We start from the raw sequence: 288,358 nt of genomic DNA, 5'->3' as shown, positions 1-288,358 counted from the left end.
CCAAAAACACAAATCAAACCTAAAGACAAGATGCTCTGAAGAACGGCTTTAGAAAACAGCTCCAAGATATAATGGTCAACCTTAAAATGATTTAATTTTCCTCAGGAAAAACAAATGAATGTACTTAGCTCTTCCAAATGAATACACAAATGCACGCTGTATTGTAAATGGCTAAAACATTACAATGGAAGGTGCTATACTGACAGATAAGTGATTCCCACTCTAAAGCAGACAAGACCTTTTTATGCCCCAGTGTATCCACTCTCTACAGGCGTCTCGCCGCATGCTCGACGATGAGCTGACGGCGCGCCTGTCATCCCAGAGAGAGGCTTTCTCCTATCACCGTTCCTCTCTGTCCAGTGAGGTGGAGTCCACCTCTACATATGAAAGGATCTTCCCCCTTGGATCTGATTATCAAGAGCCATCTCACCTGATAAGAAAGTTACCAGAGTTTGGCCAGTCTACAGAGGATGCTGGTGAGGGCTAGATTTGGGAAATTAGAGAATAATGTAGTTACATTGTGCTATGCTTGTCACAGCGAATGTGTATGTATTATTTATTATTTCTAAGTGCATGCATTCCTTCATGAAGAGAAGTGCTATTGCTGTCCCTATGGAAAAACCCACAAGGCTCTGAATTGAAAATGGATCCTCAGAGTGTATTCTAAACGAGACATCTTCATCAGAGATTTATTCATAGAACCTTGAAAACCTTGTGTGTATGTGCATATGTGTATGTGTATTTATATAATACATATTATCTACACTTATCTACAGAAAAAGATACATCATCATCAAGCTCACCCCAAACAAGTTCCACTGATGACGCACCACACTATGCTGAAGCTAACATAGTGAGCGAGGGAAACATTGCTGCTGGAAGCACCAGCTACTCCATAGCTGCTGTGTGCCTGACCATTCCCCCGGGGAGAGAAGGGGCCCTGGAGGAGTTCCCCAGGAATCAGCTCACCTTCAAGGAGAAGCTGGGGGAAGGCCAGTTTGGGGAGGTAAGAGGCAGTCTACAGCTGCATGCTTATCCGAGTGAACCATTTCAGCTTTCCTGTGTTCCATTGTCAACTATCAGGACTCTCAATCTATAAACCTGGATTTGCAAATGAGAACAAGTTTAATAAGAAGGGAATGACCATTTTAAGTGCAAGTTATCTTAGGAGTTGAGTTGTCCACACTTGATTTCATGATTTCAATTGAATGCACTTGCATAAGATGTCCATGTGGGGGAGCAAGAGAGACTCTTTTGCAAGTTGAAAGGTTGGGAAACATTGTTTTAGTCCCGCATGCAGTAGATTTCCAAGTTGTTGATTCAGCTGTTGTTGGGTTCACAAAGTTCACAAAATACCATGGCCAGTTCTGGAAAGCAGTAACTGTCTTTAATGCTTCATGTTGACTTATCTACCACCTTTGACCCAAAGTTTGTTCATGGTGAGTGAGAAAGGATCTCAACTCACTGAGAGGTTGTTACTGTGCACACTGTATAGCTGTAAGACAAGGTAAATGTAAGAGATTAATAAAAACGGGCATTATTGCCAAAATTACACTGCCGTTTCATTGCTCTTGAAACTCCTGTCACATTTGGAGAAGCAAACAGGCATAAGTTAGCTTAGAAATCTAGACGCACCCTAGCGGCAGATGTGGGTCTGGCTCGTCAGACTAGGAATAAGTATATTTAAAATAAAATAAACATGAATTCAAATTCAAATCTCTCCTAGGTTCATCTTTGTGAAGCAGAGGGCATGCAGGAATTCCTGAAAGAAGACTTTGGAGGCAAAGGAGACAAACTGATCTTAGTGGCAGTGAAGACCCTTAGAGAGGATGCAGACAAAAATGCCAGGTTAGTAGTAAAATAAATGTTGAGTAGAAATATTCTTTTGAAATATTCAGATGAATCCAACTTATATTGCCCCCGCTCAGGAATGACTTCTTAAAGGAGATCAGGATCATGTCTCGGCTGAGGGACCCTAACATCATCCGCCTTTTGGCCGTGTGTGTGGAGAGCGACCCCCTCTGCATGATCACAGAGTACATGGAGAACGGAGACCTCAATCAGTTCCTTTCTCGCCATGAGCTCAAGGATGAGTCCTCTGCCCCAAGTGAGGTACCCACTATCAGGTACAACATCACCTCTGCCAGACTACTTGTCTTTAGACTTTAGTAACATGCATTATTTGAGATCTGCTGTCCATTCATGTATAAACCTAAATATTCCCATTGCAGCTACCATACTCTGTGTGGTATGGCCACGCAGATTGCTTCTGGCATGAGGTATCTGTCTTCACTCAACTTTGTGCACCGGGACTTGGCCACACGTAATTGCCTTGTGGGTGAGAACAACAACCTCAAAATCGCTGACTTTGGCATGAGCAGAAACCTCTACAGAGGGGACTACTATCGCGTGCAGGGGCGAGCAGTGCTCCCTATTCGCTGGATGTCCTGGGAGAGCATTCTTCTGGTGAGCTCTTAAACCATTTCAACATCACACTTGAAAGTGCAACAGAAACAGTAGCAAAGTTCATTCTTCGCCTGCTTACTGAACCTAACTGAACTTGGTGTTGTCAGCCTGGCTTCAGTGAAAGTCTTATCAACGATCCTAGAGTCCTTGTGAAAGGCTCTGGGTATGTGGTGAATGCTGTCACCTGAGATTGTACTACTATACTCTCCCAGGGTAAATTCACCATGGCAAGTGATGTGTGGGCCTTTGGGGTGACATTGTGGGAGACTCTGACCCTCTGTAAAGAGCAGCCCTATTCCAACCTGTCAGATGAGCAGGTCATCGAGAACACCGGAGAGTTCTTCAGGGACCAAAATAAGCAAGTAAGGCATTGACACACATTAAACAAACTTCTTTTCTTTCAAGCTATTGAAATTAATATTCATATTAATATTATTCTATTATATTGACTGTCTGCTTTGCATAGTGCAGTCTAAATGGTTCTGTTGTGCTGACAAAACAGTTGCAGTGTGACAGGAATTCTTCCTTGTTGATAACTTTTGTAGCTAAACTGTATCTTAACGGTCTAGCTTACATCTGATAGGCTGAATGAGATTTTGCTTGACTCTTGACGCCAAAATTCCAGTTTGATCATTTGTATAGGCCAAAAGTCAATAGCTGACCTGACACACCAGACAATGTATGCTCTCAAATCCAGCTTCTGACTAACAGATCATATTTGATTAATACTGTAATATGGAGCACAGCAACATATCTAGGAATTACATATTTTTGTTTGTTTGGTTGTATTAAGAGTTTTAGAGATGACTATATGTAACTGAATAGGCATAAAAGGTTATCATATGCAGCTGTATGTTGTTTCAAGGTGGAAAAAAACACAGATTAGTAGAGTAGATAGATAGATAGATAGATAGATAGATAGATAGATAGATAGATAGATAGATACTTTATTGATCCCCAGGGGAAATTCAAGGTCTCGGCAGCATACAGACAACACAAACACATTCTTTAACAGCAGAAAGAGTAATTAAAGTATATAATATAAAAACACAACTAAGCAATAAGGACAGTAGAAGATAAAGAATATGCTAAATATACTAAAATACAAATTATACTAACTAACACTTAATATAATTTGTATTTTAGTATATTTAGCATATTCTTTATCTTCTACTGTCCTGTATTGCTTAGAGTAGAATATAATGAATGGACTTGTACCTCTCCTGTACCTTTCCAGGTGTATTTGGCCAAGCCGGCCTGCTGCCCTGACCCAGTTTACCAGCTTATGCTCAGTTGCTGGCGAAGGAATGCTAAAGAGAGGCCCAATTTCACAGAGATCCACAGCACTCTACTGGCATGAGAGCACAATCAGATTCTCAACTATACATCAAAACTTTCTTCTGCCATGCTAATAGGGAGAGGAAAATGCATGCACAGGTTATGTCACATGTCTGGCTCTTAACTTTAAGTCTGTAGTAGATGTACATTGTTGTTTATATGAAGATGCCCTATGTGCAGAACATTATTTTGATGATAATAAAACATTATATTTAAACAGATAAAACATGTAAATATGCAAATGTATCAATTTAAATAAAAACATATTAGATTTTGTGGTTCAAGCAGTGTTTGTCCTTTTGTCTTCTATTTTTGGGGGCCAAGCAGCGAAGCTGCGAAGGCACCCATTGTGTTTCTACGTTTTCCTATTATTATTAAGTATAAGTATACTTTTTTGATCCCGTGAGGGAAATTTGGTCTCTGCATTTAACCCAATCTGTGAATTAGTGAAACACAAACATCACTCAGTGAACACACAGTGAGGTGAAGCACACACTAATCCCTGCTTCAACGGCGGCGTGAGGGGTTAGGTGCCTTGCTCAAGGGCACTTCAGCCGTGGTCCACTGGTCGGGGCTCGAACCGGCAACCCTCCGGTTACAAGTCCAGAGTGCTAACCAGTGGGCCACGGCTGCCCATTATTATTCCGTCATGGAAGTCTATGACAGCCCATAGAACCGTCTGGTAAAAAGTTGTAAAATTTGGCACATAAATTAGGCACAGTCCCCTGATTAATTTCACCAAGTTTCAAGTCGGCACCTCGAGCACTCTAGCGCCACCAACAGGCCAAAGTTGGACGTACGTTCATGCAAGTAACTTTTGCCCCGTTGGCCCGATTGTCAAATATGAGGTTTCGTTGGAATCCTTGGACCAAGCCGAGTTCAACACACCCTATGACGTCATTTTCCGCCATGATAGATTTTCCGCTATATTGGATTTAATCAAAACACCTAAAAGTTTTCACAGGTCACAAAGTTTGTCCGATTGACACCAAACTTGACACACATAATCTTCGGTCCAAGCCTCAAAAAAGTTATCCCTTTTTGTCTTCAAACCTAAAACCGTTTGCCCGTAACAGCCAATCGAATTTGGCCGCGAAGCCACCAAACAGGAAGTGAAGGGATATCTCAGCAATGCTTTCACGTATCAAAACCAAACTTGTTACATGGGCTCAGGACCCAATTAGGAGGAGGCTCAAGAAATCTGGTAAATTTTGACCACTGTGTGGCTCTATAATCACAGGAAGTAGGCTCATATCTCAGCAATGCTTTCACATATGGAAACCAAACTTGGTATATGGACTTGGGAACCAATCCTGAGGACACACAATACATTTGGTGTTCGACCACTAGGGGGGCGCTAGAGATACAGGAAATTAGCTCATATCTCAGTAACGCCTTTACGTATCAAAACCAAACTTGGTATATGGACTAGGGACCCGATCCTGAGGACACACAATACATTTGGTGTACTTTGACCACTAGGGGCGCTATAATTAGGAAGACTTTCTCGTATTGACACCAAACTTGGTACGTTGATTCGTGAAAACACATCCTAAGGACCCACAATACATTTGGTGATGTTTGACCACTAGGGGCGGTATGATTAGCACTTTCACCTATCGCAACCAAACTTAGTATGTGGACTTGGGACTACATCCTGAGGATGCACAATTAATTTGGTGTGCTTTGACCACTAGGGGCGCTATATTTATTAACACTTTCACCGATTGAAACTAAACTTGGTATGTGGAGCCGTGACCCCATATTAAGACTGAACAATTATTTTGGTGACCTTTGACCACTATGGGTGCTATAATTATCAACACTTTCACAGATGTAAACCAAACTTGGTGTGGAGTCATGACCCCATATTAAGACCGCACAATTATGTTGGTGACCTTTCACCACTAGGGGGGCTATAATTATCAACACTTTCACCGGTTTAAACTAAACTTGGTATGTGGTCTTAGGAGTACATCTTGAGGACACACAATACATTCGATGAATTTTGAATCCAGTCCAGTCCAATCCAATCCAATCAAGTCCAATCCAATCTAACACAACACAGTCAAGTCCAGTCCAGTCCAATCCAATCCCAACTCCTGCTCAACTGCTTACCTGCTTGGCCCCCTCATTGCTGCTTGCAGCTATATTTATTCAATTACTTTTGGGATAATGGCTTATGTATGTCTTACCCAATGGGACTAAGAGTAGAAGTAATTTTTACCAGGGTGGAATCCCTACACCCATCTGTTGAGTTGGAGAAGTTCAGTCAAAGACATATAACACAGAGCACTAATAAAAAAAGAAGCTTTTGAAAAGAATAAACTATTGTGTGTAACACAGAGAGATTAAAGTTTCAAGTTTAGGCTATCCTCTGCACAAGATAGGCTACACTAGGCTATATAGTACAGCGGCTAAGCACCGGAATCATTCAGTTTTTGCAGAAAGCATGAAACTTGGCACAGTTATACTACTACCCCTAGTGATCAAAAATTGAAATGGACCCCAACGCATAGTGCCCCCTAGTGGCCGCCATCTTGAATTCAAATATGGCTACCATTCTTAATAGAATTGTTGATACAACTTCAAAATTAAACAAGGTAAAAAAGTCTTTTAAGTTCTAACACTCAATTTTTAGGGTCAAAGAAGCTATTGACTAGCCTAGAAATCTAGACACGCCCCTAGCGGCAGCAAATTACATTTGCTGCCAGGGCTAGTCTAGCAACTCTCCGTTGGCTTGTGAGCTCCAGAAATCGAAACTGAATCAGGGCATTGAAATCGTATATAGAGTCGTTTGGTGGGCTTAACATAATGATTGATGGCAGAGTTGCAACGGTTTGGCTTGAATTCCCTGCTACTTGAAAACAAATATCCTATTGCGTCCTATTGCGTGCAGAGGGAATTTGAAAGACAACTGATTATCCCGCCCCTCGGACTGAGCACTGCGAACGGTGAGTGCCCAGACCCTACATTTTAATGTGGGTCTGGCCCGCCAGGCTAGCTATTGACATGATTTCCAGACAAACTTGATGTTGGCCATTTTGAAATCCAATATGGCGGATACCAAATGTGAAAATATAGACCATCTCTATTGTTATTCATGATAGAAATATAATTCAAAAACAATTTCAAAGTTTGAACAGTCATTTCATCACATGTTAACCATGACATTCTCCTTTCTACACTATCTGAACTGGGATGTCTAGCCCTTGACTGGTTTAAATCCTATCTTAAAGGGCACATGACCTCATCACAGGTGTGCCTCAGGGATCAGTATTAGGGCCCCTACTTTTCTCTATTTACACACTTCCTTGGGTGAGACCATTCGCTCCCATGAATTTGATCATCACTGCTATGCGGAAGATACTCAACTTTACCTGTCTTGAGCTTTTGGACTGGGCGCTGAATGCACTAGCCAGTTTCCTAAAAGTGCTGGTTCACTGACTAGCATGAGCCCTAATGGGTCTTCCTTAAAATCCAACATGTCTGCCATTTTAATTATGCATAATTTTCTCATTATGTATTTCATAATGCTGAAAGATGGCTATAGATACGTCATGTTATGTGTTAAAAGCAGCATAGCATTATAAATGTAGAAAAAAGGGCATATTTTGGTGGCCATATTTGAAGTCAAGATAGGGGCCACTAGGGGGCGCTATGTGTTGGGGTCCATTTAAATTTTTGATCACTAGGGGTAGTACTATACCTGTACCAAGTTTCGTGCTTTCTGCAAAAACTGAACGATTCAGGTAAAAATCTGGCCTTAGCCGCGGTACTAATATAGACAAAAGTAGAGACACCTGGTCATGACATCCCATCCCGTTTGTGAGGTCAGGCACTGATCATGGACGAGAAGGCCGACTTGAAATCTCTGTTCGTTCATCCTAAGGCAGTGGTTTTCAAAGTGGGGGCCGCGAAGGGGTGCCAGGGGGGCCTCAGCAAGTTGGAAGGAAAAATAAAAGCAACAAATAAATACATTTGAAAAAATATACCTATTACTATGAGGGTTGTTTATACAATGCCATTATAATAATTTCACATATCTGAACATTATATTTTCCATCAATAGTAGAGTGATAGCTCTCATATAGCAGAAAGCCCCAAAATGCAATTTTTACACACTGTGCTCCATCGCGAAGTGCTTGTGGCTAAAATAATTATTAGGATTAGCTTTATGTATTTTTACATTTGCTGTATTATTAGTAGGGGGGCCTATGTGTCTAATTCCTGTGGGATTCGCATGTTAATTTTTGGAGAGTATTATATCTTTGTTCTAGGGGTTCTTAAGAGTAAAAAAAAACATGTCTCCATTTTTTTTGAAGGTCTTGAAGGACCCAAATCAAAGGTCAAATTCAGAAAAGGTCAAATTTGGTGTTTTGTCTATAAACCTCACATTGCTGGTATTATAGCATAGGGTTTGGTGCCAAAAAGCAAAGATATTCTACAAGGTAGTGTGCAAAAGTGGGCCACATAAACAATACAACATTACAAAACATTTTTAGGCTGATGATTGATCTCTTTAACAAGAAATTGTGCCTAAAATTCTTGAAATTGTCCGCTTAAAAAATATAAATTCAATATCAATACTATCAATTCATGCCTATTGGTGTGCTTGAGTGTAGGCCTAGCCTGCTCTGTCAGTTCTTGTCTACACCCATTCAGAGCACAAAGTGCAGAGATCTCTGTTAAATCAAATTTAATAGACTTTTACATAGTATCAGCGTAAGTCTGTAAGGCCTTCCGTAGCCTATGTAAGTGTGAAGAAAAGAAAGAATAAAGGATCAGATAGACAAACAGACAGGTGTGTGTGTGTGTGTGTGTGTGTAAGAAAGAGAAAGAGAGATACCAGCATGGACGGATTATGAACTTTCAGGCCCCTGGGCCCAGATGTATTAAGGGCCCACTACTAATTGTTGTGGGGGACATTTTTTTACATTTATTTGATGTGATTTCCTGTATTCTGGTGCATTGTGGGGATGGCCAATACTTTAGTTCAATCAGATTCATAGCCTATGTGTTGATATGATGTGTTGATATTGAGGCAATGATTCCATGCAATGGCTTGGGCCCCCTGACTCCTTGGGCCCGATAGGCCCGTGCAGTAATCCATCCCTGACTACCAGTGACAGTTGGCTGATGATAGCTGGCAGTGATAGAATTTAGAATATCGAATAACCTGAAGCACATAGTGCTCTGTTCTTCATAGTTGGTGATATTAGTGACCTTCTAGACTCCTACATTTGAGCAAGCACATTTTCATAGTTCATGGTGGCACAGTCTAGTTAGGTTATATTCTGAGGTGTGTCTTTCTGTTAGTCAGGTGATGGCACACATATTCTAAAAGAAACAGATTTTGGGCTATGTACAGTATCCAGTGGCAGATATGTGTGGACTGGTGAATGACCCATCAATAGAGACATATGCCAAATGTCTTGTTTTTGTCCATGAGAGAGTATGGAGATGGGGATCACAGATCAGCCAACGATTACATTGTTACAGTGCAGTTATTTTACAACAGAACAAAGCAGTTTGGCACAGGAACTGCTACAAATCCACCTGTAACAGTGATCATCTGCAGCATGCTAATATTCGCTACTAGAAATCATGTGAAGCAGGCAGGACTCAGTGTCTTCAGAAAAGATGTGGTAGACCATCTTCTGAACCTGCAGCAACACCTGCAACTGCATCAAGTCCATCTAGAGGGACCTTGTACACTTGTTCAGCAGCAGCTGCTGCCAGCATAGATAAGTGCTTATTCTGTCAGAAGCAGACAAAAGAGTGTCTTCATGAGGTGTCCTCTCAATCCAGGCAACCAACTAAGAACTATAAGTAATATTTTGAAGTCAATGACTTTTAACAGGTAGCCAGTGTAAAGATGCTAGGATGGGGGAAATATGTTCACACACATGTTGTGTGTGTGAGCAGCTGCACATGAATAAGCTGTAAGCTCTTTAGACAGGTATTATTACAGCCAGCATAATAGCATTGCAATGGTCTATTCTTGAGATGACAAAACATTAATTTCTCAGCATCTGGTAAGGATAATGACTTCCTTATCTTTGAAATAGATATGGTCAATTATAACTCCCAGGTTTTTAACACTTGTGGATGAGGTCAGTGGAAGATCACTATATGTAGCCTGTTATGTGGATAGGATATCCCTCATCTTTTTGGAACCTAAAACCATGACTTCTGTTTTATCTGAGTTCAAAAGCAGGAAATTATTCGTCATCCATGTCTTTATATCTCTTATACACGTGTCAAGTTTGGCTAACGGGGTTAATTCATCAGGTTTTATGGAGAGGTATAGTTATGTATCATCTGCTAAACAACAGGGGCCCCAGTACTGAGCCTTGAGGCACTTTTACCATAATCTGGATAGATGGTTTATTATGGACCTGTACAAATTGTTGACGGTTAGGAAGGTATGATCTAAAGCAAGCGAGTGCTGAGTCTTTGATGCCTATCAAATTTTCAAGCCTAAGTAGTATGTCATGGTCTATGGTGTCAAAGGCAGCGCTGAGGTCCAGGAGGACCGGTATCGATACAAGGCTAGGTTTTTTTGAGGGAGGGCTTAATAACAGATGTCTTAAACAACTGCGGTAGCTACATGCCCTGATAGAATTATTTATAATCTAGAACAAAACATTATCCAGGAAGGGGAGACCAGTCTTAAGAAGGTGAGTACAAATAGGGTTTAGTAGACTAGTTGTAGATTTTGATAAGGAAATTGTGGAGGTGATATCTAATATGTTGTGTATATGTAAATGAATTAAATGTTGTTTGTGGTCTCATCTGTGATTATGTGATTTTGCTATCTTTCAGCAATGGAGTATGTGTATTTGGTGAAACTGATTAGTTATTGATCTTCTTATCTCTAATTGTTTGACATACAATCATAATACTGACATACAAACATACTGTTGAAAATAAGATAATTACTGTTTTGTGAACCTTATTCAACATAGCCAGTGATTAAGGTGAAATTTATGTTTAATTATAGTGAAATATACAATTTCACAAAAAATAGGGTTAAAACAGCTAAAATGACCTCTAAAGACAGTCCAACCACTCTCCAAAAATTAACATTTCAATCCCACAGAAACCACATAGGCCCCCTGACTATATTGTTGATGGGTTTAATAACACATCAAGGGGGTCCTTGGCCAGAACCTTGTGGTATTTGGGGGGCCTTGTCATGGAAAAGTTTGGGAACCCCTGTCCTAAGGTATAGCGTATGATGGCGTTGGGGTCAGGGCTCTGTGCAGGCCAGTCAAATTCTTCCACATCAATATCACCCATCCAAGTCTTTATGGAACTTGCTTTGTGTAGGCCTACCCAATGACACCACACTTGAATTAATTGAGCTCTGCCGACATTCTGTCACAAATATCACTCTGTCAAAAAACATTCAGCTCATTTTCATGGTGAAACCAGGCTAGACTCCATCAGTGTTTCAGATTTTGTGGCAATGGGTTTGAATGAAACACATGAATTCAGTGATAAATGTCTCAATATTTTTGTAGTGTAGCCTATGTACAAATTCACCTAAGTTTTTTAATAGATATATCTTCTTCACGCCTTCCAGTCACTCGTTATTGATTAACAACCGTTTTAACATCCCTGTATGGAAATATCCTTAGGTTGACATGCATTAATAAATTCCTACTGGGTCAATCAAGTCAAACTGTGAAAGACAGTTGCTTTGACTCAGTCAGTGAATGTCAAGCGTTTTAGTGAACCAAATAAACATCAACCACCCCCTTGCCATGGGCCAGTTGACGACAATATGACGTACCTCACTGACATTATGGCGGCCATGAGTCTCTGCTATTTAGTTATTCGCATGAAGATTTTGTACAGTGTTCCCGAAAATCAGTGGCACTGGAGCGGTCGTCGCCTAGACTGATGGGGGAGGAGATTATGTGTTGACAGTCTTATGCCTGTGACTGTTACAATTTCATCGTGTAATATGTGGGACCAGGAGTGGGGATACTCGGAAAACAACCTTAATCTCTGTACAATACCGTAGTAGACGACTGCGCTGATTCACAGCCAGTAGCTGCTACTGCTCATTCCTGTCCCTTTTAACGTTAACGAACAATTCCACTCCCGTGAAACAAAGAAGCTTCCACTAAACTGTTAACGTTAAATGAACAGATAAATGTTTGAAGGATGAAATTCACAGAGCATCTCTCTGCACACATCACTCCGGAATGGAGGAAACAATACATTCAATATGAGGTAAGAAATAGCTAACGATAACCTAGCAAACGATGGGTAACGTTAGAACCTGAACGTTAGCTTTGTGTTAATGTTTCCTTGTTGGTTCCTCAACGCTCATTGCATTTGGATTAATTTAACGTGCGTTTGCACTTGGTAGATTAGGATGACATAGTAAATTACAATGAAAATGTAGTGCACACCGACATTTCATTTGTGCAGTTGACTCCAGTAGATTTCCTAAAGAATAACGTTAACGTTGTTAGCTAGTTAGTTTGTTATCGCTAGCTGGCTAGCTGTCTTAGCTAGGTTTGCTGTACTGACAGGCCATGTAAAATGTGTATGATTAATGTTCATACGATGGTTAGGATTTGCCAACTAGCATCTTGTATTGCAAGTTATTGTAATGCAGCAACAGAAAACCAGGAACGTAATCGTCACGGACATCGCACCGTTACATTTGTTTACTGCAGTTTGTTTCTTGTTGAAGGTTATCGTTAACGTCACAACTTATAACGCTAACGTGAAAATATTTCAAGCAACGTCGAACTTAACGTTAACGTTGCACTGGTAACGTTACAGATAACATTACCTGCATAACAAAGATAACCATTTTTGTTTTATCATTTCTGCGTATATTTCATACTTAGCATTATTGTTCTACATCGCCCGCATTGTGGCGAAAACACTGCGCAGTCTTGCGCATTGGTGAGTTATCGAGGTGTAGTGGTGGTCTCTTGTCAGAATTTGTCAGCCACTGACTTACCTTTAGCGAATCAACTAACGCTAAAATAGCTAATAATGTAAGTTAGCAAACATATCAATCTGTCAGAAAAGTTATTGCCCTATGTGCAACATTTTACTGGTAACAATCCATTTTATATCCATGTGGTTTTATCAGCGCTGACTGTCAAGGTCTTTGCGAATGGTTGGTAATTTTTCTTAATGTATGTTACCCCTGCATTAATTTGTGGGTTGCTTCATTCTTTATTAAATAGAGCGATAAACCATTCCAAATGTTGTCATGTTGTTATCAGAATGGAGGATAATGACATCCAGTGGATTAATAGCCTACCATCCACAATAGAGATGAAGACCCTGTTAGTTGTTATTGCAGTGTACTTACTCTGACGGATAAAAGGTAATTTTGTTTGGTATATACCTACTTAGCAACTCGTGGACAAAGTCGTTTTCTAGGTGTGACACTAAGCATGAAGTAGTTTGCTTTTATGAGCCATGAGTTTAGACATGCTTGTTTTCATGCCCAGCTAGATCCCATTGATTCAGCAGAAATTACTCAGGTCTGGGGTTTCCTTTGCTATAACATAATGCTCATGCCTTCAAAGAATAACACATTAAACATAATTGAATCATGTTGCATGATTGCATACAAGGTTGTCTGAGGATGGGTTTGAAAGGAGCCAGCAGCGCGTTTGTCTGCTCTAGCTCCCTCTGGTTTAATGGCCTAAACCTAATGACATTATTTGTGTCTTGACAGAGTCTTGTTAATTAGCTACTGTACCATTACTACCATGTCTTTTGGACTATCATATCAAATCAAACTTGTCTGTCTCTCTGCTCTACTCAAGCACAGATCCTGGGTATGTGCTTTGTGAAGTGTATGACTACACATAAGCTGTGTGTGTGTGTGTGTGGTAGCTGACTGAAGGACAGAGAGGACCTGAGTAGGCAGCACTGACCTCTGGTTTGTAATTCATGCTGTAAGAAAGCTGAAGCCAGCTCATTTCATGGGAGAGGGGAGTTCTGCAAATATCTGGTGCCAGTGATCAAGTGTGTGGGATATCACATGAATATGCTTGGGATCACAAATGCAGACACACAGAGGGAGAGAGGGAGAAAAAAGACAGAGAGATAGAGAGAAACAAACAATAGAAACAAGACATTACTCATAGCACGCTGCATGCATTGTATTCAGACCAACAAGTCTACTGTAGTTCCAATGTCAACTATTAGCTAACTTTTTGGCCAGCACTGACTTGCATGTTTTATCCCTAGGGCTAGTACATGTTTTTTTTCTATGCTTGCTTTAGACAGCCCCAGCAGAGTTTTACATGTTTACAAGTATTCCCAAGTGAGAGTTTCCCTTAGAACAGAGCTCAGGGTTGGTTAAAGGGGCCTGGGTCATGCTGTGAAGAATAGCAGCACACTGCAGGCTCCATAGCGGAGGTGCCGAAGCCGCCGCTGACGGACAGGCAGTCTGGCTCAAATCTCCTCTGCCATGTTGATGAAGTTTCTCACAGGGAACTGCCAAACAGACTCCTGCAGGCAGAGATAACACGCGTGTGTGAAAGAGGCCAGCGTGAGAGCCCGCGCAGGGGAACGTAGAAAGATGGAAGATGGGAGGGGGACACGAGGAGGAGAGGAAGAAGTCTGGAGAGAGAGAGAGTTAGCTTGCAGTCGCATATGAACTGAAATGCTAAAATCGCCACTCATACAAATGTGTACATCAAGACCATGGACCTCAGATGAACTCAGTGTCCAGTAGTACACATGCACATAGACAAGCACATGTATTAGTCAGGTTTATGGTGAGGGGTTATCTGGTTCCTGGGAACCTGAAATGCCGAGCTGTGTGTGCTCAGCTCAGAGTGGTTGTGGAGCCCGTATGCTTTGTCTCCGTGTCACAAGGCCTCCCTGTGGGCCATCAGGGCCTACACAAGCCCCTTTACTCATAGCACATATGGCTAGGCCTGCCCCTACACATCTATACACTCAGACAAGGTTGCTTGTCCTCTCAGGGAAAAAATAAAATAAAAATGGTATGCTCACTTTGACAGCATGCAAGCAAGCAACACAGAACACACAGTACTCACGCCAGCACAAACAACAGCACAAACAAAGCCTAATTCTCCTCACTGGCGGCTGTTTGCACTCAAGTACATGCACAAGTGGACCTCCAGTACGTTATACGGCAACGCACCCCTGGAGGTCACGTCGAGGTCAGTGTCACAAAAGGTCGTCTCTCCGCTCCACACCAGCCTCTGGCCCAGCAGCTGAGCGGCAGTATGGCCCAGACCAGCTGTAAGGGGACACCACAACGCCACCGGGCTCCAACAGAGGGGAGCTATGCAGGGTTTCTTGCCAGGTTATCTCCACTATTCATCTGACTTTAAGGAACAAAACGGTGTGCAAGGCGAGCATTCCGTTTTAGGATGTGTGTGTGTGTGCGCTTGCGTGTGTGTGTATGTGTGCATTGAGCTCCTATAGTAGGGATGGCCTATAAGCTGACCCATTCAAATAACACTCAGTTGTGTGATTTCAACATTATGGGGAATTGAAAGAGATTGACTGTTGTGGTAGAGCCGTCAATATCAACCCATGTCACAGTTAATGAGGACTACCAAAGCTACAAAGTCATTGATTGGGTATATTGATGTGGAGTAGTGCTCTGCACAATCTGCATTTGTCAGCAGCATGGACAAACTAACGGTCTCGTATGACCCTCGACCCCCAGCAAACCACGTCAGCTCCTGAAACACATCAGAGAGGAAGAAAAGCAGAAGATGTTGTGTAACTGGCCTACACATTTGCATTCATTGCTGACTCCGTCTGTTCTCCAGTCTACATTTCCTTTTTATTGTTGTTGTTGTTTCTGGCAACGGGACTGGTTTCTACCTTTGTCTCTTGTGGTTTAATGTCCCAGTGGGCTTGTTTATTTTAATGCATGTATTTGTCCTGGGCAAATATGACTCTAATTGTATTTATGGACTTCTTGGAAAACCCATCCTTCATCACTGTGTATACGGAGTGTGTCAGTCGTGTCGTTGTCGTGGCAGTTTCCTAACACTCTGATATGATGCAGTGTTTCCTGTGTGGTGTCGTGCACATCACTCCTAGGGCTCCCTTCCTCTTTTCAGCTCCGTGTGGTCTGTCTCAGGCAGCCCTGCTGTCCCCTCCCTTCCTCTCTGGGTCTCCACTTGGCAGGGTTTCTCATTTGTCTGTCAGTGGTGGACGGTGTCCAATCATATGAGGTGTAATTAAAAAAGCTGGCCATTTGTTTGACCCAATGACACCTGTTAAAAATGTGTCTCTGTTTTTCCTACAGGCATTTAAAGAGATGCTGTACTCGGCCCAGGACCAGGCTCCATCGATTGAAGGTAAATTTCTTTCTTGATACTCCCTCACGTTCTGTCTCTGTTCGTCATTGCAAACTTAGAGGAGGAGGCCAACTAGTGCAAAACCGGCGCCCCTCCTTCCTCTCCAGCTCCCGGCCAGATGAGATCCAGTCGGTGTGTTTCTGGCTCACACACACTCTCTGATTCACAGCTGGTGACAAACCTGCAATGGGGTTTGGCTGCTTTTTATGGCTGTTCCTGTCAAGTAGGCAGACACTGGCATTGTCATTCAGCAGATGGCTCAATGAAAAAAAAAAACTGTATTTTTTAACAGGCAAGTCAAAGATTCCAGACCTGATAAAGCATGTCCTAAAATCAGCCCAAATAAGGAATAGATACACACACACTGCTTCTCACCCAGAGTGTACACAATACATTAAATATCAGACACATTAAGTATAATTATATATACTCTTTTGATCCCGTGAGGGAAATTTGGTCTCTGCATTTATCCCAATCCGTGAATTAGTGAAACACACTCAGCACACAGTGAACACACAGTGAGGTGAAGCACACACTAATCCCGGCGCAGTGAGCTGCCTGCAACAACAGCGGAGCTCGGGGAGCAGTGAGGGGTTAGGTGCCTTGCTCAAGGGCACTTCAGCTGTGCCTACTGGTCGGGGTTCGAACCAGCAACCCTCCGGTTACAAGTCCGAAGCGCTAACCAGTAGGCCACGGCTGCCCTTAGAGACCCTCTAGAGAACACTAGAGAAGATCTATGTCCATCAGTGCATCGCTGAAAAGACAAACTGAATCTGGTCCCTGTTTTTGTGTGGTCAGCAGCAACACAAAAACTCCCACTTAGAAGCAACTTGTAACATTTCTAATATGTTCTTACTAAAAACATTCCTCGGGTATGACCTACCCAGCGATTATGAGACAAAGTGCACGTCTTGCCAGACGCATGGCAGGTTGTTTTGACAGTCGCCTTCATTTCTGTCCCTAAATTGCTGCGTCTAGCAGTATAATCTGCACAAAACACACGTTTCCATTATAAACAGTTTAGAGCATGCAATCTGATGATGCAGGCAAACACAGAGAACACTGTAGGTGTTGACAGACCTACCATTTATCTGATATCAGCACATAGGCTTGTTTTTGTCCTGTTACATATGAATCTGAAATAGTGTCTTATTTGGTATGTACAGTAATGGCTACTATAATGTAAATAACTTCATTATACATGCTCACACATGCAATACACACATTGCTTTTCTCTTTCGCTCTCTCACATAAGAAATTACAGACCTCTCTTACGTCCTCCCTTTTTTTCCCTCTCTCTCATGCACACTTTTGTTTTTGATGATGTCAGTTTCCCAGAAATCATCTGACCTCACACATTTTTTTTTATTTCCTTTTCTTTCAAACAGAGTAAAAAAACCTTCAGTGTTGTACGCCGTAAATGGCTATAATTTGCGGACCTCACGTTCATTCAGTGTGTCAGGCAGTGATGATTAAAGTGCGAATTTGAAAATTGCTATTGTTTGGAAGGTGGTTTGGGCCCGACAAGTAGTCATTACCGGACAGTTTTTGCTGAAATAAGGGTGTCTTTTAGGCTGGTGATGATAGTGCTTTGAAGAGGCTGTCTCCATAAATTGTCTGAACATGACCATCACTATCCTCTCATCAAAGGGCATCTCTCTGCCACTCCTCCTCCTCCTCTTGCTCTTCCTCCTCCCATCCTCACCAAACCAAAGCACTCTGGACGTCCAAAACAAGATTTCCAAGATTTCCGGATTGCTTATGTTCTGTTAACATAGTGGCTGTTTATCAAATAAGTAAAAGAAATGGCTGCCATCAAATGGGTGCAACCTTCAGAAAACCTGTAAGATCCAAAAGGAGACTTCATTCGGAATCTGTCTCTCGAACCTGGCACAGAGATGGAATCAAGGAGCAGTTCCATCATGGCTGCTCTAGCACAGTTCTGAGCTGTTCAATTATTGTGGTGCCCTGTAGCTGTGAAATTATATATGAATGGAAATTCGCACAATTGCCACACCACTCTCTCTGCATAATATTGCTGATATAGTGCAGTGTGTGGTACAGTATATTGTGTTAGGGAATATTGCGCAGTGCAGGAATCTCTTATCTCGGATGCTACTGTCCGACCACTTGTGTGTTGTCCTCAGGGATGCAGCAAACAACTATCAGGCACACTGACCTAGTTCAGGCCCGACCCAAACAGGGATGTTACCTAAACCAGTGCCAGGATGCAGACCTACAGGAAGTGGGCCATGAGAGCCGGCCACTTAGCCGCCCGCTCAGCCCCAACCATGTTTCATCGATAATGCAGTGACCCCTCTTGTCTAATGTGTAATCTAGACAGGCAGCATCTGCTGTTTACTATAAAGAGCATCAACTACTAAAACAAGCACGCCAAGTCTATACCCGAGTGTCTGTCTAAAATGGTCTATGTTTTCTTGTTGTGTCTCTCTCTGTCTAACAGACACCTAGTCCAAACACAGTGGCCTTGGTGCTCTTCCACTAAGATCTGCTAGCACCCCTTGTGTGAGCCTCAACAATCACAGCACCTTCATCAGACATCAAAGCATGTGCTACACATTTGCCCCTGTTCACTGATATTGATAGCATCTAACATTGTTAGAGTTGACAGGTTCCTATCAATCATTTGTTGCATCTCTTGTTTGTGAAATAAACATTTGGGCTTTTCAAAGGGGGAATAAATAAACCCACTGAAAATCTTGATCAGAACACTGGTTAGTGGTGTTAATGATCAAAGCTTTGCACCATTTTGCTGCTCCCTTTAATGTTGGAATTAAAGTGGTATGTGGGAAGTGGGAATTTAAGCTCTCAATCAGCTCTCAAAGCCCTGATGGAAGGACACCCTCTCCACGGGCAGCCCTCTGCAGTCCCCATCCTTCATGGGGAGTGCATCATTCCGCGCGGGCCTGAATGAACGAGTGGCTTAACCAGTGGTGTTCTTTCGGTGTTCCGCAGATTAAAATTCCACACTACTTCAATTTCCACCTCCTGCTCTCCAGCGGCAGCCCCACTCCGCAAATGCCTCCGAGTGGATAGGATGACAAAGCATTCTTGCGTGAAGAAATGTCTAACCTCTGGTGTCAGCTGGCAGTCGGAGCACTTTGCAGTCATGCCAGTTGTTCCATCAGCACTCAAGTGTGTTTGGGTTTGTCTGTCCTGTTACATTTAAACAAGGAGACACCCTTCACAGAGGCAGGAAGTTTGGAACTTCAGATGATCTGAAACATCTCAGCTCCCCCAGTGTCTTCAGTAGGCACCTAGTTGGCATTTAAAACCCCACCTTTAACATTTGTTTAGGTTATGGTTATGAGTAATTAACCAGCAAACCTTGAGCAGTATAGCTGTCTCAGAAGCACCTTCAAAGACCTTTGCAGTCTGTGGTAGAATCCCTTTGGTGCGCCAAAAGGGCCGTCCCTGTTCTAGTTTGGTGAAGATGTGCTAACCAAGATTATACTCTAAGTGTCTCCTCTAAATTGGTGGAGAACATGTCTTTTGTATGGATAACCAGCAATAAAGGTTCTTCCTTTGAATAGAATACTAATTGTACTGAGCATGATAAGTAGCATCAGGAATAGAGACCCACAGCCTCCAGAAGTAATGGTTGTGAGACAGCACTCCATTAAGAATGGGGGGGGGGGGGGGGTGCACACAGTGATGGTATCATAGTCCAGAATGGCTCTAGTGTTTGTGTCCCAAGTAGACTGGAAGGTCCCACTCTCTGTCTCTCTCTCTCTCTCTCTGTCTCTCCAGACCAGTGCATGGCTATTACTCACACTCTCTCAGACAATGACTCACTGTCTGCCTGTTGGGACATCTTCAGCCATAAGCCTATTAACAGGCCCCTAACAACGCCCCCCACTGTCTGAAGCATGCATCAGTGCACACTATCCCCTCTCCAACTCTCTGCCTCGCCCTCTGTGGCACACGATGTGACGTACACGTAATTTGTTATGTAAACAAGTTGCAGGCTATCTTTTGTATTTCAGCAAACCTTGTCTGTGATCAATTAACTAATTGATGTTGGTGTAACCTGATAAATTGAGGTGCTTTTTCGTCACTTTTTTTCTGTTTACAAAGGCAATTTCTCTTCTCATTTTTGCTTTTGTGTGTGTGTGTGTGTGTGTACGTGTACATGTACGCTCACATACAACTGGTCTGAGCAGTGGAGTAATTACTGTGAGATTGGGTGTTGCTCTGTGGCCAGAGTGCTGACACACTCCTAGCAGGCACACACACAGTGCACTGGGCCAGTGAGCCGAAACGTCAGCGGTATCCACAGAGCCGCATAAGTGCCTGCACCATGCACTAATGTGTGGAGCTGAAATTCATTTTATCACAATAAACCATGCAATGACTCCACATAACATAAGATTTTGAGTTTTCTGTTTGTTTCTCTCTCTCTCTCTCGTCAACACACAAATGCACATACACTGTCTTTTTCTCTCCACAGTCACTGATGAGGACACAGTCAAGAGATACTATGCCAAGTTTGAAGAGAAGTTCTTCCAAACATGCGAAAAGGAGCTGGCCAAAATCAACACGTTCTACTCAGGTAAGCACACAAACTGTTCTCATGAGAACTACAGCCAAGTGACAGTTGGACCTGGCACCTGTATCCACTCATGCATCAAAAATGCATTTACTGACTTTATGGTGAAACAAGTTAGCAAATGCAGTGTGCAGTGGTTAGGGTTCTTTTGATTTTTATTCATATGTCCCTGCCACCAACCAGCACCAGATTATTGGCTATGTATGGCTGTCTCTCTGTTTAAGGGCTTTTGATTTCCACTCTGTGACGGGGAAGATGGCCTCGTAATGATCATCTGTCGCTGCACGCACGCGGCTATGCCTTTTATCTCGGGGTGTTTATCATTCCAGCGTACTGTGAAATAAGCAGAGCAAAAAGTGTGTGTTGGCCACAGGAGAATTGTGCGGAAAACAGCTTATCATTTATGAGCGTACTGTGCGTGTCACAGTGGAGCATCTGCATTCTTTCTGGCTCGGCCTGAAACTTGGACGTTGCTGCTCATCTTGGCTAACGAGGACAAAATGCTCTGCTGTTAAAAAATGTGCCTGGTTAAAAAAAGGGAAGGCTTGCATGAAAACATTTAATCACTGGAGATGAAGCTCAAGCCAAAGGCAGGGCTGGGCCCCGGCCCAAGACTACCATTGCTCTTCTGATGATCTCTCTCTCTCTCTCTCTCTCTCTCTCTCTCTCTCTCTCTCTCTCTCTCTCCCCATTCCCCTCTTTCCCACCATATTGCATCCCGACCTCCATTCTTTTTTCCTGTCTCTCCTCTCCTCATTTTTGCCCTGCTTCTTTTTAATACATCTGCCTGTTCTACTGCTGTTTCTGTTTTTTTCTGATCCTTGCTGCTGTCTCTCTCCTCCTTTTCCCTGAATTCCTGACATTCATTCTCTTTCCTCTGTCCTCTCACTCACTCTTTTTCTCTATCTCCTCCTCGTTTACCCCTTTCTCTCCCTCTGCTTCTATTGCTGTTTCCCTAATCTCACTCTACCACCCCTCTCCCTCCATCCCTCCTCTCTTCTGCTTAACTCACTCTCTCTCACACACACACACTCCCTCTCCTCTCCTGCCTATGCCCTCTCCACAGAAAAGCTGGCCGAGGCGCAGCGGCGTTTCGCCACACTGCAGAACGAGTTGCAGTCGTCGCTGGACGCGCAACGGGAGAGCAGTGGTGGGCCAGGCCTGCGCCGACGCCGCGCAGTCTTCCACCTCACCCAGCAGGAGCGCTGCACTCACCGCAACATCAAAGACCTGAAGCTGGCCTTCAGCGAGTTCTACCTCAGCCTGATCCTGCTGCAGAACTACCAGGTCTGCCTCGCCCCGTCTCACCTGGCCAACGAAGGCCTACACACACACACACACACACACACACACACACACACACACACACACACACACACCAGTCAGTCAATCAATCACTTACACACTGAGACCGTGCTTGTGGTTAGCATGGTCACAGTGACATTGGTAGTCATTGTGATGCGCTAAAACTGTGCACAGCTGAAGACTGATTGGCTAGTCAACCTACGCAGAGGGACACTGTGCTCTCTTCCGCAAGGCACATCATGTGTCCTCAGTCCTGCCCTGAGGCACCCTCCCACTGGGATCCTCACATAGGGCCAGCGAGCAGATGGGGAGCAGTGGAGTGCAGATAGAGGCCAAAACAAGACATGCAAAACAAAACGAACTATTTTATGTCAACATTTATCAAACCTCCCAGTCTGCCAAGTCGAGTTGAATAGCAAAAAGTCATGTTTTTGCCTCTGCAGAATCTGAACTTCACAGGCTTCCGGAAGATTCTGAAGAAACATGACAAGATCTTTGAGACGACACGGGGTGCGGACTGGCGGGTGGCACATGTGGAAGTGGCGCCCTTCTACACCTGCAAGAAGATCACTCAGCTCATCTCTGAGACTGAGGTAACCCTCCTGTTTGGATAGGCGGGACAGGGACGGATTATTATCAAATCACTTGTTTTAGCTTTTAAGAGCCACAATAGTATGTACTACATTTTTTGTCTTAATGGACATTTATGAGCCAAATGATCACGTACCATCAACACAGCAGAGGCATTGTTTTGCCAGCAGTGAGATCTTTCTCTATTGCACTGGTAACTAAAATGCTGTCTGTCTTTCTGTCCCTCTTGCTATCCTTCTGTCTATACTTTTATATCTGTTTTTTTCTTTCTGGGCTCTATGTCTTTCTCTCTTTCTCTCTCAGGCCCTGGTCACCACAGAGCTGGAGTGTGGCGACCGTCAGAGGGCCATGAAGCGGCTGAGGGTGCCCCCTCTGGGTGCAGCTCAGGTCAGCCTCAGCTCCTCCACACCCCCTTCTGACCCCCAACATCCAGGCCACAGCACCACATCATTTACACACAAAACACACAAAATCAGATGTTGTACAGTGAGAAACTTAGCTTTTACCCCTTTGATCTTGATGAAGAATGTGATCAGAATTGGGTTTGTGTTGAAACTCCCTCATTCACCCAATTAGATGCAAATCTTTTTCCCATTCATTCCTGTTTACCGTAATTCATTTTTTATTAGTTAATTATAAATATATATTAATTTGCACCACACCAGTAATGCGGAATGACACTTCCAGTGTTTTGTGATCTAGAGATAACCACGCTGTGCCTGGTGCAAAATTAAACAACATCACATATCTCTCTGGAAAGATCTCAGCAGGCATCTGAGACACTGCATTTGACTGTGGCCCTTGTCCTTGGTCTCTACTTGTTGGCCTGTGCATACCCCCCCACCTGTTCTCAGAGACGTGATCTGTGGTGTGTTTGCCTCCACAGCCTGCACCTGCGTGGACCACCTTTAGAGTCGGCCTATACTGTGGAGTCTTCATCGTTCTCCTTGTCACAGTCATCATCACAGGTGAGCTGTACCCTGTAGGTGCAGGGAGAACCTGAGGGTACAGGTGTGTGTGTGTGTATAATAAATATATATATATATATATATATATATATATATATATATATATGTATGTATAATATAATATTCAGTATTCATTATTGAATGCTTAGCTGGAATGATGGTTTTCCCTATCATCCTATTTTTAAGCAGGCGTACCTGTGGGCATGTAATTGTGCTACAGGTTTTCTACAGGAATGGCATGTTTGAACGGGCACTGCACTAGTTTCAGTTGAATGCAGAACATTATGAAGCTTTTACTTATTTCTGTGTCCTTACAGATCCAGTAAGTTGGGATTGTGATAGACAGTGCAGTTATTTGAGCCTTTCTATACTCTGCAATCAGAATGAACCAGGAGTACTTCCAACTCCTTTACAGTGTATAATTGTCTCTGGAATGCAATCGCACACAAGGCAATGACACATGTCTCTGGAGTTCCATCTAGGACCCTTTTTGTGAGAAGAAAAATTGTTCTCAGCTGTTTCCTTTTTTGTCTCCATAAAAGAATCCACGATAACCTATTTTTGTCCTTGTCACATCATCTTTGCTGACACCATCTGTTTCTCCTCCAGGCGTGGCGAAGATCCTGACCGAAGATCCTCCTGGCGAGCGCGTGTGGCCGCTGGTGCGCATCTACCGTGGCGGCTTCCTGCTCATCGAGTTCCTCTTCCTGCTGGGGATCAACACCTATGGCTGGAGGCAGGCAGGAGTCAACCACGTGCTCATATTCGAGCTCAACCCCCGCAACAACCTCTCCCACCAGCATCTCTTCGAGGTGAGCCGTTCAGACAAGCAGCCCCTGAGATAGACTTTGTTTGTATCAGTCTGAGGCAATCGCTGGTCTGATCTTCATGGGGAAAGGTCACCACTTAAGAGCTAAGCCTTGAGCTGAAAATGCATGGGTAGAGCTTACTTTTCTCAGTTCAAAACATTAGTTAACAAATGAACCTACAGATAGCAACAGAATGTGAGTAAATAACACTTTTGACATAATGTCAAAAATGCTTATGTTCTGTGCTCAGATATCTGTTCGGACCGTACTCTGTAATACCACTTTGCACCTTAATGCAATGCAGTCCAACTCAGTGGAGGAGCACCATCGCAAACGTAATGGTGCATTCAAGGCTATTCAAATCCTACAGAATTCTACACATAGCCTCTTTTAGCAGTTTCTGCTCGTAATGTCAACATGGTGTATAAGAGAATCCCCATTCACACAGCTCTCAGACTGTTCAGTTCAGTTCAGTTAACTTTATTGTCCCAAAGGGGAAACTTGTCTCGCAGTCAGGTACACATAAATAGCACAAGATACACAAAGACACAAGATGGGGTAAAAGACACAGGTTAATAAGTTAAGAAGGTTAAGAAAGAAAGAAACTGTCTTATCAGTCTACGTTCCTGACAGATGCTCATCAGAATCGTTTCTGTGCAATAAAGCAAAATTGTGCAAATTTAGCAGGCGTATTGCACTAGGAATAAAAGAGTTTTTTGTCCTATTGGACTTATAAAATGGGACTCTTAGTCTCCGGCCTGAGGGAAGAGCTTCAAATGAACAGTGAAGGGGATGATTTTTACAGTCCAGTATAGAACTTGCCTTCTGGATGACCTGCTTCTCATAAATGGTCGGCAAGGACAACTGTGGACAGCCAATCAACTTCCCAGCCACCTTCACAATGTGGCTAAGATTGTTTTTGTCCCTAAGACTGATGCCTCCGTACCAAGCAATAAAAGAAAAAGTTAAAACAGATTCTATAAAAGATTTGTAAAATAAAGACAGCATAACCTTATCCACATTAAACGAATTAAGCTTCCTAAGGAAGTATAACCGTTGTTGTCCCTTCTTGCAAATAGCCTCGGTATTTACATCAAATTTGAGCCTGTTGTCTAACATTGTACCGAGATATTTATACTGGTCAACCATCTCAATGCAGCTTCCATTTATATAAGTCAGTGACGGAGAACATGATTTGTTTCTTCTAAAATCAATGACCATATCTTTTGTCTTTGAGATGTTTAACTGAAGAAAAGACTTGTCACACCAACTGACAAACTCATCAACCACTGGCCCATGCTGGGATTCATGTTTATGCAGTAAACTAACAATGACTGTGTCATCAGCAAATTTCAGGATATGCCTATTTATATGCTGACTTCTACAGTCATTTGTGTAGAGGATGTACAGCAGAGGGGAAAGTACACAACCCTGAGGAGAGCCAGCACGTCTAGCTCACTCAAACTCTTCTTTGTGTGGACCTACAGTAAGACATCATTTATTATCAATTGTTGATGTAGACATACTTACAGACAGTCCATGTACGGAATGTGTGTTTGACAGAACACAGTTTCAGGTAAACAGTTTCAGCTTTTTAAAGCAATTCTGTCAACAATTCTAGTATACAGTGTAATTATAAAAAGGTAGAGAACAATAAGAATAAGTGCATCAGTGAGTGCTGTTTTTAAACAGTCAAGTGTCAGTTCTAGTCAGGTGGTAAGTGCTAGAATCAGCAAGGCAGTAAGTAGTGCTTACGAGAAGAGATGTTCTCTGAAGAGCTGGGTCTTCAGTAGTTTTGTGAAGATGGAGAGGGATGTCCCTGTTTTAGTAGGAACTGGTAGCATGTTCCACCAACAAGGAACAACAGATGAAAAAAGTTTGGATTAGCCTGAGCATACCGGTGGCAAAGCTAGATGTCGTTCGTCTGAGGAGCGCAGCGGTGGGAGCAGAACCGGAGACTATCTTGTAGGCAAGCGTTAGGTACTTGAATTTGATGCAGGCGGTCACAGGTTGCCAGTGTAGCTGGATGAGCAGCGGGGTAACCTGTGCCCTTTTGGGTTGGTTGTATACCAGGCGCGCCGCCACGTTCTGGATCGTCTGAAGGGGTTTCACTGTGCAGGCCATATTGACCAAACCAACGCCCAAGTGGTGTGTGTGAACAACCTACATGTTACCTATCTTGCACTGAATCATCTTCCGTAATCTCAACATTCTGATCACAACAAGCCTGGGCATATTACCAAGTCAGCACCAATCAAGGGCTACATTCTTTGTTTTGTAGTTTTGCAATGTCATCACATCACTAAAAGTATTGATGTTACCAAAAATATTTGCCAGTGTTTTTAACTACAAAAATACGCACCTATAAAGTATTTTGATACAAAATATGTAGCCATTTTCTTCAACCCAATAAAATACAAATTCCAAAATACTATTTTGTATTTGAATATATATAATATTTTAAATACATGTATCATAAATACCTCTCATCCCTGCTAACAAGACCATTTACTAAAGTTATGGAATGCTGAAAAATCTCTTTTTCATTTTGATATTTAGGTAATACAATTGATCTCATTAACTGCTCAAAACTTTGGTAGTTGGTTGTTCTCAGAGTGGGGCAAGCCTGAGCAAGAGGGGGGGGATTAAGTGTACAGGGTACAGGTAGGGGCACAGACTATTTTATTATTATTACAAACTGGGGTGTAATCTCCTTTTTTTATTGTGTGTTTTTGTGATTTAGTGGAAGCACAAACTTGTGTTCCACAGCATAGTGTACTGTTAAACTCTGAGCAGACATGCAGGAGAATATGAGGCCAGCACAGGGGCCAGGGGTTTACTGCCCCCTGCTGGACTGTGCAGAAAATGTTGGTCTCACCATGAATGTTGCATGTATGCCCAGTATCCACACCACCTACAGACAACATGAACCACAGACACAAACATCTGGAAGGCTCTAATTCCCCTTCCCTCCTCCTGTGCGCAGATTGCGGGCTTCCTGGGTGTGCTGTGGTGCGTGAGCATCCTGTCGTGCCTCTTCTCCGCCTCCCTGCACGTACCCATGTCGGCCAGCCCGCTCATGCTCTACGGCTTCTTCTTCATCTTCCTCATCAACCCCTTCAAGACCTGCTACTACAAGTCCCGCTTCTGGCTCCTCAAGCTGCTGGTGAGGGACCTGACCTGGCTATGCATGCCAATGCATGCTGTTACTGTTAAGGAATATAATACACCCTTTTGTTCAAAGCAACTTACAAAACATTAGAATAGTTAAAATTGAAAGTAATGATATCAAATTAGTGAGCAAAAATGAAATTCAATAGCATCATTTTGAAGCAAAAACTATACTATACATTATGGTCTGTGCAGATTACACGAGTGTTTTGTCTTCCATGATGGTCTTTTATGATTGGCCATGTCAGATTTGGCGATCAGAGAACCACAAATTCTTGCCGCGTCTTGGTCGTAAGACTGGCCACATTACAAGATCATGTTGATCATCTATCGTAGCCTTCTTGTCGCGTGTCGTCATAATGTCAGTGTCAACACGGGAGTAGTAGGAGATTCCCCCAAAATTCTGACATGCTAGACTTTTGGTCGTGGAGTCGTGGAACGTCGCAGGCGACGGGTCGTTGAATATGTCACATTACAAGACGCTTCCTCCTTCGGCGTTGTTCCAGACTTTTCATATTAGGGCCCAACACTGGAAATTTGTTGGCCACGACTACATTTAGGCAAAATCGGGCTGAAATCGTGTAGTCTGCACAGACCATTATATGGCCAAAAGTATTGGGACAATTCTTGTGTGTCATTCAGACTCATTACCAGTTGCCACAGGTGTATAAAAGCAAGCACCTCACCATGCAGTCAGCATGATATTTTGGTAAAAGCAACATCTAAATGTTTCTGTCTACAGAACAGTTCTTCCACGTGCATTGGGTTAATTTTAGGCTCATTTGGGCTTGTTAGCTTCCTTGTGCTTCTCACCCACTCTTCTCTTTTGTTAAACTCTTCCTAGTTCCGGGTCGTCACGGGTCCATTCCACAGGGTGGAGTTTGCAGACTTCTGGCTGGCTGACCAGTTGAACTCTCTGGGGATGGTGCTGATGGACCTGGAGTATATGATCTGCTACTACAGCATGGACTTCGACTGGACCAAGCCATATAACATGGACCCATCAGGTATAGGGCATCGGAACCGAAGACATTAAAGTGAGAAAAAACGCTTCCAGATGTAGGGCAACAAAAACCTGACCAATGCATGTGATTCTCCTAATTCTTCTTTAATTTAAGTGAGGTCATTTTCTAGAGTGATTTTATAGATTCCAGTGTGGTTCTCCTAATCTCCTATTAAATGCCAATAATGGGTTACACCATTATATTTCAATTGATTCTATTCAGTACTATAGCAATATACTGTAGGCCTTGTACAATTAACTTTCATTGATAACATTCCTATAAAACTTTAAACACACATTAACTGCATTTCTGTTCTGTATGCTGATTGGTCATCCTGGTTGTCCCTCACAGGACAGAACGTAGGTCAGAGCGAGTGCCACACTTACTCGTACGGCGTGCGTGCTGTGATCCAGTGCTTGCCCGCCTGGTTCCGCTTTGTGCAGTGCCTGAGGCGTTACCGTGACACCAAGCGTGCCTTCCCTCACCTGGTCAACGCCGGCAAATACTCCACCACCTTCTTCGCCGTCACCTTCACCGCCCTCTACCACACACACAAAGGTAAGACATCAAGTTTTACACGGAGCATATGTTCAAGCCACATAAGAGCCATTCAAAGTCACCCAGGACTGGCATTTCTGCTTGAGACTATTCAGATGATCCCATGTGCCTCTGAAAAACTACATTTGCCTTGTTGAGAACATTTGGATCTCCACATACTGTACGAAGGCACTGCCTTCAGAATAGCCAGGATGTGGCCAGTCTTTGTTGTTTTCTCTCATTTGATGTTGAGTTTTATTTTGGTAAAAGTCACTAGCTGGAGTTCAGGTGGAGCTCGGAGTTAGAGCACGTCTGACTGGGCAGTGAAGGGGCAGAGCCCCACAGACTGACCAACGATGACTGCATTCTTCCTAGGCGATCCTGAGAACACGGTGTTCTTCTACATGATGATCAGCTGTCTGGTGGCCAGCTCCTGCTACACGCTCATCTGGGACCTGAAGATGGACTGGGGGCTGTTCGACCGCAACGCCGGAGAAAACACCTTCCTGAGGGAGGAGATTGTCTACCCACAGAAAGTAAGATGATGTCCCGGCTGCAAACTAGATGTAATGGATTGTGTTGTAATGAAGTACTTTGAGGTACAGTCTTTTTCGTGAGGCAGTTGTTAAAGCTTGTTACAGGTTGTTGGCTCTCAAAAGAAGGGTGAGAAATATTTCTGCCAGGTAAGGGCCCTTTTATAGTCTATGCAAGCCGCACAGACACTTTAACACATTAAGCTAGATAAGGAGAGTTTGCCACATATTTATGTAGCAAGATGTGTCATCCAAATGTTTGTAACGCACTCTCATTTACATATTCGCATATTGCACATAGCTTGCGTAGACTATGAAATGGCCGTTACCATTTCTAACATTTTACAATATTCCGTCTCCAAAGGAGCCTGATCAAAAAGATGAAAGGCAAGTTCAACCCCATAAATGTCAAGATGATTTTTTAACTACAAAGCAAGAAATAGCAAACCAGCTTGCGGAGACCTTTGAAAGGAATTAATTTATGGAAAATTGCCGCCCTCATTTTTAACCCTAATACATAAAGGAAGAGCAAAGACAATTGAATTTCTGGTCAGACAATACTGAGCCATACAATCACCCTTTTACATTAGAGGAACTTTTATGTTCTAATTTTTAATATAATCTGGGAAACCGAAAACATACCCTAATCTTGGCAAAAAGCTTTACTTATACACATTCCAAAACCCGGAAAAGACCATACTGATACCAACAATTATCGCCCAATTGCCTTGACAAGCTGCCTTTGTAAAACCATGGAGAGAGTGGTGAATAACCGACTTGTTTGGATGCTTGAATCTGAAGGTGGTTGAATCTGAATCTGGTTTCAGACAAGGAAGGAGCACAATGGACCACCTTATCAGATTAGAGTCCTACATAGGTGATGGTTTTATCAAAAAATGTGATAGCTGTCTTTTTTGATCTTGATAAGGCCTGTGATATAGGGCTGCACAATTATCGCAATCACAATATGATGCAATTACCTAATCGCAAAAGCGACAAATAATCATCCACACTTAATTTTGTCACATTTCTGAATTTTATATTAATTTCATCCTCCTTGACTATGCCACTTCTGGTTGTTGGGTGTGCGTAGTGCGCGAGGAGCACAGAAATTGTGATTGGTGAGCTTCACAGTCGGCCGTGGTGCTGTGCTTCTTGTGCACTGGGCGTGCTCACCAATCAGGGGTAGCATAAATTAAAGAAACATTTGTAATATTGAACTGAATCAATTCATTAACATTCAAAAATCATACCGCAAATCGCAATATCTATCAGAAAAAGGTTCCCCACATTGGGCAGCCCTAGTATGATAGCACCTGGAGGTATGGAATTTTAAAGGATCTGCACTGCATGGGATTTAGAGGACATTTGCATTTTCCCATTTCAAATTTTTTGTCCATCAGACATTTTCCAAATAAGTCCAAATAGGAACTACTTTTTCCAAGTCACACCTAAAAGAACAAAGAGTCCCTCAGGGAAGCATTCTCTCTGTTACTCTTTTCAGAATCAAAATCAATAGCATTATAAGTGCTTTTGCAACCTTTATGTTGATGACCTCTCGAAAATGGTTTTAGGTTTTCCAAAACAAAAACTCTCGGTACACATTTTTGCCTGCTACGATCTTTGCATCATGACCATTCACTTTACATGGATGGTGAAGTCATCATAGTAGGAAAAGAGGTTAAATTCCCTGGAGCTTTGGGCATTATAAAAGTACTGGCAAAAACAAAGTGGGGAGCTGGACACATTGTGCCTCTGTGCCTATACAGAGTGGTTGTGAGATCCCACTTGGACTATTGTTTATGAATCAGCAAGAAAATCATTCAGATCAGTGGTCCCCAAACTTTTTCTTCCGAGGGCCAGCTTACTATGCCTGGCTCTAAGAGAGGGCCAGAGACTCGGAGTATATCAGTAACCATAAATAGCTTAGTGCTGTGAACAACAGCAGTCTACCTTAGTTGAATATTCCATTACATTTAATCTATAGGCTATTGCAATTTAATACCATTGTTAGCTGTGTTTATATTGCCATCATGCCATATCAGTGTAAAATGTAACTCAAATTAAATAATACTAATAAAAAGACTTTTGCATTCCCAAAAGTATTAGCAGGGAGTCCCAAAAGTATATTTTATTAAAAATGTGTGAACTCTGAACATTTTAAAGTTCTCAAACTATGAGAATTTTATGAAATGAAATGACCACCATTCTAACTTTCACTCACCGTTTTTGATGGCAAACGCGAAACAGCGCCAAAACAACCATGTTTTGGGGGGCCACCCAAAATGACGTGGCGGGCCGTGGTTTGGGGACCACTGATTCAGATGTTGAATACTATTCATCACCAAGGTTTAAGGCTGGTTTTGGGGGCATTTAGGACTTCCCCAGTATAGAGTCTTTATGTGGAGGCAAGTGAACCCTCACTCCAAAATTGGTGCTTGAAGCTGTCTCTTCAATATGCAGTCAAACTCAAAGCATGCAAAGATAATCCCGCCTACTCAACAGTTTTTCAGCCGCAGCATTTGCAGTTGTATGAGGCTAGACCAAAGTATATCAGTCTTTTTGGAATCTGAATAAGACCCTACCTTGAGGATCTGAACATCAACTTGGGACAGTGTAACGCAGACTCATTTTTGCTCTATTCCCCCGTGGAATTTGAGACGACCTCAAATTGTTAAGGATTTAAGTCAGGAAGTAATCAAGAACCCACCCAAATGAGTACCAGCAGCAGTATGTGGATGTGCAATGCCACTTACCTTCCCACATTCCCATCTATACTGATGGTTCCAGAGTGGATAACTGTGTGTCATCAGCAATGGTAGTTGGACAGAGTCAGTGTGGACTACGAATCCCAGGAATATGTTCTATTGAGGCCCCTGCCTTGTATTTGGCACTTAATATATACCAAACAACAAAAGTCTTTAATCTTTACAGACTCTAGAGCATGTCTCCAGGCATTAGAGTTTTTAAAAGCAGACCATCCAATTATTGTCAACATCCTTGATAAATTAGAACTCCTTAAGAACCAGAACTTCAATGTAGTTTTTTGCTGGGTCCCAGGCCATATTGGTCTCAGGGAAAATGAGAAAGCGGACAGTGCTGCTCAGCAAGCACTCAATGAAGTCACAGAATGTCAAATCCCTGCCTCAGACCTTATACCTATTATGAATTCTTACATCACAGATAAGTGGCAATCTTAATGGGACGAATGCACTAACAACAAGCTATACGAAATCCATCCTACTGTAAAGAAGAGACTTTTCAATCCAGACACGATCAAATAGTTTGTACTAGATGTGTTTATACTTATGTTGCTGATTGGATTATAAACGGCCACAGCAACAAAGGGGAATGACTGACTCTTCTCTAATAAGTGTTACATGTTATTTTCTATATTTCTAATATGTTGCTGATTGGATCATAAACGGCCACAGCAATGAAGAAAAGTGAAAGTGATAATGACTGACTGACTTATTGTGTTACATGCTCCAAATGTAAAGCACTTTGAGCTGCATTCTGTGTATGAAAATACAAATAAAGCTTATTATTATTATAGATGCCGTATAGGACATTCAAGACTTACTCATGGCTTTCTATTGAGAACCTCTATCATGCCAATTTTGTAAAATGCCCCTGTCAGTGAAAGATATTTTATTCTTTTACCCTGTTCTGAAAATCAAAAGATTTTGTAGTCAAAATTCTGTGGTTGATGTTTTTAGTAAGGTCCCACCCTTGAAAGTTTAAGAATTTCTTGCTAGCATAGATTTTAAAAATCTTCTCTGAAATATCATTGTTGCTAAGCTTCTAAATAGTTTAATATTGGTTTCCCATATTTTCTGGCCATTAAATAGCCTTAGTTGCTGATATGGCTTTAAACTAAAACAGTATTCAGGGCATTTTTCTTCATGTGATCCTCTTGAGCTCACACTGTGAGAAAATACTTCAACATGGAATCAAGAAGCACTTTAACCCACATTTGAGCTGTTCCTGACACCCTTTTTATGTCTCACCCACAAAAGCTGAGTGAGTTGGTGCTCCACCCTGAGTGCCGTGTTACAGTAACCCACATTTGCGGGGTCCCGCACGGCTCGTTTGTGCGCCTGGCCCGGAGAGGGAGAGCGCCGGTGCTCCACCCTGCAGTGTTACAGTAACCCATATTTATGCTGCTGCTCATCACGTCGGTCTGGGAGGACATCCAGCCCACAGAGAGTGAAAAGTACTCAATATGAAAAAATAGTATGTTCATGCTGCAGGTGTCTTAGCCCAGAGATGTTGTGTTCTTTGCAGGGCTTTACTGCTGAAATGCCCATAAGCCCATGGAGGTCAGTTGAACTTATAAGTTCATTTTCTATCAACTTGTAACGTTTTGGACAAAGACAAACACCTTCCCTCAGTGGTGTTATCAATAGGTCTTTTTGAGCTTTTTAGAGCATTGTTTCTGCTGCTGCATTGCAATTGCCTGCAAGGCAGCAAGCACACCAGAAAACTATTGTCTCATTCTTTTAACTTGTTGACATAATATAATAATTATAATCTATACTGGATTTCTGTTATTGTACATGTGTAGACTCCATGTTACCCATCAGTATCAATATGAATGGCCATGCACACATTCCACACCTGTTAGAATTGAAGCCACGATGATTCCATTATGCCTTACAGTCTTGAATGCGTGGAGAGATCGGGGTCAGGTGCGGAGAGATCAGGGTCAGGTGTTTGTGTGTATGCTGTGGTGGAATGGCCTGTGTCAGTGTGTTGCTGTGCTTGTGTTGAACAGGTGTACTACTACTGTGCCATAATCGAGGACGTGCTCCTGCGCTTTGCCTGGACCATCCCCATCTCCGTCAGCTCCAGCACCAGTATACCTCACATCTCCGACATCATCAGCACCATCCTGGCTCCACTAGAGGTCTTCAGGTGGGGGAGTAAACACACGCACACTTATACAAACCCAGAAGCACATACTGTACGTTTGCTCACCTCACTCATTCAGACCGTGGTGCATCCCCACGTCTTCACATTCATACACCCGCATAGTCTCTCTCTTACCAAAGCTTACCCATCTACAGTCACTTTTTTGAGATAAAAGCACACTTCTCATTGTTAAAATCCAGTGCTAAGGTTATGGGTAGTTGCTGTGGTAGCATTCCTGAGAAATATCAGTCCATTTCTAATGGACAATAGACTCAAGTTTACTCTCTACATTTCTATATGTTTCTATGGACAGTATGATGTTTTCTCCAATGTTTTCCAAATATTTGAATGACTCTGCCAGAAGAAGCAAAATAGGCCTAGAGTATCACCTAGTTATTGCCACACATACACATCTGGCCTTGCGCACACAAAAACATGCTTGTGTTAATGCTTTCTCTCTTTACACTAATGCCACACTCTTTATCCCCCGGTCACTCACTGTCTTTCCGTCTGTCTGTCCACAGACGGTTTGTGTGGAACTTTTTCCGTCTGGAGAACGAGCACCTGAACAATTGTGGTGAGTTCCGCGCAGTGCGGGACATCTCGGTGGCGCCACTCAATGCAGATGACCAGACACTGCTGGAGCAGATGATGGACCAGGAGGACGGCGTCCGCAACCGCCTCGGCAAGAAGAACTGGAAAAGGAGCTACAGCATGTCCCTGAGACGGCCGCGTCTAGCCTCCCAGTATGTGAAAACACACACACACACACACACACACACACACACGCACACACACATTGTTTTGCACACCACTTTATCTCTCCCTCGGCCGATTGTTTTTCCTTACAAAGCAGAGGTGCTTCATGTATTTGACATGTCCTTTTATCAGTAAAGACATGTTCACCAGCTTGGCTCTGGTCTAAGACCACCATTATAGTCTTATTGTCTATTACTGCCTTTCTGTCTCTCCCGGTGTTCTCACTAACTGGTTCTCTCTCTCTCTCTCTCTCTCTCTCTCTCTCTCTCTCTCTCTCTCTCTCTCTCTCTCTCTCTCTCTCTCTCTCACTCTCTCTCTCACTCTCAGGTCTAAGATGCGCGACACTAAGGTCCTCATCGAGGACACGGACGATGACACCTGACATCTTCCTCCGCGGGGCCTCAGAGGCTCCGCCCTAAAGACCCCGGCCCTGTGGAGGCCAAACCTCTCTCAGCTATTCAATCAGTCATCACAGAGCGGCCTGTCCACCTCCACACCCACACACACTGCCCAGTAACACACACACACACATCCCAAGTGACATTACCATTATATTGAGAGAGAGAAACTTCCACAGTCGCAGAGACTGCGATTTTACATTCAAGGTGACATTTAGATGTAAACACATACACACACACACACGCACAATCAGGTGACACATTAGTGACAGCCATGCCAACCAAGTAGCAAGAGGGTACATGAGTGCTCGCAAAGAATTTCTGAGACCCAGGAAGCCAATAGACACATTTGTAAATACTGATTTCTCAAAGACCAAGAATCATAAACATACTGTAAACACACTTGCGCAGACGCATCATATTGTCACAGACACACCTGGATTTGCTCACACACACACACACGAACATGCCACTTTTTTCCATTCCTGTTTTTTTGCTCATCTGTTGCTGCCTTGAGTATTTTTTTTCAGAGGAGGGTGAACCTTTCTAAAGACTGCTCAGATGTTGTAAATATCACATGCTACATGGGCAACTATTGTTATTAATCAGTAATCAAATAATGTAATTGACCTGGGGCAGAGACTCCTCAGGCTGGACAATGATCTCTCTTTTAAGGCAATCAGTCTGGTCGTATGCCAGTGTCTGTGGATCTATTGTTTTATGTGAATTTATTTAAAAATTTTGGATGAAGTCAAAGATGAAGACAATAATTGCTATTGTTACTGTGGCAGTCCCAGATATATGTATGCCACCCTTTTTTTCTTTTCTTTTTTTTTTTCTGAAAATAGGTTGAATGTACATTTCATTGTTATTTATGTGAAGGAAATATGCCTTGAACGTTGCCTAAGGAAGGGGATGTTTTTAAAATTTGGTGAAGGTTTCTAACCCCCCCACCCCCCCTCCAACACACACACACGCAAGCAAGTCCTCTCACAGCATGGTTTTTACATGTGAGGAAACCCACAGGTGGCATCCATAGGCTGACTTTCCATGGACTGTCCCTTCTCTGCCCTTATATCTCACTGGAGAGTGAATAGAAGAGCTGTATTCTCTGGAATTGTTTTTTGGCAAATGTCAGAGAAATGCCTCTTCACTGTTCGCTCAGTGCTGTGTGGACAGAGCATCACTGACGCTGAGGTAGAGGAACATGTTTTTTGTTTTTCAAAGCAAGCCAAACATTTTTAACATTCCATTAGCATTTTGGGGATAACTGGGAGCGTAAGACCTATATTCTGATGTGTTGAAGGCATGTCACTTGCCAAATATTCCCCCCACAGTGGTGAAGGTGTTGTGGTCCACCTCTAAATACATCGATCTTAAACCCAAATCTCAATGGTGTCTGAAATGGAACATCAGTTCACAGTACATGTACTGTATATGTACACATGTATGTGTATGTATACAAAGCATTGATAGTGGCAGCATTCCAAGCCATTTCCATGGAAAGTCCCTGAGGTAGACCTTATCCATGTTTTAATGCACAGGTCTTGCATCTTTTAAATGCCACCTGTGGGTTTCTGTAGCACACATGGATTAAGAAGCTCTTTGATGACATGTCAAAGCACCATGGTGAAGCTGTTGTGTGAATTTCAGGGACTAGATGTTCTGTTCTCAACCTGACCTGTTTCCCAAGAGCATCACAGGACTCCCCTTCAGTTGTTATGGAGTGTCATTTGCAGATCTCCTTTTGCTACGGTCACCCTGAGTTATTGAAAGATGACTTGGTTCTTTGATGCTCTTGGGAAACGAGGCCTTAATATGCTACCTTCTGATCTGTTCCCCACCTGAAGAACTTGTCTTAAGCAAGTGGGAGGATTTGTTGCCGAAGAGTCATCAAGGAAACTGTTGAAGTGATGTAAGAAGTCTGTTACATTCCAAGAGAGACCAGAGTATATACACATGGCCAATCCAGGAGCAAAGAGAAGCCACTTTGAGACACTTCCTAATCATAAGCCACATGCTCACTGAGCTCTCTCTGCTTTGAGTACAGCGCTTCATTCTGTGGCCTTGGAAACAATGGGCACTGTAAGACCTGGAGAAATGACTGTTGCTAGGGTCCTTTAGAGAATGATTAAGTCTACTGTACATAACATGGACCAACAAGGAAGAAAAGATTGGATTTTGTTTCAGGTTTGAATAAGGATGACATTTTGTTTCAAAATGGAGAAGGACCTTCTGTGAACTCCGTTAGGACTTCTCATGGGCCATGGGTTTCTGTTCTGTTTCGTGTGCTTGTTGTACTGTTGTATTCTTTATTCCTGGCCACTGTAACCTCCCAGAGGAAGGAGGGCTCTACTTGCATTTACCCCTCTGTATGTAAGAAGAGGAAAAACAAAAACATTGGACTTGTCTCACTCTCCCTGTTACAGTTTTTGAGTAAAAAGATCAAACTAGTTACTGTTCTGTAGTACATTTTCAAATAATTCATGAATGTTCTTTGGAATCATGTCACATCAGTCAAAAGATTTCCACACATTTTGTTTTGATCTGATATTACAAAGTTTAATAGGCATACGGTAACACAAAAATGTGTTCATATACTACATTCTAAACAAGAATTCTTTTATTTAATTTCTTGTAAACGGTTCAGGCCTACGGTATATGCCAACAGCAGCCAAGCACACAGCATAGGCTGGTATTTTCCCAAATATCACTGAAACATCAGAGCTGCATAACATAACCTAACTTGGGTCCTTTCACACATTGGCCTGAACAGGCTGTGTTATGTCACGTGCATTGCAGTGCTCTAATGGTAAGGCTCATCTTGTGAATTTGATGGTCCTGAATAGTCTAAATCGATCTGAAAGGAACAATGAGAGTGTGGTCATGCATATCTGCGTGGACCTAAGTCTTCATTCCTTTACTGTGCATTAAATTGACAGCAACATTATTGAGTACCTCTATTTAACACTTCAGAAGGCAACTTGGTGGTACTCGGACAAGAAGACAAGAACACATACAGCTGATGACATCTTTGCGTCACCAAGACAACAGATATCCCAAACAGGGAGGGAGGGAGGGAGGGAGGGAGGGAGGGGTAGTGTTCAGTACAGTAACCTGTGGTGCTGGGGCTCAGGGACAGTGTGGGTTCCTCATTCACACAGAAACAACAGTGGAAATGGAACCCTTATTTGAGGTCCAGCACCATAGAGGCAGGGTTCTCCAAATAGGATCTCCATAGATTGGAGAACCGGCACATGGTGGCTCCATCGATAATGCGGTGGTCTGCTGTCCAGCTAACACTCATCATGTGTGCTTCGGTGATGTCACCCTGAGTGTTAAACCTGGGCAGCACCTACAAGTAACACAAGATCTTTATGTCAGATATGATTTGTCCAATATACATGCACATTAAGTCGTGAGGCATGGAACATAAGAGATAAAAGTACTTGTGGGGGGAAACAATTATGGTCCTGCTCTCTAGAATTTGGCTCTACAAATATACACTCATGTAGACAACCTGGTTATTTACCGAGACAGACAAGTTGGTAAGAGATGGCTGAGTAAGGCAAACATTGCAATCTCAGGATACATGCTACAGAATAAGGCAATTACTGTCAGCAGTTTAAAAGTCCCGTTTTAAAAATAAAAACACATCTCACTTGGATCTTTCCTAAAGCTCCAATCGCCACTTCCGGAGGTAGAATTACTGGCTTGGCATATGTCCCACCAATCTACAACAAAAGCAGAAAAAGACAGGACATAACACAATATAAAATCTTGTTTTTGCCAACATTGCAAACTGTTGTCCTGTACTCCCACTCACTGAGCCGATGTTGGACAGGGTGAAGGTGCCGCCAGTGAGCTCTGCAGTGCCCAGCTGGCCTGATGCCCCCAGGTTCTGGAGACGATTGAGCTCCACAGCAATATCGAAGATGCTCAGTGTCTGGACACTCTTCACGTTGGGCACAATGAGACCCTGGGGAGTGTCCATGGCAAGTCCAATGTTGTGAGATGCCTAAGGAACAAAGCATTCAACAGGGTCTTAATGCTAAAAACAGAATTAGTCATATTAGAGGCTTTTTTTCTTTCTTTCTTTTTTAAACTGACCCTAACTCAAAAGCCCATATCATTGCTTGTGTGGAAACAGCAGATAAAACCATTCGGATTACTTGATCATTCATGTTACTGACAATCTGGCAGGAAAAGAAAAGATCCATCTGTGTGTTTGTTGTAGTCTACCTTGTAGGTGATGTTCTGGCAGCCTTCATCCACGGAAGCATTAAGGATGGGGAAGTGGAGCAAACCCAGCGACGAGGCCTGTTACACACCCCATGGGAACGCAAGAGGAGAGAAAAGACAGGCAAAGACATTCGCTATCTACATCTGCATCACTATCTTACTACATTTCCTACGATGTGAACTGTGTGGATAGTTATCTACCTTGATAAAGAAAGGCATGTAGCTGAGCTTGACCCCACGAGACTCAGCCAGCCCCTTCAGCTCTGTCCGTAGCCTCACCAGCTGGGACAGGTCAACCTCATCACAGTAGCCAAAGGGAGGGATCTTCAAAGCAGCAGTCATGGTCTTTACCATGGCCTTCTGGATACCTGCACATATAAAGACATTAACAACCACATGCTGCGATACTAAGTACTGACAGGCAACTGGATAGGGAAATGGAAGGTAACAAGCTCATTCAGGTGGTAACAAAAAGGTATTAAGAAAGAGTCACTCTGAACCCATCTCAAAGAATACTGAGAGGCAACCAAGGCCATGGCACGTGGTTCATACAAGATAGATGCTTTTGGAGCCTCATTTCTTCTAAACGATGCATTTTGCAACAGATGAGAATAAGGCCACAGGCTCACCCTTTAGAGGCTCTGTGCGGTCCTTCCCTGTGAAGACGGGCCTGGGTGCTGCTACTGTGGGGCCGCTGCTAACGGGTGCTTTGTCTCTAGAGGGGGCGGATGCTGTTGTTCTCACAGCAGGGGTTGTAACCTGCTGCTCGCCCTCGTAGGGAAGAATAGCTCCCGTCTGCTTGGCCAGGAAGTTGAGGATATCCTCTTTCAAGATACGCCCGTCTTTTCCAGTCCCCACCACCTCGCTGAGTTTAATCTAGGTTACAGGGGTACACATACATATGTTGTCTGAGCTGTAAACGTGACTTTACTGTGTATGGCACATCCATATTAGTGTGTATATTGACAAATTTACCATTTTAATATTTGTTTATGAGTAGAATATGGCTCAGCACCCCCAATGCCAATGCTGATGTTGAGTCAACTATTTTTATGGAATGTTACATTTTAGAATGTTACATTTTAGATATTAATTTTCCAAACTTGTAATCTGTGTAGTCCATACCACAAATGTAGTGCATAACTGACTCAAAACCAAACATCTTGAGGTGATCCCACAGCTTAGACAAGTAAATTAAAGTCAAAGAGATTATTGGCTCATCACAGATGTCCCTCTATGATAAAGGACACTGGTCTTTTGGTCTCAAATGTACTCCATTTCTGACAGCATAACTGTTAGCTTTTTGTGTTTGAGTACTTGCAGTGTGTTGGAATCAGTTTTTCTAAGAGACAGTTTCATTTTTTCCTATAGTTTAGATCACACCAGTTGATTGTGTTGGTCAACATCCCTGTTACAAGTACTGTAAGTTGTCAGTGCTGCTGATGTATATGTGCATTCAGGTAGACTAAGCAGGGGCTGTGACAAATTACATGGCCGGTAGGTCATCGCTGAGCTGCATACACCTACATTGTTCTCTATGGCGAGGCGTCTGACAGCAGGAGTGGCCTGGGTCTTATGGCCTTTGATCTCCTGGTGCGTGTGCTGGTGTGCCACTGCAGGCGTCTCCACCACATCTTCCTCCGGAGAGCCTTCTGTAACGAGCACAGGGGGTTTCATTCAAAAGATGAGGATCCCTTGTAACACTGAGTCTCAATCAACTCAACTTATAAACCAAAATTCATAACAGCTATGTGTTGGGACTTTTTTTGCCTGTATTCAGATGGGATAAGGAAAAGTGCCAAAAGGTGAGTGGGAGAGAGATGGGATGGGACTGGGAAAATGAAGCTTGTGCCACAGCTCTCCCATAATAGCTCACTGCTATACAGAATTTTCAAGAGATATACTGTCAAAAGCTAAGGTACCTTAATATTAAGGGCCATGATTTACATGACGGGAAAGGTCTGATGCATGAATTACAGCCGTCATCTGGCATGTGGGAGCACTGAGCTGATTTATCAATGTTTGTGGTTAAGGTCTTCTTGCCCATGGTATTGGTTTGCCTTCATTTTAGAAAGACCTAAGATTTTGCACTTTACACCATCATTCAAAATAGGGTGTTAAAGATAAAAGTTAATTGCCTCTTAAGTCTTTTTTTGCAATGTCGCTGTTGGGATCTGGGAAAGTGGAATTATTCTGGAAAAACACTCAAAAACTGTAGGAGTTTACCTTGAGCCCTGTTAGTCTCAATATCAACCAGAGGAGTGCCGACAAGAGCTGTGTCATCCACATCATAGTAAAGCTTTCGAATGACTCCATCATAGCGGCTGGTGATGGTGACTGACGCCTTGTCACTTTGGACCTCACATATGCTGTCAAACTGGGACACTTTGTCTCCCTCTTTAACATACCTAAGAGGGACAGATAACATTTAGGCCTACATAAAATAATGAAAATGTAATAACTAAGTAAAATTAGGCCGGTCTACAAGATAGATGTTAAATTCATACCATTCTTTCACAGTCACCTCCATAATTCCTTCACCGATGTCAGACAGTTTGAAAGGTAGAATTTTTCCATTACTTCCTGAAAGTATGACGGTGATGAAGTTAGTAAGGTGAAACTGCAGCGTCGGTGTTACCTGCTACCGCCAAAGTCCCCAACAGGTATTTTCATGACATTTCAAAGTTTTCGCCACTAAGAACAACATTGTGCGTTTCTGTAGTGCAGGAATGAAGCAGACACCCAGCTTACTGTAACTGGTCCTGAAATGCCTCCATTGTGTTGCTCCAAAAGGTACGAGAATATGGAGTGTACGCTCGGGTCCTGGCGGCTGCAGCATTGTGCACTGCATGTAGCAGTGGTAGATGAGCTGGGGCTTTGGCGAAAATCGGAAAAGATATATCATATCAACAGTCATATTATTAACATTTAACTCACCAGCCATATGCATCGCAGCTGTTACAATAATGCCGCATTTAATGTTAGCAAGTAGGCCTACAGTTTTGCAAATAGCCATGTCAAATTATTCGAAAGTTTTCGGACTGCAATGAGCCCTTTGTGATGAGACGAATAAGATTACGAGCGGGGACGTGGCATTCACTTTTCCTAATCATTTAATGCCATTTCATCTTACCATTCGTTTAAGTAATCTGAGGGAGCCCCGTAGTGTTGTCGTCGCCATCTTTACCTTTGCACTGATGGTTATTTCACAAAAATGAACTAGGATAACACGTTTGTAACACGCAGGCGCACACACCAGGAACTACATCCCCTGACAGACGCATTGGTTGGCCTCAAGGGGGCAGGCTTTCTACCAAACGTGCTGCTTGTAAAATGCTTGGATTTATTATTATGCTGCTGCCGTGCCGTACATCGATAAACTCAAGGTGTTACTGACGTTAAGACTTAGCCTAGAAATCTAGACGCACCCTAGCGGCGGCAAATTAATTTGCTCAGCCTGTACGTCTAGTAGAAAACCATAGGAATTTCTATTGGCTGACGCAGGGACGATCTTGCTTTTTATGAAAGAAGCATGACACATTTTTAGGGTTTGTTCTTGATGACCTATAACCTGGCAATAGCCAGATGAATTTCGCTCCGCCTAGCTCCACTCATCGGAGCTAAGCGGAACGACATTCATCTGGCTAGGGTGACCTAAGCTTTAATTTAAGATCTGGAGGCATTCTCAGTCTGTAATATGTTGTGACACTACAGGTGAATGGGGTAAAAAAATAAAAATAATAGATATCACCATGAAACTTTCTCAGTTGATTACTCATCTTAAGCTAAGAAAAAATGTATTGAAAGTTTTTTTATATTTTAATGTTTAAATATGCTAATTAGGCCTTATCTCATAAAAAATGCGCTCATTTGCATACATTTTAAAAAACAAAATCAGATTGTCTGATAAAGCCAGGCTTTTTTTCATTTTGTTGTCATATGAGATGGGAAAAGAATTACTGAGGGGTTTATGGACATCTACTTCTATTATCCTGTAATTCACCTGTACCACTGTGATGTTAAATTTCTAGGCCCGAAATTAGAAATGGGTGTATCTTAGGATCTAAATGTGATAGAAATGTAAACTAAATATGTTTTTCCATGTTTCTGGGCATGGGGAACTCGTCTATAGCATCGATAGCACTCTAAGAGGTCAACATCATTAAGTGCAGTGAAGATCACTAAATAAAATAAATAAATTGTTCAAACCATATTGTTTCAAAATATTAAAAACTAATAATAGCCAAAAATACTAAATGAATCGCAATGCATGCCGGGAAGCAAAACTCAACATGAAATAAAGTACATGAAACATAACTAGAATGCATTGACGTTATATCCACTCGTTTTCTTGGACCTGTGATCAAACAGGGACAGCCTATAAATGTAAGCCTATCTTCCTGGAACATTGCAGATAAAGAAAAATGTATCGTTTTCTCTAGGCTATGAATGCTCTTTGTAGCCAACTTTAAGATGAAATAAATAGATTCCAGATATTTCTATTCTATATCATTGTTTTATTAATAAACAGTAAGGCTCTGGTGAGGCAGAGAGCTTCTGCTCCTCGAATCTCATCGGATATGTGCACTCTTTGCTGTTTCCACAAGGAGCTGCTGTAACATCGGGGACAGCTATGCGTGACACTTTTAAACGCGAGCATGCATCAAATAAATTACAATGACATTTAAACAAGTCATGAAGAAGCAGTATCCTTAATTCTTCTGCAATGTAGAGCTAGATCGTTTTGCTTTACAAATTAAGTAGTCACTTCTGTTGCTAGACAACCCTAAATAAATGCTACGTGGTCTGTTTTTCTAGTTCTCTAGTTTTATTGCATCGTATTATTCAGCTCCAAAAGTCGGTTCAGTCCCAATTCGGCCGTGTGTGTGTTTCTGAAAATAAAACAGATAATAAGTATGTGACTACGTTAAATAAACCACTGCCTATTTAGAGCATGTTATGCATCACGTAATGACAGTTATCTGAAGAAATGTGCATTGTAGGCTAAGCTAGAAGCTAAGACTTTGCTAATGTTACACCAAGCATCACATCAGCTAACATGAATTTGATAAAATCCCTTCCCTAGTTTGTAACGTTATACATTAACGTTAAACTCAAAATGTATGAGCTAGAGACTAGAAAGATAGATAGGCTACTTTATTCATCCCCAGACGTGTAACGTGTAACAATAAGGTCACCGGAATGTCCGCTAGAGAACATGACGTTCGGGACCAATCGGGGACGTCGTGAATGTCGGCATAAGGTCCGGGGGACGTCCCGTGTTTGTCGGGAAAACGCTTATTTTCTGTGTTGCACACAGTTTTGAAAACGAACGTTAAGGGTTGTTTTAAGGACATGTTTGTGCATGCCCATAGGCAGCCACTCTGAAGTAGTCAAAGGCGATTCAAAACGAGTCAGAAAAGTCGAGACAGGACCCATCGTCAAAATGTCGGTGTCCACCACTCTAGTTCATCCAAAACAAACCAGAAAAGGGACTCAAAGTGCTAAATCCGGAATTATCCTTTAAGGGGAGCTGTCCATGTTAAAAGTTCTGAAATATACTCTAATTTGATGGTGAAGTCAAGTCAAGTCAAGTCGGCTTTTATTGTCAATTTCTTTACATGCACTGGTCATACAAAGAATTGAAATTTCGTTTCTTACTTTCCCATGCAGACATAGACATGCTTTAAATACAGACATAGACATACTATGGACATAGCCATAGACAATAAACATTAAATTAAAGTGCAAGACTGAAATATAGAACATGTATGTATCAAAATAGAAATATAGGACATATATAAAAAAAAAATAGAGGTAGTTGTGTTGTATATTTCTATAGTCTTAACAGTTACATGAAGTAACTGGGGGGGGGGGGGGGTTGGTAGACAGGATCCTAGTTTCCTAGGTTCCTGGTTGGCTGGTGGGTGGGGGGGGCTGTCAGTGATGGGAGAGTGGGTAGAGTGTTCAGCATCCTGATTGCTTGGTGGATGAAGCTACTTGCCAGTCTGGTGGTGCGGGAGCGGAGGCTCCTGTACCGCTTTCCAGAGGGCAGGAGGCTGAACAGTTCGTGTGCAGGGTGGGTTGTATCCTTGACAATCATTAGTGCTTTGCGGGTGAGGCGGGTGGTGTAAATGTCCTGCAGGGAGGGGAGTGGTGCTCCAATGATCCTCTTAGCTGTGTTAACAGTGCGCTGGAGGGTCTTCCTGTTCTGATCTGTGCAGCTTCCGCCCCACACTGTGATGCTGCTGGAGACGATGCTCTCGATGGTCCCTCTGTAGAATGTAGTCATGACAGGAGGCGTGGCACTTGCCTTCTTCAATTTGCGCAAGAAGTAGAGGCGCTGCTGGGCTTTCTTCGCCAGTGATGCTGTGTTGGTGGTCCAGGAGAGGTCGTCGCTGATGTGCACCCCCAGAAATTTTGTGCTGCTCACTCTCTCCACAGCATCTCCGTCGATGGACAGTGGTGGCAGTTGTTTGTGGCCTCTCTGAAAGTTGACAACAATCTCCTTGGTCTTGCTGACATTTAGCAGGAGGTTGTTGTCTTTGCACCATTTAGCCAGCAGGTCTACTTCTTCTCTGTAGTGAGCCTCATCGCCCTTAGTGATGAGGCCCACCAGTGTTGTGTCGTCCGCAAACTTCACCAGATGGTTGGAGCTGTGAGGTGTTGTACAGTCATGTGTTAATGTCAGGTGACTGCACGTCACAGCTACTGTATAGGCCTACCGTTTAAACTTCGCACACAGACATAAATAATAATTAAGATTTGATTGTTGCACCGTTTATGTCTGTGTCACTTAAGACATATATAACATATAATATACCTACAGTAGGCTAGATTTTGACGCAGCACAGACTAAACCACTGTTTTTACCTCATAGGCCTAATAAAATATAGCCTTCACTTAGCAAAGATAATGGCAAACTATTCTGGCAACATTGTTTCATAACTTGATTGCATTTTTGTCCACTTTTAATCACATTATTATGACCATTAAATGTATGCTTTTGCACCCTAAAATCTGATTCATCACAAATAAACACAATAAAAAATGGGAACGTAAATTGGTTAATGTATTCTAAGCTGTAATTCCCCTGTATGTCCTGTTGGTGACCTCAGTGAGAGGTGCCTGTTAAGGTAACGAGAACTCTGGAGCACTCGTAGATCTACGAGTGTTTTCACGAAGCTCTTAAAGCTGCAGTTGGCAAGATTTTTTATCATATTCACTGAAACCGACACTATGCTCCGAGAGAACAACATAAATCAGCCGGTTTTAGAAAAAAACCTGCACTTCTACCTCCACCTTGAGCCTGTTATTTGTTTTGCAAAAATCCACAGCTCCCAGTTCTTCTGGTCCAATCAGAGCAGGGCTGTGTGAGATATGACTGTCAATCAGTTTGGTGCAGTCTGGTGCGCACTGACAAGCACAAACTCTTCGAGAGGGTGCTCAGTGGTAGTGGGGGAGGGGCATGATAGTTGTTAACATTCAAAATTTTGGCTAAGTCACCTCAATCTGTCAGACTTGCCAACTGCAGCTTTAAGCTACGATGGTTTTGGGAAACAGACGGCAAATCTTAAGACGTTCGTAAGAGGGAATGCTCTTAGGCTTACGATGTTTTCGGGGAACTGGGCCCAGGCCTATCTCAAAACTCCTCTAATTAACGTAGTTTGCTCCCAAACTAAAGTTTGAACTCGTTATCACCCATAAATAGATCCTATGTTGTGTTTACATCCAATCCTTTAATAATGATACTTTAGTCTTCATATAACCCTATGGCTAAGACAATTCAATAGAACACCATTCTACAGTGAATTAAACAATCAAGCATTTGATCTTTGTTCGAAAGGCATTTTTATTGATGAAAATTAACAGTCAAACAGAGTCATTTTAATTTTTTTATTCAAATATCATTAACAAACATTGCCAAGGCATGCACCACGACCACAGAATGGCACAGGAAACTCCCCTATAACTTTGAGCAGAACCCTGCTGAGAAAGAGGGAGACCATCAACTTGAGGCCAGTCCGTAGAGATAGAAAGGGGGAGGGGTGAGAAACATTCATTCAACCGTTATTTATTCTAGGATGAGCAAGAGGATGAACTCATGAACATCAGTGAGGAGTAAACATATCCCAGTAAATTTAGCATCTCAAGTATGTGCTAGCAAGTAGCTCATCAGCAAGTAGCTCATCAGATTAGGACAGAGTGCACCATAACATTGAAGGATATAGATCTCTGTTTCTCGAGGTCACCGAGTACTGTCAGTACAAAAAACAAAAGAGCACTCCATGCATCACATGAAGTTAACATGCCCCCAGAGTGTAGCACTCTAGTTAGCCTACCTGACTGCTCGAGCTAGTTAGCACATTTTATTCCATACCGACAGTACTCTCATTCTACAGGTTATTCAAAAAGTATTACATTCAGTATTACATGCAAGACATTTTGATCACAATCTTGCCACCTATTCCAGCAAGTTACTTCTTGCACATGGTATATAATTCACTGAACAGATATTTGTTATTTGCTTAACAACTAGTAAAACTACACTGGCATACAAAATGACAAAAACACCTGTTTATAATTTTCACCAATCAAAGCATGATTCAAGGTGAAATGACAAGACAAAAGTCACAATAAACTTTCAGTGTAAACCGTCACAAATTACTCGCACAGTTTATACATATATTACTTATGATGAAATGCCATAATATGCTTTGCTTAACATTTGCTCAACCTACCCACAGTAGTAGTCTTTTTTCCTGCTGCATTACCCATAATGCTTTCATAGGCTATAACTTCAAAATAAAAGTCGCTAAACCCATTTATACAGATTTCATATTATTAAGTATATGTACCCTAAGGTAGAGTAAAATATTCGCATAATTTGCTCGCAAGGTTACTATTATAAGCTTTTACATTACCTATGACATAGGGAATAATGTAAGTGGGGGCATTCATGTAGTCACAGTTAAATTGTCTGGCACTGAATGTGAATAGACGGTAATGTGCATGGGACAGCAGCAGTAAGCACATGTCTTCTGCATCATGGATCAGGTGGACAGACTGCAACTGCATTCCAAAGTGGAGCCTAGAACAACAGGGAAAGAAAAAGAGGTTAACGAAGTATGCAGACCTGTAAGCTAAGTACTGTAGGTAACCTATTAAATTCAATGTATACATGTATAGAAACCAGAAAATTGTCCATGACAGAAAATGGCTGAAATGCAAAGATTATTCAAGCACCATTTCTAACTAAGCTCCTGGGCAGATGCATCCATTGTCGGCCTATTTTCAACAATGGCCTCCAGTCCTCCTGAATCTGTGGTGGAAAAAAACAAACATGTGGGAAACTATGACGCCAAAGTGTAACAGACCTTTTTTTCATGTACAGAATGCATTCTGCTACAAAACGTAATAATTTATTACAAAACTACGCTACTACTGAACATGGGCAAAATGCACCATTGAGATCAATATATTTTGTATAGAGCAGTGGTCCCCAAACTTTTTCTTCCGAGGGCCAGCTTACTATACCTGGCTCTAAGAGAGGGCCAGAGACTCGGAGTATATCAGTAACCATAAATAGCTTAGTGCTGTGAACAACAGCAGTCTACCTTAGTTGAATATTCCATTACATTTAATCTATAGGCTATTGCAATTTAATACCATTGTTAGCTGTGTTTATATTGCCATCATTCCATATCAGTGTAAAATGTAACTCAAATAGTTAAACTAAACTAAACAATACTAATAAAAAGACTTTTGCATTCCCAAAAGTATTAGCAGGGAGTCCCAAAAGTATATTTTATTAAAAATGTGTGAACTCTGAACATTTTAAAGTTCTCAAACTATGAGAATTTTATGAAATGAAATGACCACCATTCTAACTTTCACTTACCTGAACTTGTGACCTCTTTGTATGAACATTTGAACGGGTGAATACAAAATAGAAATAATTATCCCAGAAAATCCCAGAAATATGACTTGAATAGAAGTTAGTTAGTTATGAACAATTAATTGATAAACTTTTACAATACTTTGAGCACTGAGGCAGTCAACATAGGCCACTTACATTGTTTGCAGGTAGGCCTACATTTCATTCCGTTTTTGATGGCAAACGCGAAACAGCGCCAAAACAACCACCAGTGGACAAAAAGAGTACTACATGTGTACTGTTAAGACTCGCCATAGAGAATGAATGGGGGAAATTGCGGAGGTTATAGTTTGACGATGTCGTACTTCCGTGCGGGCCGGTTGCTATATACCACGGACATGTTTTGGGGGGCCACCCAAAATGAGGTGGCGGGCCGTAGTTTGGGGACCACTGGTATAGAGTTTCCACAGGTTACTCTATACAACCACGGGTGGCACTGGTAACTCTATATAAAACATATTGATCTCAGTGGGGCATTTTGCCCATGTTCAGGGTGGAAAAAAAAAGAAAGATTTGCATAAGTCAAATTGGTGCTTTTTTTAAAGAAGGGATCATGGAGAATAAAGAAAAACATATTTAAAAAATCTATTCCCACAAGGTGTTTGGGTTCTCTGAAAATGAGAACCAAAATTATTTTTCAGACTTGTAAGAAAGAGTAGCTGTGTCAGCTGTCAGAGAGGTCAGGCAGGTCTGAGATTTGGCTTGAGCAGAGAGATGTGTGTGTGTGTGTGTGTGTGTGTGTGTGTGTGTGTGTGTGTGTGAGAGATTGCAGAGAGATATTGCATTCAATATGCAAATTATAAGGTTATTCTGTTTTGTACTGGTGCTGTTTTTTAAAACATTTAAAACGACACATTGAGAACATGTCAAGGCCCTCGGAAATCTACCAATGAAGTGAGGAGCTACTTTGAGCCTCGTGAATGGTGTAAAACAGTGATTTATTTGCATGGCTAGGCCGATGCCTGAGGCACCCCATCGAAAAACTGTTGGTAGCATCGGCTAACTAGCGCCAGATTTCTGAGTGCAGGGGACAAGCCGAGATGAGCTATAAGACATACGTTCACACTCGGTATCATGTTTCAACACATACAATACAATAGCAACACAATATCACACCGGAATTCTCCTTTAATTATGATTTCCAGCCCTGCGTTTACCTGTCTCTTGTTTTACTGTTTCCTGTCCACCTGTGCCCTTTAGCCTTGTTAAATCTCTATGTATATAAACCCCTAGTTTTGTTATGTTCCTTCTGTGTCATTGTTGTAATGTTCCTGTGCTGCACTCTGTAAGTAAAGTCAGTGAAATTACTCTTTGTGTGTTGTCCTGCATTTGGGTCACGTAAATTAGCACCCCGTGACATCAGTGTGATACAATCTCTGTAAATTACGTTTGAACAAAACGTGTTTCATCTGTTCTGGCTATCCCCGCTATTTGAATCTTATCTCACTCAATGAACAGCATCTCAACACTAAATTAATGATTATCTGTAATTGTCATCGGATAGTCTAGTCATATGACTAGACATTCAGTGTGTTTGAAATCATTAATTCAATCATATTTTCCATCTTTGCAGAGGAAAAGTTTTGTGTAAAGGGAATTAAAGGCCTGTCTCATATAGACGCCTGTCTCTAATACTAGCTGGTGCAGTTTGGCGATTTGGGAAAAATAAAAGCCCGGGCTATTATTTAGAGTTTTACGGTATGTGAATAAAAATCTACACGTTTGAATGGCCAAAAAAATCATATGTGGTATTCCACATATTACTTTGGGTTAGGGTAGCCTACTCTGCACATGTCATTGACAGTGAGTGGTAACTTCAGTCATTTGCATCATGCTAAAAATCTGACACTAGGCACTATGATGATGCCTGACCCAAAGGGAAAATTATAATAAAAGAGAGACACGTTGAACTTTAAAGTCTATAATGTGCTGCTATTCATTGATTCACTCATTTGCCAAACTTGTTTTTAAGATATGTTCATAGCAAAAATGGATGCATGCAATTAATTTAGATTAATTAATCACAGAGTATGTAATTAATTAGATTAATTTTTTTTTAATCGATTGACAGCCCTAGTTTTGTATTTATGCATTTTGTAGTACAAATGTTCTGTCTAGGTCCATTACACTTGGTACCCCACAAGAAAGTAGGCTAAATTCTTTAGAGTAATTCTCTAAATACTGCAAGCATCATTATGCTTTGGCATTATTATACTGTACTGGACACTTTGTACCATGCATTGCCATGTTGAACACACATTGACTTCAGCTACCTGAATGCCGTGTCCTCCATTATCCCTTACTTGGGTAAAAGATAATTGCATAAAATTAAATGAGCAAACTTTGTGTACTTACGTGGGTAGATGCACATTTCTTTATCTGGACAAAAGTAAAATCAAAATGCATATTAGTAGATTGTATCACTTTGTGAGTGTTATTATTTCCAACAATGTCAACAGTGTGACATGGTAATCATACCTGTCGCATAAGGAGAGTACCTAATTTGTAAGGCACACTCATTGTACTCTCTATGGATGACTTGGCACACATATTTCCCAGCGTCTTCTGGTTGGATTTTGCTCAGTTCCAAGAATATCTTCCCATTCTCTAGCTCTTCCTTGCAGATGCTTACTCGGCCTTCATAGCCACTTCTCTCCTTCATCTGGCCCTTTTTATAAAGGCAAATACAGTCTGTACCTTTAAACCACCGGATCTCCATGTCAAGAGCACTTTTTTCAGAGAAGAGTTGACAAGATAATATAGGATTTGCACCAAGTGAGCACTGGACGTTGTCATGGAAATGGACCACCTCTGGATAGAGAAAAGGATATTTTTAATTAACATTTTATCAGACATACATTTATACCACTGGTGTTGGTTTTACACTTTTACCCTGATACACATTTGGTCATCCCAACAGTGACCAAATTAAGCCAAATTCTATTATTATTTTTCTTATTTGACATTTTAATTACATTTTTAAATTGACTTTATCTTCTTTTAGCTTAACTGTTATAATGCAATTTTCTATGATCTTTTATTATGCACTTTCATATATTTATCTGCTCATTTGTAAAGCACTTTAAATAGCCAATGTATCCAGGAAGACAAAACAGCTCAATTCAGCTCCAATATATGCAAATGTAAACTATACCTGTAATCTTCTTTTTTAATGCCGCCATTTCTCTCTCACTTTCATCCAGTTTCCTCTGCAGCTCTGACACATTCAGACATTGGATGATGACATGTGAGACATTGGACGATTACATTGAATGATGTATATGAAGAAATCTTTACACAATGGGCCCTAACTTAAATGACGGGCAAAGTGCCAAGTCTGCCAACAAGCAAAGTTCTCATGCATGACGAATAGCTATGGTGTGTGAATTACAGCATGTGGGAAGAATGAGCTGACTCATCAATATTTGCGTCTAAGCTCTATATTGTTTTAAATTAGCAAATTTATTTTGCTTAGTGAATAAATTAGCTTTACTTGGACTAAAGATTTTGCACCTTGTCCATCATTCAGTTAGGGCCCAAGGAGTCCATTTGTAGTATCACAATGATTGATTAATAAATTCACCTCTTTTCTCTCGTGTCAGAGTCTCCACTTCTGGCTCTGACAATGGGATCTGTTGAGAGACTATGAAATATGTGAAGAAATGAGCGTTATCTACAACACAACAATCAAATGACCAAATATTTTACCATATTGATGAGATCATTTTACAGTTTTTCTCAATTGCTTTAATGTATGTGTTAACTCACATTTTCAAAACAATTAACACACAGGCCTAAACAGAAGCACTCGAACACTAAAATGTAACAGTAAATACAAATATTTCCACCAAACTTTCCCATCTTTCTGGAAACATTTCCCCTGGCTTCATCTACATAAATTAATATAATTGTGCGCCCTCAGCTTCAAGTGCTTTAAGTTCCCAATGGTTAATCTTGTCGCTTCTATGATTTTTATTTTCATGTCATCCTCCTTGTGTGGCAGACAGTGAAGCTCACCTAACAAGAGTGCTGCGCTTCCCATGTACTAGGCATGCTCACCAATCAGAAGAGGCCCAACTTGTGACATTTGGAATACTGAACCGAAGCTTAACTTTGAAAAATTATATCACAAATCAAATTGTCAGAAAAAAATTACAATTAAATATTTTCCCTAAATTGTGCAGCACTAAACCTGATTCACTACAATTAAACAAAATCAAGAACAGGGACGAAACATTGACAAATGCATTCATAGTTATAGTATTATTTCCCTATCCCTGCTGGTGACCCGAGTGAGAATTTTCTATGAGGAAGTTCTTAACTATCTATGGCTAGTCTGTAAACCTATGAACTCTTTAAAATAGCTATTAAGTTACAATGCTTTCCAGAAATGCTCCTAAAATCTAAAGTGACTCTTGTGAGGGATTTTATTGGCCGAGGTGAAGTTAGTTTGATATTCGATATTTGACAGATATTCAATTTTTGTTTTAATGCGGCCGGTTTCACCCAGTATTTGGCCCATCTACTTGCTCCCAGCTAACCTAACTAGAGTTCTCAATGGGTCGGGTCACTCATCAGACACACCTCTTTTTATAGCCACTGTATGCACACTGTATTTTATATGAATGTTTTTTTTTCTTTATATATATATATATATATTTTCTTTTGGCTTTTCATGCCTTTAATTTACAGGACAGTAGAGAATGACACGAAGCGAGTTGGGGTGGGATCCGGAAAGGACCACGAGGCGGGAATCGAACCCGGGTCGCCGGCGTACGGTGCAGGTGCCCCAGCCCGCCGTGCCACGGCTGGGGCCTTTATATGAATATTTTAAAGAAAATACATTATTTCCCATAAGGAATGGTCTCCTTTTTTCAATACCTCCCAAGCCATGTGACCTAGTGACTCCAAACCAATGCAGAATAGTTATCCTATATGGGACTAATCAGACATACCTCAAATGAATATATTTGGTCACATGATGTCAAAGCTATTAACAAAAAAGACTATGAAGGTAAATCAGAAGGTTCTTCATAGACGGCCCCTAAGTAGGTCAGCTGGGAGCAAGTAGACAGGTCCCCTGTTTGTACACCGTCTGCAAACACGGGGTGAAACCGGCCGCATTAAAAAAAAATTTGAATATCTGTCGAATATCCGAATATATAATAATATAATAATATCAAACAAATAGTATTTTATTGTACTAATTACTTCTTAGGCTTATAATGCTCTTGGGAAATGTGGCCCTGGCCAATTTTGACAGGAGGCACAACAAATACAGCAATGCTACATTGTTGAATGTTTCAATTATTTGAAATACTTCATGAATCTTACGTAAGGGATAAGGCCGCCGAGGTGTCATGTTATGGACGAGGGCGAGGGGCAAAGAACTCCCCGACGCGCAACTGGACACACCTCGAAGGCCGTTATTCCGCTTATCACCTGGTTGCCACTGTAAAGCCATGCCTTTATAGCACGCAAAGGTAACACGCGGTTCCGTCCACGGTTCTTAAAAAGAAGCCCACTGGATCAGCTTGTTGTAGACTACAACTTTTGTTGGCCCTATAACAGCGATAGCATGGACAGTTAGCTTGTTTACAGTTGATTCCATTGTTGCGAAGCCTGCCTCCAGGCTCAACTGTTGTTCTACTATGGTTGTTATAGTTACCATTCAAAATTAGCACGTCGTGCCTAACAACGCCCCTTAGCTGTTGTAGAATCAGTGTAACCTACGGACTCGAGTGGCTTATTGCTTTTCTAAAACTGTTACTATAAATACCTGGCAAAGTTTCAGAGTTTCATAAAGTAAAGGCACAACAACTAGAAATATAACGAGTTATTCCTAGATAGTCATTCTTCCGCCAAGAAATATATTTCTCCTATCTGAATGGTTGCAAGCAACGTCTGGATGCAGCTACTTTAACTTTTGTATCAAGTTATGATGGCGCAGTAATATAGAACGAAATGCGGTCAAGGTGTATGTTTATGCTGGATTTTACAATGGCATCGAACGCGATTCAGCCAATCACAATCAAGGACCGGAACTATCAAGCATTGCATTATCAAGCAACTTTTTTTTACCAGATCTACTTCATAGGTGTCCCGTTATTCAGAATTAAAAGCCACCCTGCCAGCCAATCAGAAAAGAGTATTTCTTCTCTCTGGGTGATAATATAATTTATTATACGGCTCTTCACAATGCAAGTAGAACGTTCCATTGACTTGAATGGGATTTCCTAAAGTTCTAGCGGTCATTATTTTCGACTAAAGGACCTCTGAAAAAAAAAAAAAAACACTGTCAATGGCAACGGAGTTTGCGCTTCTAATTCAGGTCTTTCATATCACTCCACAACTACTGGAACTTCATTCAAAAGTGAAAAGCAGACGGTTAATCAGCTGTGTTCTAAAGAATGCTCTAAAGCCTACATAGCCTTCAAAAGATGTTTAGAAGGCTATGTAGGCTAGAGTCATATCGTGGGGAGTTTATTGTTTCATTTTGACAAGTAGTCGTGTAATAAGCGGGATAACGTATAGAACGCCGGTCATTATTGGGGGAATAAATCCGTTCAGGGCGGAACAAGACCCGGTTCGCCCTGTCGGGACTTACAGTATTTTCCCAATAATGACCGGCGTTCTATACATTATCCCTTACATATTTTAGTCTACATTCAAATGATTCCAGTAAATACTGTCATGAATTTAACATGAAAGAAAAGATGTTTATAAAACACTGAGTTTTAAAATAATGTAATGTTTTTACACAATTTCAGGTCATAACAACATCATGGATTACCTGCTTCCTCTGAGTCTTTCGATTTTTCCAATTTTTTCCGATTTTTTTGTGCACAGTAAGGCACAATAATATGTCAACACATAGTAAAATGTGTACATTTTTTATTACAACAACTACTACTACTTTTACAACTACTACTACAATTACTTATAATGACTTGAACAGGGCCTTAAATATTACCTTTATAGAGACTATACATACCTTTTCTGTACAGGACAACTGCCACAATGACAGCAATCAGACATAGTACCAAAAAAAGAACAATTAAGCCTTCTTTCCAAGGGCCTGTATAAAAAATAAACATACACACATTTTACTGTTAAAATTCAAAAACACATCTGGCAACAAGGTCTATGTCAAGAATCTTGCCCTCATGGCTTTATGATGCCTGTGTTTTATTTCATTGTGTTCAATCTCTTTATAAGTAACAGCTGCATAACAGTATTGGCAGATCTAGTCCACCAAGACCAAACATATTAATGAGTCTGAGATCTATAATATCCTCCCATCTCTGAACAGGACTCTCACCTTCACTCTTCTGTTCCATCTCTTCCAGTTTCCTCTGCAGATCATTCACTTGAGGTTGACAAACAAAACATGGTATACTGAATAATATTCACATATATGATATATATGATCATATTTTGCTGTTCACACACTCATATTGACTGTGAAAAGTCAGATGAGCAGTTCTTCCTCAATCAGCCAACCTAAATCCCTACCCGGCCTTGCTCCTTCACATTTGTCTTCTTAATATGTATTCCAGGTTTAACCTTGAAACCTTGAAAGTCTAGCTTCAACTCTATTAAAGTTGACTTTTTTACATGCCCTTGTCATCTGTTTTCCTTTCTAGGATCTCATCCTTTATCTACTAGCAGTTTTAGAAAATCCGACATCTTGATGCCGTGAGTACAGTCAATCACTCTACTCTTGATGCAACAAATGTTATATGCAAAGATGTCACATCTATACCTGTCCCTGGTAAGAACCTGCTCTCTTTTCTCTCGTCTTTAGAGAGACCTACAGAGCAGGCAATCCACTCAGAGACATCAGAGGAAGAGTGAACCAGCCAGGAAGTCACACTCACAAGTCCATGGGCATCTGAGAAAAACATAGCAGACAGAGAACATTGGTAATGACTTAAGCTGTTATCCAAACTTGTGGTACACTGTGTTTGTTGCATACTTGGCTGAAAATAAATGCTGCCTGTGTAGATGCAAATACAGCTTTTGTTAATCTAAATTAACAGTTTGTCTAATTTATTAACTAACTCACCCCATAATGCACATCCATACATATTAGGTGTATGTATAGTGTATTTCAATACATTACTGTACTTACCTGTTGCACTCTGATAGCTCTCAATAGGGATTTCTGCGCCTCGGTTTCTCCAGGTGAGGGTGGGCTGTGGTGACCAACCCTCTGATTCACAGGTAAAGTTCACCTGTCCACTGCCACCATCAGAGACTGAGAGGATTGGTGGAGTGCCCATCGCTAAAGGGAGAAGCGGAGGGTGATGGGGAGAATTTATTTATCTTTGATAAATGTATTTATCTTTGAACTCAGATCTGTGAGTGTATGAAATAGTGTTAATTTTGTCACCTATTTTTAATTTAGTCTTAGTCTTAGTCTTGTGACGAAATGTCCTTTTTAGTCTTTGTCATATTTAGTCATTCAAATATCATTTTTGTTAGTCAAGTTTTAGTTGACTAAAAGTCTCGTCATTTTAGTCTATTTTTAGTCAAAAGAAAACTAAAGGTATCTTAGTCTTAGTCAGTTTTAGTCAACACATTTTAGTCTTTTTTTTATAACAAATTATTTTTGATTACCATTTGAGTCAAATAGTGTTTCACACATCTCAATTTTCCAACAATATTGTGTGTCCACAGGGCTACTCGTCTGTTATAATTACTCATTCTGATTTTTTGTCAGTCAGTATGTTTACATGCACAGGTAAGTCGAGCTACAGTTATAGCTCGGCTGGGATTTGACCATAGACAGTAAAAGATTTGACTGGACCACTGTCATATTCGTAGACCAGTGTTTCTCAAAGTGTGGTCCGGGGATCACTGGTGGTCCGCAAGGTATCCCAAGGAGTCCGCGAGCAGACGTGGTAAAATATAATATAGATGAGTTGTTTGCAATATTGAACCAACTTGTATGTAAAATCAGTTCTGCAACTAAGATATGCCAGTTTAAATCATACAGTTTGAATTCACACAATAAGCAAAGTGCAAAGACAATAAGCAAGGTGGTTTATTAGGCCTATTGTGTAGACTAATTATAGGCTACTGTTGAAGTTGAAGTGAACTGTATTTTTTTTTTTTTTAGATAGGGTTAGTTAAGTGGTCCTGAAACTGAAAAGGTTTGAGAAACACTGTCATAGGCCAAAGTATTAATGTTTTACTCCGCCTCGCTAGATGGCGATATGCGCCCAAACACAACACATTCCCCAAACAGACTCTCCATTTTAGCCATAGCTAACTTGCTAGCGAACTTTCCATATTAGCTTACTTGCTAGCAAACTTTGCATCATCGTATATAGTCAATCATAAATAGTTGACATTACATGATGAACATTTTCGTATGGACATTCTGGGGGATGTTAATTTGTATGAGAGAAGCTTCAACTTCTGGGTATGTAGCATTGTGGCATAAAGCTTAGGTAGTTAGCTTGCTAACTCTGGCAGAAATCTCCAGTGTTCTTGTTCCATGTAGTTTCGTGTTGCAGCCACAGGGTTGCAGCAACAGCACGTAGACTAGCCTACAGGAAAGCTGTTGCGTATGAACTCATTCGGAATATTTTGAAAACGTAACAGCTAGATATTCTGTCTTCTCATTTTGTAGATGAAAATGAAGAGAGATTTTATCTTAGTTTTTATTTCATGCAAAACATTTTAGTCTCGTCTTTTTTCGTCAAAAATAATGCATCTTAAGATAGTCAGTCAGTGTTTCAGGACATTTCTGCTGTCTCGTCATCGTCTCGTCTTAGTCATGAAAAAAAATGTTGTTGACGAACATATTTCCTCTCGTCTCGTCTGACGAAATTAACACTAGTATGAAAGTTTCTAATCAGCAATAATGTATTGATAAATCACTGTATTATTAATGCAATGATACAACTAACAATAAAGTTTAATGAAGTGGGTGAATTTTTGCAACTTCTCACCTTTCACAACTAGGTGAATTCGGGCCTGCTTGTACGCTGTCTTAGCAGAAACATAGCAGACATAAACTCCACTGTCTGCCAGTTGGACATTGTCCATTTCCAGAGATAACATTCCCTTCTCCGGCTCCCCTATCAGGCGCACCCTGTCCTTGTACTGAGAGTCAGCAGGCTGCTGCTGGATCTGCTGCTTCTGGTAAAGCAGAACGGGAGTTTTGAACTCATCAGGTCGGTGCCAGCGCACCTCCAGTGATTCAGTAAACGCAGGAGAGAGTGAACAAGGTAGGATTATCGATGATCCCATCCAGACGGAGACTGGACCATCAGAAACAGACACGGTGAATGTGTCAGGAACTGTAGAGGGAGAGAGTCAAAAAAGAGGACATTGGATTCCACAAAATATTATATTGCCATGAAGATGTATGTGGCTAGACTGGGTAAACCCAGCCCGATCTGACAGTGATTTTATTTCGCCCTGCAGCTCAGGCTGGAAAGCTGTACATCTTTCTCTCCTGCTTCCGTTACAATTTTGCGGGGATCAATCACAAACTGGCTTATCCACCTGGCACATCCGGATCGTTGATTTGATTGGTTGAAGGACTATCAAATTGCGTACAGAGTCATTTGAACTGCCCGTTGATCACGCCTCTTGTGCAGTAGAAAATACGTACAGACTCCCCAGACTAATATTCAATCTTAAAAGATTGAGCTTGGTCTGGTGATAGCCAGACTAGTATGTGGCTTAACATAAAGATGTTTTTCCTAGTCTAAAAATGTGACCGCACTTCATATTGTGTATATGTGTAATAGTGTGACTACAACTCTTTGAATATTGCTAATACTGCAACATATTGTAGGTAACAGGCAATGTGTAAATAAAGTGAAGAGATCCTTTGAGCACCAGATCAAATCCACTGTCATTGGTAGCCAGCATGACTGCAAGTAGCCTACACAATACAAGCAAGCAACAATACAAGCAACACAATGTTGCCTTGTGTGTTCTTTTTTACCTCAGAGACTGAATGAAGACTGGTTAAAGCAACATGAAATCAGAAAAGACACTTACCTGATGCACCACTACACACAGGTAAAATGAACAGCATCCACAGCAATCCTGACAAAGACAGTAAAACCAGACATTAATAATATTCAGACAGTGTTCCACAACAGATAAATTGAAGATCTCCTCTGATCTGCGAAAGATCTTACAATTGAGTCCTCTCTGAAGACATCATGGCCTGGTACGGAAACAGCAATGCCCAAGACAGAATGGCCTTACACAGAATGACCTGGGCCCAGTTTCCCGAAAGCATCGTAAGCCTTAGCAGGTCGTAAAGTCCCTCTTATGAACGTCTTAAGATTTGCGGATTGTTTCCCGAAACCATCATTGCATTGCAACCACTATTTCTTGACAGCGCTGGAACGTTCCTTCATGGTTAAATCTTTGGTTCTGGGAATGTCCGCAGAACATTCTTTGAACCATGAAACTATGGTTCCAGGAATGTCCGTGGAACATTCTTTGGACCATGTTTAAAACTCAGAAAAAAACTGCAGAGAAAACTGCAGAGATTTGATATATCAGCGTACGGCGGTAGAGAGACTATACGCATATTGAATGTCATTATTTATGCTACTATTTGTGGCTACGTATATATCTATGGTTTCAACCATATTGTTTAAAATCAAAACAATAATAACCTTTCAATGCATGCTGGGAAGCAAATAGGCTAGGCCTAAAGATAAATTCCGACATGTTGCAACCTCAACATGAAAGACCCTTCTAAATCAGCACAACTTCAGTGCTTTATTGAATCCGTGGTCGAACCAGACGGAGAGCTAAAAGTATAATGCTAGGTTGAACCAGATCGTATACTGGGTTGAACCTTTGGGTCGAAGTTTATTGTTACCAGGCAACCCCCATGATGAGTCACTATCTCTCCCACACACACACACAGGCAAAATCAGCTCCGTATGACACAATCTACTCCACTGATTACAAAAATTCGACCTTAATTAATCCTTCAGGTAATGTTCCGTAATAAAGGTAATTTTATGGTTTGACAAAAATAAGCAGCCGTGGCCTACCGTGTGCCTGTGTGCTTCACCTCACTGTGTGTTCACTGTGTGCTGAGTGTGTTTCACTAATTCACGGATTGGGATAAATGCAGAGACCAAATTCCTCTCACGGGATCAAAAGAATATACCGTATTGTGAAGAGGAAGATGCGATAAGTCAGACCCAACAATGCAGAAGAGCTGAAGGCCACTATCAGAGCAACCTGGGCTCTAACACCTGAGTAGTGCCACAGACTGATCGACTCCGTGCCACGCCGCATTGCTGCAGTAATTCAGGCAAAAGGAGCCCCAACTAAGTATTGAGTGCTGTAGGCCTACATGCTCATAGGCTACTTTTTTAAATGTTCATACTTTTCAGTTGGCCAACATTTCTAAAAAAAACTTTTTTTATATTGGTCTTAAGTGATATTCTAATTTTCTGAGATACTGAATTTGGGATTTTCATTAGTTGTCAGTTATAATCATCAATTAAACATTTGAAATATATCAATCTGTGTGTAATAAACGAATATACAAGTTTCACTTTTTAAATGGAATTACTGAAATAAATCAACTTTTTGATGATATTCTAATTAGGCCTATATGACCAGCACCTGTAGGGCAGTAGTGACCATAAGCCTGCCAAGCTCGACATTTTTGGCGTAAGATGGTCATGGTGGTTCGCTAGAATGGTCAACATGAGCTGGCATGGCCAGTTAAACCAGCGATGTACTGTAGGTTAAGACCAGCGACACCAGCTTTAGAAAATGATCAGATTGAGGTGGTACTACAAGCAAAACCATCTGAATTACCATCATTTTGCCCATTTGATCTCAGGGCAATTCCATGGAAAATTGCATTTTTTCTAACATCCATAACGCCAATAAAATGTGATGGTATGGTATGATGTGAATGATTACATGACATTTGAGCATTTGAGAATAAAATGCACAAAAAATGAATGTTTCATTCACATCATACAAATACCAAGGCATTTCACTGGCGTTATGGATGTGACAAAAAGTCAATTTTCGGTGGAATTGCCACTCACTTTTAGTTTTACAATTCCATGCCACACCCATGATCCAACGTTTCGGCTAGTTTTAGGCTAGTTGTATGGTTTTATCAGAGAATCCGTAGACGGGCTCTGGTTTTATGACTGACTGTATGATAGGCGCTGTCATGAACAATTTGTTCCGGCTTGCGAATAAGTTCCGGATGATGTAATAATCACGTTCCGATCTCACATTAAAATGTTTCTCATAGAATGTTGGCGTCGTTGCTATGACTGTTGCTGTCGCTGGACGATCCATTTACCCCTTTGTGACGTCTATGCTTTGTGACCACCGAATCCTACTGCGGTAAACGTGCGAAGGAGTCCTTCCATAGACATAATATACATAGACGCCGCATCGACCGCTGCTCCCTACTAGCGCTGACGAGATTTGGAGCCGCCATCTTGGACCGGTCATCCACTCCACTCAGTGTAATCTGTTTGGCCGGTGCAATGAGCTGTCAGCACACTTAATTAATCATATCTCACTGAATACCGAACAGATTTTCACGCGGTTTTTTTTGCTGCAAAGGTCATACATGTAGCTATGATACAGGCCACATTGTTCGAAAATACAAAATACAACCAATAGTACGGTAATGTTAAATCTTACTTGTGAAAAGTAAATCCCCCGAGTATGGTCCGCCGATTTGAGCAGGAACATGCTGCACAGTGCTGTCATCTTGTGTTTTCTGCTGCAACGCAATGAGGAGTATGACCGGTCCAAGATGGCGGCCTCATTTCTTGTTTCCAGCAGCCAATGCGGCGTCTATGTATATTATGTCTATGAGTCCTTCAGCAACAAGGGGTTGATGGCTTGCTTGACGGCACGCTTTGCGTTACAGGAATAGGCCTACCAACCTACGTTCAGTGTAATACTTCTGCCGTTCAGGCACCGATTTTATATTTGAACATTTTCTCATAGACATTACATATAGGCTTTACAGTGGTTTGGTTGGTAGGTTTTAAACGTATTTTTTTGTTTTACTACGGAAGATCGACTCACTCAACTTGCTAACGTAACGTTACATTTGGATCTAGATGCGGAGCAGCAGAACTACCACACCAGAAGCTCGTGGATCAGCTCAGGTAATGAAGTCATTTTATTTGTTGCAATTGCAAATTATTCTGGTTATTACGGCGTTATTAGGCCTATCAGCAATTCCACAATGTGTGCATGACCGTAACATTTGCAATGCTTGTTATTTGGTGACTTTTGTTGTTTGCTAGTCGTGTTGACATTAGCAGATAGCTTAATGTTTTTAGGACAATCTAAACTGTTTGAATTAGAAATATAGTTTCTTAGTTCGTGTTAGACTATTTGACAAACAAGAAAGGGCAAATATGTCTTGGTTTTGAATGAAATAGCCTAGTTAAAATTCCCTCAGGATGAATAAAGTATTTGTCTATCAATCCATCCATCCAGACTGCCCATAATCAATGCTGGCTGGCAAGCTGGTAGCCTATGCCTTACGTTTAATCTTAGGTTTTTTATTACACACTTGCTACAAGTGAGCTCATGCCTTCAGTCCTCCAGTGAGCATGGTGTAAATAAAGATTATGTGGATGTGGAATATATTATAAGAATATTATATGTGGTATAATTAAGCCCTATGATTTATTAACATGTTTTTATCTTCAATTACACTACCCTATACCATCCATAGTATTCTATTTATACGTAAAAATATGCATAGTGCAATTACACTTAAGCTTATACATCTATATTCTACAGCTCTTTACTGTTCTTAATGTGCATACACTTACTTATAATGTTGACTGTTACTATACTGCACATATCTGTCTATATATCTGTCTACGGTTCATACTGAATATCCAAATTTATTCTGTTTTTATAATATTACTGTTAATATACTGCATACTGTATATCTATATTGTATTATTTTTGTTAGCCTTATAATGTTACTGCGACTACACTGCACATATCTGTACATGATATTCATACACTGTTCACACTGCATATCCATATCTATCCTGCTCTTATAAGGCTACTGCTAATACATTGCACATATTTATATTTAATTTATATTACTGTAAACCATACCACTTTCTTAACTGTATACTACTGTCTACACTGCACTATATGTCTTCTACTGCTTATACTGCACCACCTGTCTATACTGTGTGTCACATTGCACTTTTCTGCTTTTTTGCACTTCTGGTTAGACGCAAACTGCATTTCGTTGTCCCTGTATTTGTACTCTACACAATGACAATAAAGTTGAATCTAATCTAATCTTCATTATTTTAGAAGGAGAGAGAGAAGAATGAGTAATCACAGCCTTGACCATGAAGCAAGGACCATGAAGGGATGGCCATCGAAAAGAAATACCTGTATAGTAAACGTCATCACGTAGCACAGTGGTCATGGGAAATGTAGGAAGTACTGCCAGGGGGATATATGACCAAGAACAGAGCCTAATGCATCATGCATGTAATGCCTCATGCATCACAGGCCAAACTGGCTAGTAAGTTTTTATTAACACCCGCCAAAATAAATTTGAACCCCGCATTTGGTGGGTGTTAATTTAGAACCCTGCTTATATCACTGACAACAGTAGTCCAGCCAAGATATTGTCATTTAAAAAGTGAAGTTGCAGCCCTCAACTGATGTTGATGTTGTCATGTTGTGTTTTGGCCTGATGCGCCATCCTCCACCTATCTACTAATCACGAAGTCAGTAGTGTTTCGGCATCCTGGTTGCCAGTTCTGCCAGTCAGGGGGGAGGGGGACGGGATACACCGCTCTACAGTAATTTAAAGTGATTGCAGTACCAGTTTTGGCCACAATCTTACATACGGTTCCTTTAACTTCCCATGGAAAGTTTCCAGAAATTTACCGGACATTTTCCGCCCCTTTGCAACCCTAGTCGTAAAGTTAGCTAGTTCAAACTACACCTCTCGACCTGTGGTAGAAGTATAGTAGAAAAATTTCAGGGGATTTTCATGTGAAAGACTGTACTAACTCCAGATTTGTGTACAAATTGATAATTATAAACGGATTTAAGTTTCTGGTTGATATTATACACTTCTAACCACCATACATCCATATTTTAAAATGGCTTAGGCATAAAATATATTATTTGAAAGCCAATTTGCAGCCACGTGCACACAAGTAAAAGTCACACATCTGCAGATAATAATACAAGGTGCACGCTTTTGATCAGTCAGTTGAGAATATGTAGCCTTTGATTTTAACCTTGTCATGGAGTGGGGGGATAATATGATCTGCATAATAGATAGACTTATAGGTAAACAATGGTGAGAATATTGTAGTCAAAATAACTATTTCAATCCAGATTCGAACTCTTGGACAGCTGACTGTCATGTGCTGCACATCGCAGGCTATCATCAGCCTTATTGCACTGCACCACAGAGATGATGGTGTAAACAAGTGAATAGAGGGTAAATAACAATAGAGTATACAACAGTTTCACCAGCACATTTAAATGACTAATGTTTAAAAGTGAATTCAAAGCAGTCGTTAATTTACAAGGTCGGCCTATATGAACCAATGAATTAACTTGATGACCCTGAATTACAAAAAAAAAAAGAGAGAGAGATGATTTCATACATCATTACTGTAAGTCTGTTATTTGCAGGTGTCAGTCCGCGTGTTAGGCTACTATATGTAATGACCACCTTAGTCCAGACTACTGAACTTTGGATACTATCATGGTCAAGACTTACAAAGTACTATGTAAGTATGATAGTTTTGGGAAACAGTTTTAACTTAGATGTTGGTTAGTTGACTGGTGCTGCCTGAGAAGAGGACTGGACTGAAACACCTGCACAACCAAGCCAGCTTGGAGGAGAGGATATGCATTGAACCTGCTCACCAATGCCAGCAAAAAGAGGAACCTCCTGGCCCAGACATCAATTGTGGTTTTATTTTGTGAAATAAAAAGACCATACATTTGAGTAATTATTGCCTAATTATTATTATGTTTATTAAAATGTGTATTTTATAAATATGTTGTAATTGCATTGGCAGTAAGTTGCTAATGGCAATTATTCATTCCCTTTGACACATGAGAAACATTAGAGTGGACAGTGTTGCAGTGGCTCTCATTTTTTTCTACAAATGCTGACTTGCACTACATACTTGGTTTCCCTCTTACTTTGTAACTTTTTCCACCAAATGTATGTAATAAATTACTTTTTGTTCAAATTCACTTTTGGTGTGGTCTCCCCATTGCTCCACCATAAGCCATGTGCACCATGACAAATGTCTTATGATTTAAGTTACACACATGCTGTCTGGGGATTAGTAAACTATATGCATGTGGGCCTACTAATGAATTTAAAAACAGTACGTGTATTTACTATTGTTGATGTTGAGACACTTGCATACTGTACTACTACACCTGTGTTGGCCCTGAATGAAATAGTCTACCCAGGTTAACATTTCTTGCACTTTATCACAATACTAAAGCGTCTGATACCTTAGTGATTGAGTTTATGTACGACACTATATGAACACAGATTTCTTCCTAAGATAGTTTTGCTGTAGTCCAACTCCAGTGTGAAATAACTAGACTAGCACCTTGCAAAATCAATGCTTCCCCAACTTTTTTGCTGACGCAAATGTAACCAGCTGAACACCACATTTGCCATTACTTGTATACTGCAAAGATGACGTTTAGTCTCTGTGTTTTGAGATAAAATGCAGAAGGCCGAACTTCGTTATGAGGTAGGACAACATTGTTACTGTCTTCCTTCCCATAAGCGACATAAAGGCACTTTGTGATTATCTGAAGCCAACTGGAATGTAGCTTACGTTATAACGGGTATTGAGAGTTTGACTAATAATGTGGACGAGGAAGATGAACAGTGCCTATAGTAGCCTACGAACAGGTTGGCATATTTAGCGAACCGATTTGTAGCCTAAAGATACATTTATAACGAAACTCAATATCCAACATGACAGTAGCCAAGGCTATTTCAGTGTTTTCAAGCAGGCCTAGCTTCAGATAGTTAGCTTCAGACAACCCCAAGTAGGCCTAGGCTAGCTTATATTGGTCACAGACGCGGTAAAATAGGCTACAAGTTTGACGTGCTGCGTGGCGCTCAATAAAACCTTAAAACGAAAGAGTCAGGGCTAATTGTATTTCACCAGATACATATTCCATCTTCTCCCCTATACAGTGTAAAATATAGGCTATCTATTTCGCACTGACGACTTAAATTCTCCCTTTTTCATACGTGTTTAGACAGTGTTTCACGAAGATTCTAAGAGACATTCACCTAGAAATTAACAGCTGATCGGAACGTGATTATTACGTCATCCGGAACTTTTTCGCAAGCCGGAACTTATTGTTCATGACAGCGCCTGACACGAAGGTATCATATGCTGCATGGGAAAAAAACGCCTCGAATTAAAGTTCACTTCAATAATGGAATAGAGACTGAAAAAACCTACTATGCAGGCTATCTAGAATACAACGTAGGCTAGTCTTAACTTTGCCGATATTAACTGGCTACTGCTAGATTCCGATAAAGGAATGCCATTTGATGTGATTTAGCCTAGGCCTACTGTTCTTTTTGTTTAGAACTTACCTGTCCGATGGGACGTAGACGCCATAGCGAGGATTCAGCTAACAAAGATAACTGTTGTTTATCAGGGACCAACGCAAGTCATTGCCATGAATAGCCTACAGCTGGTTAGTGTAGTTTTACTTTCGTTTTCAAAAGACCATGATCTAAGGGTTTATTTTAGGCTATTTGCACGGCATGGCCTGTGAGCTAGCCTAAAACATCTCTAATAATGACTGATGGTTGACACTATAAGAACTTCATGAATTTTAGACTGTAGACAGATAGGCTACTTTACTACTTTACTTTGGCCAAATTGTGTAGCTCAGTGTGCCCGTCAGTTATTTTTCATAAACTTTTAGACAAAGGTGGAGCCTGAGGCTACAATCTGTGTCCGTGGAGTGCATGCCTTTATTTTACAGTTCATGGTGCATGCATCCATTCATGGACCAATACAAGGGAAGAGCACTGGTTTGGGCCAGCAGAGTGCAGTGTTGAGTCGAGGTGAACAGAATAGAGAACTATATGTACCGCATAGAGGTACAAAATATGACCGCCCAGTCCTGCACATAACATTCTCTGCAATAGTTTAGTCGGTTCTACGGTTCTCGAGATATTCACAGAAAACAGTTTTCCGGCCTACCATCCTTTTGGGGGGCTTGGTGCAGTGGGGATGCCCAGTCCTGCACATTATCTCCTCAAAAACTAGATGTACCGCATAGAGGTACAAAATATGACCGCCGCTCAGTACATCCCAGATAGCAAAATTTGACCGGCCCACCTCTGGCCCACTACCTTGCCTCAGGGTTTTGTGAGTGTTGGCCCAGTTCTGGCTGGGCCTCCGGCCCAACAATGGCCCAATTACTGATAACTGACACAAAGAATTTCCTCTGGCCCAGATGTGGCCCACACACTGCAAAATGACTCTCATTGTTTCTGTTGGCCCAGGTCTGGCCCACACACTGTAAAATGACTCTTATTGGAACTGTTGGCCCAGGTGTGGCCCACACATTGTGAAATGACTCTTATTGTTTCTGTTGGCCCAGGTGTGGCCCACACACTGTGAAATGACTGTCATGCATTCTGTTGGCCCAGGTCTGGCCCACAAACTATATAACTGAGTGTTGGCTGAGTGTCGGCTGGGCCTCTGGGCCTGTACTGGCCCACACACTATAAAACTGATCTGACTGAGTGTTGGCTGAGTGTCGGCTGGGCCTCTGGGCCTGTACTGGCCCACGCACTATAAAACTGATCTGACTGAGTGTTGGCTGAATGTCGGCTGGGTCCCCGGGCCACATGTGGCCCATTAACTACCAAAAGTACTTGAAAATAAACACAAATCCAGAACTAGTAATTAAAAGCACAAGCTACTTTTATTAACAAGTTTGACAAACACAACCTTGCAAATAAAACAAACATTTAAAAATTATACAAGCTTTTACATATATACACTTTAGAAATTAAACAAGTTAAAATATACAATCTACTTTTATCTACAACAATCGACTTCTTTCATATACAAAAACACAAACAATTAAACATTTTAAAACTGTATAATGATTCAAAGAAATAAATGATTCTAAATTAACATTAAACATTTACAGAAATATTCTATCTCTCTCCCTCACTCACTCACTCTAAAAGAGTAATTCCATTGTCAGTAGTTGTGGGTTGTGAGTTAAGTGTTAAGTGCTTTAAATTCTGTATTTTTGTACCATGTACCATGACCTACCCAGCTACATACATGCAACATACTCACTCTCACAGTATTTTTCAATAGCAGCAACATTTGCCACCTGCCTTCTCTTTCTGTTGCCGCTTCATTGTTGCCGCCACCAGTTTCAGCAGCACTACCAGCCGGGGGTGTCTCCAAACTGCATTTAGGTATAAAAGAATATTATAAGATCATTATGAGGTCTAAAGCAAGATTTCAACATGTCATCTGTCAGAAGTTCTGTTTGTCCACTCAAATATACTTACAGATAGCCACCTCAGCTCTCTGTGGGGGTTGATCAAAGAGTTCTTTCCATCCATCCTTCAATTTGAGATGCATGGACAGCATGTCATTTCAAAAGAAAAGAAAAAAAATCATTAAACTATGTATCCTTTACTGTCTGACAAAATATTACTAAAGCCCAGTCTTGCCATTCTGCAGCTGTCTTGGTAACACCTCCCTGGTAGTTATTTTGGGCAACATTGACATTGTGTGATTGTTAAATGCTGATATATTACCAATGACAATCACCAAGAGCAAGACATATTTGTCAACACATACAGACCTGAAGCACAAAGGCTTGTGGACTTCCTTCACAAGAGCCTTGTGGGTGCTCCAGTTGGTTGGCCATGTTTTCAACAGCGCATGTTTCCTGCCCACTCCTGTTCTTTGCTGACATAATGGATGAGGCAAACCAAAAGCATCTAAAAATGACACATCACAAAACACAGGCCTAGATGAAAGCTGATTCCTATGATTTGGCTCATCTAAACAAAAACGTATTACTTATTCTATTAAATCAATGTACAACTTACCAAGAGCTCTTCAGGTCTCCTGTTTTTCCAACACAAGAAATGGTTCACACATGTATACACGGGTAGCCTTCAGTGCAGGCAGGTCTCTGGTCAGTGTGGCCTGGATTCTGAGGTGTACATTTAAAAAAAGTCACAGTAACGTTAGGTTAATGGAAGTATATGTGCTTAAAATGATTACATGATCATAAAACAACCCCTCAGTACAAAATACAGAACGACCTTAAAATACAGATTTTGATGAGCTTTACATGACCAGGACAGGACCCACCCTGCTACCATCTCTCTCTCTCTCTCTCTCTCTCCCTCTCTCTCACACACACACTCTCTTAAGGCATACAGTCTCAGTCCTGCCTGCCTAGTGCCTGAAGTTGGATAGATAACGATGAAATGCCCAATTACCAATCGCTATATTCTAAGTCATGCAATACTGGTTAACTGTTAAGCTATTTCTAAAATGATTAGATCACACTTTTCTTTGAAAACCACATAATTATGCAAGTATAGCTAACGTTACAGCACTGAACGTTTTTGACCACCAACACTGACGTTAAAGGTAGCAGCTAATTAGGCCAACAAAGTAGGCTAAGAAATCATAACGTATGTTACCGCTAGCTTCGTCATCGTCAAGGGGGTTAGATTGAAACACCCATTCTTGTTATGCTACTTGTTAAACTTTGTCTGCAATAATAAGCCTATGTACATTCATAATGATTTACATGCAATAACAGGTAAAGTTGCATGTTACTTACCACAGGCAGTGTCCAAAACGAGACAGTTTCGCGCCGTCCTGCTGGTTTCAAACTGAACAGTTGCTCTGCTCGTGGCTCTTAGACATGTAATGGGCCGACAGTCACTTCACAGAATTGGGCCATGTACGTTTAGCGTCCGGCTGTCGCTAAATGTTTCATTTTTGCCGCCAACAGCCTCGATACTCAGTGTCAGTGTCAGATCAGTGTTCGTTCCTGAAGTATCGGGCCACACACTGTATGAAATCCGTCTGCCGAGATTGATTCGAAAACTGGCAGTAGCCCATCAAACCCCAATCGGGCCAAATAAGACACTCAGTAATCAGCCCAACTACTGCGTGTCAGTGTCGGCCCATTCAAGGGGACAGTGCCTCAGCCGACCTGAAACTCCGCCGACAGTGGCAGCACTCAGCCAGGATCGGGCCGACTGTGTTTACTGTGCTTCAACCGACTCGGACCTCAGCCGACACTGCCAGCACTCAGCCAGAATCGGGCCGACTATGCTTGCTATCTGGGATCCGTTCCGCGAAAATAAATCACACTTCAATTTGTTTCCATATTTTACTTCATCCCCCACTCTTGAAACTTTTGTGTATGCTTGTTTGGCATGCCTGACTGTGTGTGTGCGGCTGCACAGAAAGTAGCCTACTGGTGCTGAAAAGGTGACTAGATTGTAGAATAGCCAAAGAAGATGTAGCATTGTTATAAAACCTTTAAAATCTCTAAACAATCACAAGTAGGGCAGTTCATCACAGTTCATCCATTGCAACTAGATTGATGAAAGGTCACTTACACCTGTAGGCTACATTATATTTGTGAAAGGGAAAAGCAAAAGGTATCAGCATAATGTTATTTATTTATTTATTTATTTATAAACAAAAACATCTCTGTCAGTTCCATGCCGTTTTCAACAGCTATCAAAAACAAAGGTCATTTTTGGATGGATGGATTTTTTGTGAATGTTTCTTCTTCTACATAAGATTTTAGTCATCTTTAGTTCATGTAATACTTTATTGTCAATGCACAAATTAAGTAACAGTAGTCTGAAACGAAATGCTAACCAGTGGTGCAAATAACTGACATGTCCAAATGGGCCTTGATGAAATGCGTCGCTAGACTGTTCATACACATTTTAACGGGCCAAAGTTGAAGAGCTGTTGTCCGTTATTGTTCGTGCAAATATAGGCTGATTCATGTTCCCTTGCATTTTGTAACTGAGGTCCATGGCTAGTCTGGCTTTCACCAGACCAAGCTCATCTTTTAAGAAATCAAAAAATAAATAGCGGGTAGATCAGGCTGGGTTCACCCAGCCTAGTCCATAGGCACCCGATATTGTTTAATTTTCCGATTGAGATATCCACGCTCTGGCTATTCTAAATGCAAAAATGCATCAGGGAGTTATGACAAAACTGTAACTAACAAACTAGATCCTAATAGAAAGCTGTTATCCCTAAGCTACAGGTCGGCTCATAAGGTAGGCCTATTTACAACATAAATTGTCAATAGGCTATTGTAACAGAGTTGAAAATAACCTCACCTACATAAAGTGAATTCTTTCAAAATTATGATATTACATTGTTATTGTAATCTCTATTTTTATATACACTGGTTTTTATGTTTAAAATGTTTTCATATGTCGTACCCATTCACATGCGTTTAAAACATGAGACATTGCGACTGCAATTGTATTTTCATTTCTACTTTGCATTTCAATATTTTGAGCATTTGCGCTTCCCGTACTCCAGTCAGAACTAGTCTGCTGGAGGTAAGCTGTGCATAGAGAGTGCTCCGTGAATAATTTTGTGTTTTAATATAAAATAACATGTTTGTCTTCCACACTGGTTCAAATACGTATATACATAAGTTGTATTAATAGATAATTTCTGCAAGTAATGCTAGAGTGTTGTCTAAGATGGTATCTAATTGAGCCATTGTGGCCTACGTCTTTTTGGCGGCAGCCACGTTATGTTAGCTAGCTTTATGAAGAAAACACTTGCAATTTCTTGATTTCCTTTTTACGTTTATACTGTAGATTTGGGTATGCAGTCGTCATCGTCTAATCTCAGTGGATTCTTTGTTTTATTTGTGAATGCAGGTACGTTGTTTATACTGTTAATGAATCATTGCTTGTTGTGAATTCAATGGAAAAAAACTATACGATCACAACGTGTGAAACGTGTGCCAACTCTGTATGTTGTTTCTTCTGCATGATTTTATGTTTGTTTAAACTGAATTGAACAAGCTATGCATTATTTTATCTATGTTCAGGAATAGCATAGACAATGCTAGGAGTCAGAACTAGTCTGCTGGAGATTTGGGTATGCAGTCGTCATCGTCTAATCTCAGTGGATTCTTTGTTTTATTTGTGAATGCAGAGAAATAAAAACAGTGAGAAGAGTTCGTGTGGAGTCATACATTATCATCACAATTAACACCTGCACAAGAGAGGGTCGTTACACTGGTGCCGTGACCTCTTCCGGATCTTCTGGATCAGCTCCACAAGCAGATCGCCGAGGCTGCTGCGCTGTGCTGTGTTCCTGGAATGTGCATCGTGAATTTTCTGGTGATTTCGTATGGTCGCTAGGGGGTACTCTAACACTGCATTTTTATATTCATTGTAGTTTTCATCGCAGTGTAGCTGCGCTACTGCACACTATTTAGTCATTTGTCAGTGTAGCTGCGCTACTGCACACTATTTAGTAATTTGTTTTTCAATTAAGTGTTCCTCACATCACACTACAGTTTAGTGTTCAGTATTTCCCAGGTAGTGTGATAATATTTGCATTAGTGAATTCTTTTTTTTTTCATTAATATTTCTATTTCTAATTTTGTGTTACTCAAGTTAACATGGCTGAGGGGAATAGCAGTCAGATCAATGGGTTAAAAGGGTCCTCCATGAATAGGGGCAGGGGTCTTCATTTGTCTAGTGGGTATGGTAGTGAGGGTGCGGGTGGTCTTCAAAAACATAATGTGGGGAGCAGAGGGCATGGTTTGAGCCCGGGCTGGTCTCCTAGTGAGCTGTTTTTGAGGGAGAATGCACGGGCTTCTACTCCAGTGAGTGACAACATTGCCATACAACACCTGACTGACATGGTAGGCCAACTGGGAGAGCAAATAGGTAACTCCATTGTAGCTAGGCTTTTCTCTTCTGGACTTACTGATTGTACTAATGCACATGACACACCTTCGACTGACAAACCAGTGACTGTTCTTACTCAAGGCCCTACACAACAGAACACAACGCCAGTAGTAGTTCATGTCAAGACTGAACGTGAACCCGTGACTTTTAGGGGAAATAGTTCTGACAAATACTCCGTCCAGGAATGGATTGCCATGACAAAAGCTCACCTTAGGAAACAGTCTTACACAGCAGCTGAACAGGCAGATGAGGTACAGGGAAGGCTTTTAGGAAAGGCAAGGGACGTGGTCAAAGTAGCTCTGAGGAGTGATGACACACTTGATGTGAAGCAGAACCCAGATGTCATATATGACATTTTAACGCGATACTTCAGTCAGTCTTCATCATCACTTCCGTTGCAAGACTTTTACACCACACTGCCCAAGCCAAAAGAAAATCCAGTCGACTACTGGATCAGACTAAATAAAGCTGCAGACACAGCTGATGAGGGACTGCGCCGTCAGGGTAGGAGAATGGAGAACATAAGTGGAGAGGTGGCACAAATGTTTGCAAAGCACTGTCCTGATCCGCAGCTTTCCTCCATTTTTAAATGCAAGCCTGTCAGTGAGTGGACTTCTAGAGACATACAGCTCAGGATAGATGAATACCAACGAGAATGGGGTGCATCTGCAACATCTTACAGTGTCCCACAGCTGAAAAGTCACCCTGTAGCTGTGCTCGACAATGATTCTAACACCGGTGCACACTCTGATTCTTATGGGATGGAACCCCAGTCAAGTTGTCCACCATGTTCTCATGCCACGTCTTTGTTGCAGACTCCCAACTCAAGTTCAGACTCTGCTTGTGTCCAGCAACATGTTCAGCGCCCACAGCGTATCTCGCCACCACAGCATGTCCAGCGTTCACAGCGTTTCCCGCCGCCACAGAGTGCTCAGCAGCCAGATGATGGGGTTCTTGGCCGCATGATGAGTATGCTAGAGAGAGTCTTGGCCAGGGTGGAGCCGCATAGTCCTGAGCGTAGTAAGAAACGCCCCAGCTTTTTCAGTTCGCCGCCATGTAGAGTTTGTGGAGATGCTAATCACTCCACTCTGTCTCACTGCAGCTCTGATCATCTCTGTTTCAAGTGTTTAGCCCCTGGTCACTCAAAGCGGCAATGCCCAAACAACGCCCCGCCCCAACTTGGCCCAGCTTCGGGAAACTAGCTGACCTGTATTCAGAGGGAGGCAATACAGGTCATAAAGAATCCTCCCACTCGCCAGACACAGATGTTTCTGATTCAGCTTTTAATTTTGCCAATTTGTCTCAGTTTCAATCAACAAACATTGTGTATCAAAACACTCAGATTGTGGGTGGCAGTGACAGCTTATTTTATGTATCAGTGAAGGTGGGGGGCAAAGTGACACTTGGCGCTATGCTAGATAGTGGGTCAATGGCATGTACAGTCAGTGATACTGCTATGCGCAACCTGCTCTCTGCTGGTGCAGTGTGTGAAACAGAGAGATTTTCCACTGATGTGACTCTCATTGGTGTCGGAGGTCGACAAGTGCACCCAAAGTCAGCCTTCAACATTAACATGGAGGTTAGTGACTGCAAATTGATTGTACCGACAATCGTAGTTGAAGGGCAACATGATGACTTAATTATTGGGACCAATGTGATCAAACACATACTGTGTGAGTCAAAGAAATGTAGTACGTACTGGACAGCAGTTTCTGCTCCGCCATCTGCCGACATTGAAACTGAACATTTTCTCTCCATGCTAGCTGGCTTGCATCGGTGGGGTGATGGTGAAATGCCTGAGAAGATAGGCACAGTACGTTGCAACTCAGCCACTTGCCTTCAACCTGGCTGTGAATACCTCCTGTGGGGAAAGCTGCCAAAACTCACACACGTGTCTCCTGGTAGTACAGTAATGACAGAGCCTACGTCAGCGCGGTCCGCACCTAAAGGCCTCATGGTTGCCAGAATTGTCACACCTTTGTGGGCAGATGGATGGGTTCCCTTGAAAGTGATGAATGTTTCTGAAAAGCCTTTGTGTTTGAGGCGTAACGCTAAGCTTGCTGACCTGGTGCCCTGTGTAGCTTTGGAAGATTTAGATCTGATCAGTTGTCATCAGAGCACTTTCACTGTGCCTGCTACCTCTGTCTGTCCCGATGTGAGATGTGCTGGGGAGAAGTTAGAGTCCATTGGCCTGAGTGAACTGGACATCAGCCTGTGTGATGCGTCGTCTGACTGTAAAGACAAGTTGTCCGAACTTATTGTTCGCTACCAGGATGTTTTCTCACGCAACCACCTTGACTGCGGCAAAGCAGAAGAGTTTGTTCATAGAATCCACTTGATTGATCAAAAGCCATTCAGACTTCCTTTCAGACGTGTGCCACCGAGCCAGTACCAAAAACTACGTCAGGTCTTAAGTGAAATGGAAGAAAAAGAGATCATTCGAAAGTCAACAAGTGAGTATGCCTCACCATTGGTTCTTATCTGGAAGAAGAATGGTGATTTGCGTGTGTGTACTGACTTCAGGTGGTTGAACAAGAGGACTTTGAAAGACGCTCACCCTCTGCCACATCAGGCTGATTGCTTGGCAGCACTTGGTGGCAATTCGCTGTTCAGCACAATGGACTTGACTTCAGGTTTTTATAATATGCCTTTACATGAGGACGACAGGAAGTATTCAGCATTTACTACACCTATGGGGCTTTACGAGTACAACAGGCTACCACAGGGGCTCTGTAACAGTCCGGGGAGTTTTATGCGAATGATGACTTCCATTTTTGGTGATCAAAACTACCTAAGTCTGTTATGCTATTTGGATGATATTTTAATTTTTGCTCCTGATGAAAGTTCTGCCCTCGCACGTCTTGAGATGGTGTTCAACAGACTCCGTGCCCACAACTTGAAATTGGCACCTAAGAAATGCTACTTTTTGAGGAAGTCTGTCAAATTTCTTGGCCACATCGTTGATGAGCACGGAGTTTCAACTGACCCCAGCAAAGTTGAGAGCATAAGCAGTATGACTGTGACTGACTTGATGGAAGCTGACGGAGTGACGCCATCGGAGAAACGTGTGCGATCTTTTCTTGGCATGCTAAATTTCTATCAGCACTTCATCCCAGGATACTCAACCCTTGCGAAGCCCTTGTTCTCACTGCTAGTTGGTCAGAAACAGAAGAAAGGCCGAAAGTCTAAGTGTGCTGTAGTGAGCCGCAAACTAAAATCAACCGACTGGACTGCTGACCATGACCGGGCATTTGCTGAACTCAAACAGGCCCTCATCAATTCTGTTGTTTTGGCTCACCCAGACTTTAGTCAACCGTTTTTGCTGTCTACAGACGCCTCATTGGATGGCCTTGGAGCCGTTTTATCTCAAATACGAGGAGGTGACTCAGTGGCTCGACCAATTGCGTTTGCTAGCAAGTCCTTAACTCGGTCACAGAAGAACTATCCCGCCCATCGCTTAGAGTTTCTTGCACTAAAGTGGTCAGTATGTGACAAGTTTAGCCACTGGTTGAAAGGCCATGATTTTACTGTGTGGACAGACAATAATCCACTGACACATATTATGACTAAACCTAAACTTGACTGTTGTGAGCAGCGATGGGTGTCAAAATTAGCCAGCTACAATTTTGACATCAAATATGTGCCAGGCCCACGAAACATTGTTGCTGACGCTCTCAGTCGTGTCCCTTTTTGCAAAAGTGTCGGTCACAGACTGGTCAGTGAACCACTTCATGAACTCGCCAGAGAGGTCGCTGTTGTATCTGACACAGCTGTTCAACAGACCTTCAGAGAATCCACCAACCAGTCTGTAATGGCAGAGAAGCTAACACGTCTGGTTGCTACAAATGCCCAGTCCCTTCACATGTCAGCTCAGTCTTTATCCACACAGGAAGTCACTGCTGTTATCCAGTCACACACTGAATGGAACTCTGGGGCAAGGACTCGTGCGACAGCTCTTGTGGGTCACCTACCCCAGCTCATCCCTGACAGTTTGTCCAGCCTGCCTGTCTTCTCTGTTGAAGATCTAAGAGAGGCACAGTCTAGGGATAAGACCTTGTCCCGTATTCATTTTTATGTGGAGAGGTCTCGGAGACCATCCAGACGAGAAAGAGCACAGGAGACAAGTCAGGTCCTGAGGCTCCTGAAACACTGGGAAAAGTTCGTTCTGAGTGATGACATCTTATACAGAGTATCACGTGATCAGATTTCAAAGACAAGACGCAATCAGTTTGTAGTTCCTGACTGCCTGAAAGCTGATGTCTTGAAAGGAGTGCATGACAGCGCAGGTCATCAAGGCCAGTCTAGGACTCTAAACATTGCTAGACAGAGATTTTTTTGGCTGCATATGGACAGAGATGTGAGAGAATATGTTCGTCATTGCCAGCGTTGTATTGTGAGCAAAGTAGCTGAGCCTGATGGAAGAGCTCCTCTAGAAAGTATTGTCACCACCCGACCCTTGCAACTCGTATGCATCGACTTCTGGTCAGCTGAGGATTCACACAATAAGTCTGTAGATGTTTTAGTGATGACAGATCATTTCACTAGACTGGCCCAGGCCTTTGCCTGCAGAGATCAATCAGCCAAGCAGGTTGCGAGAGTCCTCTGGGAGAAGTATTTCTGTGTCTATGGGTTTCCTGAGAGAATACACAGTGACCAGGGCCCAAGCTTCGAGAGTGAATTGATCGCTGAGCTTCTGAAGTTGTCGGGTGTGCGAAAATCCCATACTACCCCTTACCACCCAATGGGGAATGGCAGCGTTGAACGTTTTAATCGAACGCTTGGCAACATGATCAGAGCTCTTCCTCCTGAAGCAAAGCTTGATTGGCCTAGGCGCTTAAAAACACTCACTTTCATGTATAATTGTACCTCTCATGAAACAACAGGATATGCACCGTTTTTCTTGATGTTTGGGAGGGTGCCGCATCTTCCAGTAGACATCCTGTTTGGTAATGTTTTGACTGACCCTGATGTCACCAGTTTTGACAGATATGTCTCAAAGCTGTCTGAGGACCTGAGAGAAGCCATGTTAATTGCTCAGGAACATGCGACTAAAGAACAAGGCAGACAGACGAGGCTCTACAATAGGAAAGTGAAAGGAGCAACAATTGAGATTGGAGACCGTGTACTTGTGGCCAATAAGAAAGAGAGAGGGAAGAGGAAGGTTGCAGACCGCTGGGAGCCGACTGTTTACACTGTGATGGATAAGAATGCAAAGACACACACGTACAAAATACAGAATACTGTCACAGGGAGTGAGCGGGTGGTTCATCGTAATCTGCTCATGCTGGTGAACTTCCTTCCCGTCCAAGGTGTGCCACATTCTTCTCCGTCTGACCTCTCAATGTCTTCTGTCCTGTCTTCTGTCCCTGATGTCCATTCCATGGCTTCAGGTCAAACTTCATCCAAGCAGACGGAAGACCAAGTGTCTGTCCAGTAAGAGTCTCAACATAGTGTGGAAGATGTCCAGAGTCTTATGAGTGATTCTGAGCCTGTAAATGATTTGAATGGCTGTCTGCCCAGCTCTAATATTGAGAGTCCAAGTTCTGATGTCTTGCCAGTGTTACCTGTTGCTAAAGAAAGAACCAGAGAGTGGGTCAGTCACTTGAATACACCAGGTCACCTACCTGACTCTCTTGAGAGAACTTTCAGTGAGCCACTTGCTGACCCGACTGACGTGTTGTCTGACGAAGCATCAGATTTGTGCTCTGGACCCTCTTACCCTACTCACACTGACGAGACTGTAGTTAAAGATGCCTTGACTGTTAGTGATCACAACACAGCTTGTTTAGTTACTTCTGACACTGCACCCACTGATGTACACACTGAGTTGTCTGAGCCTGTACCACAAACTACTACACGTTTGGGTCGTGTTATTAGACCAGTCAACAGACTCCTTTATACTATAGCTAGACAAGATATCACTAAACGATTGCAGCAGAATGTTCGGACTGTCTGCAGCTCTGTTGTTCAAGCTCTTAGGGCATAAGTCTTCTGCACCTTTGGTGCCTTGCCATGCTTTAGTAGGGTAACACTTATGCCTGGTGAATTATGTATTGATAGTTTTGGGCAAGTGTAGAATGTGTAAGGCATTCTTCATCCGGTGGTTGGTTGGAGAGTTTGACGTCTCTCTCTGTCCACTACATCCTTAAAGGATACCTTTTATATGGTCGGACTTTTAGTGTAGTCCCTTGACATTTGATGAGCTTTGGGTATAGTGTTGAAGCAGGTGTGTAATTTTGTCCAGAATTCAGTGGGGGGTGGGTGTAACAGAGTTGAAAATAACCTCACCTACATAAAGTGAATTCTTTCAAAATTATGATATTACATTGTTATTGTAATCTCTATTTTTATATACACTGGTTTTTATGTTTAAAATGTTTTCATATGTCGTACCCATTCACATGAGTTTAAAACATGAGACATTGCGACTGCAATTGTATTTTCATTTCTACTTTGCATTTCAATATTTTGAGCATTTGCGCTTCCCGTACTCCAGTCAGAACTAGTCTGCTGGAGGTAAGCTGTGCATAGAGAGTGCTCCGTGAATAATTTTGTGTTTTAATATAAAATAACATGTTTGTCTTCCACACTGGTTCAAATACGTATATACATAAGTTGTATTAATAGATAATTTCTGCAAGTAATGCTAGAGTGTTGTCTAAGATGGTATCTAATTGAGCATTGTGGCCTACGTCTTTTTGGCGGCAGCCACGTTATGTTAGCTAGCTTTATGAAGAAAACACTTGCAATTTCTTGATTTCCTTTTTACGTTTATACTGTAGATTTGGGTATGCAGTCGTCATCGTCTAATCTCAGTGGATTCTTTGTTTTATTTGTGAATGCAGGTACGTTGTTTATACTGTTAATGAATCATTGCTTGTTGTGAATTCAATGGAAAAAAAACTATACGATCACAACGTGTGAAACGTGTGCCAACTCTGTATGTTGTTTCTTCTGCATGATTTTATGTTTGTTTAAACTGAATTGAACAAGCTATGCATTATTTTATCTATGTTCAGGAATAGCATAGACAATGCTAGGAGTCAGAACTAGTCTGCTGGAGATTTGGGTATGCAGTCGTCATCGTCTAATCTCAGTGGATTCTTTGTTTTATTTGTGAATGCAGAGAAATAAAAACAGTGAGAAGAGTTCGTGTGGAGTCATACATTATCATCACAATTAACACCTGCACAAGAGAGGGTCGTTACACTATGCTGGCGACACAAATAAAATCTCCTTTGGAAACCAATGGCTTACGCCTTACAGTATCAAGCGGACTTAAACTGCCATATCGTGGCGAAAAGTTGTAATAAAATTCACACAGCTCCATGAGTCAAGGAAAGCGCGAGTGAAGTAGCCACTTCTAAATAGGACCCACTACACAGTAGCTTAAAGGCCGTGTTGCAGGGTTCATTTTCCAACGAATTTGCACAATTTGCTTGTTGATAATAAACATTTAAACTGTTATCCATTGCATTTGATGTTGTTGGGTATCACAAAACGGAATATAATACGAAAAAGCAGGTAATATTTCACAGCATTTGAAGTGATTCTCCTTTCCCCCACAATGCATTGCATTACGTCACCTTGGGGAGACTACAGACCAAAGCCCACCTTGAGACCCTTGAGAATAACGAGAGAGGAGTAAAGAGAGACGAGTAAGGTATTGTTCAGCAGTAGATAGCGCAGATTATAGATAAATATATAGGCTATAGATAGCCTAGATATGTATATAGACAGATAGATAGCTAGATAGATCATGTCATTATGCTGGTCACAGGGGAGCTCCTCGACCAGCGGCCAAAATGCACTCGCTTCCCTAGTTACTGCAGCTCTCCACCACAGTTTCCATCGGGACGGCACAGCCCACACAAGCACCTGCAAAACTGCGACTTGCCCATATTATCTCCCTCTTTGGTAAGCCGTACCCTGACGATGTCAATGGCAATCAATCACGAGCAGTAGTTATCGAAAATATTCATGCTGAAGACACGACCAGCCTAATTGGCGGCGGCTAGAAGCTAAGTAACTGGGGTGGCTCACAGGTGGGACTAAAAAGTTAGCCCAGCTAGCTATCATGATGCTTCATATTCTGATCTTCTGACTAAGTTTGCCCAGTAGCCTACTTATCTGAACTAACGACATGATCACTATCACTAGATATAAAGAACATGTTGACTTTCATTCGGTGCTGTTCACTGACAGTAACAAAAAAAGTGTCGTAATGTTATAAGCATAATACATTGAACTGAATAGGTGCATTATAGCCTCATAACGAGGCCTCTCAAATTCAGAAAATTGCATTAAACTAAAATCGGAAGACATTGTTATCTTTGTTAGACCATAGGGTCGTTGTCATATAAATGCTGTAACGAAATTCGAAGTGTAAATATACAAACTTTATGTTGAAAGTGTAACCGCGACCGTTTCCCATAGGAATGAATGTAAAACATATACCCTCCAAAACGAGACCTCCCGAAATTCTGAAAAAATACTAAATTGATATCAGGCACCGTTGTTACCATTGGTAGATCATAGGGTAGCTGTGATATAAATGCTGTGACGAAATTCGAAGTGTAAATATACAAACTTTATGTTGAAAGTGTAACCGCGATGTCCATTGAAATGCATTGAAATGAATGAAGCACAGATCAAGTAGTCCCCAAAGTGACGTCATCACCGAATTGCGTACAAAAAACCCGCTAATGCTAAAAACAACAAAAACTGGCATTTAACACCATTTGGAGACATTTTTAAAATGATATACATATATTGAGTGCTTTATGTACCCATTAATCAACAGTGGTGTTTAACCTGCAACACAGGCTTTAAGGTGTGTTGCTAAGGGACCGTTCGTTATTTATAAACGGGGCCACCGGAGGAAAATAGGGGAGGGTCATGTCTTTTTATTCTTTGTTGAGGGGAGGGTCACCTAACTTTTTTTTGTCTAGGAGGGGGGGTCACCCATCTTTTTTATTAATGAAAGCAGCAAAAAATCAAAGTGGCTTGTTTGATTTCTGTCGCCATATGTTCTCTTTCGTTCCATAGCTCTGTCAACATTGAACAATGAAAATAAGAGAGATTTCCCGGGTTTCTCACGCAAAATACGGAAAATGTCAACATCCGTCCCCACGTTGGAAGGGTTTGAGCAACAAAGTAGCCTACTTTATTCACGCCTAACAGCCTATATCCATTTGGTCAACTATATCCAGCCCTAAAAAAGCTAAATTTAACTTTGGTTTACTTAGTTTACCGTGTAGCCTAGCCTAACTTTAAACAGTGTGCATGCTTATAAAGCATACTTGTGCTTCATTCATCCACACATCCAGCTCCTAACGTTTTGACAAGCATTTCTACCAATTTACCTTGTTCCTGCCCATCTCTAGCTTTGCTGTCTCCATCCTTTCTGTTTTTGTTGTTTGCAAAAAAATATATAGTAGGCCCTATTTATTGGTAACCAGCAACAAGTGCAATTTGTTAATCGCTGTCATTCTCTCGTGCCAAAAAAAATGTGTTACGTTCCAAGTAGTGCGTAATTCTGCTTCATACAGTTGAACAAATACATTGTCAGTAAATAGCCAGTTTATGGTCTACAGTGTAGAGTTGCTAAGTTATGGTAGGCCAACTTGGAGTGAATATACAGGGGGATTTCTTTGGCTGTTAGCCTGGCAGGTGCGCACATAGACATAGCCTACGGCCGAACACTGCAAGCGCCAATGAATCGTGCTCTCACGACAACCACGTCGTTAACTTAAATAGGCCTACTGTAGGTTAACATCACTCTGAGTTCGCATTTAAGCAAGCAAAACGATGATTTGAATACATCTATTTCTCTGGAAGGGCAAGGGGTAACAACAGGACAACACACAGGCCAGAATGCCGGACTAATGTTATGAGAGTATTACAGTAATATGGGATATTCTACGGGAAAATATTAAAACGGCAAGACAGCGGGGAAAAGTTAAAATGATAGGCCTAAACCCGGAAAAAATTGGCATGTTAGGTATTTTTCGGTCCCTGTGATTATTTGTGAAATTGTGCAAACGGCCTTTTCAAGTCATTTGAGAAAGAAGGAGTGTAGTCAAGCTCCCAAATTGACGCTCGTCTGAGAAATTGAGTTTTGGACAATGTTCAGCTTCGGCAGCTTTACAATAACTGAGGAAGCCTAGAGACGAGTCCATAGCAACAAGTTCATGTGTTGAATTTGTTATTACCCAGTGTGCTTTGTTGAATGGTCTCAATGTTTTATTGTTTTATTTCATGTGAATACTTACTAGAGGAGTAACTAGTAGGTATGCAGTTGTAGGAAGTGTGCATTTAGTTTCCATGCTTATTGTGTTTCCACAACAATGTTAGTGAGTAAATCTACTATCTTGGTGAAGTGTGATGTGTAAGATCAGAAAGCAGAGGGTGAGTTTAGAAAGATTGCTTAAGTCGATGTCTTTTCATAGCGCTTTACAGCGTGGGCGGAAGATATCGACAATTGGCCGGGGAGGGTCATGTCTTTTTTAAAAAGACTGCTGGAGGGTCGTTGACATTTTCTTGCAGGCTGGGGAGGGTCATGCATCTTTTGATTGAAGCACTCAAAATCCCTCCGGTGACCCCGTTTATAAATAACGAACGGTCCCTAAAGCAGCCATAATAGCCATAATGAAATGAAGGTGCCTTTGTTTGGATAATTCACACACGTGCTTTTTAATTTCGCAGACTACAACTACCAACCTGGAATCAAAGCACATCGATTCCCCTCTCACACCCTGCACGCACTTAAACAAAATAGACAGGCGTCTCAGTCTCACGCATGTATAGGCAAAACTGTATCAGACCGGTGTAACGTTGGTAAATCTTCCATTGCACAGAATGATTTTTGTAGCACGTGCAACAAATGACAGTCGAAATATACAATTACAGTGCTGCTATCAATTTGCTTGGTATAACCGCATTTATAGTTTTCTACAAATGCAATCAATCAATTGGCCTCCATCACTCAACCAATGCTAACGGTAACATTACCTAGGTCCTTATTGATATTATAAGATTAACGTACCTGCAGTAAAAACCAAGCATGTCTGATAAACATCCTCAGATTGATTTCGACTTCAAGAAGAAATGGGAATTACATTTCATGTGAACATCATCCTATCCTTATTAGACGTTCTCTGCGGTAAACTACAGTCCTGTAGGAAGCGTCCATTGTTTTTCCTACCCACTTTTAACTTCCAACAAAATTACGTCTCACTGCAACGATGCGCCATCTAGTGGACAAACGACTACTTATCGCCAATACTGGAAATGCAGCCATGATGATGATGATGAATATTTATTTTAGCTTTCTTTTAATCCTACTGAATTTGTAATTATCTATCGGCCGTTCTAATACCAATAGTATGTGGGTGCCTGTGTGTGTGTGCATGTGTATATGTGTGCACTGCCATCTTTTTAGACCCCCCCCCCCCCCCCCCCCCCCCATGGATGAAATTCTACAAAACTTGGCATACCCCCAGAGAATGCCAGGTCAATCATACACATACAATTTGGTGCAGTTCTGAACATCTTAACTGAAGATAGGGGCGATTAAAGCAGAATAATATTGCATTTTCATTTTTTACCGGGGGGGTGCAAATCACAAATGAGTGATTATGGGCCAGGTCGATGTGGGCCCTTGAGACCAACATACCATAAAAGATTCTTCATCCTCAGTGCCACGGTTCAGGTAGTTATTTAGAAAAAACTGCTTTTTTTGCGGTTCGGGGGGCCCAGCACGGGGGGGAGTGGCCCCCGGGGACGAAATAAAATTTTTCCGTAAAAGTCTAGTGGGGCTACATACCCACCAAATTTCATGTGCCCCGGTGGTTCGGTGTCCCGGGTATCGTTGACCAAAAATTCAGGAAGTAGATGACGAAAAAAAAAAAAACTTTGACAATCCCTAGGCTATATGACCGCTTCGCTAGCGGCGGTGTGTCTGTGTGTGTCTTTGTGTGCGTGTGCATGCTTGTGTGTGTGCATTCAGAGGCTGTCATAGTGATCTTACATCTCAACATAGTGATCTTATATCTCGACCCATCCCATAACCACTCATTTATGGTATAGCGCCACATAGTTAAAAATGAAAAAGCAAAACTGAGGCTCAGAACTGCATGAAATTTGACCTGTAGGATCACTACAGTATGACACCCTCTGAATGCATGCTGAGTTTCGTGGAATTCCGTTCATGGGGGGCCATACAATAAATGAATTTACGTCTACATTAAAGGAATTATCCGGAGTAAAATGCACTTTAGATCAATTTTATGGATGATTGGGAGTACATACGTTGAGTTGACATCAAAATCATGTCATTCGGATGTGTTTTGAGAAAGTTCGATTTTACCGTTTTTAGTCAAAACTCGTTAGCCTGGAAGTGACCAGGGCAAGTCATTTCGCCGCTACAAAACGCTATTTTTATACCTCTTTTACAGTTCCAAACAACATTACACTTACGTGGTAGTGAGTAGAGGGTCCCTAAAGCCAAACCAAAGTATCCCGAGGTCTTTATGTGGTCGGATAGAGAGTCCAGAATGAATTTCATCAAGCCAGTACCTTTCCAGAAATGTTGCTGCTGCAGCTGGCGTCTTTAGGGGAAAGTCAGTAGGAGTCGATTGCCGAGTGTGGAGTAACACGCTCTGGAAATTCACAATTTCGTTGCCGGTTTTTTTTTTTTTTTTAAACATAGTCCAGTCCATACAACTTCATTTCAATTTCGAAAGAAATACTAGACTATGTTTTTTTTAAAAAGAGAGGTTTTTTTTGCGGAGAGAATGTGCAGGACTGGGCGGCGGTCATATTTTGTACCGCTCTCTACATCTAGTTTCATAATAGTTCATAGTTATTGGACTACACACAGGCCTTACAGTATTCTACACATTGCCCTTTTATTTTGGATGCCACTCAACATTGTAAAAAGAGGCCTAGTTCACGTGGCAGTCCATGTTTCTTTTCAAGTCATGATTTCTTTTGATTTGGGTATCTGTTAATTGATACTAATTTGGAAAGATGTTTATACAAATATGAGATTGTAGCTCAATAGCTCAATACATTTATCATCAGGATACCTTTCAACTAAAACAATCCTTGATCTGATCCTCCTTCATGAAATGCCAATTTGTTTGGGTTGAAGTTGATTCACAGTTGAAACTGTGACACAAGTTTGGCAGGTAGCCTAGCCTATAAAAGGTGCGCAATTGAAGCTGCCTTTTTGTATACAGTTCCAGTAATAAATTAGCAGCTATACTTAAAGCTGCAGTTGGCAAGTCTGACAGATTGAGGGGACTTTTTTAAATTTTAAATGTTTACAACTCTCATGCCCCTCCCCCACTACCACTGAGCACCCTCTCATTGAGTTTGTGCTTGTCAGTGCGCACCAAACTGCACCAGACTGTGTATTGACAGTCAGATCTCACACAGCCCTGCTCTGATTGGACCAGAAGAACCGGGAGCTGTGGATTTTTGCAAAACAAATAACAGGCTCAAGGTGGAGGTAGAAGTGCAGGTTTTTTTCTAAAACCGGCTGATTTATGTTGTTCTGTTGGAGCATAGTATCGGTTTCAGTGAATATGATTAAAAAAATCTTGCCAACTGCAGCTTTTAAGTGTAATAAACTGAAATGCTCTCTGTCACTAGAGAGTCCCTTTTACCCAGTCACATGTCAAAATTTATATTAAAAGAAATTGGCAACACATCAAATTCTGGAAGGAATAAATACAAATGAATAACAAACTGGAGATATACAGAACCTTGAACAGAAATTATTTCATTGTGCCATATTTAAATAATATCACAAATTAAAATATGTATTAGGAGAGGAAACAAACAGCTCGCCTAGCTGCAGATTATATTATGACCAGTCATAAAACAAGAGAAAACTGGTAACTTCTGTGTCCATCCTCTTTGTGTAGATGTAAATACTTTATTGTTTGATAACTCAGCTACTTAACTTAAACTTAAATTGATTTATGTATATGAAAGTGTAGGCATATGTGCATATACATACATATAGAACCCCATAGCATTATTGCTGAAGCTATTACTGTCCTTTACTTTTTGTGGATTTATTTATAAATTTTATTATTAATTAATTTTTTTAATGATTCATTTTGTCTTTATACCAATATTCCTGTAAAGTTGATTATTAACATGTTATACCTGTAGCTTTGGCAACAATGACTTTTATTGTATCATGCCAATAAAGCACCATTTGGTTTGATTTGATTTGAGAGAGGGAGAGAGGCGTGGTTTACCTGTGTCTTGTTCCATATGTTTATACATAAGTCTGTTAGGTGTTACACACCCCAAATAACAATAAACTGTAATATTGTTTGTTAAAAGGTTAAAAGATGGTCTTCTCATAAATAATTAGAGTAAGGTTAGATTACAAATTCAACTTTATTTTTTACCCTCTCCCCCAGGCATTATTGTATTGTATTGTATTGTATTGTATTGTATGCCTCCTCTCTCTCTCTCTCACTGTCTCTCTGTGTGTGTGTGTGTGTGTGTGAGAGAGAGAGAGAGAGAGAGATTTACAGATTAATGTATAATATGCTAAACAAAAAGTATGTTGTTTGTTATTTTATATGTAGGCCTACACTGTTTATACAATGACAATGTCACAGAAGAGTTGATATAGAGAGAACATAGCCAGCGAGCCATGTACAATAACATAATACAGCATATCACATAGTTTATACCATTATATTAATTATAGTGACCTGAACAGTATGAGTGATTCAGTTTGTGCAAAATTTACAAGCAGTGCAAACTGATATTGCTTGTGATGTTATGCAGTCTTGGACTAGCATTAGTTCTTTGGGAGTAGGCTACAGCTCACCAGGCCCAGGGTCAGAGCCTCTTTCGTAAAAACACACTGTGAGCCACTGCTTCAGGCTCCTCACAGTGCCCACACCATCACATAGACGACAGTGATGGATGAAGCCTGAAAGCCCTCCTTTGAAGTATTCATGGCATATATATATATATATATAATTTATACATTATCACATGTATTATGGGAATATGCTGTGCATCTCTCACCAGTAGTGTCCTCCCACATTGTGTAGATGACTGAAGATTATACAAGCAGAGCCATCTTTCCACTGTCCTACTAAGCTGTTACCTAATTGGTTAATTAAGGCGGATGGGCTGGGACAGGAATAGAAAGGAAGGACTAGCAGTGTGTCACGAAGGAAGAGCAATGGCAAATTCCAGTGCATCAGTGCATGGAAGCCCAAATCGTACAGTACCTTTCACACTCTTTTCATTTTCATTCCACATTCACTCTTTTCACAACAGCTGACATTTATACAGCAAAATCCGAAATTCATAGCTGCCCATTCATGAAAACAAAGAGCTGAATATGTATCTGACCTATTATTATAGCATGGTTTGCATTGTTCACTTATTTTATACAGTAAACATTATTTTTTACAGTGCAATACAAGGTCAGGAGTTCAACAAATAAATTCAACTACATTTGACAGGGTACATTACTGTGCATTACATTACAGTGTACATTACCCAAAAATCTAAACAGAAGATATAAATATAAAAGTTTGTCTATTTGCCTGGCTTTGGTATTGTTAGGAATTCAACTGTTTTTATTTGATTACATAGATTAAATGTTCCTATACTTCAGGAATAGGAGGACCACTACAAAGATGACTTCAGCTCTGCTGAAGAGGGCAGGTGCAATTGCAGTCCATAAACCTTGTACAGAAATGTGCTTGCCAGACACGGCCATGTTCCTTATCTACATTATCTGTCCTTTTTGCTTGTAAAGTGTTTCTCTCAATGATGTCTCAAGTTTCCTCTAGATCTGTTTCGGCCGCAGGTAACCATGTCTGTTTTTCAGGGGATGGCCCTATCTGATATTGGAAACGTATCTCGTGCCAATCTCCTTACTGTTCAATGCAACCCCATCCACATGCCTCTTTTTACTGCAATCTTAAAGAGAAAGTGTGTCTTCATGACATGGATTAACATGATGAAAGACATCATCACGCAAAGTCACATCAAGCAAGTTAGTCAGGCCAAGAAAGGACGGAATGGTGACATTCTCACCTTCTTGGACTCAGGTGTAACTGAACACTTGACTTGGGTCCACAGCCTGTTTTTTTTAAGGGGTTGTTCAGTAACCTGAGTCGGACACTTGAGCCGGTCCTAGCCCAGTTTGATGTCACAGTGGCATGCAAGGACTCAGATCTCTCTCTCTCTCTCTCTCTCTCTGTTTGCCCAGACTCTTCAGGATACAGTCTCACTGCTTGCATTTCCACAGCATATGTTCATGACAGATGTGTAGGCCATTCTCTTTAGGAATGCCCTGACTCCAGGTGTGAACTCATCACGTGGAACCCAGAGCACTCGCTCCTACAGGAGGGAAAAGTTGCCTTTTCCATCATGCTCTCTTTCTGAACTTCCCCTCCATCTCTCTACCTCAATGAAGGCATGTCTCAAGTCTCTTCCTGGGGTGGACACTGGCGAGGGAAACGCAGGTTTCCAGCACAACTTCCACACGGGGCCTGGATCACACCCATTGGAGGTATGTTTTTTGTTTTCATTTGCAAATGTATGTGACATGAAATGTAGTCTATGGCAACAGAGTTGACTACAAATGAGTTCTGCCTTGACACACTGAAGGTTGTATGGCTGGAAAAATGAGTCATTTACAGTTTGCCTTGTGTTGTTGTCCTATGTATCAGTCAATAAGAGACATTAGAGACACACAGTGGTGAGGAAATGACACAGCAAATGAAGTTTGATTCCAAAACAAGATATCAATGTTAAAGATTTTTTTGTTTGTTTTCCAGGTAGTGTCAGTGGAACTGCATGCTTGTTATTTGATTAACTATTACTTCATCAAAACAAATGCAATTTCATTGATATTATGAAATGAACAATGAAACAATATGACAAAATACCTCTTTAAATGGGAGATATAGTTTTGTATTATATATTATATATTTTGTTAATTTGCTGACAGAGAAGGAGAAACTCTGTATCTCCAACAAGATTACTTAAAGTAAAAGTGGAAAAGGCTATCAAGGACAAAATTAGTTATTTCACATTTCATTCACAGGGTCAATTCAATAGGTTTTACATAACTAAAAGCAAGAATGTGGAATAGGATGGTAAAATAATATCTACAACTCTAACTACCTCTCTGTTTGTATTATTGGATGAGTAGCTAACTTATATGCTTAAAAACCTTGTTCAATTAACCTAGAATGTCAATCGATATGGTGCTTGATGACCGGGCTGGCACTGGATTATTGCTAGAAGGGAAATACCTACAGCAGACTGACATCTGCATTAGTGACGCCAGTCGATTGTGGGGTTCTGACAGAGATGACTGATCATCTTAGCAGATTTTAACACATCCTCAGCATGTGCCAACGAATTAGGCTGCCAGTGTGCAGACACCAGCAGGGCTGTAGTGAAGGCTAAGCGCAAATAAACAGTTTATTCACCTCAGAAATTTTAGAAATAGAGTTTATCCACCTCTTATGAGATTGTAACCACCTCTCAAAAGAGTTTATTTACCAATTGCTTTTAACATTCACACTGTAGCCTATTATCCACATTCACATTAGGCCTACACTGGTGTGTACTCTCAACACACAATAGGCCCTTCCTGACTGGCTAGTGTAGCCTACACCTGCCAACATCAACAGGGGAAACTTGTTAAATGTGGAAAGTTAATCTCAAGCAACTGGCACATCATAAGTTTCCCTGGAAATTTACATAGCCTACTTTTAAAGCTATAGCTGTAGGCCTAACATGCACGTAATGTCTATGGCAATGAATGATCTGAGGCGTTCTTATAGGCCTATTGGCCTATAGAGTGCAATTTAAGCATGTATTATGGCCTGTCTGAAACATCTTTAGAATGTATGCTTCTACATTATGGCCTCTTTGAAACATCACTTATTAATCATTAGTCTCGTGAAGATGTTTTCCCGGACGCCTACAACTGACCCGATCTCATGACTCATTAATGCGTCTGAGTGGAGCTCCAAATCTTGCGTTTGAATCCCGTTGGCAGCCGTCCCAAATCCCGTCTTATGTTTACACCAGGAAGCGTCTTGCCTCCTGATTGGTCGAAACAAACCCATCCTTAGCAACGTGTCTTTATGTGGTGGTCAGGCACGTGGTTACTAAGCAATGGACCTTTAATGCTTCATCTTAAAGTTTGCTACTCCGTCACAAACGTAGCCGATGCATGCGCGCTTGCCGAAAGGGATTCGGATTTGAAGAACAGATGTATGTATAGGCCTACAGGGAATTCTCTAATCTATAATTTAAAAGCACAGGATACATATCCTCCTTGCGAAAGAGAGGAAGAGGGAAACGGAATTGCTGTCCCTCCAACTTTCCTCGACACTATGGGACCTTGTTAATGGAACACTCGGAAGCCCTGTATGGTGTAGGAGAAGTGGCCCACCATTCGTTCTCCACAAAATGTCTAGTCATTGAAAGGAATCGTGTCAGTTTTAAAACTTTGTTATTCTTAGATAGGCCTAGTTCCCAGAGGATTTAAATACATTGAATGAAATGGCTGATGACAATGATCCACTCGGAGCCACAGAATGTATTAAAGGTAATCAGTAGAGTTAGTGTTAATTTTAGTCACCAACTGATGTGGGTTTATAGACTTATTTCACCCCACATTACACATCCATGCTATTCAAATCGGACGACACTATCAAAGTGCATCAAGCGAAGCTTTCCTTTTGCCCAGTCGTATAGAGTTGTCTCTGATTTTGCCTAGTCAAATTCCTGGGTTTAGAAAGATGGCTATTTTTGCGTTCTAAAGAATGCTGGAAATTGTTGTAATTTGTAGAATGCGTTTGTTTGTCTTATTATGTATGACCGAAGCAGTCTGTGACGGCTGTAGCCCAGGCCTACGTAGGCTATTCTATTAAAAAAAAAAAAAAAAAAAAAAAAAGGACAGACCTTATGATAGGGGCTGTTATTGATTCATGTATTAAACTTGTTTTTACAGATAGGCTTTACTTTGCCTCTCTCAGAAGCAAACCGAAAAGTACGCCAAATACCCACTATTTCACCACCGATGATGAATTTGTTTATGAGAAGTAAGTGTTGTCTGTTGCTATGTGTCTGTGTGCTCAACTCAATCCTGCGCTACGCTATAATGGTCATAGACAAAAGTGAAGCAGTAATGAGGCCTATGGTAGGCTATTGGAGGCCTATGATATTGCTATAGGATATTTCTGACATTGAAAAAAGTACAACCTACACTTGAAATGTGTTTGAAAATCCATTTATGTTGTGTTGATGTTTTTGCAGCTTTTATGCAGATTTTGGTCCTCTGAATCTTGCTATGTTATACAGATTCTGCTGTAAATTGAACAAAAAACTTAAGGTAAGTGATTATTATATATATATTTTTTTTCTTGATTGACACATCATACCAAGCTGGGATGGCATCCATGACATAGGCTACCCCATAAATGCCACAAAAATCGGTATGCAGATACTTTCTAGTTGCCCTTAAGTGCGGATAAAACTAGGAAAAGTCATATGGGTGGTTCTTCAATGCCACCCATATGACTTGGTTAGCTACTAATGGATCATGTAAGGAACAAAGCACAGGGTTTGTTCAGAGAGGGTTGAAGCGGAGTAATCAAGGATCTTTCATATATCTGTGAATGAAAGCGCTTCAGTACAATGGCTCTGGCCATGTTTATGAAAGAGAGCTTCCAGTTATGGAAAAGGAGGAGAAGATTTATATCTGTGAGGCTGTCTTTGAAATTGTTAGCTATTCTCATGGCATTATTATAGTCAAATTGCCACTGATATAGTCTTTAAATACTTTAAATACAATGTTCCACACAGGGTTTGTAGTGGAGGATTTATGAAACCTAATGAATAGATTGCTAGAACATTCAGGATAACTTGAGCTGTGCAGTCATGGAAATCAAATGCTTTGATTAAAACAGTGTCAGCAAACTAAATGGTATTCTGCAAGAGAGTTAGATGATATGCATGGTTAGACAAAGAATCCATGTAGTCTATTTATCTTCTCTCTTCGTATTTTCTTAGGAATAACTATATGCTACACATAGCCTATGCTCTTTGGAACATTGTAGCATGCAAGATTATAAAATGTATATATATTTTTCACAGTCATGTTTGTTTTAGATATTAACTTCGGTTAATAATGGTGGGAGCATTTCACTGATTCCTTTCCTGTCACCTGTTGTTGCTATGGAGTGGTCTAACAAAGACAACTGGTGTGAATGTACTGTGTATAACTTGCATGTACAGGACAGAGCCATGTATTGCTATATTTTCATGTAGGCCTACATTTCTGTGACATATTGATTATGCCATAAATAGGTCTGAAGTTTGTAAGATTTTTAAGACTTGATTGTCTGATTGATTCAGTTGTTAATTGTTAATTAATTATTCATTATTATTGCTGTTTGTTTATATTTATTGTTTTTATTTTGTTAAAGGTGCTCTAAGCAATGTTACGCGGTTTCTAATCTAAACCATTTTCTGTCACATACAGTACGGCAAACCTCATCACCTCACCATCCGCTAGCTGCCTGTGCCCTGAATAAAAAAAACGCCTGGACCATAAAAACATAACAAACTGTTCCAGCCAATCACTAACGAGATGTGCGTTTAGTTTCAATTGCACGGGAGGGAGGGGGAGGGAGTAGCGAGCTACCTCTGTTTTGTTTGAACGTCAACAGAAGTAGCGTTACCCAACATCATTTAGAGCACCTTTAAATTCCATTTAGTTCATCACTATTATAGGTATTTTTGAATGTAGGTTATATTAAGAACTGTAGACATAAACATAATGCAATGAACTGAATCCCTATTTATTAATTTGTTTTGTCTGCAGTCCTTCACACTGTCTAGAAAAAGGGTGATGTATTACACTAGCTATGATCAACGAAAACGAGCCAACGCTGCTTTCTTAATCGGTGCCTATGCGGTGAGTGACCTCAACCTTTGTCATGCCCATGGTCACACATACACACACACACACACACACACACACACACACACACACACACATACACACACACACACACACACACACACACACACACTAACCATTCACACACATTAAATCCTCCATTCTTGAGTGCTCTGATGGACTGTGCTAATGGTGGCCTCCTTCTGTCCTGTTTCAGGTAATCTACTTAAAAAGAACTCCTGAGGAGGCCTACAGAGCTCTTATCTCTGGAACTAATGTGTCATACCTGCCCTTCAGGTATGTCTCACCACTCACTCTCTCCTGTATTAGAGAAATGTGTTCAATTTCAAAAACGTGTTTGTATTATTAGTTGTGTAATATCTACTAACTAGTAACTAGTAAGGAAAACTATCCAATACATGTAATGGAGTATACAATACAATATTTAAGATATAGTAGTGGAAGTATAAAGTGGCAGGACATGGAAATAATCTAAATTAAACTGCAAGTTTTCCAAAAGTAATCACTGTCGTTATTTACTTACCTTCCACCATTTTCATGTGCAGTGTGGCAATGTGTGCAGTGAAATGAAGTGTCCCAGGGCCAAACTAAACTGAAAATCAAACAAAGAATCCAAGGAACTGATCAAACGCCTAGTTTCCCTGGTTAACAATAGAAATGTAAAATAGTGGCAGTCACTTTCTGCTATAGTCTTGTAATATAAATGTAAATAAACCTAGAAACAAGCTATTGAATAGGCATGAATACCTCGGAGGGTTTATGCTTGGGATCACTTAGCAGATTGGTACACAATGAGCCAAAGACATCCTCACAGAACTGGCTGCCCTGGGTAAAGCAAAGGCACGACCTATCCATTACTCTTCACAGACAGATATAGGTGCAATCACACACACACACAGAAGCATGTTATGCACTCGACTATCGAAAGTCACAACCACAGTGCACAACAATCCTCTTTACCTACATCAGAATGTTAATTCCTGAAACAGCAAGCATCCTGATACTTGCTTTGTTTGTTTTCTGTTCTACCAGAGATGCTGCATTTGGAAACTGCACATATAACCTGTCTATTCTTGACTGTTTACAAGGAATCCGCAAGGTAAGGGCCAAACTGAAATAGTAGCGTGTGTGGTGTTACTCAGGCCCAAAAAGGCTCTACTCCACTCCCACCACTCATGTGTTGTCCTAAGGTTAATCCTTTAGTCCAATTAAACAGTAGCCAGGAACATGCTGTTGACACAATTTAAGAAAGAGAAGTTGCATAAGGACATTCACATTTTATGTTATTTTTTGCAAGCTTTTTTCCCGGTGTCAGCTTCACCTTCAAGATGTTACTAAAGATGGCATTTCCCACCATAGCAATCTCTGTTTACCCTGGTATGACAAGTGTTTTAAGCATTTCATTGAAAATGAGAGCTACCCTCAATGAATTTCCAAAAATTAAATAAAGGTTGAATGAATTATAGAAAGGAACTAATATAAGCAAGGAAGTTGCATTGTAGAGATAATTTATTGTATTGTCAATGGATATTTCTTAACAAGAAAGTCTACGCATTTGTTATGAAAGCACACACGGGTGTGAATTTCTTCTTTACAGGCACTGCAGCATGGGTTCTTCAACTTCGAGACATTTGATGTTGAAGAGTACGAACACTATGAGGTAGAGCTTCAGTTCAGTGGTCTCCTTAGTCCAGACAGCACAATCCTATCTCTTTTCTTTTCGTTTGTCTTATTAGGTCTTTATTGTCTTTACCTTTAGCGTGTGGAGAACGGGGACTTCAACTGGATTGTGCCAGGCAAGCTTCTGGCCTTCAGTGGCCCACACCCAAAGAGTAAAATAGAGAATGGTGAGTTAAGGGGAATGAGAAAGACCACCACATCTATAATCACCAGACTGCTACAATGTCCTTTCTGTAAATTGGTGTCCTCATAGCTACATGTTTCAGTCATCTTCATACCTTTGGTGTCTTCATAGCTACATGCTTCAGTTATCTTCATAGCTTTGGTGTCTTCATAGCTACATGCTTCAGTCTAGGGCTGGGCGATATGGCTGAAAACTGTATCACGATATAAGTATTTCATATCGGTCGATATCGATAATTATTATTATTTTTTTTTATCTATTTCAGATAAGGACCAGAAGGGGAAAGTTCAATTTAAACACTTTTAAACACTTATATTTTAAACTTAACCTTCCTCTGATTTGAATCACCTCAGTTATCAATCAAAGCAAACAGGGAAAAGAAATAGCAACACAATCATGAAAAACACTCAAATAAATAATTGTGCACATAAGTCTGAATGAGCAGCACTGGTTGAAGCCTGGAAATATTGTAAACAAAGTAATTTGCTAGTTTATCATAGTAAGTCTACAGTTTTGAACAAATTCGTGCAGCGTGCTAATGATGCTAACCGGATTTAATAGCAATTCAGTCGTCTTGCACGATTGTGAATGTTTGGATTACATGCGCATGCTGAGGAGGGATGCACCTAGAGAGAGAGAGAGAGAGAGAGAGAGAGAGAGAAGGAGCGTGCGCGCACGGGGCAAGGACTCATTGAGAGTCTGTGTTGAGGTAGGCCTACTTCTATCGTCTACTCTGGTAGAGTTGCACATACTAGCTACAATGCAAGATATATTTAGCCTTTTATGGACAACGTAAGGCGGGAGGTGTGTGTTGCTTTTAATTATCGAATGTTCTAACGCATTTTTTATTGATATCGATTACATGTCTATTGTGTTACATATCGCTATCGTTTTATCGCCCAGCCCTACTTCAGTCATCTTCATAGCTTTGGTGTCTTCATAGCCACATGCTTCAGTCATCTTCATAGCTTTGGGGCTCTATCTTGCACTACAGCGCAATTGACTTTGTATACTCGCGCTTTTGTCTTTCCTATTTTGCAGTCAGCGCATATTGGAATTTTCCCTCCACAGGTACATGTCTGTAAATTAGGGAATTCGATTGCGCCCACGGGGGCGGTTCAGCGAAAAGACGGGGGCGCAAACGTTCCCTGTTGATATTTTGCAGTTTCAGAAAACAATTCCGCCACAGACCAGGAACTCCCGGGTCTAAAGTCAGTGGTGCAAATTCAGATGCTATTTTAAGGGCGCATGCATGGCCACAGGCCTGCAAGAATGAATGCGTTGCACACCGATCTACAGGCACTCCCGTGCACAGACGGAAACATTCAAAGCCTTGATAATATTTGTCCATTTCCCGGTTTTGTTCGTGCATTGGTCACCTAAAAATTTAGTAGCCTATATAGTAGGGGTGTGAATCTCTCATGTTAAAGGGGTGGTTCAGGATTTTGGACATAGGACCTCATTTCCAAGTAAGCAAGTGTGATATTTATCAGTGGAGACCGTTTTCAACACGTTTCATCCAGTCGTTCTAATTGCAGAGTTCGCAGGTGCTAGGCTAGGGCAAGTCAACGGTATGTGCTAGCCTGCCACTAAAAACAGTCTTACCTACTCCAAAGGACACTCAATTTGAAAAATAAAAGAGTAATAAAAACTGTCAAACAAACGACCGAGTGCGAGTTGTCACGTGCTTAAGTTGCAGTAGATGTATGGGTAATGAAGTCCTTTGGGCAATGAATGTAGCCCAAAATGAACTGCATTACCCACAAATCTGTGCCACATGTAGTTTCAAAACAGGAAGTGGGATGAACGCGCTGCTTGCAACGTAAATGAGAGTCTGAGCGAGCAGAAAAGATTGTGAACCGATTCGTAACAAGTAAATCGATATAAAACGACCGGTTCATTTCAGTTTTATTCCGATACGGGGCTTCACATATCGATGTAGCCGTATCTTACACGTTAAAAACGGATACCGATAAGTATCGGTTAATCTTTACACCCCTACTATATAGTACAACATCTACATGCAATATCTTTACAACAACAACGCCTAATTATGACCTATTCATTTGGACAACTTTATACAGCCCTATTAAGGCTAAAGTTACCTTTAGTTTTATTTCAATTTACCGTTGCGTATGGCTTTAAACATCGTGTGCGCTTTAACATCAGCTTAAGCATTATTCCAGCTGCGCTAAGGTTTTGACAAGCCTTGCCTACCTTGTTGTAGCCCATCTGAAATAACTCCAAGCTTTGATATGTTCCCTCCATCCTTTTGTTGTTTTCAAAAAAACGTTTTATATCCATGATGGCCTTGAGTTAGTGAATTAGCTTATTATGTGCTGTTAACCAGCAACTATAGATAGTAAAAGAAAACAGTATGGCTACAATTTCTGTAGTTGCTGCGTCCATTCATTGCTATTCTCTCTCCTGCTCAAACAAATGTTGTGCGTGAAAATATTGTAAATTGCCTACTGTCATGCAGTTAATGGGATACTGTGCAGAGTTGGAAAGTTAGGTCAACTTGGAAACTGATTCTTGTTGTTGAGTTGCCTGCAAACCATACATAATTACAAGGGAAAATATTACCACATGAGGGAAATCAGTGTGGTGTCCATTAAGATGTGAAAAATTAGGCATAAATCTAGCGTACACATTTCCATGAATCACGGATGTGTTGATGACATAAATTAGGAAATATTAGAGGACTTAAGGAGACGTGATGTTGAACTGCATGCCGATGCCATTTAACCCAAATGCCCCAGCTGCAGCACGGGAGAGAAGAGCTTATCTGACAGAAGATATGCATTGTCTATAGAGAGGTAATGTTAGATTACAGTGCAAAAATATCACCATGCATTCATAACTTTGTGATTCAGTGAGAGTGATCCCAAAACATTGGAAAGTATGTCTTTGTGACAATTCTGTATTACATTTTGTCAAGAGGAAAAATCAATAGCTAACTGTTCTCAACTGAACAGTGCTTATAGCGCTCTGAACGCTCCTGGCTGCGCCTGGCAAATCTGCCATCATAATAGCAATCAGCTATGGAACAAGCGTGCCTGTTGTTAAAGGGAATGTGAGATGACGCTCTTATTGGTTTATTGCACGTTGCGCCCAAACCACACCCATGAATAATGTAGCTACTTCAGACCACACCATTTTAGATCTGCGTCGGGCACAACAGTCATTTATCCCACCGGTAAAACAGCGCCCAAGATCCGCCCACAAAGCCACTTGCACGTTTTCATACTTCCGTTTTAGATTGTTAAAATAGAGCCCTTGGTGTCTTCATAGCTACATGCTTCAGTTATCTTTATATTCCGGTACTGAGGATAAAATACATGATACTGACGATCCCATCTGATCTTATGTATATTAAACACACAAATAAATAGCAAGACATGGTATGATAGGCTATGCCAGATAGATTGATAGATAGATAGATAGATAAATAGATAGATAGATAGATAGATACTTTATTGATCCCCAGGGGTGTTCAGGGGTGCCAGGTGTTCAATTAGACTATAGCATACTGGTCTGTCAATACGTGGTATAATTGTGTCTCATTTTTATTAGCCTAGTTAAAGCCAGATTCATTGACTTTGTGAAAAGAGTCTGGGGACTCACGATTGGGAAACGTTTCAAACACTAGCATGATGATGGCCGTAGACTTTGCGTTAACTTTGAAATAATTTTGTTCAGCCTAACCAATCACATTGATGAAGGATTCCTAACATTATGTCCCACTTTACTTTACTCACAATAAACAGCATCAGCAATCAGGAACAAATGTATGTAGGCCTGCCTTTGCTGCAAATAAATGTACACATTCTTCCAACTTTTTATACCCAATGAGTTAAGCTGAGGTTAGAAAAGCATAATTTAAGAATAGGATCAAGACTTGGATAAATGCTGCTATTAATAATGGGCTAATGATGACATTTCAAACCACAGCATGTCACTGCAGCTGGCTTAATAGACTTTTAGATATTATTGGTCAATGTAATAAGAGAGTAAACTGTTTTTCAAGTCTCTTGTTTTTGTGTGGTTGCCCTGTGTAGCATTTTGATATAGATAATCATTACAGACTTCTATGTAATATAAAAGTTTAGGTAAAACGGTAAGGAGAGTCCACCACCCCTTGACAATCGGGGTTCTTCCACAGGTTACCCTCTTCATGCTCCAGAGGCCTATTTCCCATACTTCAGGCAGCACAATGTGACCGACGTAGTGCGACTCAACAGGAAGATCTACGAGGGCCGACGCTTCACTGATGCTGGCTTCCAGCACCATGATCTGTTCTTTGTGGACGGCTCCACTCCCAGCGACCTCATCCTGCGACGCTTCCTGCACATTTGTGAGAGTTCAGAGGGTGCCGTGGCGGTACATTGCAAGGGTGAGAGTGGCCTGATCAGTCTACTTTTCTAGTCAAAGCCAAGGGGACAGATTGTCGTGTTAATTTGCACCAATCTCTTGAAGTTGGAAGTGTTATTAATCGAGGAAGAATATGAATGGGGGGAGGGGCGTTAAGTGTTTAGAGTGTGACAGCTTTATTTATATACACAATACAAGGAAGCACTGAAAAAGAGATAGGCATCTTAATGTACTTTGTGTGAAATAGCAATGCTGAGAGAGAGCATTAGCCATCTTAATCTAAGTTTAGCGTGAGAGGACAAAGGCAGCACTGATTTCAAGGATGCTGTGTGATTGCAGTTTTCTTTAAAGCATTCTAAAAAGAAAATGATGTGGCTGATGTTATCTGGAATGTTTGCATCTATGTGATGTAAAAATGTCATACAGGATTTGTTTCCCTGATATGTTGACATACTGATACTCTGTAATGAACAACACATCCAAAGAATATACACAGTGCTATTACACACACATCTTTTCAGTTAAATCGTATTTATTTTTTTATAGCCCAATGACCATTGAATGGTCTCAATGCAAAAATACCCAAAGCCCACCTAAAGGAAACAAAACTCCAAAAACAAAACTAACATTTGAATGATATCCGGATATAATATGGAAAGTGGTGTCGATGTGCACCTAGAACAGAGGCGGACTATGTACATTCAGGAAAAGTCTAGAACTGCCATCGGCTGCCTGGGTCAATGTCTTGTTGGCCAAGTATGGCTACTGTCTAGCTCTCTACATACATATGCGTCACTCAGGCTTAATCAAATTTCTATCAGTATGTCTATGCTATCAGTTGGCATTGTCATGCAAAGCTGAATATTAAATAAAAACAAGAATATACTTTGTAAACAGATCATTTACATGTTATAAGGGGTTATTTACAGTGAGCTACCCCTGCCTGGCCTAGAGACTAGAGGTAAAACATAGGCCTGACAGTGCTGCTTTGTTTAGGCCATAAAATAAGGTTTATAAAATATATAGTATAAAATATATACATAAAGTTTCCTACCCTCACTAAATGTCATGTTGAGGTCAGTTTAACAGGTGTGACCTTTACATTATTCAAAACTTCTTGCTCAGCAGCTAGGCCTGCTCTATGTGGTGGTAGTGTAGTAGTTAAGGAGCTGGGCTAGTGTGCAGTAGCCTGAAAGTTGTCGGTTCAATTCCCGGCTTCCACCGTTGTGCCCTTGAGCAAGGCACTTAACCCCAAGTTGTTCCAGGGACAATGTAATCCCTTGTAATATAGTTGGCATAATAAGTCACTTTGGACAAAACTGTCTGCTAAATGTAATAATAATACTCTATTAATGTAGTTTGTGATATATATATATATATATATATATCGTATTTTCCGGACTATAAGTAGCTCCTGAGTATAAGTCGCATCAGTCAAAAAATGCATCATGAGCAGGAAAAAAACATATATAAGTCGCACTGGACTATAAGTCGCATTTATTTAGAAATGTATTTCACAAAATCCAAAACCAAAAACAGAGACTATGTAACTGGATTATTGAGGCCAAAAAGATTAATGAAGATGAAGGAGTGAAGGCAGCCAAGAGGAGGGCAGGAAGGTAATTGCAAAGCAAAAGATTCACTGAAAGAAAATGGCATGAGGTGCACCAAAATGTTACTAAAATGTGGAGAATACAATGCCATCAAGCATTTTGGGCGATGAGGAGTCACAAGCTGGCAGCAGATGTTAAATGCTCACAATATAAAAGGACGTGACCTAGCTGAGGCAAGCCATGGCAATAGGCCAATAGGCCCGACGGTATTTGTAAAGCAATTTACAAAAGATTCACAGAACAAAAATGCTAATGTGGTACATGAAAATGTAGCTAAAAATGTGGAGAATGCAATGCAATCAAGCATTTTGGACGATGTGGAGATACAAGCTGGCAGCAGATTAAATGCTCCAGAGAGAAAAAGATGCAGGTTTAAATTGACGTGCAGACCGAAGCTGCAGCAAGCTGATATTTAGAAATGTATTTCACAAAATCCAAGACTAAGAACAGACAGACTATGTAACTGTACACATTGAGGCCAAAAATATTGAGAATTCTACAGGGAATGTTAACAAAGAAGAAGGAGTGAATAGTGGCAAGAGGCAAGCCGAAGGCTGCTGACAAGCCCCGACGCTAATTATAAAGCAATTTACAAAAAAATCACTGAACTCAAATGCTGATGTGGTACATGAAAATTTAGCTAAAAATGTGGAGAATGCAATGCAATCAATCATTTTGTACGATATATTGGCACAGGCTGGCATGCAGCAGAAGAATTGCTTGGCTGGCCACCTCCGAGAGAGCGAGAGAAAAAAAGATGCACATTTAAAAGGGTCTAAATTCCAGCGCGGAATTGCGGGTATTGCAAATAAATTATTACTTAGCATTGAGCATAATAATAAAAGTCCCGCAAATCTAGCCATCATAATGCGAGAGATTCCCACACATTTTACCCTGTACCCTGTCTGACATTAATATAATAGTGGAGCGGCCTGAATGCGGGACTATTGACGGACCAACTCTGACTTCAATTGAACCCCATGCAGAGACACACACAGGCGCGCGCAAGACCACTTTGGGGGTGCCTCTCTTTCGTTGCTCTCTCTCTCTCAGCAGGATTTGTCACCGCTGAAGTCAAATTATAGCCTAGGTGCTTCAACATCAACCGCTATCGACAGGAAAGGAAAACAAACATTTAGCGATCAGGAACCGTCAGGAATTTTGCAAATACAGAAGCATGACCGCGTAAGCTATAACGTAGAGAACATGGATGACTTCTCTATTTGACGTTCGATTGCGGACGTGAACAGACAGCTACAGACACGGAGCGCACATTAGGCCTACTTTCACTTTCTGTGCGTATTCATTACGTGAAAGATAATTAGTAGCAAAACAGCGATCAAATATTACGTGGCAGTGCGTTTTGTTTTCAAATGTTTTCATGCATGTCTAGATAACAGGTGAGGGATGTTTAGGAGACTCGTAAATCCTCAAATTTAGGCTGCACAAAGCACAGCACCTTTATTTGGCCATGGCTTGTATTCGAGTCAGCTATAATATAGTCCTTTATTTCTTGCGTTTTATTGTGAGACATAGGCCTACTTTTCGTTTGGAGCGGCATGGGTAGGCTATCAAAAGCAGATGTTTAATTTGAGATTTAATTTACGTTTGGACTGTTGATTATATTGCTAAATATCGGGACTGATGACCACTGAAATCTGTGGGGTATTTAATGGCTTACTAAGTTTCATAGTGTCGGGAATTTCGATTGCCATCCACTTATTGCGAGATAAGGTATCCGCGCTTTCATTCATTCGTGTGCTGTGCTGCAAGGGAAACCTTATTCGGTATAGCCAAAGATGTCTAAGATAGCCTAAATGTAGTTATTTTTTAAATTATGCATGATTTACTTTTTTATAAAATTCATAGGCTGATGCCTGGCAGCAACAATTGTGTTTAAATGTAGGCTTCAGCCTCTAGCTCAGAAGGGTGCGGCATGCGACTAGCTTGAGAGCAATGAGAGCAACGTGTTGGAGACTCATGGTGTAAATTACTTTTCATTGGCAACAATACCAACCAACAATATAAAATATTAAGAAGAGCTCTTTTATGAGTTCAATTGAAACAAAATTATACTGGCTTTTATTTGTCCAAATCTGAGGCCCGGCTATAAATAGAATCCCTGCCATAATTTGACAATTTATGTATGCACATGTGTTTCAGACATAGTGCAAGCACTAATCTCTGACTGAGAGTGCACAGGACTTGTGCATTTGAGAGCGCTCTCTCGCGGCTGTAGACATAATGTTTCACGTAGGGTTCATGTCAGTAATATAAATTAACATTTAAAAACATGTTCAATTATATATTTTTTCATATATAAGTCGCACCTGACTATAAGTCGCAGGACCAGCCAAACTATGAAAAAAAGTGCAACTTATAGTCCGGAAAATACGGTATATATATACTCTTTTGATCCCATAAGGGAAATTTGGTCTGCATTTATCCCAATCCGTGAATTAGTGAAACAAACTGCACACAGTGAACACACAGTGATCCCGGCGCAGTGAGCTGCAACAACAGCGGCGCTCGGGGAGCAGTGAGGGGTTAGGTGCCTTGCTCAAGGGCACTTCAGCCATGCCTACTGGTCGGGGCTCAAACCGGCAAACCTCCGGTTACAAGTCCAAAGTGCTAACCAGTAGGCCACGGCTGCCCACAAGAAAATATGAAAAATATGAAAATTTGATGAGATCAAACTACCAATAGACTTGCTGAAAATGAGTTGAATATAACAACCTGTGTAGGTTTTTTACAGCTGTATTGTAATATGATATAATCAATGCATGTGATATATTTGAAGTCAATTTATCAATTAGTTTCCACAAAATTCACCAGAAGTCATAAGGGGTTATTTTTCATACCCCTGAAAATCCCTAGCATTTTCGAGGCCCAAAAATGCTATTATTTACTGTATACAATTGACTGGAGGCAATTTACTTGTAACATCAGGTTTAGCCACAGTATGCTAAAACTTTATTGAGTGAGGTCTCAGATTTCCTAATCAGTATCAGTCTAGTTCTTCAGCTGATGGTTGTCCTTTTCTAGCCTGGTAAACCAAACTCATTCACAAAGTGAATGAGTCACTCACTGGATTCCTTTCCCACACTTGCATCACAACGGGCGCTAACTTTGAAATCATCGGTCCAGCCTAACCAATCACATTATTCAGGAATTCATAACGTTACTTCCTACTTCGCCTAAACTTTACAAACTGACAATAAACAACATTGGCAGTCAGGAAACAATGTATGTGGGCCTACATTTGCTGTAAATAAATGTACACATTCTTCCGACTGCAACTTTTGATGTTTGCAGGCGTTGCTACTACTGTTTATCACAGCCACTTTTGATTTCAAAACTATAGCGTCATCCCCTCTCGTCGCTGATTGGGCAGGTAACCTGCTGACCAATGGAAACGTTAGTGAACTATAGTGTTCCAGACTAGTATCTCCCTGAAAGGGGATCTAGGTGGGCATGGCCAGGCTAGTCCTTAAAATCGCTTGTCAGCTTATAGGTTCTATGTTGGAAGTCTTTGGCCTGCATTTCATGGCCCATGAGAGTGCAAGGGTTGGAGACTTGGCGATCAGGTGACAGATAAAGATATGCTCTTATGTAACATGAAACCTAACCTACACTACCTTTTGTTTGTCAGGCCAATGTGCTATCAATATCATAGATTGGTAGAACTAAATTGTAAATAGAACACTAGTTTTTATTTTGTTTTGGAATGGGAACCAACTTTCACTGACAAGAGAAAATAATGTTGTAGTTTTGTAGTTTAATTTAGCCCTCGTTTAAAAATGGAATCAATAGACAAATATTCCAATAGACCTTCTGAACGTTTGTGCATGCTTTGCTGTATTGTTTATTCCTTCTATAGATAATTTTCAGCCAGTAAGTTTATCTTCTTCTTGCTCCTTGTTCCTTCCTTTCATGTGCAGCGGGCCTTGGCAGAACAGGCACTCTGATTGCTTGTTATCTGATGAAACACTACCGTTTCACAGCAGCGGAGGCCATTTCCTGGATACGGATCTGCAGGCCTGGCTCAATCATTGGGCCACAGCAGAACTTTCTTGAAGAGTGAGTAGACCACCACTGGCTAGAAAAGAAGAAGTAGGGATCTTAATGTTGTGCGCTTCTTTTATTACTTGAATATACTTAAGAGTATGGACCTTTTTTAGAGAATGTCAATGGTTATTCCACAACAAGACTCATTACCTTTGATCTGTTCTCTCTAAGGTAGTAAGGGCTGAGCTACACCAGGCACGTAACTGAAGCGTTCACGTTGCGTCTGCTGCAACAATTAGCTTCCACTATAATCAATGGAAGTAGCTACACCAGACGTGATAGTGGCGCGTACGTTAAAAAAAAAATAGACCATCTGTCTAAAATGGATTTTATGCGTCGCGAACGGAACGCTTCAGTTACGCGCCTGGTGTAGCTTCCCTGTAAGGTCCCCATTTGTGACTGATTACATTCAATTCCACTTATATACAGTATAGTCCTTCCCATTTTTCTAATACTTTTCTCAGTCTTTCTGTTGTAATACTAATGTTCTCCAAAATCAATAGTATCTAAACAATGGAATCACTTGATTCTCTTTCTCTCTCTGTCTCTTTTTATATCTGTGTAGCAAGCAGCACAGTCTGTGGGTGCAAGGGGACATGTATCGCTCCAAGCAGCGTCAGCAGCAACTGCGTCAGCGGCAGCAGCAGGATCGAGACATAGCCCGCCTCATCTCCAGCATGGACGACGTGTCCATCAACACCAGTGTCTTCAAGTCCCAGAGCATGGAAGAGGTGAGACCCCATGATGGGACAGGAGACCCATCAGCGCATCAGATGGTAGTGTAGCCTGCTGCTTTCTGTCATCTGTGTAACCTGAGTTGTGTAGACCCAACTACAGCTTAGCCCTGCTTCTGCCTGGGCTCGAACTGGCAACTTGCAACACGGGTGCCCTAGCAAGGGAGGGGGTCATCCCTATGTTCCTCGGGTCCTATGTTCCCCGCTCGGGGTTAGTGTTAGGCTTAGGGTTGGGGTCCTATGTTCCCCGGTCCCATACAAAGCATCTCTTACTAGCACATCTCTTAAAGCAACACCAAAGAGTTTTTTGTACCTTAAAATAATGTTTTCAAAATCGTTTCAGTGGTTCATCAACTCGTAACAGGGTCAACAGCAATTCTGCATTCGCTTCGCGGCCCTGTATCGGCTATAACCGCACTATGTAAGTTTGCCAGAACGGGTAGCGGATCTGTAGTTCGATGGAATGAGACGTAAGAAACTACAAATTTGACTTGCTTCTGATGTCGCAATACATCATACTTTTATAAGTCATGCAAAATATTCTACCTTGTCTGTGGACATCGTTATTTGCAAAGCCGGTGCTGGATAAACAAATAGTGTGCGTGCGACAGAGCGAAAGTTCTTTGGTGTTGCTTTAAGGCGCCAGAAGGGAGGTTTACTTAACACACATACTGCACATCTCCTAGGCGAGAATCACATTAGGCAGCGGCAAGCGTAACGCAACGCTCAGACCATAATAAGTTCTATCTCGTTCCTATAGTAACACAAACGGTTTGCCTTGAATACGCTCGCGTTGCGCTTTGAAAGTTGAACCAAATTCAACGCTCAGCTTCTTCAATGCTAGCGTTACGCCAACGTTGCCACCTTTCCGCTGCCGAACCGTAGAGAACAATAGAAAACCTGCCGCTTGCCACTGGCAAATGTGATCCCTGCCTTAAGGCGTCAGAAGGGAGGTTTACTTAGCACACATACTGCACATATCTTAAGGCGTCAGAAGGGAGGTTTACTTAACACACATACTGCACATATCTTAAGGCGTCAGAAGGGAGGTTTACTTAACACACATACTGCACATATCTTAAGGCGTCAGAAGGGAGGTTTACTTAACACACATACTGCACATATCTTAAGGCGTCAGAAGGGAGGTTTACTTAACACACATACTGCACATCTCTTAAGGCGTCAGAAGGGAGGTTTACCTAACACACATACTGCACAGCTATTGTATCAGCCGGCAACTGTTACATCTGGTCTGATGTTCCACTGTCTCTTTGATTTGGTTGATTTAGACTCTTGTAAAGCATAAGATATAATCATTCTTCTTATTTGTTTATTTGTTTACACTAAAATATGATACACAATTCACTCTTGGCATTTTACTGATAACACTGAATTAAGTGGAGGGAATTGAATTCTTTGCATTGGTCTGTTGCAGAATGACTTCAGGCTGGATGGTCTGGGTCTGACTCAGGGAGATAAACTCAGGGCCTTAAAAGCTCGACGCCATTCTAGATCTGCCACTACTGAAGCACTGAGGTATGTGGAATTGTAGTGTTTGAACTCCAGTATTTGAACTACATGGTCGGAGGATGTGGCCTTGAACAGTATTGGGTTTCCGCTACTATGATAGCCAGGAATGGGACTTCTTTTGTATTTTGCACTCTGCATCACCATCCACTGGTCTGACAGTAGTTGTGTGTGTTTCTTGTAGTGGAATAAACCCAGCACAGAGCTCCATTTCTCCCCCCAAAGCGCCGAAAGCCTCCACCAATGCTTTCACCTCCTCGTCCTCCTCTCCAAGACGGCTCACTCGCAGTCCCTCATCCTCAGCTGGAAATCTTAAAAGGTGAGTGCCCGTGTGTGTGTGTGTGTGTGTGTGTGTGTGTGTGTACACATTACATGGTCCTATCCCTGATCTCATCACCCATGACTCTTCTGTCCCCTGGCCCTGCCCAATGTTTGTGTGCCCATTACAGCTTAAACCCCAGATTAGCCCGATCACTTGGCAACCTCTATGGGGTTGACAACATGGCTGAGAATGCAGATGATGACCCACCCACACCCTTTGCCTCCACCTCCTCCTCCCCCTCCTGCTCCTTAGCGGCATCTTCATCCTCCCTCTCTCCATCCTTGGGTTTGGGGTTTGGCTACTCCCCCGGTGACCCTCGTCTCCCACCCACCCCAAACTACCACCAGGAGGCCAGCAACAAGCCCGGTGACCGCCCCGTGAGGCCCAGGGTTCCGGCCTTTGCCGTGGGCCCCAGAGGTCCAGCTGGACCCCGCAGAGCCCTGGTCCGGTCTGGGCTCACGGGCCGGCACCTGAGCCGATCTATCCCTGTAAGTTTACTGATGTGCTATCTGTCTGCCATCACCTTCCTCCTTACTTGTTTGTTTGTGTACTTAGCTATCCATCCAACTGTTTGTTTATACTGTATATCCATCCATCCATCCTTTCTTCCATCTGTCTGTCTGTCTATCTTGCTTATAGCATTGCTTTCCAGTTGTCACTCTACCCCCCTCACAACTCAGATATATTTGTTTGTTTTTCCAAAGACAACTGTAGTTATGTTGAGGTAAATGTATAATCCACAAAATGTAAAGGAAACATCTTCCTGTATCCCAACTCGAGAAGTACTGTTTTGAACTGTTTCATATTTACGCTTTGATTCTCTTCTTTCAGTCCCTTCAGTCTGAATATGTTCACTACTAAAGCTGTAGTGTTGCGCTGACAAACACTACATGAGCCCTGAGGAAATCTTTTGCACAGTGAAGACTGAAGATCACTACATCCCCTGGACACAGAATCGGCTGAGTGCAAAACTAAAGTATTTTCCAACTCCTGAAAAAAACATCATCATCACCATCAACAACAACAACAACAACAAAAACGGGGGTATCAGGGGATACAAAACACCCTTTTTGTATGTTATATCCTTGAACTGTACATAAATGGATTTTCTATGGATTGTATTATAGCTAGATCACCAAATAAGTTGTTATTTAGTTTTGTGCTCATAATGTGATTGTGTTATGTTATTCAATTTAATTAAATAAGGTGGTGATACAATTAAGTTTCAGTGTGTGTTTATTGGAGGAAAGATGAATCAAAACCTGTAGAGTAGCCTAGTCCACTACACAAGAGGAAGATTCAGAATCAAGAAAAGAATAATGCATGTTCTTGACAGTAAACGTTAGCTAGTTAGTGGAAGGCATGCACAGTATGGTAGATATGATCAGATCAACTGTAATGAAAATAAAATATTATCAAGCACTCCCTTGAAATTAAGGACAGACTAAATAATCATAGTCTGATATTAGGTGTTACCTAAGTATTAAGCAATGGCATGTAGATGTTATTTCCCTGGACAATGAGATATTTTTAAAAGATAATCAACATCAGCAGAAATTCCAGTCTACACAAGGAACTTCCCCTAGCACATTGGCACGCCTATAAACTGTTCTCCCAACCCACTTATCATCAGTTACTTGTACAGACAGCAAAGTGATTTTGTAAATTAAATATGCTGGCTTTGTGGGCGATGATAGTGCCACTACTAGGTAGGTACCCTGTGATTTTTCTCACGCTTTACGCGCAGATGGCATATTACGCATACTTCGGAGGAGTATTATTATACACTGTTGATTTGAAGTCCAATGAATTTAATAGATTTATTCTGTCATTGTTTTCCTGGAAAAGCCTCCTCGGTTGTTGTCCAGATAGACAAACCGGATCCTGTGCTGGTGGAGTTCGGGGGGACCGTAGATTTAAATTGCACCGCGACTGGATGCCCTGAGCAGCCATCATTCACCTGGCGTCCAGTAGATGACAAACCCTTCAAACTAATAAAGGAGGAAAATGGGTTTGTGTCCTTCAAAAGTCAAGCGCTGACAAACATCGAAATGGTATGCAGTGTTATGTGTAATCAAACACGTCCACTTACACGCAAGAGGAAGATAGTGGTTTACTGTAAGTATATGTTACTGTAAGAAGATTCAGAAATCAGCCTGAAGCAAACCTTTACAAAAAAATATATCGCATCACAAGAACTGGGTGTGAGTAATTCCTAACTCATGTGTTACTGACAGCTTTCCCGAGCGACCCTGAGATATCCGGAGAAGATAATCTGACAGTGGGTGTAAAGCAGACGGTCACCTGTACGGCTCGGAACCTATACCCTGATGAGGTGTCAGTCGAGTGGGTGCACGGAAACATGAGCGTTGAAGGCCGCAACTTCATACATAAAGAGCAGGCAGGAACATCGACAGTCTCTTCCAAATACATATTTACTCCCACTGCTCTGGACAACGGAGGAAACATTACTTGTAAAGTCATCCAAATTATACCAGCAGGTCATGGAAAAAGTTCAAATATTACACGTACACGCTCAGCGCCATTGACAGTTAACTTGAGTAAGTAACATAGGCTATTCATATTTAAGGCTATGCACTTTAATAACGAATGTTAACTCAGGTAAGAAATATCATAATGGCAAAAAAGTATTGTAGCCTATCAGATAGCCTATTGATATATAAGGTATTATTGAAGCGATATTCCTGAGCACCTGCTTTTTACATACTTTTTTTTCTGGCACCACCTCAGACTACCTCAGGAATATAATTATATCGGGGGAACAAAATTTGACGATTGGAAAGACACTGTCCCTAACCTGCAACTCAGATGGAAACCCACTTCCTGTCCCAGTGTGGACAAAAGCTGGGAAGGTTTTAGACAGCACCAATATAAGCACAATTGTTATTACGAACATCACCTGGTCTCATGCAGGTCAATATGACTGTGAGGCAAACAACACTGCTGGGAGTGTGAAATCCAGTGTAACAGTGATCATTCAAGGTCAGAACATACAAATTTAATTATGTACATGTTTGCATGCATATTTCGTGTTTTTATGACAGATAGGCCTATGTATTATGCAAATAGCCTACTATCCATCCTGTGCCTAACGTAGGGTACTGCAAAATTTAATCATCTACACATTCATAATATTAATTCATTCACTCATCCATTTGACCAGTAGGGTAATCAGTATTCCTGCTGTTGACTTGCAGGCCCTCCCGGTGGTACACAAGTGAGCGTCTCCCCGTCTGCGGAGATGCTGAGTGGCCAGAATGTGACCATCAGCTGCACAGCTCTCAGCTTTCCACCTGCCACCTTCACCTTGTTCAGGCAGGGCCACAGACAACCGCTGCAGTCTGGAGATGGCACGTTCCACCTGCTTCACCTCACACATGAGGACACAGGGCTCTACCTGATCAACATCACCAACCACTTGGGCTATGTCATGGAGACATTCCAGCTAAGCGTTGCAAGTAAGTCGGACGGCACATGACATTTTGAATCTGCACATGAAAGTCAGCTGAAATGTGGCCACACACAGCCAAAATAACATATCCGCCTCACTTTTTCATTGTGTCTGCTGCTTTGTAGTAAAAGAGTAAAAAAGGCAAATGCAAATTTGTTGACTATCTCTACACTCCAAGAAAAAAAAGAATATGATGCATATAATCTTTACATAACATAACATTACATTACATTACATTTGGCTGACACATTTTTAACCAAAGCGTCTAACAACATGGTAACAGTTTAAGTTTTAAAGCAATTCTCTCAACAATTTTAGGACAATTTAAAAAAGGTAGAGTACAGTAAGAATAAGTGCATCAGTGAGTGCTGTTTTAAAAACAACTGTCAGTTCAAGACAGGTGGTAAGTGCTAGGATCAGGAAGACTGTAAGTAGTGCTATGAGAGGAGATGTTCTCTGAAGAGCTGGGTCTTCAGGAGTTTTTTGAAAATGTAGAGGGAAGTTGGAAAGTTTCACTATGGGAAGTTTCACTATGAGGGTAGGTGCTTGACATTATCCACATACATCTCTTTACCTCAAAATATGTGATTATGTAGGATAACTGTGTAAATTTAGCAGCACCGAGACAAGGAAAAGTTTCATTTTAAAACTACATAACTTGATGTAACTGCGGACAGAAAACTAGACATTCTTTGATATCACAATTGTAATGTCAAAAAAGGGCAGAATCAGTTTAACAGAAATGGCAAGTACGGTATTTAAAATTTAAAATTTACATCAAACCAAAGTTTATAATATTATTACCTGGTTTAACTTATATCAGAGGAAATATTTCAGATAAACTTAGTAACAGCCTACGAACAAACTTTCCAGATACAATTTGAACATCATCATAATAATTCAGCTGTGACAGTTAAAAAACATATCAGCCAAACTGTTTTTGTCCACTCCAACACATATTTTTATAAATATGCTATAAAAAGTACTATACATACAGTATAATGCTTACTTGACCAGTCTTACTTAAACTAGACCGCAAAGCTGTACAAAATATGACTGCCGCTCAGTCCTGCACATTCTCTCCGCAAAAATAAATCAATTTGTCTCCATCTCCTACTCCATCCCTCTTGCAACTTTTTGTGTAAATGAGTGCATGTGTATATTTGCTTTTGTGTATATGTGTGCTTCTCTGTGTGTGTATTCACTTGTTAGTGTGTATGTGGGGGGTAATGGAGTGTGTGTGTGCGCGCGTGTCTGCTTGTCTGTATGTGTGTTTTATGTGTGTGTGTTTTGTGTTTTATGTGTGTGTGTTTTATGTGTGTGTGTGTGGGGTGTGGGGACCCGTGTAATGGGATGTGTGTGTGTGCGCGCGCTTGCCTGCGCAAAAATAAATCACGCTTGTCAATTTGTCTCCAACTCCTACTCCATCCCCTACTCTTGCAACTTTTTGTGTATGTAAATGAGTGCATGTGTATATTTGCTTATAAGTGTGCTTCTCTGTGTGTGTGTGTTCGCTTGTGAGTGTGTGTAGGGTAATGGTGTGTGTGTGTGTGTGTGTGTGTGTTATCTTTATTACACGGCTCTTCAGAGTGCTGCAGAAAGTTCCATTCACATGAAAGGCCCGAACGTTGGGAAGGCCCAATGTTAAATCTAGGCAAAATAAACTGATTTTTGAGCTGAACTTAACACAGCAACCTCAAACACCACTGTTGAACCTAGGCTAGCCTACTGCTTCAATCATGTAAGAAATAAGCAGTTTATGAATTATCTTTACCCGTTTAATCAAGTCCACATGACTAAAATAACAGCATATTTAAAGGCTGAACTAGCATAACAGCCTAATATCAAAGATCCTCCGCTTTAACCCTCTCTGCTAATATAGCCGATGCTGCAATGAACTAGTAAAAAAGTTTCATATAATTAATTAACCTTATCACTCACATTCTGAGTTTTTCTGGGTGGTTATATATCCATGCAGATCGTCTTAGAATGAGCCATCGCTGTTATATGTTATAATATGTTACAGGATTCATGACTTTAACAACATTAATGTTACATGATGCTGATTGACGCTGGCTATGTAGGCTACTGTTTTAACGTCTGCTAGTCTACTGCCTACCAAAACCTGTCGCTGTTCAGTTCAAGTTAAATGATCAAATATTGTTTGATTTTGTGTCAACTTTCAGAGGGAAGACATGTTCCTTTCTGGCCAAATTTCACAGCTTCTAAGAAAGTGTCGTCTTCGTGTAAACCGAGTTTTGAACAGAGAAAAAAGTTAGGCTACCATAGGCTACATGCAGGTTCTCCCATAACGTTATCGATACCGATCAATGCACCAAATCAGGGCGATTTTAGCGAAATAACGTTCCTGTGACAGGCTATCAAATATTAAACAATGGGATAACGTTTCATCATCACCTTTATTGATGCCTGAAATGTTGACATAGCTGAAATACAGAGATGTAGCCTACTGAGAGGCAGCTGCAGACAACGATGTTCAATGGGTTCAACTTGTCCCTTGCCTACCAGGTGGATGTAAACAAAGTTATAGAACCTAGAATACATCACATGAAAAACATTGTGTTAGGTTTTTTTTCGCGTTTTGGCAAGTAGCCGTGTAATAAGCGGGATAATGTATTGTCCGTAGGTAATTATCAGAAAATAAGTCCCTTCAGGTCGAAGCAAACCCTCTCCGCTGCGCGTCGGGGTTCTGTTCTCCCTGTCGGGACTTATTTTCTGATAATTACCGGTGGACAATACATTATCCCTTAGGCTAGGCTACTTGAAACATTGTTATTTTATTTACCTACTGCCATGCAACGTGACAGTTCATTTAAACCTCACGAGTTCGGCGAATTAATATACAAGTGTGATATGGCCAAAAAAATGGATCTAGCCTACTTCATAGGTGTTTAAATAACATTATGTTAATGCATATTCTAAAGAACACAGGACATTGGGAAATTCAACCAAGCAGTGGAATAAGTGATGTAACGGTATAAAAATGTAACCTCACGGTTATAGTGACCAAAATTATCACGATTTACAGTATCATCGCGGTATTTTTACAAGTGTTCTCAATATGTTCAGAAAGCACTGATATGCCTGCATAAGCTGAAATAGTTTCAGAAAGTGTGACAGCATTTACTATATACAAAAATATGGGCAAAACCTTATCAAAAGTGCAACATTTAACCAGGGACGCTGGAACTCTGAGGGAGGGTAAAAAAATGTCACTGAGTATGTAGATGAGTAGAGTAGATTCCTGGCCTATTGCTAATGGAGAAGGGCATATTTTCACATTCATAGGCCTACATCCTGACTGCACAAACAAACCTGGCTGAGCTGAGCATTCTTAATTCATAGCATAACGTTAAGTGCACTGCTGTTAATTAATCTGATTTCCGCTTGGCCTCCTAATGACCACAGGCTCACCTGTCCTGCCTGCAGCTGTCCTTCCTACAGTGGGTTCAGCATCACTTTTGACTGCTTTGGTACTGCTGCTTCGGTTTTTGAGATCAAGAAAACATTCAAATGACATCGGCAATGGCATGGTGGACATAGTGGAGAATGCACTGTGATCAAGTCGTATGGAGTTGTATGGGATGATACAACACATAATACAGTGCTCCATCAGTGGAATGACTGCTGACACTTTCTGGAATAATTAAGGTGACTTGTTTTATTTTCTCATAGCCAACATTGCTACAGGATTCCCTGATACTACTCTTGGTTTTGTCGTGGAGTCAATACTCCAGGCCAAGATTCCAAGCAGGTGGTTTAGTGGCAGATCTAGGTAAGATAACCCAGCGATAGAATAGCCTAAGGGCTTCAATCTCTAAACTTAACAAAGCCAAAGGGCTGTTTTATTAGGAGGTTACCACTTCCGCTGAATTTACTTACCCAGGTTTGTTATTTAACCACCTACTGAAATACACCCCTGATTTACATCAAAGGCTTTTTACAACAAATTGCAGTGTGAAGTGGATTGGTTGGGGCTAGATATGGGTCTTCAAAGATGGCATTGCCATTCTTCTCTGGATTCAAATTAACAATAAAGATGTATTCTAGAGATTAAAAAGATTTGTCATAATGTAACACGCGAGCCTTTTCTACTTTCAAGAATTTATTTTCAGCAAATAATGTACTACAACCATGTCAGTTTTAGACTTCAATGTGTTTGTGCAGTATAGATACACTTTTTATATACAATTATACATTTCTGTGGAGCCAACTAACCCAGATGGCCTTTGCTCCCTTGCTTAACCTCCATTAATCAGTGGATGAGCAAAAAACTGTTTAAAGCTAAATGATGACAAAACAGAGGTACTTTTGGTTGGACCAAAATCAAAGCGAGACAACGTTCTTAGTAATCTGGGAACCTGGCACAGCAGGTCAAACCAAAAGTAACAAGCCTAGCCTGTGAAAGTCATTTAATCAAAACACATACTAAGAACATACTAAGGCTAACCGCTTAAAGTCCGCATCAACGGAGTAATATATATATATGTGTGTGTGTGTGTGTTCCTGATTGGATCATAAATGGCCACAGCAACGAAGAGGAATGACTGATTCTTTTTTATTATTGTGTTATGTTCCAAATATAAAGCACTTTGAGTTGCATTCTATGTATGAAAGGTGCTATACAAATAAAGCTTATTATTATTATTTTAAAAATAAAAAAATATTATGTTTGCTTATTTTATGGTTATATATTCATGTACTTCAATTTTCTATTAACATGATATATATATATAAACTGAAAATTTGGAATGTTTTTCAATAAAATACACAACTCTTTGGAAAACTCCTGTCTTAGGTTTGTAAGTGTGTTCAAAAGACTCAAAATGAAACCAAAATCTTACATTGTTCAGATTTCCTAAGTTACTAAAATCATTGTTTTATTAGGAACAGCAAGGGCATGCAAGCTTCCTGATGAAAAATTCCATGGTTCCACGCCAACCAAAGTAGAGAATACCACATGTTAAATCTGTTAAACCACCACCCAAATCACACATTTGGAAAGGGGGCAATGGACAATGAAGTCCCTAATGTATAATTACTTTACTTATATGGTGCTCCTGCACTCAAACAGGTAGACTACAGTGTGCATGAGGGTGTATTGTAAATTGAAAGTATCTTACTTAAGTAAATTACTTAAATAACACATCACTGTAGGCTACAGTATTATGTCTTACATGCTATTTAATTATGTATTACCTAGAGTCTGTTGGGAAAAAAACACTCATATCATTATCTGCATTACAACTTAGATGGTAGTCTTTCAACAAGATTCAATATTTAGTAATTATGTAAGTGACTTCTTCCTTCAGATAACTTTGAGAGTGGACTAATCTGTCTGCATGCCTAAACCCATTACAACAGCATTGTTCTCGCAGCACACAACATGCCAAAACAAATATGCCACCAGATGACACCTTACTGATAACATTCAAAGGGATTCAGACAACCTCACTGAATGTTCAAACCCCTGCACATACTGTACATTAGTTAATGGCCTCACACACACATACACACAAATATCTCAGGTATGCAGGTAGCCTTCAGACCAATAAGGTAAGTACAGAGAAAGCTTTTACCTTATAAAACCTCAGTTTCATGGGGCAAACTTTTACATTCATGTGTGTCTTGAGAAAATTTCTAGATAAAGATGTCCTCCTATAAAATATGAGAGGACAACTGGAATCCATGCATTTCCACGGAATTATTTTTGGAATCTGATCCCTTATCATACCTGTTCATTCATAGGCCTACTCGTCGCTGGACTTATTGTGACTAAATTCAAGATTGCGGCGAACGGTAAACTTCCTCAAGGTACTGTCTGTATAAATCGTCTTGTAAATAAACTACCAGTGCTTTTTCAAAGTTCTCAATGTCTCGTTTTAAATGTCAAGGCCCTCGGAAGTCTACCAATGAAGTATGGAGCTACTTTGAGCCTCGTAAATGGTGTAAAACAGTGATTTATTTGCATGGCTAGGCCGATGCCCGAGGCACCCCCATCGAAAAACTGTTGGTAGCATCGGCTAACTAGCGCCATCTTTCTGAGTGCAGGGGACAAGCCGAGATGAGCTATGAGACATACGTTCACACTCGGTATCATGTTTCAACACACTTTAGGTCAATATCACACCGGAATTCTCCTTTAAATTAAAAGCAAATGCAATAGATTATGAAAGTGTTTTGTAATCTTTGACCTTTCCATTTCCAAATACCCAAAATCACTATTAGGCGGGTCAATATATGAAAAGAAAAAACACCTAACCTCAAAAAAATTGATACAAAAGGTTTTTCAACTGATTATGATACCTTTAGATGTACTTAATAACATATTAAAAATCTAGTAAAATCTGACCCCAGTAAAGGGGTCATTTTCAAGATGGCGTCCAAGATGGCCACCGGACGCTAATTTTGGCTATATCTGACGCATTATTCAGCCTAGGAAAGTGTTTGTCGTGTTTAATCAGATTTAAAGGTCACTGATTCATATATGTCAGACTAAAGTATCAGTTCATCATTTTCAAAGACTTGTCATTTTCAAGATGGCATCCAAGATGGCCACCAGAGGCTAATTTTGGCTATATCTGAAGCATTATTCATTCCCGTACCGCTCCCTCAGTTTAGCTTTCAGATACTGATTACCGAATGGAATGGAATCAACCTCAATCAAATACTGTACTCTTTCATGTTAGATCCAAGTACAGAGACAGTCAACTGTTCTTAATTGTGTGCATTTCTGCAAGACACTCCGCTGTTCGTGTAGAAGATATGGATTACCTTGCACTGCTGCCTGTGGAACGTGTCAAATTGAACAATGTGACAATCCATACAAGTTCCTTTCAGAGGAGTCAGAGGATGATGAATAATGATATAATAATTATTTCTGATCTACTTATGCATATAGTTTAAGATTCAGTTTAATTAGCTCCCCCCTAATGATAGATGCCAACAATTATTGATCTACACAAATATACAATGCATGCCTATATAGTACATGGGTCATGGTTCATTAAAGTCATAAAACAGCCACTTACTCGCAAACGCTACTCTACATATTGTAAAAGCATATACCCTGTACATGAAATATAACATTAAATCAACAAAATAACATTTTCATCTTCCTCCACACCAAGCATAATACATACTCTATTCTGTATAGGCAAATATAGTGATACATTTTGGCATATACAGTCCAGGGAAAACAAATGAAACACCCTAAAATATATATTTTCTGAAAGCATATAATCTGTAGATAAGATATAGCACCATTTAAAACATGTCCCATCTTCCTCCATGCCATGAGCAATGCATTGCCCTCTATTCTGTATAGGCAAATCTAGTGTAAAGGACATACATTTTGGCCTATATTGTCCAGGCAAAACAGATTAAACACCCAAAACCACATATTTTCTAAAAGCATATAACCTCTAGATGAGATATAACACCAGTTAAGACATGTCTTATCTTGCTCCATGCATGCACAATACAATGCCCTCTATAATGTATAGGCGAATCTAGTGTAAAGGGGATATATGTTGGCATGTTAAGTCCAGGGAAAACAAATTAAACACCCTAAAATATATATTTTCTGAAAGCATATAATCTGTAGATAAGATATAACACCATTTAAAATATGTCCCATCTTCCTCCATGAATGCACAATACAATGCCCTCTATTCTGTATAGGCGAATCTAGTGTAAAGGGGATATATGTTGGCATGTACAGTCCAGGAAAAACAAATTAAACACTCTAAAATATATATTTTCTGAAAGCATATAATCTGTAGATAAGATATAACACCATTTAAAACATGTCCCATCTTCCTCCATGAATGCACAATACAATGCCCTCTATTCTGTATAGGCAAATCTAGTGTAAAGGGGATATATGTTGGCATGTTAAGTCCAGGGAAAACAAATTAAACACCCTAAAATATATATTTTCTGAAAGCATATAATCTGTAGATGAGATATAACACCATTTAAAACATGTCCCATCTTCCTCCATGAATGCACAATACATTGCCCTCTATTCTGTATAGGCGCATCTAGTGTAAAGCGGATCCATGTTGGCCTCTTTTGTCCAGCGAAAACAGATTAAACATCCTAAACTATATATTTTCTGAAAGCATTTAACCTGCAGATGAGATATAACACCAGTTAAGACATGTCCCATCTTCCTCCATGCCATGAACAATACATTGCCCTCTTTTCTGTATTGGTGAATCTAGTGTAAAGCAGATACATTTTGGCATGTACAGTCCAGGGAAAACAAATCAAACACCCTAAACTACATATTTTCTGAAAGCATATAACCTGCAGATGAGATATAACACTAGTTATGTCTTATCTTCCTCCATGCCATGGAGATGGTTAATAATCCTGTATTGCATTTGCTCTGTATTAAAACGCATTGATTTTAATTTATGGCTGAAAAAGGTAGAGCATTGAAACATTTTCAATTTTAACATTTAAAATCCTATTCTTGTTTAATTTGACCATCATTTGATATCAATTTCACCCCTGTAGGCTGAATAGTAATTGAGATATAGCCATTCTAACCTGTTGACAGCCATTTTGAAACTGACCCCTTTCCCAAGGTCAGATTTTACTAGATTTTTAGTATGTTATTTAGCATGTCCAACAGTACCAGAATCCATAAAAAAACCTTTTGTATCAATTTTTTTGACGTTGAACCCTAGATTGACCCGCCTACATACACTTTCACCTACAGAAAGGAGCAGACAGAGTCTGTGCCTCAATTCTTTAGAGCCATCTATTGGCTCTACATTGTCATTGCAAATATTGTCAAAAGAGCAATAGACTATGTGCATGAAAGGTTTTCCTGTACACTAACTGTGTTGAAACGACATCTTCTATTATATTCTGTTCCTTACATCTTCACCCCGACACTGATTATCCTGTTTGCCCAATAATAACAATTTTAACACACGCATAAATCCTTCTTTGTCGTAACGTGCTGATTCCCTAGTGCAACACCCAACCAAGTCTGTGTAGATGTAACCTGCATTGTGTTGAACTTGCGCGATTCAGCCCTGCACACGCCCGGACTCGAACCCGCGAACAGCAGCACCTCGGATCGGGAGGCGAGCACGCTAACAATTGAGCCAATAGCCCAGGCTACTGGCTCGCATGCCAGCAGCACTCTTGAGGCGTCGGGGAGTGAGGTTTACCAACGTTCCACAAGCACAGTTAAGCTAGCTGGCATCCGTTACACTCACCCCCCTAAACCTCACTCCCGATCCGGGTCACGGCACCAATGTAACCTGTGTTGTATTGAACCTGCGCCATTCAGCTCTGCACGCACCAGGACTCGAACCCGCGAACAGCATCACCTCGGATCGGGAGGCGAGCACGCTAACAATTGAGCCAATAGCCCAGGCTACTGGCTCGCATGCCAGCAGCACTCTTGAGGCGTCGGGGAGTGAGGTTTACCAACGTTCCACAAGCAAAGCTAAGCTAGCTGGCTGGCATGCGTTACATAGACACTAATTACATTAAAGGCGCTCTAAACGATGTTACGTGGTTTCTAAGCTAAATATGTTTCGTCACATACAGCAAACATCACCTCACCATCTGCTATAGCTGCCTGTGCTCTCACTGTAAAAAAAAAAATGCGGTCTCTGTGGACAGTCCAGGCTCCAAAAACGGCAACAAAAACAACTTGGTCCAGCCTGGACCATAAAAACAAATTGTTCCAGCCAATCACTGATGAGATGCGCGTTTAGGAGAGTTTCAATTGCACGGGAGGAAAGGGGAGGGAGTAGCGAGCTAGATCTCTCTTTTGTTTGAACGTCAACAGAAGTGACGTTGCCCATCGCTTAGAGCGTGCACATAGTCTATTCTTCCCTGAAGAAAATAAAATGTAGACATAGACGTCATAGATATAAAATGATAAAATTACTTAGTTTTCCTATGGAGATTGTTTTATATTGTTCTAGGTCTTTTAAGACAGGAAATCAAGCCTCAAAATCTGCTTGTCAGTACCACTATGTGACTCAACCTGGCTTTTCTCACTAATTAGCTGTGCCATTTAATCTTACCCTGAAAGTTCCTCATATCTTGCTCTTGTGGTTAGCATAGCTTGGGAAACCGAACTGCGTGAGCATGATATTGGAGTACTGCAGGGGCATGCTGCCGTAGATCTGTGCCAGGCGATTCAGGCAGTAGGAGCGCTGGAGCATGTGCTCCGCCCGGTGCCACATGCCAATGTAGCCGCTGCGGGAGTCCCGCTCCAGGTTCCGGATATCCACAGGCTTTACCAGAACCCCAGAGGGCCGTGCTTTTGACCCGTCTTGCCGTGCCAAATAGAGCGCCACAGCGAAGTTCATGGCAATGTCGTCGCAGTTCTGCGTTTCGTCCACCAAGGTATGCACCTGGCTGGGCTGGTCTTGGAAGACCTGCAGGTAGCGACGGTGGAAGAAGGCAGCACCCACCAGAACCATGGAGTACCTGGAACAGCAGAGCACAGTCTAAAATCATACAGTCATTATATAAACCAAGGAATATCTGTCCGAATCTCTGTCTGTGTGTCTACTCTTTGCTTTCATCCTATTCACTTCACACTTAGTGGTTGTGTTATTGAGGGCCCAAGTCAGTCTTGACCACAGTATTGAGTAGATGTGAAACTCTAGAAGTGGTGTGCCAGCAGCCACAGAAATATTTGGTGGCTCTTGACCTTTCCATGATGGCAACCATCCCCTGATACAGTGTGCCCGTGGGCATATTTTTTATAGGCACTATGCCTAGTCATAGTACATATTCTATGTCAGTGTTTTTCAAACTTTTTTTGTCTCACGGCACACTAACATCCTGTGTGAAGAAAAAATAAACATACCATAGCCTAAAATTTCAAATAATACACAGATATGGCCTTATTATGGCTTCTATGCAAGACCTGCTCAATAAAACAAGCGCCCTCTGTTTCATTTGTAGGTGACTATATCTAATTTAATTGTTGTTATGAACTGGATATGTGATGATTCTGTGAATACTGGATATGGGGCCCCCGTTGTACAATGCCTGCATACCACAAATAGTGCAATCATACGATCAATGAGAGCATGTGGTTATAAATTCTTTGATGCAACAGTTGCTTTTCTGGACCAGTGAGTAACATTTGGGTAATTTTCTGCGGCACACCTGATGATCTCTCTCGGCACAGTGGTTGAAAAACACTGTTCTATGTAGATTGAACTGACATGTAGAGTAGAGGGAAAACAGAAGGGCAGAAAGATGCACAGGACATGGAGTTAGGGCAAGCCTGTAAGTGAATACAAAGTGAAAGTGTGAAGTGTAATGTACCATGTGCCTTACCGGTCACCTCCACCTGTTTCAGTGTCCTGAAGCTCAAAGCTGCCGTAGCTGTAAACACCAGAGGCTGTGATCACATGCTTGCGTGGTACAAAGCCAACAATCTGATCAGAAAATTGCTGAAACATAAAAACACTGAAGATTGTATGATCCGAATAAAATAGATTGAATTTGAATTTGAAATGACTGCACAAATCCTTCAAATCTACTGGCACCTAAATGGCTTCCAGGACAGCTATGAAAAAATATAACTGTAAATTTCAGTTATTTTACCTTCCAGACAGAGAAAGCAAAACTTATATCAGGAACACTGACCAATGTATCATCATCCACCATTAACACAGCTGTAGTGAACAGAGAAACAGAAAAAAATGAAAAACATGAATAGAATTGGGCGGAACTGGACCAGCTGGTTATTCTCCAAATTAGCTTAGGCCTAATCAGGTTCTTCAGGTTCAGTAGTTCCAAAAACCACACAAATTAGCAGACATGCCAAGTAGTCCAATAAGGTTTCATCAAGAATTTGGCACTTTAAACTCATTTGACTACCATCAGTAAATGAGTTTATTAACATAGCCTACTCATATAATTATTGTCTGGTTTAGAAACATGTAGTGTAATACTGTATGTACTGTAGTAGGCTGGTTATTCACACATTTTACAGTAGGCTGCATAAACATCATATTTGTTGACTTGGAAATGCAGGGGTCGTCCCATATGCAGAGACTTGCAATTGTGACACCCACAAGTTTCCCTCGACCCCCATATCTGTTCTACAGGGAAGATAAGTAACTTTTCACATTATACACTAGGTAGGCCAACCCTATATTTATACCATCTGTATCTATCTCCGAAAAAGGCTGCAAGCGGTTGCGCATCAGATTGACGCTTTGCTCCTTGAAGACTACTGGAACAGGATGCGGACCAAGGGAACCCCATAATTGCTGTGGTGGCCGCACTCCGATGTTGTTCCACACGATGACAATCTGTCTTAGATGAGGCACTGCCTGGTAATGATTGAGGAGTTTAAGAAGGATGTCTGTTCGATTGTACGTCTGTATTACTATAGTAAAGGAATCCTTCAGTGGAGGAGAGTCAGCTTTTCGGCGTAGAACATCCATTACTCCGCCATCATCATCTGTATCCACAGCCAGGGGAAGCATTGAAGTCAGAGATGCCCCAATCAAGATAAACAGAAGTGCAAATAGTATCAGCTGCGCCTTTCGAAGTGGGATCATCCTACAGCCTCTAAGACATACATATGAAGAGAGAGTGACATTACTGGTAGGCTACATTAGCACAAACTTTCAAACCAACACACTAATCAAGCCAGGGAACCAAGCGCAAACCAAAACATAGCCTAATTTCAACTGAGTAAGTAACTGGAGTTGGTATAACGCTCTTTAGGGTTCACAGCACATTTGTTAAGCAAATAAATAAAAAGACTTGGAATGTACTTTAGTATCGGTTGAAACCCTACCTCATGTTGTTCTCATATTTGAGAGTTCCCACTTCCTCTAAAAGTAAGTGAAAAGCTGCCTGCACCTCTGCGCAGCCGTGGTAGACTGTCCAGACAACGCGCAACAAACTCTAACATTCTTAATTTGACAGTAGGTTGCAGTCTTTAATTAGAATGTTTAGAAACCAACCTCTAGGTCCACACCACCCAGACAGTAGCTTAATATAAAATAATGATATTTGGACACGTGAAACACGAACAACTCCACCCAAGAAAGAGTGACAGTGAGACTGCACACTGACCAAACTATCTGTGTTGGAGTTTGTTGGGACAGTGCGCAACCACCATAGGCTACAGTCCTAGGAGGTTTTTAAATCCACCATTACAGCATCTGAGAATAGAATTTTACAGGTGCATTTATATTGTGTGTGTGTGTGTGTGTGTGTATAGTAAACAGTCAGGTCCATTGTATGATATAAAATGAATCGTGAGGATGTGTGGATTCCGAGGAATTCATTTGTGGTATTACAGTGTAGACCAGTTTCTATTTTTCGAATAGAGTTGTATAGTATGGAAGGACACGTAACCTGAATAGCTATGTTTATGGCAAAGGTAAGTTACCACACAGTTAAGCTACTTGAAATTGTAAATTGTCGAAACTAAGTGTGCGTAATAGGCTCCATCCAAGTAGGCTACGTGTTAGTTTGTAAGACCAATATCCAGTTTGAAGATGTCAATGGAGCTTTCGCGCTAACTTTTAAACTCCATTTCATTGGCTACTTACAACGTACCACTCGTAAGACGAGTACAATGGACAACGGGATCAGACGATTAGTAGCTTGTATGCATATTTGTTCCGCACTGGAATACGTACTGCTGCAAACGGCCGGTAAGTGGTAACGTATTAACTCCTGGAGTGTTTGCGACAGCTGAACAACCGCTGGATCTTGCGTTATGCGTAATGATAACAGTTTGCGTTCTGGAAATTTCCTGCCATTAAAAATGACTATTTCATAACATCCCATTTGAACAATATCGAGGTTACCCTGTTGTAAAATCCAAGCAATATATAGGCTCTGCCAATAAGATGCTGTGTTGTCCCACAGTTACTCTCTCCAATGGATTGGAGTTACCGATACTCGGTCTGGGTGAGTACTTTACAAGTAGCCATTTAAAGTTTACTTTGGATAGCAACGGCGTGGATCCATTTGTGTTACCAATATGTGGAAACATTAGTTACTTTGTTGCAAATTCCTGTCCTGAAAGCAGCAAAAGTAAAACTTTGATCTGAAACACGTTCAACAGTAAATGTATCACCAAGCCCTCCTTGACACATAGCCTTACCTTAGGCTAAAACTCATAGTTATGCAGATGCAACACTATTTGCTGTTTTTCGGCTTCAGGGACTTCGCATAATGGTGGATACTCTCACGAAGCGGTTGTTTACGCACTGCAGGAGTGTGGTGTGAGGCACATTGACACAGCTAAACGCTATGGTTGTGAAGAATACCTGGCGAAAGCTGTCCGAGAGAGCGGGGTCCCACGCCAGGATGTGTGGTTGACAACCAAGTTATGGCCTGGGGACTATGGCTATAGCAACACCAAACAGGCTTGCAGAGCATCATGTGCCAGGTTGGGAGTGGAGTACCTAGGTATGAGTTCCATTGTTTCGTAGACTGTTGTTTCGTACCACCATCACGTATTTGGCATGATGTGGATATAGACACTTCCCTATGCCCTCTCAGACTTATACCTGATGCACTGGCCTGACTGCATGGTTCCCGGTCGATCCAATAGGGAGATGAGAGCAGAAACATGGAGGGCCCTGGAGGAGCTTTATGATGAAGGTGCAATGTGAAAATATTTGTTCTAATATCTGATTATCTAAAGAGTTATACTCTGTCATAATGTGCACGTATTTATCCATATGACAGGTTTGTGCCGGGCCATAGGAGTTAGCAATTTTCTCATTCCCCATTTGGAGGAGTTGAAGGAGGACTGCAGTATAGTGCCCCATGTCAACCAGGTGAGTGTGATTGTTCAGCAGGTGTTTGTGTCAGGGATATCAGGGATATTTGTGTCAGAGAGAATGTGTTAATTTATTTACAGCAAAGGTAGGTCCACATACATTGTTTCCTAACTGGCAGTGGTGTTTATTGTCAGTTTGTAAATCGTAGGCAAAGTAGGAAGTAATGTTATGAATCCCTGAGCAATGTGATTTGTTAGGCTGGACCAATGAATTCAAAGTTAGCGCAAAGTCTTCGCCCGTCACGATGCAAGTGTTGGAATAGAATCCCAATCATGAGTGACCAGACCCTATTCATGAATGGAAACTGCTGCCCTAATAAAAGAAACAATGCAACTGGTCTTTAGATGTGTTGAGTAGGCCCTATCTGTAGCATCAGCTATTGTGGTTCGATTAAAGTGTAATTCCAGCGAAAATTGACCCCAGGGTGTTTTTCTGCATTAAAACACATCAAATAAGCTGTGGAGACAGTATTTTTCGTTGATCAACCACTACACTATATGCTATAGCTCCAAATCGCAAACAGTGGATTAGCTGGGGGCAGTGAGCCAAACGCTTCCCAAATAACATTTTTAACCAGTAATATTGTTCAAAACATAGTTGGAGGGCAGCCGTGGCCCACTGGTTAGCACTCTGGAGTTGTAACCGGACTGGTCGAGCCCCGACCAGTGGGCCGCGGCTGAAGTGCCCTTGAGCAAGGCACCTAACCCCTCACTGCTCCCCGAGCGCCGCCGTTGTAGCAGGCAGCTCACTGCGCCGGGATTAGTGTGTGCTTCACCTCACTGTGTGTTCACTGTGTGCTGTTTGTGTTTCACTAATTCACCGATTGGGTTAAATGCAGAGACCAAATTTCCCTCACGGGATCAAAAAAGTATATATACTTATACTTAAAACAGCATCAAACCTCATCAGTAGCTTGCTCAGGGTCCTTACACGTAAAACAAAGCACAAGCAACGTAGTAAGCGAACACAGAGTTTATTACAGAAGACAGATCTCACATGGAGCATGACGTCTATTGCCTCCTTCGAGAAGAGCTGGTAGGGCAGGGGTCTCAAACTCAAATGAGCTGGGGGCCACTTTTTTGATGCAGCCGTGGCCCACTGGTTAGCACTCTGGACTTGTAACCGGAGGGTTGCCGGTTCGAGCCCCGAACAGTGGGCCGCGGCTGAGTGCCCTTGAGCAAGGCACCTAAGTCCTCACTGCTCCCCAAGCGCCGCTGTTGTTGCAGGCAGCTCACTGCGCCGGGATTAGTGTGTGCTTTACCTCACTGTGTGTTCACTGTGTGCAGTGTTTCACTAATTCATGGATTGGGATAAATGCAGAGACCAAATTTCCCTCACAGGATCAAAAGAGTATATATACTTATACTTAGTAAACCATAGGCAGAGAATGGGATTCCCGCTAGCATGCTAGCTTTGTATGCTAAGCTAAGCTAAGCGATAAAACGAACATATAATCATATTGCTTATTACAAAACAAAATGTTAATGTTTGTATATGAAACAGTTTGTATGAATTACCCAAAATTCCCAGTTAATTCCCGTACATTTCAATTAATTCCCATAATTTCCTTTAATTCCATGAAAGTTTCCCATTTGGAATATTTCCAAAATTCCCCAGTTTAACTTCCCATGGTAAGTTTCCGCCCCTTTGCAACCACAGTATGCTTAGTGGACACCGTATACACGCAAAGATGCACCTCCATTCACAGACGCACCGTGACTATCACTGTCAATAGACGATCGATCATAATTAATCTCCAAAAACATTTGGTGTAGGCCTTTTTCTGCTTCAATTTGTGCAAAACTATGGCCTGCATCACTTCCGCGTCATTACAAATGCACGTCTTAGTGTTTCTCGCGTGTAGCCTAATACAAGTATTTCCTGAAAATGTTGAGCAGCGATTTTGGGTTTGAATCAAGCTCTGGATGTCTAGCAAATATTGGAGGAGAGTACACATGAGATTTGTCCGTACTTGGATCTATCGTCTATTTTAATCAGTATCGTGGTTTGTCGCAATTAAAAATACCCTCAAGGGCCGGATTTCATTATTATTTTGACCAGTGTTGCCAGATGCCAGCAAGGTTTTCCAGCCCAAAACCTCGTCAAAAACCGCGAGAATGCACAAAAAACCGCCCAAATTAGCTTTTGCTTGTTTCTCATTTAAACACATTGAAATCATTAACAAGCTTTAAAATGACCCATTTTTCGACTTAGCCTATCCAATTTCAGAAACAATATTCAATCAAATTAACGCAAAAGTAGGCTACACGGACGTCAGACTATTATTCTATAAGCTTATGTTAGGGAAAATAATGCGATAGGCTAAACATAGACTATTAATCTGTCTGTTTAGTGTCAATAGACGCTTGGAACAAAAGCATTCAGTAGGCTAGCCTAACATAAAAACATTGAGTGGATGTATGAACATACAAAATAGCCTAATGCACAACATTTCAATTATTTATAATAGCAACATGACACATGCATATTCATGTATAACATTAGATGAAAATCGCATTGATTATAGAACAGGGGTGTCGACTCTTTGCAGAGGCAGTGCGTTCATAACTGGTGGGCCAACTGTAGGCTACACAAAAAATATTTTCATAGGCCTACCCCAAATGTAGGCTAAAGGCTTGAGTTAAACTTGAGTCTGACACCTGTGATTTAGAACAATTAATTAATAGCCTACCTAGGCGCTATATATTCCCTGAGACAGGCAGTTAGGCCTAGAGTTTTCATGAAAATCGCGCTGAATAGGCTATTTAGGACAGTGCGCTCTTTGCAGAAGCAGTGCGTCCATGCATGGCAACTACACGCAAAAAATATTTCCATACGCCAGATATAGGCTAAAGGCAAACTTGAGTTTGACACCTGTAATTTAGAACAATTAGTAGGCCTACCTGACAGGCAGTTAATCCTAGTTTTCATGAAAGTCGCGTTGAACGAACAGGGGTGTCAGTGCGCTCTTTGCAGAAGCAGAACGTTCACGCATGGGCCATCTCTACACAAAAAACATAGGCCTATGGCCCTAGGCCCTTCGTGAAAATCGCTTTGAGCAATTGTTATTAGGCCTAAAAATAATTAAAAAGTTCTAGTAGGCCTAGGCTTTGTCAAACTTCCTCAACAACTGTCGGGCTGGACGGAACGTGGGCCGTAGTCCTATGTCAAGCCATTCGCGCAAGACCTGCGCACATCCATCAACCCTGAAAGAAGGGGTAAGTCCATCCTGTCTCGTAGGTAATCTTTCAGCAGTGTGCACACTCATGAAGAGATTGACTGTAATGACAAAATGCTCTTTGCCCACTTTGGCATATTGACATTGTCAGTCAGCTAGCTAAGTTTGAAAACCCCGCGAGCTGTGTGTTTGAATGGCGGTCTGCGCCAGAGTAGGGGAGAACCGGACTGAAACACTTTTTAATTAAACGTAATTTACAAAGACATCGTAAAACACTGAAAGCTAATATTTTGTCACAAGCAAACTACATCGGTCCTCTGTCAAATACAGTTGCATTTTCAGCTGTGAACAAAACCATTCAGGATTTATTTAAGGAGAAATCGAACATGCGTTTTGTTTCATTCGTCCCTCCAGACCGGGATAAATGAAACGACATGGGGGACGAAAGAAACATACAGCTTAAACTTCCCACAACTTCAATATGTGACAACATCATGAATGGTACTTGAAATATGTGTTAATTTGGATAAATTACTGCTGGGCGTTACTGTCTGCTGTGAATATCTAACAACTAATTGCGGTCATTGTGAAGCGCATATCTCGCGGTTATGGAAATACCATGCACTATGCCATTTATATGGCTAGAATGCATGTTTCGATACATAAGGTGACGTGAGCTGAGAGTGTCTGTTGTGAGTTTAGGGGGGCACGTCAGCCAGAGGGTGTGTGAGTGAGTGAGAGACTGCTGCCTGCTGACCAGAGACGGTCGCTGGAAGAAGGGTCTGAAGTGCCTTTGTTTCGGCTACAAAAACCCGCCGAACTGATCCGAAACCAGCCCAATTTTTATACACCCGCCCAAACCCATTTTTGCCCGCAAAATAGATTGCAAAACCGCCCAATTGGGCGGGAAACCGCCCAATCTGGCAACCCTGATTTTGACATAGGTCGTGGGCCGGATTTGGCCCGCGGGCCGGGAGTTTGAGACCCCTGTAAGTTGGTAACAGTTGGTAAGTGTTCTTAACAGTCTTCTGTTACTCCGGGTTCGCTAATGTTATTGGTGCTTCGCTTTAGTCAGTGCACAGCTGATCAGGAAGACAAATACAATAGTGTAGGCCTATAGTTTAAGTAAGGGATAATGTATAGAACGCCGGTCATTACTGGGAAAATAAGTCCCGACAGGGCGAACCGGACCCCGACGCGCAGCGGAGGGGTCTTGTTCCGCCCTGAAGGGACTTATTTTCACAGTAATGACCGGTGTTCTATACATTATCCCGCTTATTATACGGCTACTTGCCAAAACGAAATAATAAACTCCCCACGATATGACTTTAGCCTACATAACCTAGCCTATTTGTTACCGTTCATCGTGGCATTTGCTGAGAAACAAATAGTTTGCAACACATGCTGCTGAACTTGAATCAAACATTCTTTAGAACACAGCTGATCAACCTTCTGCTTTCACGTTTGAATGAAGTTCCAGTCCTTGCGTAGTGATATAAAAGACATTAATCAGAAGCACAAAACCCATTGCCATTGACCGCGGTGATTAAATGCTTTGCCGGTGATTTATGTAGATTTAAAGGAGAATTCCGGTGTGATATTGACCTAAAGTGTATTGAAACATGATACCGAGTGTGAACGTATGTCTCATAGCCCATCTCGGCTTGTCCCCTGCACTCCAAAATCTGGCGCTAGTTAGCCGATGCTACCAACAGCTTTTTCAATGGAGGTGCTTCGGCATCGGGCTAGCCATGCAAATAAATCACTGTTTTACACCATTTACGAAGCTCAATGTATCTCCACACTTCATTGGTAGACTTCCGAGGGCCCTGACATTTAAAACGAGACATTGAGAACTTTGAAAAAGCACTGGTAGTTTACTTACAAGACGATTACAGACTGTATCTTCACGAAGTTTAGCTTTTGCAGCCATCTTGAATTTAGTCATGATAAGTCGAGCGATGAGTAAGAATGAACAGGTATGATAAGGGATCAGATTCCAAAAATAATTCAGTGGAAATGCATGGATTCCAGTTTCTTCCAGTAGCAGAGTTACTCAAAGTTCTCAATGTCTCGTTTTAAATGTCAGGGCCCTCGGAAGTCTACCAATGAAGTGTGGAGATACATTGAGCCTCGTAAATGGTGTAAAACATTGATTTATTTGCATGGCTAGCCCGATGCCGAAGCACCACCATTGAAAAAGCTGTTAGTAGCATCGGCTAACTAGCGCCAGATTTTGGAGTGCAGGGGACAAGCCGAGATGGGCTATGAGACATACGTTCACACTCGGTATCATCTTTTAATACACTAGGTCAATATCACACCGGAATTCTCCTTTAACATAGGCCCGAACGTTGGGAAGGCCCATTCATGTGAATGGAACTTTCTGCAGCACTCTGAAGAGCCGTGTAATAGAGTGGTGAAGTCCCGCCCCTTCTACTTCCGGTCCATGGGACCTATCTTTCAAAAAATTATGAACAGGAGTTAATGGAGAGATAACAATAATTTTTTGGTCCAGTTTGAATTGTGCCACAAATTTCACATATGATGTGTGTGAATTTAAAAGATAATTTTTCACGTCAAGAAAGTACTGTTGTTCGATAGACTTCAAAAGTTATGTTGGTTTTATGCAAATCCACTCAGTGGACTACATCTCTCGTCTCGGATGATGTACGTCACCAACGTAATGAAGCGATAAGAGCTGTTATGCTAGTTAACGGTTGCATCTTGCTGCCTGCTATGTCACTTAACAGTATGTAATGTACAGTCTATGGACGAATACAACTTACCTGATGTGTTTAATCCTCTGACTCATGGTATTTTCTTCGGCAAGGAAAGCCCAATTAAGACCTGTTGCTGGTATGCTGATACAATCTAGTGTGGCTGTGAATGAGCTAACGTCACTAGCGCGACTGATGGGTTTGTAGTCGTTGGAATTACGATCTTTCACAATGTTGTAATTCAATAGTTACGAAACAAACTGCAAATGTCTTTACATGAAAAATTGTCTTTAAAATTGACAAACATCATATGGGTAATTCAAGGCACAAGTCAACCGGGACCAGAAAATAATTTCTTTTTCGCCATAGACTGCCGTTCAAATTTTTTTGAAAGATAGGTCCCATGGAGGCAAACGGAAGGGGCGGGACTTCACCACTCTATAAAGGAACACACAACAGTATTGTTACGTGTTGTGACTAGTATAATTACAATGTGTACAAAATTCAATGTAAAATGAGACACAGCGATTTTCTAAGCATACTTGGAACTACATTCTCATTCAGGCAACGCTTGAGCTAATTTCCAAAAAAAGGCTGTTCCTTTAAGAAACAGAAGCCTCGCAGGTCCTCTTCTGGCAGTTTTGTCCAGTACTACCCACAAATTGCCAGTCTCAACATCAACAAAACATGTGACTTCAGAGTTGCAAAGAAAAAGTCACACCTGACTTACCAGTAAAAAGAAAAGATTAAGATGGACAAACGAACACTCATGTACGACAGAAGAAAACTAGAAAAGAGTTACGGACAAACAAATCTAAGGTGTACAGATCACAAAGAAAAAAGTTTGTGAGACACTGACCAAATGCTGGAGGAGTTTGGTTGTAAAATGGGAATTTTGAGGAAAGAAGGCTATCACTCCAGTTTGCTATGCCATGCCACACCCTGTGGACTGCACTTGATTGAACCCAATTTCCCTTGAAAAAGAGGACTGTGACCCAAACTATACAAGAAGCATGTAGGGAAGCAGCACTCAAGGATACAAGGATACAAGGATACAAGGAAGTTTATTGTCACATGCATATAGTTACTGGAAGTAAGAAATGCAGTGAAATTATGTCTGGTGTCAGCCTATTTGTGCATTAATGGGGGGGGGGGGGGGGGGTAAAAAGTGCAGTAGAAGAGGGGTTTAGTAGATTAAGTGGCAAGGGCTGCATAAAAAAGGTGGGGGAGGATTGGGATTGGGTGGGGGGCACCAACAAGGAGCACCCAAGAGCAACAGGGGCAAGGAAAAACTCCCTTACCAAGGAAGAAACCTTGGGCAGATCCACGGCTCAAGGGGCTAACCCAACTGCCAGGGGTCTTGGTGTGTGTGTTGGGGGGATGACAGGGGAGATGGGATAGTGTGCTGTGTATGTGGGGAGAGGGCAGTGTGCAATATGTGTGTTGGAGAAGCTTCCTCATGAGACAATGTGCTGTGTATTGGGGGGGTGGCAGTGTGCTGTAAGTATGTTGGGGATGTGTGTTGGAGAAGCTTCCTGATGAAATAATGTGCTGTGTATGTAGGGGGGGGGGGGGGCAGGGACTTACTATTGCAAGCAGAGTACTGTATGTAATGTATGTGAGTGATGACAGTGAAGATGTGTGTGTGGGCGGGAGTGGAGCAGTGACTGTGTGTGTGTGTGTGTAGTGTGTGTGTGTGTGGGTAGGTGGGGGCAGTGTGCTGTAAGTATGTAGAGGATGTGTGTTGGAGAAGATCCTGAAGACAATGTGCTGTGTATGTGTGGGGGGGGGGGCAGTGTGCAGCAAGTATGTAGAGGAGTGCTGTATGTATGTGAAGTGATGACAGTGATGATGTAAGTGTGTGTGTTGGGGATGGGGGTGGGGTGGGGGGGCACTCAGTTGACATTCCATCTATAATGGAGTGGAATTGAAAGAAGAAACTTTTGAACGGTAGTGTAGCCAGGCTCCGACTATCTGGAACATGTCATTACACGGTATGTAATAGTTCAGTCGGCCCTTTACAGACGCTGGGCCCTTTACAGACGCTGGGCCCAAGTTCGGCGGCGATATAGCGGCGATCTATCTTTTATTAATTAACTTTGTCCTGATTCTGCCCACTCTGACTTCGCTCTGGCCACAGTGCGCATGCACTGTCGGTAAAATACGCTGTCAAACTCGCACCCTATGTGTGTTGTTGCAGGTTGAGTATCACCCTTTTCAGCAGCCTGAGGAGATTGTACAGTACTGTCAACAGCAGGGGATCGTGTTTGAGGGCTACTGCCCCCTGGCCAAGGGCCAGGCTCTCAGTCATCCTACTATTCTCAAGATGGCTGACAAATATGAGCACACCCCTTCCCAGATTTGTATACGCTGGAGCATACAGGTAAATTCACCATTGCACTTTGTTAGATATAGAGGAATGATTTATTAACTGAAGTTCAATTAATGCTGTTTGCTTCTGGTCACTTGTTATAAACTGAAGAAAAGCATGTTCTTTGCAGAATGGAGTTGTCACAATCCCCAAGTCCACCAAGAAGAAGAGGATTCTGGAAAACTGTAATGTGAGTGGGATATTGCTTTAAGCTTTACCCGATTGACACACTGTAGTGCAGTGGTTATTTTTGGTATCTGGGTCTCCTTTCCTTGTATGATGACTACATTCTCTTCACCCATGACATGTTTGGTTTTAGTCTAGTGGTGACTTTCGTCTTATTCTATTCAAAGCTTTAGGTCAATCATTGATCCTGTTACTTAATTACTCCGTAATTATACAGCATTTTCACCACATAAACTGGAATGCATATAAACATATACATTCTGTCCTCTGTCATTCCTGGCTTTTCTTCTCCTCTTTTACTCTGTGCCCTCTTGCTTTAACTGGCTTGGCTCACACTCCAGGTTTTTGGGTTCCAGTTAGAGGATACAGACATGGTGTCACTGAGAATGTTGCATGATGGGAGACATGTGACCTGGGATCCAACACATGTGCCTTGATAGAGGTGCCATCATTTACTAACTATCTGTGTCACTTACAGTAGAGGCTGATCAGGCATATTGGCAGATAAATATTGTCGATGTTTTTTTTTTTTTGTTAATCAGTGCTTGACCTAAAGTGATTTAGGCATATAGGTCTTTTGGGCCTCTTGCAACAAAGGTGATCAATGTCCTAGAGAGTTACAGCAGAGAGGGTTAAAGCGGAGGATCTTTGGTTACAGTGTATCAGACATCAATTCCATTATGGGAAATATCTGTCCATAACTTACTCACTGACAAGTTTTTGCCAAAGAAGCTATAAAACAATACCTGCAACTCCTAATGTCCACCACCAGTCAACCACCACAGAAAACCAGGCCTCCCCATTCAATTAAAATGTGTACCTGTAATATCACTAGCAGACAGAGATGTTTTCCAAGTAGTTATATAGCAACACTACATTGTTTTACATCCAACAGTACAGCAACATACAGCATACATACAGTAACAGTACGGATGGTGTACATCCTTTTGTTATTGAATACAGGGTTGAAACAAGATTGTTCTTAACCATGTGAGCAGTTTTTCTGTAGTATATTACATTATATATTAACGATGACAACCAGTGGCAGAATAACTTGGTCTACCTTGAGTGGGGTTAATTAGTTGTGAAAATGGAATGTATTCATTTTAGACTTCTTTAACACTGATTCAGTCAGGAGATGGCAAAGGTGAGTGGGGCCTAGGTCAAACGTAAGCTGGTTTTCAGTATGAAAATGTAAGAGTCGTCTCCAGGCTATGTACTTCTGAAGTTATGTCTGTTATCTGAAGTGATCCCATGAGGTTAGTTTTAGTAGTAGCAGTTGATAATTAGTAATTAATAGTAGACTGTTAGCATTATGAAGAATACTCCATATATTTACTTGGTTTTCCTGTACCCTTTCAAAAGATCTTTGGATTTTCCCTCACAGAAGAGGACATGGCATCCATCAGAAGACTAAACTGTAACAAAAAACTGATTCACTTGAGTTACCCTGTCTGGAAAGGATAACCTCATTCTTCTCCATTTATGAACCTTATTACAAATAGAAAATTACTACTGCGGGTCATTTCACAGGAAACAAAACAAGTTAATCTCAGCACAATCACACTCTGATATTCAGAGCAATGGATGAATGAGTTTTCCTTCATAAAGTTTTTTTTTTAAATATCAATTTATTTTACCATCATGTTTTAAAAGTTATGTGCAAAAGATGCCACTGAAGTGTAAGACTGACAAAGCTATTCAAATGTCTGACAACCTCTCAATGGAGTTTGACGCACATCTCTGTACCTCATGTAGTGTTTGTGTATGCGGACTGCCAGAGGTTCTTACAGTGCCGTGTTTATGCAGTGCATTGTTTTTTTTATTTATTTTTTTTTTAAATATGCAGCCCAGTTCAAAAATGTGCTTCAAATAAAACTTTAACTGAGGGTCAAAGTTTGGTTAAAAGCAACATCAAAGAGTTTTTTGTACCTTAAAATAATGTTTCCAAAATCATTTCAGTGGTTCATCAACTCGTAACAGGGTGAACGGCAATTCTGCATTCGCTTTCGCGGCCCTCTATCGGCTATAACCGCACTATGTAAGCTTGCCAGATCGGGTAGTGGCTCTGTAGTTCGATGGAATGAGACATAAGAAACTACAAATTTGACTTGCATCTGATGTCGCAAAACATACTTTTCATGCAAAATATTCTACCTTGTCTGTGGACATTGTTATTGGCAAAGCCGGTGCTGGATAAACAAATAGCGTGCGTGCAACCGAGGGAAAGTTCTTTGGTGTTGCTTTAAAGTATGTCAAGTTTTGTAAGTAATTATCAGAAATATTGTAATGCCTAAATCAGTATCCTTTCTGTCCCCAGCTAAACTAACTTAATCCCTCTGAACATCAAATAAAATCTTGAAAATGGAGAAAAGCCAGTTTGGGCAGAGTGGATTACAAGAACTGCTTCATAGGGGGGAGGGTGTGTGTTCTGCCTTCAGGATTTAAGACCAATGTTTACCCACAAGGAAAAAATGCAGTCGATACCAAAGCAGTGTTACCAATATCATTTAATCCATCCATCTTGGTTTAGAATCACTGTTTTACACAAGTTACATTTTCTTCTTAAAGTCACAGGTTTTTTCATGTCTCCAAACATCCTGTTTAGCCAGCCTCTCCTCTAACAAAAAGCAGATTGTATTATACAAAAATGCAAACCAATTTTCACACAGTGAATTCTTTTACAAAGTCATAAAATGGCGTAATAATGGCTACATCCACATTGGAGTAAGATGGTTCTAAACATTCCTTAATGGAGTATAATATATATTTATATATAAAAATCTTTCCTTGTTGAAATCAAACCTGTACCTTAATTTAAGAGATATTTTTATCAAGACAACTTTGTAGTAATCATTAAAAAAGCCATTACATTTCCCAAAGTTAGGAATAAACTGAAAATCAACACAGCCATATAAGTGTTACTGGGTGCGGATGAGTTCATTTATCTGCATTGTGTGTATTCACCAGGTTCGCTCAAAACAAACAACATCCAAGGAAAGAAATGAATATCATCCATTTGAAACTAACCCATCACCAGAGAAACCATGTTATCAACAGGTCTCCACAGTAAAAACATGCACAAAGCTGTTAACATTGTGTGCATTGTACTGGGTCTTCTATTTCTTTTCTGATGCTACTTGAAGATGGTCAACATAATTTAATTTGTAAAACAACATACAAATCACAGCAAGTATAATTACTCAGTGAGATCACTGATGTTAACAAGATAAGAAACAAAACTAGGCACCCAAGCAAATGGCAATTTGCCAACAGATACATACAGATAGCACGTTCCCACATAAACGAGAGTTTAAAACAAAAGTAAAAGCATTATGTCCAGATAGCGCTCCATTTGAAAATGTTCACTGTGGTGAAGAGCGGGTCACCCAACACAACAACACAGAGGACCCTACCACCAGCAAGACGCTGGTATGTAATCAGGGGCTCTGTGAAGGTTTTTTTTTTTTTTTTTTTTAACCGTTCTAGCCAAAATTTACCTAAACCACTGAAAGCTAATCATGCTACTGCTTTTGCTGAACGACAGTGATGCAAAACCCAAAACAAAGAGGAAAAAGAAATAGGAGGACATGCCCATTGAGCTCTTCAATGTTCTCAGTTTGGCAAGAGAGATCAACATGACTGCCATGAGGAAATACTGCATGCAGTCAAGAGCAGACATGCAAGTCTCCAACACTAATATGCAACAAGGATTCTTCTCCAGCAGAGACTCCACGTTAGCCTCCTAATACAGGCAGAAAATGCCCAGCCCTAAGTCTGTGATGTAAAAACACCTCTACCTGCCACGCCGCTCAAAAGACAAGGTCAAGTTAGCCATGTGATTCACTAACAGGTAAACTCGACATTGCCTTTTTACTCTACGTTCTTCCATCAAGCTACCTTCTAGTGAAGTGTACATTTCGACGTAATTATTTTTTTTTCTTTGTTTTGTTTTTTTGTTTGAACACAAAACAAGTTAAGTGAGCACATCATGTCATCCTGGCACAAGACTCCTTTGACTGAGAAAGGATAAGCTTTGTGTTTTTGCACCCAGAAAAAACATGTAAGCTGAATTTGTGTAGAGATCATTTAATATAAATGCTGATCGAGTGGATTAAGAGGTGGCACGTAATAGTGCTAAGTATATCTTTATATGTATGTATATAAAAGTGTATGTACCTACACATCAAATACAGCAAAGCCTTGGAGGCTACAGGTGAAGAGGCAGAAGAGAGGGCAGGGCTTGTCTTTCCTACTGGTGACAGTTGCGGTTTTAGGAAGCCAGATGCCCCCTGAGGCCCCTTTCAGTAGAGGCAAGAAAAGGGCCAGGGAATTCTGGCGTCCGGCAAGAAAGCATAAACCGCAAAGCCAAGAGAATTTGAAAAACAACTACAGGCAGAGAGGTGGGTTTACATAGTGGATGTTCAGGGATGGCTACGGTGTCGCCTGACCCAAGTATACAAAGCAAACCCGGACATGAAGGTTTCCGAAAAAGGTTTATGGAGCCGAGTAATATTTTCATGCCTGTGCGGATCTCTCAATTTAGAGATAGTCTGAAGGGCTATGTGCTCCATTAAGAGCTTAGGACAATAAACATGATAACAAGTCACCATAAAGATAGCCTACTAGCTGTGACTTTGATACAACAAAATGACAAGAAAATAACACATCACACTCTTCCAAGGTTTGCGTCCAAAAAGGAGCTTATTATCCATCGGTCTCAAGAGACTAAAAAATTTAGGTCACATGAAGGTCATCACTCAAGGAAGACTTCAGCTAGTTGTGATCTTTAAGTAAATCGACCCAAGCTGGCCTCATTAAACAGTCAGTGAATAAACAGGTGTAAAAAATACACAAGGTCGATGCAAGGTGGAGAGAGTTACAATTTCACTCGGTATATCTACAGCGAGCCAATTGTCGTTGAAACTCACAAATAAACAACAATCTATGTTCAATTCATGTGCTTCACTTTCAAATAGGCGGGAAATTATATTTTAGGATGTGATTCTGGCCACCGCAAATCAGCAGGTGACCAACATGTTGTAGAAACGCCCCCCTATTGAGTTCAGTGCAGAGGTGATGTGAGAGACCTGGGCTGGCACACCTGACCAGGAGGACTGAGAATGCAACTTCATAGAAGTTAAGGGAGACAGGTGAGAATGTTTCCAAACATACCATATTCTACCAAACCATGGCATTCCAGACATACCAAGGAAGAGGCGACCGCACACTGAGCCAACATACATAGTTTGACCTGAACCACAGAATTCCAACCTGAGCAACACAGGGATTCCATCATAAAAATACCCCAGAAAAATCTGTATGCACTTGAGGGAAACGTGCTAAAGGGAAAAAAAAAAAAAAAAGTCTCAATTTGCACTCTTTAAAACAGAGCACAAAGTATTACCAAAATGTCTAAAAAATATGTCCATTTTCAAAACTGCCCAACAGTCAGACCACTGAGCACAGACTGCACGTAATAGAATACATGACCGACTTCGTGGCTTTCCTGCTTTCCTCCCCATGTTCATCAGGACCTGAATTCAGTTACATTTGGTCTCTTAAACACACTCTCACTGCAAATTAAGACCCATTCTCTCTAAATATTGCTAGAATATTATAGATTCTTCTATTTCACATGTAGGTCCATTTAATAATGGAATGACCGGAGGGTTTTCTTTTCCTATGCTACAACATGGCTGGCTGGTCAGGTTGTCCTCACAGTGAATCTGCACGTCTCTTAAGGGTCGCTTCGCCTACAAGCACAAATCACATCACCTCTGTTGTGTCACTACTCAGAAGACGGAGAGCATCATGAACGCAAGATGGCTGAAGAGGGTTAACGTTCACCAGAATGAAGCGGTGAAGGCAGAGAACATCGCTCTAGTTGTCTAGTAACTCATCATCGTCATCTTAACTAGGAAATTGCACTCCTCTTTAGCAGTTTCTAGGCTCTTTTGGTTTGCCTTTCCTCTTTGAGTAATATTTTTCTTAAGGATGCATAATCAGATGCTCTGGTTTCCAGGCAATGACAAGTCATTTAAAACAAACAAAAAAGCTCATTCACAGAACAAAAAGGAAAGAAAAATTATCACGGCAGATACTGCTCATCTTCTAAATAAAACAAAGAAGAGTTTGTGAGGGTGTGTGTGTGTGTGTTTGTTTGTGTGTGTGCATGTGTGTGCTTGCATGCACAACAGCATGCACAGTGTGTGTGTGTGTATGCGTGTGTCTACACCGAAAAACATGATGTTCCTCAGTGTGTAACCACCTACACTCATCCTTAAAGCTGTACTCCCTTTTTTAAAACAGAGTAGCTGGCAACTGGCGATTTTACGTTAGGCCATTACACACTGGTCCTGACACAGTCAAGACTGCTTTATCTGGCCCTATACCGCTCAACTCTGTGGAGGAAAAGCAGCCTGAAGAGTGGATCTGTGTGTGTGTGTGTGTGGTCTACGAGCAGGAGTGGACCACACCATTCTTCTGGTGGTCTGCCCCGCTGGCTGGGGTGGGGTCAGCAGAGCACAGACTGAGCGATGACGTTTTACTGGTCAGGGACAGCATGGTGGCACTGGCCTCCGACACAATGCTGCTGGATCCATTTGAAACCTCACTAAAAAGAAGGATAACAAGAGAGACAAAGGTTTCAAAATGAAATACACAGAATCCCAGACAGGACAGGCTACATATACTGGCTTGAGAGGGTCCTCCCCTCCAGATACACTTACCCCAGGGCAAGGGACAGCTCCTTACGCTCTGCCTGGCCATTCTCACTGGCCTTCATTTTGTACTCGTGAGCCACCTGATTCTCCTGAGAAGACATGAAATGAGCCAAATATATCATTTTGGGCATATTAAAAACCAACCTGTGGCACCATTAGGAAGTCAATTTATAGCACAGTAAATAAAATCTGGTAAATTAAATGTTGCTCATAAACAGCGCACTTCTGTAGATTTTAATGTTACAGGTCATTACTGTCTGTTAAAATGTGCAGTGTTGTTTGATGAGAAATCTATCAGGCATCTCTGCTTGACCAATATACACACAGGCAGATATCTTTGTATGGATAGGTCAATTGCCTGAAGGCCCCTGCCTGAAGATAAGAAGTTGTCAACGGCTTATGTTGTGCAAGAATGGTTTGCTGCAGCCCCAAGAAAAGCACAGCATAAACAGCGTTTGCCGTTCTTGCGCATGCCACGATCAAAGTTCTACCATAATGCAGTGTAAATCATAGCCAATTTGAGCACAGCACAACATATATCTTTGGACCATTAGCTCAATCTAGCGCAACATAGTGGCGAGCGCAGCACATGCCACTTCCTATCTGTAAGCCCCTTGAGGATAAAGCTTTGATGTGGTGCAAACTCTGGACATCACAGCTGATAGAAATGAAGGGTGCTGGAAGCAGCCCATGAGATATGGCAAGAGCCTGGTAAAACCAGGAGGCTTTGACAAGTGTGCCCTCACACATCCTTACCATGGCGATCTCTCGGGTCCTCTTGCCAATCTCTCGCTCCACATGGCAGAGCTCCAGACTGAGCTGCTCACTGGACACAGCGCCTCCTGCTGGCCACTTGCCTCCCGCAGGCTGAGCAGCCAGAGCGCTGGCCTCCCTCTGCAGAAGCAGAGAGTTACTGGCAGCCTGGAGATGAGGAAAGCCATAACACTGTTGGGTCACTTCAACTGGACACAATTGGATACAATTTGCGTGTATAAATGATAGAAGTATGCATATGTATGTGGATGCTGGGCTATAGGTGAATAGGGGTGTTACGATTTCGATTTTATTTCGAAATCAATCGAAATTACACCTCAATTTCGAACTTCGAATTAAAAAATGGAATAGTCGATGCTGCCACGCCCCCATGTCACGTCCGGTTGGCTTGCCAAGCGGAAAAAAACACGTGTTGAGTGCTGCGAGTCAACCTCCTCTAACTTAACTAGCTACAGCCAGTGAAAATATAGCATGGCAACTGCAGATGCAGAAGACCCATCGACAGAACTTGAACCCCCTCCCCCTTCATTGAAGTCGCCGGTGTGGAAGTATTTTGCATTTCCAGTGAGTTATGTTGACAACGTTCGCATTGTCGACAAAAAAGCCACAATTTCCTCTGCTATGTGCGTATACCATATTCTTCCACTGGCAGCACGACTAACATGGCAGGGCATCTCCGCAGGCACCACAAAAACATAGATTTATCTGTTAAATCAATACCTGCACAACAAACTACTCTTCCGTCTTCATTTGGAGTTAAACTTCCAAGTAACTCAACTCGTACAAAGGCAATTACAAGCGCCTTAGGAGTACTCATAGCCGCAGACATGCGACCTTATTCGATGGTGGAAAATTCCGGTTTTAGGCATTTTGTTAGCATGCTAGAACCACGCTACGAAATCCCAAGTAGAACGCATCTCACAGCCACAGTGATACCCTCCATGTACAATAATGTAAAGGAGAAAGTTATTGAAGGTCTGAGCAGTGCACATTTAGTGGCTAACTACAGATTGCTGGACTTACAGAGCAACACTGAGCTTGATGACTGTCACAGCACATTTCATTAATGATGACTGGGAAATTCAAAATCCAGTCCTTCAAACTCGCCCCATATATGAAGCTCACACAAGTGTACATTTGGCAGAAGTGCTGAGGGAAGTGGTAGTGGAATGGAATTTAGACAGACAAAATGCAACCATCCCTGTGACAACTGATAATGCAAAGAACATAGTCACCTCAATGCATCGTCACACCTCATATGCAGCCAGATTGTCTCCACACATTGGATGTTTTGCCCACACTGTGAATCTGGCCTCCCAGAAGGGATTGGAAGTGAACCAGATTTCCCATCTTTTGGGCAGAACCGGGGGGGGGGGGGGGGGTCACTTTCTTCCACAGAAGCACCACTGCAGCAGCAGTCTTGAAGTCAAAACAAGACATGCTTCAGCTTCGTCCTCACAACCTGGTTCAAGATGTCATTACAAGGTGGAACTCCACCTATGACATGATCACATGCTATTTAGAGCAACAAGCTGCTGTCTATTCTGCACTTGCAGAAAAAGACAAAAAAAAAAAATGGCTAAGACCAAGTCTCTCTTTCTGATCAAGATGTGACTGTTCTAGAAGATGTGACCGGTACTGAAGCCCCTGAAAACAGTCACAACCTTGTTGAGTTCCGAACAGCAGCCTACTGTGTCTATGGTCATGCCCCTACAACACACCATCCTGACATCTATGAAATGATTCAAAGATTGTAAAGGATGGTAAATCTGCTATAGAGGCAAACTTTAAAGAGCGGTATTCAAACCCAAGACTTCAAAAGTTCCTGAATGAGAGCACTGCCTTGGATCCTAGGTTTAAGACTTTACTCCACCTGGATGACATATCTCAGAATGAGATCTTTAATTGTCTGGAGGAGAAAATCTTGCAAGAGCATCCCACACAGGTATGTGACGCATTTAGGCTAATGTGATAAAATAACCATGTTATTCTGTAAAGTAGTTATTTTTTGTATTTGCACAATTTCACATTTGTAATATTTCATTAATAGGCCTAATCACAATATTCTTTCTGCTTGTTGTTGTCACTTAAATATAATTTCTGCCTGTTCATTAGCTTAAACAGCCGTGTTTTTGTGTGACCATTTCAGACTCATGGCTCAGGAGAAGGGTCCAGCCAAAACCCTGCAGAGGATTCAGAAACTGTAGAAACCAGCTGAGCCCCCCCCCCAGCAAATAGAAAAGCACTCAGTGAACTGTTTGGTGATTTTTTCAGCACAGCTTCCACTGCATCATCATCAGCAACCAAACCATGGCCTGATGTTGTGAAAGACGAGATTAAGCTATACAAAATGGTTAAAGTAATTTCTCCAAGCTCGCCAAACGTTATCTTGCTGTAGTGTACAGGCAACAAGTGTGGCAAGTGAGAGAGTGTCCTCAACAGCAGGGGACATTGGGACTGCTCAAAGAGCAGCCCTCTCTCCAGAGAATGTGGACATTCTCATTTTCTTAAAGAACAACAGGAAAATATAAAAAAATCACAGTTGTCTTGTCTGGCCATACAAATGTAAATAGTTAACATTTTGACACCTCAAAGAGCGGTTTTCTTTCTATATCTCTTTAGGAAGAACTTAAAATTTCAAAATTGTCATAGCTGTCTTGTCTTGTTCTATTGTAAAACATGTTTTTTTTTTTGACAACTCAAATAGCAGCTCTAAACATCCTTCTTTAGGAAGAACATGAAAGAATAAAAAAAGTACAGTCATCATTCTCAGGGGATAAAAAGTAGTTATTTGTGTGGTATATGTTCAAGTGTTCGGAAATAGTTTGTTAAGACACTTAATTGTTTAGAGAAGACTATGGACATGGCTATTTTTATTTATTTGTTTGTTTTGTTGAGAACTTGAATGTCATCTTCTGTGAAGACTGCAGTTACAAAAGAGAAACTAGATGGCAGGTTATTTTCTTTAAGTTTCCAATTGACTGAAGATATACAGTAAGTCATTGTTCCATTATGTTGTTAATAAATGTTTCAAATTTGACAATGTAGTGTGGTACATTGCAAACAAAGGTCAAAAATTATATTTCATAAAAGTCTAGTCTAAAAATGGCATAGCAATCTGTGCTTTAAAAAAAAGGTAAAAATCGAGAATTGAATCGAACCGTGACCTTAGAATCGAAAATGTAATCGAATCGAGGATTTGGAGAATCGTGACACCCCTATAGGTGAAGTATGTTTATGGCTATAGGTGAAGTATGTTTATGTGTATGTACACACACGGTTACATTTTGCATGCTACGGACCTGTGTCTGCTGACTGATCTGCTGGTTGACCTGTTGAAGCTCCATCTTTAGCTGCTCTCTGTCAGGAGGGGGCATGGGCAGGCTGGTCAAAGGGAAGGAGAGCACACGTGTGACACCAGAAACTGATTGTCTCAACAGAATGAGATACAATTTACCACCATACACCTTTTGTTACTTTTTACATACACACACTATCAGTGTAGGTCTTGACAAGCACTGCATATCTCTAACCACTCAAAACATCAGCACCCAAGTAGTGAAGCATATGTGAGCATAGCTATACCGTTCATTGAAGTGTCCCTGAGCAGTCATGTTCTGGTGTTGAGGGTAGGATGCTCCACCCCAGGCAGGGTGGTTCCCGTAGGTGTACTCAGCTATATGGGGGACAAGATCAAGGTTAGGAATGACACAAAACACAAGGGGATGGAAGAGCTCCAAGCATTAGTAAAATGTTGTTCTTAAATGTCATGATCATAGTTTCTTGCACCAGGACTGTACGTTAACTTTTTTTTGCACATAGCACTGGTTTTACAGAGGTGAAAAGATTTGTAGCACCAGCCACAAAATCTGTAGCATTGGTATAAAACCTCTAAAAACATCAACAAAATTCATCAACTGTTCATCACAGTCCATCAACTATGGTTGGGATCAAGGCCTACTGCAACTGGATTGATAAAAAGGTCATGTAGTTGCAAACATCTCATCTGGCTAAATTGTGTTTTAGAAGTATCAGGATAAGAGGTCATGCTATGGATTTTTGTTATAGCCTTAACACACATTTCAAACAAACAAACAAAACAAACAAACAAGCATTTCACAGCTACACCAGGCACGCTGAAGCACACTGTTCGCGACGCGCAAAAAGAAGACTGGTTTATTTTTTTCAAACGTACACGCTGCGATCACATCTGGTGTAGCCATTTGCACTGATCACAGTGGAAGCTAATTGGTGTAGCCTCCCTGGGGGTCTCACATGCATGCATTGTATTGCCATATGCAAAACGGTATCGCACCAGTGCTACGTTGGTAAATCATCCATCGCACAGACTGATTTTTTTTGTAGCATGTGTGACACTGTACAGCCCTGTAGAGATTTGAAGAAGGTAGTCACGGAACTATCATTGCTGTGGAATTGCGCTAGCTAGTTAGTTCCTATTCATTACTCCACATTCTAAGCACACATAATAAGCAAATAACATTATCCATCTCCTGTAAACTCTGTAATGCAGGTCTTCTCACTATTTAATAAGTTGTGAGAGTTGAGACTAGCAATTAAGGGAGGACTGTGATATTTCTCAGAAACTGAGCAAAGATCTTTTCATAGGTTAATGCTGCTCACATCTATACAGCCGATTCACTCGAGGTTCCATACACATTCGTCTCTCCAGTAACCACCCCAGGAAACGTGTGGACACAAAAGAATACAAAATAAGTGTAACACTAGAACATCCCCATGTCCTTCCTCGTCACGCCCAGCTATGCCGTGCTAGGTGTGCCTCTCGCTGGCTTTGCCCTGCGTGGGTAATCCAGCCTGCATTTCCTACTGCTGCTGTTCTGTCGCCTTTAGGTGGAGCTATTGCGGTGGGCCTTGCCGCACTAATTGGTGGGTCTTTAAAATCACCGCCTTCCAGTCGGCTCGCTCTCTCTTTCTGCCACTCCGGCCTGACGACGAGAGGCTGCTGCGGTCGTCGCTCCTTGCCCATTCACCTTTTTGCTTTACACTAACATCATACTGATATGCACGACACTTCTGGTTTGCTACCACTTACTGACTTCTGCTGATCATTCGTTAATAAACCACAATTCTATTTAAACATTGAGTTCAGCGTGGTCTCCCCTATGTCAGGTCTACTTTGAGCCAAGTGGTCCTGACATTCCTTAACACTAAACATGCAGTGAGGCCATACCTGCTGTGGTCATGTGCTTGGGTCCCGATCCTTGTGATGATGCCATGGCTTGCACGGGGCCGGTGGTCTGGTAGCCCGTTTTAGAGGTGCGTGAAATTGCGCCAAAGCGCGAGACGGTGGGCAATGAGCCAAAGGGGATGATGGGATCGTCGTCTTTGGCGTCTGCAGAGCGGCGCTGAGCTTCCAAGGGAGGGTCTCGCAGACCTTTCCCTTCCACATTCTACAGAACGGGACAACAAGGAAGCCATTAGTCAAAACATAATGCAGATCAGGATGGTCAAGAGATTGCATGACTTTTACATATCAGGGCGAATATTCAAAGCATTTAATTTTATCGCTAAGAGTACTCCTAAATTGCACTAAACTAATAGTTTTCTCTTAAAACCTATTCACAAAGCCGCTGAAATCAACTTTCAGTATGGAAAAATGACAACTCCTAAAGATAAGGGCTTTGTTGCTATGGTTGATGTCATGTCTCATGCACAAGCTTGCAGTGACCACTGTGATTGGCTGATCAGTGAGTGACAGGTCTGTAGAATACACTACGGATTGATGCAGTAAGCCTATCTTTGCAACATTTTTAAAACAATTCTATAAAGACACATTTGCAGACGAGAAGCAATTGAATTTAATTTACACAATGAAACGTTACATTTAGATTTACATTGAGATCTAGATCTCCCATAAGTGAATCTTGCACTTGCATTCATATACATTGGGACGTGGAATGACACAAACAGCTGCATTATAGTTGTTTCTGAATAGGTCTTAGTGAGTTAGTCCTCTCAACTACTTCTAAACTCACTCAGACTTATGTGCTACATTTAACACTAAAATGCTTTGTGAATTATTGAGTCAAAAAAATGAGAAGTACTAAACTTATGACTGACACCCATTATTTGTTTCTCCTAAATCTGCCAGTTAGGAGCGATTTTTAGCTTAAAGATTCTTTGTGAATGTGTGCCCAGCTCACCAGGTCCATTTATATATATTTATTTTCACATTCCACTCAGCTGAGTAAAATGCCTATTCTCTGCACCACAAACAGTTAGACACAACAGACATCTTGCTGAAATTAATTTAAATGTAAATTTGTCGCGTCACATCCAATATTTTTCCATGAATTGTGATGTGAGCACTCACATTTCTTTACAAAAGAATGTAGTGTCTGTACTCAACGCACCAACATGGTTACATTTTAATGTAAAACGGCTATAAGGCAAAGGTCAGATAAGACGGGGCTGGTTTACAGTCACTCACCATCATCTCCACGCCACCTGTGCCCATGAGGTCTTTAGTCTTGGCATCCTTGCTGCCGATGTAAGATCCGATGGTGTCACACGACCAGGGCGAATACTGCCCTGCATAATCTTGCTCACGGCCCTTTCCAAAGGCTTTGGAGTTCTCTTCAAGATACTACATAAACGGGTTAAAATAGTGTAATTTTCAGCACACTATAAGACATTATTAATACATCTTTGGAGTATTATTAGGTTAAAAGCAATTTATTCCCATAACCACTTTCGCTTTGAAGAGCATTACTACACTCCAACTCCATGTAAGGTTACTTGACTGATCCAACTTTAACATAATTCCCATTCTCTAATACCTTCATGCCCCAGTGTCTACTGACCTCCTGTGGGTAGTCGTTAGGAAAGGTGTGGGGAAGTGTGGGAGAGGCGGCAAAGGGCGGGGGAGAGATGACCTTCCTCTCCTCCAGCTGAGCCATGATCTCCTTGCGTCGGCGGTGTAAGTAGTCTAGGCTTTGGTGGGAGCGGCTATAAGGGTCCTGCAGAGGGTCATGGCAGAAATCAGATGACTGCTAACCTTCTTCAAAAATCAATCAACACTCAATTGGTGTCTAAATAGATGTGTGAGGAGGATCCAAAACAACACCAAAGATTTGTATTACAAGTGATCAATACATGTGCAATTAGCTGTAACACACAAACCAAACAAACAATTCAATAGATTCATGAACCGACAGATTAGAGGGTTCTTGATGTCTGTCAAGAACTGTTCAACAATCTTAACAGAATTAAGAAAAGTCTTGCCTTACCCTCCCATAAGACCTCATATGGCCGGGGTGGGGTCCATGGGGAGGGTACCCCTCCGGAGGATATCTTTCCCGAGAGTCAGGGTGGTAGAGGGAACCAGCGGCACCCGCAGGAGGTGGGGGCATGGGTGCCTGGGGCACATCCACGGGCACAGGGCTCATCCTGACCATCTCATCCCGGGGAGGGGCATAGGACTGGGGAGGAGGGTGTCCAGGGTAGGGTGTGTGTCGGCGGCTGTCGTAGTGGGGTGGAGGTGGGAACCCTTGGGAGAAGGCAGGCCCCGAATGGGGAGCAGGATACGGACGTTCGGGAACGTAGCTGGGGTACGACTCCGGATAGGGGGGCACAGAGGACTCGTTGGGAGGCGGTGGGTTTCGGATGTACCTCTGGACATACGGAGAGGGTTGGTAGGGGTAAGGGTTGCCTGAGTGACAGAGAGGTAATGAAGAAATGAACAACAACAAAAATTATTAAGACATTCATTTGCAAAGGTAAGACACTACATTTCAGAACACCGTTTTCCATATGCTCAATGCAGTTACTTAATATGGCAAGATATACCCATACAAACCAAAAAATTGCATCAATCCAAATGAAGTTATATTATAAGCCAATTAAAATAGCTTGCAGTTGAGTCCTCTACATCCTTCAAGCTGCACCCACTCAACTCACCTGTTTGGTACTGAGGGGCGTCATACTGAGAGCCTGATGGTGGAGCTCTGCTCTCTGGGTAAAACATCTCTGGCTGCTGCTGGGGATACATCTGTGGGGCTCTAGGCACCACCGGCATCTGCTTGGGCATGGGGAGGTGATCTGATGCCACCCTGTGGGCAGAACAAGGGACAGCAGGTCAGAGGCAATGCATATATGATAGGGCTGTAGCTCACCATATCTGTTGTCTTGAACGCTAAACACACACACACACACACACACACATATATATATATATATATATATATATATATATATATATATATATATATAAAAATATAAAAAAATGAGTTTGTGAAAAAAATGTGTCTATTAGCACATTTAAAAAGTCTATTAGCTGGTTTGATGTTCATTGAGTTCAATGCAAATCGAACCAGTTAATAGGTTAACTGAAAAATACACCATGCAAATCTCTAGGTATGGTGAAGGGTGTGGTGATGTGGGGCTATTTTAATTCCAAAGGCCAAGGGCACTTTATCAGGATGCATAGTATCCTGGATCCATGAAATAAGTGGCCTTTAAAAATAAAAAATCTTGCCTGCCTCTATGGGAATTTAACATAGGAGTCAAATACTTATTACCCCTGTATTTTAAGGAAGAACATTTATTTATTTATTTACGATACATTCTTCATTCACTAAAATTGGTTCTTAAAGGTTGGGTTTTTACTCATTTTTTTAATTTAGGCATTAAGATCAATTTCTAACAGATTATTTTATATTCCTCTTTTTAGTCAACTTTAGCATGGGTTCAAATACTTATTCTCCCCACTGTACAGTGGGTCCCCGTTAAGTTTGGACGGGTTCCTTCAGGAATCACGATCCCCATTTTCTCAGCAGAAATGGCACAAACGGCAGTTGACACAAACAACCACAAGGTGTCACTTTGGAGTTCTGCCACTACTATTTTTGATGCGACTTGACTTACTGCTTCCATGATGCAGTTTCCAAGTCAGTAGAACAATCAGAGAAAGCTGAGCCATTACCAAACATATATGATAATACAATAGCGTGAGTTTATATATCTTATACCCTATTTGTCACGGTTACTTATAGATTTGATAGTGTAACGATAAGAGCATAAGAGACTTTCAGCGGGGGCACGGAAACTTAATTTGATCACGGTAGTTTAAGCTTACACTTGACAAAACATTTTAATATGAAAATGTAGATGCAATTGTTGTAAGATGGTGCAGCTCCTTTAAGAAAGCACCGTGCAAAAAAGTAGACGTGCTGGAGCGAGTCATATTCAAAATGCAAAAAATAACACCGCAGATAAAACCAATTATCCTCATTCATTGCAACCGCAGCATGCCTGCTTGCCAACGTTTAAACAAAATATATCAAAGCACCTTTTGCGTTTGAATGTAACACGAAAAAATGTTTAAACAGCTGGACAAATGATTTAGCTAATTGATTATAGCCTGTACACCAGCAATTGTTGAACATTTGGAAAAAGATCGCTCAGCTGTTGCCACAGTCATAGGCAATGTAGAAACAACATGAGAGCAGTACACACTTCCCCGAATGTGGATGTTACACTGTCATAATCTACCACCAGCCTTTTGGCAAGTTGAAAAATAGATGACTTCTGTGAAATCTCTGCTTTAAAGCAAGACCTAAATGAGAGGAGTTGTGTTGGGAATGTCGGTGCAATGTCCATGCTATAATGGTCTGACAAACGTACTGCCTTTTCAAGCAGTTCATCATCACCGGCGAGTTGAAGGATCATAGGACGTAAATACTCAACCACATAACAAGTTTCCCGCATGCTTGCACATCTTTGGGAGAGCTGACTGATTATGATGTCCAGAGTTGCATTAAATACCTGCACTTTTAAGTATCTCTCTGCATCGGTTAAGCGTTTATCTTCCGATAGTTCGTCAAAGTGACGCTTCACTCTTCACATTTTCAAATGTACTCTGAACCCCCATTTATTTGCGAGTGTCTGCGCTGTAGCCTTGGCCTGGTCAAAGGCACGCAGGTAGTCAGAAAGGACCGGTATAGAATTTTCCAGCAATTGCATTGCGGGGGTAGCGACGGAGGTCATAGGCCCTGGTGCGACTGCACTTGCTGCACCTACTAGGCCTAGTTACGCCACTGCGTGGAGCGCTAATGTGTCTACTGTAAATCATTCATGTGTGAAAGTCATTAGGCTGGAAGCGCTAATGTGTCTAAGCTCATTAGTCTACTTTCAATAGGCCTACTGTACAGCCTGAGAGGGGGAACATAACCTATAGCCTAGGCTACTGTAGAGTAGGCCTACAGTAGGCTACTGTAGGCTAAACAATCAGTTGTGAAAGTCTGCAACGAAAGTTTCCTAATGGAAGCGCTAACGTGTCTATTGAGCTCATTAGCCTACTTTCAATAGGCCTGTACAGCCTGAGAGGGGGGAACATAGCCTACTGTAGAGTAAACAATCAGTTTACTTAGTTACATTTGTTTAGTTAAATCCAGTTTTCTACTCTATCTCCATTATATGCTTAGCCTATAGAAAGACATTCAAAATGTGTGAAAGTCATTAGGCTGGAAGCGTGTCTACTGTCAGTGACTAATGCGAGAAGCGGGTTCTGTGTTGTAGGCTATGCATTTTTCCGAATTGGCTGCAAGCTCCCCTCCCCCACCCCCTTCTTTCACAAGCAGTGCAGCTTTCTGAAGCGGTGCCTTTTGAAGCTAATGTAACAAATACCACCAATATTGTTGTGTGGCAATACAAGTATCCAGGGTTTGCGCAAGTAGCCTAAATATATAAATAAATTAAGGACATACAATCCTTAACGTGAAAAAGCTTAACGTAGCTTAATGTCCCAAACAACAAGTCGTTTTATGCGCTCATTATAAAGAAAGTTTAACGTGTCCCAAAACAGCTGTCAATTAATCACCAAACGTCAAGAGGGTTGAGTCTGAATGGGGCCATCCTTAAAAATATTTTCGTTTGCCGTAACCCGACCGACCCTGTCAATTTAGAACCGACCCAAATATTTATTTTTTTCCCCTTTTAGTCCGACCGACTTGCCGGTTGTAAACTTGCGTTAATACCGACCGATTGTTTTTTTTACTCTAAACAACAAATACAAATGCAATAAAATAATATTTCTTTTAGTAGGCCCAAGTATTGTGAATATAAATTGCCTACATGCAAACGTGGCTCACTTAAAAAAAAACAACCTGTGGCGTCATCTCTACACCATTGGTTTTACGCATGTCACACTATGGCCTACGCTTCGTTTCATTCACACAAACTGATAACGCTTTTACTTGGCACGAAGTTCTGGAAGAACTGTGGCCAGATCTTTTCTCATCCCTTCTCCCCCTAGTCTAACGGTGACCGTGTCGGAGTATTGAAATTGGTTGTGGTCTATTCAGCATTTCTCAAAATATGGGTCCGCAACATGGAGACTGCTGGTCCGCGGAGTCGTGGAGTGAAATTAGGCCCGGTGCTTCATCTGATAATTTGCTGCGCAGTTGATCAAGAAACCGCGGATCGACGAAAAAAGAAAACAAACGTTTCTGCTATCGATGTCATTAAACATGGAGCCCTACAATTAAGTGGTGGTATGAGCATTCATTCAATGCGCGTCTGCGCGAGAGAAACTGAAACTAATCGATAACGTTGGTATCAAAGCTCCGCTTCAACCTGTTGGAAGGCTATTTATTTATTTAACGAAACTTAATAGAACGACGTTGTTTTTTGGAACTTCCTTAGAAACAGAGCAGAGACTGTATAATACACTGTATAGCATTGAGTATTGTATAGTCAAATTTCAATATAACGTGGCCAAGAGCTATTGTAGCCTTCTTTCTGGGTACATGTAGATGAGCCTTATGACCCAAAAGTCTGCCATAACCGGGCCTCAGGTCAAAGAAGTTTGAGAAAGGCTGGTCTATATAACCTGCATCAGAATGAGGTTTGCAATGGTGCGCCTGAAGGCACGGGTTGAAGACCCAGTCAGTTACGTCACGATATACACATTTGTGTATATTCATTCCTACGTAATCACCATGACCAAAATTGTACTTTTTTTTTTACTTTGAATCTTGAAAAAAAAAAAAAATATTGACCTACCTACCGACCCATTTTTAATTTTTTTTGGCTGTTACTGCAAACACAAATATTTTTAAGGATGGCCTGACACCGAGTTTTAGACACTGAGTTTTTGAAGTTAAGAAATATTTTCTGCAGTACCCAGAAGTTCGCATCATATTGCGGGTGACTTTGTAGTTCTTTAGAACCCTATTTCTACTAGCCCTGCTGTCTGTACCACATCCATTACGGACACTATTATCACGATTACCACTGCAACCTCCAAGCTATGTTGGGCAGAGGGTCGAAACAAGCATGGTATGCTTAGTGGACACCGTTGTATACACGCACCTCCATTCAGAGACGCACCGTGACTATCACTGTCATAGACGATCGATCATAATCTCCAAAAGGATATTCTTCTTCAGAATTAGAATAGGTGAATAACATAGCTTACCTAAGACTTCATGACACGTGAACGTTTTTCAACATTTGGTGTAGGCCTATTTCTGCTTAATTTCTGCTTCAATTTCTGCAACACTATGGCCTGCATCGCTTCCGCGTCATTACATATGCACGTCTTTCTGTTTCTCGCGTGTAATACAAGTATTTCCTGAAAACTTTGCGCAGCGATTTTGGGTTTGAAGAGTAGAGTAGGCCTACAAATGAGATTTGTCACCGTACCTGGATCTATCGTCTATTTTAAGCAGTATCGTTGTTTGTCGCAATTAATAGCCTCAAGGGCCGGATTACATTATTATTTTGTCATACGTCGCGGGCCGGAATTGGGCAGGACGCGGGCCGGGTGTTTGAGACCCCTGCTGTAAATCATTCAAAATGTGTGAAAGTCATTAGGCTGGAAGCGTGTCTACTGTCAGTGACTAATGCGAGAAGCGGGTTCTGTGTTGTAGGCTATGCATTTTTCCGACACTTGGCTGCAAGCTCCCCTCCCCCACCCCCTTCTTTCACAAGCAGTGCAGCTTTCTGAAGCGGTGCCTTTTGAAGCTAATGTAACAAATACCACCAATATTGTTGTGTGGCAATAAAAGTATCCAGGGTTTGCGCAAGTAGCCTAAATAGGCCTATATAAATAAATTAAGGACATACAATCCTTAAAGCTTAACGTAGCCTACATGTAGATTAATGTCCCAAAACGTCAACAAGTCGTTTTATGCGCTCATTATATATGGATTTCTATGAAACGCCACGAAAACATGCGTGCGCAACCAAGAGGCAGAAAGCACCATAGAACAGCATAGAGCAATGCAAAAGAGCAAAAGAATAAAATTTGTGTTTTTGTGCTGACAACTGCACCAATTCGAAATCACGATGGTTAGAGAATGTTAAATATGTTCAATATCCCTAACGGAATGCATGTCTTCGCCAAAAATGACAAAATACGATGTTATGTTAATAATGCAAATGAACGGCACACTTTGAAATATAGTCGGAAATGAGATGTTATCATCATTGAGACAACAGGGGTATACAATAAAATCCGATTGTAGCTTACAGCAGCCGACTATTTAGGTTAAGTTTATAACGTTGTGGACGGCCACCAAGCGTCTTCTGCCCCACGGCTGCGGCACAGTCTTGAGTGACTGGATTCGTTTTCCTTTGTCATATGAATGCTGTCATTTTGTTAACTTTACTGTTAAGGAGATGCTGTAGGCAAAGGCTATATTTCAACCTCGTTAGTGTCAGAACTATTCACAAGGTTTCTGGGCAGCATTTTTATGTTCTGTTAGCAAGCGAACTTCTCATGACTACCGACTAAGTAGCCTACTGCCAGCTGACGAAGCTCTCATTTTAAAACATTACTGAGAGACAGGCACTATACAATCAAGAAATCTTGCCACTGAATCCAAAACTATGTTTAACATTATGTACAAAGCTTAGGCTACAGTGGATTAGCATGTTGCAGGGGCTGCTAAAAACAGAGAAACGCACTGAAAACTCGGCCAATCACAGCCCTTGCTGTCGAATGCGCCGTCCAGTTCGACCGTTGAACGCCACAGCGGACTATGCTGCCCCCAAGCGGCTGCAGTTGTACTTACATGTCACCCAGCTGCGTGAATCACCATTATCGTGAATGAAGTGTCAATTTTTAACGGGGACCCTCTGTATATATATGGGTCACGACTTGATGAAAATGGGAAATTGTGGGCCCCAAAGCCAGACCAGTTAAGGACCACTGAATTAGATCATGTAGCACAGTGGTTCTTAACTGGTCTGGCTTTGGAACTCACAATTTCCCATGATGCGCATCAAGTCGTGACATGATTTTTGTAAAGTTCAAGACAACAGATATGGTGAGCTACAGCTACACATGAGCTACAAGACACGCAAAGTGCCTGTCGGCCTATTTGTTTGGAACATGCTGATGTTTGGTAATACCATTTGTGAAGTCTTCAACTCCTGATATAACCTTTCAAAGTAGGCTACTCGACAGGTTTGTCTTTGACAGGCGGGCTTGGTTTCCATGTGACATTTTAGTTTTGATGGTTTCATGCGCTCATGTGCCAGCAATTCACTGCACACCACACATCGGGGTCTTGGTCCCATTTTGTCCTCAGTTTAAGTGAATCCATATCCTACTTCAAATATTCAAGGTCGTAGCCTACTCGTGTTTACCGCTAAAATGATGTCTAACATGACCCGTCTCATAAACATTGTCTATCTATGTCAGTGGTTCCCAAACATTTAAAAAAATAAATATCTCAATAAATTATCAAGCCTTGGACCATTCTGAGGCACCCCTGAGCATGTGTCACGGCACCCACTTCCCTGATCTACATGCATGTCCATGGCAATGACTGACATACGAATAAAGTCTATCAAAATAAAGGCCCGATATTAGATCTGATAAAGTAGTATTTTAAATAAGTGATTTCTTCTTTTTTAACAAAATCTTTGGTAGCAACACATTTTGCAGTGGGCTTTGTCTGTTCTGGATCTGACGCCGCAAAACCTAACCAATTTTCAAACAACTCCACCACTGTGACATTGTGTCTTTCCTGAGAGTGAGCTCTCTCTCTCTGTTCACGGCCATGTTGTTTGTGTGTATGGGAACAGGGAAGTGGTGTGCCCACTCTGAACTTCGGGAGACCAAGGGGAGCGCGTCGGTGGTATAAGTTAAAGTGAAAACGAAAACATTTCATTCAAATAAAATCGACCTGAATGACATAAATCTAATTAATTGATTAATTGCCCTAATATATGATTATATGCTTTATGGGTACTGTTCACCTAACCTGACTCTCGCCAGATGAATTTCGTTCCGCTTAGCTCCGCCTAGCTTCACTCGCATCCATCTGGGACCTCTTCCATTGAGTGTGATTTCAGCACGAGATTGTATGGTAGAGCCAATCAGGACGCAGGGCGGGAGTTTCATAGATGTGAAATAGCGTAGAAGCGACTGTGAGACTGTTATCAGCGTCACGGGTTGGCTTCGATGTGAGTGGTTGAAGTAGCACGTCAATAGATGACGGACAAGTGGCTTATTCAATCATATGCAAGCATTTTTTGATTAGGCCCAGCCTTCTGAAACACCATTCCAATGGATCGGTTCCAGATGGATGAGTGGAGCTAGGCGGAACGAAATTCATCTGGCGAGAGTCAGGTTACTGTTCTCCAGCAGTATTGCTATATTGTAAATGTGGGAGAGAAGGACAGAAACCCATGACTTACGAGTCCGGTGGGGAGCCTGGGGCGCTCATGCTCGTGGAGTCCAGTTTGGGCTTCCGCAGGAGGTCATAGGTGGGGTCAGCGCCGCGGGCGACTAGCTGTGGCATCTGCGCTCCAGAGCCGGCGGCAACAATGCCGTTGGTGAGAGGGGAAGGTTTGCGGGTCACCACCTCCAGGGGCACCCCATCCTCTGGTAACAACACACCCGGGCCCGGGAGACGAGCTGCCAAGCGCTTGTTCATCTTCCGGTACCTGCAAAAGAGGAGAGAAGAACTCAGTGCCTCTTTCAATTTGCGGTAACCAAAAGTCCTACATGATCTACGAGCTGATAACACTGCCTGATTAAGTATTTTTTCCATGTAAAACTTCAAGTAACATTTTGAGAGAAATGGCATACCAATAAGAGTTATGGAAAACATTAAAACAGGATCCAGGGCAATAAAGTAATGCAAGATTACATCCTGCTTACATCTGACAAAAAGGGCTGCCAGAATACACAGGGTAGTTCCACTTCTGGACAGGTGACTGTCACCTGTCCAGAAGTGGAATGCAAATATATTAGCATAATTTGCGGCAAAGTATGACAAATGTTGACTAAAGGTTTAGAAACCTTACTTAATGTGGCCATTCTCTCCTGCTCATTAATTTACATGACACAATGAAATGTGTATTTCCCTCCTGCTTTTTGTGCAGTGTGTGTGTTGGGTCTGGGCTTACTTCTCCAACTCCTCCTGTGAGTGGGCGAAGGTGCAGCTGGCTCCCCTGGGACAGCCCCCTTTCTGCTTCATGTCACGGCACATGTACGTCTTATACTTGCTGTGCTGTGGGGGCTGCAGATAAGGCAATGCAGAGGAGACAAGAGCGAGTTACACATAGTGAGAGTGTGACTGACACACACACAAAAAAACAAATCATTCAGCTCAAAAGGGAAACTGTAGACTCAAAGAGTAAGAAACCCAAATTAACACACGTACACTATAACCACAGTGTGTGCGTCTGAGTAAGTGTGTGTGTGTGTGTGTGGCAACCGCAAAAGGGTCACATCAGACAAAAGCCAAGACAGTCATGATTTTATCTTTTGCTTAGTAGAAAGTACTCTCGCTTACTCTATTTTTACTTGAATCACCCTGTTGCAGCGGTCAAACTACAAGAATATGGACAGACCCAAGTTCATGCCACACCATTCCAACTGGGCCTACCTGTTGCTGATCCGTTCCCTTCTTGCTGTGATTCTGGATGAAGTCCACCAGGCCGTGCACGACTGTCTTCACAGCAACCAGGCCCTTTTCCAGCTGCTCCCAGGTGGGTGGTGGGGCATCTGGGGGATTTACAAGGTTCAGTATCAACTCAAAATGATCCAGCCCGACTGACAATACCTAACATTTTCTGCCAATGCAATTTCCTGCCAATCACTAACATAATGACAAGGTTTCCGAAAAGGGCTCCCACTGCACACAAAATCTCCACACGTTTGTGCAAAACCTTAAGAGGTCACAACTGGAAGAAATCAGGATATTCCTGAGGTAGCCCAGTGAGCTCAAAAGTATGCCAACCCATCACAGTGCTTCCCACAGAATTTAATTCTATTTGTGGTGGTAGGTTTGCAGAATTAACTTGAATGCAACAGCTTTTTAATTAAATTAATCAACTGATGTTGCCTGGAAAAAACACATTTTTATAAATAAGAAAAATAAATTGATGCTAATGTTTGTGTGTGTGTGAGTATGTGTGCGTGTGCGCGCGCGCTGATACCTGGACTGGGGTCAATATTGGCCAACAGCTCCAGATGAGGTCTGAGCCGGTTAAGGTTGGCCGGGTCGCCCGTCCTCTGGAGAGCGATGGTCAGCTCCTGCACACTCTGAGCAAACGACGCTGGTGTCTGCAACTAACACGCCAGCACCACAAAGCAAGGACAGAAAATGAAGAACTCGTTAGAGAGACACCAGGCAAAACAAAAACAATACCATGCACTCTCTGGACAATGTTTGTGATCATAGGTAATTGCCTAACTCTGTGTTAAAGAGTTCTAACTCTAACTCTGTGAATAAATAATTAAGAGAGGTCATCAGAATCAGCTTTAATAATGGCCAAGTACCCTGATGTTGACAAGGAATTTAGTTTCAGCTGTCGCATGTTATGTTACTCTAGCAGTACAATAAGAAGTAAAACCATTCTACCACTGACTGACCACTGTCAAACTCACCTTGTCGATGATGGACTGCATGTGGGACTTGTGGGACTGGTCCCCATAGAGCAAAGAGGACCACTGGTCAGGGGCGATGCGCAGCCCCCCCTCCATGGCGATCTGCACAATCTGAGAGTCGTGCTCACGACGCAGCGCCTCGTACGTGCGGAACTCCTCTTTCAACTGCATTAGCGACGAGTCCTCATCACGCTTTGTAACCTGGAGGAGGGGGCACAGGTGAGCGAGGGTTGCACTGCATAGTCCCAAGACATTTTCAAAAACCCTCCTCCAAACACACACCATCCAGAGGCAGAACATGGCAGTCTAAATCAGTACATCCCATCCCCGTCTCCTGTTCCTGGATCCCACCTACAACATTTGGCTGAGGCCTAATTAACAATACCCTTGGTGCATCTAAACAGGCACTTCAGAGGCTTCAGAGCATTCACACCTGAAGGGTTTCATTAGAGCAGCAGCAACAACCTTCACGATCACCATCCTGATGCTCAAAAAGAAATGCATGTGAGGCAAAACTATCTCCACTCTATGTGGGTACATGCCATGGCATGGAAAGATGGTATGGCATTCTGTGTCAAATCAGATAACGTTGCTGCTGCACTGTCTCAGATTTTGTTCAAACCTTGTCTACATCATGAATGGGTCCCATTACCAAGGCCTGAAAAGTAATTCTGTTGAGCTTTCAACAGTTTAGAGAAGGTCACATTAAGTTCATCTGTAAAGGTTATAATGGATTTTAGGTTCATCCTGAAATTTCACCCGAAAGCCAAATATCCTTGACTTTTTGTGAGTAGTGTGTGTCCAAACATGGCCTCCAAGTTACAGTAAGCCATTTTTGAGAGTGTAAAAACATATATTTTAAAGGTGCTTCACCTTAAAGCAGGAAGCTCTGTAGAGCAGCTGAACCACATGACCGATGCTGGTCTTTGAGGCCTGGGGGAATCGGGGCTCCAGTCTCTGGACCACAAACAGAACCAGAACTTTCCTGGAAAGGGCTGAACCATCCTCTAGCGCCAATAGAACTAGCTTCAGGGCTTCCTCTTGCATGGCTGTGGTGGAACATAAAGACATTAAAAACACTGCCACTTCGGTTGATACTGAATGACTAGGAATTGGGGGGGGGGGGGGGGGGGTAAAATACATGGCATACACAGTAAACACTTGTAATAACCTGAATAGAAATGTAACTGTAAATGCATATTTCAATTTCCATATTTCAATAGTTTCAATCAGGGTATCTGCACATTATCTAAGTCCAAATTTAAAGACCTTTTTAAGACATCTAAATGGAAAAATTCAGACTATACCACGGCAAAGATACTTACGACAACCTAAAACTGTTTTATGCAATAGTTTTTTCCTACTAATTTTAACCCCCACCCCATTTTAGATGTCTACAGAAGTTTCCAAATATATTTTGGCGAAAGACAATAATTGTGTATGAATTACCTTCACAGCTATTAAAAGCTGGCTGTACATATCTGGTTGTGCTACTGGCTGAGACTTCACCTGTATCTTTCTGTAGTAACCTAGGCTACTTGCCAAACATGTATACTGGACTGGAAAATATTTTTTTCAAAAGGTAGACTAAGCTATTTAAATATTTTAATAGTCCTACTTTATATAATTTACTATGTGCATCTATTGTCCCATATGCAGCACAGCAAATCAAAGTTGATCCACTACTTTAAATTTTGCACACCAGTTGTATTTAAACCAACCAAAGCTTGACTGAAACATTGTAAAACCATTGACTTGTTTTAAAAAAAAAAAAAAAAAATGTATGGGAAAAGTGAAACCATCCCATTAATTAAGAGACAGGTCCTCCTCGCATGTTCCTGCTGAAAAACTGCTGGTTTCATCTCAAACACGCACGTATTATGCGTTTTTTAATGTAGCCAACATTTTATGTAGTCCACGACATAAAAAAAAGCGGTTATATTTCACTTGCGAAGTACTGGGAAAGGCTGGCAAGCAAGCTGCAGACAGATATTACAGGTAGGCTATAGACAGATATTTACTTAGGCTAGGCTAGGCCAGTAACACACGCTGGAGAGAAGCAAACAGATCTTCACATGCATTTTCTCCTGATTGCGAAAACGTTTGTTTTCTTTTTCTGTCGGTCCGTGGTTCCTTCATAAATTGCCCAGCAAATTATCAGACGAGTGACAGAAGCACCGGTCCGCGCATTATTTGACCAGCAGTCTTCGTGTCTATAGTTTGTGAAACAATGCTGCGTCCGAGCAAATAAGATTCTAAGCCCAACGCAACTCCAAAAAGGAGGACAAATGAGCGTCCGCCCTGCTGTGCCGGACAGGGCTTTTAAAATCCGTATGTCTGACCGGCCTAAATCCGAACGTATGGCCACCCTATCGCTAACTGGCCTACTCTTTCTTCCGCTCACTCTACCGCTCACGGCTACCTGCGTATCTCTCAGGGCTCGGCTACACCACGAAAACGTCAGGCCAATTTTTACATATTCTTATCGTTTTCACACCTTTAATGACACCCGTGAAAAACAACTTCAATCTGCCACTTCCTCCAGTAGCCTTATAGTCACTTATAGGCCTACAGTTGCGTTCCGGGTGGAGACATTTCACTCGCTCTCTCGCACTCGCTCGAGGTCCCATAGCCTACACAAATGTAATACCTCCTTTTCGAAAATTCAAGACATTCCAGACAATTTTTTCCAGACTTTTTTTAGGCCTTAAAAACCGAAAGTTGTATTTAAGACTTTTTAAGGATCCGCGGGAACCCTGTTCAATAAAAGGTAGATCAAGCAGCCAAGTTATTAACCTATGCCACAGTAACATAGAAAGCTAGGTAAAAACACCACTGGAAATTCTTCGACATGGTTATTACCTGGGCCCAGGAACTGACAGCCACGGGCACGCACAGCAGCCCAGAGGTTGGAAGAGAGCTGCTGGGGGTTCTGGTGCTGGAGTATGAGCTCCGTTACAGTCCTCTCCCCCAGAGAACGGGCTGCTCGCATGGCCCTGACTCGGCCCTCCTCCTCCACCAGTTGACAGTGCACCAGGGTCACCAGCTTCCGCTGCATGGGCCGGCTAAGCATGCTCTGGGCTGCATTACTGAGACCCACCCCTGAACAGAAGGCGAGAAGTGAAAAAGAGAACACTGCAGTCATGTAGTGATACATGCAGTCATACATGCAAGCATCTCTGCAGTGGAAAACTGACATGTATAATGGAACACAACAAATCACTTTTAAAGCCGTTGATAATAAAAAATATAAATGTAGAAGATTTAGACCCATGTTATTAAAAATCAGAACAAAATTATGTTCATCGTGACAAAAGCCCCCCCTATGGCCCATAGAGCAATTATATCAGAAAGTAATAGTAATGTATAGAAAACATTAACAGACAATACATGTCAGGAAGTAAATTTCTCTCTCATTTTCTCCATTGACATTTTGTAAAATCCTCAACTAGAGTTTTAATGTTGGACCAACTACGAGATGAATCATTTGAAACATTTGATTTTGAGCACAAACCCCCAGAAAAATGAAAAAGGCAAAGGTAGTAGACTGTAAATATTTCATTTTCAGAGTGAAGAAACTACTTATCCCATAAACCCTTGCAAATTATATCTTTTCCAATGTATTCCATCCTAATTAGAGTTTACCGTGATTCCTCTTGAATTGAAGGAAACTGGATTGACTAACTTCCTACTGTTTGTATTGTAGGGCCCTATGATTTCCGCGATGCGGAGAACGCAGACGGAATCACGGAATCTACACATGAAAACGGAATTCTCTAATGAACACGGAATTGCATGAAATTTGCAGATATTCCGTTGACGCATTAAATAAAAAAAAAAAATTCATTTTTATTTCAGTTTACTTTAAAACAAAAAGCATATAAGGTCTCTGCCTAAACTGTGACCGTAAGACATTAGTTGAACGCGTTACGTAGCCTAGTAATTATGTCTCGAATATTCACGTATGTTGAGTTTGTTAATTGGTGCGTGACAAAGAAAATAAGCAATCCCGACAACGGTGGCAAAACACTAAACTGCTTGATTGCTAGATAACGGGGCTAAACAATACCCCAATGACTACTATGAGTCTGAAAACAACTAGTTTGCAACACATAATTGCGCAAATACACATGTATAGCAACCATAGAAATCAAAAGGGCAACTTAAGAACAAAGCTAAATCCACTGCGGGCAAATCCCTCCAGCCGAGACAGTGACAAAATCAGTAGATGCAAGACATGAGTTTATGGAAGATTGTTGAAATGTGTGCAGAAGATGACACACCACTAAGTCAGTTTCTTGAAACATTGCAAGCAGTCCCATTCCCAGACACGAATGTCAGCAACCTCAAGCAGACGGGCAGACCCACCATTCAAAAAGTGCTGCAATAGATTCTCACTGGTCGAGAGAGCGCAACACCAAGCGCCTTACCATCATGTAGCCATCCTTCAGTGGAGATGTGTGCTAAAGATGGTAGGCTAAATGCTCCAGAAAGCAACACATATTTAAAACTAAACAAGAATCTACAAAAAAGTAGGCTACTTTTAAGTAGTGGGACATTTTAAGTTACAAAGTGCCCTTTTATTTTATCTAAACTTGCAGCCTAGTTATGGTGATGTAGTTGAAGTTATGTAGGCACTAGGCCCTATTGTTTTTGCGCAGAGATTTGTTGAATGTTTGGCTAAATGTTGGAGAATTTAGAATGATTGGCTTTGCTGAATATTTAAAAATCTGAATTGTGTCTGTCATTGACTTTTTATAAGTGAAGACAAGTAAAAAATAAAAATAAAAATCTGAAACAACTAAAATTAAATTTTACAAAAAAACAAAAAAAACAAACGGAATTTGAGAAAACATAAAACGGAACTTGGAAAATAATAAAAAACGGATTTCACAGGGCCCTATTTGAGCAAATTCAACTTTCAAGGAGAGATTTTTTTTTAAGGGTTTGTCACACATTTCTTCAAACTGCCTCATCCGCCGTTCAGAACACACAACAGGAGAGGGTTGAGGCAGAGTTAAGTAACAAACATTACTATGGCAACGGGGATCTCTTCCAATCAAAGAAACTGCTTTATGCTATTGGGTAATGTAGTGCTTAGGGGCGTAGATTTGCGTGGGGACCGAAGGACATGTCCACACCAATGTCAAATTACGACTGAAATGTCCCCACCAATATTCAGGTTGAAATGTGGAAAAAAGTGCTCACATGCGCTTCACAAAGAGTTAAATCATCTCACTTCAGTGCTGCGGATCATCTCGTACAGATCTTGCAACGTGCAGCCTATAAGGGTAAATCGCTTTGATTTGAAGTTACCTATAATAACTACCAGTGCGCAGCATGGCGCACTATAAGGCATATGAAGTGCGTCCAAATTCACCCATTCTTCTCTGTTGAACTCTTCGAGAAGTAGGCTACTCATCATGGGTCACATGAAAGAGACTTTTCTCAGCTTTTAAACGGTGCTAGCTAGCCACTATTTGCTGTGATAAACAGTTTGCGTGAAAAATAACTTCAAGAGATTTAATAATTATTCTCTGCGCCATCCCCACATCCATTCGTCTCGGTGGAATATCGTAGGCCTACACACTCTTCACGCAACACATGACAAACCATAGGCCTATATCAGAATAATCAGCAGACCTTACCGAACACAAAAGTGTAATGCATTCCCGTGTATAGTTAGCTGTTCCAGAGTAATCCGGTTTTGAAATAAATTGTAGCAAAATTCAACATGGTCTTTCGGCTATAAGCATTTCTTAAAACTGAGCTGTGCTTACATCGCCTAGATATCTGTAATTATTAGAATCAGAGAATATACAGGCAGCTCACGGTTAAGAGTTTGTCAATGTTTTCTTTTCACAAAATGCTAAGCATGCATGTATTTAAGTTTCTTAAAACTGAGCTGTGCTTAAATGGGTCAATGCATGATTTCATAACAGACCAAATAGAAAATAAATGTTAAATATAGCCTACATATCTGTACATATTAAAATCAGATTATGTAGGCTACACAGTATAGTTAGATCAAGTTGGACAGTAGCACATTTTAATCATGGATAGTAGTTAGACAATAGCACATTTTAATCATTTTATATATCTATAGTGGCTGGTGAAAGAGTTGGGGGGTAGCTTATAGCTTCATTGTTTCGTAGCTAGTGTTAAATCTACCTTTGGATCCGCGGGAACCCTGTTCAATGAAAGGTAGATCAAGCAGCCAAGTTATTAACCTATGCCACAGTAACATAGAAAGCTAGGTAAAAACATCACTGGAAATTCTTTGATGGTTATGATATTATGACTTATAAACAACTTCTAAATAGAGAAAATGAACGGGATTTTTACTTCCATAACCAGAGTGGGCGGTCACTGTTGAGTTTCAGGTCCCTAACAACCGTAGTCAAGAACGAACTCGGAGGACAAGCACTAGTTATTTACACTGACAGCGCATAGAAAACAAGCTGGCTGAACTTGATATAAGATGAAGAATAAAAACATATTGCCGAAATATTTCGGTGTAGCCGAGTCTGGATTGTTTTCATCTAGAGGTGTAGCGGATTTACCTATGAAAAAGCAACGGATTTTACGGAAGGTAGGCTAAACATGTGGCCAGTCACTGTAAAGTTAGGTTAGGCTTAAGCTAATGTTAACGTTAGGGCTTCGACTGCAGAAACAATTAGTTTAGATTTAGTGAGAACATTACCTACTCAAAGGGTAAATAATGACAGGGGTGGACAATCATTTCCCCCTGAAGTCAGAGGATAATTACTTTGATAAAGTAGCCTATGCTGGCAACACATTGAACGATTGACTGAAATAACGTTACAATGCAAAAAATGCATTGTGCTGGATGTTAACTGACAGGACAGGAGCCTATGACGGATTAGCTATAAGCTAGGCTACCTTATAGTAGGCCTATGCAATAACATTACTTGCAAGCCCATGTCTTCTTTCTTAAAACAAACAACTCAAATGGAGTGTCAACTTTAACTTTAGGCTACCCTGCATATTGTTATTTGCGTGAAATGTAGGCTAACGTTTGCCTCCGTTCTCATGGATCATAAGTCTCTTATTAAAATGATATGCTGAGGAATATGATTTAAAAAAAAAAAACACTTTGTTAACGTCACTACCCTATGCTATTTAGCCTACATGACTTTTTCCTCTTGAGCATGAAGATAACATTTGTGGCATAACTTCGTAGCTTCATAATGCATGCTTCGTATCCAAAGGTCAAGCACCTAGGCCTGCTTACTTTATTGGCATTTTAAACATTTTTAGCTTTGAACGGACACATCACAAAAATATGAAATGTCTCCTGTACCACACAGGGGAATTTCCGTCTGCTTTTCTCTGCCAAAAGTTAACAATTTTCAAGCACCTTGCGTCTTTCTCTCAATGTATTGCTATACGGCTCTGGGTTTGCTTGTCCTCCGAGTTCGTCCTTAACGACGGTTGTTAGGGACCTGAAATTGGTCTATATGCAAAAGGCCTCCTCCTGTCCTTACCTCTGATGCTGCTGAGGGGTTTGAGGTAGAGGGCCAGTTCCTCAACGCATTGGCGAGCCTCATCATAGTGCTTGGTGTCTTCTGGGTCAGTAATAAGGGCCACGGGCTGCAGTTTTGGCACCTGTGAAAGCAGCAACATTCTTGGTTCAACAACAAAAACAACCCCATATCACAGCCCCTTCCCACGATTTTACATTAACCTGACTGAAAAAAACATTTACACGTTGGTGGCGAGTGAACAAACTACATGGTGCCACAAACTACAATATCATTGCTCTTACTTCTTTCACTAATACTTTCTTTGGGCAGCCGTGGCCTACTTTGGGCAGCCGTGTGTTTCACTAATTCACGGATTGGGATAAATGCAGAGACCAAATTTCCCTCACAGGATCAAAAGAGTATATATACTTATACTTAATATCAACCTGCAGCAAGTTAATTGAAATCCTAGTATGGCACAACCTACCTGACCCCCCACCAGTTGAAGAAGGGCCGAGTTGACTGGCAGCTGCTCGATGTCTGTATTGATAGCAGTCTGATCGAAGGGACAGGCTTTTCGGTGCAGCTTGTTCAGGCACATCTTGCAGACAGTGTGGCCACAGCCCAGGCTGATGGGCCTCCGCACAGTCTCTTCGAATGTTTGTGTACATATTGGGCACAACAAAAATTCTGTCCATTGTGGGGCTTGCACTGGCATTGTAACAGAAGTGGTCTACATGTAAAAAATGGGGGGAAATCGTATCTATTATTTTTTTTTTGTCTGAGTCAAGGAGAATGGCCTAAGTTGGCTCAAGTGACTCTGATTTGTATCCTTTTCTGTTTGTTTTACAAAGAAAGAAAATTAGATTCCACTGGAATCAAAATTATCCATTAGATTCCTTTAAATGCCGGACGATTTGTGGATGGTCATCACATGGTGTGACACAAAACACCTGAAAGACAAAGGAAAATACATCACATAAAATGACATCATACTGTGAATCAGTGCTGTTGAACACAACGATATTACTCATATATTTTCAATAATTTATCAAGGTCTTTTTCCCCCTATAAAATTTACTCGTGTCTGGTATTACATTAAAGGACAAAGGACCGGCCAGTGGCTTTTCTCGTTGAAGTTACTGGCACATCGTCACAGCAAGTTTTGAACCAGATAGAAGATAGTAAACAAAGCAACAACATAAACCATCTAAACGTCTTGAGACGATCTTCAACGTGATACTTCGATAGAGGTGATAACATTACGTGTAGCATAACATTATAAAGCAGTGAAATACTATGTACACTTCCAAGAAATGGCTAATCATGAAACATCAGCGCACCAGAATACTCTAGACAGGATCTCCCCATCTGGATATCCCGACTCCGCACACGATAATATCTGGTTTTACATAAAACCTTAACCATTAACGTGTTGATAACCAAGCGCATCCTAATTATGTCCTTCTGTTTCGTTCACTCAGTTTGAAATCAAATACCTATAGTATAAGCTAGCGTTTGCCGTCATATTTTTGTATCGCTAAAAATAGGTGTGTAAACTAGAAAGCCCAACAACTCAGCTAAATAGCTAGCACTAACGTTATTTGTAAGTAACGTTAGCTTGTGTAACAGGCGGAGAAATGTTGTTATCCAGGAAAATGTCGCGGCTTGAAACTCCACAATAGCGTACATGTTAAATCTACAAGTCCTCGACATACATTCGCATGTTAAGATATGAACTGTTGAAAGAATCAACCTTAAGCAGGTTTATGTTCGTAGTCTACCCAACTATCGATAAGTAAATGTTCCCCAACCGGCAGGATATCATGTCCTAGCTTGCTATGCTTGCTAACGCTAAACAACAATTTTGCTATGCTTAACGTTAGCTACACCTCATTTGACTAGCCGTTTTCATCTCAAACATACTGGGTGGTCAGGGTACCTTCTATTAGTAATTAACCTTAGCTGCAGAATATCACGTCCCATGTCTGACAGAACAGAGGAAGTTTCGTTTCATTTAACACAGTAAAAATACCGTTCCTGTTAAATATATCGTTACGTCAAACAAATAGCTAGATTCTAGCTAGCCTTAGCAAGACAGACGGCAGTTAGCCATGCTAGTTGAATTGCCAGAAACATCTTGCATGATTATGTAACATTAACATAACGTTACTGTTTGCCGATTCGTATAGTGACGTTACATCAAATTGTGAGTGGCTATCACTGTCTGGAACAAGGGCGCATTTGTAATCTCTAGTAGACTATCTGATATCTAACAAATAAATTACGTTAAAAACGAAACTAATGTGGTGATCTAACGAATCGAAATAAATAGCACTGCCTCGGTCAGCTAGCTCTTGCTACGGGAGGCAACCAGATAGCGTTAGCAACGTTGCTACAATTTCACTTGGTCATCTAGAACTATGAGATAGGATTTCCAATATTCATAAACACTCGTACCTTTCCCCCAGCTAATAATTAACGTTAACGTGCTAACTTAAATGGAGTCCATGCGCCAATCACTAACAGTTTCTTAAATTAATGAGCGCGATATCTGTAGATGTATTTAACGTTACCATTAACTGGAGCCAACAGAAGGGAAGAGCCAACATTCGTCAGTCTACAGAAACAACCATGCTAACGTAGCTCGGCAAACAACACCGCCGGCTGGCTATCCATAGGCGGCTAATGTTCTAGCATCCTAACGTTAGTAGCTAAGAAGAACAGAGGCCAGCATTTTCTTACTAGCTAACCTGTGTTGTGTGTATTAGCCATTTTATTCTCTTATCTGAGATTTTAGTCCACACCCAGAGACCACAAGCATTGCTACAAATACCTAACAAAACTAGTGCATACTTACTTGCTTCAAAGAATAGTGGATATCTTCATCTATTTTTCAGAAAACGTCGCGTTATTTTGTCGGTCGCCATGTCGACCATGTAACGTTAGCGGCTACCGAAGTTCCTGGGGAGTTGCTGACAAAAACTGCCAACAGCAGAAGTTAAACAAGGAAGCGAACGAGTCGAGTCGCTAACTGGCAAAGGGCGGAATCTACCCGAATTTACCCCTTGTGGTCATATGGCGCAACTAGCACCAATGGTGCTTTCAAATGGGGTCGTGTTACCAAATGACATTCTGCGCTCTCATTGCATCCATCTCGAGATATAATAAACGTTAAAACATATTGGCCTGTTGTAAAAGCTTCAGGACAATCCGTGGATTCTTTGGCACGGTATTACTTCTCAGATTCTAATCTCCCGTTTTAGACAAAACCACCAACTAAACCAGGCATACATAGGCTAGCCAATTAGGCTACATTCTGACAGATTTAGAAGTTATCAACAGACTCTTGCTCATGCTACTCTTTCTGTACTTGTCACATCCGTGTTTTCAGCCCCTGGCCCTCTGTTGTGAAAAGTGAAAAAATCTATCCTCAAATGTAGTTGTTGATATGCCATAAGGATAAAAATCTATCCTCAAATGTAACCTAGTTTTTCAGACACCCTTGATGTCAATCAGTGTGATTGCCTACAATCACATCATATTCACGTAGGCCTATGCCTATCATTTTCAGATTCAAAACTTTTTTTTATTATCAAGTTCACACACACACACACAGGCCCTTTAGTCATCATAGCCAAATTTGCCAAATTTGATTGAAGTGTGATTTTTGCATTTGGCTATGGTTTTCATTTGGTGGCCACACAACAAATTATTGGTTTTAAACTTGGTTGATGCAGTTTCTTTTGAGACCAAAATGCCACATACATTTTGTCATCTTAGGTGCAGTCATCGTTGTCAAAAACTGCTTTCGGCTTACTTGGCTTTCAGGGGGCTCAGCATGGAAGGGGGAATGACTCACAGGTTCACGCATGGCGATCATCACTTTTCATCTGTGAACATAATGCTGATGTGACATACCAAAAAGTTTTGTCTCATCAACCCAAAAGACATTTCTACCAGAGGAATCTTTGACTTCACAATATGTATTTTATTCAGACTGCTTTTAATTCTACACTGGTTTTTCTTTCAACAGTGGAGTCCTCCAAAGTGCACGCTTTTGTCCAAAAAGTGACTGATGGTGTGATTACACACTGATGAACCCTGGTTGACCTTGGAGCTACTATCCTTCTGTTCAGTTTAGTTGAACTGTAGGACTGTAGCCACATCCAGGGAGGTTGGCTACAGTCCATGAACCTGAAACTTCTGTGCAGTCACAGGAACATCAAGCTGCTTTGTAGATGGACTGCCTTTACCTTTAAAATGTGTATATATAATTTTCTTTCTGATCTCCTTATACAAATCTGCCTTCTGTGGTTCATTTTCTGTGTGGTCCACACAATGATATCAAACTACAGAGTGGCTACTATCTCCATTTAAATAGGCTGAATGACTGAACACTAGTTAAGGTGAAACAGCTTGCTTGAAACATCACTATAATCCAGCTTTTATTACAGGTAAGCACATGTTTATGTGCCATTTCAGAATATCTTTGCAAAATAAACAAAGCACTCTAAAAAGTGATGTGTTAAAAATTGTATTTTAAAAATCTGTCTTTCACCCAGCCAGCCACACAATTGCTGTGTTGAAATTGACACAAAATGTCAATCACTTTTTAGAGTGTATAAAGTATATATTTTTGGCCTTTTGCCTTTTTTGAGAAAGTGAGGGGAGCAGAAGCAAGTGGGAGAGGGATGAAATGGAATCGAAATGACTGGGTTGAACTCGAACCCGGGTTGCCATGGACATACTTAGCTGAATGTGGTATACTTAGACCTGAATGTGGTGGCCAGTTGCACCACAGCATCACCCCCCCCCCCCCCCTTTTTTTTTATACCTTATGCCTGGAAGCCAACCCGAATTTAACCCCGCCCACAAAATTTGAGGTCGGTAAATTCGGTCTGAATTCGAATTGACTGCACCAATCAAATTTTTTGGGGCAGGCTTTGTACGATGATGGACAGATGAGCAATGGTGCCTCATCTATCACGTCTCCTGAGCGCACTTTGGTTGATTTTGTTTGCAACAAAAAGCCTGTCACTATAAGCTAGACATTTAGATTTTCGCTATCGTGTCTGTTGTACAAGACATTGATAGTGCAATAACGTTAAAAAACGACAAGAAAACAATGTTAAGGCATTTGTGGAGAAGGAGCCCATAAACATTGGACGTCTGATGTGGTGATGTACAGTAGTACTCGAGACCGGTCTCGAGACCGATTTCTGCTTTCTCGGTCTCGTCTCGGACTTGTTCCTTCAAAGACTTGGTCTTGACTCGGTCTCGGACCACAGTGGGAGAAAACGACTGTCCTCGAGACCAACGCATTTTTTTATGTTCATATTTTTATGTTCAAACACATAACAACAATAACTAGATGTACCGCAGAGCGGTACAAAATATGACCGCCGCCCAGTCCAGCACATTTTTTCCACAAAAATAAATCACGCTGAAAGGCCTATATGATTCTAACTGTCTCACTAAATTGCATTATCCACACTCAATTCTCACTGGTATCTGCTAGACTAGTACCAAAACATGATTAGTTCATAGATTTCACATGTAAAATTCATTTTATACAACCCCACCCCCATCTTGCCTGTTCATAATTCTGAGAAATTCTTGAATTGTGTGCGTGTACACGTTTATGTTTATGTGTGTGGGTGTGTGTGTGTGTGTGTGTGTGCGTGCTTGTGTGTTGGCCTGCGTATGTGTGTTTGTGCATGTGCATGCATGCGCCTCCAGGGGTCATGTTAACCCATTTCATGTGCACACATGTGCACAAACAGATACACACGCACACACATACATTTACAGTAATCATACGTATGACACATACTCACACAGTAGACATATGTACGCATGCATGTACAGGCACATACGCAGGCACACACACAAGCACGCACACCCACACAGCACACACATAACATAAACATGTACATGCACACATGCACACAATTCAAGAATTTCTCAGAATTATGAACAGGCAAGATGGAGGTGGGCTTGTATAAAATTAATTTTACATGTGAAATCTATGAACTAATCATGTTTTGGTACTTGTTGTCTAGCAGATACCAGTAAGAATTGAGTGTGGATAATGCAATTTAGTGAGACAGTTAGAATCATATAGGTCTTTCAGCGTGATTTATTTTTGTGTAAAAAATGTGCTGGACTGGGCGGCAGTCATATTTTGTACCGCTCTGCGGTACATCTAGTTCTTTCAACAAATTCCAACAAATTTGGCCTCAACTGTAGTAACTTGGGCCCCCACCATCGATCCTTGACATATGTTCTGGGGGCTCTCTGTCATTGTAAGGCCCTTGGAATCGCCAGCTTTCCTGTTGGCTTGGAAAAATCCAGACTCATTCACAAAGTGAATAAAGTGTGGTGACTCTCGATTGGGTAAGTTTCCAACACTTGCAACACTTTGAAATCATTGGTCTAGCCACCAATCACATCATCCTAACATTGCTTCCTACTTTGCCTAAACTTTACATACTGACAATTAACAGCATACAACAACAGTCAGGAAACAATATTTGTGGGTCTACTATTTTTATTAATTAATATTTTTCCAACTGCATTTTTTGATGTTTGCAGGTGTTGCTGCTTCTGTCACAATACGTTTCGGTTTCGTCTTCCCATCTCATCGCTGACTAGCCTGACATTTTCCGTGTCTAATAGTCCAGGCAAAGTAATGTTTTACGACAGACTAATTGTAAAATATTTTTTTTCAGCATAGATCATTTCTTTGAGGTGCCCAGAACAACATACTAAAAGTCCTAAGAAATCCTAGTTGAGGAAATATGTTAAATTCTCATCAATCTGAGATGTGTGCCAATAAGGCCAGGCAACAATGCACCCCAATGGGGCTATTTTTTCCTTTACTCCAATCAAAATGAAACTTTACACAATGAACATATCCACGAAAAGTATTTTTTTTTTGTATTACAAGTTTCTTTGAAAATTAATTTTAATATGCAAATGAGCTACACTAATCGAATATGCTACACCCAAATAGGCTTAATTTTTTCCTTTACTCCTACCACAGTAAAACTTTACATAGTAAAAGTATACATGAAAATTAACTTTTTTTGTATTACAAGTTTCTTTTGAAATGAATTTGAATATGCACAGCTGCCTATTCAGCTGCATGAATTTAAATGCATAAGCTCCACACTTATTGAATATGTAACAATTTGCATAGGCAGAAACACCATTCATGTGTATGACAAATACATCGGCCCAATCTTCATCTAATCATCCTACTCCCAATGGGTTATGGCAATGCTGCTTTTAGACTGGCCTCTAACCTGAAAACTGCCTGGCTTGGTAGTACCTGCCAGGGGTATAACCCCCAGAGGTAGTCTTCAGGGTCACAGAGGCATACACGCCTCCCCACCACGACAAGGTAGCAACAATTAGGGGAGGGTTTTTTTTTGTGTGGTTTATTTATTTATTTATTTATTTTATTATTCTTTTTTTTTAATCCAGCGTGGATCCTCAACCCCTTCTCTGTGGCTCCCTATATCAGTTCCTAGTTTGTTCTTTGCTTAGTTCTTCTGCTCTGGGTCATATTCATCTGATAAATTAGGCAACTGTGAGTTTGTGCAGCTAGTACCACGACATTTTCCGCAAATGGCAGTGCAAGAGAGCCCATGTTTTTTGCATGTGCATCTCTTTGTGCTGTAGTCTTTCTTGCAACTACAGTGGACTTCATCTAGTATTTCTGGTTTCACACATACACACACACACACACATGCATACACTCACTCACACGCGCGCGCACACACACACACACACACACTGTATCTATTTCCAGTGTCTGAGGCCAACCTTCTCCACGTAACAATAATACAGAATTGTATGACACACACACACATGCATACACTCACACACACACACACACATGCGCACACACACACAGACACACACACACACACATATGCATACACTCACACACACACACATGCACACACACACATGCATACACTCACACACACAGACACACACAGACACACACACACACACACACACACACACACACACACTGTGTCTGTTTCCAGTGTCCGAGGCCAACCTTCTCCACGTAAACATAATATATACAGTAGAATTGTATGAAAATCAGGCCAGAAGTGGTGCCAATCATTTGTAAATCTACCAGCCCAAAATATAATCTCACCACGTTACTAATGACTAAAATGGGATGGCCATTCTGACTTTCTTATGATGTTATTTGTGGGGGAATGTCATGTCATTAGGTAAGACTTGTTGGCAAATAAAAAAAAAATAGAAAGCAACTGGAGGCAAGTTTGTGCAATCAATTCTTAAGGTCACTATAAGTCTTTTTGTGGCAAGTGACCCAGGTAAGTGTGGCAAGAGACTTCAAATGTATCATGTCTATGCATGTAACTTATTGAATGGACATTAATGTGTTAGTTATTTGGACCCTGTTTCTGTTCTTCCTAGGCTTCTTCTTTCGCTGATCACTTTTGGTTTTTGCTATTTAGCTTGAATCGTTTCACATAGAAACTTTATTCAAACTTTGTAACGTAGGTCTTCTATAGGACAAAGCTGCTACGGTATGTTGATTTTCATGTATACTTTCACTGTGTGAGGTTTGATTGTGATAGGAGTAAAGTTAAGATTAAGCCCCTTAGGGTGTATTTTGGGCATATTCGATTAGTATATTGCTCATTTACATATTCATTCATTTTCAAAGAAACTTCTAACATAAAATGTTTTACTTTTCATGTAGACTTTCATTGTGTAAAGTTTTATTGTGGTAGGAGTAATGGAAAAAATTAAGCCTATATGGGTATTTTGATTAGTGTATAGCTCATTTGCATATTCAAATTAATTTTCAAAGAAACTTGTAATACAAAAAAATTGTACTTTTCATGGATACGTTCATTGTATAATGTTTTATTTTGATAGGAGTAAAGGAATACAATAGCCCCATTGGGGTGTATTGTTGTCTGGCCTTAATGGCACACATCTTGGATTGATGAGAATTAAACATATTTCCTCAACTAGGATTCTAGGACTTTTAGTATGTTGTTCTGGACACTTCATAGAAATAATCTATGCTGAAAAAAAATATTTTACAATTACTTCTATTTTTGGCTTCAAAATGAGTTAGTTTGCCTGGACTATAAGGGAAGGTTTATTAAGGTGTACCAGACTAGATTTCCCTGGATTTCCATGAATGAAAATCTAGGTGGGCGGGCCCAGGCTATAGCCTCTTCTGGCACCCCTGCAAAAGACACACACACACACACACACACCTATCTTCATAACCTGGAAAAAAATGCATGCAGTGATTCTCTGTAATAATATACATTATCATACACTCTTGCATTCAACTTTTTACCAATTAAATATTTGCTCTCTAAAGTTACATTGCAGTAGGTCTAGCCCTAGCTCTGTTTCTGATAGTCTGGCCAATTCGACCGTTACTGATGCTCATTTATAAATAGTCCACCTCTTCCGATCAGCCCCGTGGAGGCTAGAGTAAGGCTACAGTGTGATTCCAGGTAGAGGTTTGGAAACAGAATTTGCCAGTAGTTAATCCGATTATTAACGGAATATTATCTCGCGTAATTGTAACCATAGGCTGCTCTGGAGTTCATATGCTCTTGTGCTTTCGCCTCTGACAGTGCTGGTTTTAAAATCAAACCGACGTTTTTGTTAGACGACATGACAAGTAAATGACTGACAGGGTTACGTTTAAGAGGGCACGAGATTTCAGGTTAACTTTAATTTGCGTGAAACTGAATTCGTGTGAATTGCACAGACTTACGCAACAGAATGCTACAGTTGGCAACAACGGAATTAAAGCACGCATTTATTTTCCATTTTTGTCTAATCCGTATGATTTCTGCGGGGATTAACAGACCAATCATGAATATGGAGAGAGAGTATGTGTAGGTTAGAAGTAGCTTTGCTCACTGCAGGAGTGAACTGGGTAAATGCTGTCCAACTTCAGTGACAGAATGGTAAGAGCATCCGTAGGGTACTGTGGAAATATTTTTTTATTCAAAAGGAGAAAGCCGGAGATAGCCTATGCTTAGATGACCCAGATGACGCTGGGGATGTTCAAATGGCAACATGGAGGGCTATACGATGCTTTGTCCTGTTGTCTGATATGGGAATATGAGCCGTGAATTTGTGTGAAAAACAACGTCTCTAATCCAAATTGCAGGTGAGAATCAAAATGTTTATTTTATTAAGCATGCAAATAGCATGTTGATACTGTTTTTGAAGGTTATGATGACAGGTTGATGGAAAAGGTCAGTTTTGGGTACATTACATCTGATAGAAGAATTCTTATGATTAATTTTAAAAATACCATTTGTTTAGGATTACATCCTATTTGATGAATTTAACAAAAGGTTTTCGGTGGGCTATGTGCATTGGTGTGTTTTTAAATTTCTTTCTCTCCAAAACAAGTTTAGAAAGAAAATGGTTTGCACTTTTCAAAAGTCAAAAGGGGCAAAGATGACCCTTTAAAGCTGTTTAGTAACAGCATTTGCATTACGCAAACATTGATTATGATGACGCATGAGAACTATCTTCCTGAGTTTTTAATCCTTTTTAAATCAGTGAATAAACAAGTGAGGGTCTAAACAGCTAACCGCAAACAACATGGTATTCTTTAAGAGTGATTTTCGTATTCTTTAAGAGTGATTTTCTACCTGTTTTTTTTTAGGGAGAGATATGGAAGGTAGAAAATTTACAATGGGAGCAAAGCGTCCCCCACGGCCCGTGCTACAAATCAAGGGACCAGAGACAGTGACTCAGCTGGCGTACAACATGCAGGACGTTCTCACCATGTCTGAGCCAATAACACCTTCATCCTCTTCTTTCTCACCTGGCTCCTCCCCTCCTCTCCCTGGATCAGCGGTGTATGCCTTACAATCCAAGGTCAAGGCCAAGTCCCAGAAAAAAGACAAAATACTGGAAAAGGAGTGCGACGACGAAGATACCAAATTGCTTTTTGTGCAGAGGAGAAGAGATGAGGCCTTGTCCCTCTCTTCAATGCACCGGCCTGAGTTGGACATGCCTGGCAGCAGTGACGAAGAGGGAACGGATCAGGTCCAGAGGGGTGTCTTTGCAAGTGAGCCTTCGGCCCTCGTGGAGCAGAGAGCCCTGGCAGCAGCAGAGAGTGAAGGGGGCAGAGAAAGTCCCTTCCTAAGTGTAGCAGGCCAGACCCGAGGCCTTGGCGAGGGAGCCAGTTTAGAAAGTCTTCTTACAGATGGCTCTGGAGATTTGCAAGGGGATGACCTCACATCCAGGACTTCCTCAACCATGTCCTCCTCCCCCTCCCCCTCCTCCAGACCCTGGGCACCTCCAAAAGGCTTCTGGCGTGTCGCTCGCCCAGAGACGCTCGTCTTGGACGAAGAGAATGCCTCAAAGGAGATGCCACCTCCAGGTGCCGATGGATCCCAGGGGAAACCAAAGATGAAAGTGGGGGGTGTGGACTTGGACAGCTACGGGCAGCTCCACCACTCCGACAGCCTGGAGAGTCACCTCCGGAGGTGCTGGAAACAGGAGGCGAGCGCAGCTGAGTCCTTTGAGGGACTGTGGAGAGCTGACAGCCTGGAGAACGTAGGTCCTCCAGAGAGGACACCCTCTCTGCGTAAGAGGATGGAGAGGAGTAAGAGAGCTCTCAGGCAGGTGCAGATGCTCCGTAGGCACAATGCTAAAGGCACAGAGGGGACCGCGGTTGACGTAGATGTGCACCATTCTCAAGAGGATGATGTCAGGGGCACAGAAAGCACGGGTAAGCTAGTAGGTCCGCTGTAAGCCTTAAGGAAGCATGCTTTTGCAGCCTTAAAGATAGTTTAGTTGGACTTTATGTAGGATTTCAGTCAGTTTCTTAAACAAAATGACTTGAAAGGAATACATTACAGGTCAAACTCATTGAACACTGCTGCGAGGCCTTGTTCAGTTGCTGATGAAATGTACATGCCTTTACTCACTCATCCTACTCGTCTCATCAACTCATTTACTATAAATACACTCTATTCAGCTGGATGGCAGGAGGCAAAGTACCTCACAGGTTGCTTTTGAGATCAGTTGGTGCCCTGTGTGCATTTGAGCCCCCCCCCCCCCCCCCCCCCTCCCCCCATCTTTTATCCTTTATCCCTTATCCTGTGCTTACATTGAACGCCACAATGTTCTGTACAGAATGTACACCGTGCATATGACAGTCAGACCCTCCACCCCTAGTCACGAGCAGGTCACCCAATGCAGAGGCCACTCTCTCTGCAGAGCCAGTGTGAGCAGATGTGCTGCCCGCTGGCCGTGATTAGAGGCCTGGGGGAGGGGCGGGAGGCAGGAGCGAGAGCTGCAGTGGCAGTGCCCAGTCACAGCGCTATGTTTTAATACTGCACAGTGAACCGAGTGCCTGAAATCTGCCACCCTCTGCTCAGCCGTTCCCCCTGGGAGCCTTATGCAACCAGATGTGCAGGCGCTGTTGACTGGCAGACCTCGGGTCAGAGAGTGAGTGGGTGTGAATGATTTGTTCTCCATTGTTGCATCCCTCTGAAAAGTCACTTGGATGGGTGTGCCATAGCAACTCAACATTTACAGTAGGATATATTGTTGAAAACTGAATCACTTGCTCTACCTCCTTTCAAGTGGCTGTACAACGTTTGAATGTGAACATTTATTAAGCAATAGTTGAGCAACAGTTAGTTTATTTAGCTTTTATGAGAGGAACATTGTTTTCATCTTACCAATGAATATGATTGTTGCTGTCTTATCTTTAGGTATGCTTAATGAAGGAGAGAGTGATTTGGTATACACTGTGTCCCCATATGAGTTTGAACAGATCTACAGGTAAAACACATTTGATATGATACAGTTATAGACAATCATTATGTATGCTGTATACACCCAGTATGATTATCTTCACTGTTCTATTTTCAATGATCAACATTGTTTATAGCATGTGTTTACAGTGGCATATAAATCCAGACATCTAGTTTATCCCCGCACATAAGACAATATCATTAATTTCCTTTACAACATGAGGCTGTTACTTGTGTAAGTTACTTGTGAAAAACATTTCGTAATCACCTAGAGATAAGATCAGCTTTCCTATACGCAGCATAATACAGCACAGTGTAGCACTCATGCTTTTAAAGAGATTACATAAAGCAGCTTTGAAAGATGATGGTGTTGATATGGCCACACCCAGAGTTTGTCTCTTTACATGGAAGTGCTATGGGTTTTACTTCAGTGCTACAGTAGCTTAGCTTTTGCTTTCTGGTAAATCATGCAAGCAGTGTCACAACATATTTTTATATATTTTGAAATTGGAAACAAGCATTGTTATTCAATAGTTTTATGTAAAGTATTATGCAAACACATTTTGGCTGTCAGCCGAATTTACATGCTTATTAAATGATCATGCATGGTATGATTATTTAAATGTTTTGGACTGCCAATTAGATATAGGTCAAGATCTTTTTTTTAAATGTGCTCAGGGATTATAACGTATTATAAGTGTATGATATACTCATAAATGTGTCTGCTTTTTGTAAAAAAAAAAAAGCCATACTGTGTAAAGAATATGTAACATGTCCTCGTTTCAGATGTATAGTCACAAGTGACGACCTGCCTCTAAGCCCTCGTCACGAACAAGCCAAACGTTTGCTTGAGAGGGCGAGGTTGAAAGCCCGATCTCAGTTACCCAAAGGTGAACAGCCTGTCCGCACTGGTCCAGCAAAGGTCCCGTAAGTGAACTTCACTCTCTCTCTCTGTCTTATTTCTGCCCCACAGTGTCACTTGAGTCTTCCTCACAGGGTGTTGGACACAGCCTGGGGTTGTGTAATAGATTACTGGTCGTCCCATAATCACGGCCCCTTACATCGGCATTTACGTGCAATATGAAACCCAAGTAGTATTCAGCACAGGCTGAGACCCTGCACTGGACTGTCTGTGTTATGTAATCAAGTTTGTGACATGTTGCGATTATTTTTCTACGCCCATGTTATTCCATAAATCCTGCCAACACGTTCTAAAGAGTCAACAAGTAAGCATATGCACCATACACTGACTAAATAAAAGAACCCTAGGAAAATGACATTCTGTATATTATTACATAACAACAACATACTCTGATGTGATCATCGCTGACATTAAGCACCGATAACACATTTTGAAAAGCTTTTTCAAGGCATTTTTAGTATAAACAATTTATTAAAAGCTTATGTTTTAAAGTGCTCTTGCACCCATGCTGACCTGACCTATATTCTGCAGGCTACTAAAATGCTCCCAAAATAAAATATGTTCATAATACAAAGGATTTAATCAATATACTGAACCCTAACATTAGGAGCACTACATACTTATGTCATCAGAATTTTAACAATAGAAATGCAACACTGCAGATTATTAGACAACAATTTTGATATTGAGGACCAAGCTGCTGTTATATTTGGATTCAACCCTCTTATGAATGATGGATAATGAAGGAGGGAGTAAAGTAGCCTAATGACACATGATATTTTGTTCTCCTTTAGTGAACTTCCTGTATTCCATAAGGCTGTGCAGGTGGCCCAAGAAAAGGCAAACAGGTAAAAGACTTAGGGAGCTTCACTTGTGTTGTTTACTAGGTTATGTAATGCATTGCTTGTCATTGCTAAGTTATATTGTCAGTCATGGTTGATTTGAGTTTTTTTTTTTTTTTAGTTGAATAGACATTTAACCTTACTGACCCCCTACATCTTGATATTCTAGAATATCAACCCTTTATATACAAATGTATGGCTCTTTATCTTCCTCAAACCAATATACAGCTAATTCTATTGCAGTTATCCTATTAGTCATGTTTTTTTTTGTATTCCTTCCAGATGTCTTACAATATGTATATTCATTCTAACTGTCTTAGAAAACATTTGCATTCTGACGCATTTCCTCCATAATATGTAATTTGATTCTGATTTATTTATTTATTGGTTGCATTATATATTGGATACCTGTTACTTTAGCTACCATGACCTTATTGAGTTCAACCATGTCTCTTCAGCAGGGATCTGCAGTCTGGCTCTCCCTTACAACATAAGGCAGTAGCAGTGCAGGGGGACTCTCAAGAGGAGCCATGCAGGTAACATGTCTATTCAGCTGGATGATGCTCAGGACTTTGCTAATTTTTTGTAGTTCCCTGTATGATGTTCATGGTATCATAGCAATGTTGATATTGTTGTATAGCCGCAATGTTAATGATAATAAATGTAGAAATCTCTCTCTTGGAGTGTTAAATGCATTGTGTATTATCTGAACCATTATTATAGGGGCAATGTTTGTCTGAATGAGTGTGTATATTTCGCTTGTAGGGATGTGCCAATAGGATCTCCCCCTCTGCATAAGGCTGTCATGGCAGCATCCCAGGATAACATATGCAGGTGCAATGTTTTGTATATTAATCAGAGTAATCATTAATAGAATAATAGAATCAGATAGTTTAAGATTTCAGATAAAAATGCTGAAAAGAAAAAGAAAGGACAGCTGACAGCTCCACAGCACAAAAAGCCTTACATAAGATGTTGTCTAACAAACCAAGAGCTTTCACTAATCAACCAATATCTAGCATGCTAAATATTGCAACATTAAGTCAAGCTTGATGTCATGAAAATACTTTGAAGTAGCTGTAGCTATTTTGAGTTTGTCAAAATGATACTATTACAACAGTTTCTTCAGTCTTTCCATTTGATACGAGCAGGCATATGCTGTCATGAAAGAATGTGAATATTTCTCTTGTAGGGAAGTACCATTGGGGTCTCCCCCATTACTTAAAGCCGTACTGGTGGCAGCTCCGGAGGAGATATGCAGGTACGAATCAGCAATATATTATCAGCATATTGAGTAGATTATTTGTGCAAACATACAATTACTTTACATGCATAGTATATGCATGTCTTAGTTTTATATTAATTATTAATATAGATTGTTGATATGGTATTTTGCATTTTCTGGGTAAACACACTGTGCATATTTCTGTTCTGAAGGGATCAACCGACTGTGTCTCCCCCACTGCACAAGTCCGTCATGGTGGCAGTCCAGGATGAGATATGCAGGTACAATTCCTCTATGGGATGATACATTTGTGTATATCCATTACCAGTATTTTACATGTATTATATATAAAGGTTGTTGTCTTTACATAGGTGAAGGTGCTTAGATATGGACATTGTACAGCACATATTGTTTAGCTAACACCATGTTGAGTGTAGTCTATCTATAAACATTTGCCAACTTATACTATATTTAACTATTTAAGGATGTTGGTACATATGCCTTTTGCTAGCAAAAAATATATTTTATTTTGGTATACATACCAAAAATAGACAAACATACCATTAAAGACAAACAACAACAACAACAACAACAGCAACTTGCATTTACAGGTGCAGAAAAAAATTAATATCATGGAGATGTCCATAGCCCTGCATAGTCAGAGAGATTAAAGGCTCAGGAAACCATTGCCGGTGTTTTTACTTAGATCAGAGCTCATCTCATGTCGACATTTCTGTATCAAAAATTCTTTATTGTAATATTTTGAGATTCTGGATTTTTGATTTCCATTAGTTGTAAACCATAATCATCAAGTTTATAATAAGTATAAGTATATATACTCTTTTGATCCTGTGAGGGAAATTTGGTCTCTGCATTTATCCCAATCCGTGAATTAGTGAAACACACCGTGAATTAGTGAACACAGTGAGGTGAAGCACACACTAATCCCGGCGCAGTGAGCTGCCTGCAACAACAACGGCGCTCGGGGAGCAGTGAGGGGTTAGATGCCTTGCTCAAGGGCACTTCAGCCGTGCCTACTGGTCGGGGTTTGAACCGGCAACCCTCCCGTTACAAGTCCGAAGCGCTAACCAGCAGGCCGCGGCTGCCCCTATATAACAATAATTATAATTATTATAATATAATAATACAGATTGAAACAAAAAAGGTTTTAAATATTTCACTGTATGTGTAATGAATCTAGATTATACGCTCAGGCCAATCCAAACTTTTCTCATCTGTTGTTCCTTGTTGATGGAACACACTGCCAGTTCCTACAAGGGCAGGGACATCCCTCTCCATTTTCAAAAAACTCCTGAAAACCCAGCTCTTTAGAGAACATCTCCTCTCATAGCACCACTTACAACAAGTCTTGCTGATCCTAGCACTTACCAGCCGTCTTGAACTGACACGTAACTGTTAAAAACAGCACTCACTGATGCACTTATTCTTACTGTACTCTACCGTTTTTAAATTGTCCTAAAATTGATGAGAAATGCTTTAAAACTTAAACTGTTTACCATGTTGTTAGTCGCTTTGGTTAAAAATGCGTCAGCCAAATGTAATGTAATATATAAAAATGTCACTTTTAAAAAATAAATTACGGGGGAAAAAAATAACTTTTCTTGAGATGTTAATGCTTTTATTTTTTTTTAGATGCACCTGTATATGGCACTTTATCAAACCACCCAAACCACAGTACAGATTACAGTGAAGCACCTAACTGGGTGATGCACACCAGCCATTATGTACCAGAATGCTCACCATACACCAGCTTGAGGTGGAGAGTGAGGGAATGAATAAATTAGCCAATTACATTGGAGGATGGGGGCCTGATTGAATGAGCCTGTTTGAAAATTTAGCCAGAACACACAGTCCATATATAATAATAATAATAATAATAATAATAATAATAATAATAATAAATGTTATTTATAACGCACTTTACATCAATTCAACGACCTCAAAGTGCTACAATGCACATAAAACAACATAAAAGACTTAAAAACTAGCATAAAAGGAAAACAGAGAGAAAATCATTAAAATAGCAGTCATACCTCATTATATCCCTTGTGGGCCTTTCTCCTCTGTAGGGATCTGCCTACTGGGTCTCCTCCACTGCATAAAGCCGTCCTGGTGGCGGCTCAGGAGGAGATAGCAATTGCCCCCATCAAGCTTGTGGATGTTCGGGGCAGAGAGTGTGAGCGCGGGACACGTTCTCGTCGGGTCGGCCAGTCTCCCACACGTGTGCGCTTTGAGGACGAGTCTGAGAGGGAAGCAGAGCGACGGTACCTAGAACGGGTCCGGCAGCGAGGGCCTGTGGTGACGGACAAGTCTCAAAATGCAGCAACCAAACCAGAACAGAGTCGAGGCATGTCCACGGCAACCATCCGAAAAGAAGACGAAGGAGCGGCAAACCAGGTGATCATACCACAGGAGGAGGTTGTTGGTAAATGTGATGCCTGCGGGTCGCTCCTAGGAATCATTATAGCGAAAGACGCACACGGCCAGCCTGTCCTGAGCACTGCTGATGGGCGAGGGAAGCTTGTCCCCAAGTGGGTCTCCCCCGGTCCGGCCGACCAGCCGCAGAGTTACAACGCCGGAGACACGGACCTCGCTGCCATGGCAGCCCTGGCCGACAGTATGGGGGGTGCAGGTGAAGGAGGCGCCGGAGAGCAGGTGTCTGGCTTCGGCAAGCTAAGGAGGAGGAGTTTGAAGGGCGAGAGGCGCGACGAGGCAGGACACGTCCTCGGCCCCTACGCCCGCAGCCAGGACCTGTGGGCGCAGAGGCGCAACTCCTATTCAAAAATGAGGGCAGGCATGGAGGAGGGCAGCCTTCTGTACACCCAGAGTATGCCCATGGCACCCCAGGGGGTGACATTCTCACTTGACGCTCAGTCCATGCTAGGACACGTGCCGGCTGCAGCAAGCGGCTCTGGGATTCTTAAGGACACCTCGTCTCCCCAGTTACCCCTCAAGTCGGCCTTGAAGTCCTCCTCCAAGAACCTGGCTAGTGGGCAGCGGGTGCTGACGCTGCTGCCCTCCGTCCAGTATCGGCTTGTCCACCTGGACCAGGAAAAGGAAGGGAAGCCTCACCACATAGAGCTCTCGGCTGACGAGCAGCTCACGGTGATGGCAGGGACTTCCTCTACAGGTCTCACACCCTGTATCAAGCAGTCTTCTCTCAGGTACACTACTGCCAAGATGACCTCTGACCTCCCATCTCAGGGATTATGGGAAACCTCCTCAGAGGCAGTGCCAGGTGAGTGAGGGAATGTTGTTTTTCTTTTCTTTCTTGTCTCTTTTATTTGCTCTTACCAGCTTTTTACTCCATCTGTAGCTTTTCAGTTCTCCAGTGGTTGTGCATTTTTCAGATTACCTTTCATGTTATGCAGTTAACACAACAGTGAACTACTCCATCTGCTGGCTGACTGCTTTCACCACAGCTGACTCACATGAAGAGAGGTTCAGAAACTGATGATGACAGGAGAGAATTTGATGATGACAGGAGAGAATTTGAAGCTGGCGACTCACTGTGTGGTTTTTCATTGACAGCTCACTTGGGCGGAGAGGATCTCACAGGTGCCTGTGCTCCAGGTGGCCCTCTAGAGTGCCGGCCAGCCTTGCGTTGCGGGGTAGGAACCAAGGCTGATGATCTGAGGTCAGAGCTTCTCCGGGCAGAGCACCGCAAGGCGGAGCTCATGTGGGAGGACATGCCAGAGAGTGCTCGGTGGGTCTCACCTCTTAAGTCACCCATGATCCTGATCTCTCACAACTGCATGGAACTGCACTAAAATGATCCTATATACTGAATCTCTCCTTTTATGACTCCACTGATTCCTTTAGTTTTCAGTCAATTTTTGCACCTTTTATCATCACGCTATCAATCATTAGACTCATTGTGATTATTTGTACTTTTTTCCATGTGCACACAACTCAGCAGGGCCATGATGGAACAGGAGGGCAAATCCAAGCTCTCTCTGCGGCGCTTCTTCTCTGCCATGGGCCTCAACAGTGTGGGCAAGCTGGTGAAGGGTAACCGCTCCAGCAGCATGGATCACCTGTGCTCGCCATCTGCCCGGCACATCGCCCCGGCTCCCATCTCCGCCTCGGCCTCCCCCTCTCCGTCACACCACCCCCGGACTCGACTGCAGAGGACCCCATCCCTGCAGTCCCTGCACACGGTGAGGTTAACTGCTGTAAAATAAGTGGACACAGTATAATAACTGTTTGATAATTGATGACTGCTTCTACTCACCTTAAAATTATAGATTCTTTGACTAGACTAGAGCCTTAAATTAATATTAAACAGCTATGCAAAACTGAAATATCTACAATTGTGCAAATCAGGTACTCTGGATAATTTAGGAACATACATCAAATCAGATATATAAATTGTTTATTGGTGTGCTTGTTTACTCTTTTATTAATAAGTACTACATTAAAACCATTAGATAGGGGTAATTGTAGTCATTGACGTGGTTGTAATTTCACATTTCACCACCAGGAGTCTCCTCTGGCCCAGTTGAGAAAAGTCTCTTCCGTACAGAGCCTCCAATCCCCAAAGAGGCTAAAAGAGCGTTCAACAATATTGGGAGCAGTGCCCTATAATCTGGCTCCAAGGTATAATTTTTTTAAATTATGTCTATGTGTGCATGTATTTGTTTTTTTAGTGTGTGTGTGTGTGTGTGTGTATGTGTGTGTGTGTGTGTATGTGTGTGTGTATATTTATTTTATTTGTATTCATTCTCATTGTAAATACACATTAAAGGCTAATTTTATCCACGATTCATCTGTCTGTTTTCTGTTAGGGAATTTGACCAAGATCCATGCCTCGGGGATCTGGAGGCCCCTCGTGGGCCCCAAGGGCGTCTGGTCCAGGCTTACACGGATGGGACCCTGCACATAGAGCTGAGTCGGCCAGCTAACGGGCCCTTTGGATTCGTAATCTCCAGGGGTAAAGGCCGCCCAGGCTCAGGTAATGTTCCTAACACCTCACCTGGGTTGCATACTGAAGTCCAATGCTGAGACCTTCATACCATAATAAAGACTCAATAAACTTAAAAATGCAATATGTTTTATCTTTTAAGATCTGACTATCCACTGTTCCTTTAAGCTGTTTTGGGAGGAAACCATAATTTATGTTGCTTCAGATATCACACACTGATCTACAGTATATGATGTGTATTGGTGTAATAGTTTCAATTTGTTTAATATTGCATTGCATGTTCTTTAGCAGACTCTTACTCAGAGCAGCCTGCTGGTTTGAAAGTGTATTGCTTGGATATCTTAGAACTTGCTATTAGTGATGCTATTACTGATGTTTACCGTTAAAATACACGCATAAGAAATTAGTACCATTCAATATGGCCAGACTGGTGCAAGAAGCTATGCTATGCTTCCAAATGAATAACCCAAGATCCCTCTGCTTTTCCTCTCAGGTGTGTTTGTGGACCAGGTGGGAGACACCTCAGCAGACAGCATCTACACTGGGCTTCTGGGGGTTGGGGACGAGATTCTGGAGGTGAACGGGGAAATGGTTGCTGGCCTGTCTCTGGAGCAGGTGACCCGGCTGATGACCCGCGACAGCACAGCATCCATCCGGATCATCCCTCATCGCTGGATCCAGAGCTGAGGGCAGCCTCCAAAGCTCCTCACAAGCATTAACAAGGCTGCAGAAATGCTGCAGAGGAGGATGAATGGACTGATGGAATGAACTATCAAAAGCTGTGCTGTTGGTATATGACACATATGACATAATCAATAAATTGCTCCAATTCATAGACATTTATGCCTGCGGCCTAGAATAGATGTTAGAGTTCTTTATCAGCTTGCACCTTTACATGTACCCAAATGCTACAATGACCTTAATCTCATTCTACATAGTGCGTTTTTTTATAAGCCATACCATACAGAACCTCTCCCTGGCAGAGGAAGTGGAAATGACAAGTCACTGACTGAAATGACAAAGATCAACATTTTGAACCAGACCTAAAAATATATTCCTTACACAAGGGAGTCTAAAACAACTGTGAGTGTTCATAACCTGTGAGTGAAATCGTTTATGACCGGACAATAAACCAGACCGACAGTCATATCACAAGCTCACAGTCTAAATTTTGTGTTTTTGTCACACCAACACAAATGAGAAATTAGAGATGAATTACAATTGATTTAAACAGGTCACACTTTGTAGCATTATCCAGGAATGTGGCGTTGCAACCAGGTGGCTTATCAGAATCTAATATTTTTAAATGTAATATCTAAAATATATTTCACGTGTAAATTGGTATTCAAAGTTCTCTAAACAGAGCCTAAGCCACGATGCCACTGATGTAGGCCTAATTGGTAACAAATAAATTGTTATGATATACGAGTGTAGCGCGTGGCGTGTTTGACTGTCGAACTTTTGGACAATCCGTTTGCCTGATTGACAAATAGGCTAAAGAAAGATCCGATTCGATACTGAGCTCCTCATTCATTCCATCTAATAAATCAGGGGTTAGGTGGCTATACGTAGATTTAAGCATTCATCAAGACTATCTGGCAAAAGGGTAGGCTATGTCTTAACATCAATTTTGCCACTTATGTGGAGAACAAAGCTTAACAATAGGATGATGCTTCAGCAGTATGCCTTCACATGAATAGGCCTATGTGATGTCACCTCACGCAATACAGCGCTGTGGTGATTGGCCATTGTTGATATTTGCCCGGTTTGATGAAGCGTTATCTCCCCTGCAAGTCTGGTCCCAAGGGTTTATCCTTGTGATGCCTCTGAAAACGGTGCAATTTGGTTAGCTCGTAAACACTGAACCGCCACTGCTGTTAGTATCTTGATTTTCTTTCCCACAGTTAGGCCTACTGCTTCACTGATATTATATCAATAATACGACATTGCCTTTACTGTGGTTTCACATAAATCTAAAACACATATATTGTTGTGTATTGTGTATTGATCTCTTAAACCCATGCGTTCTTTAAAATAATTGATGCCACCATCCGTGCACCTAAAGGGTTGATTTGGCGTTGCTGTATAGGCTAACCTAGGTGTATTTTTTTTTCTCCAGTAATATAACAGAATGTACAGTGATTTTAAGTAATTCGATATTTTTGTTAGTGATACGTTTTATGTGTATCAGGACTCAATTTTATACAGATTTTATGTGAAGGAATTCTATTATTATTATTTTAAATAAATGCAACGTCCAATTCCCTTATTTCTGTTAAACCGTTGTAAAATGGGAACAATAAAACTGGAAGATTTCTCATATAGGGGTTTAGACGCTTGTCGGGTATGAAATGGCCACGGCATGTTCGCTTATCTTGCCTTGCCATATTGCGCCCTTGTTCCGCTCCCCATGCCGCGCAGCGGGCTGGACTCGATGAGGAATTGCACAGACCTCACTTCCAGTTCCAGTCAGTAGCCTAGTTCACTAGCTCCAAAAATCTTAGACATGGATGACCCCCAAACAAAATGGCTTCTTGCACATTAGAAGAAATATCACGTCGGCATTTGTAAGTCCACATGTTTAATGTTTAATTACTTTTAAGTAGAGCGTATCAAATATTATTTTGCTTAAATTTGTCTATAATGTAGCGAATGTGTCATCAATAGCTGAATATGGTCATTAAAAACAGGCCTATGTTTAGATATGCTATGCTATGATTAGAACAACTAACAAGGCCTATTATTTCTATATTCACTTTCGATGCGGTGCGTTTCAGAGATTTGTTGTAATTATAGTCACATAAATCTTTTAGAGAAACGGAGCTAAAATCGAAATATTTTGTCTCTCTTGAGTCTGGACAAACACTAAAGTGCACCCCAGCAAATATTTCGTTCGTTTTCGAAACGAAAGGGGAAAAATCTATCAGGATATAGGCTACAACCTAGAACATGTGAAATTGGACTAATAAAGTTTTAGTATACAGTAAGCTACGATCGAAGGTAGTGTTTACAGTCAACACAAATTCTGCATAATTGTGTCCGATCAAAACTTCATAGCCCATTAACACTAGTGAAAGAATTCAACCAACTTTTCGTTTTACATTCTATGGGCTGGGACAACCAATCGTCGAATGTCGAATGTGTGTAATGCAAAATTGCACAAAAGTGTATGCAAAATTAAGAGACTAAAACAAATAAACGGCCAGAATGCGAGCTGCCATTCAGTAGGCTATACTGCCGTATAGGTTATACAGGCTATGAGAATTTCTTCCTGTCCCACTGTGGATGACTGCAAGAATTCAGAATTTAGACCATAACGCTTAATGACCTGGAACAACCTGCTGTCATAACGGTTTTATTTTGGCAGTTCATCTGTAACAGTGCTTTGGACAGATAAGGTCCCATAACCTGATAACCCTCTGGGATGTAGCCTATGCTAATTAGGGAGACGTAAAATAACTGACAAAACATCTGAAATAATGTGTTTTTCTTTTCTATCATTTTGGATTGCTTAACCCAAGTTAGTACGCAAAGCCCATTTTAAAATTATTAGTTGTCAATTAGGGCTCATTTTAATGCAAAAAGATGAGTTAAGGTTGTAGACTGACTCTAAGGTAAATAGCCTATCACTTCTTGCATTTTACCTTAAATGTTGTAGACCTTGTAATGGTTACAGAATTTGCAAATATCCTGAAAAAATAACAGGGTAAGTGAAACATTGTAAGTCTACTGCTCCATGCACTTGTTCTTTCTGCTGCGTGCGACATGTTTGTTCCGTTTAAAATCATTTAGCACGTGCAGCCTAACAGAAGGTCTCTCCTCATTCTTCAGAGTGGTGGTGCTCAGTTCTGTGCATATGGAGACAACCTTGACATCGATTACACATATCTTGCCTTTTTACTTGCGCCACATCTTGCCAAAATGAAAGAAAAATCAGAAGCAGGGACTTCCAAAAAGCAGAAAAGTCCAAATGTCGATGCCAGTGGTTCGGTGACAGAGGATTCAGGCGTCAGGGGGTCTGAGGACGAAAACCAAGACGAACCTAGTTCAAATGACATATCCAAGAGACAAGAGGACTCTGATAAACCGCCTACCGGGACCAGCATCCTCAACGGCGATGCCAAGGGAACAGCTTACGCCCACCATCTAAAAAAGGAAGTACCAGTGATTGAACTCACCAGGAGGGATGATATAAAAGGAAGAAACCACTGGACAGAGCAGCATAAGGTGCAGACAACGGAACTGTGCAGGCCACCTATTTCTTTGCCCCTGCCGCACCGAGACGCACCAAACGACACTCGAATGGTTCAGCTGAGCCCTACCGCTTTTCCTCTCCCGGCAAGAGCGATGCTCTACAATAACGTTACGCAGTCGCTCGCCACAATTAACAGGTGAGTATATGTCCTTCCTTATCATATAAGGCATAAAGGTTTTGGCTTTGCCAGTCATAATTTAATCAACAGTGCAAATAGATCAAATAGTAAGATGAAATCATCCATCTCCCACTTATTTAAAATAGGATTAGCATTCATGGTATAGTCAGGTATAGCATGTGTTCAGAGGAAGAAACAAAGCTTCATTAATGCTACTGTATGTGTCTAAGTGTAATGTGTGTGTGTGTGTGTGTGTGTGTGTGTGTGTGTGTTGCTTCTGTATTCTGATTCAATGCATTTGAGGTACTTATATGTTTGTGTGCAGTGTTTAGTGGTATTTAGTTATTGAATGTAATTAAATCTGAATTTCTATGTGAGTGTTACCATTTTGTATGTGGTATGCATTTTCACAAACTGCACATTTGTGAACATGTGGCATATGGCTTGAGATGTCTGTGGTGTCTGTCTGCATGTTGATATGTGTTCCAGTGTGCTAAACTCAGATATTTCCCCAATCCTGTCAGTGCCTTTGGCGGTGAGTTGGAGCAGTATGGAATGTATCCTGGTAGCAGGGTAAAGCGCAGACCCGCGCCTTACGAGGTTGAACTCGACGAGGGTAGGCGATTTTTAGATCTTTATAAGTATGGTAAGATGCAACTCTGCTGTGTTGTTATTCATTGTCAAAATCCTCCGCCGCCACTTTAAAAACCACCCTCCAGTTTGCATTTCACCATTTGTTTACCCCAGATTTTCATAACAACATGTTTTATGTGATTGTTTATATTTAAGTAAAAACAGATGAACCACAGGTATGTCATATGTATGAACGTCATAAATGGGTATTTTATCCAGCCATGTGTGTTCTTACTATTCAATATTACACCTTTTCTTTTTAATGTAGATGTCTCTTAACGGACAGAGAACAGTGGTGCTAAATGTATTAGTTATGTCTAGAGGAGGGGTAGCTGGCTGCTGTTCAAAACAGCGAATTTGCCGCAGTCAATGCAAAGCATACAATTAGTGCTACAAGGATTAAGGTAGCTTATATCCAAATATGATTTTGTTTGTCATTCATGGATAGTGGAATTACTTTCCACTGACATGGTGAACTTACAACAGATCAAGATAAAGCAGCATGACTCGTCTTAAATTCATCATAAAGGTTTATTTGTTTGACAGTTTGACTTCTTACACACTATCATGTCAATAAACATGATTCCTATCCTTTAATGTGGTCTTTTTAATGTTACACCTCAAATATTGAGAGTAATCTTAATGCCTGAATGCATTTTCTACTTTCCAGGTTCAGAAAATAAGCCCATTTTCCATTGTTGTCTTGTGTTGTTTAAAAAAACAATCGCTATGTGATTTGTCTTCCACAAGGCTCCTCATTAGATGTCCTTCTGGCTATAAAATCTCTGCTCTCCTTTAATCAAATCTCAACTGTCTTTGTCTAATTCCGCCAGCCAAACATTGTCTGTATCTTCGAACCAATGTTTGACAATCAACAAGTAGAGAAACCCTTCCACACCACCCAGATGAGGCCCCTTCTCTACACGGCATCGGCATTTCAACCTCTCTCTCCCTCTCCTGATTTTAACCTCCCCTCTCCTCTTTCCGTCTTGTCCCAGCTGGGGAGCCGAAGATCGTGCGGCGCATCTTCACCAACAGCCGCGAACGCTGGCGCCAGCAAAACGTGAATGGGGCGTTCGCCGAGCTCCGCAAGCTCCTCCCGACCCACCCACCCGACAAGAAGCTGAGCAAGAATGAGATCCTGCGCCTGGCCATGAAGTACATCAACTTCCTCACCAAGCTCCTCAACGATCAGGACAGCGGTGGCGAGGGCATCGTGATGACGGGCACCGACGAAGACGACGCTCACGAAATTTCAGCTGTTGGTCAGGGCCGGGGAGTGGGGGTGGTGGTGGCCAACTGTGGGGGGGACGGAGGCGGCAGCGGCGGGCTAGTCAGAGAGGATCTGCTGCTGCAGGAGGCGCTGTCCCCCGGCTCCAGCTGTGGTAGCCTGCTGGACGGAGACGGCAGCTCGGAGGGGTACGCCGAAGAGCAGGACTCACCTCCTGCCCAGCCTGCGCTGCTGAGCAGGGGGGGGCAGCACCCGCACTCGGCACGGACACACGACGGCCAGGGCCAGCGATGATGCCAGCGGGCGCTGAGACCACAGGAGACGCACATACTGGATACCAACTGATATGTGAAGGATGAGCAGTTTTTTTTCACTAAGTCAGTCAAGCTGTCCTTGAAATCCTAAAGTTCATTTCCCATCTGAGATCACCTAGCACTCATGTATATTGAAGTTGAAAGTTGAAAGTCTGATTCTACTGGTGGGATGCCAAGACCACAAAAGGCAGTCATGTCTGACATCAGCATTTCCATGATACCTGCACATTTGGCCCTCTCCATCATCTAAGCCTACACTATGTTACTGGCAGAACAACCTAATAGCTGTACCACTCACACCACACAGTAAACATCAAGACCTACAGTATTAGAAGCTTTTGTGCAATTGATGCCATACAATAATTTCCATAAGGCCAGACAAGGTTCGCAACTTTGAAGATTGAAACAGTGTCATTATAACTGGCATCATAATTACAGTACATAACTTGGATGGAAAGTATTTATATATGTAGTGCATTTTATGATGGCTGCCATCCCACAGCATCATGGGGGTAGAGCTAAGGGAACAAAAAAGTGATGATGTTGATAGGTTGTTTGGAGGTTTTATGAAGAAAAACATCCTTGTTAATGTCACCTAATCAGTCCTTAGTATGCCAAAAAATTAAACAACTTGTCTTTAGATGACTCTCCATGATTCCTAACATTTCAGTTTTTATAATTTTATGCCGGTATAATTCTGTTAGTCTGCTCTGCACCAAGCATTACATTGATCTGTTGGTTAGTACAATATTTTTTTCCGTAAATAAACAATACCTAGCTGGCATGGTACCAAGCAGTCTGCAATGCAGCATATTCAACCATAAGCTTCTAATTCCATTGTGAAAATCCGGCTACTGACACAAGGATGGGTCTTCAGATCCAGTTGAAGTTGAACGAAAGCAAACAGAATCAACAGAATAAATGATCAAAATACACACAGAAATACTTGTTAGACCAATAATATATTTATCATTATATACAATAAGTCAACACTATGAGAGCCAATGTACACTATTCAGTTTCTGTTATGTACATGTGTCGATACACAAGGGCCACAGAGTGAATAGAAGTGGAATATGCATCGGTTTAGATACAGTTTTTTGTTCTTTCACTTGGCACGGTCACAAACATTGCTGTATACTTACACATGTGGCACAATTATTGGTTTAGTGATGAAATCATATATTTACAAGCAGGCATACAACCAACCTGGACACCCCTTTCATTATTCAAATATAACCAGGGATATGTAGGGATGGTTTTGCTTATCTCTGTATACGGGGCTTATATTATGGATTTTTTTGTGTTTTTGTTTTTTATTGACAAATTACTGTACTAGATGTTTGGTGGGGTTGTTTGAAGGTCTTATTTCAGGTGCGCATGAGCAATCCAGGAACAGACGTCTGCCGAAGTGGTGGCCCAAGAGAGAAAGAGCCAGTAGCTATGTCTGTCTTGTCTAGCAGTAGTCATGCCTTCACTGTGCATTCATACACAGTTTGGCACATGCATTGTTTTTGTCATTGCCTTTTGAGTATCTCTAGTCACATGAGTCCCATTTACCATAATCACCCATCTTTGATTCACAATACAGCTTTGAAATGTGTGTGAGTCCGGATTAAATAGGTACCGCCATTTTATTTTGAACACCAAAAAGGTACAACAACACACCATCACCATCTGTAAATTAGAAAAATATGTCGCTGTAACAAGACTACTTGTGGCTTCATGGCAGATTCTGATGTACTTACTACGTAGTGAGAATGTACAGTATGATGTTGAAACGTTTATTCCATGTTTTAGTGATTTGTGTAGGCATATCCTTTTTTTTTGTCCAGGCAAATAGTATAAAAATATGTGGGTGCTTTCCAAATGAATTTCCTTTCCAAATTTACATGTAAATATTTTTTTCAATGTATTCAATTTAGTGAACTATAAAGTTACCCACAAGGAAATTTGGAGAAGAAAATGGGACTCACAGAAAGTATATACAGGTCCGGTTGTAGATATACCGCAAGTCAAGATTTCTCCTTTTTCTTTCAATTTCAATTTTTGAGTCTAGTTAGAGGCTACATTTTTTTTCCTGTACCACTTGCCATCATAATACCCCCACCCCCCCCACCCCCCCCATGATTCCTGACTATTTACTGTATTATTATATTATAAAAATCTATAAATCATTGGATATTAAAATAACAAGAATGCTTTGTAATGACCTGTAAGGTACACAGAGGAGGTCAAAAGAGAAATGTAGATTTTTTATTTTCATATTAGTGTACATGTATTAGATGGTACATTCCTCCTATTTACACGTTCCTAAATATTTTCTCTTGATGATTGTGGTATTTCTTTACACCTCTTTGTAGTCAATTTACCCTAGGTACACAGCAGCATACTTTTATGTTTTACACTGGAGGTTCTCTCAGTTTTGTAATAAATATATAAATAAACAACCCTGATTGTTCTTTGATAAATATCTGTGAGCATATTGTTATGCAACATTATTAGGAATTATCTTTATATAAAATACAATAAAGTATGATTATGTTGACAGTGGGCTCAGTCCATACACTGATTTTGACTGCCAGAATGAATAGATGTATTTTTTACATTATGTTGGGTTGTATTGCTCGTTCGTAAGTTCCGTAATTGTCAAGAGACAGCTGTACCTGGGGACAGCTCACATACCTCTGCTGTGGAATCCATAAGCTGAATACTTACTTCCTTCTAGCAAGTGACAACTTCCTGTAAAGGTCAGCCCACAGCAGGATATCCTGCCATTGTATAGGCACTGTGCTCCAGGCATCCCAAATATTATGGAAAGCCTCACACAAAATGTGTGACGTTTATGCTGATTATCTGTTTTCTCAACTAAACAACACAAATATTTTAATAGTATATATGAAGAGAATTAGAGTGCTGTTTAAAACAAAATGGCAGAATCCTGCCAAAGACATAGTGCACAGAAGCAGTTTAAGCAGTAAAGTCGAGCAGTTGTGGAAGAGTAGGAAAGGTCTGAGTGAGAGTGAGCGACAGAGAGGGAGAGAGAAGAAAGGAGGCGAGAAAAAGGAGGGAGAGGGGAGGGGGGGTGGTGGTGGATTTATCAGGCTTCTGCAGATGGGAGGCAGTGTGGCTCATGCTGCCAAGTGATTCTGTATGCTAATGAGGCTTTATCAGTCCCGCTGCAGGAACAATATACTGGATTCCACACAGGGAGTCCTGCCTGCCAGATAGAGATTACACTGCCTACACATTTATTTACTTCAGTATGAGAATAACCCTCTCCTTCCACACACATAAACACACACACACACACACACACACACACACACACACACACACACACACACACACACACACACACATAAACACACACACACATACTCATCCTCACAAACAAACCACAAATTTGCGCAAATACATGCACACATATACATATATGTAAAGCTTATCATCCACCTTCTATCATCAGCAGATATATTCAAAAGAGTTTCTATTCATAAATATGTTAGTGTGCTTACTTACCACATGTCATCAATGGAGTATACAATTACTTTTACCAAACTCAATAATTTAATGTGACAGAATAGAGGCCAATAATTTGTTTACATTTTTTATTTTTGGAAAACAAAAAATATTAGCTTGACTAACTATGCATACAAATAGTGGACATAGTACACAAGGTTGGTTATTTGAATCCTGCAGCCAATTCTATAGCTAGGTGTACTGGACAGTAACTACAGCACAGAACCAAAAAGCTTTAATGTGTGATTTATGAGATAGACTTGCTTATGAGAGATCAGGGGCATAAATTCTCAAAATAGAACTGAACATGTGACCTACACGTGGATGTTAGTTCCAGGAAGGGGAGACAATAGATTATGACTTGTACTGCACTGATCATTTTTTTTTTGCCTAATGGAATGCAACAAATGTAGAATTATGAATTATAATCATAATAATGTATATTAAGTCCCCAACCAGCTTATATAGGAAAAAGGCTAATTTTGTTTGATAGTAGGTCTCACTTTAAAGTGTACCTTCATTATGACTACTGCTATTGCTAGTGCAGCGTGGTCATAAAGATTTGACCCTGGGACACTGAAACTTGGGGATGTAGTTTGGACTTGGCGACTTGGACATGTAGCTGATACGATGATACGTAGTGATATGATATGTTATATTATATAATATAATATTTTTATCTTCTCATGCCAGCTGTTGCATCTAAAATTACAAAATATTTTTGCCATACTGGTCTCAGGGAGGTGCATCAACCCATCCCATCACTGCTCATTTGTGGTGTAGTGCCAACTGAGAGACGTAAATCCAAGTTGTGAACTGCACACAATTTGTCATGTAGGATCATTAATGTTTATTTTGCTCACTTAGCAAAATGGCTGCCAACAGCCAATAGTCCTTGAGCCAGACCCCCTAATTTTGTTCAATCGGTATCATTCAAGGGGAATAAGTCTCTTATAGTGATTTTTGAAGGTATACCACCCTAGAATTAGAAAATATGTGATAACATTGCATTTGGGATAGCATTTTGTGTTTTATCAGCCGGTTTATGTCCATTGTATGTCTATGGAGAAATATCTTACAGGTGAATGGGCTAAAAAAAAAAACGAATAGATATCCCCACACAACCTCCACAGCTGATTGTTAGTATTTTTTTGTTTGTATTGCAACTTTTCTGAAATGTTATGTATAAGTATGTAAATGACCCATGAAATTTAAAACATGGTAATCCTAACATTGCATAAAGTATGTTTATTGCATATTTCATTAGATAATGGCACAATTACATATTTATACATAATATTTCATTGTGGGGATATCTATTGGTTAAGATAACAGACAAAAAGCTACTACCATTGCAATGCTATCACTTATTTTCTCAACTCTAGGGTGATATAGCTTGACAAAAATCACTATGAGACTTATTCCCCTCAGATGACCCCTCTGGCTCAAGGACTACAATCAGAATTCTGCAGCCAAAACAATTTCTACCAATATTTTCTGATGCAAAGGTTCAAAGTTAATGCAATTTGACATGCTACATCGCTACCATATTCTTTGTATGTATGCCAAATTTCATGGAATTGCATCCATGTGGGTGCTGCATATTTCACTATCTCAAGATATGCATGTGCCAATACCTTGTGATGTAAAGGTTCAAAGTTTATGAAATTTGACATGCATAGGCAGTGCTGCAACTGATACATTTCAGTAGCTGCCTGGAGCACTATGATCACTGCTTCTGGATGAGGGCATGTGCATCAGTGCATTAAATCAGTTTGGGAGCTGCATTTTTTACATTTACACACACACACACATGCACTCACACATACACAAATGCACACACTCAAACTCACAAGCATACACATGCACACACACACACACATGCACGCACGCAAGCACACACGCACACACACACACACACACACACATATGAGGATGAGTGTGGCTTTAGAACACAAAATGTACAAAATGTGAAAATTTACATGACACATTAGCAATAATTTGTGTTTCAATGACCATTGGGCAGCCAAGAGGAGATCATATAAGACTCAAAGTTTAGGAGGAGTTGCAGGAGTAAGGGATAGACAGAAGCTGAGAAGCATCATATGTTTTCTTTGGATAGTGCATGCAGCACAATGTAGCAGTTAAAAAATTAACCACTATGCGGTACATCTAGTTTTCTTATATTACAGTATGAAAAAGATATAGCTAGAGCATAAAATAATTGTCATTTCTACCCTCTTAGGAGATCATTTACCAGTAAATAATTTGGAGAGTGTCAGTGGAGAGTTTACTGTTTTAGTTACAGTTTACTTCTCCTACATGTTCCTCCTCTGTTTTGGAGGTGAAACAGACTCCTCATCAGTGGAGTCTCTCCTCGACTGCCCCTGAGCTGTAGAGGATTTCTTTGCCACTTTTCTAGATTGCACTGTTTGGTGTCTACTGCCTTGTCCTGGGGAAGTGGTTCTTTTTCGATCACCGGGGAAGGTCCTTTCACACAGGGATGATGTTCTTTCCTTTTGGCAGAAGCAGGTTTTTTGAGACATTAAGTCATTAATGTTTTCTCTGATGTATATAGTGTTCTCATCGACTGAGTGGTGGAGAAGACTGTTGATACTATCACAGGCCTCAGACGTCGTCTCAGAACAGAGTCTTTTCTCTGGGCTAGGACTGGAAGACTCACTTCCTGCCATCTCCGCATCTGAGTCGTAAGCCTCTCCACAACTCTCAGAGGTTAGGGAACAAGTATGCTCTGAGTTGTTATCATAACACAAGTCCTCATCTTTGCTTTGAAACATTGTAGTCAGAGACGTGGTTCTGCACTCACAGATGTCAGACTTGGTCTCAAGGCAAAGGTTTCTTTTTGGGGCTCCACCAGCCAAGGAGGATGTGTTCTCTGCTGTCCTGGTGTCAGGATCTGACACATATTCAATACTCAATGAATGAGAATGATGCTCAGAATTTGAGTCTTTATCTTGTTCTTGAAGAGGGAGAGAATCGTCACCTGATACTGGCTGATAATCTTGGGATGGGATTAGAGGACAAGAGTTATTCAAGTTCAGGAGGTCACTTCTGGAAGTTGATGTCGCCATTGAAGGTTGAGCAGTTTCTGTAAAATGTAGAAGCACTGAACAGGATGATGCATGTGTAATGTTTTCTCTCATACCTGGGGTTAGTGATGTTATTGCTGTCAGTAGAGAGTTACTGAAGGAAATGTCATGAGAGCTTTGCTCCCTCATTTCTGTCTCATCCTTACAGGATAAAGCCTTCCTCAAGTACTCTAAAATAATGGACGCTAAGTGGTGAAACCATAGACACACAGAAAAACAGCTGGATTGTCTTGAAGTCAGTATTGAAGTATGGTTTGAGTTCTCCTGACTATCTCGGAGAGGTCTGTCAGACACAAGAGTTGATGGATTTTCTGGGGCATTTTCTGCCAGACCACAACTGTTCAAAACAGTGTAATTTTCTGATAGATCTAACTGATTGGTTCTGCCAGCAGGACAATGTGACCCTCCTCCAACCTCATTGCAGGAGCTGCCCTCTAAGAGTGGACCTTGAATGGGGGACTCATTCTCGGCCATATCTGCATCCAAATCTGATGTCTCTCCAGACTTCTCTGAGACCAAGCTATAAGATTGTTCAGATGAATAGTCAGTGTCTTCATCTTGAATTTGGACAACTGTAGGGATGTATCGGTCACCTGAGGCTTGGGTATCTTCTGGTATGGGTCTTACAGAAATCAAAATGCAGGGATTATTGGAACCCAGTAGGTCATCGTTTGAGGATGTTGCTGAAGAAGGTGGATTGTATTCACTGGTGTCTTGTGCCTCTAGTCTTTCAAACAGATCACTGGGTCTTCTGATGTCTTGGGCAGTATTATGATCATTTCGATCACTCATTCCTTTGTCATGTATGGTATACATGGGTGAGGAAGAGGGATATCCCAAACAATTGTAAAAATACTGGTTAAAATCTACTGATCCAGTTGTTGAGGGGAGATTTGACATGATTTGCTGGTCATCATGGACAAAGTCATCTTCAGCAATTTGTATCCAGTTGTCTGGAGCTAATGCTGACAAAAATGAATCTGAAGTCCTGCTTCCTGATGAAAAGTCTGGTGGAGAATGGACATAGTCACATACCTCTTGTTTGTTTTCTTCAGTATTGGATCCAATTTGGGTGGTACCCTCCAGCTTTCCCAATGAAGATGAGCACTGTGGAAAGTTGCCATATTTTCTAATGTCATTTTGTGCTGCTGTGTGGCTCAAAGGAGGGGGATCATTCCAGAAGCTTTGCTGGTCATCCTGCCAATCAACACAAATATTAGTTGAATCTAAAAAGGAAGAACTAATGTTTTCCTGGTCTAATGAGGACAGGTTGACATTTGTTTTTGTGGTGTCCTGGGGCTCATCTGAGACCACATTCTTACTATTTTGCTCCATCTTAAAGGAGTCAAAATAATGTGGTCACCAGGCACCAACTTCAAGCACCATCTCTACTGAGTCCATCAGAGGCCTCAATATCCTGAAATTATTATCAAAGAATTTTCTCCTTTGTGACACATTTGTGACATCAATCAAGAGTGCACCTATGTAATATGTATGTGTTCAGGCAGGCTATGTTATGCTACAATGTTGTATAGCAAAGAGGAAAAGCACATTAAAGATCCATTGTCAATAGAAATGTGTTTTTATTTTAAGTTTGAGTTTTAGCCCTACTTAAGCTGAACTATATTTAGACATATTATTATTATTATTATTATTATTATTATTATTATTATTATATATGCACAGACATACAAAAAACCTGACAGGGTACGACCATTTTTTCTGTATAAAAGAAAATGTAATCTTTCATACAAATGAACTGGGGGTGTTCTTTAATCTAAAAAAGGTGTAGGTTGCAGGTGTCAATTGACAGATTCTACCAACTCGGCCCTTTTGTTTAAAGAAAAACCTTATATATATTGTCTTTATTTAGATAGGACAGTGAGGAGTGACAATAGGTGAGAGAGATGGGGTGGGATTAGGAAATGACCATGGTCACATTCGACCCTGCATGAGTCTGCATGAGCACTTGGGCCTGAATCCGGTACAGATGCTAAAGTCACTTGCACCACGTCTCCCCATGTCTCAGTCCTGATGAGTTACGGAAGTTAGAATGTTTCTGCTTAAAACCTCAAAAGTATATTTCAATTCCATTTCATTTTTAGAGCATTTCAATCATTTTCTTCATTGAGGCGAACCTTGCACACTGGCACCATCTGCTGGTCTTAATGGCAGTGGTAGCTTGCTGATTGAATCCATGGAAAACAATCGATGTATAATACTAGCTATGTGTCACCTACTTAAAGCATACAATGTATAGAATTTTTCCTCCTCGCCAATCTCTGATTGTCTTCAGACTACTTCAGTCTTAAGTATCAAGCATCAATTTCCTCCTTTCTGGATTATCATAATGGGCAAAAACATTTTATAACACCATGATTATACCACCACATTAGGATCGGATATTGGTTGGCCGATAAGTGAGAGAAAGTGGAATAGAGCATTATGTCCAATATTCCAATATGTTCTGCATTTCTCACTAGTGGGTCACTTAGTGACACTAAAAGTATGATTCTACGTAATAACTCTGTATCTGTAGTGTCCCTGTGTATATCTGTGTGTGACTATGTATTTAGAGAGAGGAATATTATGACTTTGCAGTGTTTCACTGTTCTGCATGGCTGCGTCAGTAGCTATCTGCTCCGGATTGCCAGGTTGCCACTAATCAGAGTGTGATTCAGTGTAGTCCATGTGAGATGGGATGACCAACGCCATCTCCTGTCAGCCTGGAAGGATACCTAAACCCTAACTATTTCCTTGTCTAGTTAGAGCAGCTGATGGATCTTTAGGTGAAGTCATGCTGTCTCTCCCTTGATGTGCATCATTGTAAATAAAACTCTGTTCCTGATTTTTCCTACCATTCGTCTGACTGGGTCTTCATTCATCTGTGGTATCAAAATTACCATCATAAGTGCCTACATCCATCATGTCTATGGTTTCACTTGTACAATGTAGTGTATGTTAAATACCAAATATGAAACTATTTGTATGGGTCTATGTAATGTGTTTTCTATTGTATTCAAAATCACATTTCACCACTTTATAAGCACCATGGTGCCATCTAGTGGACAACACGAATACAAAAAAAATCATAAACAATACTGTATATCATGTAATTATTGAATGTACAAATAAAAAAATGTAGACTGAATGCAACAGAATGTACTTTAATTTCGCTAAGGCTGCCATCTATATTTGAATACATTTGATGTTGTGCACTAGGCCCTTCCATTACATCAACAGAAACCAGAAAGAGACTGGTCAGGCAGAGAAAGTTACTTGTTGTTGTAATGAATATCATGCAAAGCATAGAGGTTATGGCTACAGTGTGCTGACTGGGTCAAACAAAGGACAGAGCGTGTCAGGTTCAGTCCTTGACATCAGCATAGAGAAGGAAGCCAGAGAAGGTGCTATCATCTTCACTACTTGAGTAAACTCCGTTCCAGTCCCGTAGAGTCTCCAGCCACACCTCGTCTCCAGGGTCCAGCCGGAACAAGGCCATGTTGGAGGCTTGGTCAATGTCCTGGCCATAGAGGGAGTCACGTGTACGCAACTTGCGCATGCCATTCACTACCAGGGCAGCACGGAGTGGCCGGTTCCGGACAGTAATGTGGTACGAGAACACGTACACACCTGGGAGGGTGCAGTTAAACTTGCTGGTGGCAGCATCCCAGTGACCCTCATCATTGTAAAAGACCTTGTCAAATTTGACAGGCAGGCCAGGAGGAGGAAAGGACCTGCTGGGGAAGAGACCCACACTGAATGCCGAGCGACTCTGGACCGCACCCTCCCCTTTGGCACCTTTCACTCCTCTCTGCCCCCGCGGCCCCTTTGGCCCCCTGGCTCCCTTCAGTCCTGGTACGCCTCTTCCCCCCGGTGGACCGGGTGGCCCCACGGGTCCTGTGTCTCCCTTGACCCCTGGAGAGCCTGCGTCGCCCTTCTCACCGTCAGCCCCAGGAGGTCCATGAGTGCCGTTCTGTCCAGGAGGTCCAGCTTCACCTTTCGGTCCAGGGGGTCCAGTCTCACCCTGATCCCCCTTCTCTCCAGGTAGGCAGTCTCCAGTTTCCCCCCTTTCCCCTTTCATACCATCTAGGCCAGGAGCTCCCATCATCCCCACTACCCCTGGGTCTCCCTTTTCTCCCTTAAACCCACTCTCACCCCGGTCCCCTTTCTCCCCGGGGTCTCCTTTCATCCCAGGAGGGCCTGTATCTCCATTGCTGCCTCTTGTGCCAGGATCACCTGCAAACAGAAACATTTGTATAAAAAGAGGCAGCACCATATAGATGAAGGATCTTAGCACTTCCTGGCTACAGCACTAAGTGAGACGACTATGAGATGGATATGGCCTTCGTATGCTACACTCACTATGAAACAGAATTATTGTAACAATTACTACTGTACTATCAGATCTGGAATGAAAGGCTGGTGTTTGGAAATCTGAGCCACACCTTTGTCCCCAGGTCTTCCTGGAATACCTAAGCTGCCAGGGATCCCTGCCTCTCCACGGTCTCCCTTTTCTCCTGAAAAAAAAAAACAAAAAACAAAACAAAACACATGGAGGATACAATACAGGTACAATAAGAATCAGTACTGTTAAAAGAAGTTCTGTTTCATGGTCAGGCTGAGGTGAGAAAGAATGATTCACCTTTACTTCCAACAAGTCCTGGTGTGCCAGGAAGACCTGCTGGACCAGCTAACCCCATTGGTCCTTTCTCACCCTTCTCTCCTGGTGGTCCTGGCTCATGGAGAATATAGCACAAATCATTACCAGGTTTGCTAGACAGTGTATTTCTGAATCCATGTTTGAATAAAACGAATACTATAATACTACATAATCACCTTTGTTTATGTGATTGTACAGAAACTAATTATGTTCTCTTTATAGAACTACCATATGGATTTTTATTGGTATTTAGGCCCCTGTCCATACCTGCTAGACCCCTCTCTCCCACTGGTCCTGGAGGTCCTTTCTCAGGAGGACAGCACTCACAGAAGTTAAAGAAGCATTCGTTATAGTCCAGGGTGTAGTTCTCTAGCCCCACTCCAGCTGGCACCATGGCCTCTGTGTGGTAGTCAGCGGAGTAGGCATCACTGGAGTACGTGGTGCTGTCTGTGGGGGAGGAGGAGTAGCCATCCATCATGGATTCAGTGGTCTCCTCTGTCCCTGTAGTGCTGGAGGGACTCGGGGTAGTGGTGCTGGCCTGATGGAGACCCAGGCGAGGGGGGACTCCCTGGACTGGTCCACTGCCACCTCTCGGGGGCTTCTTGGTATGCTTCGGTTTTGGCCATCTTGTGGTTCTGGCAGCAGATGCCTGGGTTGCCATCAGGGCGGTCAACAGGGCCATCGCCAGGAATACAACATGCAGTGCTTTCCGGGTCATCTCAGTGTGTTGACTGAGAGCAATATGGAGAAGTGTGCAAGTGTGTGTATTGAAAACAAAATGGATATTTAGATAGAAATGTAGATAGATAGATAAATAGATAGATAGATAGATAGATAGATAGATAGATAGATAGATAGATAAGGGAGACAAGGTGTTGAATCATACTTACCGTATAGATGAGTCTTAACCTTCTCTGAAGACACAACCAAAGCAAAGCCTTTTATCAACTTGTGCTTCGCCATTCTCAAGCAGTCTGACCAATGAGAGGGATACCTGTGATTTGAAAGGTGGAGGGCATCTGGCTGGCACTCCAAAGCTGATATCTGAGGACTGGTTTGAATGTATCTTTTTGAGATCCAACTGAACGGTCAGTCTTTTCACTCTTACACTTTCTTGTTCCATGTATGAAAATGAAGCACTTCTCAAGAGGATAAGCAAACCTTGATTAATACTATGCAAAGTCAGTTTGAGGTTGTGGGAGTCATGATTTTCCCAAGGATCAAAAGGGAAACACAAGATGGGGGTGTGGGTGTAAAGAGAATTATGCCTGTGTTAGGTGACACCACAGGGTTATGGTCAGGTCCTTACGGGTGTGCAGTGAAACAAGCCTGAATATGCATAACAGTAAGAGACCTTTTCTACGGTACAAGGTGTTGGAAACTTAATAAGATTACTGAGTACAAATATATATGGACCCACATCTACATCCTCTTGTGTTGGGTTGAGATCAGGCCCTTGCATGTCAGTGTGACCAACCCACCTGGCAGCACATCAAACAAGATCTGAAGCAGCAAGGCAAGTGAAAAACACATCTTTCAAATGAAAACAGAGGTAAACTTAATTAATATGGGGTTTATCCAGTACTGTTATTTACATCTCTTGAGTGTTATCCAGTGGTCTTGTTGGTGGATTAGGCTACCTGACTATGAGGGACAGACTTTTATCTTTTGCCAGTTTAACTTTCTATAGCCTGTTGGTATCAGTTCTAAGTATAGCCTACCAAGTTACCAACACACTTTTATCCCAATTCTAGAAATAAATATCAAACGTCGTGGTTTAGCTGCTTGATTACATCCATTTTTAATTTAGCTTCATTTTCCTTGCAAAATAATAATAATAATAATAATTATGGGACGTTTTTTGCAGTTTTCTAAAGTAGGCTAACGCAGAACTATTCCGTTTAAAGCCCAATATTTACAGCCTTTTGCCTTAAAGTGCAGTTCAATGTAGTTGCAATACAATTGTTTCATGTCCAAAATACTGCACTCCTGCATATTCCTCAAAGATTAGGCCTACGAACTTAATACTTATATCCAGGCCACTTAAAGGAGAATGTGCTTCCACGGAACTGCTATCTTGTGGATTGAAGACTGCGGTAAGATTCACATCAGAGATGGGTAATTTCAAAGTAGTTCAGAGGAATCCAAAACTACATCTGGAGAGGCTACTGGCAATGACGCACTACCTCACGTCATCAGCCAGAAAAAGACCTTTATATTCCTTCTAGCCGACTTCCAATTGCCTGAACTCAAATACACGACTTTGTTTTGATCGTATGGGCTAGACCTGCTTTAAACTGTTAACAACCCCAAAAGTACTACATTCTGGCGTGATTATCATTCTGTAGTGTATAGAAATACATTTTATGATAATGTCATTAATAACCTAATTCTAGCAAGGTCTGTGAATGCATAGCCTTCATCACATACAAATCCCCAAGCGCTTCTAACACACGCGCTACGATTTATTGTCGTGATCATACGTCTTGGAAATATACATATGAAACTGTAGCTGATTTTTCGCCGTATTAGGCCCATAACATCATATCTTTGTGTTGCAATGAATCACAGAGCATGCTCACTACAACTAGACTAAAACTATTTGCAGTGATGTGTGGTGGGCTACGTAATGCGCCCTCTGGACGCTTGTGTAATGCCAACGATAGAGCATTATTAAGTCGTGATGCGAAAAGTAGGGGCTTTATTTTTTCTTTAAATTCGTCGAGGCTTGACTCGTCAAATTAGAGAGCGCTAGCCCACTTCAGAGACACATACTAGAATGGACTATTACCGACGACAGATACCTCGCGGTGTATCTGCCGGTCTCTTCAGCTGCTGTTGTGTCCACTGCTGCAATCGAATTCGGTTTCCTTGCTCTGACTGCAGACACAGGAGCTAACAAACGGAGACAGTTCAAACAGTTGCCTACATCCAGTAGAAATCAGATGCGTTGTGCGGGGAGCGCTTTGTTGAAAGGCCTTTTCGTTTCAGACGTTAAGCGGACATCGGAGAGGTCCTTTATAGCCATTATTTTAAATGATTTACCGTGGAATGGAGTAATTTGTGCAAGAGGAACGACATTAAGCAGTTTATGTGCGTGTGATGATAGGAGACACAATGACGCTGTTGTCTCTTCTTGGTCGGATCATGCGTTATTTCTTACTCAGGCCAGAGACCTTGTTTTTGTTATGCATAAGCTTGGCTTTGTGGAGTTACTTCTTCCATACGGATGAAGTAAAGACCATTGTGAAATCCAGCCGTGATGCTGTGAAAATGGTTAAGGGGAAAGTGGCAGAGATCATGCTTAACGATAGACTTGGAGGTCTGGATGTCGCAGATGCTGAATTTTCTAAAACCTGGGAGTTCAAAAACAACAATGTAGCTGTGTACTCCATCCAGGGCAGGAGGGACCACATGGAAGACCGCTTTGAAGTACTCACAGACATTGTTAATAAAAGTCACCCGTCCATATTTGGGATATTCGACGGTCATGGTGGAGAGGTATGATGTTTTCATGTTTTGTACATATTAGGTTAGTTGCCTGTGTAGGAAAGCAAACTTCACTATCATCATCATCAGCATCATCATCAAGCTAAGGTGGGATAAGTAGGCTACAGAGGTGCAGGCTATGGACTGGTGACTGGTCCTGGTGCTTAATTCCTATCCTTTTTTATCTGAATGCAGAGAGTGAGAAAATTAATTTCACCCGGATACATTGTATCTAAACTACAATTCTACTGACAGAAGTCAAAGGCCTGCAAATCCTTTTCAGCTACTCTGAATTTTCTAATGGTGAAGGTCTTAAACTGGGGACAGGAACAGTGAGTGTTATGGACACCACACTCAAAGGGTGTGGGTGGTGGGAGGTCGGTCAATTCCCTAGTTAGTCACCAGAAATTGACTTGTTTATGCTCACACCACTTGGTTGCATTCATGACTTCCCTTTACCTCCCCAAGATGATGCCTTTGTGAAAGTCGCAAACCATGGCAGATGTTCGACTTTGTACTAGTTTCTCTGATTATGTTATTTGCATTATTATAAATCCAGTATCAGCTATTGATCATATTCATCAAACATAGTCATAGTTACATAGTAGTTAGTCATACCTTGCCTCTGTGTTTATGATGTATGCTTCCTCTTGATCTGGCCTGTTATAGCTTTGTATACGTTTAGTATAGTTTATGTGGAGGAGTTGGTAAAAAAAATGCAGGCCTTCATTAGAGTTAATGGGGATCGGGGTGTCTGGTGACTTCATGTCTACGATGATGTTTTGGCCTTCATAAACATCATACCACAGAACCAGCAAATCAAAGTGCTGTAGTTGGAGCAATTAGCTTCTCAGCAATGGTTGGAGCTTTCTGTAAACCACTTCCTCCCATTACGCTGCAGCACATTAAATATTTAGTAGTTCTGTCTGATGTCTAGCATGATCACACTGTAGGCCTATGTGTTATTGTCTGGAAAGGGAAGGTTACAGAATAGTTGATTTGAATGGAAGTAGCTCACATCATCAAAGATGTACTGTAACTAAAGGTCATAGGTGACTGAGTCATGCCACATTGCAAACTGGGACCATACAGGGTAAATAAAACCTGCTTGGTCACAAAGAGAATATTCCATTTCCATTTGTTAGAACACAATGTCAGAATCTATTTATATATATAAAGGCAAGGATGGATGATGTGGAGATATAGAGATTTGTTTTCTGTGAAAGCAGCATGGTGAGACATAACTCAGTCAGCATGACCTTGCGGTTAGGAGATCTGATAGGTGCATGGTGCTCACCCAATTGGCCTCTGAGATTGCAGCCATTCAGACTGACTGGCTTTGTCTGTCCCCCCACACACACACACACACAAAGAGTTACATTCATAGTAAGGTGCATTTCAGCATATGAAGAGTTTGGTTCCAAAATGCTATAAATCAATTTTTGAAAACATTAATAAGTCATGTTATTTAATTGTGTATTAAAGATAAATCCAACAACAATAAAAACAAATGATTTATGAAAATACATTAAAATGGAGGATATAGCATGTTGGAACCACACTCTTTATATATTTATTTATTTTTTTTTATTTTTATTTTTTTTTGCATGTATCTTAATAGTTTCAGAGTCAGTGTCTGATCCAGAGGACCAAGATGGCTCTCTCATATCAGAGAGAGGAGCTGTTCTATGAAACCCTGATTAGAGCATTTTGAAGTGGTGAATAGGTGGACATAAAGTTTTTATAAATAGAAGCAAGTGAGCATGTTTTTATTTATAGTGTTCCAGCCTCATCCAAGAGCATTTGGTGTGTTGCCACTGTTAGTGATGTGAGAAGTGTTAGGTACTGAATGAAATTACAACCATATTTGAGTTACTGGCAAAGTTAAGTCATTTGACATCATTAAGCTCTTAAGTCATGGAAATAAAATTATATTATGCAATGTGGCAAATTAAAGGTGCTCTAAGCGATGTTACACAGTTTCTAAGCTAAAACATTTTTTGTCACATACAGCAAACGCCGCTAGCTGCCTGTCCCCTGAATATACTGTAAAAAAACATGGTCTCTGTAGACAGCCCAGGCTCAAAAAACGGCAACAAAAACAGCCGGTGCAGCCTGGACCATGAAACATAACAAGCTGTTCCAGCCAATCACTGATAAGATGCACGCTCAACAGAAGAAAACCTTTGATTATCAGTGTATGTGTTTATTTTATTTAATTATGTTTTAAGTTAGTATTTTTACACATTATTAGTATAATCTGTTATAATATTGTGTTAACAATATTTATGTTAAATCATTTAGACAGTCATAGACGATCATTTAATGTAACTGGTTGTATGTATGAGTGAATATCTCATTATAGTTGAAGCATTACCCTTTGGACAATAAAAAAAGCATAATTTTGTTGCATTGATGTAATGGATAGTATCAATGATGGACGCCAGTGTTCACATTTTTAGTAGAAAACAACCTAGTAGAAAGGCGACCTTTGTATGGTTCTCAAGAGACCATGTGTAATTTTACATTGCAACAAAGTGAGGAGTATTGGTGAAGAAATAAATTAGTAAATAGAAATGAACAAAATGTGATCACACACACACACACAATGTCACAACCACTCTTGTTTCTCACCCCCAACCGTTGCTTAGATGACCATTGTGCTTCAGCTGAGAATGAAGGAAGAGTGGGGGCAGGTCTCAGTCAGTAGTTCAGAGAGGGTCACTAAGGGCCTTCATACACACCCTTTTGCTTTGTCTACTTGTTAAAGTGATGGAAAGCCTTTGAATATGTATGAATAAAGCATGTACAAAAGCACGTCATGGAGGAATTTAGACGACCCCCACATAAATGAATCTCTGAAACATATCCAGGTATGTCTCTCTGCAAATTATTAGATCCTGACCAATATAGGATTTTAAAGATCGATACCGATTTTGATACTAGAGTATATTTTGTATATACAAAGTAAAAAATGTGTCTGACTTGGTGTATTGACCAAGGTGGGACATAATGTGTTTAAATTGGCCTAACTATCTGGTGGACTAATGAAAGGCTATACAATAAATTATGAAATAATTATAATAAAATAAGTAGTGTCAATTCTTTGTTCTTTGAAAACCTCACACGCCATTGATGTTTTGTTCCTTTAGAGTGGAACAAACTGAATGTCTTTGGGACCAGTCAGGGTTGTAAGCTGTGTACATGCTGTGGATGTGAGCAGAGGCATGCATGGGATATGTCTGAGACACTGTATATGTATTTGGTCAAATTAAAATATTCTAAAATGTGTCCATTGAAGAAGGAGGCATTAAAGGAACACCCCAACTTTTTGGGAAATTGGCTTATTTGGCATCTACCCCAGAGCTAGGAAAGAGCAAACATCTCTTCTCTGCGCGTGCACTAATGCAGTCTGACACCCACAATGTTATAGCCCAGCTTAGCATGATTCACTTAAAAAGTGGATTGAATATGTTTAGCCTATAGGTCCCAAAAGTGACAGACTTCCTAACAACTTCAAATTGTTCTTGTTTGCATATTGTGGCTTTGATCCAAACACTTTTTTTTGTGTCTCTTTATCATTATTATTTCTTTTCTTTTTAAGTCTGAAATTCTGATTTCTGTCAAATCCTGGCTGTCATTAGATTGTGTGAGGATTACCCTTACACTACAAACAATACTTAATAAATAGTGGCCTAAAGCAAGAATTCGATGTTGCATTCCGAAATTCATGCCAGCTTTTGTCTGTGTTTCTCCTTCCTCAGTCGGCTGCAGACTTTGTGAAGGCGCACCTGCCCGAGGCGCTGCGGCAGCAGCTGCTGGCCTATGAGCGGGAGAAGAGGGAGAGCCAGCTCTCTTACCCCGCTATCTTGGAGCAGCGCATTCTGGCAGTGGACCGCGACATGGTGGAGAAGTTTTCCGCCTCCCATGACGAAGCAGGTGAGGTTTAGAGATTATGCAGGACCAGAGCTGCGGGATTTACTGAACTGAGAACAGTAAGGATTCTGTGTTTTGTGTTTTGTGATTGGTGGAGACAGTTGTCATCATGCAAATGGGGCTTTCAGCAGTATATATGCTGTAGGACTGGGAAAGCCAAGGGCTGCAGATGAGCAAAACTGGTCTTGGGACACTACTGTTAGCTATTGTAATGTCCCTATACATTTCATTTTTAGGATGAAGGCTCATGAATTGAATAGAGATTTTCAGGGATTCTGTAGCACTGTAGAGATGTAGAGAATGGGTCGCTTGACCCTGGAAGAATGACCAAGACCTCAAATGCCAAGTTGCCCTATTGTTTCTATGTATTTAGCTCCTTTCACTGTCCTGACATTCAGTACAGTATGACTAAACACTGAGAACAGTCATTGCAAGATGAACACCAACAAACCCCGCCAGAAACAAAAACGTCTTTGAACAGAAATGCTCATTTATTCCTGTTTAAAGCTTTGAGACCAGGAAGCAGCAGAGAAGCTCTGTCTGTGTCCATTCAGTAAATAAGAAGGTACTAATTTTCCGTAAAGGAGAGAGACAAAAAACCTATACCATAACAGATCTGTCCTCAGATGTGTCAAATATACCTGATCATACCTTATTCTTTGTGTAGGTACAACATGTTTGGTGGCCTTACTCTCTGATAGAGAGCTGACAGTGGCTAATGTTGGGGACTCCAGGGGTGTTATTTGCGATAAAGATGGAAATGCAATTGCATTGTCACATGACCACAAGCCCTACCAACTCAAGGAGCGCAAGAGGATCAAGAGAGCAGGTGAGTGTGTTTGTCTAGATGTAGAGGGACATGAAGACTATCAAGGTAAAACGGTCAACTCTGGACCAGTACCCTACTGCCATCTGCTGACTATTGTAGGCGCAGCAAAAATAGTCACAGCCACTTTACCGAACTATGTGTACTTGAACTATGAGGATTTATTTCATCTGGTGATTTTAAAGATTTTTTTTCTAAACTGGCGTTCACATTATGTGAATGAAGTTTTACTCAAGGAATGTGTCTTGTGGTAACACACATGTGAAATAACTCATAATCAAAATTCAAAAAGGATGTTGCACAAAACATACTGTATGAAGGATGTACTGTATAATCTGTGCTGTTTTCATCACATACATTGCATACATTGATGCATTTGTGTTACAATTTTGTAGATGTTCAGGAACTAAAACCAAACCTTTGCTTATATATTCTTTGAGCTTTGAGGCAAACCTCTTAATTGCAAAAACTGAAGAATCTGAAAAGAATGTAAAATATAGCTTGTTTGTTATTTTTCTGTTATCTAAGTTAATGAACACTGTGAATGTTGAATGAATTGATGATGAATTGTGAATGAATTCATGTAAATGCATTCCCTTCCTGCAGGTGGATTTATCAGTTTCAATGGCTCCTGGCGTGTCCAGGGCATCCTAGCCATGTCACGCTCCCTGGGAGACTACCCACTCAAGAACCTCAACGTGGTTATCCCTGACCCCGATGTGCTTACCTTCGACCTGGACAAGCTCCAACCTGAGTTCATGATCCTGGCCTCAGATGGACTGTGGGATGCCTTCAGCAATGAGGAAGCAGTGCGCTTTGTGCGGGAGCGTCTTGACGAGCCACACTTTGGGGCCAAGAGCATTGTGCTGCAGTCGTTTTACCGTGGTTGCCCAGATAACATCACTGTCATGGTGGTCAAGTTTAAGAGCGGGCCTAGTGGCAGGGCGGCAGAATAGACTCGGTTTTGAGTTTTTGAAGGAAGAGAGGACACCTGCGTTGAGTTCCTATACAGACTCTTTACCTTACTAAAAGATGGGTACAGTGTAATGTACTGACATACATATCTTAAACACTGTTATTTATGAAAAATATTGTTTTCGTAATGACTTGTGAAATGAACACAATTTTGTGTTTTTAGAGTCCCTGTCTAAGAAATTATTATTATGCATCAACAAGTTCATAGTCACTGGAATTTCTGGGAAAATGGAAGGGTTTTATTTTTTTAACCTATACATTCAGGTGTACCAGGTACTGTTTACTAATTGTAATGGCACTGCATATTATTCAAACGCCAGGTAGTTATGGCACTGATATAATCCTGAGATTTTTTTTCTTTTTGTTTCCTGAACTAAGCAACTTAATGTAATCACAAAATGCCTGTGCTTACAGCCCAATCTCCCATTTGTCTACTAAATGACAGAATATGACTCAATCTGCATGGCATCCTAAGGAGGATCTGTGGATAACTGTTGTAGTATGACTTACCAAGCACAATGGCCATAGTAGGCGCTTGATAATGTCAGGTGCTTTGTGATATTGATTTTGTTAATATCATACAGGATAGAGGTATCTGATAACAGGTCACAAATGGTAGCACAGTCAACTGACCAGCTTCGCTAATTGTACTGTTGTTAATGTCTACTGCTTTGTTATGTCACTCCTATTATTTAGTGATCGATGTAGCCTTACTGTATGTTATGCTATTTCGTGGCCTTTTCATTTGCCAATAAGGTCATTGCCAAATAATATGTGCAGATACCAGTCAAAACATATGTTAAGTAAAAAAAAATGCAATGTACAAAATGCCATCCTCTCCCCTTGCATGTTCATCAGAAACTGTTACATCAAACCAGCTGAATCATTTACCATGAAATACAAGAAAAGGCTTATGAAATTCCAAGGGAGCAAAATGCCTGATTATAGTGTTTCCACACCGCTATAATCGTTGCTGCTATTAATTTGTGTGGTGATGATTGAGAAAATAAAATATAGTAAATCACATGATGTGGCACCCTAGCCCTGTATGTCCTTTTCAACACTGATATTATTGGCAGACCCAGTGACGCACTCGCACAACGAGGTATTCACACTGACTATTTAATGCCCGTACTACAAAACATCAGCTGTCAAAGTGTGTGAAAGGCGACAGATGCCTTGCTGCATTTGATTCTCAATGTAGCCTAATACCAAATGTAATGGTACTGTTGAAAACGAAATAATTAAACCAATTAAATTGAACTTTTCAACAGGTGCCATAAAAATATGTCCCAAGCGTTCTCTTGAGGTGGAGTAACCGAACACGAAGCTGTAGGCTATCTGTGTCACTGGCGCAGCTGTGCTGACGCAGACTGATTACCGTCAATCGTGACAGTCGGTGCCAGGTGGAACGCCTAGAATAGCGTACATTATAAAATATCAGAGGAGTTTTGGATACCAGGATTCTGATGTAGCCTATAACACGTTTACCGAAAATCATGTTGAGTCACTGTTTATCCACTGTATGTCTATATTACTAGAACTGGCAGCTCGTAGCCTAGGCTACACATAATCTGATCTACATAAAGGGCAGCCACCTTCACACATAACAAAACTATCTCGACGCGCTGAAGACTGAAGACAGGGTACAGCCTATCAGTATCGTGGGCCACATTTAACATGGGTCATCGTGGTTCTAAGTGCTCCATGGACTCACGCGTGTTGTTCATCTGTGATGGAGCAGGTGCTAAACCCAATGGAATATGTCAAAAATTAAACAAACTCTCAACGGCTGTTGATGCCACACAACAAACGGACATGAAAAATCCTAAGGTTGCAACGCGAAGCTGGATACGCCGCTATGGTGAGAAACCCGGACTTGTGTTCGTAGAAGATCCGACTGGTGGTTGTTGGATGAAGCCAAGAGATATCGCCTGAAGATGACCAGTTCTACTTTGCTTGCTCACTGGTCCATATGTCAGTCATGCGTATTTGCAAGACATGGCGAGATGTTCCGCTCTCGGAGCTTGAAGAGTTGTAAAAGCTACGAGACGAGTTAGCTTATGGCATGATAGGCCCTACTTTCCTAACATGTCGGCAACAACTGACGGTCTGTGATGGATGGCTTATTAATATCAATGGCAATGCTAACCCTGAGTTACTGTGTTGTTGATGTTTAGGATGCTGGAATCAGATAAGTCTGAAAAGTCACCTTTTGGTTAAAATGAAGTTTTATAGGAAACCATCCGAAAAAAGGCATTGTAGGCTATGGTGGGAAAATAAACCCAAATAACCTACGAGGCTGAAGTTAGCACCACTTTCAGATCGCGGGGGACTTAATTTTCCAATCCCCCCTTAAATATTGCAATTTTCTACCACAAGGGGCCAGTTGACCGCAAATCTGCAATAACACAGGTATGTGCCTGTTGCAGATGAACAGGCATTGTTCACAGACGTTCAAAAGCCTGTATCTTTTTTCTGTTGACTCCATTGCCGAATGTTTTGATAAATGCTGCCTTTTGTGTTCTATTAAATAATTTGGTAATTTAGAAGGGGGGGGGGGGGGTGGCAGATTATGTAGTTTTTTCTTTATTTTCTGTGCTGGATCTTTTGATACATGTTGTGTTGTGTTGTGTTATGTTTTTCTATTAAATAATTTTGTACATATTGCAGTGGGGTAGTTGGTAGCAGATTTTGATGTTTTTCTACAGTAAATGTATACCTGGTATACCAAGTAAATGTATAATTGCAGAATTTCAGCACTAAAACAGCCACAATCATCTCAAAAAGGATTTTGCAAGGGATCTTTCACCACATTCTGAAACTACGCTCTCTCTTCTTTCTAATGACACCCCACTTGTGAAATTCTATGGTGGAAAATGGCATATTTAGCCCCTTTTAAAATATAGTATGTATTTGTGAAATTGCAGAATTTCAGCACTAAAACAGCCACAATCATCTCAGGAAGGATTTTGCAAGGGATCTTTCACCACATGCTATAAGTACACTCTCTCATCTTTCCAATGACACCCCACTTGTGAAATTCTATGGTGGAAAATGGCATTTTTTGCCCTTTGAAAATATAGTTTGTGAAATTGCAGAATTTCAGTACTTGAACAGCGACAGATATCCCACGAAGGATTTTGCAAGTGGTCTTTCACCACATTCTGAAACTACACTCTCTCCTCTTTCCAATGACACCCCACTTGTTACATTCTATCGTGGAAAATGGCATATTTAGCCCCTCTGAATATATAGTATGTATTTTGTGAAATTGCAGAATTTCAGCACTAGAACAGCAATACTCATCTCAGAAAGAATTTTGCAAGGGATCTTTCACCACATTCTGAAACTGCACTCTCTCCTCTTTTCAATGATACCCCACTTGTGAAAATCTATGGTGGAAAATGGCCTTTTTTTCCCTTTGAAAATATAGTATGTATTTGTGAAATTGCAGAATTTCAGTACTTGAACAGCGACAGATATCCCATGAAGGATTTTGCAAGGGATATTTCACCACATTCTGAAACTACACTCTCTCCTCTTTCCAATGACACCCTACTTGTTACATTCTATCGTGGAAAATGGCCTTTATTTGTGAAATTGCAAAATTTCAGCACTTGAACAGCGACAGACATCCCATAATGACACCTCACTTTCATGACATTCTTTCGTGGAAATGTGACCTTTCCATCTCTTAGAACATATAATATGTATTTGTGAAATTGCAGAATTTCAGCACTTGAACAGCTACACACATTCCAATTACAACCCCCATGTGTAGGCTCATATATCAGCAATGCTTTTGCGTACCGAAACCAAACTTGGTATATGGACTTAGGACCCCATCCCGAGGACACAATATATTTGGTGACCTTCGACCACTAGGAGGTACTAAAGTTACAGAAAATGAGCTCATATCTTGGCAATGCTTTCTCGTACCGAAACTAGACTTGGTTCATGGACACACAATAATGTTGGTGATGTTTGGTTACTAGGGATAGATTAGATTAGACTCAACTTTATTGTCATTGTGCAGAGTACAAAGTCAACTAAATTCAGACACTGCTCTTGCTTGCTTGCCTGCCGGTTCACACCTCACCCCTCACTCTCAGTGCAACGTGCACCTCCACCATCAAAGGCTGATGCACCCCTCCCCCACAATGTGATCATGAACAATGCGACTACACTAACGCTGTTCACCAGCCACCAGTCTACAGCCACCAAATACCCCTCATCCCCCCTCCTCTGGACAAGGGGAAGAGTGCTGTGAGTATCATGTTCCTTGACTTCTCCACTGCTTTTAACACCATCCAACCCCTCAGACTGGGTGAAAAACTCCTGCAGATGATTGTGGATGCTCAACTGGTATCCTGGATTGCAGACTACCTGATAGAGCGGCCACAATTCGTCAGACTGAAGAACTGCCTCTCCGACACCATGATCAACAGCACTGGAGCTCCACAGTGAGCAGTGAGACACATGGCAAACAAACAAAGGAGCACATGGCACAAGACACAGGAAGTAAACAAAGCAAACAGGAAGACACAAGAGGAGCAGACATACTGGAAAACAAGACAAGACAGGATCCTAACAACAAGAGCCTCCCCCCTCCTGCCTGCAGCAAATAGGTAAGGGATCAGGGATGTTTCTAGAATTCTGAAACCCTTCCTAGGATGACACAAACATGTGTCTCTCCTTTGATGTTCTTGTGCATCATTGAAAGAATAAAATCTGAAACGTTTCCTGACATCATACTCCAAATATCATATTACTATTATATTGCTTTCTTATGTAGAGTATTAACGGAATATATTATAAGAACATTTCAATAAATATGGAAAGTCAGTATGAACCATATAGACAGATATTGTGACAGCCTTGCCTGGCTCCTCCTCCTGTCTGTGTTGTGTCTCTCTCTCCTACAGGTGAGCTGGGTGCAGGTGTTTGGAGGCACGCTAATTATTTCCTAGTCTGGGCTTTTAAAAGCGCTTCAATGGAGACCGGGTTGTCAACCACTTCCGCTCCGTCTCTACAGCACCGTTTTGGATTTTGTTTTAGCTTATTGTGTCACCTAGTCTTGATCCTTACAAGCTGGCTAACGATAGACCTATATCTAATCTCCCTTTCATGTCAAAAATACTTGAAAAAATAGAGTCCAAACAAATCTGTGCCTTCTTACATATGAACAAAATCCAGGAACTATACCAGTCTGGCTTTCGAGCTCACCATAGTACTGAATCAGCCTTAGTTAAAGTTTTTAATGACCTCCTCATTGCTGCTGATAATGGATATGTATCAATACTGATCCTCCTGGACCTCACCGCTGCCTTTGACACCATAGACCATGACATACTACTTCATAGGCTTGAACATTCCATAGGCATCAAAGACTCAGCACTTGCTTGGTTTATACCATATCTTTTTAACCGTTAATAATTTGTACAGGTCCATAATGAACCATATACCCAGACTATGGTGAAATATTGAGTGCCTCAAGGCTTCCTGCTTTTGAACTCAGATGGTTTTAGGTCCTAAAAAGATGAGGCATATCCTATCCTCATCACAGGCTACAGTACATATAGTGATCTTCCACTGACCTCATCCACAAGTGCTAAAAATCTATCAGTTATAATTGACCAGGACCTATCAATAAATAATCACCAAAACGTCATTTTACCACTTAAGGAACATTTCAAAGATAAGGAAGTCCTTCAAGGATAGACTATTGCAATGCTCTATACACTGGCTGCAATAATACCGGTCTAAGGAACTTACAGCTTATACAAAATGCAGCTGCTCGCACACTCACTAGGACCAAAAAATATAAATAATAATAATAATAATAATACATTTTATTTAAAGCGCCTTTCAAGTCACCCAAGGACACTGTACAATAAGAGAAAAGGATATAGACATAAGAGCATAAAAACATCAAACAGAGACAGTATACAAGAGAACATAGACATAAAAGCAACATATACAGGGACAGTACAAATAGACAGTACACTTAGTAAAACACACTATACATTCAGCAGGGGACAGACATTGCCAACAAAAGTATGAAAAAAAAATAAAAAAATAAAACAGTAATAGAGGAGCAAGTGGGATGGAGGAGGCAAGGTTATGAGTAGGAAGGAAAAGCAAGAGTGAAATTTGATGTGAGAGTCAAAGGAAAGGGTAGAGTCAATTATGACACCAAGGTTTTTGACTTCAGAGGTAGTGGTGGTGAAGTAACCAGGGATGGATAAATGTGATTGTTCCAGCTTTTTCAGTACAGATGGTGTGGCAATGAGTATGGCTTCTGTCTTGTCATGGTTTAATTTGAGAAAGTTGTGTGTCATCCAGTTGCTTATGGCATTGAGACAGGTGACCAGATTGGAGGGAGGGAGTGTGTGGGAGGGCTTAGTGTGAATATAGATTTGTGTGTCATCAGCATAGCAGTGGAAGTTTAAACCATACTGACGTAGAATATGACCAAGGGGGAGGATGTAAATGACAAAGAGCAGGGGACCTAGGACAGAACCCTGGGGAACACCATGTGAAAGGGGTGAACTGGGGGACCTGAAATTACCTATGGAGACAAACTGTTCCCTAGCTGTGAGATATGACCTAAACCAGGAGAGTGGAGTGCCAGTGATACCCAAGAGTGTTTCCAACACATAAACACATTTCCCCCATCCTAGCATCTTTACACTGGCTACCTGTTAAAAGTCTCATTGACTTAAAAATATTACTTGTAACATACAAAGCCATAAATGGCTGGGCACCTATATTAAAGATCTTTTAGTACCACATTACCCACCTAGACTGCTACGATCACAGAATACTGGACTTCTTGAAATCCCAACAGTAGAGGCAGAGCTTTCTGCTACAGCGCACCCCTCCTCTGGAATTAACTCTCTCCATCAATTTCATTAGCAGACACCCTCCCTATTTTCAAGTCTAGACTTAACACATACATCTTTAGTGCCTCCCATAGTTAGGTATGGTGTAGTGTGGAACTTCACCCACCTCAGGGTATTGGAATGGACCACCTCTGCTGTGATCTCATGTGACTGGTGCCCTAGTCATGCGTGTCATGGTGGCAACTGACCATACCTGCGCTGGTGCTGACTACCCTTCACCATGCCTTAGGTATGCTGCCATAGCATAGCGCTGTCATGGACTTTTCATGTGTCACGCCGTACAACTCTGCTTCTTTCTCTCTCTCAACTCCCCCTCTTACCTCTTGTCTTTGTCTTGCCATTCAACTCCCTCTTCTCTCCTTCTCTCTCTCAACTCTCCCTCTCTTGCCTTTTGTCTTTGTCTTGCCATTCAACTCCCTCTTCTCTCCTTCTCTCTCTCAACTCTCCCTCTCTTGCCTTTTGTCTCTATAGTATAACACTATATATAATACCATTGATATACTTTTATACTATATTAATACTAACCATCACGACTTATAGTAATACCTACTATTTATCTCTCTTTCTTCCCCCTTACCTCACTTGTGAGATAAACTATTCCTTGTGTTTGGCCCTCATCGCACCTGAAGTCCCATCCCTATGACTGCCCTATGTGATGACCCTGTGCCCCTTCAGGCCTTCTCCTGTCAGTGCATGGGAAGGGCTGGGCCTGGTTGGGCTAATACCCTCATTGATTACACCTATGGTTAGGGTGGGGCTATATAAGGGGTTCCCTATCTTTCTGATTAGGCATTTTTCTTACTTCTTGCAGGCACTCACTTTGATTCTCTCACACTTGCACTTTGCTCTCTCCCCTCATTTCTACTGTAACTCTACCTCTCTTTCTCTTTCTTTGTCTTTAGGCCCACTTCACTAGCTTCTTTGCATCCATACATCCATACACTCATACACGCACGCCACCACTCCCATTCATTTCCCCCCAGACATTTTGCTATTGGTAACCTTGTGCTTTACTTTAATAAATTAATATATTTGGTTTGAACCTTGTTGTCCGTGTCCCTCTTTATGTTTCGGTCTGGGAACGAGCTGGCCGTAACACCTACCACTGCCTATTGCAGTCCCCTTGTCTGCATTCCTGGCCCGTGCAGCCTAGCTACCCAGTACTTGACATATGACAATTCCTAATCCCTATAGACAATACATGCCCTACATTGGACTATTTGAATTTTCTGACACTAAATAGGATTAATGCATACATCATACTGGTTATGTAACCATCTTACCTCTTTGTAACATACCTCAGGTTGTTGTGTTCTATTCTGTACACCATAACTAACCTATTCATTTATTATGTATACAGTACAGACTTTACTGCCCTGTAACTGACCCTAGGCAGATGGGTCAGGCCCTTGAGTCTTGTATCCACTCAAGGTTTCTTCCTATATGTATCTCCAATTCTAGGGAGTTTTTCCTTGTCCCTGTTACTCATAGGCACTCTCTGAATGTTTAGCACTCTGTTAAGTGCCATAAAACATGAGTAATGTTTTGGCGCTCTATAAGTGACATTAAATATAAGTTGAAATTGAAATTATTCACTGCACCACATTATACTGATTGCTTACACTTTTATTTTCCAAATCCAACTCCACTCCATTTTGTTAAGTTCTATTCATTTATTAAAAATCTAATATATGTATTGCTACTCCGTGTGTGGTCTTTCCGTACTCTGTTACTTTGCTGAAAAAAACCCCCCCAGCTATAAACCAGCTTATAATTTTAGCTGATTTTAGCTTTTAGCTAGGGACCAAATCCTGAGGATGTACATACAATATTATGTTGACTTGTTACCACTATGGGGGTGCTAGAATTATGGAAATGAGCTCATATCTCAGCAAATCTTTAACGTATCAAAACTAAACTAGGTATGAGAGGTTATGTGGTGTAAGGGGGAGGGGGTTTATCAGTGTGAGTGTGGGTGTGTGTGTGTGTGTGTGTGTGGGGGGGGGGGGGTTGGGGTAAGTGTGATGAGAGGGGTAGCAGGTAATAGGGTGTGTGCAAGTGCAAATGCCAAAAGGAAGGAAGAGTATGACAGTTCACTGTCCTGATGGTGGAAAGATGTGTATGCATCTAATGTAACAAAACTGAGTTGCCATGACAGCTCCTGCTCAACTGCTTGGCCCCCAAATATAGCTGCAGAGCTGCAAATTTAGAGAGAAATGGACAAAATTCAAGAGCTGTGAAGCTTTCGGAAAGTTTTCACCTTGGTCTGGTGGTGGCGCTACAGTGCACATGATAACGTCTTGTAAATTGATGGGTGGGGCCTTACCTTTTGCCTTAATCCACTGATCAAGTTTGAGCTTCATAGATCAAAGCATTGCAGAGCTATTTGCATTAATGCTGTTAAAAGATTGATGGATTTTGACTAGTCGGTGGTCCTAGATATTTGAGGTTTTGGGGGCAGTAACTTGGTGAAATTGGTCAGTGGCCTGAGTAGAATAAGTGTGCAAAGTTTGAGCATTTTACTATGTACATTTGTATGTGCTGCCATGGACTCCCATGGCACTAGACAGAAGCATAATAACAAATCCTACTAGCCCTATAGGGTCCCTACGCAGCTTCAATGCTTGGCCCCCAATAAGACAAGGTAGAAACACCAATGGCCCCAAAAATTACAGAAATGTGGCAAATGACTTTTAAGTGATAGGGACCAAATGTAGTGCTGAAAATGTATAATCAGAAAAATAGGACAAAATAAATTTCCCATGACAAATGCATTATGGGAAGTCTAGACCAAATCTAGTGCTGAAAATCTTAAATTTCACAAATACATTTTATTTTCAAGGGCTATTTTTCACGACAAAATTTCACATAGGGGGTGTCCTTGGAAAGAGGAGAGGGTGTAGTTTCAGAATGTGGGGAAATTCTGCAATTTTCCAAATACAATTTATATTCAAAGGGAATAATGGGGCAAATTCCACCATAGAATTTCACAAGTGGGGTGTCATTGGAAAGAGGAGAGGGTGTAGTTTCAGAATGTGGTGAAACATCCCTTGCAAAATCCTTCTTGAGATGATTGTGGCTGTTTTAGTGCTGAAATTCTGCAATTTCACAAATACATACTATATTTTAAAAGGGGCTAAATATGCCATTTTCCACCATAGAATTTCACAAGTGGGGTGTCATTAGAAAGAGAAGAGAGTGTAGTTATAGAATGTGGTGAAACATCCCTTGCAAAATCCTTCTTGAGATGATTGTGGCTGTTTTAGTGCTGAAATTCTGCAATTTCACAAATACATACTATATTTTAAAAGGGGCTAAATATGCCATTTTCCACCATAGAATTTCACAAGTAGGGTGTCATTGGAAAGAGGAGAGAGTGTAGTTATAGAATGTGGTGAAAGATCCCTTGCAAAATCCTTTTTGAGATGATTGTGGCTGTTTTAGTGCTGAAATTCTGCAATTATACATTTACTTGGTATACCGGGTATACATTTACTGTAGAAAAACATCAAAATCTGCTACCAACTACCCCACTGCAATATGTACAAAAATATTTAATAGAAAACATAACACAACATGTATCAAAAGATCCAGCACAGAAAATAAAGAAAAAACTACATAATCTGCCACCCTCTACATACCCCCCCCCCCCCCCCCTTCTAAATTACCAAATTATTTAATAGAACACAAAAGGCAACATTTATCAAAACATTCGGCAATGGAGTCAACAGAAAAAAGATACAGGCTTTTGAACGTCTGTGAACAATGCCTGTTCATCTGCAACAGACACATGCCTGTGTTATCGCGGATTTGCCGTCAACACTGGCCCCTTGTGGTAGAAAATTGCAATATTTAAAGGGGTGGTTCAGGATTTTGGACATAGGACCTCATTTCCAAGTAAGCAAGTGTGATATTTATCAGTGGAGACCGTTTTCAACACGTTTCATCCAGTTCTTCTAATTGCAGAGTTCGCAGGTGCTAGCCTGCCACTAAAGACAGTCTTACCCACTCCAAAGTACACCCGAGGCAAATAAATTATAACGCCAGACTATCGATGTAAATGTCTGTATTGACAGTGTTATTTCTAACGTTATTCTATCCTTGCATTTCAACGATCGCATTACATTTTGAGGGACTAGTTTCTTAGCAGCGGCGGAATTATACTTGCTCCGGTTAGTAGTACTGCGCCGAAAAGTAAACAGTAAAGCGCACTCCAATGGGGATACCTAGTAGTAGCCTTGGTAATATCAGTCCGCCGCTGAGTTGCAAAATGACTACTAACAACTTTAGGGACCAAAGTATAACTATTGCAACGCGATGCAAGGGTAGTTGTATTTCTTACACTATTCTATCAACACAGACATTTACATCGATTGTCTGGAATTTGCCTCAGGTGTACTTTGGAGTGGGTAAGACTGTCTTTATAGAAAGTTCTATGTCCAAACTACCTCTTGCAAACCTCTTATTTTTAAGAGCAAGATTGGTGTCGTGAAGCCTTGCGCACGCACAGTTCGACCCAAAGACTGTGCCCGATGAGTGCCCATAAAACGTTGGTATATGGCCGCCAAGTGGAGGGACTTGCCTAAAAGGACTTTGCTTCAGCCTCGTAATAACCTGATGGCAGCAGGATCCCCCTCTCCAAGTAGACCTGTTTTGATAAAACTGCTTGTGTGTACTCATGGAATAATTGAATAATCAAAGAACAATGCAGGTTTAGATTAGATTCTTGATTAGAGAATTAGTCACTGTAATGGTTACCATAATGATTGACTAAAAGCATTGTACAAACTGTATCAAATGCCCACACCCATCTGAGCCTAGTCACATGGGCACACGCACACACATTGGTCTAATGGTTTATTTTATTATTACATTTTAACTTGTTTGATCATCCAGTAAACTTTTAACATTAAAGTTTACTAACATGAACAGTAGTGTTTCAAAATCAATGCAAATGGGGGGAAACACTTTATCCAGCAAGCAACAAAATGGCAAATAAATGCAACACAAAAAACTGAGACTTGTAAAAATGACTAATTTTTTTTTTTTTAACATTATGTTTATTGGTTTTAACAACACAAAACAAACAACATACAACAAAAGAACAAGACTCGGCTCACAGACTCAAATATACAAACATACTTTGCTCATTAATTATATGACGACACAGAATGACAAGATAAATTAACATGAGATTGGAAATGAAATACAATAAATAAAGGTCCTATCCAGTTTTACATGAATCCTCTTATTAGTATGGTTTCAGTATTTAACCCCAGAAAGGACATGAAAGGTTCCCATGTTCTGCGAAAAATGTTATCTTTATCATGCAATTTACATGTCAGATAATCCAGTGATATATATTCTATTACAACTTTATGCCACTGTGTTCTAGAGGGGGGTTTGTCAGTTATCCAATTTAATAAGATGCATTTCCTAGCACAGAAAGTTAACATTTTATATAATTTCTCTTTGTAAGTGAAATAAATAAATAATAGTATAGAAAATAAAGAGGCAGGACATTCTTGAGGCTTAGGAGCCACCATCACCACTGGTCAGATCGAGGGAGTCGATGTATTTCTCCACCATATCTGGATCTTGGAATAGTTTCGTTGAGCCACGAAAGGTGACTCTTAACGATGCTGGGTAGACTTGAGAGTATGTAGCTCCGATGGCTTTCAGACGTTTCTTCACCCCGTCAAATCTTTTACGTTTGCTGAGAACGGCAGCTGAGAAGTCTTGGAAGATCATCACAGTGGAATTATCGTGTTTCAAAACTTGATTTTTAGTCCCGATGTTCCACGAAGCACTCATCACCCTTTGCTTATCCTGATAATTATGGAATCTCACCAAAATCGATCGTGGTTTCTGGGCGGTGGTTTCTGGGCGGTGGGGGAGGGCAAGGGTGCTAGGGAGCGATGTGCTCTTTCCAGCTTAATCCTGCCTGTTTTAGTTTCGATGTTCAAGATTTTAGGTAGCCAGGATTCAAAAAAACGTGTTGGATTATCACCCTCCACACCCTCTGGTAGTCCAACAATGCGTATATTTTTCCTCCGACCTCTATTCTCCAAATCATCGACATGTTCGCTTAAATCCGCCACCTGTTGTTCTAGTGCCTTCATCTTGCTATCCATTGGGCCCACAGAATCCTCCAAAGCAGACACTCTGCCCTCCACCTCTGTAATGCGTTCACCATGACTGTCCAGCTCCTCACGATGTGCTTGCAGTAAATGTGACAGCGGACTTAACTTCTCGTCAATAATCTTTGATATGTTAGCAGTAATTTCTGTGATCATCTCCCGTTGTGCGGGTGCTAGCAAGTTATCTTCGCTAGCCTCACTGTCCTGCTGTGTTGATTCTTCTGGAGTGTTCTGGTTTGCCTTCTTTTTGCGTGACATGATATCCGCCTGCCTCAAAAAGTAGGCATTTATACTCATTATATGTTACTACAGAGCTGTAAGAGTCCACAAAACTCTTTCCTTACAGGCAAAAATGATAAATTTAACGAAATAGCGCACCAGCTCAGCGTGACACAACCTTTCCTCAAGCCATCTTGAAAACCCCTAAAAATGACTAATTAATATAAATGGGAAACTAGGCCTATCCCATGCTGTAAAATCATTACCCTTCCTCCTTGCAGATCCACCCAACTTGTGTCTTCATTTCAGTACTGAGTTATACTTTGACCCCACAGCCTTACGTTATCAGTGAGTTTTAAGCAACCTAAATAATAACTCACTCGCTCAATACAATAGACAGAGCAAACACTCACAGAGTGAGTAGGCTTCCGCATTACTGAGTCTCTTCACTGACTAGATGGGTCAGAAAAGTTCCAGAGTTTTTGAAGCTCGAGTCCTCCTTCTAGGCCTGGACTCGGCGGGTAAATCGACCGTCCTCTACAAATTAAAGTACAACCAACAATTTTTCACAGTGCCAACAATTGGATTCAACGTGGAAATGATTGCTACCAAGAGAAAAAGGAAAAAGTTGGCCTTAACGGTGTGGGATATTGGAGGGCAGAAAAAGATGAGGCCTCACTGGAAAAATTTCTACCAGGACACTGCAGGATTGATCTTTGTTGTGGACTGTTCTGACAGGGAGCGTTTGAGCGAAGCACACAAGGAGTTTGACCGCATTCTTAGAAATGAACATCTAAGGGGCCTCCCTGTGGTGATTTTTGCCAATAAACAGGATATTTCTGGAGCTATGACGGTAGGAGAGATCACGGAGACGTTCAATCTGCATAAGACTTGCTGCGATCGAGACTGGTACGTTCAGTATTGCTCAAGTACTGCTGGAGTAGGGCTGGAAGAAGGATTCCGAAAAATGGCACGTCTTCTGAAACTTTAAGTTATTAACACTGTATCAACAAACCTCGTGTTCACCTTTAACTCACCATTAATGAAAACTCCAGTTTAGAGACCATCCTTCAGTATTTCATGACTGCAATTTAGGATTTCTTCCCATGCTTGCCCAGGTCTTTCCTTCAAATGGAGGAAAATGCTGGACTATTAGCAATGTAATTCAATACCAAATTATTTTGTTCTGATTAACTGAGCTTGTGCAAATACAGTTTTTCTCAATCGCTTTAATGCTTGCTTCAACTCAGAAATCACGTCAAAACAGTTAACACATACTGTAGATCTAAACAGAATCACTCTGGCCAAAATGACATTTTGCTTGCAAAAGACTGTAACACTCAAAACATTTAAAACACGCAGCAAACGCCAATTTATGCCTTCAAACAACACAACGTAGTCAAATCACTGTTCGCTTTCAATCAGTCATTACACACTGCACGACAAAATGCTAAACACTCTCAAAATGTTTCAGCCTTCACTTTTGCAATGTCTGTGCCATTTCTTTTTCATTTTTGAATAAAAATGAATTGTATTCATTCCTCCCAATGTGTAACTGCCATTGACATAAGACCTATAAGCACCTAGACAAGACACATTTCATTCAACTTGTCATTTTTGATTGAAATAGACCTACAGTAAACACCTAGACTTGTCAGCTTTTGTACTGTTTTCTTCACCAAATAGGCAATACAGTACTTTCTCTAATTGTGCCTTATACTTGCAAATAGCAACACAGAACAGATATGGTATCTCTTATGGATAATGAATGATTGCCGATTGAATCATTTTGCAAAGGAGTTTCACACAGGTGTATCAGAGATTCAGACTTATGCAAGGGATCTCTACCACCTGTTAATAGATGTTTTCCTTTGTTTAGCACAGGGAAACCAATAGAGTTTGGGGTCTTTGAATGGCATCTGTGTTAACTGTTTTGCAAAAGGGTGTGATAAATGTGTGAACCCAATGAAAATGTGTGAACACATTTGCAAGAGATGACTTCTGCTGTGCAAAAAAGGTGTTCATGAAGACCAAGTGGATCCCAGTTTCTTTAAGCAGGCCAAAGCAATCAAGAAAAACTGTAATTTACTGCATGCTGTAAACATTGTCTTAAACACACACCCTTGGTCTTGTTTTATGATGGGTCAGATATCGCAGCTGTCCTTTTTAAAATGCACCTAAATGCACCTAAGTAAAAATGACATTACATGGTTGCTATGTCCTCTCTGTAACCAAGGGAAAAGTAAACACCTCCAGTTCTTTCAGAATTCAGTTCATGCTGATTTACAAAAGTACAACAAAACAAAAAAGGGTACACTTCTTGAAAAAGGTCTGTTTTTGAAATTGATCTGTTTCCACCCCTAGATGGATTGTTGTGGCATTTTGTAGGATGGCTACTCTTTGAGCAAGCCATTGTTCTGAACCTTTTTTGTAGAATCTCTTCAGACAGCTCAGAGGCATTTCCATACCCAGAGCCAATTGAAGGCCTTGCTGGATGGTGACATGTTCTGGATAAGCCTTATCTGTGGCTGGTGTGATTGTGGTGGGCAGTACTGGCATGGACATGTCCTATGGGAAATGGGCCCCAAAGTTGTGGTCCTCTGCCGTCCTGAAAGAGTGCACTAGAGTCACTATTGAGTCATTCCGTGCCAAATCAGACAAAATCCAGGAAAACGGTTGCAGCACTGACTCCGATTTTCCTCAAAGTTTATTGACACAATGTTTAGGTTCCATAACTAAAACCTGTAAAATATTTTTGTTCAATTCTATTGTTTTCATAGTCTTTTGTCATAGTCATAGTCAATCCAAGGCACCTAACCCCTTACTGCTCCCCGAGCGCCGCTGTAGCAGGCAGCTCACTGCTCCGGGTTAGTGTGTGCTTCACTTCACTGTGTGTTCAGACTGTTCACTGTGTGCTGTGTGTGTTTCACTAATTCATGGATTGGAATAAATGCAGAAACCAAATTTCTCTTACGGAATCAAGAGTATATATACTTACTTACTTAATCCCTTGATTGTTTCACCTGAGGGGCGTTAAAATCTATTGTTTATTGTAAATGTTTATTTTGGTGTTCCCAAAACCCCTGTAACAACATGCATTTATTCTGTGAATGGGACTTGGTACAATATTGGTACTTTACACATTAAATATCCATATACTTAGCTATTTTCACATACTGTAGATTTTTATGGTCCTACTAGCTAACCCACATACCATTTCAGTTGCTTGAAAATTACACAAAAATACAAACACTGCAGTGCAGACAGGAGATCTCTGAAGACTGTTGAGCGTATTGCAGTGGTAGTCCAGCCAAAACGATGTCCAGACCAACCGTCAAGCAATAGGGTGAGGTGAGATGTCATCAGCTGGTGCCCCCCGATGAGATCTGACTTTAAGATGGCTGCGGCCTAACTTTTATACCCCTTGACCTTTGAGACCTTTGGCCAATCAGCATCTGACAGGGTTACTAATATTGGTGGAAACCATCTTCCCATCATGCATAAAAATATATGCAAAACTGTATAATTCTGGGTCTTTCTGGTTCTATCCAGTTGGGTGTAAGCAGGGCTTTCTTATCTTGTTTACTTCATAGCAGCCAATGCCCACCTGTTACTTGTCCTTGCTTTTATCTTCACAAGCTGACATCATACTCTCTCTTGACCATCTAGTGAGAGGCCTAGTTTCTACTGTATCCTCCTGCACCCCACTCCTTGACTGCTGGTCTGGTCAAGATGTGTAATGGCCTTGGAACGCTCATAATAACTGCAGTAATATTAAAGCTTATAAAAACCATACATGCATCCTTTAAGTCATAGAAAAACACCACAATTCCTCCCAAGATGTAACTGCCAATCTCTACCACCTGTGAATAGATGTGTTAACTGTTTTGCAAAAGGGTGTGAGAAATGTGTGAACCCAATGAAAACGTGTGCACACATTTGTAAGAGATGACTGCTTCTGTGCAAAGAAGGTGTTCATGAAGACCAAGTGGATCCCAGTTTCTTTAAGCAGGTCAAAGCAATCGAGAAAAACTGTAAATATTCACCTAAGGTCATTTACAAATGAATGTTGACAATGCTGAATAAAGAACACGGCTAATGACACACTGACAAGTGTACATTATCCTCAATAATACTCTACAGTGTAAAAAAATATACTCTACAACCTCAAACTCTGGGAAAATAACACCTTGGAATTTGCTGTTTGAAAAGTTGAAAATAAAATGAAACCGATATTTAGGCCTACATCGATTTCATTAGACTCAGAAAATACAAAAGACAGCAAACAATGGCCTTCTCAGCTGTGCTTGCGTGAACAGCACATTATGTTAAATGATCACTTTGCATGTTTTGTCTAGGTTTAACTCAACCCTGACTTGAAACAAAAATCTGCAACCTGCTGCCTAGAAACAAGAGTAAATTAACTTATGCATATCTTTAAATAAATTGACAGAGAGGAAAGATGGATGTCATTCAATTTATTGAAAAGAAAACAAATTATATGCCCATGCTTTTGTTGATGGCATTAATAAATAGGCCTACCATAATTTACAAATCATAAATAAATCGGTCTGCCAAAATACCTTTTTACAAGCCTCAAATAAATAAATAAATAAATAAAAGCAGAAGTTTTAAACCAAGGGAACAAACAGAAAAAAAGTCCCCTATTTGGAGTGTATTTGAGCACTTTTCATCAACCTATACTATATGTATAGGGCATATAGGCCTAATAGGTAGATTAACAAGTTATCAGCAGCTTTGATCTTTGATGAGAAACAGGACCCTCCTCAATGACAATTAAAGGGTCAATCTTTGTTCAGAATATATCGGATGACTCTGCTGATGGTGATAGTGCGTGTACGGAATCCCCTTAGTGTTCTACACAGTCGCAGCCTCTCATCAAACGTGTTGTCTGGATGCGTCGAAACCTGGGAGCATGCACAATGTTGATTAATCAATAGGCCTACTATGAAACCAAAGAGGACACTTTATTTATCAGAGTTTACTTTAACCTAATGCCTCTTACCATTGGAGTCTGTGCGGCGAAAGGAAGGGAGAAACAATCCTGCTTGAGCAAAATAAAATCCATCGATTAAGTAGAGGCTACTATTAGATTGTGTAACCTAACAAATCTGGTTGTGCCTGAGTTAACCTCACCTGCATGAAATGGGTAATACTCTTTAACACCATGGGGCCCAGAATGAGATCATAAAGAGGATGGGATATCAAAGCAGTTCGATAGAAACGTAGATCCTTCAAAATATTCAGAAGACACGCCTCCTTTGAAACAAGAAAAAAAGGGGTATTTGGAGGCTTCCACAATTAAAACAACAGCTGGCAACTGCAACAACAAATAAGCCCAAATCCGGGAAAAGGCTATAAACTTACCCGATCAAAGGTAAACTTGTGGCCAGAGCAGGTTTTGTTCTAGATAAGGCGTTGTATAGAAGTCAAAATAATTGATTAACAACAATAATATGTAATATGCCAAAATTCAATAGTTTTGGGACATCATCAGATAGATGGCTGGCAATACCAAATACCTGAGGTGCGCACACTGCGAGGGTCTGTGTTCTGACATTTAATTCCATGCTCTGCTCAGTGCAGTTCATTCCTTTGAACAGCTCATTCTATATAATGTCAAATAAGTTTGCATTATGCACATTAGGAATGATTTTTAATTGTATAAATTACAAATTTCTGTAAAGAAAAAAAGTGCTTCATCATGTCTTACCACTGCTAGTGCTCCAGTGACGTTTGAAAAAAGTGAGTTTGCAAGAGAAACACAAGTATTGGCATTCAGATTGACAGGTTGGATGGGTTCAAAAACGGGGCTACCAGTCGAGTGCCAAATCAAGGTTGCAAGGAGAACCCACATTATGCCTAAAACACAAAATGGCCTAAACTGACTGTTCATATGTATATACAGTTAATAACCTTAAACAGGCAACGTGCACTAGGAGATACATACTTTTTAACATCCTGTGGGGGGCATTTCTAAAAACAAATTCTAAATCAAATTATGATTGATCAAAAGTCCTGTCTGTTATCAGCCTCTAGGATACATGACTTGGTTCAGGTTGTTTGTCATTATGTAGTTAGCTTGGTCAGAAATCAAAATGGCTGCCAGCGGTAGCGCACATGCTAAGCAAGTGGTGAGTAATTATATATAAATCATAGTTATTTTCAATAAATCAGTCATATTAACTCATATAACTGATTATGACTATTGTCTAAATATATTGATAAAGAAAAAAAAAAGCCTAACTGTGTTTGTGGAGTTAGTTTAACTTTGAAATGTATGTATCCCACAAGATACGTTGCCAGATTAGGGTATAAAATTTGGTCAATGGGTATTCTGTGTAGTATTGAAAATGTAGTTTCAAACAGGGAGATATGCTAATATACACTGCAAAAAGAGATGTTATCATGTACAGGTATGCACATTATGACAGTACAACCATTTATTGCCCTTCGGGGTATCACAGTTAGCTCATTTTATGACAACTGAAAGATGAATAAAGAGCGAGAGAATGAGCATGATAGAGATCCCTGAACACTCTTCAGACATATGCACTTGTGATCAAAATGAGGATAATCATAAGGCAGAATTGAGAGATAGAACTAGAGACTGTGAATAGTTCTGCTGAGGAGGAGGAGGAGGAGGAGGAGGAGGAAGATGCGATGGAACAAATGCCTAAAAAAGCTAAGGAATTTAGGTGACAGTGCTTAAATTGAGGGCCATTTAGCGATATTTACTGAAGTGAGCAGGCCAACCAGCTTAACCAATGAGCAGTCCCTTATAGAACTCAACAGTCACCACCCACCTCCCCAAGGGGTCAGGTACTGGATGTAAATTCCCCATTTATTTCTCCATTTGATGTCTGGAAAAATCTGTATAAAGTGTTTTAGGCCTTGCCTTAGGCTTACCAGCTATGGTGTGAATCGTGATTCTGCAACATTTAATTTCATGCAAAACAAAAACTAACGGAAAAATATTCTGAGAAAAAGTAAAATCTCATAAAGAAATAAAGAAACACTTTGCTCACAATTATTGGCACCCCTAGAAAAATTGTATATACAAAATTTGACACAAACAAATACAAAGCATTTTCCTATTTCAACTTATTTAAGTTAATTAGAGTGTCTGTGAACTTTCAAAAATAGTTCATGGCTTTCTTTTTCACTAAGGTATGAAAATAAAGTGACTTTGTCTGAAAGTGTGGTCTATTGTCAGATGAAATGAAAATTGCGCTCTTTGGCTAGAAACACTTTAGGTGTGTTTGGCGTACATATAATAAGAATGACTACTGAAAATAACCTCATGCATAATGAGAATTATGGTGGAAGGGCTGTGATATTGTGGAGCTGATTTCATTCCCAAAGGCCTTGGGAACCCAAGACAATCCTGAACATTTTCAAAGGAAATCTGTCAATCTCTGCCAAGGCACTAAAAGTGGGTCATGATTGGATCATTCATCAGGTCAATGAACCAAAACAAACATCCAGATAAAAAAAATATGCTTTGCTGAACACAAAATCAAGCTTTGGCCATTGCCATCTTAGTCCCCTGATCTAAACTCCATAGAAAAACAGTGCCAAAGAGTCAAAGAAGAGACTGCACAAATTTGTACCTAGGAATCTGGACGATCTGGGGAGATTTTGTAAAGATGAATGGTCTTAAACCCTTGCTTTGTATTCTCCAACTTTATGGGGTGTCATAGGAGAATATTACAAGCTGTTTTATTGGCAAAGGGAGGCTTAAGAAGGTATTACAAGCAGGGGTGGCAATAATTGTGAGCGACGTGTTTTGTTAAAAATATTTATTTACTTATTTACTTAAGTTTATTTATTTATTTTACGTGATTTTCCTTTTTCTCAAAATAAATTTTCTTCCCTCCCAGTCTGGATTTTCCCTCATTGTTTTCATTGTAAAATTACAATAAATCGCCAAAAGATTTTTTTTATACCGGTTTTTAGTCAACTTTAGCAGAGGTGCCAATAATTTTGGAGGGTGCTGTATATTCTATAGGACATAGACATGTAAACCAATCAGAATGATAAATAACTAAATAAATAGATACACAAATAATTAAACAAAATACACTTACACTGGTTGATGATCCCTGGTATGTTGAAAATATGCAGCAGCCTGTATTGTCATAAACTTGATTGTTGTGGCGTTAACATAGCCTATATATTGTCGGATGTAGGGACTTCCCCTGGACTACCATTTGAGTTGCAAAATTGAAAGCATCTTACTTAACCTCACTGCAATGTTAATTCCTTGAGGTTACTGAAATTATTTAAAACTGAAAACATTTCTAACAAAATGAGTGAAACGGAAATAACGTACGTGTGTCCATTTGTGGCACACGGTTTGAAGTCTGCTGAGGTTAGTGGGGTAATTGCACAGTCTCGCTCAGACTGAATAATACAAATCGATAATCATGTCCTTTCACTTTTAGATGGGGTTCATGCACAGGGGCATGAAATCAGGGGGATACGTGACGAGCCAATTCCTTTCTGACATTGTCCCACAATAGGCCATCTCCTGAAGTAGGCCTGTCTGCCTAAACGCCTTCATATGCATCTTAGTTTCAGGATTAACTGACATTGTGATAGATTCAGTAAAACAAAACAAGGCCATGGCAGTAAACTTGAAGAACTTTAAGTTGAAGAACAAAAGTGATCAGTCGTATTAGTCTGCACAAAAGCCTTTATTTACGAATCGGACATATTAATCACCCCTAAACGGCCAAAAATATATACAATACAAAAAATAAGGGACGTTAAAACAATTATTGCCATATGTAATGACATTATAAATGATGAGGCAATTTACTCTGTGAATAAAGGAAGAAATCAATAGATTTATACTTTGCTGTGCTGCATATCAAACTATATTGCTCCATTTGCCAGAAAATTATACATTGACAGTATTTACTTCATTCAAATACAATCACTCGAGATGGCACTGTATTAATACCCTTTTGCCCCATTCCCCTATGCCAGGCAAATAATTTACTATGTCTGACGATAGATAGACAACAGAATTCAACATATTTAATAGTGATTGAATGATGATGGAGCCCTTATTATCACCAACTGCAACCATCTATGCTCATCAGTAACTGACTGTATCTCCTAAACATCACAATATGTTATACTGAGGCCCTGTGGCCCTTCACAGAGGAGCACAATAATCAGCCACAATGCAGACATGCATGTAAGCTCATGGTGCTCATATTAAATAGAATACACTCCCACTATGTTTGACATGTGCAAGGACTGATTTATAGACATCTGTAGTGATAACTGGCACTATATATAGCCTAGCATGAAGACACTGCATCCATTCATCCATCCATCCATCCATCCATCCAGTCACCTGGGTCTGGGTTTTGTACGGGAGGATTGGGGCAAGACTGTTTCATTTGGAGAGGGCTTTCTCTGGCATGTGTCTCTGCTGAGCATGCCTGTTAACAGAACAAATAACACCACAGAGACTTTGAAGTCCATCTTATACAGCACCCTTCACATTTATTGACACCCTTGGAGTATAAATACACACACACACACACACACACACACACACACACACACACACACACACACACTACCAGTGAAAAGTTTGGGGTCACTAAGAAATGTCCGTATTTCCAGTCCACTCCATTATAGACAGAATACCAGCTGAGATCAGTTGCATTGTTTTTTAATCAGGGCAGCAGTTTTCAGATTACATTTTGCGCTTACATAATTGCAAAAGGGTTCTCCATCCAATGTTTTCTCAGTTAGCTTTTTAAAATGATATCAGATTAGTAAACAGAATGTGCCTTTGGAACATTGGATGAATGGTTGCTGATAATGGGCAATGTAGATATTCCATTAAAGATCAACCATTTCTTTCTACAACAGTCAAGAACCCTTTTGCAATTATGTAAGCACATAATGTAATCTGAAAACTAATGTAATCTGAAAACTGCTGCCCTGACCGTGCATTAATTTCTGTGAACAGACCACCGTGTCGAAAACATTTGCCTTATTCAGCACCTCACCTAGAATGTTTTAAACTGATGAGACAAACAGTAGTGTTTCCCATTGTTGTATTAAGTTCTTGTGCAACATGTGTGATGCACTGCCTCGTACCTGGTCAGGTCCTCCACATCCACCAGCATGGCATCCTGCTCCACATGAAGCTCATCCCTCAGCAGTAGCAACTCTACCAGCTCCTCATTCAGACCTGAAACACCACAGAGCTATGCTACCACACAGTCGGTCTGCATGAGGTGATATGGAGGTTAGGTTCTGAGACCTGCACTGGCCTGGATTAGATTACTCCAGATGGACAAAAATACAATACAAAGGCTCTCTGAATGTTCCACCTCTCATAACATTTTCTCACACTATATAATGAATTACTGGCTAATGCAGTCATGGTCACTGTTCTGTAAAAAAAAAAACATTACTGTGTACTTTCTTTTGTTTCCGTTAATATGAGTAGCTTACTTTGAATCTGTGAGTGCAGGTCATTGGTGATGACCTGTAACTGCCCCAGGCTCATGTCTCTCATGTCGCCAGGCCTCAGGGTTCTCTTCATCAGACTCTCACTGATGTGAGGCAGGTGGGGAAGCTACAGTGAACACACACACACACACACACACACACGCATACACGCACACGCAAACACGCACACGCCCGCTCACACACACGCTCATGCACACACACACACACACACACAGACACACACACACACACACACACACACACACACACACACACACACACACACACACACACACACACACACACACACACACACACACACACACACACTTTGAATTAGATCCTTCATGGTTTGCGACAAGGATGACAAAGGCTATAAATGAAATGGCAAATGATGACTTCAGGTTTTGCAGGTTCACCTATGCCAAATGCTCAGTCATTGTTCAATATTGATGGAAAGAAGAGTAAAGTACCTAGATTGTGAGTAAATCGGTCTTCTAAATGTGAGGGGATTTCTGAAATTACTGGAAATGCATTCCGTCTCACAAATGAATGACTTTGAAAGACTACAATGATTTTTAGGATGTTCAAAAAGCCCCTACATCATTCAATGGACATACATGACTGTCAAAGTAAATGCCACTGAATATTCATGGAAACTAAACATTCTCATTCAATATAAAGCATTACTTCATCATCATCATCTGTTAAATCTTCTACAGTCTCATCATGGAGTTGGTAAATCTTTGTCTAAGTCTCTCATGAGCTCAATGGCGTTTTAAGGCCCCCACCGTTGACTTGTGGGCAGCCGTGGCCCACTGGTTAGCACTCTGGACTTGTAACCGGAGGGTTGCCAGTTCGAGCCCCGACCAGTGGGCCGCGGCTGAAGTGCCCTTGAGCAAGGCACCTAACCCCTCACTGCTCCCCGAGCGCCGCCGTTGTAGTAGGCAGCTCACTGCGCCGGGATTAGTGTGTGCTTCACCTCACTGTGTGCTGTTTGTGTTTCACTAATTCACCGATTGGGTTAAATGCAGAGACCAAATTTCCCTCACGGGATCAAAAAAGTATATATACTTATACTTATATACTATATAACTTCAAGGCACCTAACCCTAACCTTAACCCTTGCCTAAACCTAGTGCCTTCCATGCAGCGCTGCTTGGAAGACGACGTGGGGGGCTTACAACACCATTGTGCCTCTCATGACAGCATTTGTATGTCACCCCCTCTCTATGGTCCAGTCTTGTGTATAGAGGCTACTTTCCTCATCTATAATATAAAGGAGTTGAATATAATAACCTGTGTAGTTTTTTTAGGCCTAATAGGCTTTATTGTAATATACTATACATACAATATACTATACGACATATTTGTATTTGTATTTGTAATATACTATACATACAATATACTATACAACATATTTTACAAATTCAAATATCACCCACACATTTTCAGTAGTAGTGGTGGTAAAATTTGTAATCCTCAGTGAATCCTTAACATTGTCTCTGACCAAAGCCTGTCACAGCCAAAGTTTACTTATACTTGTGACTTGAATACATTTGCAGAACAAGACAGCAAGCTTGGCCCATGTCTACCACCACCTCTACAGCGTTTTTGAAATTTCTTGTTGAAATCCCAATTTTATCTCATTATGCAGGAGCATAATCTGAATTAGTGATTGAATTTGTGGGAAATACTCACTATTAAGGCATGTTTATCTGCTGAATGCATAAATGAACACCTCTTAATGTAGGGTCAACCAGCAACTGCTCATTCTTCAGTGAACTGATCTTAACAAGGTCTTTAGTTTGAGAAAGGCTCATGTGTGAAAGGCTAAGACATGACAGAGCATGTAAATTACTTAAAATTAGCATATTAAAACACACAAATCACAAGTCCGATTTACAGTGGTCGTAGTGATGGTGACGGTGGGACTCACCAAGTCGGCCACAGGGGATCTGCGATGCAGCTGTATGTGCCGCTCCACCTCCACCTGCATGCGGGCCATGGGCCGGGCCAGCGCCAGCGCCACTCGGGCCTCCTCCTGCAGCCGCCTCTGCAGCCTCCAGAACTCCGACTCCTCCAATGGGTCCGAGTCCTCCTCACCCGTGTCCCGGTCTGACAGCGAGGAGCTCTGCTTGCTCTGTTGGGGACATGGGAGGAAAAGTTCTCTCTCCATTTTCAGTCACTTGAACATTGGGTTGACCAAAGTTGTATACAAACTATCAGAATACTCTATTATATTATAACACAATCATCAAACTACATTATATCAGCTCTTTACCACAGGTGACAGTGGGGTGTCCAGGCTGGTCTCTGTTCTGCTGTCCTCGGCATCACTGTCCTTATCACTGCTGCTGTCATTCACAAAACACACCTGCAAATTCACCCCATTCTGGTACCTGTTCGAACATCACATCACAACACTCACAGATTAGACAACGATATGAAATCACCAAGCGGTGTTCTTATCATGATAGCTAAAGGCTACTTCACATCTAGGCCCATTCCCACCAACAGAGAACCATCTCTGTTCTGGTTTACACCCCAGATGCTAAACTGTTTGCATTTCAACCAAAAATAAGTCAGTTTGGAACGTGAAAAGTTGGTTCAGAGCTGGCACCAAAAATAGTTGTTTTTCCCTGTGAACTGGAGTGGGCATGCTGTTCCACAGTCCAGTTATGCACGCAATACCCTCTGTTGACAATGGATCCTTGGTTTTGCTTAAAACTAGTTCTCTGTTGTTTGAAAAACACCCATCTTGGAGTTGGTTTTTAAGTCAGACAGCAAAGAGCTTTGAGTGACAGCCATCAATTATTCAATCCAAATGAGAATATGCCATTTCAAGAACCATGAGTCTGAAGAACCAAATAAGGCTCTGAATCTTTCGTACAAAGATAGGAACTATGCATTACATTATTACTGTACATTTGCACTGGAGGTTCAGTTTATTATGGTTATGGACGGTTATGGTATTTTGTCTAAAGCTACTTACAGAAACATTACAATAGTTAAAATGAACAATAAATAGTTTTTAAAAGTTGATAAGCCTACATTAAGCAAAATAGTAATAATAATAACAATCATTACAATATCAAATATCAATAATGAAAATAAACAAAAAACATAAATAACAAAAATATAACTGAAAATAAATTAATTAGGTGAAGACTGCAGTGGGCGATTAGGGATGTAGAGCTGGATCATGGAATTAAAGTAGCAGGGAGCAGACCCAGTGTCCTTTAGGCCAGAGTGAGAGATTTGAATTTAATTCTGGCTGCCATAGGAAGCCAATGAATAATAACTAAAGAGTTACATGTGTCCTCTTTGGCTGATTAAAGACCAGGCGTGCTGCAGCATTCTGAATCAACTGCAATGGTCTCACTACAGAGGCAGGCAGGCAGGCCAGCTAATAATGAATAGCAATAGTCCAGTTTTGAAATAACCTTGCCTGTAGGCTACAAGAAGTTGTGTTGCATCTTGTGTTAGGTAACTTCTGATCTTCGTAATGTTGTATAGGGTGAACCGACATGATTTTGCAATTGAGGTTACATGCTCAGAGAAGTTATTATGGAGAGCAATTGTAACTGAAATGGTAAATATGATCTAGAGATTAAAGAGACATTATGTGGAAATGTATCACGCTTGCTCTTTATATTTATTTTGGTGCCAGATGATGAAGTAACACTCTGGCCATTCACACTTGCTAGTAGTTCTGTGGGCTAGCTCGAACCATCTGATTAATTTAAAAAAGACTTTCATAGTATTAGATTACCAACTGTATCACCAAAAAACATGAGTTAGCAAGCTAGCAAACATCTGTATGTGCCAGCTGTGCTGAAGTTATGTTTTTAGAGTACCCTACCGATCGCAGACGTTTTTTGTAAATGGCATGATGACACAATTGCATTTGTGGAAATTGTTCGAAATCATTTGTTTATCAGTAGACCAACTTTCGTGATTTATTGGTTTGTTCAGAACCACAATGGTTTCCCTTTGCAACAGTGGGAGTACTGGAAATTCTTTCTTTTAGAAATTCCAGATGGAGGCTTGTGGTTGCAGCCACAAACCACTGGATGTATGTGTAAGATCAGTCAAGCAAACATAAAGCATGCTTCTTCTTGCTCTTCACTGACCACATTCACAGTTACATTTCCTCTGATTCATGCACAGTTGTCACTGCCCACACACACACACACACACACACACACACACACCTACCTTAATGAGTCTCTCACACAGGGCTTGTCATGCTCATATAAGGTGTGTGTGTGTGTGTGTGTGTGTGTGTGTGTGTGTCCATGCACACAAGCGTTTATTTTTTTTATAAGCATCATGAAAATAGATTATTGACAAATCTTTCAGTTGTGGCTTGATGCCAGATATTAACTGCTTGAATGCATTATTTGCCGTCTGTGGTTTCCCCTTAATTTTCCTCCTTTTTTCTACTTATTATTCTTCATATGTTCTGGGATTTCCTTTTCAGAATGAGATGAAACTTGTCTGCCAAGAAGGTTCCTGCCTCTTAATCTAAGGTTTCAGTTGACAACAGTCAATTAGAGTGCTAGCTAACAGCCTATGGATAGGTATGGATAGGGATGAACTGCCTTGTATATAAACATGCACACATACATGATACATCCAATAACACAAAACATAATAAATTAGCTGACATTGTACTGTTCTGTCTCCTGGTGGGCAAGAAGCATTACATCACTTCAAACTGATTATATGTTATACCCTCACTCTGCATATGGACCAAATTCAAAACCACTGACACTAACCTATATTCTATTTTTTACCATTTAACACCCTTCAAACAAACCTACCGTGAAGATGGAGAGTTCTTGGTGCTGCCTGTGTAGATGACTGGTCCGTCGTCATAGAAACTGCCCAGGGCCAGCTTCTGCCTGATGGACTCCCTCTCATTTCTCTGGGCCTGTTTAATAAGTAATCAGAACAAGAAAACCACATCAGCCTCTGAATCCCTGACTACCTGTCTACCTGCTTCTGTAAGTACGTTTTCTCACTAAGAAGAGCTGCCATAAAGCATGTGAAAATAAATAAATATGTATGATGGTGTCCAAACAGATGATGGTCCAGTCTAGAATCATCATATAATATAAACAGAAGCTCATTGAGAGAGCTACTGTACATGAACACAGGGACAGAAATACTTAAAAGGGAATTTATGTAGAGGTTTAACAGAGTCTGTCTTTATCCTGGAAATGAAATTATTGCTGATTCAGTGATCCATAATGAAAGGAGAAAGAGCAGAGCAAGCCTGAAGCATTGCGCACACACACACACACACACACACACACACACACACACACACACACAAACACACGGAGGTATTGTGTTCAAGCCTGAAAAAGGTTTGAAGGTTATATAATATTTTTTAGCCTCCCTATAAATAATATGGTGGAGTGTGAATCACATGAATAGTTTGTTGATCACACAACAAAACCAAATCTGAAAACATAATCATATTATGATCTTCATGTTCCTCCTTTCCCTTCCTAACCCTTAAGTGCATACCTAGAGTGTGGGAATTTTTAGCTGCCCCATGTAAACAATGACTCAAGATGGCATTTAAAACACTCAGTTCTCATTTCTTATTGCTGCCTTCCCCTTCTACTTTTTCTTAATGCCAACTCATTCTGTGTGATGCATCACAAGATAAGCTTCAGTTCTGTAACGTCATCAGTCACGTCAACAACTCCCTGGGGTGTCTAGTCTAGAAACAGACAGAATAGGCCACAAGCCACCTAGGTTAATTTTTCCAGCACTATATAGATAAAGAAGAGATAATCTGAGAATAAACACTACAATCAATGCATGTGTAGAGTATTTGTTTTTGTCTCATCTGAAATGCCATAAGAAAAATAATCTGTTTGATGTCCTACATTTGATACAGTTAACTAACCAATTCATCCTATTTATGAAAATAATAAGCCTTCCTTTACAGATATAAATAGCATGCTTCTAAAGTTCCGAACTGGAAAATAAACATTTACACAAAGACTCCTATTTAGCATTCTTGATCATGTTTGACCATGGCCATATGACCATATGCAGCGCGTATAGCACCTTAAAAAAAGAGTCAATACAATGACATGGCTAAATCAATGTCCTTTAGCGAACACATCTTTCTGAATTACATCCAGTACACAGCAAACATACACAAGCACTGCCACTGGAATGTACAAACAATTCTCTCACCTGGTAAATGCACTTCTCCTGATGAACCATCTTGTATCAACACATTCTTTACACAACAGCAGGAGCAGTAGCAGTAGCGGCAGCCCTGCCCTTCTCCTTCACTGCAGTCTGTGGTACACCCTGGAGACGAGTCGATTCACTGCAGCCACACACGCAGGAGAGTGGGAGTAAAAAGAAGGGGAGGGGTAGGGGGGAGAGATGGAGAGATTCTGCCTGCCTACTGAACTGGGAATCAAAACGGTTGCTAAGATGCTGCATGCCTCAGCCTCAGAGACAAATGGACCATTGATCCAGAATGATTTAGGTACAAAAATTGCATTTGCTGTTAAACCTTTTGCCAAATTCCATTAACACCGGCTTTTAAATCATTGTTTTGCATTTTAGTCTTTCCCAGCATAACACAGAACAGTGTAAAAATGTTTAGAACAATGTAAAATTCAATGCCATTTGCCCGCACAGGGGATGCTCGTCGTCATTTTCTGGCCTGATATTAATTAGCTTCTAAAGTTTCAAATGACAATTACTTAGGAAACCAGTCAAAAGGTCAGAATTTAGGTAAAGCAGTTTTGGTAAAATGTAATGGAAATTCAAATTTTTTGATATGATTGAACCACCAGGACCCATCTTATGTTTTTTTTACTCTGATAAGAGAAACTGGGAGCTAAACAACAAGTTTGAAAGATGAGTCCAGAGACTCCAACCCCCCTTATCCCCACCCCCATCTGTTGCATGTTTGAGAAGAAACAAAACACAAGCTTAAACTTGGGGTTTGTGATAACAAAACATTGATCTACATTATTGTGCACGCACATACAGGCATACAAAAAACATTGATCTCCATTATTGTGCACGCACATACAGTACAGGCATACAAAACATTGATCTACATTATTGTGCACGCACATACAGGCATACAAAACATTGATCTACATTTTTATGCACGCACATACAGGCATACAAAACAATGATCTACATTATTGTGCACGCACATATACAGGCATACAAAACATTGATCTAAATTATTGTGCACGCACATAAACAGGCATAAAAAACATTGATCTACATTATTGTGCACGCACATACAGTACCCTCCAGAATTATTGGCACCTCTGCTAAAGTTGCATAAAAAGAGGAATATAAAATCATCTTTTGGAAATGTATCTTAATGCCTTAAGTACAAAAACGAGGAAATATCCAACCTTTTCCAACAAGGACACCAATTTTCTTTGTGAATGAACAATGTATCATAAATAAATAAATATTCTTCCTTAAAATGCAGGGGTCATAAATATTGGCAGCCCTATGTTAAATTCAATAGAGGCAGGCAGATTTTCATTTTTAAGGCCAGTTATTTCATGGATCCAGGATACTATTCATCCTGATAAAATAGCCCCACATCATCACATACCCTTCACCATACCTAGAGATTGGCATGGCATTATTTTTATGCTCATTGACCTCAATGCAAATCAAACCAGCTAATAGGCTAACTGAAATAAAACCATAGGGGTGTCAATACTTATCAGTGTTGTATAAAGTATACTAGAAAGCAATACTTGAGTAAAAGTACAAGTATCGTACTAGAAAAAGACTTTGGTAGAAGTGAAAGTTACCTTTTAGAATATTACTTTTGGAAAGTTACCTTTTAGAATATTATATTAAGTAAAAGTCTTAAAGTATCTGATATATACTGTACTTATGTACGTATCAAAAGTAATTTTCTGATATTTAATGTACTTAAGTATTTGAAGTAAAAGTAAAAAGTAAAAAGCAAGCGGTTTTATTTTGAACTTTTGTGAACTTTATTTTGGCTTTCTTAGTACAGCATAAAGCATATTCAGGGTTTCCATATCTTCTTAATCTCACTCATCAAATCGAAATCACATTCTTTTCTAGGACTTTTCAGGCACAATTCTCTTAAGTTCAAAGAACAAACAGCATATTTTTAGAGCTGACATCAAAGGAAAAAAACAGAAACAGAAATGCCACTTTTGTATGAACTTCAGGTAAAAATGAAAAATAAATAACTTATTTCTTAAAAAAAAAATGACCTGCTGGTAGGGAGAACATTTTGGTCATGTGGTATGAGCATTTCTAGGGCTTACTCCCCAGGTCACCATCTCACTCTCACACACCCACACACACACAGGCCACCTATGTCCAGCAGCTACTAATATGCCAGTCATAGTTGAAACTGAAATGGTGTCTGTTCATCTTCAAAAGAAGCTGGTTTTCAAAGTTGACAGAATTCAGTGCCCGGGAGTTTCAGGCCCAAGACCGGCCAACGTTTTCCATAGTGGTGGAAATTGGATAAATGAAGGAACATTTCAGCTCTTACTATCCTGTAGTTTTTATTAGTACCATGGTTCAACACATGTGTACAGTAAAGTTTATATAATAATTCACTTCAACTGAGAAGTTAACAAAAAATATTCCACTATTCCACAAGTTTACAAAAACAGAAAGAAAGAAAGAAAGAAAGAAAGCCTTTGAAATGTAGCCTATCCCACGCTTCCACAAAGAGGCATATTAAACTAATATTTAGGCTACATGTTTTTTTCATGGGTAGGCTATATTGTTATTGTTAACGTGACAAATGTCAATATTTTTTTCCTCGAACCGGCCCAAAAGTGAAGCGGCCGTTATCTTCACCACTACCCTGTTCACCGAGTTCACCACTATCGTCGGGGTGGTCGTCTATGATAACGGGAGGTCCTCCAGTAGGTGCTTGTGCTTCCATGGCAGTTTCAGTTGTGCGTCTTCCTCCTTTAGCAACAAACAAGCGCTGAAATAGAGCGTGCAGCGTGCGGAGCGTGCGTAATGCAATCTAGGAGCAGTGATTCGCCAAACCTTCCTTATTGCAGTCGCACACATTTCTTCTAATTTTATGTTTTAGTAACGAGTAACGAAGATGCTTGGAAATATAACGGAGTAAAAGTATACATTTTATCTAGGAAATGTAGTGGAGTAAAAGTGAAAGTTGACATACATTTAAATAGCGAAGTAAAGTACAGATACGTGAAATTTCTACTTAAGTACAGTAACGAAGTATTTCTACTCCGTTACATTACAACGGATACTTATGACCCCTGTATTTTAAAGGAACCATATGTAAGATTGTGGCCAAAACTGGTACTGCAACCACTTTCAAATTACTGTAGAGCGGTGTATTCCCTCCCCCTCCCCCCTGACTCAAGGTTGCCAACCCGGATGCCGAAACACTACTGACTTTGTGATTAGTAGATAGGTGGAGGGTGGCGCATCAGGGGGGTATTCCATCAACCTCGCTAAAGGCCAAACCTGGCTTATTTCGATAAGTCTCGCTAATTTTAGTGAGAATTCCGTTCCATTAATGAGGTTAATGTGAATCCCAGCTTGGTAACCATGGAAATTTATGCCACAGAACTAACCTACTCCGTAGCAGGTTAACTTTCAAGCTAAATTAAGCTGTGTTGCAAAAAAAAACAATCAGTCGGAAAACGAGTCCAAAAAGATGGTTCCGTCAACCTGTGCTCTCGTCACTTGTAGCCTACAACTTCAAAAATAGAAGTAGGCCTAGAAATGATTTTTCCGACAGTGCACCAAGCATGGATTTACACATTCACTAGCTCCAAAGAATGTATGAAGATTATGCGATTAAAAATGTTTTAACTTCACATGCGTGTGGTTCTAGGAATCGTGCTACTCTGTGTCACTTATGTTTGGTGGTGGTGTAACGTGCAGCGAGATGGCATAAGAAAGGATACATTTCTGCGTGTTCGCAGGTTCGCTTCCCATACAAAGTATTAAGGCTACATTGTTTATCACCTTGATAATGGCATTTTTAGTTATAATCTTTGATGAAAGACTTCTGATAAAGGGTCATGCACATTTGGTAGGCTGTTCAGTGACAGCTTTGCCAGTGGGCTATATTATATCTGATGCAAGCCCAAGGATAACTAGGTGTACCGCATAGCGGTACAAAATATGACCGCCGCTCAGTCCTGTACATCCGTTCCACGAAAATAAATCACACTTCAATTTGTCTCCATATTTTACTCCATCCCCCACTCTTGAAACTTTTGTGTATGCTTGTTTGGCATGCCTGAGTGTGTGTGTGCGGCTGCACAGAAAGTAGCCTACTGGTGCTGAAAAGGTGAATAGATTGTAGAACAGCCAAAGAAGATGTAGCATTGTTATAAAACCTTTAAAATCTCTAAACAATCACAAGTAGGGCAGTTCATCACAGTTCATCCATTGCAACTGGATTGATGAAAGGTCACTTACACCTGTAGGCTACATTGTATTTGGGAAAAGCAAAAGGTATCAGCATAATGTTATTTATTTATTTAGCCTATTTATTTTTTATGTATTTATAAACAAAAACATCTCTATCAGTTCCATGCCGTTTTCAACATCTATCAAAAACAAAGGTCATTTTTGGATGGATGGATTTTTTGTGAATGTTTCTTCTTCTACATAAGATTTTAGTCATCTTTAGTTCATGTAATACTTTATTGTCAATGCACAAATTAAGTAACAGTAGTCTGAAACGTTATTGTTAATGCACAAATTAAGTAACAGTAGTCTGAAACGAAATGCTGTTTTACATCTAACCAGTGGTGCAAATAACTGACATGTCCAAATGGGCCTTGATGAAATGCGTCGCTAGACTGTCCATACACATTTTAACGGGCCAAAGTTGAAGAGCTGTTGTCCGTTATTGTTCGTGCAAATATAGGCTGATTCATGTTCCCTTGCATTGTGTAACTGAGGTCCATGGCTAGTCTGGCTTTCACCAGACCAAGCTCAATCTTTTAAGAAATCAAAAAATAAATAGCGGGCAGATCAGGCTGGGTTCACCCAGCCTAGTCCATAGGCACCCGATATTGTTTAATTTTCCGATTGAGATATCCACGCTCTGGCTATTCTAAATGCAAAAATGCATCAGGTAGGCTAGTTATGACAAAACTGTAACTAACAAACTAGATCCTAATATAAAGCTGTTAGCTTCTAGCCTGGCGGGCCTTCCTATATCATTGAAATGTATAGTCTGGCATCGAACCATTCACCTCGCTTAATCCAAGGGGCGGGCAGAGAATTGTCTTTCAAACTGCCTAGGCATGCAATAGGCCAGCGCTACGACCATATCCGTATCCGGTCGGAAAAACGGCAAATACATCCTTCTTCGAAAGGTTCTTGATACTAGACGTACAGGCTGAGCAAATTAATTTGCCGCCGCTAGGGTGCGTCTAGATTTCTAGGCTAGTTAGCTTCCCCAAGCTACAGGTAGGCTTATAAAGGTAGGCCTATTTACAACATAAATTGTCAATAGGCTATGCTGGCGACACAAATAAAATCTCCTTTGGAAACCAATGGCTTACGCCTTACAGTATCAAGTGGACTTAAACTGCCATATCGTGGCGAAAAGTTGTAATAAAATTCACGCAGCTCCATGAGTCAAGGAAAGCGCGAATGAAGTAGCCACTTCTAAATGGGACCCACTACACAGTAGCTTAAGGTGTGTTGCTAAAGCAGCCATAATGAAATGAAGGTGTCATTGTTTGGATACTTCACACACACGTGCTTTTTAATTTCACAGACTACAACTACCAAGTTGGAATCAAACCACATCGATTCCCCTCTCACACCCTGCAAGGAGGTCCTCCATAAGGCCCTCTAAAGGACAATCAGACCGTACTTAACCCAACATGCCACACAGCCCCTAATACAGACCATGGTCATCTCACACCTTGACTACTGCAATGCCCTCCTCACGGGCCTCCCAGCGGCCCATCTGTTCTTCAATCAACCAAAATAGGCATGTTACCCCACTGTTCATTGAGCTCCACTGCCTTTCCTTATCCGCCCGCATTAAATTAAAGTCACTAATGCATGCACACAAAGTGATTGCTGGGTCTGCAGCCACTTACTGGCTTATATATTATGCTACCCCTCTGTGCTCCTCAAAGGAATGTCGCCTGGCGCTGCTGTCCCCACTCCCACGGCAATCCAGACTTTTTTCATGTGTGGTCCCCTGATGGTGGAACGATCTGCCAAGTCCCATCAGAGCAGGGGAGTCCCTCTCTGTCTTCAAAAAACTCTTGAAGACAACTAGGCACTCCTATCCTCTATATGTGAGACACACAAAGTGCCTGTATGTTTGGAACATGCTGATAACAGGTTTGTCTTTGACAGGGGCCCTGTTTCCATATGGCATGTTCTCTCATGTGCCAACAATTCAGTGACCACCGCACACTGAGGTTTCTGTCTGATTTTGTCTCAATTTAAGTGAATCCATATCTCACTTCAAATATTCAGGGTCGTAGGTAGCCTACTTGCGTTTACCGCAAAAATCCTGTCACATAAACATTGTCTATGTCCATGGCTGACATAAATAAGTCTATCAAAATAAAGGTCCAATAGCATTTTAATTGGAGAATGGGTCCCGACCCACCAGTTAAGAAACACTGCTCTAGCAGCCTACTAGTATTGACAATGTGTCAAGGTGATGCCCATTGTTGACTCACAAATATCGTGTATTATCAGTGAGGAAGATAGAGGCAGCTGAGAGATGCGCACATGGTTTTATAATAAAAATATTTGAATTTGAGGTTGAAAAGCCTAGACCTTCACATAATTTAAAAAGTAATCCCTTCAAATGATCAGTCCAACTGTATTCTAAATAGCATCAATTTAAATTGTAACTATCTAACTCATATTTTGCATTTTAAATACAGAGAGAGGAGAGATGCCTTTTCTCTCAGCAGAAAATAAATTAACATCTCAACATCCCCTACTCCAGGCCCTTTCCAAAACCGGCCCCTACCACCTCAGTTAGGGAGTGCACTTAAACGGAGTTCCCTTGGGTGTAGGTTAGGGATGAACTTCGCTCTAGCGGAAACAGGATGACATAACCATTGTTGGAGGCACTCAGACGGACCTCACATTTGTATGAAGAGTTCTCCACAGCATGCCACATTAATGGCAACACACCATGGACAAGTAACCATCAGCGTTCACTGGGAATTTGAAGGTGTATACAACACACTTATATTAACACTAATTGGTTTTGGATGGCCCTTAATATGGCAGACCCTCCATGTGAACGCGCAAATGTAGAAGGTGTAGTAGCTAGTTTCTGCAAAAACTACTCCGTACTACACTGTACTCTTGCTCAGACACTTTGATAGTGTCAAAACAACAACCATCCGGTTTCTGAATGCCTCCTGCGCCACCAATCAATCACCAGCAACCATTCCAGTTTATGAGTGTGTGAAAAAGAGCTTGTGTATGGCTCAACGCCAACATGTACAGGTAGACAGGTGAAGACAAAACTCTACCTAGCACTGTGTTAAACATCTTATAAGACTCCTTAAAGTAAGTTAGTAAACTCATATCAAATTAAGTCAAAATGAATGTATGAAATATATAGTTAGTATAAGTCTCTAGACTGAAATATTAAATGTAAAATTTGTATTAAGATTAACACTTGATTAGATTTTATTCTCTGTGATATGGCAGTATACTTTTACATTTCCAGTTTTGGATAAATGAGGCAAGTCTTCAGTAAAACTTTGACAAGCAGCTTGAATAAAGAAACTAACAAATTAATGGTTTTGTTATTTTATTGAATATGCACTATGAGCCATATATTGAAAACAAAAAAAAGGTATCCTCATCCAGGGTTTGACACCACTCACTGTAGGGAAAAAAAAAAAAAAAAAAAAAAAAGGTTCACAGGTACTCATTATCAGAAGGGGGGGTATACAGTAAATACTCCAACACTAAAATAGTAATACTCACCCAGCATGTCATTTTGTATTTTTGTCCTCATCTACTAGGTGAGGTGCATGGTTATTGGGGGTGTCGCTATGGTCAAGGCTCATGAAAGGGTAATTCTGAGACAGCACCTGAGTCCAGGATTTGGTCTTGGGCTTAGGCATGTTGGGATCAGAAGGATTGACATATTCGACAAGGAAAGGTTTAAAGGGATATTTGGAGTAGGGCATCTCCTCCAGTGGACTCTGGTTTGGAGGTGCTGCCGAGGTAGATTCGTCATCAGGGAAGGGTGTTGTAGGTTCTGTTGGAGTGATCAGTGGGGCAGCAGTGGAGGCTGGAGCAGGTGGTCTGAAAAGATTCATGAACTGCTGATCTTGAGGGGATGGCTTACCAGGATTATAGTATCCTGGGTACGGTTCCTGTTGACTCTGTGGAGGCACTTCTGAAGTTGAAGCAGCAGTAGTTTGAGGGAGAGTCGTCACAGGCATTAAAGGGTTGTAGTCTCCATTATGAAGGTGCTGCATCCACTGCTGCTGCATCCACTGTTGCTGCTGTTGATTCTGTGGAGGAAGCTTGGCAGCTGTAGTAGGTGCTTTTGTAGTTGGAACAGCAGTAGTTTGATGGGAAGTAGTCACAGGTATTACAGGGTTGTAGCCTCCAAAATGAATGAGGGGGTGTATCCACTGTTGCTGCTGTTGATTCTGTGGAGGAAGCTTAGATGCTGTAGTAGGTGCTTCTGTAGCGGAAGGTGCCTCTGTAGTAGGAGCAACAGTAGTTTGAGGGAGAGTCGTCACAGGCATTAAAGGGTTGTAGCCTCCATAATGAACGAGGTGCTGCATCCACTGTTGCTGCTGTTGATTCTGTGGAGGAAGCTTGGCAGCTGTAGTAGGTGCTTTTGTAGTTGGAGCAGCAGTAGTTTGATGGGAAGTAGTCACAGGTATTACAGGGTTGTAGCCTCCAAAATGAATGAGGGGGTGAATCCACTGTTGCTGCTGTTGATTCTGTGGAGGAAGCTTAGATGCTGTAGTAGGTGCTTCTGTAGCGGAAGGTGCCTCTGTAGTTGGAGCAACAGTAGTTTGAGGGAGAGTCGTCACAGGCATTAAAGGGTTGTAGCCTCCATAATGAACGAGGTGCTGCATCCACTGTTGCTGCTGTTGATTCTGTGGAGGAAGCTTGGCAGTTGTAGTAGGTGCTTTTGTAGTTGGAGCAGTAGTAGTTTGAGGGGGAGTCGTCACAGGAATGAAAGGGTTGTAGTAGCCTCCATAATGAATATGGGGGTGTATCCACTGTTGCTGCTGTTGAGGAAGTGTGGCAGCTGTAGTAGGTTCTTCTGTAGTGGAAGGTGCCTCTGTAGATGGAGTGGCAGTAGTTTGAGGGGGAGTCGTCACAGGAATAAAAGGGTTGTAGCCTCCATAATGAATGAGGTGCTGCATCCACTGTTGCTGCATCCACTGTTGCTGCTGTTGATTCTGTGGAGGAAGTGTGGCAGCTGTTGAAGGTGCTTCTGTAGTTGGAGTGGCAATAGTTTGAGGGGGAGTCGTCACAGGAATAAAAGGGTTGTAGCCTCCATAATGAATGAGGTGCTGCATCCACTGTTGCTGCTGTTGATTCTGTGGAGGAAGCGTGGCAGCTGTAGAAGGTGCTTCTGTAATTGTGGAAAAAACTGCTTTTGCTGTTGGGGCCAAGGTGGATTGAGGGGTAATTTCCCCAGGCAAAAGATGATGCTCAATCTTTGGATCCACAGGTGATACTTGGTCTGAGCTTGATACAGGGCAAGATAGGGTTACTGGATTGCCGTGCCACAACATCTGCAGCAAGTGGCTGTTGCCCTGGAGGAAGATATAAAATAATGCAGTTATATAGCGCAACAGAACTGAAACTTGTCCTACATAAAAGCTAAATAATTGCTTCTGAGGTAATTTTGCCTAGCTCCAGAGCCTTGCTACATACACCCAGTAGGGCGCCAGTGGTGCGCGGGTCAGGTCACAAGTAGACCGCTCTCGCCTGATATTTAAAGGGGAACTGAAACGGACAGAATTAAGACCACAACATGTTGGTTTTCAACACTGTAAACAAATGAATCTATAAATTAACATACAGCTAGCAGTCTGCACCATCCGACAACAGGAACAGTGACTCCGGTAAGAATAGAGGAGGGCAGACCATCAACAATGACTGGTGTTCACAAATACAACTAACAGGCATTAGGACGAACGTAAAGAGGGCACTTGTTATTACAAACAGGAGTGCAACATTCTCAAAAAGCAAAAGCAGAGTGAACTGCAATAAAGTCAATGAAAAACATTACTGCAGGCTTCAACATGGCTGTGTTCACGATTAGAAATGTCAAAACAAAATTTCGCCTATGTAGGAACTCACGATTGCACAGTTTGCATACCACTGTCCTCCATAGTTTGATCTACAGTCCGAAACCCAAAGTTCTTCCATATCAAACTCCTCAAGTTATTAGGGGTCATCACTCGTCTCATGTCGCACAGGTTGATAGACATAGTCCTCCATTTTTTGGCAAAACACCAGCAGCAGATTGAAACTGCAGATTGATTTCTGGTGCATAAAATTGGTGCGAATTCTTTTTTTAGCTTTCGCAACATCCAATGCACTTTTGGAATTCTTTATTTTCTTTTTCTGCTTGTTCGGGAGTTGTTACATCTCTTTATATTTATTTAATTTGTTTAAAATTAATAGTGCACATATTTGGTTCAAATCAATTCCCTATTTTAGTTTTCGAAACTAGTGTTGGTTGGTCCAATCGATTTTCAAACAAAGTGACAGCCCTAGTAACCATCACGGCTGTGTACATTCCCCCAGACGCTAACGTTAACGTAGCTCTCAGCCATCTTCATAGGTATGTAAGTAAACAGCAGCAGGCGTACCCAGACTGGGTACATCTAGTAGCCGAAGATTTCAACCGGGCATGCTTAAATGCAGTCTTCACTACATTCACCCAATATGTGAAGTGTGCCACCAGGGAGAGTAGTCTGCTGCAATATTAAGCATGCATACAGAGCAGTGCCCCAACCACACATTGGCCTGTCAGACCACCTCTCATTGCACCTCATACCAGCCTACACCCCTCACATCAGGAAAAATAAGCCCACCATTAGGAAGACCAACACCATGCCAGAGGACGCCCTCTCCCAGCTCCAAGACTGCTTCTCAACCACGCAGTGGAGGCTATTTGAGAGCTTGGATGTGGAGGAGTATACAGAGACTGTCGTATCCTAGATCACATGCTGGGCTGAAAATGTCACCATCACAAAACGGACCAGGGTATTCCCAAACCAGAAACCCTGAATGACAAGTGAAGTGCGGCTCCTTATCAGGGACCGCACCACAGCTTTCAGGTCAGGAGACGGAGCACAGTTCAGCTCAGCCAGAGCTAACCTAAAGGGAACTACGACTGCTAAGGTAGCATACAAAAGACAAATAGAGGGATCTATTATGGACAACAGCCAATGTCAAGTGTGGCAGGGATTACAACACATCTCCAAGGGCCACATCACCACATCTACCTCCCCTGGTGCTACAACAGCAGAGGAATTAAACAGCTTTTGTCCGGTTTGAGGTGAACGGACAATCAGCGCCTCCCATCAGCCCAACACTTCGCTATCCCTCCAGTAACATCAGATTCCAAAACTAATTCCGTGGAATTGCATGGATTCAAGTTGCTTCCAGTAACTGGAATCCATGCATTTCCATGAAATTATTTTTGGAATCTGATCCCTCATCATACCTGTTCATTTGTACTCGTCGCTAGACTTATCGTGACTAAATTCAAAATGGCGGCGAACGGTAAAATTCCTGAAGGTACAGTCTGTTTAAATCGTCTTGTAAACTACCAGTGCTTTTTCAAAGTTCTCAATGTCTCATTTTAAATGTCAGGGCCCTCGGAAGTCTACCAACGAAGTGTGGAGCTACTTTGAGCCTCGTAAATGGTGTAAAAGTGATTTATTTGCATGGCTAGGCCGATGCCCGAGGCACCCCCATCGAAAACCTGTTGGTAGCATCGGCTAACTAGCGCCAGATTTCGGAGTGCAGGGGACAAGCCGAGATGAGCTGTGAGAAAAGCTCGCACTCGGCATCATGGTTCAACACACTTTAGGTCAATATCACACCGAACTTCTCCTTTAATATAAACAGGAACAGGATTTTTGTCTTTCATTTTTTTGGTTACACAAAAGTTGTGTATGAGCAAAGGTAAAAGTATTTTGTGGGAGTGAATTTTACATGGATGTGCAAGACAAAAGTGGTAACTAAAAGTAAAAGTAGTGCGTGTGGGCTTTTGATGGGGATGTGCAAGACAAAATTGCTTATGTGCAAGCTTTTCATTTGCATGTGGAAGAACACCGCAAGTCTTAATGCTCAATTTGGATTTTTGCTCAAATCCGATTTTTTGTTTGGCTGCTCACATTACCTTTTAAAATGTGGCCTATATCAGATTCCGGTGTGAACTGTTTGCAGTTCCGAACTGACCCGCATGTGCAAAAGAACAATATCAATGACGTCAGCTAACTCCCGCCGGCACATAATTGTGACAAATGTCAATGTAGATTGACGCAAAAGTCACATCAAATCTGCCTTGGTCCACACTGCGGCCACATTGGGAAGAGAGGAAAGGAAAAAAAAAAAAAAAAAAGACCTGGGTCTGATTCAGGACCATATATGGAAGTGATCTAAATCAGATTTGGGCAAGATTTGAGTTCACACTACTTCTGAAGTCTGACCTGGTCACTTGACGACGACGACAGCGCTAACTGTGTAAATGGACTAAATTTACACACTTATGGTCAGACATCATTAAAGCCATAACCTACCTGTTGTATAACATCACAACCATCAAGAGGGGCAAGAAACACAATGCCCACCAAAGACCTGTACACAGAGTAGCCACAGTCTTGTGGCAGCTGGCTAAGCGGGAGAGGCTGGCCACCTGTTGAATAGAATTAAGAAACAATGTCTCCATATTAATTCCAACACCGCAAATGAAAGGGTAACATTAGGCTGACAGCCTAAAATATGTTACATTTCTTACTTCTGTCTAGCTGAAGTGAAGAGTACCCAGGGCCTTGTGCCGAGAACTTCATGAGGTCCTTCGTACATAACAACTTTGGTCGCATACGATCCCAGGCTGCCTTAGAAGACCTAAAGTCATCAGTGATTTGTTCACCCACCAGGACTGGACGTGGATCGTCGGCTTGAATATTACCCGAGCCACCAATTGTGTTTTCTCCAACATATCGTCGCTCATATTCCAGATTTCGAAACAGTGAAATATCTCCTCCGCCGAAAGTAATTGTCCCAGCGTGAACATCCTCGGACTTTTTCTCACGGTGTGTCTCATATCTTTCCACTATTTCAAGGCTTATACCGCATGTTTGGCCGATGTAAAGAAATACAAGACACAAAAATAAAACACCCCTGTTTGGTTTAAGCCTCATTTCTGCAAAAGCGGTAACAAGGCCTAGGCTACTACAACCAGGGAGATACACCAACGTTTGTCTCACGAATCAGTAGGCCTAGCCTATAAATGGAAAACTTGTTGTTAGCCTACTCAATTAACACAAGGAAGACCTGTGACACCACTGGTAATCGTTTATCGTTTATCAGACGATAGCCTACAGCTGATAACTTAGTCGTTACTAGCTGAACAGGCGCAATTTATACGCTGGCCCAATGAAATAGGCTACACCAATTGGCTACAATCAGCACTGGTTGGACAGGCGAAACACAGGGTGCGTTCCCAAATTCAATGACACGCTCTGGACGTGTGACGATCTGAATAATTCGATGAGCTTTATTGGCATGACTGTAAGTGTTACAATGTGAATAAACATACGATAATTCCGAATTTACGAACGATTAAGTGTGCTCGAAGCGGCAATTTACTAACACCACAGTTTCAATTTTGGAGTGGTGTTGTCAGGTGTAGCCTATGATCAGTTAGAACAATTAGCCTGCTGTGGCTCTCAATAGGTCTAACAGTTACATAGGGGGCTAGGCCTATTCATGGGTTTGATCAGGTCCCTTGCCACAGGTTAAAATCAAGCACAGTTTATGAATGCAGACTGCATGGTGCTTGATTTTATACACCTATTCATGGGTTTCATCAGGTCCCTTTCGACAGGTGTATTAATCAAGCACCATGCAGTCTGCATTGATAATTAAGGTGCTTGATTTTATACACCTGTGGAAAAGGACCTGACAAAACCCATGAATTGGCCTCCTTACACCAAACAACTTTAACAAGATTTGGGAAAGATTCTTCAAAGACTGGAGTCTTTTGAGTAAAGCTTGAATGGGGCTAGTTAAAGACTACAATCTTTTAAGAATCTTTCCCAAATCTTGTCAAAGTTGTTTGGTGTAAGGTGGCCATTAGGTGTATAAACCCATGGATATGGTCTTAAAGTGGTGTGCTCATCTCAATGAGCCCCCATCCCTCACAGACTCTGAAGTGCATACCTGCTAAATTTGTGAAAGCTTAAGATTGTTCCAGTGAAATTCAGCGCATTGAGATTCAGCCAAGCAAGATTTTTATATTTTTATCAAGTTTATCTTTTCCTTGTGTTGCACATCTTCTGTACTGAAAGAGATGGAACTGTACTATGAGAGAAGCCCATTTTATCTAGCACCAGCAGCCACATTGATAAAAGCTAAAACATAAAAAACGTAAGGAAGCAGAGATGAAATGTGCATACACATTTTTCACTGTAAACAGTTACAGGGGATTAACGCCTCAGGAATATGTCCGTAAATCCATCTGAAATATGTGATATGCTCTCTAGTGTTCAACGGTGGACATGATGGTGGTCAGCAGCAGTCCGATAGTAAAATCAATAACAAAACGCCCTGCTCCTGCAAGGAATTCTGTCTTGCAACAATACTGGATGTGTTTGTGTTTTTTTTTTTGTAGATGCTGCAGTACATTCTCAGTTTCCCATATTTAATTAATTCTCTTGGTTCCCAGATGAATAGCAGTATACCACTCTGATGTGATGGCGATTAACAAAATGAATATTCCACACAACTGACAGGCTTATGATAATTGGATTAGGGCCATCTGCTTCCATTCTCCTTTAAGATACTTTACCTTAGGAGCTCTCGTCAAGACGAGGCTATGACAGGATCAGAGTAGATTAGTCTGGAGATGAACAGTCTCTTCACAATACTATGTATATTGTATGTCATTATCAATGACTTAGTAACACATAGACAATTGGAGGACAAGTGCAAAAATACCATTTGTTGGCACACTTTAGTCATTGACATCCTCAAATTGATGTTTTATTTTAAACACCACATCATTAACTTGTGTGTGCTGCCCTGTGTCTGTGTCAATATATATGAACTAAAAACAGGCCGTAATGCTGTCCTGTGCAGTAACATTTGTGAACCCACCTTTCCCTTCATTCACTCACATGACTTCCCACTGACTCAAAATAAGATGGGGTAAAAGTCATGTGACCAAAGCACTGAAACTACCACTGAAATTCACCAGACTGAACAAAGTGCTTATTGGACACCCCTTTCCCCACATAAAACAAGCATGTATTTATTCAAACACAGATGAAAGGTGCTTGATTGAAAACCCCAGGGAAATACTAATGAAAGCTGCTCTGTAGGCACATGGTTGCTTTGTTGGTGATATTTTTTGGGGGGCTTTTTATGCCTTTAATTTGATAGGACAGTAGAGAATGACAGGAGGCAAGTGGGAGAGAAAGTCGAGGTGAGATCCGGAAAGGACCACGAGGCAGGAATCGAACCCGGGTCACCGGCATACGGTGCAGTTGCCCCAGCCAGTTGCACCATAGCTGGGGCTGTTGGTGATATGATTTATTGCTTTGGTTTTGTGGTTGCCATTTCGGTTACTTGCAGAGCATGTGGTACAGTGAAGGGCTGTTAGAGAGTCTTGGAACAACATACATTTGTTAATGGTGCCAGCTAACAGTGCATCGTCATTCCTGAGTCACGTTGCGTAACGTTAAATAGACTTGGTTGATAATCAGCCACTGGGAAATCTTACCTACAGCACAAGATAAAAAAAAAACAAACAAAAAAAAAAAACTGTATAGAGACAATATATAATCCCCTTGAGGTTTAAGCTAAAAGCAGGTCTACAATTTGAATGCATTGGTAATATTGAATTATTCTTCATGTAGGAAGGCTAAACTCTAGTGAACAGAAATAAGTCACCAAGTTAATGACATGTGTTCAGAACCAATTAATGAGAGGAGTTTCTGGAACATTGCCCTAAAATATACACAGCATGACTTGAGCAAAGAACATTTTACACAAACAGGAACTAAATAAATAAATAAAAATCAATACCAACATGGTTAGAATCAATTTTATTGTTGTAGCCCTCACATTCTGCTATACAAAGAAATATAAAAATTACAATGGCTCAGAAATTAAAACATTTACTAAATTGTTAAGCTCTTTCTGACTGAATTAAGTGAATAAATTAGCTATTAAATTATAAAAGAATCATGTTCTGAGGATACACCCTGGGGGGGGGGGGGGGGGGGGGGGGGGGGGGGGGGGGGTGTTAGCATTTGTTCAAGTCTCTGATAGCCATAGATGTACACAGTATTATCTGATTTAAAGATCTGAACCTCATCTAAAACAATGTCTTGTTAAGTTATGGCATCCGACAACAATGGTGTTTCATAGAGGAAAAGGAAAAAGAAAAAAAGAAGTCAAACAGAACTGTGTACTTCAGGTTTTGTGTTGAGAAATGTGTATCTATACAACTAGTTGCACAGGGAAGAATCATCTCCAGTAGTAAAACAGCCACAAAGTTTGCAAGGGATTCCAGCACATCGATAGGACCAGCATCTCCAGGGGCATGGTGAGAACCGATCAGGACATCCGGCCTGTGCTAGCAAAGATTCTGCTTTCAGCACAAACCTTCATAAAAAAGGTCCCACAGCCTTAAGAGATGCCCACCTAAAACCTGTTATGGAAGAAGGGAGTGGGAGCAGAGTGAATGTGAAAGGAGGAGACCTAATTGAACAAATTGGTACCCCATCAAACTTACACCAACAGAATGAAACCCAAGTATGCCTCAATACTACACCAACTCTGCAAAACTGAAGTGCTTCAAGAATGTGAAAGCAGCTAAAGAACAGCTCCACTGAATTTAACAAGCACATAGGGTTCCAATTATGACAAGAGATTTGTAACATGCAGTAGGCACATACATGTTTGGCTCCCAGGCTCCATATGACAGGGCAGAGACTGGGTTAGGAGCGAGCGTGTGGAAGTGTGTCCATGTGAACGTTCATCTTCAGCTCATTCTCCAGAATCTGCACTAGCTGCTGCATGGAGGGCAGGTGACCTGACTCCAGTTTAGACCAAACTGGCACGTCTGTTCAAATAAAAAAAATACAATAAAAAAACAGGTCAAATATAACAGTGCCACACTATCGCACCAAATACAGGAGGGACAATCCTTAAGTCTTACCATTCAGCGAGATTTCGAATGCACCTGTTGACATAAGCTGATTCTCAATCATATTGCTGAAGAAGAACACCATCATGCAGGCATAAATCTGTTGAAAAGGAAATGCCAAAATGGTCATGATGTTAATGGTTATTGATCCCCAAGGGGAAATTCAAGAAGTTTTAAATTCAAGTTTATGAACCAATAGGTAAGTCAAGAGAACTTTATTTTTCCTGTGAGGGAACTTGGTTAGGCACAAGCATAGACATTTTACGCTCTAATTAGGAAGATAAATAATGAGCTTTTTGCTTGTTTAGCGGTCTAAAGGATGTTGGCACAAAGGTGACCATGGCTTGTTTGGATTTAATGTCCAACTCCTTCCCTAGGGTCAAGAGTGGACTATGGCACAAACAGTTATTGCAACCAGATGGCGAAACCTTCCAGTTTCTAGAAAGCCTGTAATCTTGTATCTGTACTCCCATTCAGCTCAATTTACGCAGCAGAACATGCTGGTGCATTTGGTGAAACGGGAGGCGGCGGCTCTTACAGCGGGAGGAGAGGGGGGCAGGACAGGGGGCATGTGCCCTTCTAGCTCCTCTCCCTTTTTCTCATGTCACAACATTGGAGCGTATAATCAGGTGTCAACTGTTTAGACAACCTACAATAAGCATTTACCAATTGAAGGGCTTTTACATGTCTTACTGCTTGACTGAATGGCTGTTGATTGCTAATGATTCATGTCTGTATATTATTCAGTCATATCCTGGGCCCGGTTTCCCGAAAGCATCATAAGCCTAATAAGGTCTTAAAGTCCCTCTTATGAACATCTTAAGATTTGCGGACCGTTTCCCCGAAACCATCGTCTTAACAGGTACTTCTCACTGAGGTCACCAGCAGGACAGGACACAATTACAACCAAGAATATAATTATGCAACTTACATTCCCATTCTTTACTTGTAATTATTCAGATTTTAGCATGCAAAATAGCATACATTTCATGCTCATAATAATGTGATTAAAATGGGAATAAATGCAATTAAGTTATGAAACGAGACGTTGGCAGAATAGTTTGCAATTATCTTAGTCTAAGTGTAGGCTCTTCTATTAGGCTTAGCAATGTAACGATTACCGGTATAATGGTAAACCGCGATAAAACTGTTGACGATAACAATTACCGTTTGCATTTCAAATATCATAATTATCACGGTTGATTACCACGGAAACGTGGAAACCATGTGTTTAATCCTTCCCAGCTTCATCCGAGCCTGCTTTTGACATACAGTAAGCCTGGTACAATGAAACAAAACTGGTACCCTACGGATTCTGTTGTCTAATTGATGGTTTGCGATTTGGATTAGACTACACCTGATTTTAAAAAGGCGGAACATTTTCACCGCAAAACATGCACTGTATCATGTAGCCACTCCGCATCTTTTTATGTTCGCGTCCACATTAAATCCATTCCACACATGTAATCAGGAGTTTTTAAATTTTGAAATTATTTCAGCTTCTGTAGGCTATACTATAATCATACCAACAGATCACAATAATCTCAAGACTCCTTTTATCTGTGGTTCTTAGTTAGTGGAATGATTAACCTTGGGTCTATACGAAACGGAAGGCATCTGTCTGCTGGCTTGCTGCCTTCAGCTCTCTACCGAGTCCCTTGCCGTAGCAGGCATTAAGGTAATGGCTACAAACTTTGTTTCGGACAGCCTAGCAAGATAGCAACACAGAACGCCGTCGTCAGGATACCAGAAAGAATAATAACGTAACGTTCGACTGCAGCAATAGCTGCTCATAATTAAATAGAATTTTTGACGTTGAAGGATACGTCAATGCTGCCTTCAAAATTCGTCAAAACGAAGGTATCTTAGAAGGCAGCATTTCACAGAAATATTTGATTCGGACATGCCTCGATCCTGTGTTAGACATCTTAAAAGGCAGCATTTCCCCCCCCGTTTTGTACAGACCCCTTGTGTTCTTCGTTTTAGGTATAGTTTTGGGATTTTCAGGAAGCATTCAAAAACTCATCCTTTTACCTTGTGCTGTTCCTTGTGCGTCTAACCTTGTGCTGTTCATTTCATAGCTAATGTAATATTTATTATCATGAGTCGCTTGAAATGGCAAGTAAACACAAACAAACATACGGCCACACACACAAAGGGCCACTTAGGACCCCAATCTAGTGGATAGGGAATTTGGTTACTGTGGATATATCCTCAAAAGAACAAATCGTTCTCTCCAAGTTGCTAATGAGGCCCTGTGGGAATGATATCTGCTGTGTCCTCTACAACTGAGACAACCTTCAACAGTGTTAACTACCTTGTTCTCTTGACCCCAAGTCCACACCCCTGGAGTTTCCACACCAAAGGGGGTAAATGGGTCTTTTCCTACGATGATCAGTCCAATCAGGGCTAGTTTGAACACAGAAAGAAAGGAAGCAACGTGTCTAGAGGAGAGGGAGAGAAACCATGCATTATATTCTATTCCGTTCATGCCATCCTCTACAAAGTCAAAATATAGGTGTTTACTAATTCGAGTGTTAGAAATGTAGTCTTGTACAGGGCCAATTGGTAATGTTAACCGAAACATTACGAAACAAGGGCTGTACAACCCTCGTAAAACTCACCGGTAAATGGGGTGAGGAAGATAATTTTCTCCCTCGATGCGGATGTCTGGGTAACGCTGGTACAAGGCCTGCGTGTACTCCTCAAACACCCGCTTGTACCCTCAGGAAATACTGTCATGCAAATAGAGAACAATACTGGTAGTATCTGCTGTAACACTACGCGATAAATATATGTTATCGTTAGATCAGTCTGACAAATATCCCTCAATAACTATCCCTCTAAATGCAAAGCAACATCAACGCTAATGCCACCCTTGGCTTTAACGCACTCCTTGAGAACGCTTAGCTGCTAATCCTCATCTTGACTACACCAGAGAATGTAGACGGGCTCTGACTACACGAAACGCGCTTAGGCTAACGTTACCATTTCATTTCCGTTTAGATATGACCAGACTCTGTATTAGCGCAAAATCAGAATGCTTGGCCCATGCGACATAATCATATGCAACAACTAAACAAATTCACTGTAACCGGGACTTAACCCGATTTACATTCCTTACTGTTTAGGATGCGTTAGCGTTGTCTTAGTAAGCTGTCGTTAGGGAAGTGCTAGGCCTCAAGTAATGTAGAAATATCACAACGTTTAATCTATAGGCTACATGATTGACTTCAACTTAGTTAAAACTAGTTATCTCTCATGAGCCCAATAACAGCGTCGGGGTGTGAACAACCTAATTCGCTATCTTATCACATCAAGCTAACCTCTTTGGCAAGCGAAGATAGACTAGAAGCTAGCTAACGTTAGCAAACCATCGTTAGCTACATCAGAGGCTACATTGTAAAAAAGTGACACGACTCTTCCGGGCTCGTTGACAATGAGTGACTAATTTACCAACTTACCAAATTTGGAATTTGAGCAGTGGCCCTGTGGCATACTGCATTTTCATCCTTTTCACGCCATTATCAGCAGACGTTGAATAAAGAGAGACGGCCCATAGGAAAAGGACCGTGAGCGGTAGCCACCGAGCCCTCATTTTGCTTTCTCCCCCAAGTCTTCCTATTTCCGTTAACCTTTTCTCAGCATCTTCGTCTTCTTCTTTCTGCGGTTGGCAAACAGCTTTTGGTGCATTACCGCCACCTTCTGAATAGGAGTGTGGGTCTACTACTATCTACAGGCCTATCTATCTATCACAGTGTAACCATACCTTAATTAATGACCGACAGTTTAGTTTAGAAATAAAATATAATTTTGCCATAAAGTAGCCTATATAGGCCTTAGCGTTACAAGTGTTCGTAGAAAGGCCTGATTTACACACACTGTTTATGTGCCATAAGTAGGCTGGTTTACCAAATGACACAGTTGAATTTCTGAATAAAAATAATTTTGATGCAGTTTTGAAATCTTAAATGTGTAACCCAACACACAAGCGCGCAAGCATGTGGTTGCAGGGAGGGGATGTCCTATTTTGGAATTGTACCCGGATACAACGAATACTATTTTTTGGTTGGTGGCTATATTTTTTGGTGGTTTGGTATTTTTTGGACGTCGGTGGCTATTTATTATTATTATTTGGCTGGTGAATGGTGCGCTAGTTCTGAGAAATCCTCTCGTAGCCTATCCCTGCGCCTCCTTTAATAATTATGCAGATACCTTGACACCCCTAGTAATATTTCTGTGTGAGAAATGCAAGGTGTGGCGTGTGAACTTGTTAAATTACGCGTGAGACTTGAAAACCCTGTTAAACAAAAGCGCTGCCAAAGATTCTTGATTACTAGCTCCGCTTGAACCCTCTCTGGCGCTGCTTTGCACTTTAGTTGCAATTCTGCAATACCGCCCCTTGCTCCTGCACACTACACACTATTTCATAGGCTATAACACTTTGTTCATAAATTAAATCTCATGGGTACCATTGGGAAAGCGCATCTATTCAAAATACAAAACACATTGGGTGACTGAAAATACTTAGACACACACCTGAAAATACTATACTTACAAAACTGAACACCAATCAGCAGCCACAAATAGGCCTCAGTTGAGCCATTTTAAGAACTTTGCAAGCATGAGACAGGGAGAGCAAGAGATAGAGGAAGACAAAGAGAGAGAGGGTAGGATGTGTTCCGGTTCACAATTGCATCTGTCAGGACATTCAGATTGGACAACAGGTAGTCGTCCACTCTACTCCAGACTGTAATCTACAGTATTTACAGTACTGTACCGTATCACATGTACTGTGTACTGTACTGCAAGTTAGCTAGTGCTCCTTTTTTGTAACAAAAATTTAGTTTTGTGAAACATACAGTATAGTACATATACTGTACCCTGAGTACTGTGTGCAGTATACAGTACTGTAAAAAAGAACCAAACCACCAAATCTTTGATGCTATGAAGCCATACATAGCATCACATCAACTTACTTTCTCCGAAAACCCACCTCAAGAAGAGGTGTCCAGTGCCAATGCAGTTAGCCCTAGGGTTGCCCCCTCTTTGGCCTTTAGGGAGTCTGTTAAGGAGAGTGGCAGTCACTGGTCAGTAATAATTAGTAGCCGCTGTGGTGCATTGGATTAAAATGCCAGAGATGATGTACACTCAATGGTTGTATTTATTCCAGGAATGAATGGAGTTGGTGATGAATATTATTGTCTGAGTTTGTGAAAATCGGAAAATCCCGGATCGGGAGTGAGGTTTAGGGGGGTGAGTGTAACGGATGCCAGCTAGCTTAGCTGTGCTTGTGGAACGTTGGTAAACCTCACTCCCCGACGCCTCAAGAGTGCTGCTGGCATGCGAGCCAGTAGCCTGGGCTATTGGCTCAATTGTTAGCGCGCTCGCATCCCGATCCGAAGTGCTGCTGTTTCGCGGGTTCGAGTCTGGGCGTGTGCAGGGCTGAATCGCGCAGGTTCAACACAACGCAGGTTACACGAGCACCATCATATTCAAGAGTACCCTAGAAATCCAGAGTTCTCGCAAGAGAGCAATGAGCAATGATGCACGTTACTTTTTCCCCTTGCATCCCGTGGAACCAATCAAATCGTATCCGATATAGGCGGGCCAGAGGCGAGCTAAACTGATGACGACAGCGCTGCAACATTGGAAACATTGATCGTAGTGTTATCCAATTGCGTTGAAGTCCGGAATCATTCAGAGTAAACATTGGTCTAGCGTTATCCAATTGCGTGCAGTGAGATTTTCAAATGCATGCTTGGTGCCGCCCCTCGAGTTGGGCCATTACATTGTTCGTGGCCAGACCCTTAATCTTTCTAGATGACCAGGGTCTGGATTTTCCAGGCTAATTCAAGAGTAGTCCAAATAAATAGTCCAAATGGTGTAGTAATAGTGATTAGTTTAGTAACTAATTAGTGACTAGGTAAGTCTCTATATACTGAAAACAATACCAACTATATTTTCTGATCTTGATATAAGATGAATAACACTTGGTTAGACTGTATTAGATAGGCAGTTTTTGCAGTGTAGCCTATTAATGCCAAGTTGTTGATGTCCACATCTTGAAACAACAACCTTCCAATAGGCCTTATTCTAAGCTACTAATTATGCCCCATAAGCAATGTCAAATTCAGTAGCCTATTGAGACACATTCTTGCCTCTGGGATACATTAAGAAATTATACCATGACTGCTGCTCTGGCATATGTTTGACCAACCGGTTTGTTTCTGTCACAGCCTTCCTTCTATACCAGTGGTCTCCAACACGGTGCCCGCGGGCACCAGGTAGCCCGCGGGACGGCTATGAGGCGCCCCCAGCGCACTTTCCAAAAATAGCCAACAGGTCGCCTGCAGATCACGCTCTAAAAACACGCTCCATTGTGAAGTTTTCAATAGATATTTAAGTCTAGACCAGAACCATTTTAAGAATGTATGTAGCCATACATCTGTAACATTAAATTGATATTGGTGATACCTTACAAATTGTAGCTGCGTTAAATTTTAGCCTTTGGCTCCAAATTAGGCCTGTCAAACTCAATTCCTTTTAAGGATCCGGGTTATTCTGAGTCACTCACTAAACTGATCCGGGTTGAACGAGTCACTTGAGTCACTTGAGTCAGTATTGCTAAATCGCAAAGAAATTCAGTCCTACGTTCAAGCAGTGCAGTGGGGTGCTTCATTTCGTTAAGTGCCTTATGTTGGATGTGGATCCTCCATGATTTGAAACCAGGTTTTTGCAGTACTTGCATTTAGCCTTTAGAGTTTTGCTCTCCTGGTCAAAGTGCATCCACACATTGTTCATCTTTTTGGTGTTCATGTTCAGAAACTTTGATCTTATTGACAGAGAGGGTAGCCTATATTATAATAATTAATTATTTGTTGTTGTTTTGTTAACAATAGAAAAGTTTAATTTAATTTAATTTAATTGCATTTTAAAGTAGGCTATGCGTGCAGAATATATGTTATTCCAGAAGTGAAAGCATGGCTTTTGTTGTGGATTTGTTTTCCACCTTGACAAGGAGTTACTCGCTCCTCTAAAGATCCACTCATGACAACGTAGCCGGCTGATTCGGCTGACTCGCACTCATAACAACATAACGTAACCGGCCCGCCCGGCTGATCCAACTGACCCGGGTAGATACTCAAGCAGCTCCATGAGCGTGCAGTTCGGACTGTCTGCACGACCTAATTAAGTGTGCTTGCAAAGCAGCACACTTATTGTTCTTCTTAAGTTTTATTATTATTTTTCCCGTCTCCCTAATTTTTTGTCAGCCCTAGCGCCTAGGCCCTTTGAGACAGAGACACCGTTCCAACTTTAAAACGTCCGGTCAGTACCGGTGTAAGTTGGTCGCGAAGATGACGTCAGGTGGGCGTGCCGTTCGTCCGCCATATTGGATTGAACAGAAAGCGAAACTAAATTTTCACAGGTCACAAATTTGGTCCGAACGCCACGAAACTTGACGTACATTATCCTTGGACCAAGCCTCACAAATGTTAGCGGAAGGATTTTTGATTTTCGAAAGCGTTTGCCCGTCACAGCCAAACGAAATCGGCGGCGAAGCTCCGAAACAGGAAGTCGTCCATATCTCAGGAACACTGTCACATATCGATACCAAATTTTGTATATGAACTGGGGACTCCAGTGTGAGGGTGCATAGGCAAAAAAAAAAAAAAGAAATATTCCAAAAGTTTCCATCATTTGGCAAACCACCCACGGGTATTTGGTAACTCACACCATTCACCTTTTCACCATTCACCTTCTATCACAATGCCTTCCATGTATGCACAATGTCTCAGAGCAGACACAACGTCTCCAGGCAGCCTTGCCCAATCGTGAAATCCTTGCTCTGCCATGGGATAGTATGGACTTAAGAACTGAAATAGCAAGGAGAACAGTAGCTATATATAGCTTACATAATAGAGTTGTTTTCACATTGACGGTATTCAAATTAAATTTTTCATTATTGTTACATATCATGATGGGAGAGTATTATTAAAAATGTTACAAGTATGCAAATGCATATTTTTACGGGCATTTAGGTTTTACTGTGTTGTTTTGTTGTAAAGACATGCAAGGCATTCTGGGCCGTAATGAACAGTGGTCGGCAGCACTCCATAGGCTACGTATTAATATGAATAGGTATTTCTGTAAACCTAGGGATAATAAACAGCTATCTCTGTTACAAAAACGAGCTGGTAATCGCTCATTGAAGAGGGTACTATGATAAAAAGATTGTTTTCCTAAAAGCATGGAGTTGACGAAAGAATAAACAAGCAATGTCACGTTAATGTTAAATAGCCTAGAACTATCTGAACGCTAGGTGGCAACGTTGTATTACATTTCACTAGTGTAGCCTACTTGAAATATGGTGTGAGATTCACAAGTAAGGAAGGTGCAAATATTATGTAATTTATTATGGGAAATTATTGGAAATGTTATTTCTTGTTTATTCTAATTGCAAACCACACACATCCATTCGGAATCACACGTACACATTTAATACTGAAAGACTATCATTTCGTTTATTTGATGTTGCCTTAGCAACACAGCCTTCAGAGCAAAGATTCTAGAACAGGGCTTCAGAGAGACACGTTTTGAGTTTGTGGCCAAGAACCTAAAATATCGGTTTCCATGTGCTGGATGGTATGCGTCCTTTATGAAAGTAAGTGTTTTATACAGTTAACGTTACAGACATAATGAGTCATGTTGTAGTGGTCAACATAAATGTGCCCCTTCTGTTATTAGAATGCTAAGCGGAGAAGCATGCTAAGCAGAGATTTAGACTGTGTCTCAAATCGCGTACTTCTGCACTTACAATACCTAATTTGAGTGCATGAGGGTGTTCACACTGAAAATTCCAATGACACGAAGGGCGCTGCAAGTTCCCGGATGGTGCACTCATAACGGTCAAAAAGCTGAGTGTGCAACGCTGGACACTTTTCGCCCTTAACGGACGCCATTTTGGCCAAATAGCGGAAGGGGAGGGAGCGTTTTCAAACTCGTGGTAATCGCGGTTGAGAAAGCTGAAGCAGCAGCAGTGGAAAACAGACTTTACGGAGGTACAAGCAAGTTATAACATAAACGGTTCATGTTTTGACACAGTATGACCATGTCACTGTCGAATTGAGGACGCCAATAAAGTTATATTAAAATGTTTGCGATCGTCATTTCCGTGAAGTGCACGGAGTTAGTGTTTGATATGAGACAATACTATTTTGTTAAAATTTGCGCACTCCGCCAGTAAGCACACAGTGCACATAGTGTACTACACAAAAGTGTACTCACGTAAGTACACCAATTGAGACAGACTCCCTATTTAGTATCACTAATTTCTTGTGTGGCTAGCTATAGGGAGGAGGAGATGTAGTGCTATGTTGCTAATTGGGATTTATGTTGTTTAGTGTAATGCCATGGTCATTTGATATGAGATACTTGCACTCGTAACTTCGTCACGTGTAACTTTAGGACTGCTATTTTTGTTTTTACTAACAGTAATTCACGAAGCACTTTAGCCTTAAAAGTAGCACCTACGTCTGTGACAGCTTAAAAGAAGTGGCAAGGACTCCTAACGCGATGTTTTGAAATGCGTCTACTATTGTCTACAGGAGCTTCCAATCGTGAGGGAACTTGCATTGTAGGCATAACTAAGGGATGCAATAGCACCACCAACAACCAAAACTAGCCTACTCATTGTCAACATGTACATTAAATGTAACGTTTCATGTGAATCAAATTAAAATGTTTTCTTTGCAAACGTAGGCATAGGCGTATGGTGACAGATTAATTTAATGCTGCTGTGTGTATCACGGTAAGCGTGAATGAAGTGGCCACTTCTTAATGGGACCCACTGTATGGAAGTGGGCTAAGTAAAATAGAGATGTTTTAAGATAAGGTTAATCAGAATTCTACGATATGCCCGCTTGACAACGGCAGAGATAGAACTGGCCTTTGGCCATAGCAACCATCCATTTAGAACGACTGGCCTTCATAGCAACCAAAGATCTGAGCTGTGTTGCAATGTGAGGCAAAGTATAGAAAGGTGATGAAACATACAGAGACAGGTCAAGAAATATAGTGCAATGTAGACAGTAGTATACAGTTGATTTACAGACGGTGGTTTAGAGTAATATGAAGTATTCCTTTATTCTGAGATAGGCTACATCAATAGGCTCTCAAAACAACCCCATGCTCACAAAACAATCCCAAACAGACATAAGGTCTTTATAGAGCAAATCTATATAGATTATTTGTGAAATAAACCAGTAAAACATAATTTGTGGGATGGAATATATAACATTCACACTCATAGCTCATTTTTTTTTTTAAATAAATCAGTGAAAAAGTATCCTGACAAACAAGCAGCTTTTTAATGCCTTGGTCATATTTCATAATTTCTGTTGTACTGTAGGTTACCTGATAGCCCAGTTTGAGAGGCGCAAGACGCATCATTTCACTGCTGTCATTTCAATCACTGCTGTCATTTTATTTTGTTGATTTGATCTCAGTCATAGAAGCTAAATTCGAAGGCAGGCCAAAGGTAAAATCCAACAAATCGCATTCAACCCGCAAGCCAATAGTTGAATAGCCCTCTCCTAGAGCTTTTGAGATATTGCCACTGCTCCAACATTGAAAGGCACTGTTACAATGCCTGGATCAAGCCAGGTTCAGCATAGCGTATGCCACTGTCCGCTCACGTTGCTGACCGGACCAGGGCAAGCACACTTTCGCAGTTCCCGCCAGAAATGCAGTCTAGTTGCATTTTAATATGCTACATCTATACACCAAATCTAATTATGTCTAGGCTACATGCAGAACATTGAATGTTATTTCAGAAGTGAAAGAATGGCTTTTGTTGTGGAATTGCTTTTCACCTCGAGGAGGAGCTACCCGCTCTCGCAGATCCACTCATGACAACGTAGCCGGCTGATTCAACTGACTCGTACTCAACGTAGCCTAACCGGCCGGCTGATCCGACTAACCCGGATTGCTACTCAGCCGCTCCAATCTGAGTCCCATGGTCTGCGAGTCTGCAATGTTTCCGGCTCTGCGGGAAGTTAACCAGTTATCTCGGACTGCCTGCTCACTCAGTCGCTTGAGTTGATTTGTGGAGTTGTGGTTGCCTACGAAATAGTTACATTTTTGGCAGCTACGATGGCTAGGGCTAGGAGGCTAGCTAATGTTGCAAGAGGTTTGTGTGTGGCGCTGTTTATCGTTTTAGATTGAATTGTAGTAGGACTCAACTTATTCCGAGTTAATGATACTAGAGACTCGCGACTCATGGGTTAATTTAAAGACACGGGTGAAAGATCCGAGTGAGTCACGACTCAAACACTTTTCTCCAAATCCGTTTCCCGTTCAATCTTTAAACAACAACGGAAGCGGAGCGCACACGCTGCTCGCATGCATAGACAGTAAAGGGGGAAAAAACTTGCTTGTCTGGTGTAGCCAATGGAAGCATATCTTTGCAAAAGTTCTGTGGCCATTCCATGTTCGTCAAATACGGTTCTTGCATGATTGTTCAAGGACTGAAAAACAATTGCTTTAGCTCACAGGCCTTTTCTCCTCCGTAGGCAACTGCCGTATAATAGCGCTGAAAATGTTATAGCATGCATGACTGAGCAGGACTGTGCATTACCCTTTTTTTGTCAGATCATGGATCATTTCAGGTGTGCAATAACTTTAAAAGGAGTTTTCATATGTTAGGGTGGTGTGGGTGATTACTATTGAAATGTTAAAACCGAATTGTCCACTGAAATCAGAACTTAAACAACCCCTGAATTCATAATGGTGGGTGGGTATAAATTGGGTACAAATTGTAACCCAAATTATTAATTGCACAAAAAGATAGATTGAAATGAACAAACTGAACAAAAATGTTGGTAGTGTTGCATAGGTTATTGATATTAAATTTGAAAATACAGTTGCTTAATATATAAAGACGTATAGGCCTGCACAATATTGATAATTTAAAAGTAAAAATCACATAGGCCTATTATTTAGGAGGACTACCCTCGCAAAAAAGGGGTGAGGGTATGTTTGTTTTAAATGAGTAGCCCTCCATATGATTTCGGGTCTTCAGGTAGCCCTCATTCCCAAAAAGGTTGGAGACCCCTGGTGTATACCATTACCATGCTACATAACAATACGGTGCATACAATTGGTTTAGAATGTTGGGGGAGGTGGGGGAGGGGGGATAACCGTCTCGCCAGCGGGACACTGAAGACGGAGTAGCATGACCTCTCTTTCTGATACCCATTGAAAAGTTGAACTGCATGGAACTGACAGGGATTATTTTTTTGTTTTTTATAAATTCAACAACAAAATAGCATGGCATATCATACCATACTGATAGATTTTGCTCTTCTCAAACACAATGTAGCCGGATGAGATGTTTACAACTACATGACCTTTTATCAATCCAGTTGCAGTTGCCCTAGATCCCAACCACAATTGATGAACTGTGATGAACTGCTCTACTTATGATTGATTTTAGAGGTTTTATTCCGATAAAACAGAATTTATGGCTGGTGCTACAAAACTTTTAACCTCCGTAGCACCGGTGTTACTTGCAAAAAAGTTAACGTACAGCCCTGATCATGCTTACTGCATGCATCTACATACCAGGCTTCTTTCACCAACACTAATGTTATAACGTTAACATCCTTTTTGAATTAGCGCATATGTTTGGCTTACCATGTTAGTCTATGCTCATATCTATGGGCTAACACTGCTAGTTAGGAAAATGATAGCTAATGTTTGTGAAAGCTGGCTTTGAAAAAAAAAAACTTAACATTTACATGGGAAAAGATAGATAAAACACACAAAACATCCTTTCCTTAACATCTATCACAATAGTCATTATTGAAAGCATTTGAACACCATTTAATGATAGCCTATTGCTAATTGAACCAATATGTTTCTTATTGAATGTTTGCCACAGTGCTCACAATTGTTATTTGTTATCTGTTCTTCATGTCTTACATACAGTTTACAATCCAGTTTTCAGAACAATACAATGTATTATTATGATAGCATGAGTAGGGGCACTAGATGATGGTTTAAGACAGTGGTCCCCAAACTACGGCCTGCGGGCCGGATACAGCCCGCCACCTCATTTTAGGTGGCCCCCCAAAACATGTCCGTGGTATATCGGATCCGGCCCGCACGGGAGTACGACATCGTCAAACTATAACCTCCGTAATTTCCCCCATTCATTCTCTATGGCGGGTCTTAACAGTACACATGTAATACTCTTTTTGTCCACTGGTGGTTGTTTTGGCGCTGTTTCGCATTTGCCATCAAAAACGGAAGGAAATGTATAGTAGGCCTAGCCTAGAAATCTAGACGCACCCTAGCGGCGGCAAATTCATTTGCTCAGCCTGTACATCTAGTATCAAACCATAGGGATTTCTATTGGCTGACGCCGTGGACTTCATCCAATCACAGCGCTCTATTTTGTTATTTTGTTAGAGTCTTAAGGCGGGCTTAACAGGATAACGACAGTCCTGTGACGGTGAACAACAAGGAAGGTGGCTATGGCTAACGAAGAGCGGTTGTTTGAATCGGCGTTGGCGTCAACTTTGGAGGAGTTGGACTTGTGCTTTTCTTTGAAAGTTGAGCAATACAATGCACTTAAGTAATTCCTTTCGAAGAAGGATGTATTTGCCGTTTTGCCGACCGGATACGGATATGGTCGTAGCGCTGACCTATTGCATGCCTAGGCAGTTTGAAAGACAATTCTCTGCCCGCCCCTTGGATTAAGCGAGGTAAATGGTCCGATTCCAGACTATACATTTCAATGATATAGGATGGCCCGCCAGGCTATAGTAGGCCTACTGTACCTGCAAACAATGTAAGAGGCCTCTGCTGACTGCATCAGTGCTCCAAGTATTCTAAAAGTTTATCATTAATTGTTAATAACTAACTAACTTCTATTCAAGTCATAATTCTGGAACTTTCTGGTATAATTATTTATATTTTTTATTCACTCGTTCAAATATTCATACAGAGTTCACAAAGTTCTCATCAGGTGAGTGAAAGTTAGAATGGTGGTCATTTCAGATGTTTCTGCCACCACTTCATAAAACTCATAGTTTGAGAACTTTAAATTGTTTGTAGGATATTGCTTGTTCACAACTTCAGCTGTGTATGCAAAGTTCAGTGTTCAAAATATACTTTTGGGACTCCCTGCTTATAGTTTTGAGAATGCTATTATTAGTATTATTTCATTTAAGCTACATTTTACACTGATATGGCAAGATGGCAATATAAACACAGATAACAATGGTATTAAATTGCAATAGCCTATAGATTAAATGTAATGGAATATTCAACTAAGGTAGACTGCCTTTGTTCACAGCGCTAAGCTATTTATGGTTACTGATATACTCCGAGTCTCTGGCCCTCTCTTAGAGCCAGGCATAGTGAGCTGGCTCTCGGAAGAAAAAGTTTGGGGACCACTAGTTTAAGATGATGTCAGTGATGCATAATTCCTACTGGTAATGACTTTATTTTTTACTAAGATGATTTGATATTTGATGATATGGGGATGGTTACTTTTAATAATGATATTGCTTAATTGTACCTTATATTCCTTGAAAAAAGTGAATCTCAGTGCTTAGGATTATTTAACTTTTGGTACAAAAAATAACAAAGTTGTTAAGCAAGAAGCTATTGACTTGAGTGGTATAAGTTTTGGAATTGTATGTTGTAATGAGGCCACTGTCACCGCCGTCAGATTAGTGTCCACAGTCAGTTTTAAAGTCACCATCGTCAGAGGGAGTTTTATTTGTTTTAAATGAATAAGCTTGTATGTTTCTTCAGTGCTGTTGAGTTATTAAAGTAATAGTCTCTTTTAATACAAAAAAAATATGTTTGTTGAAGAATTCTGTCCCACGGTCCATTTGCATGCAATTTCTGAGGCCCTCCTCCTTTAAAATGGATTCAACTATTTATACAATTATTATTTTCAGAACACATACCCAGGTATAGGCCTATTTGCTAAAAATGTCTATGTGTGTCAACGTATATTTAAAGTTATCGTTCTACTTTGAGTATATAGGCATATCAACCAAGTCTGCTTAAAACTGTCAAGTCAAGTTTATTTATATAGCGCATTTCATACACAGAGGTCATTCAATGTGCTTTACATAAACAAAACCAAACAATAATAACAAATAAAAAGCATAGAAAGGCAATATAGTCAAAGAATAGTTGAAAGGTAAAGATCATAATAAAAAGAAAACATAAAACACAAGGTAAAATAATTTAAAAATAAAGGATAATTAGTAAGCAAAAACGAAGGCAAAAGTAGTAAAAAAAAAAAAAAAAAAAGATAAAGTAGAATAATTATCAAGGCAGATTCAGAATTTGTAACTCGGCACAGTTAGCAGAAAGCATCTGAGAACAGTTTGGTCTTAAGTCTAGATTTAAAACTGGCTACAGTTGGGGCCTTTTTGATGTCATCCGAAAGTTGATTCCACAGCTGAGCCACATAGCAGCTAAAAGCTGCTTCACCATGTGTAGTTCTAACAGTAGGTTTTACTAGCAGGTTTTTCACCTGGGACCTGAGAGGACGAGAAGGTGTGTACTGCTGAAGCATGTCTGACAGGTATTTAGGTCCTGCTCCATTTACTGATTTATAAACAAGCAATAGAGCTTTAAAGTCAATTCTGTGACTTACTGGAAGCCAGTGCAAGGACTTAAGAATTGGAGTAATGTGGTCAGTTCTTTTAGTTTTTGTTAGAATCTTAGCTGCTGCATTTTGTATCATCTGAAGCTGTTTAATAGTCTTTTTAGGAAGGCCTGTGAACAGTCCATTGCAGTAATCAACCCTGCTGGAGATAAATGCATGAATGAGTTTTTCTAAGTCGTATTTTGTCATCAGCCCTCTGAGTCTGGCAATATTTTTGAGGTGGTAAAAAGCTGATTTAGTTGTCACTTTCATGTGGCTGTTGAAATTTAGATCACTGTCAATTAATACACCAAGATTTTTAACTGTATCCTTTGCCTTCAACCCTTTTGTGTCAAGGAGAGTGGCAACCCTAAGTCTTTCCTCCTTTTTACCAAATATAATTACTTCCATCTTGTCTTTGTTCAGCTGAAGAAAATTTTGAGACATCCATTTGTTCATTTGCTCAATACACTGACAAAGAGATTCTAGGGAACCATAGTCATTTGGCGACAGAGCTGTACCGTTTTTTCAAGTGTTTTGTAGTCTATCAAGCTGAACTCAAGTTAAGTTTCCCTCTATTTGTTGCTGGAAGTTCAGGTTGTTGAATTTGTAATTGAGCAGATATGTTGAGTATGATTTTGTCAATTTTACCTTGATGAAAGATGAAATGCAATGAAAACTCATTGAATTTATTAGTTGAGAGAAGTTCAGGCGCTAATTGTGAGGGGGGATTTGTTAATTTATCAACAGTTGAAAATAGAATACGAGTGTTATTTGAACTTCTATTGATAATGTTAGAAAGAGTTATATGTGCGGAGCATCTCTTTATGGATTTCATAGTGGATCTGAACAAGGGCGTAGGTTTGGTCTCAGCTTTGGTGGGGACACATCCATAACTCCTGTTGTCACGATATCAACATTATTGTTTCAATACCAACGGCAAGTGAAGAATCTCGATTTCGATACTATTGCAATTTTTTCATATTTGATTTGGTTTGTGTGATTTGTGAGATCATTCACATCAGTGGCAATCATAGAATTTGATTGACCCTCCACACACACACACACGATGGTTGCCATAGGTTTCTTTTTCATATTTTGGAATTTAATATAAATTATAAATGTATATTGATCATTACTTAGGCTAAGTATTTTATGATCTGTATGATTACGAATATCTAAACATATTTAGTAATTTGATTACATCATATTGATATTTAAATTATTAGGCTACACTTGTCTATATCATCACATTTGGTGTGTAAATCTAATTGAGTGCCTGTCACTTTAAGAGGAACGTGAATGCTGAAAAATAGTTTCGCAAGTGCAAGGATATGTGGATTCAATTCATCATATTTGCTATGTCATTAGATAAAATAAAAGTTCGAAAAAATAACAAATCAAAGAAAATCTTTCTGGGATGAGATCATAGAGCAGATAAGTGTTTCGCAATGTTCATTTCTAGGGTATGGAAATGCAACAGTTTATCTTTTATTTCTTTGCATTGTGCAGGCTACATTCACAAATACATTAGCCTACATAAACAGAATATAGGAACAGGAAAATGTCTCGGATCCATTGTTTATTGCGACTGCAAGATTGGTAGGCCATTAAGCCTAACAGTCAGTGATGGTGACTTATAGCCTATGTGACTGTCCGTGCGGCAGCTAAAAAAACAGCTAATGCTATTTTACACAGTAAAATCCGCATTTGAAAGCCTGGTCACCAGTTGCCAGTTTGTATGGCTAATTATTTTGCCTAGACTGCAATGAAAAAGTTTCGTATTTTTGGGTGGCATAGCTGATCTACAAACCACAAAAAGGGACAAACATGTACAGGCTGAAGGGCAAAGAGAATATCACAATGTTTTACTCTGGCCTTTTTTGGGATAGGGTATGTATTGGCAGATAGCCCTAACTTACCGTTGTCGTTGACACACCCGCTCGCTTGACTGCCGGTGCAAACAAGTACAGTAGTGTGCTTTGACACTCTCCGTGCCGTGCGTGTAGGCCTACTGTAGCGTGCATGTCAGATAACCCTTCCCTTTCAGCAAATCATATGATGACGTTTCACTGTTGTGCTGGCTGTCGGAATGATCAGCAGCACAAATAAAATATTGGTGGGGACAATTTTGTCATCTTAAAATATTGATTAGGACTAGTCCTTAGCGTCCCACCCTAAATCTACGCCCATGGATCTGAAGTTTGTATTTACGCCATTTTCTTTCGCCATTTTTGCTTGAAACTGTTTCAAAACAATTATCTTGTAATTAACATGCATATTTTTGTGAAGTGTATAAGAATCCTCCACAGATAACCAGATGTCAGACAAACATACACCTGTATCTTTAAATACAGCTTCTTTTAATCTTGTTTTATCACCGAAAGACCCCTCACCCCTCACTGGATGGTGTGTATAGTAAACCACATTTAGAGGGTCCGCCATTATAACCTTTTCACCAAATAATGATTTTGAAAACATTTATTGTCACCCACACAAACACATTTACAATGGTAAAGTATCTAAATAGTTTAAAAGCTAAATAGAAAAAACACATTTCATCATTTTCATACAAATTAATGATACAAACATCTACAGTGTACAGCTGTTATATGTTGTCTATGACATGTTTTTTCAAATTTCACATACTGTTACGTGATATGGTTTGTTAATGGAGGCCCCTACTGTACATACAATAGGTTAGAGCAGTCTTCAGACAATGAGCTAGCAAGCATCATTTGTTTTAAGGGCATTAAACTTCACTATCGTTGGCTAGATCAAGCCTCTTGATCCTTTGGTATCTATCCAAGCCAACACTCCATTTGAACAATCTGTGGTGAAACTGACCCGAGGGGATTATTGGATGATTGAATAATTGACTGCTGTGGAATGATTTACTGTTTGATTGACATGTGCTGGATGTAATTGCGCTCACCTGAAAGCGAGGGGACAAGAAGGGGTGGAAGACGTGCGGGCAAGAGAAGCCGGGAGACTGTTTGTGACTGGCACTCGGGGTGGGTGCTGTTCGTGGCTTTTAGTGTAATTTGGGATTTAGTAAGTGCCTTACGGTCATACTGGGTTCTGGTCTCCGCCGCCAAAGACTGGGCCTTTGCTCCGCGGCTATCTGCTACTTCCTCAGCCAAAGACTGTTTTGCTCCGGTTGTTATCTGCTACCTCTTCCGACAAAGACTGTCGCTCCGTTTGCTATCTGCTACTGCTACAAGGACTATTTGCTACTGCTACAAGGACTATTTGCTACTGTTACAAGGACTATTTGCTACTGTTACAAGGACTATTTGCTACTGCTACAAGGACTATTTGCTACTGTTACAAGGACTATTTTGCTCCGTTGGTTATCTGCTAGGCCTACTTTCTCGGCCAAAGACTGTTCCTCTGCCAAGGACTATTTCGCTCCGTTTGCTATCTGCTACTTCCTGGGCCAAAGACTGTGGCGCTCCGCTTACTATTGGCTACTCCTCTACCAAATATTCTGCTGGACGTCTGCTCGTTTGCGTCTGCTTTACATCCCACCACTGCCACCGGTGTAATAGTTATTTGCTCGGGGTATGTTTTAGGCACTGCCACCACCTTTGTTCATCCGGTATGGTCCGGTGTAATGTAAAGAGACAGGCACAGGGATGGCACCAGGATGTACAGGATCAAAGAGAATATTTATTAAACAGTACAGACTGTGGCAAATTTATCAACCTTTTTGAAAACATTACTTAAAACAAGCATGTCTTTCCATAGATACCTCACTTTAGGACCTTGTACGAATTTCTCTACATCATTTTCTGCAGCAAATATTGCTTCAACATATGTTTCTATTCTGTAGTCCTCACTACACAGAATGAACCCCTGTATTTCAAGACAATTAGCATGAATATGGTAACATTTGGTATAGACCGAACTATTCCATGATTCTGTGAAGGTGCTATCCGAAACAGGTAGTTCAAGTTCAAGATCACTCCAAATATCCCTTAACATTATCCAATCGGCAGCACAAAATGAGATGTGTAGCATCCAGTCTGAAAACACCAAATACGGTGAAGCCAAAACGTATAGCTTCACACTGCATTCTTCTTTTTCAAAAACATAGCCTCCTATGCGACCATCACTCAACATCCATTGGTATTCCAGAGCATTGCTCGGTTTATGATAAAAGTTTACGAATGTTTCCGGCTTTCCTCTTTTTGGTGCAAAAGTTATTTCAGGATCAAGATATTCTGTATAAAGAAAAAGCATATGTATTAAAAAAACATATTTTAATTTTGAATAGTCTAACAATATAGTGAATAGCCTACTTACGTTCCAATCCTTTGGCATCGAGTTGACCTACAGTAGTATATCTAACAAAAGAAAAGGTTTTGAAAAAAACAAATTCTTTTTGTTCAAAAAACAGCTTTATGTCTATGAGGGTAGGCTATTGAACATTTCGACATGCGGGCTACTCGCCCTCGAAATCGTTGCTCTGTATGACTTCGTCGTTACCATCTGCAGAAAATAATATAAACTATGATCTAGGGCTTTTGTTTGGTTGTTTATTGAAACCTCTAAAAACGTTTTAAAATGTCCAAAGCGGTCATTTCCTCTCTCCCTCCAAGCGAACGCAGATAGTGTGTGAATGGTAGGCTAAAGCAGGTTGAAATAAAACTTACCTAATACATGGGTAGTTTCTCTGCCTACAAACACGGAAAAAAAAAAAAAAAACATTTACAAGGCTAACGAATAAGGCTATGTAAGAATATTCCAGAAGCAAATCATTTCATAGTCTATAGGCCTCAACTCACCAGGAGTGGGAGGGTTTAATAGGCCTACTCTCTCCTCACTTGCAGCATGTGGGCCTATGTGTGCGTGTGCGTGTGATCCGAGTGTCTCGTGACTTGGCGAGCTGCGTTTTTCAAAAATCAAGATAAGAGTTAAGCCTACCTCATTTCTTACATTCATTAGGGGTTGTGTATATGACGTGCATGGTCCTTTGTATGAAAGGCCCAATAGTTCAGTTACTGTTATCAGTGTTGTGCCAGTTCACAGCTTTTCTGAACTAGTTCAAGTTCAGTTCATACATATTAAAGTGAACAGTTCACGTTCAAAGTTCACAATTTTAATTCTGAACTAGTTCAAAGTTCAGTTCATTTTACTTTTTTCGTGAGATATTCAAATAAATACTTTTTTGACACTACGAGCTAGAAATCACTATACGTTCTTTGAAGCTGCTCATTGTAGACATTTGCTCATGACACTGCAATTGTGGGTTTCTTACCAGGTGATGAAACTTGCAGCAGTACAGACAGGGGCGGAGCCTGAGGAGGTGCGGGGGGGTGCGGCACGCCCCTGGCCCGGGACCCGCAGGGGCCCGGTGCGAGGGCGCCCCTCCCCCACCTCCGGGTAAGGTGGGACGGGCCTCTCCCACGGCACAAGGCCGGAGGAGCTAAGATCATGCAAACGGTTTCTTTTCAATCATTTTCATCAGAGTGGGACGTATTAGGATTATAGGTTGCCCCAGTCAGGACAAGTTATGACTCACGGTTGCTGAAAAGTTTTGGAGTAAGTCTTTGTGACAACACGTCATGATACATTTAATAATGTTTGATCGTTGTTTTGGTATGAAGCATCTTTTACATAGCCTAATGAATGCTCTCTAGAAAGTGAAAGTAGCCTAACCTAGGCCTATATGCGCTCTGTGTCTGAGCTGTCTGTGCACGTCCGCAATTGATTACGTTCCTCAAATGGAGAACACATCAATCCCATGGTATTTTTTGCCCTAAAATGCATGAAACATGCAAGTTCAAAATCCCGCCAGTAGCCACGTTACATCTCTGTTTCATATTTGCCTAGGCTACTAGCCTACAATAAATTGAACGAACTCAACTGACAACAAGTACAGTGGGTCCCAGTTAAGAATTGACACTTCATTCACCATCAAGGTGATTCACACAGCTGGGTGAAATGTAAGTACAATGGCAGCATAGTCCGCTGTGGCGTTCGACGGTCGAACCGGATGGAGCATTCGACAGCAAGGGCTGTGATTGGCCGAGTTTTCAGTGCATTTCTCTGTGTTTTTAGCAGCCCCTGCAACATGCTAGTCCACTGTAGCCTATAAGCTTTGTACATAATGTTAAACATAGTTTTGGATTCAGTGGCAAGATGTCTTGATTGTACAGTGCCTGTCTCTCAGCAATGTTTTGAAATGAGAGCTTCGTCAGCTGGCAGTAGGCTACTTTGTCGGCAGTCATGAGAAGTTCGCTTGCTAACAGAACATAAATATGCTGCCCAGAAACCTCGTGAATAGTTCTGATTTGTTTTACTACACTAACAAGGTTAAATATAGCCTTTGCCTACAGCATCTCCTTAACAGTAATGATAACAAAATGACAGCATTCATATGACAAAAGGAAAACGAATTCGGTCACTCAAGACTGTGCCACAGCAACCAGTGTAGGCTACAGTCCTACCCAATAGGCCTACTCGAAGCAGATAGCGTTGTCTGACGGTCGAGTGGGTTAATGCGCGTATTTCCAGAGCAGGTCTGCAACTTTCAGGCAGCTCTGAGTTCGAATCTAGGCCGGAGCAGAGCCATATAAAGGCCTATCATTTTTTGCAAGGTGTTGATAGCTGTTTTTGGGACACGTTAAACGTTCTTTATAATGAGCACATACGGGGAGTAAAACGACTGTTACGCGCTGTTACAACTGTAGGCTACAATGATTGCAATATAAAAATATGCACGTGTTAGTTTAGTGATGTTTTGCACTTTTGCCTCATGTGTTTTCAGGTTTGAGGGCTTTTTTGGCAAGATTGACTTTGGTTAGACTCTGCATATGTTATTTCTCCGTATGGAAAATAATGTCAATTTTCAACACACGTCTGTAGTTCAATAACAAGTGTTCCTTGTTAAAACATGTGACTAGTGAAACTCAAATGATTTTAGAAATATTTAGCCAAAGCCAAAAAGTGTTAGAGAGAAGGAGAGACGTTGCAGCTCAAATGTCTTCTTAATTTTCTTTATTCTTTAGTAAAAGGTGCAGAACATTATTAAACTTTGACTAACGTTTCGATGTTCGTTAGTCAAAAACATTGACACATCAAAACGTTAGTCAAAGTTTAATAATGTTCTGCACCTTTTACTAAAGAATAAAGAAAATTAAGAAGACATCTGAGCTGCACCGGCTTCTCTCCTTCTCTCTAAAATATCTGTCCTGGCCTGGTTGCACCGGATTGTCGCCAAACGACAGAAGCGCGGAGAACCCTCCTTTGTGCCCGCGCTCCCCCACTGCTTGTGAAAGAAGGGGGTGGGGGAGGGGGGCTTAACGTGAAAAAGCTTACTGTCCCAAAATGGCAACAAGTCATAATGGTAGGCTACAGGAAGTGGGGGGAGGGTATGGGATGACCAGAGCCGTCTTCGCTGTGCTATTCAGAAAGCATCTATTGTCTTTCCAGGCGCACACAGCTCGTTACCATATAGCCTATCAAGTGCCTTAACAGATAGGCTCTGCTCTTGGGTTTGGCCTCACAGTCAACCCTCTTGTTGCTTGCAGTTTGTTAAATAAAGCGAT

The 288,358-nt window shown here is 41.2% G+C and overlaps 18 protein-coding genes and 3 long non-coding RNA genes across 34 annotated transcripts in view; 11 read left to right on the top strand and 10 right to left on the bottom strand.

Annotated features, from left to right (window-relative positions):
- ddr2b (discoidin domain receptor tyrosine kinase 2b) overlaps nt 1-4,060 on the top strand; it is an 11,805-nt gene extending 7,745 nt beyond the window's left edge. The window contains exons 11-17 of the mRNA XM_042111524.1: nt 272-476; nt 777-1,006; nt 1,727-1,848; nt 1,929-2,126; nt 2,232-2,466; nt 2,679-2,828; nt 3,704-4,060. Coding sequence (XP_041967458.1) covers nt 272-476; nt 777-1,006; nt 1,727-1,848; nt 1,929-2,126; nt 2,232-2,466; nt 2,679-2,828; nt 3,704-3,826 — 1,263 coding nt within the window. The 3' untranslated portion in view covers nt 3,827-4,060. The remainder of the gene's footprint in view (nt 1-271; nt 477-776; nt 1,007-1,726; nt 1,849-1,928; nt 2,127-2,231; nt 2,467-2,678; nt 2,829-3,703) is intronic.
- A 7,540-nt stretch (nt 4,061-11,600) lies between these two features.
- Nucleotides 11,601-38,160, top strand: xpr1b (xenotropic and polytropic retrovirus receptor 1b). Its single transcript, XM_042111621.1, has 15 exons — nt 11,601-12,051; nt 16,097-16,148; nt 20,620-20,721; nt 21,785-22,005; nt 22,467-22,616; nt 22,918-23,001; nt 23,501-23,582; nt 24,192-24,394; nt 27,378-27,557; nt 28,407-28,569; nt 28,918-29,124; nt 29,479-29,639; nt 34,414-34,553; nt 35,075-35,296; nt 35,637-38,160. The coding sequence occupies exons 1-15, from the start codon at nt 11,983-11,985 to the stop codon at nt 35,689-35,691; spliced, it is 2,091 nt and encodes a 696-aa protein (XP_041967555.1). The 5' UTR covers nt 11,601-11,982; the 3' UTR covers nt 35,692-38,160.
- Nucleotides 38,161-38,241: 81 nt separating this feature from the next.
- LOC121724885 (lipoamide acyltransferase component of branched-chain alpha-keto acid dehydrogenase complex, mitochondrial-like) lies at nt 38,242-43,215 on the bottom strand. Its single transcript, XM_042111773.1, has 11 exons — nt 43,083-43,215; nt 42,701-42,824; nt 42,457-42,532; nt 42,176-42,357; nt 41,477-41,601; nt 40,579-40,825; nt 40,151-40,317; nt 39,950-40,027; nt 39,534-39,725; nt 39,370-39,441; nt 38,242-39,062 (listed from the first exon to the last, which is right to left on the bottom strand). The coding sequence occupies exons 1-11, from the start codon at nt 43,128-43,130 to the stop codon at nt 38,895-38,897; spliced, it is 1,479 nt and encodes a 492-aa protein (XP_041967707.1). The 5' UTR covers nt 43,131-43,215; the 3' UTR covers nt 38,242-38,894.
- Nucleotides 43,216-47,831: 4,616 nt separating this feature from the next.
- Nucleotides 47,832-68,718, bottom strand: LOC121724889 (butyrophilin-like protein 2). 2 transcript variants are annotated; one of them, XM_042111787.1, is made up of 14 exons: nt 68,533-68,718; nt 60,912-60,959; nt 59,849-60,199; nt 58,021-58,173; nt 57,652-57,780; nt 57,208-57,255; nt 56,879-56,964; nt 56,680-56,710; nt 53,470-53,529; nt 53,041-53,103; nt 52,365-52,697; nt 52,242-52,265; nt 49,196-49,271; nt 47,832-49,040 (listed from the first exon to the last, which is right to left on the bottom strand). In XM_042111787.1, exons 1-13 carry the CDS (start codon nt 68,555-68,557, stop codon nt 49,201-49,203), a joined length of 1,422 nt encoding a protein of 473 aa, XP_041967721.1. In that variant the 5' UTR covers nt 68,558-68,718; the 3' UTR covers nt 47,832-49,040; nt 49,196-49,200. The 2 variants fall into 2 exon arrangements, with proteins under 2 accessions (XP_041967721.1, XP_041967730.1); XM_042111796.1 differs by lacking the exon at nt 56,680-56,710 and having other exon boundaries at nt 56,881-56,964.
- Nucleotides 63,618-65,581, top strand: LOC121677458. The gene is made up of 2 exons (XR_006020972.1): nt 63,618-64,042; nt 65,226-65,581. It is a non-coding gene; the product is annotated as an uncharacterized LOC121677458 (long non-coding RNA).
- A 989-nt stretch (nt 68,719-69,707) lies between the features above and the next one.
- On the bottom strand, nt 69,708-71,921 carry LOC121677452. Its single transcript, XR_006020971.1, has 5 exons — nt 71,787-71,921; nt 71,038-71,144; nt 70,788-70,926; nt 70,489-70,543; nt 69,708-70,382 (listed from the first exon to the last, which is right to left on the bottom strand). It is a non-coding gene; the product is annotated as an uncharacterized LOC121677452 (long non-coding RNA).
- A 1,524-nt stretch (nt 71,922-73,445) lies between these two features.
- Nucleotides 73,446-74,183, top strand: LOC121677472. The gene is made up of 2 exons (XR_006020984.1): nt 73,446-73,878; nt 74,052-74,183. It is a non-coding gene; the product is annotated as an uncharacterized LOC121677472 (long non-coding RNA).
- A 17,175-nt stretch (nt 74,184-91,358) lies between these two features.
- On the top strand, nt 91,359-111,635 carry cdc14aa (cell division cycle 14Aa). 4 transcript variants are annotated; one of them, XM_042111644.1, is made up of 15 exons: nt 91,359-91,492; nt 93,956-94,046; nt 94,261-94,336; nt 95,831-95,923; nt 96,126-96,205; nt 96,962-97,028; nt 97,527-97,589; nt 97,689-97,776; nt 101,959-102,189; nt 107,722-107,860; nt 108,414-108,579; nt 110,018-110,118; nt 110,294-110,428; nt 110,559-110,919; nt 111,263-111,635. In XM_042111644.1, the coding sequence occupies exons 1-15, from the start codon at nt 91,399-91,401 to the stop codon at nt 111,290-111,292; spliced, it is 1,815 nt and encodes a 604-aa protein (XP_041967578.1). In that variant the 5' UTR covers nt 91,359-91,398; the 3' UTR covers nt 111,293-111,635. The 4 variants fall into 4 exon arrangements, with proteins under 4 accessions (XP_041967578.1, XP_041967595.1, XP_041967587.1 ...); XM_042111653.1 differs by lacking the exon at nt 91,359-91,492 and adding an exon at nt 93,135-93,550; XM_042111661.1 differs by lacking the exon at nt 111,263-111,635 and having other exon boundaries at nt 110,684-110,891.
- Nucleotides 111,636-111,683: 48 nt separating this feature from the next.
- vcam1a (vascular cell adhesion molecule 1a) lies at nt 111,684-118,573 on the top strand. The gene is made up of 6 exons (XM_042111835.1): nt 111,684-112,140; nt 112,280-112,549; nt 112,669-112,992; nt 113,183-113,434; nt 113,650-113,910; nt 117,333-118,573. The coding sequence occupies exons 1-6, from the start codon at nt 112,104-112,106 to the stop codon at nt 117,482-117,484; spliced, it is 1,296 nt and encodes a 431-aa protein (XP_041967769.1). The 5' UTR covers nt 111,684-112,103; the 3' UTR covers nt 117,485-118,573.
- Nucleotides 118,574-123,660: 5,087 nt separating this feature from the next.
- Nucleotides 123,661-128,119, bottom strand: extl2 (exostosin-like glycosyltransferase 2). Of its 3 annotated transcripts, none has more exons than XM_042111906.1 (5): nt 128,059-128,119; nt 126,091-126,503; nt 125,529-125,599; nt 125,259-125,374; nt 123,661-124,394 (listed from the first exon to the last, which is right to left on the bottom strand). In XM_042111906.1, the coding sequence occupies exons 1-5, from the start codon at nt 128,073-128,075 to the stop codon at nt 123,998-124,000; spliced, it is 1,014 nt and encodes a 337-aa protein (XP_041967840.1). In that variant the 5' UTR covers nt 128,076-128,119; the 3' UTR covers nt 123,661-123,997. The 3 variants fall into 3 exon arrangements, with proteins under 3 accessions (XP_041967840.1, XP_041967860.1, XP_041967850.1); XM_042111926.1 differs by lacking the exon at nt 128,059-128,119 and adding an exon at nt 127,506-127,574; XM_042111916.1 differs by lacking the exon at nt 128,059-128,119 and adding an exon at nt 126,736-126,899.
- On the top strand, nt 127,639-139,227 carry zgc:110366 (uncharacterized protein LOC550476 homolog). Of its 3 annotated transcripts, XM_042111976.1 has the most exons (8): nt 127,645-127,862; nt 128,118-128,366; nt 128,460-128,561; nt 128,649-128,740; nt 136,842-137,024; nt 137,143-137,202; nt 137,540-137,640; nt 138,564-139,219. In XM_042111976.1, the coding sequence occupies exons 1-7, from the start codon at nt 127,802-127,804 to the stop codon at nt 137,633-137,635; spliced, it is 843 nt and encodes a 280-aa protein (XP_041967910.1). In that variant the 5' UTR covers nt 127,645-127,801; the 3' UTR covers nt 137,636-137,640; nt 138,564-139,219. The 3 variants fall into 3 exon arrangements, with proteins under 3 accessions (XP_041967919.1, XP_041967901.1, XP_041967910.1); XM_042111985.1 differs by lacking the exon at nt 137,540-137,640 and having other exon boundaries at nt 127,639-127,862; nt 128,171-128,366; nt 138,564-139,227; XM_042111967.1 differs by lacking the exon at nt 137,540-137,640 and having other exon boundaries at nt 127,642-127,862; nt 138,564-139,225.
- A 463-nt stretch (nt 139,228-139,690) lies between these two features.
- Nucleotides 139,691-173,169, bottom strand: rc3h1b (ring finger and CCCH-type domains 1b). Of its 4 annotated transcripts, none has more exons than XM_042111480.1 (20): nt 172,935-173,169; nt 170,562-171,027; nt 170,096-170,216; nt 165,450-165,689; nt 163,461-163,636; nt 162,588-162,788; nt 162,137-162,269; nt 161,584-161,702; nt 161,102-161,214; nt 160,388-160,636; nt 152,636-152,787; nt 151,966-152,387; nt 151,540-151,695; nt 151,167-151,322; nt 149,907-150,126; nt 148,283-148,373; nt 148,000-148,081; nt 144,680-144,817; nt 143,930-144,012; nt 139,691-143,814 (listed from the first exon to the last, which is right to left on the bottom strand). In XM_042111480.1, exons 2-20 carry the CDS (start codon nt 170,790-170,792, stop codon nt 143,655-143,657), a joined length of 3,243 nt encoding a protein of 1,080 aa, XP_041967414.1. In that variant the 5' UTR covers nt 170,793-171,027; nt 172,935-173,169; the 3' UTR covers nt 139,691-143,654. The 4 variants fall into 4 exon arrangements, with proteins under 4 accessions (XP_041967414.1, XP_041967412.1, XP_041967413.1 ...); XM_042111478.1 differs by having other exon boundaries at nt 144,680-144,844; nt 172,935-173,167; XM_042111479.1 differs by lacking the exon at nt 172,935-173,169 and adding an exon at nt 172,651-172,665 and having other exon boundaries at nt 144,680-144,844.
- A 6,932-nt stretch (nt 173,170-180,101) lies between these two features.
- Nucleotides 180,102-192,148, top strand: si:ch211-13f8.1. Its single transcript, XM_042108401.1, has 15 exons — nt 180,102-180,275; nt 180,783-181,856; nt 182,848-182,917; nt 183,676-183,816; nt 184,606-184,659; nt 185,112-185,189; nt 185,419-185,487; nt 185,846-185,914; nt 186,091-186,159; nt 187,969-189,137; nt 189,431-189,605; nt 189,816-190,059; nt 190,383-190,498; nt 190,687-190,853; nt 191,317-192,148. Exons 2-15 carry the CDS (start codon nt 180,791-180,793, stop codon nt 191,508-191,510), a joined length of 3,681 nt encoding a protein of 1,226 aa, XP_041964335.1. The 5' UTR covers nt 180,102-180,275; nt 180,783-180,790; the 3' UTR covers nt 191,511-192,148.
- Nucleotides 192,149-193,234: 1,086 nt separating this feature from the next.
- Nucleotides 193,235-199,924, top strand: LOC121724911 (T-cell acute lymphocytic leukemia protein 1 homolog). Of its 2 annotated transcripts, none has more exons than XM_042111856.1 (4): nt 193,235-193,390; nt 194,655-195,214; nt 195,721-195,812; nt 196,828-199,924. In XM_042111856.1, the coding sequence occupies exons 1-4, from the start codon at nt 193,334-193,336 to the stop codon at nt 197,352-197,354; spliced, it is 1,236 nt and encodes a 411-aa protein (XP_041967790.1). In that variant the 5' UTR covers nt 193,235-193,333; the 3' UTR covers nt 197,355-199,924. The 2 variants fall into 2 exon arrangements, with proteins under 2 accessions (XP_041967790.1, XP_041967781.1); XM_042111847.1 differs by having other exon boundaries at nt 195,721-195,842.
- A 3,239-nt stretch (nt 199,925-203,163) lies between these two features.
- On the bottom strand, nt 203,164-205,407 carry LOC121724815. Its single transcript, XM_042111635.1, has 2 exons — nt 204,063-205,407; nt 203,164-203,918 (listed from the first exon to the last, which is right to left on the bottom strand). Exons 1-2 carry the CDS (start codon nt 205,339-205,341, stop codon nt 203,215-203,217), a joined length of 1,983 nt encoding a protein of 660 aa, XP_041967569.1. The 5' UTR covers nt 205,342-205,407; the 3' UTR covers nt 203,164-203,214.
- Nucleotides 205,408-207,287: 1,880 nt separating this feature from the next.
- otol1a (otolin 1a) lies at nt 207,288-209,369 on the bottom strand. The gene is made up of 4 exons (XM_042111997.1): nt 208,941-209,369; nt 208,652-208,745; nt 208,455-208,526; nt 207,288-208,245 (listed from the first exon to the last, which is right to left on the bottom strand). Exons 1-4 carry the CDS (start codon nt 209,349-209,351, stop codon nt 207,374-207,376), a joined length of 1,449 nt encoding a protein of 482 aa, XP_041967931.1. The 5' UTR covers nt 209,352-209,369; the 3' UTR covers nt 207,288-207,373.
- A 1,823-nt stretch (nt 209,370-211,192) lies between these two features.
- On the top strand, nt 211,193-218,688 carry ppm1la (protein phosphatase, Mg2+/Mn2+ dependent, 1La). Its single transcript, XM_042111894.1, has 4 exons — nt 211,193-212,170; nt 215,923-216,097; nt 216,762-216,923; nt 217,527-218,688. Exons 1-4 carry the CDS (start codon nt 211,772-211,774, stop codon nt 217,874-217,876), a joined length of 1,086 nt encoding a protein of 361 aa, XP_041967828.1. The 5' UTR covers nt 211,193-211,771; the 3' UTR covers nt 217,877-218,688.
- Nucleotides 218,689-231,448: 12,760 nt separating this feature from the next.
- arl14 (ADP-ribosylation factor-like 14) lies at nt 231,449-232,819 on the top strand. The gene has a single exon (XM_042056108.1). The coding sequence runs from the start codon at nt 231,620-231,622 to the stop codon at nt 232,151-232,153; it is 534 nt and encodes a 177-aa protein (XP_041912042.1). The 5' UTR covers nt 231,449-231,619; the 3' UTR covers nt 232,154-232,819.
- A 7,044-nt stretch (nt 232,820-239,863) lies between these two features.
- On the bottom strand, nt 239,864-248,062 carry LOC121724989 (schwannomin-interacting protein 1-like). 2 transcript variants are annotated; one of them, XM_042112040.1, is made up of 7 exons: nt 247,894-248,062; nt 246,498-246,607; nt 243,953-244,025; nt 243,608-243,811; nt 241,672-241,795; nt 241,312-241,405; nt 239,864-240,641 (listed from the first exon to the last, which is right to left on the bottom strand). In XM_042112040.1, exons 1-7 carry the CDS (start codon nt 247,921-247,923, stop codon nt 240,596-240,598), a joined length of 681 nt encoding a protein of 226 aa, XP_041967974.1. In that variant the 5' UTR covers nt 247,924-248,062; the 3' UTR covers nt 239,864-240,595. The 2 variants fall into 2 exon arrangements, with proteins under 2 accessions (XP_041967974.1, XP_041967964.1); XM_042112030.1 differs by having other exon boundaries at nt 243,953-244,070; nt 247,894-248,056.
- A 7,424-nt stretch (nt 248,063-255,486) lies between these two features.
- Nucleotides 255,487-261,312, bottom strand: LOC121724765 (mucin-5AC-like). The gene is made up of 4 exons (XM_042111537.1): nt 260,708-261,312; nt 260,490-260,605; nt 255,679-257,483; nt 255,487-255,574 (listed from the first exon to the last, which is right to left on the bottom strand). The coding sequence occupies exons 1-3, from the start codon at nt 261,111-261,113 to the stop codon at nt 255,687-255,689; spliced, it is 2,319 nt and encodes a 772-aa protein (XP_041967471.1). The 5' UTR covers nt 261,114-261,312; the 3' UTR covers nt 255,487-255,574; nt 255,679-255,686.
- A 2,693-nt stretch (nt 261,313-264,005) lies between these two features.
- selenot1a (selenoprotein T, 1a) lies at nt 264,006-268,762 on the bottom strand. Its single transcript, XM_042056075.1, has 6 exons — nt 268,591-268,762; nt 267,751-267,861; nt 267,444-267,570; nt 265,139-265,226; nt 264,876-265,042; nt 264,006-264,628 (listed from the first exon to the last, which is right to left on the bottom strand). Exons 1-5 carry the CDS (start codon nt 268,722-268,724, stop codon nt 264,918-264,920), a joined length of 585 nt encoding a protein of 194 aa, XP_041912009.1. The 5' UTR covers nt 268,725-268,762; the 3' UTR covers nt 264,006-264,628; nt 264,876-264,917.
- Nucleotides 268,763-288,358: the final 19,596 nt, after the last annotated feature.

The sequence above is a fragment of the Alosa sapidissima genome, chromosome 1 (assembly GCF_018492685.1).
Source record: "Alosa sapidissima isolate fAloSap1 chromosome 1, fAloSap1.pri, whole genome shotgun sequence".
NCBI lineage: Eukaryota > Metazoa > Chordata > Actinopteri > Clupeiformes > Clupeidae > Alosa > Alosa sapidissima.
Note: the sequence above shows the minus strand (reverse complement) of the source record. Positions and strands in the feature narration are given on the sequence as shown.

Bases quoted from the DNA above. Each gene is read 5' to 3' on its own strand.
- xpr1b (XM_042111621.1), top strand. From the start codon at position 11,983: ATGAAATTCACAGAGCATCTCTCTGCACACATCACTCCGGAATGGAGG. The intron at 12,052-16,096 runs GTAAGAAATAGC...TTTTTCCTACAG, and splicing joins AACAATACATTCAATATGAG to GCATTTAAAGAGATGCTGTA. The intron at 22,617-22,917 runs GTAACCCTCCTG...TTTCTCTCTCAG, and splicing joins AGCTCATCTCTGAGACTGAG to GCCCTGGTCACCACAGAGCT.
- LOC121724885 (XM_042111773.1), bottom strand. From the start codon at position 43,130: ATGGCGACGACAACACTACGGGGCTCCCTCAGATTACTTAAACGAATG. The intron at 42,533-42,700 runs GTAAGCTGGGTG...TCATACTTTCAG, and splicing joins GCATTTCAGGACCAGTTACA to GAAGTAATGGAAAAATTCTA. The intron at 40,318-40,578 runs GTGAGCCTGTGG...TTATATGTGCAG, and splicing joins CCGCACAGAGCCTCTAAAGG to GTATCCAGAAGGCCATGGTA.
- LOC121724889 (XM_042111787.1), bottom strand. From the start codon at position 68,557: ATGGCGTCTACGTCCCATCGGACAG. The intron at 58,174-59,848 runs GTGAGAAGTTGC...TTCTCCCTTTAG, and splicing joins AATTCACCTAGTTGTGAAAG to CGATGGGCACTCCACCAATC. The intron at 53,104-53,469 runs GTGAATTTATTA...TGAATGTGTCAG, and splicing joins TCTGACACGAGAGAAAAGAG to AGCTGCAGAGGAAACTGGAT.
- cdc14aa (XM_042111644.1), top strand. From the start codon at position 91,399: ATGTCTCAAGTCTCTTCCTGGGGTGGACACTGGCGAGGGAAACGCAGG. The intron at 94,047-94,260 runs GTAAGTGTTGTC...ATGTTTTTGCAG, and splicing joins GATGAATTTGTTTATGAGAA to CTTTTATGCAGATTTTGGTC. The intron at 97,590-97,688 runs GTAGAGCTTCAG...CTTTACCTTTAG, and splicing joins AAGAGTACGAACACTATGAG to CGTGTGGAGAACGGGGACTT.
- vcam1a (XM_042111835.1), top strand. From the start codon at position 112,104: ATGCTGGCTTTGTGGGCGATGATAGTGCCACTACTAG. The intron at 112,141-112,279 runs GTAGGTACCCTG...TTCCTGGAAAAG, and splicing joins GATGATAGTGCCACTACTAG to CCTCCTCGGTTGTTGTCCAG. The intron at 113,435-113,649 runs GTCAGAACATAC...GTTGACTTGCAG, and splicing joins TGTAACAGTGATCATTCAAG to GCCCTCCCGGTGGTACACAA.
- zgc:110366 (XM_042111967.1), top strand. From the start codon at position 127,802: ATGCTGTGTTGTCCCACAGTTACTCTCTCCAATGGATTGGAGTTACCG. The intron at 128,367-128,459 runs GTATGAGTTCCA...ATGCCCTCTCAG, and splicing joins GTTGGGAGTGGAGTACCTAG to ACTTATACCTGATGCACTGG. The intron at 128,562-128,648 runs GTGCAATGTGAA...TCCATATGACAG, and splicing joins GGAGGAGCTTTATGATGAAG to GTTTGTGCCGGGCCATAGGA.
- extl2 (XM_042111906.1), bottom strand. The intron at 125,375-125,528 runs GTAAAATAACTG...TTTATGTTTCAG, and splicing joins TTGCTTTCTCTGTCTGGAAG to CAATTTTCTGATCAGATTGT. The intron at 124,395-125,258 runs GTAAGGCACATG...CTGCTGTTCCAG, and splicing joins GAAACAGGTGGAGGTGACCG to GTACTCCATGGTTCTGGTGG.
- rc3h1b (XM_042111478.1), bottom strand. From the start codon at position 170,792: ATGCCAGTGCAAGCCCCACAATGGACAGAATTTTTGTTGTGCCCAATA. The intron at 165,690-170,095 runs GTAAGGACAGGA...CCTTCTGTTCAG, and splicing joins ACCCCTCAGCAGCATCAGAG to GGGTGGGTCTCAGTAATGCA. The intron at 148,082-148,282 runs GTATAGCTATGC...CCCTTTGACCAG, and splicing joins CAGGGACACTTCAATGAACG to CCTGCCCATGCCCCCTCCTG.
- si:ch211-13f8.1 (XM_042108401.1), top strand. From the start codon at position 180,791: ATGGAAGGTAGAAAATTTACAATGGGAGCAAAGCGTCCCCCACGGCCC. The intron at 185,488-185,845 runs GTGCAATGTTTT...TTTCTCTTGTAG, and splicing joins TCCCAGGATAACATATGCAG to GGAAGTACCATTGGGGTCTC. The intron at 190,499-190,686 runs GTATAATTTTTT...GTTTTCTGTTAG, and splicing joins CCCTATAATCTGGCTCCAAG to GGAATTTGACCAAGATCCAT.
- LOC121724911 (XM_042111847.1), top strand. From the start codon at position 193,334: ATGACCCCCAAACAAAATGGCTTCTTGCACATTAGAAGAAATATCACG. The intron at 195,215-195,720 runs GTGAGTATATGT...CAATCCTGTCAG, and splicing joins TCGCTCGCCACAATTAACAG to TGCCTTTGGCGGTGAGTTGG. The intron at 195,843-196,827 runs GTAAGATGCAAC...GTCTTGTCCCAG, and splicing joins TTTAGATCTTTATAAGTATG to CTGGGGAGCCGAAGATCGTG.
- LOC121724815 (XM_042111635.1), bottom strand. From the start codon at position 205,341: ATGGAGCAAAATAGTAAGAATGTGGTCTCAGATGAGCCCCAGGACACC. The intron at 203,919-204,062 runs GTATGAGAGAAA...TCCCATCCCAAG, and splicing joins AATAACATCACTAACCCCAG to ATTATCAGCCAGTATCAGGT.
- otol1a (XM_042111997.1), bottom strand. From the start codon at position 209,351: ATGGCCCTGTTGACCGCCCTGATGGCAACCCAGGCATCTGCTGCCAGA. The intron at 208,746-208,940 runs GCAGGTATGGAC...ATTCTCCATGAG, and splicing joins CAGTGGGAGAGAGGGGTCTA to CCAGGACCACCAGGAGAGAA. The intron at 208,527-208,651 runs GTGAATCATTCT...TTTTTTTTTCAG, and splicing joins AGGACTTGTTGGAAGTAAAG to GAGAAAAGGGAGACCGTGGA.
- ppm1la (XM_042111894.1), top strand. From the start codon at position 211,772: ATGATAGGAGACACAATGACGCTGTTGTCTCTTCTTGGTCGGATCATG. The intron at 216,098-216,761 runs GTGAGGTTTAGA...TTCTTTGTGTAG, and splicing joins CGCCTCCCATGACGAAGCAG to GTACAACATGTTTGGTGGCC. The intron at 216,924-217,526 runs GTGAGTGTGTTT...CCCTTCCTGCAG, and splicing joins CAAGAGGATCAAGAGAGCAG to GTGGATTTATCAGTTTCAAT.
- arl14 (XM_042056108.1), top strand. From the start codon at position 231,620: ATGGGTCAGAAAAGTTCCAGAGTTTTTGAAGCTCGAGTCCTCCTTCTA.
- LOC121724989 (XM_042112030.1), bottom strand. From the start codon at position 247,923: ATGGTTCATCAGGAGAAGTGCATTTACCAG. The intron at 243,812-243,952 runs GTAAAGAGCTGA...TGTCCCCAACAG, and splicing joins ACACCCCACTGTCACCTGTG to AGCAAGCAGAGCTCCTCGCT. The intron at 241,796-243,607 runs GTGAGTCCCACC...TGTTCACTGTAG, and splicing joins GATCCCCTGTGGCCGACTTG to CTTCCCCACCTGCCTCACAT.
- LOC121724765 (XM_042111537.1), bottom strand. From the start codon at position 261,113: ATGAGGCTTAAACCAAACAGGGGTGTTTTATTTTTGTGTCTTGTATTT. The intron at 260,606-260,707 runs GTAAGAAATGTA...TCTATTCAACAG, and splicing joins TTCACTTCAGCTAGACAGAA to GTGGCCAGCCTCTCCCGCTT. The intron at 257,484-260,489 runs GTAGGTTATGGC...ATCTTCCTCCAG, and splicing joins GTTGTGATGTTATACAACAG to GGCAACAGCCACTTGCTGCA.